Source organism: Prionailurus viverrinus, chromosome D4, assembly GCF_022837055.1.
Source record: "Prionailurus viverrinus isolate Anna chromosome D4, UM_Priviv_1.0, whole genome shotgun sequence".
Lineage (NCBI taxonomy): Eukaryota > Metazoa > Chordata > Mammalia > Carnivora > Felidae > Prionailurus > Prionailurus viverrinus.
In genome coordinates, this window is record NC_062573.1 from 85,189,102 (window position 1) to 85,438,235 (window position 249,134).

The window sequence follows — 249,134 nt, forward strand, 5'->3', positions numbered from 1 at the left end:
GTTTTCGGTGTGTGCTCTTCTGTCCCCAGTGGCCTCTCCTCCTCTGTCCCCGTTGCTGGTTTCTGTTCTTCTCCCAAACCCACCATCAATTTTGGCCCAGAATTTGGCAGAGGGACAACCTTCCTTGCCCAGCAGCTCATCACCTTGCTGACCTCATCGGTGTTGTGGCTTTAAGGACACTGAACTGTCCTGACTTCTACATTCATTCATCTTTTCCACACCTGTCCATTCAGTCCAGACTCACACCCACCCAGCTGCCTCCACGACTTCTCCGTGAGGCTCCTGTTGTGTTGGAACCCATAGACTTCCCCCAGAACCTCCTCTCCCCCGTCTCTCCCTTCCTGTGACCTCAGCTCTGTTCTGACAGGGCAGCACCGAGCTCCCTGGGGAGCCACCCCGCACTCACCGGAGCAGAAACTTCAGGTGGGCCAGCCCCCTGCATGGTGACAAGTCTGCCGGAGGATCCTTGAGTCCGAGACCCTTGGACACAGTGTGATCGCTGGTGGTTTTGCCTCTTAGCCTTGAGACAATGGAGGCCATTCCAGGATTCCAGCTGTCTTCATGGTGATGCCCCTGTGTTGAGTCTCCACATGAAGGATGAGTAATACACAGAATTCATATGCATCAATACTACACCAACATAGCTTGTATGTTAGTGTATCTACTCATACACAAGTCATAAGACATAATGCATCCATGTGAAAACACAGCAATGCATATAATTAACATATAAACATACAACTATGGGCTATACAAGTATATGGGTAAAAATGATTATGTATAAATCATAACACATGTCCATATGAAAGGAATAGTACTTATAATTAATATATATCAACATTATACCAGTACGGGTCATATAAGTATATTATTAGTATATATAATCATGTGTAAATCACAATGCATAATATATCAGATAGTATGTAAATAGTTACATAACATAAGGTGACTAATATTATGTGTAATTTTATATATGCTAAAATATTTTTTGAAAATGAATAAGATGGTAAACATTTGACTAGTATAGTGAAACCCACACAGAGTCTGGCAGAAAAAAAAATCTGAGTTGAAAACAGTCAACACAATACTGTGAGTCCTGAAGGATGAGTGTGAGGTTCCAAGTGGAATCTCTGAGGAGGGAGAGGTGTGGGCAAGGGTTTACACAGGCTCAGGTCCACAGGCAGACCATCCCCATCGAGCAAATCTCAATACTTTGGAGCCAACCAGTCAGAATGAAGGCAAAAGTCCAGCACACTCTCCACCAATCTGGACCCAGATCCTTGGGGACCATCTTGCAACTGTTAAGTATCGGGAACCATTTGCAACTATGAAAACTGCAAAAGTCACAAAATCCAGAGCTGGGAAGGTTGCAGTGAGACTGGTTTGCTTCTCTTGATCACTGCCGGCACTGAAAACCCATGGGGGACCTCCAGAAAGCCACTTAGCAAGACCAAGTAAGAGCTAGGAAGTCTGCATTCCCTTGTGATTTATACTAAGAAATAATTCAGTGAAACCAAAGGAGCTGGGTGTCCAAAGGCTCTCGTGACGGCATTGTTTACAACATTCACAAGTTAGAAACCACCAAAGTGTCCACTGACGGGGGGTGGAGGCTGAAGGACTTACATTTTCTCAACTCCATGGAATAGTACTCAGCCATGAAACACACTTGGGGAATGTTATGTTATAAAATGCCATGTCTCTAACAATAGATTCTTTTGAGGGAAAACGAACACGAAGCGGTTTCCACGTAAAACTTGACGTGCGTATGCTCAAGGAACTGGTGGGAATACAGAAGCCGCTAAACTTTTTCTGAATGAATGAATTCTTCAGGAAAAGCTATGTAATTTATTCTACACATGAAGTAAGACCCTCACATATTTTAATCGAGCGACTCTCTCCAGCATGTGGTGGCCTCCGGGCCATTCCTCGAGCGCAAGGCAGTTCTCTCCCCCTTTTTCTGAGGCATGTCCCGCGGACCCCTCTCTGAAATGAGAACTGGTTTGCTTTCTGCTGTGTCTGTTTTTGGGGTGCACTGAAGCTTTGCCCTTCCGTCTCCATCTACTCCACCTGGGCCAGCACTTTGATGGCTTTTTCTTACAGTAGATGGGTAACCTGCGGGTCTTAACTCAGCAGTAATAAAAACCCTTTGTGCTAGGCCTGCATGGCACTTTCGGTTTGCTGCCTGGTCACCATGGCAATGGCTCAAGGAGGCAGTAGTTGTGTGCTACTGTTCTCCTTGCCCAGAGGGGGACCGAGCAGGTCTGGAGTGAGGATACCCCCTGCCTCATCGTGTGGTTGTTTTTGTGGGATGCTGGAGTCAGACCGGCTGTAGAGTGAATTCCTGCTCGGCCACCTGCTAGCCAGGTCCACTTGTAGAGCCACTCAACCTGTCCCAGCCTCAGTGTCCCCCACCTGTAAAGTTGGGTAATAGTAGGACCTACAGAATAGTGTCACAAGGATTGAACAGGCCTACATACAGGGCTCAGCCCAAAGCCTGCTGGACAAGGAGCTGTGGAGCGGTGGGCCCTCCCCCCATCGCTCACATGGGTGTGGGCCGCTGACGGGCTGGATGGAGGGGCGACACGAAGAAAGAGCACTTGTGCAGGGGCACTGATACGCGGAGAACTTTCCATGAAGCTGGCCAGGGCGCAGGTCTGCCTCTGGGATCCGAGCCTGGTCTGGGTCCAGGCTCAGGGGAACTGTCCGTAGTGCTGAAGTGAGTATTCCCATAACACAGACATTCCTACACCCAGGATGTGGGGGGCGCACACTTGAGGGTCCCTGCAGAGAGCACGTCTGCCACCTCAGAGACCCTCCCCCAGGTCCGGAACCCAACCCTTCTGCTAGTTCTAGCTGTGGCTTGAGAAGTGAACTTTCTGTGCACTCATTCTGTCTTCTCCTAGTGCCCAGCTATCCACCCCTTCTCACACTGTCATCGACAATAAACTCCCTTCCATTCCCTCCTCACAGGATGACCCCAATCTCTGGCTTTTGTGAATCTGAGACCCCTCCCTCCTACCCCTGTTCTCTGGTGTGGCTGCTCCCTCTCCACACCTGTGCTTCAGGGGCACCACTGGGGACCTTTTGCTTCCATTCACTTCCTTGGGGTGTGTGTCCCTGAGAATCCAGGCTGTCACCTCCCCGCATGTTCAAGACCCAGCTCATATGTAGCCAGAGGTACGCTGTTAGAGAAAACCAGCCCTCTTCCTTGAGGGACACCATAGAGTCATGGTGGGCATGTGATGACTGCAGCGACCCCTCCCTCTTCCTCATTGTTGGCCGCATCCTCTGTGTTCCCCCTCAACTCAAGGTCCTTACTGAGATAGACCCTTCTCCCTTTTTAAGCACAAACTTCACTTTCATGCTGTAGAGAAAATCAGGTGTGATATCCAAATCAGGCTTAAAAATCTTCTGGCTTCTTGCCATGGCCACAGAGAGATTGACCTCTGGTCCAACTCCTCTTGCCCTGCCCAGCTCTGGCTTCCCATGGGTTTGGCAAGTGGAAGGCACCAACGGGAGAGGGGAGAGTGGGAGACAGAGACTGGGTATCTCCTCCTCACTCCCTCCCATCACTGGCTCTGCCTTTCTATCGTTCCCTCCGGCAGCCCCTCCCCCAAAATTCCAGCTGGAATTCCACTGGCTCCAGAGATCCTGTTGTCTTCCTTCATCTGCAAAGGTGGGAACGGCTTCTGGTAAGAACCATGAGTGAGACAGTAAGGTAGAGGTAAGGAATCCCTGGTGTGTCATCATCTTTGGACTCTCTTAACCCCACCTCTGAAATGTTCTGTTTACCCAGGTCTCTTCCTTGGAACACCTGTTTCCTACTCAACCCCAGCGATCAGCTCCCCAGTTCCTGCCTCTCCTCCCCTACCCGCTATAGGGCCATCCTCCTGGCCCTCCCCCTTCCCCATGTCTCCATTTCCTACTCTAGCCCCCCCCCCCCCAAACATATTGCTTCATTCTTCCATCACCGCTCTACACTCTGGGCTGTACCTCTGGCCATTGCCTCAGTTCTTCCCTTGGATTTCACTGTCTTCTGGAGAGCGTGACTTTTTCCATCCATTTTCTCATCTCTTGTTTGGATGGCACCATCCTGTGACCTAAGTAGTGGCCCCTCCATTCTCCTTGCTAAGGTGTCATGATTCTCAGTACACACCTGACTCGAACTCTCTGAATTGGGTGAGGTTGTGGCCATAAACATGGATTTAGAGTCAGGTACACTGGCCACTTCCTAACTCTGTGGCCCTGGCCCACTTCATAAATCCCTCTGATCCCTCACGTCTCTTTGTGTAGAATGGGGTGTAAATGCTATCTCACAGGCCACAGGAGCTGAAGCGTACGACAGGTGCATATCACTTGACAGGCGGGATGTTCTCAGTAGTTACGATTGTCACTAGTGCTCCTGCTAAGCATCACTGATTTTCTCTTGAAACCAATGTTGATCCCCTCACCCCCCAACTCATATGTTGAAGTCTAGCTCCCAAGGTGATGGTGTTTGGACCAGGGCTTTTGGGAGGTGAGTCGGTCATGAGGGTGGAGCCCCAGGAAAGAGGCTAGTGCCCTTATAAAAGAGGCCCCAGGCAGCTCCCTCACCCCTCCCAACCAGGAAAACAAGGGGAAAGACAGCCATGTAGGAACCAGAAGTGGGCTCTCACCAGACGCCGAATCTGCTGGTACCTTGATCTTGGACTTCCAGCCCCCACGAGGAATAGTCTGTTGTTAGAGCCGCCTGGTCTCTAGCATTTTGTTATAGCAACTGAGCTAAGATGCTGGGCGTCTCTCCGACCAGGCTTCCACATGCACCTCCAACTCCTGGTCATTTTTTCCTCAGCTCCCATCCTGGAAGTGTGGATTTTCTTGGGATCCTTCCTCGTCCCTCTTCCTTCCTGAGTATGCTTCGGCCCCCGAAGAGCTCAATGTCACCTGCACGCCAATGGCCTTCAAGTTCGGGCCTCCAGCCCTGACCACTCCTTGGCACTGGGCGGCTCTCCATGGATGTGTCACCACCCCCATGCATCCAGGACCAGACATCGCCTACCCTCTGCCACCTGAGCTCTGTGTCCTGATGGATGAGACCCACTCAGCCTCGTCATCCAAGACAGAAGCGTGGCCTTTCTTCTACATCCCCCTCCTTGGGAGATGCAGAAGATCTTGCCCAGACTCCTTCACAGCGAGGTTCCTCTTCTCTGCTGGAGTGAGTGGGGCAGGCCGTCTCCACCGCCCACTCCCTCAGGAACTCAGCTACAGAGGCGCCAGCTGGGCTGGAGGGTCAAGCTCCTGGCTTCTGGGGCTGGAAAGTGGGTGGAATCCAGGACTGGGGAGGGACGGAGGGGGGTGTTCTGCAGGACCACTTCCCTCTGCCCACTCTTGTGGCCTTCCTTGCTTTCCACGGAACATCTGGTACCCCAAACCCTGTCTCAGCTCTGCCTCCAGACAAGCCAACCTGATCCCTTGATATGGAGATCACTGTACCTTCTCACCGTATCCTGAGCCCATCTCCTCCCTTCCAGCTCCCCGCTCTTGCCCTCCCTCAAGACCACTTCACTGTTTACTTGTATTGTTATCAGCACCCCTCTCAACTCCCCAGAGCACCCATTACTGACTGCTCAAGGTGTCCACATCAAACACAAATCTGACTGCCCTACGCTGTCTTAGTGCGCGCACATCGTGAGAAGGACGCGGGTCATCCCACCCCCTCCGGGTCCAGCTGTCTTAGTGGCCTCGCCTCCCAACCTTGCTCTAGCCCCACCATCTACACAGGCCTTTGGAAACGCCGAGTCCCGCAGGCCTCGGGATGCCTCCCACAGAGCCTCTCTTCCTGACGCGTCTCTTCACCTCCATCGACCTGGAAGATCCCAGAAATCCCTCAAAGCTCTGCCTCAGAATCACTCCCACTGAGGTCACCCCTGACGTCCTCAGGCCGAACTCAGCCTGCTCCCCTCTGGATGGCCTTTGTACCTCACGCATATTTAAACATTTTTATAGCACACTGGGTTATAACGTTCACGTTAGATTTTTTTGCCTCTGGCCAGAATAAAACCATCTCGGGAGCAGAGCCGCCCTCCCCAGCTCACGTGCATCTTCAGGAACACGAGGGCTGCCTCAGAAGCGGGAAAAGGCAAGGAGAGGGGTTTCCCCCTAGAAACCCCAGGAAAGCCCACTGCCGCCCACCCTTGAGTTTATCCCCTTGTGACCCATCTTGGACTTCTGATCTAGAGCCCTGGCAGGTAACACAGTCGGATCATTTCAACCACGAATAGTGTGATTGTGGCATCCATAGAAAACCAATACACTTTTAAATTAACACATTTAAAACGAGAAACCACAACATTCTGGAAGCCACAAGATCTTGGAAAGGCTACCGTCAATGACCCCAGGCAGTCTTGAGTCTGAAGGCTCCCTTCCGTGTTGCCAGGCTATGAAAAATTTCATCGACCGTCCACCTCTACATTGTCACAGGCTGATGGTGCCTGAAATAGGCTGCACCAGCCCTGGGTGAGGGCCCCGGGCACCGCCAGGGGGGAGGGGTACGGGCTTCTCTCTTGGTGCACCCCCACCCCCACCCCCTTGGCCATCATCTTCCCGGCCAGTGAGGTTTTATTGTACCAGTGTGTCCTTGGAATAGTAATCACCCTCTTTGGTTATAAATGTTCGTATATGCAGTAAATGTATATTACTATTATATTTTGAAACGGCCAATTTCCATCCACATGGCTCATCATAATAAAAGAAATAAAAATCTCCTGTTGGCTAAAGGGTTAACCGTGTAGCTTTCGATTTTTTTTTTTTTTTTTTCCTCCTTGGAGACTCAGAACGTGCAGCGTGCTGGATGATCCTTTCACAAAAAGAATCAAGGGCGAGATGCCTGGGGTTTGAATGTGCGTTTGCTGTACATTCATAATAAATGCCGAACCGCATGGCACATTCATGGCTGCTTCTTGCTTGTAAATGAACTGCTGAATGAAAGTTTTGGGACTCAGCTCACCTCCAAGAGAGCGGTCCCTGTTCACACCGGTACCTGAACCAACAGTTCTTGAATTTTCTTGAAAAACCAGTTTTTCCTCTGTCCAGTGACAGCGGTGCCTTCCTCCATGCATTTTGTAATCAGGCTGGCTTTTCTTTCTTTCTTTCTTCTTCTTCTTCTTTTTTTTTTTTTTTTTTCCCACACTGCCGTTGGAATAAAGATCCCGCCTTTGATTGAAATGGAATCTTCCACTATTGAGCAAGCCTTTGTTGAATGAGTCATCGGTGCGGCTGCTCATTGGCTGAGGCCGCTGGAGCCAGGGGATTGCCTGGCACCGGCTGCAGGGCCCGGCTTCATTCACAGAATCACTGGCTCACTGCTAGCCTTTCCATTCACACAAACAGCATCTCATTCACATTTTGCTGTTTTTGTCTGCTTCTAATGAAGAGCGGGGTTTGGGAATGATAGGGCGCTTTTGCTTCAGATTTGGGGGGGCTCTGCTGACCACCACAATCGGCGATGGGGTGTGCACTTGCCGTTGCTAAGCGAACCAGGGGAAGGGCCAGAATGAGTGCCCGCGCCCAGGGAGGGAAGCGGCGGCCGCCCTGCGTGCCTGCATCCCAGCGGCCGGCCTCACCTGCCTGCCAGGAGCCGCCCCACCTGCACCTGCTCCATAAAGCTCTGCAAGGCTGGGTGCCTCGTGTGGCACATGCCTAGTCGTGGGTGTGAGAAGGCAGGGCGCTAGAGAAGGCAGGTGAATTCATTTGCTTGCACAGAGTTGCCTGGAAATTTGGACAGGGAGGTTCCGCTGTGTCAGGTGGGTTATCTCAATGCATGACAGAGACCGGCAGGGCCCACGGTGACAGGGCTCGGCGGGCGTGAGGCTCGCCGACCTTCTGTGGGGCCGCCAACGCCCTGTTCTCCTAGCTGACAGGAAGGAGGCCTGCGCCTGTCCGTTGCAGCTGAGTCTGACTCCTGAAACGGATTTGCTGTGTAACCAGAGCAGCTGTATATTTTTTTCTTCCTTACTGCAGGGTTGCAAAGCAGCAACAGAAGACACACTGAAATGTATCTGTAGCGTTTGGTAGACATTTTTCCAGACCTTGAGCGCATTCAGTTGGGATAAAGCGTCAAGCCCAGCCCCCTTTCTGGAATGGATTTCTGGAGCCGGCTGCCATTCCTGAGAAGTCCTCTTCTTTTCTGGAAGTAGGTTTCCAACCTAACCCCAGCTGAGAAGGGCTCTGGTCATTAGCAGGGAAGGCATCCTGCTCTGTGCAGAAGTCCCTGTGCAGATTTGTCTTTCTTTTTCTTTCCTTTTTTTTTTTTTTCCGGAGGCACTGCATTGCCACAAAGGCACTTGTCATGGCTGCTCTGTTGACTTGAAAAGAAAAAAGAAAAACCCAGGAAATCGGTATTTTGTGTTCACCTGGGAGTGAATATTCTTTTCTTTTCTGCCTTTTCAAAATTAAAAAAAATTTTTTTGGCTATTTACCAATTTCTGCTGCTTTCCAAATCAGAATTCATGAGGATCCGCTGAAGATCTTATTCTTAAAAAGGCTTCGTCACATTTTAACGCATGGCTCTCAGATCCTTAGGGGCTCACACCGAGGGCTGAACTGCGGGGGAGGGGGGCGGGGGGGGGGAGGTGGGGGAGGGTGGGGAGGAGAGGAAGCCCCGGGCTCAGAAGAAGGGATTTCAGAAAGTTCCCCTGACCGTCTGAAGGGGCTGCACTGACCTCTGGCACAGATGCTGAGTCCGGACGGGGGTTGGGGGGGGGGGAGGGGGGGAGGGGATGGGGAGGCCAACAAGCAAAGGTTGGAAGGAAATGTCTGGAAATGTAGAAAAGGCAATCTGAGAATTGATTGGCTCTAGTGTGCTCTCAGTGGGTGTATGTGTGTTTTTTTCCCTTCTTTTTTTCTTTCTTTCTCTCCTTTTTCTTTCTTTTCTTTTCCTTCTTTTTTTTTGTACTTATTATTATTATTATTATTTTGTGCTACAGGAAGTGATTTGCAGCGTTCCCTGGGCCTTTGTTGAGAAGGGTCTCCTCTGGAGTGAGTCACGCTCTCGCAGTGCGCAGCCCGAGCCGCGGGGCGCTCCCCTTCGGAAGCGATGACTGGAGCAGCGCGAGCGTGCCGCCCTCCGCAGCCGAGCGCGGGGCCGGGGCTGCGCGGACGCGGCGGCGCGGGCCGCTAGCGGGGAGGCGGCGCCGCTGTTCCCCCTCCCCCGCCCCCCCCCCCGCCGCCGCCGCCGCCGCCGCCGTCCCGGCCGCCGCGTCCCGCCGGGCCGCGCTCGCCCCTGCAGCGCCCGGGCGGATGCGGCCGGCCCACGGAGGGGCATGCTTCCACGCACCAAGTACAACCGCTTCAGGAATGACTCGGTGACATCGGTCGACGACCTTCTGCACAACCTGTCGGTGAGCGGCGGCGGCAAGGTCTCGGCGGCGCGCGCGGCCCCGGCGGCGGCCCCCTACCTCGTGTCCGGAGACGCGCTGCGCAGGGCGCCCGACGATGGGCCGGGCAGCCTGGGCCACCTGCTCCACAAGGTGTCCCACCTGAAACTCTCCAGCTCGGGCCTCCGCGGCCGCTCGGCGGCCAGGGCGCGGGCGGGCGCGCGGCTCTCGGGCAGCTGCAGCGCGCCCAGCCTGGCCGCCCCGGACGGCAGCGCGCCCCCCGGCCCCGGCGCCCCGGCCATGCGCGCCGCCAGGAAGGGCCGGCCCGGCGACCAGCCGCCGCCGCGCGCCCCGCACGCCAGCGACCAGGTGCTGGGGGCCGGAGTCACCTACGTCGTCAAGGTGGGTGCGGGCGCGCGGGCCGCGGGGTGGGTGGCCGCGGAGGCCGGCAGGCGCGCGCTCCTGGGCCAGCTCTCGGGGCCGCGGGGACGGGGCGCTGCGGGCGCGCCAGCTGCGTACCCGTTGGGAGAAGGTTCGCCATGGGGGACCTCGCTCTGGCCTGCTTTCTCCTGGGGTCCGCTCCTCTGCCCACTCGCTGCGCCGTATGTCCGGCCAGTGCCCCTGTGGGCACGGGCTCCTGTCCACGTCCACGGGGACGTGGGCATCAGGCCCCGGGCAGTGAGCACACTTGGGAGCCCCGACCGCCCTGCCCTGGGAGATACGGGGGCGGCGGGACTACTTCTGCTGTGTCTGCCCCAAGAGGCAGGCTGGGTGCTCTGGCTCCCCCCCAGCTCCCAGCAGTGCAGGCCAAATGCTGGCTTGCTTTATGTAAGCCGCTGGTGCTCCCTTCCCCAGCAAGGTCTGCCTCGCCTTCCATACCTGAGGGTTCTGATTTACAGCAGCAGAGAATTGGGGACTCTTTTTCCCTGGGGCTGTAGTCTTCCATTTAAATAGGCCAAAAGGGGCTGAGGGTGGGCCTTGGAGCTAGCAGCTCCAGATTTTTCCTTCGACACAAAGAATTACACAGTCGTGCCCAGTGTGGTCCATAAAATTCCTCCTTTATGCAAGTATTTTATGCTGTTAAAAGAACGAATACCCAGCACCTGTCGGTTGGCCTGCCACAGGCTCCCGGCCTCCAGCCTGTTGGACGGTGGTGGGGAGCCATCACTGTGCTCTACAGCTGGGCCACGTCCTCCAGCGGTGGGGGGGAGGGCTGAGCAGGCAGGCCCCTGGGATGCATGGCTGCTTGTTTGGAAGGGAACGAGACACACACGGTCTCCACGGTGTTGTCCAGCACACCGAGAGACCCGCAGGGCGTCTGGCCTGCACATACAGGCTACAGATTCAGTTTAACAATCCAGCAGACACATTCTCGGATAAAATGTTGTATCTCGGCAGTTTGGGAACCAAAATATTAAAGGAAGCAGTTAACTGTGGACTGCAGTTAACTGCCTAAAAAGTACTGACAAAGGGCTGTTGTCCCCGGTGTTAAAAATAGGGTCCCCTCATCCCCTCGAGGCTGCTTTTAAATCGAATCTTCATCTCACCATATGAAAATGGATTAATATATGTTGAGGGATGCCGATCAGCTTAAAATATGCACGTCTTCTTGAGTTTATGATAAAAGACAATGGTTTTTCTTCTTGTAGTCCCTCTTTAGATTACACAACCAGGAGCCAAAACAAAAAGAAAGAAACAAACAAAATAGAAACAAAAAACCCTGACCACTTTGAGGTGAACTAGCAAGCACTGGAGAATATTTCTTCTAGTGCGTTAATATAATTGCTATCTAAGAAGCAAACAAACAAACAAACAAACAAAAAAAAAAAGAAAGAAAGAAAGAAGAGAGCTTATGTTTAAAACAGACAGACCTTGGCAAAGCCAAGGTACCTATCGTGTGGAACAGAGAAGATCGTTCTCAAATGGAGGGAGAATTCTCAAACTTCTGTCTTTAAAGTTTTCCTTCAAAAACAGATCATTCCCTTTGCTTGGGGCTTTGCTCTTGCTTTTTGGAGAACGAAGGCAGACATCTAGTTCTAAAGGTCAGTCATGACTGGACTCAGATGAACATAGCCCACCAGGTCAGCTCTGCCGGGCCGTCTCACGGCTGCGACAACTCCAGCATCAGCCGAACTCAGGTGGACGGAAGGCTGGGTCTGCCCCAGCCTCTGGGTTTGGGGGTCACTTTATTGTGCCTCCAGTAAGTGGCAGCAGTGCCCTGGGGGCACCCAGTGCTTGGTGCCATCGCCTGGTTCACCGTGAACGGTGGTCGTGTGAACATATGCTCAGGCTTCCCCGGAGAAGTTTGGAACCACATAGCAAGGAGGTCAGATGCTAAGGACAATTTCTCGTGCACACGTTTGACTTACGTTATCACGTGGCCCTCTTGTTGGTACACGCTTCCTCATTGCCCGTGTTGTTGAGTTGAACGTCATGGACGTATTTTCTTGAAAAATCACAAAACTGAAAAAACAATCGTAACGTGATACCGTTTGCTGATTTGTGAATAGTTTTATCAGTCTCCTGGCTTTACAAGATCTCGGGGAGAGAGAGAGGTAGTCTCTAGTATATGACTGTACATTGCTTGTAAATCTAAAGGCTGTGAGTTTGGGGAAGGGTTTGATTTAAATTTACTTCTTAAATTTTTTTTAATGTTTGTATATTTTTGAGAGAGAGAGAGAGAGAGCAAGTAGCATAGGGCCAGAGAGAGAGGGAGACACAGAATCTGAACCAGGCTCCAGGCTCCGAACTGTCAACACAGAGCCGGACGTGTGGCTCGAACCCATGGATCGCGAGATCATGACCTGAGCTGAAGTCGGACGCCCAACTGACAGCCACCCAAGCGTCCCAATTTAAATTTATTTCTAAATTAAGGAACCCCTCCCCCCCCAAGTTTTCCTAAGTTCTGGAAAATTCATTTGCTGTACGATAGGTGTTGCCCCCTTGTAGAGACACCTGCTACGACGCTTGAGGATATTATATACGAGGTTTGTTGTTTGAAGATATTTCAACTCCATCTAGTTACCTGGGAGGACAGCCTGGAAGGGCAGGAGCCGGGTGGGTTTGACTCACCTAGGAAACATCAAACTGTGTGAACAGCAGTTGTAGGGTTAATTAATGAAGGGTATGGGATTGAAAGACGGAGAAGGTGCCTGGGAACAGGAGCATTCAGAGCGTAGCAAGTTGAGTTAGACCTGCACGTGTCACCACCAAGCCTGCCGCTGATATGGCTCCCGGCCAGACAGAGCAGGGAGGCTCCTGCACACGAAGCCCCCGGGTCTGGGTTTACGCTGGGAGGCCTCCTGGCGGTGCTCGGATACCCACCTCAGGGTGCCCAACCCTTGGCTTTCTCTTTTGGTCACACAGCAGCAAAAGACAATGGATATTTTCGTGACAGTTCCATTTTGAAACTACTTTAAACTTGGACGAGAAAGGCCCATAGAAATTGTGTCGCTTATGCTGCTGCCCACCTTAAAGTTCTACTGTCTGAGAGTCCAAGCCGGCTTCGTCTGAGTGCGCCTGGGGGCTGCCACGGGTCTCTGGCGGGTTCTGAGGCGATGTTTGCGTGCTCCACGCACGGGCCCACAGAGCGAGCAGCTTAGGAGGGAGAGATAGGCGTGAACGGGAGGGGGGTTGCTTCCTTGTTTTTTAAATTCAAATTAGTTAACATACAGTGCAGTCTTGGCTTCAGGAGTAGAACCCAGTAATTCATCAATTACATACGACACCCAGTCCTCCTCCCCACAGATGCCCTCCTCAATGCCTGTCACCCATTTCGCCCACCCCATCAACCCTCAGTTTGTTCTCTGTATTTAAGAGTCTCTTATGGTTTGCCTCCCTCTCTGTTTTTATCTTATTTTTCCTTCCCTTCCCTTATGTTCATCTGTTTTGTTCCTTGAATTCCACATATAACTGAAATCATATGATATCTTTCTTTGACTTATCTTGCTTAGCATAATACCCTCCAGTTCCATCTACACTGTTGTAAATGGCAAGATTTCATTCTTTTTCATTGCTGAGTAGTATTCCAGTGTGTGTGTGTGTGTGTGTGTGTGTGTGTGTGTGTGTGTATACCACATCTTCTTTATCCATTCATCCATCGATGGACATTTGGGCTCTTTCCATACTTTGGCTATTGTTGATAGCACTGCTATAAACATTGGGGTGCGTGTGCCCCTTCGAATCAACATTTTTGTACCCTTTGGGTAAATACCTAGTAGTGCAATTGGTGGGTCGTAGGGTAGTTCTATTTTTAGTTTTTTGAGGAAGCTCCACATTGTTTTCCACAGTGGCTGCACCAGTTTGCATGAGGGAGTCTGTTGCTAAGGAGAGCCGCTGGCCGCCGAGAGGAGCCTTCTAAAGGCCAGCACGGCCCACAGGTTAGCCCTGACCCTGCCTGATGGACAGCTGCACCCTGTGGGCTAGCGACACGCCCCAGGGTCCCCAAGAGACGGGCCCTCCTTGTAGCACATTACACCGCAGACTCAAAACAGGGAAAGAAGTGAGCACATTTAGGACCAACCCCAGTGCCCACGACAAGGATTGGGGAGCCCAGGTGAGGAGCTCACCTCGGGGGCTCACCTGGACACCGAGACAGGAATTGTGTGCCGGGTGCCTCGGGCGGCCACAGATTCCCGTCCGCTCTTCCTGACAGTCCGAGTTACCGGCTGTTTGCAGGAGAGTCCAACAGCCCAAGAGCTACTGACTTTTCTCCTCCTGTGCGGGGCTGTGCTTCTCTCGGAATGAAGCCTTGTTTTTACGAGAGCTCTTTAAAAAATTATTGTCCCATTTGTGAATCTGATGATATTTAGGGCGGTAGAAATGATTCGTTTTATTTATAAATGTTCTATTGCTCTTTATTGATGGTCTTTAGAAACTTCACTTTCTCTGAATCTTCTAAACTGTTATTTTTTCCACTTGCCTCAGTGTCTATAAAAATACCTTAAATCTGGGGCACCTGGGTGGCCCAGACGGTTGAGACTTCAGCTCAGGTCATGATCTTGCAGTTTGTGGGTTGGAGCCTCACATAGGGCTCGTTGCTGTCAGCCCGTCAACGCAGAGCCCGCTTCGGATCCTCTCTCCCCCTTTGTCCTCTGACCCTCCCCTGCTCGCGCTCTCCCCCCAAATCAATAAATATTAAAAAAATATTTAAAAGATACCTTAAATCTGCGTCGTCTCCGTGCTCTCCTCCTGTGACACCACGAGCAAGGGCATCACAGAGCTCCTTCAGCACGGCCGCGGTACATGATTGCCGTGCGACTGACTGGATTCCGTTTTAATTCTAGATTAACAAATTGTTGTCTGATGTGCAGTGGAAACTTGAGAGTTGATTTTTTTTTAATGTTTTTTTGTTTATATTTGAGACAGAGAGAGACAGAGCATGAACAGGGGAGGGGCAGAGAGAGAGGGAGACACAGAATCCGGAGCGGGCTCCAGGCTCCGAGCTGTCAGCCCAGAGCCCGACGCGGGGCTCGAACTCACGGACCGTGAGATCGTGACCTGGCTGAAGTCGGACGCTCAACCGACTGTGCCACCCAGGCGCCCTGAAAGTTGAATTTTTTTTTTAATTGTTGAAAATCTCATAATATGTGGCTTCCATGTAAATATCATCCAAGTGGTTTGAAAAACAGTTTAAGAAATTATTTTGAGATTAAGAGGCAAAATTATTAGTTTAATCTACAAAGCGTGCCATCTGTCTTTTTATGTGACACAAGTATAGCCAGTGTGTTATGTGCGTGTGCCCCGCACACCCACACACACTGTACACACAGCATACACCACACTCACACCACACCCCATACACGAACTTACCACACACCATTTACACACACACAACACACACAGACATACATCAGATGACTTGTGATGACTTTGAAAAGGGGCTGTTTTCTTTCTTGTTAGAAAACATTAAATGTCACGTTTCCAGAAATACCTGATCACTTCACTTGTTTTGTATTCGAGTCTAAGAGAACGGTTCTGGGGAAGATGAGCTGTTGCTCACGCTGGAATCCTGTAAGGAGTAGACGTGTGTCTTCCCCTCGTCTCCACTGCATTTCATCCCTGTGTGTCTGTCTTCTTTGTGAGGAGCACGAGCCATGTGTTGTGTGCACACAGTCCTGGTAATGGAGGACGCCGGAGGGTGGGGGGGACCGTGCAAGCCCACGGACAGTCTGGCTTTTGAGCCGGGAGCTCGTCCCCAGGGCGTGTGGCTCCCACAGCCTCACCTGGACACACCGCCTCCGCCCGACACAGCCTGGGTGGGGCCCGGACGCCCGGACCCCGAGCCCCCTCGGGCCCCTCCGCGGTGGGGCTCCAGACCTCCCCGTGCCCCCACGGGAGGCAGAGGGCGTGCGTGGAGGCCCGGCCCCCGTGGGAGCCGCTGCTATCGCGGCATTCCCCGTCCCCACGCCTCCAGTGAGCGGCCTGCACCGCGGTGTCCGGGCCTCGCTCGTCGGGGTGGACACGGCCGGGCCCAGAGGTCTGGTGGCTTCCGAGGAAGTACGGTGAGGACTCAGCCCTTTAAGTGAAAACCGTCAAGGACCAACGACGTTAGATGGAATGATTTCGTTCAGAAGTCCGATGGCTTCGGATGAGATGGAGGGAAAAGACCAGTTGTGCGTATTTCCTGAGTAAAGAACAAAAAGAAAAATTTGCATTTCAGCGTAAACGTTCTGCAGTATGCAGTGAATAAGGAATATCTTCTGGGGGGGGCTTAAGTACAGGGATGGCCTACTGAGCGGCTGGGGGTCCCCCGTGGGGTGCGAGCACCTGACCGCTGGTCCCGCACGTGCGGAAGTACTGACTTCCAGTTGAGGCAGAATCACCACAAACTGTTCGTGCCTCCCCCCACCAGGGCCGGGACAGTGGCCGGGATGTGCCCCGTCTATGCCTCCCCCACCAGGGCTGCTGGAGCCCACATTACGAAATATCTCCTATAACCCTAGTTTTCAAAAAAAAAAAAAATTCTGAAATGGGTCGTTGTATTTTCCCCGGGGCTTTTTCAGCATCTAGTGAGGCAAATATATATTTTCACCCTTTTTCTGTTAAATGGGGTGAATCATTTATCTCCGTAACATACGGGTCTCAGCTTCCCGACTGAGCGCTCTCTGCCACCGGCTTTTGTTTACAGAAGTCCACCCGGTGCCTCGTCAGGAGACACACACGTTCCTGATCGGCCCTCGAGCTCGTCTCTTGCCCCCCAGGCCCCAATACTGCAGCCGCAGGAAACCGCTGGTTTCCCCCCCAAACCAGCGGCCCCTCTGACCTTCGCTCAGTTCTTCCCGTCTGGGCCCTGCTCTCCACCCCGGCTTGGCCTTTATTCTAATGATGCTCTGGCAGCCTTCAGGACCCAGGGCTAAGGAGCTCTCCGTGAGGGCCCCAGGGCTCTGTGCATCTACAGAATGAACCCACCCCTGGGGCCCCTGAGAACCCAAGAGAAGTCAAAAGGCACCTGCTGTCAAGGAAGTCACTCCTGAGGGGGGTTCCGCATGTGACAAGGCCACCAGCCACAGCTGCGGGGACAGTGAGCCGCCAGCTCTTCCCAGGACCTCCCTGGGGACAGAGCCTGTGATCAGCAGGGAACAGTGGAGACGGCGGTCAGGTGGCTGTGGGGCGCCGCGGAACGTGAGGGAGCAAAAGGTCAGGAGGGTCAGGACGGTCAGAGCAGAAGGTCAGGAGGGTGACCCGGGGCCTCTTTATGCGTAATTGGCTATTAAGAATGTAAGTCCAAAGAGGCACATTTTGGACTCTGTTCTGGTAAAAAGAAAATTCCTGGGTAATTATTCTTTCTGTGAACTGGCACGAACAGAACGCCCACCCAGAGTCCGCTAGAGCTGCTCTGCGGATGGGCAGCGTTATTAGCAGCCCCGAGGATTCTCTTTAAAGCTAATTACAGGAAGGTTCGATAAGAGAAGCAGCTTTAATGAGAGCCGTGAGTGGTCGTTATGGAGGTTAAATATTGTATAGCTTGACGTCAGCAGGACGTGTCCACACAGAGGGCTAAACTGAGCGCGTCCGGGCGCCCCCACCTCCCGGGAGAGCCGGACTTAGGAAACAGAGCGGGGGAAGCAGACGCAGTGAGTGTTTCTGCGGCTCCCTTCGTCCCTTGCCTTGTGAGGGGATCGTCACTTCGAAGGAGGTTCGGGGCTATTTTCCAAAAGGAATGTATGATCCCCTCAAGCGGGAGAAGATGCTGCATTTTAACAAGACAAAATTTCGGGGGCGCCTGGGTGGCTCCAATGGGTAAGCGTCCGACTTCGGCTCAGTTCATGGTCTCACGGTCCATGGGTTTGAGCCCCGAGTCGGGCTCTGTGCTGACGGCTCAGAGTCTGGAGCCGGCTTTGGATTCTGTGTCTCCCTCTCTCTCTCCCCCTCCCCTGCTCACATTCTCTCAAAAATAAACAAACATGAAAAGAAATTTAAAAAAAAGAAACCTAAAAAAATTAACAAGGCAAAGTTTTGTGTTCATTAAGGTGCTGGTGGCCTGGGGAGGGGCGAGCGGGCCTGGAACTAGCAGGAAAGGCTTCACGGAGGGCAGGGGTGTGTCCAGGGCCCCAGAGACTGACCAGATGTGTGCAGGAGGGGGTGGGGGGATGCTCAAGGAGGGAGAGTCGGAGCAAGAAATGCCTCGGAGGTGACAGTGGGCCCGGCGTCGGCCCAGAGAGGGGGAAGACGTTCCACGCAGACTGGCCCGGGTCAGAGGGGCACGAGACATCAGCCACCTCCTGTTGGTGGCCGGGGCTGCGACCCCTTGGAATTGGGATGCTCCCCATCTACTGGAGGGGCCGGTCGGACGCTGTCCCTTCTGTCCCTCGGTGGCTCGCTGGTGCCTGCAGAGCTGATCTCCTTCCTTACCAGGTGACAGTCCCGAGGGTGTGTGGCCCCCTCCTCCTTTTCTCTAAGCTGATGTGTCTTCCTCGATACTTCCTGCGTTGTCTGAGCCTCTCACATTCTAGCTGTGGACGACGCGGGAGAGACTCGGCTCACGGACGGAACGTGGTGGAATTGCGTTCGGGCGTGGCTCGGTGCATATTCTATTTTTAGAGTTCTGTCCTGTCCTGCGGAGAATTGGGGCCTTGGTTCGCATGCACCTGCAATGGCGGGTCTGTCCGTCTCTGCCCAAGACACAGCTGCTCCTTGTCTCGAGAAGGTGGGTAGGGCTTGCCCACGGCTTGTCCACTGTGGCCCGAGCCACACTTCCTTTTATTAGAGGGCTCAACGGAGACTCACCTGTGCCACCCACCCTCCCCCCACTGCCTCCCGCAGGCCACCCCCGACTGTCACGAGCAGCATCGGCCTCTGTCAGAATCGCGGTTGAGAAGCCAGCGGAACTGTCCCTGGGAGTTATGCCACCCCTCACACAACGTCCCATAACGGACGGGGGGTGGGGCGTGGGGCATGGATTGTGGTGCGTTCACACCAGGCGAAAACGTGCAGACGTTTATTTTTTTATTTTTTTATCTGTATTAATTTTTTGGGATGAGCACTGGGTGTTGTATGGAAACCAGTTTGACAATAAATTATGTTTTAAAAAATTTTTTAAAATAAGTATGTTTTTTAAATATTTATTTATTTTTGAGAGAGAGAGAGAGAGAGTCAGAGCATGAGCAGGGAAGGGCCGAGAGAGAGGGGGACACAGAATCTGAAGCAGGCTCCAGGCTAAGAGCACAGAGCCTGACACGGGGCTTGAACCCACGGTCCATGAGATCATGACCTGAGCCAAAGGCGGATGCTCAACTGACTGAGCCACCCAGGTGTCCCAATTAACATTTTTAAAAAATGTTTACTATTTATTTTTGAGAAAGAGAGATAGAACATGGGCAGGGGAGGGTTAGAGTGAGAGGGAGACAGAATCTGAAGCAGGCTCCAGGCTCTGAGCTGTGAGCACAGAGCCTGATGCGGGGCTCAAACCCATGAACCGTGGGAGATCATGACCTGTGCTGAAGTCAGATGCTTGACTGACTTAGCCACCTAAGTGCCCCAACATGCAGCTATTTAAAACAGAGAATTCGAGTCCTGTTATGGTTGACTGGAAAAGATTTTCACGAGAAACAGGAAGAAGAGCATGACGTAGCAATGTGTGTGCGACATGAGCCCATTCTCGGGACAGGGACAAGTACAAAAATGCCTGTACGTGCCCACGGTCATAGTGGGAGCCTCCAGCAGCCCGCCCGAGCCGTTCGTGGGCTTCGCGCAGAAAATCAGCAAGGATACACAAAACTGAGCAACAGTCAACAACAGGATCTAGCGCTTGGTTGCACACGGACCACTCGTGCAGCCACAGCAGAATAAACGTTTTTGTCAAGGGCCCGCGGAACAGCCAACAAGGCAGACCCTACCTGGAGCTGTAGGACACATCTAAGCAAATTTAAAGGAATCGAAATCCAGAATGGATTCAAATTAGAAATTCATAAAGAAAGGCAACGGGAAAACCTCCCAACACTCGGAAATTAGGCAACAGGCCTATAAATAACAAAGGACAAAGGAGACATTTCAAAGGAGAGGGAACAATATACAGAATTGAATACAGATGAAGGCACAGCGTATGAAAGTTTGTGCGCTGCGCGTTCCGACGGAGCAGGGAGGGGCATTTATGGCACCGAATGCTTACGCTGGAAAAGAGAAAATGTCTCCAACCAATAATCTAAGGGTCACTGAGGAAGAAGAACAAGACAAACGGAAAGAAAGCCTCAGGAAAGAAAGAACGCAGGTAAAGGCAGAAATCAATGAAGTGAAAAACAGGAAGTCAATAGGAAAAAAAAAATCAATGAAACATAAATCTGATGCTGTGAAAAAGAAAATCAATGAGATGGATAAGCCCAGCGAGACTGACCAAGATAAAAAGAGAGAAGGCCCAGGTCACCACCGGCGGGAACGAAACGGGGCTGTCTGGACAGATCCCAAGACGCCTTCCGAGCCAGCCCGGCCCTGTTCGCAGCCTTTCCAGGGCAGACGCAGCTGACGGCTGCGTCCTAGGAGCAAGGAGAGGTGGGCAGCTCCGGGCAAAGGGCCTGTGGCGCTGCGTGGACGCAAAGCCAGGCCCCCACACACAGTGCTGTCCAGTGCACCAGAGGCCCAGGACTGAGACCTGTGGCCCGGTGGGTCTGCAGGAAAGAAGGCTCTTGGCCCCCAGCGCACACAGGGAGCTGAGCGGACCCTCCGGGGCCATCCTGTCCAATAATCTGTTTGTTTATTTTGTGGGGCATGGGTGAAGAGAACCGGGGCCCCAGGGGAGAGATTGCATGTTCCGGGACCAAGCGGCTAGCTCGGTGTCAGAGTGAGGACAGCGGCGGTAAATGAGGACACGCTTGAATAAAAAGGGCTGGTCAGCTTTGCCTCCTTCACACAGCAGCTGCGACGCGGCTTTAGCTGCAACACCAGCATGTATTTCTGGAGTATTTCTTCCCCCTTTCCCTTCGGCTTTGAAAAGCAGATATGGCCAATCGCACTGCTGTGATTTTCAGATGAGACTGAGCACAGTGGTTTCCTTTGAAGCGAGCCCCGGTCATACTTCCTCCCTGTGACTCAGCGTCCTCGGCGTGCGCGAGACGGGTGACACATGCCTGCAGCCAGCATTTACAAGGGCTTCCTGGCTCCTTTGATAGAAGCCTATATGGCACTTGTGTTAGTATAATTTGCCCTGTGAGATGAAAGGTGAAGAGAGGAGGAAGCCTAGACGTGAGGGTTTGCTGTACCCAGATGGCTGACGTCCTCCCTGTCGGGCAGTGAAAAGAAACCGGACAAAGGAAACAGGAAAGCGGAAAGCAGGTGGTCACCTGTGTCAGTGCCCGCTTGTCCCCACAGGCTGTCCCGGGCGCCCGCCCACGTGCCCGCCGTGCAGGCACATGGCTGCTCGGCCACTACAGCAGGTGCCCCGGGGCTCTGGGCACGAGGGCCGCCTTTCACCTGCTGCTCCCCCGGGGTGCACGTGAGCCTCAGGTCCCTCGTCTAAAGTGGAGGTGAGCACGGCGTTGTCCACGAGGGCCCCAGGGCAGTGAGACGAGTGAGCATTTGCAGGGTCACCGGCCCCGGGCCTGCCAGGTGGCAGATGAGTGTTTCCTGTTCGGGCGGCCGCGGCCCTCGTCCTGGAGTGCGGCTCAGTTGCCCGGAGCCCCAGGGGTCAGGACCGGCCTCTGCCTTCTGTGGGAGAGGTCAGAGGTTCCTTTATCCGAGAAAGAGTTCTGTCATGGGACAGGGCCCTGACGGCAGCCCTGGTCACCGTGCCTCCTGATGCAGGTGCCTCTGCCCCACAAGGCAGCGAGTCGGGAAAGGCGCAGGGGATGAGCCCCCTTCCTGGCCCCTGCTTTGGGGCCACAGCAGTGGCAGCACAGGCCCATCTTGGAGGGGAGTGAATGATTCTGTAGGAACCCGCAGCTGGCGTTGAAGGCGTCGGGAGGAAGCCGGCTGAATGGTGGGAGCAGACGTGGTCAGGGCGGGTGGGTCTGTGCGGCCGCAGCTGCGGGCGTTGGTAAAGAGCTTGCCAGCAGCCCCAGAAGCCAGAGAACAGAGCCGAGCTGTTAGAGGGCTTCCCGTGGCATTTATCATAATGCCAAGTTGTGCCAGAGGACTGATTATAAATGATCTTCATGTTTTGATGCCCTTGGTATTTTCCAAAGTTTTGTATGATGAACACACGTTATCTGACAGAAAAAGCTGAGCATTAAAAATAATTTCAAGGGCTGTCTTAAAAGCAATGATCTTTTTTATTTTTTAGTCAGTGCTCAGTAAACCATGCAAGCTTAAATGTTCAGATCAGTGAGCACATTTACATGCACGGGACGTCCACCCGGGCACCTGCCTAAAACCTAAAGCAGACTCCCAGGCCCCTCCAGGCTCCCTCAAGCCCGAACAGTCAGTAGGGTGTCCAGCATTCTGACCTTTGCCACCATCGATGAGTTTACATCCATGACCTTTTTTTTTTTTTCAACGTTTATTTATTTTTTTTGGGACAGAGAGAGACAGAACATGAACGGGGGAGGGGCAGAGAGAGAGGGAGACACAGAATCGGAAACAGGCTCCAGGCTCTGAGCCATCAGCCCAGAGCCTGACGTGGGGCTCGAACTCACGGACCGCGAGATCGTGACCTGGCTGAAGTCGGACGCTTAACTGACTCCGCCACCCAGGCGCCCCCATCCATTACCTTTTAAATGAAAAAATCCTTACCAATATTGGTCATGTTAGTGCCGTTAGGTATGGCCGTTCCTTCAGTGTGGATAGTAACTTTCCAATAAATTCCAAGCTATTTTAGTTGATGACATTTGAACCCTGACTGCGTGGGTAGTAGCACCTGTGTGGGTTCAGGAGCTCTGGTCCCCTCTGGTCCCCACTGGGGATTTGGAAGAGGTGAGGTTCACAAACCCGCCCCGGCCCTGGGTTCTCACAGGTGGTTAAGGGATGTTCTACCATGTCAGAAATGAGACTGGGGTAGGGGCATATTTATATTGATTTTATACCCCATATCGTATCTTCAACCCTGGCTGCCCAGAGAACAGTTCCTCCCATGTGGCCACCTCCCCAGTAGAATCTGAATCCGTCTAAGTCACTGGGGGTCGACTCCACAAGCAACAGAACCCTAGCAGGGCGATCATCGACTGTGACTGCAAATCCAGAAGTCTGTGCACAACTGGATGCCTTTGTGTACTTTTAGTTAATAGTGTTTGGCTTTCTTTTATGGAAGTGACACCTGCTGATTGCAGAAAGAGTAGAAAATAGAGAAAAGGAAAAGAAGAAATTAAACTCAAGCGTAATCACAGCCTTCCATGATGACTTTTATTAAAATTTCCCTGATTTTTTTCCACCCTTTATTTTCATTTATGCAAAATTGAGATCAGCCTCAGCGATTCTCCAAATCATTAAATATTATCAGAAGGCATGTTTTTTAACAGTTGCATGATATTCTATGCTATTAATGTATTATAACTTCCTTAAACATTGTCCTATTTTTGAACATTGAGGCTGTTTTTATTTACCATTATCAAAATTGAGAATTCGGTCACTCACTCATTCATTCATTCATTCATTCAACAAATCGCACTGAGTTTACACTGTGTGTCTGGTTCTCAATACAATAAGGAATAAAAAAAGAGAGGTGGTCTCTTCTCTCCTGGAATTGATGTGGTGGTGAAGAAGTCAGCAACTAACCAAATAAACTAGTCAAACAGGCTTAATTAAATAACTCATCAAGTAATTTAAAAATGCATCAGTGCCCCCAAATAGCCAAAACTGAATCGATGAAGAAGAACGAAATTTGGGGGACTCACATTTTACGGACCAAAGTGTAGACACGCAGATCCGTGGAACAGAATTGAGAGACCAGGAGTAAGCCCATACATTTGTGGTCCGTTGATTCTTGAGAAGAGTGCCAGTGGAGAATTGTCTTTTCAGCAGATGGTGCGGACAAGGGGATGTCCGCATGCAGAAGAATGAAGTTGGAGTCTTTCTTGCATCGTATAGGACAGTGAACTCAAAATGGATCAAAGTCCTGAATGTCAGAGCTACAAGCACAGAACTCATAGAAAACACACAAGGATTAATATTTGTGACTTTGGATTAGGCAGGGGTTTCTTAAATCTGGCCCCACAAGCACAGGGAGCAGAAGGAAAGTAGATAAATGGAACTTTATGAAAATGAGAAACTTAGCCACCAAAAAGCGCGGTCATGCTGAATGAAATGAGCCAGAGGTACATGACTTCATGGAGGGTCTAAAGTCCGAAGGTGAGCGGCAGTTGTCTGGATGGGGTGGGAGGAAGGTGCTCTGGATAACAGGGCACAGTGAGAAGGGTCTCGGAGGGATGGGGGTGGGGGCAGGACCTATTCCGATTGTACATCGTTTCCCTGGATTGGGTGGAAGAGACAGGGCATTGAATTGTCAGTAACACGTCATTTATGAGGAGTAAAGTTCATTGTAAAAATTATGATATTCGGACAAATTACAAAATGCAAATGAATCACCCGTAACGGCATCCTGAGAGCTGACAAAGAGGGAGGGGAAAGATGCTCTCCCACACCGTGAGCCGATGTGTCAGTTGGAACAAGTTTTATGAAAAGCCAATTGGAAATGCCTTTTGCAGGACCGTGCTGAGGATGTATAGTCCGTGTTCGGAGTACAGTATCTATCACTCGTGGAGGTGATGCGTTAGCGTAATGCTGCTTGCTTAAACCCCACGCGGTCTCCTGTGTTTCTCACGGTAATCTCACCCAACGCTCGAAGAAACAGGCACTCAGAGTGTCCAGTGATTTGCTGAGGCTCGCCCCGGTGGTCAGCCACGAAGTGAGTCTGTAACCTAGGGCTGTGTGGGTCCCAAGTCCACTCTTCCTGGCTAGCGAGCGAAATGCAGAAATCCGTGCACGTTTTTCAGGGCCTTGTTTTTGGCCCGACCAGCAAGTATGGTCTCATGCTTTTCCACGGACAGAAGACAGAGGAGTGAAATTGGAAGCCAGTGGTTTTTCTGGTTCACTTTCATACCAGTGCTTGACGCATCCAAGCGCCAAGGGTTGAACTGTGGAATTATGGTATCCTTGCCTTAAAAGGGCGCATGCCAGTTGGTAGCATTCAGGCTCAGAGATTAGGTAGTTAACTCACAGAATACATATTCATCTTGGAATTATAAATAATCATTGGGAAACTCTAAGCATGTGGTTAAATGGGGAAAATGTCAACCCATTGACCTTGTGGGAAATGCACCTGTAGTCCCAGCCGCAGGTGACCTGTACCTGTGTCCAGGACGCTGCCCTAGATGGGGAAGAATCGGCCTCCAGGTAAACTGAGAGCAGATGTTGAAATTTATAGCCGTAGGGTTATAGGATACGTGTTATTCCCTGAAAAGATTTTTTTTTTTTTGAGATAATGACAGACAAGCTCGTTGCAGATAGAATGTAGTTTTGCTCCTCTGTTCCTTTGCTGGGGCGAGCGTCCCCCTCTTTCCCACACTGCTCCTGAGCTGTCCGTGCGCACTCTCTCCCAGTCACTCGGACTAATTCAGCTATGGGGAAAGGCCTGTAGAACAGTCCTATCTGAATTCCAGAATAATTTCAGGGAAACACTGAGGATGTTGAAATATATTACGTATCAGAAACCAGCACAAATGGGTGCTACTAAGTGAAAGAAAAAGTTAATAGAAAATTATGGTTCGTGAGCCTCCTGCGTGATCAAATGAAGTGTTATACGCTGTCTGCTTCTGATCACTGGAGGGACCGGAAAGCATCTCTAACCTCGTTAGCCTTGGTGAATGCGCCCAACACACATTTATTTTGTACCCATCACGTGTGAGGCGCTCGGAAAGCGGAGAGGGAGAAAGGCCCGGCCCTGCAGTCTTCTCGGTGACGGCATACAGACGGGTGCGGATTTGGGGATGATGGCACAGAGCGCTAGCTCAGCACTTTGGAGGGGGCGCTGGGGTCTCAGGCGTTGACAGTCAGGGAGGGATGGCAGTGAGAGAGAGCCTTTAAAGGTTTAAATTTCCCCTGTTTTGAATCCCGGCAGTGTGACTTTCTTACCCGGTAAGTACCGAGCATCCAGTATAACAGTGAAGGGGCACCGTGCACACAGGCGTGGGTTCCGTGGACGCAGAACACAGAACGTGCTCTCACGGGATAAGGAACGCTATTGTCGTAGGCAGGGAGGGGCCCTTTCTCCGAGTCTGATCTTCGATGGGGATCACTGACGATTGGCATGGTTCGGGAAGGGGAGGAGGGAAGGAGTTGGGAGGGAAGGGGGGCTTGCAGGCAAGGGAGATCACGTATTTCCCACAGGCCGTGGACGCGTGGCATGGGTGGGGGTGGGGAGTTGGCAGTTGAAGCGACTTCGCTGCTATTTATCCATCACACTGCTGGTGGACACTTGGTTTTCTTTCCAGTTTAGGGGTTTCATGAACAGTGCTACCGTGAGTACGTTTGTGCGTTTATGTGGCGGGCAGGTGGGTCCATCTCTCTCTTCTCAGCGGAGATGCTGGGTCACGGGGAATGCACACGTCCAGCTTCGGGAGAAAACGCCACACGAGTTTGACCCAGTCGTCACTCCTGCCAGCACGTGCATTTACCCTGCCATCGATGACATCAGCAGGCTTTCCTGTGTATCCGCCACTTGAAATTACCTTAAAGCGTAATGTGCAATTTGAACTAGTATTTTTCTAACACTAGCTCTGATGTCTGCAGTTAACCAGTGTTCTGCCCCAAAGGGGGCGATGTGGAGGAAGTAAGGGTGTCTCCTGGAGACTCTGAGCTTAAATCATTCATAAAACGGCCCCATTCAGAATCTTAGTCTGGATGTGCCCTAAGTGTTTAGCCGTGGGTTTATTGATAAACATTCGAGAAGGGGGCTCACATTGTCATTCTGTGCTGGCAGCGAGGCAATGAATGTTTTGTACATACAATTTCACACACTGACGCGTGAATAAAGCTCTACAAATGAAGTTGCTGGGTCAAAGGGAAACACGTTTTCCATTTCCATAGATACTTCCAAAGAGTCTTCCAGAAAGGTTTCACCAAATTACACACGCTAGAGGAACACGAGGGAGGGCCCTCACCCAGTGTGACTGCTCAGCTGGGTGGAAAATTATCTTTTTGTTTGGCATTTATTTTAATGGCTCTGATCGCTAGTCTTTACGGACACGTGGGTCAGCTGTTTGTCTTCCTCCGTGAATTTCCGGTTCGTTTCCTTGCCCGTTTTTTTTTTTTCTCTTGAGTGGATACGCTTCCTTAATGACTCATAGAAACTCTTTGGGTAGTCTGGTCATTAATTTTTTCCCCCGGTTAAATTTATTGCATTTTTCCTAATCATGATGTTTATGTTGCTTGTCTTTTCTTATAAATAATTTATCAGTTTTCTTGGGTTTACCTTATGGCCTTTGAGTTTTAGGTCGTGTTACAGAAATAGTATTCTGGGTTTTCTTATAATGCTTTTGTAGGTTTGTTCCTCAGCTTGAGCTCGTTAATCCTTCCGAGATTTATTTTCGGGGATGGGGTAAGGAGAGCCTGCCGCGTGTGAACAGCACACGGCGTACCCGACCTTACTGAGCAGCATGGGCTCTTGTGAGCCCATCACGTACTCAACGTTTATTGGCCCCTTATCTTTTCATCAGTGATTCCCACAGATACATCTGCCCTTTTCTTCTCCACCCCTTTGAGACAGGGAAGCTCTCCCATGAGAGAAAAAGCTGGTTTTTTAACTTTGCTTCTTTTCCGGCTTCTATCTTGCTAGGACCTGTACCCCCACCCCACTCTCCATATGCCTTGTGATGCAGACAGTGATTGTCCTCCTTGTAAGGGACAAGGAGTTAGTGATTTCTCTAGAGCAGATCACATCTGAGCAAGGGCCATGTGAGACCGACTAGAAGCCATCGCACGCGTATTCCAGACCTCCAAGCTAGACACTTCGACTGACACCAAGGCCCCCTGCTCCAAGGAATAACACCTGGGCCCTTGTCTTTGTTCTCACTGGTTCCTGGATGCCTGAGGGGACATGTGCACCAGGCCACCATCTAGTAGAAACCCCCAGATCCAGAATAAAGATAAGACTCCCTCATCTCCCTTCTGAGTCTCCTGGATGCTCCGTCTGGATCTCTCTATACGTGTTCACTAAACTCAGCTCTCACTTCCCGCTGGCTTGCGTTTGATTTCCATCCTTTGTGCAGCCCAGGGCCCTCTTGGCTGGTCCCGTGGGAGCCCCTCGGGGTCCCCGGCCTCTCCCGCATCACCACACTCCGTGCAGGATTGTTCCCAAGTCAGCTTCATGGAGTTATCACTGGTTCTTTGTCATTTTCATCTTCCTCGGAAATTTATTTGCGTTCTTCAAAGTCTTCCTTTATGATCACACGTTGGAATTAACTTTTCATGCAGTGGGAAAAAAATCCTGTTGAGACTTCATGTGGCATCCCACCAAGATTGTAGATTAATTTGGGGGAGAATTGACCTGCTTTTAGTATGGAATCTTGCAGCCCAAAACCATGATACGTCTGCTCACATATGTGGGCCTTCTTTTATTTATTCATCCTTCATGAAAGGTTTTCTTCAATTTAGTCCTGCACGTTTCTTAAGCTTATTTCGTGTTTTGTTCCCTACGATTGTGAGTGAGTTACTCTCCTGGTTATATCCCTGGTTTATTTTGCTGGCCTTTGCCTGGGAGAGAATCTGCTCTGTCTTTTCAGTGTTGTCTTTGTGACCTCATGTGACTTACACAACTTATTCTTAACCAGTGTGAAAGCTTTGACTTTTAATTGGTGGGTCCAGTCAATCATGATTATTACGATTACTGAGATGTTTGGGCCCGTTACTGATGTTTCAATTTATATTTTTCTGTCTTGTATTTGTGCATTTTCTGATTTCCTCCTTCTCCTTTCTGCTGGCTGGAATGATTTTACTTGTTTCCTCCTTCTGTTCTCTAGCAGTTTTGGCAGGGAGGGGGTCAGTCATCCTGGTTTTTACAGTGTTTTACAATTTTTTTTCAGAGAGAGAGAGGGCACAAGTGAGCGAGGGGCAGAGAGAGAAAGAAAGAGAGAGAGAGAGAAGCAGGGCTCACCCGACTCTGGGCTCAAGCTCAGGAACCACAAATTCATGACCTGAACTGAAATCAGATGCTTAACTGACCAAGCCACCCAGGCGCCCCAGGGTTTTACAATTTTTTGTACGTGTAACGTACGTGTAATGTACATTGTTTTTGCAGCTACGGTTAATCAGTTCTGTGCTGCCTCCACAAGACACAGTGGTGCCCAAAGTGCCCAGTGTGCCCAGCGTGCATTTCCTGATTTCCCCCTTCTTCTCCCTGGCTCCAGCCTCTGTTTGTGTCTGCCCTGGCCAGCTGAGTCGGGGTCTTCTGAGATTTCGTTCCCTGTCGCTGTAAAATAGATGTTTAAAGTTACGCGTCAATAATTATTAAGCATCAGATGTACCCGTGACTCTTGTTGATTCTTTCCTTATTCTTTTTCTCCTAGCCCACATCCTCCTGTGTTTTGTATTCATTGTTCTTCTGGAATAATTCTTTCAGGGAGTGTCTGTGGGTGGTTAGCTTTCTGAGTCCTGGCTTTGTCTTCCCACTTGAATGCCGGTTTGGGTGGATATAAGATTCTCAGCTCAATACTTCTCTTCCGACTTCCCGAGCGGGCAGGAGAACTCTCTGTAAGTAGCTGGTGTCTCTTCCCCTCACGGAGCACTCACAGGATATCTCTGTCTGGGTCCTTTTGTCCTGAAACGCAGCTTCCGTGCATCCACAAGTGGGTCTTTTCATCTTTCTTCTATGAGCCTTGAAAATATAGACACTCCCGTCTCCCTCCAGCACTGAACATCTCATTCTCTTTGTTCTTGAATTATTTCTTCCCCTCTGTTTTTGTCTCTCCTTTTACTGGAACTCCTCTGATGCAGATGCAGGAACTTTCAGATCCAGACTCCAAGACTTTACACTTTTCTTTTGTGAGTCCATCTTTCAGTCCCACTGGGAGGTTTTCTCTGGTTTGGGGAGGTTTTCTGAGTCCCATTGTTCAGTTTTCGTAATTCTTTGTGCATCTCTGGAGCCCATTGATTGAGTTTTCTGTTTATACCTGCAATTCGATAGACTTTCTCTCTGCTGGTGAAAACCAGATTAGAAGTACAACGGAAAAATCAACATGTCGTCCTCACTGGTAACCAAAATTTAAAAAAAAATGTGTTGGAATACGTTGGAGAAGAAAAGTACGGGGTAAATGCCATAAAAACCACAAAGTCTTCCTACAGGCAATAAATAATATCTAAAATGGAGACACTCCAACGATTATGGATAAAAAGCTTAACGGCAAATATAAGTTCTTCTCAAGGTAATATGAAATCTCAAATAGAAGCCAGTTTTTGAGTGGTGGAGGGATTTCAGAACATGATTTTAAAGTTCTTCAGGAAAAATATACACAAAAGATGTGGGATTGACACACGAAGTATAACAGAATAGAGCTCAGGTAGAGGTCCACACAGAAAATAAGAATTTAATATATCACGAAGTTGGCACATCACTGCAGAAAGACTTGGATGAACTACTAGGTCAGTGGCAGTGGTGTAGATCACAGTCCCTCTGGAGGCCAACTTTATTAACTCACGCCGCGTCCTGTACAGACAAGTGAATTCCAAATAGGTTAAAAAGCCAAATGGAAAACATTACCGAAAACACTTAAAGAAGTGAATGTGTAGATAAATCATAAATCAATGTTGTGAAATACGATTTAGGAGAATATCGTGACCTTCTCGTGCAAGACAGGACCCTCCAGAGCCATACAGAAAATGACAGACGTGTGGTTACAGGAATTGGTACAGTGTTTACTGCAGTAACAGTTTGTGTTAGGTAAAATACCGACCCCATCAAACGAGAAATGACTGAATGGGAGATTATCATCCCCTTAGTCTATAATAGAAAGATAAGGAATATAATAGGAAACTGGGCCCAAGATCAAAGCAGTTAGTTAATGGAAAAAGGGGTGAAAATGGCCAACACACATGCGAGATGAATCACACTGCCTTATAGACATCAGGGAAATGCACATCGGAACGAGGATGAGATACTTTTGCGCGTGATAGAGATTCGGAGATCGATGCTGTATCGTGTTATGAGGGGTAGAAATACGTTTCCTTAAACACTGATGGTAAGAGGGCAGATTGCTGCAGACCTGGGGGGCATGATTCAGGTCTGTGACACTCATAGTGACCCTCACCAAGCACTCCAGTGTGGCAGTGGTGGTGGTAATCCTGTGACTTCCTGGAGTTGGTCATGGTCTTCGTGTAGCTTCGGGACAGCTGCCGTGGTTGTATTCACACAATGCTGACAGCGGTAGGGGCAGTGACGTGGCTGGTGGTGGTGGCGGTACTTACATTACACACGACTGCCGGGGTGGCGGTTGTGGTTCCGTAAATGCGATGGTCATGGTGCTCACAGAATTCCATATTGTTGGTTGTGGTCCATATGTAACTGTGACGGTGTTGGTGGTATTCACGTAATTCGACGACATTGCGGTTTCCACACAACTGTGTTAGTGGAGGGATGCACGTTCGTCACGGTGTTGACATAATTGTGCAGTGCAGCGCAGCGGTGGTATCCACAAAACCACAACATTGGTGGTAGTGGTGTTCATATAGTTCTCCTACCATGGTGGTGGTATTTGTCATGGTGGTCACAAATGCCTGCTGTGGTGGTCATGATATTCCATACCTGCAATGGGGTGGTGGTGATGGCATTCAGATGTCACCGTGGTGTCGGTCGTGGCGTCTCCATAACCCTGTGGTGTTGTCATGGTAGTACATAACTTTATGACTATATTTCTGGTAGTCTTCCCTTAGCCGCATCTTGGCTAGCTAGTCACATAGCTCTAGAAGCCGGTCATGGTGTCCACGTGGCTCTTTCATGGTGCTGGTGTTCGTGCGCGCATAGCCTGCAACTGTGGTAGTTGCATTTCTGTGACTCTGTGACATTGCTGGTGTTGTTGCTTTGACGCTGTGATGTGGGTCGTGGTATTCACATACCACCGTGATGGTGGTGGAGGTGATAGTCAGATAACTATGTGACACTGGCCTTGTATTCACATACCACTGTGATGGTGGTGGAGGTTATGTGCACATGGTCTGTGAAGCTCAGCACGGTGTTCCTACAACCCTGCAACACTCATTTGTCACGGCATTAGCGCGACTGCACAGAGTTGATGGTGACAGTCATTGCATCTTGTGACGGTGGTGATGGTATAACTCAGACAACCCTGTGACTTGGTCGTGGTGTCTACATAACTCTATGACGATGGTGGTGTTGGCATTAGCACATCACTTTGAGATCATGCTAGTGATATTCATGTAAATCTGCAGCTTTAGTTAGGAGGATCACATAACCCTCCTGGTTGGTGGCCATGGTATTCACAAGGCTCCGCAACAGTGGTGGTGGCAGTGTTTGCATGGCTCTGTGACAGTGGTCGTGGTGTTCATGTATCTCTGTGATGGCCATGGTGGTAGTATTCTCCTAGCTCTGCCTTGGTGGCTGTGGGATTCAGGTAATTCTATACGGCAGTAGTAGTGATCTTCACAAAGCGCTGAGATGGTGTTGGGTGTGCTAATCCTGTAACTCTGCAAAGTCCATCGTGGCCTTCTTGTAACTCAGAAATGGTGGTCATGGTGTTCACACAATCTTTCAGGGCTGGTGTGGCCTTCGCATAACCCTGTGATGGTGGTTCTGGTATCCATATAACTGTGAGGCTGTTGGTTGTAGTCATATAACTCTGTGATGTTGGTGACAGTATTCACAGATCTCTTCAATAAATTTGATCATCTTCCCATAAATCTGAGATGCTATTGGTGGGGTGTTCAGATAACTGCAGTGGTGCTTGGGGGGGGGCATTTGTGGTGTTGGTGGTATTTGCATAATTCTGTAGTGGTGGTGGTCTATATATTTACATAGCTGCAGTGGTGGTGTGGGGATACATGTATTGCTGCAAAGCCAGGCGTGCTATCCATGTAACTCTGTGATGATCATCGTAGTACTGATGTAACTCTGTGATGTTGGTGGATTTGGTATACACGTAGCTCTGCAAGGTTCGTCCCAGGAACACATAACTATGAGATTGGATGTGGCATTCAGACAATTCTGTGATGTTTGTGATCACGGCACTTATATATCACCATGATGTTGCTGGTGGTATTCACATAACTGTGATGGTGTTCGCGGTATTCCCATTTCTCGGTGGTGGTGGTGGTGGTGGTGGTGTAGTAGTCACATAACTACAATGGTGGTTGTGGTATTTAATAGCTCTTGACGGTGGGCATGATATTCAGCTATCTGCAGTGGTTCTTGTCACAGTCACACGTCTGCAATGATGGTCATGGGGTCTTCCCATGAGTCTGCAATTGCGGGTGTGAAATTGTGTAACTCTGTATCTTTGAGAGGTAGTGGTGTTGTTATCGACACCGTTCTGCCACTTTGGTCATATTAATGACTTCACTTTGTAACATTGCTGATGGTGGTATTCACATAACCCTGGGATATCTGGGACACTGCTGTGGTGTCCCCGTGCTGTGACAGTGATGGACGTGGCAGTCCTGCAACTCAGCAAAGTGGGTTGTGGTCTTCACACATTTGAGCGATGGTGTTAGCAATATTCACATAACCCTGCCGTGGTGGCGGTGGCGTTCACACAACCATAACAGCAGTGGCGGTGCTCCCACAACCCTGCAGTGTTGTTCCTGCTTCTCATGTAACTTGGGACATCACTGCGGTATTCACGCGGCCCTGTGATGGGATATGGTACTCATGTAACTCTGTGCTTTGGTGGTGGTAAGAGTCACGTAGTCCCATGGTGTTAGTCCTGGTCCACAGGTAGGTCTGTGATGTTGGTCAGTGTAATCACGTGCCTCTGCAGTGCTGGCGGTCGTCTGATTCGTGTGGCTCTACGACGTTGTTCATGGTATCCTCCTGACCACCGTGGTGGTGGTGTTCCAACAACCGTGTGATGCGGTGGTGGCGGTGACATCACAGAGCCACCCAATGGTTGGAACGGTAGTTACATTTTATGGGTACAGAGGCTCAGGCTCAGAGAATTTTAAAGTTTCGCTTCAAGTTACATAACAAGATATGACAGAGTCAGGCTCCAATTCAGGTTTTCTGAATAATTCAAATGCAGTCTTTTCTGTGATACACCATGAGGTCTCTTCCTGCGAAGTCTAATTTTAAAGGCATTGGTATAAAACATCTGTCCTTCAAACTCCCCAGGGCTTTGGAACACAAATATTGTATCTCTACCATGCTAGTTGTTTATCTACAGCTTTCGTTATGTCCGTATATTTACATACACACATGCACTTACATGTGTGAAACTGATTAAAAATTTAGCTACAAATTTAGATGTGTAAATTAGAACTTCTGAAAGTTTGTGTTATATAATGCAGGAGAGGGCTTTCTGGTAAGCCAAAAGAAAGCAACTATGAGGGTAATGTATAGTTTGTTCATGGAACCCAAAGTATATTTATTAAATAATGAAGTTTACCATTGGTTGAAATGTTGGTATTACAGCGTTTTCATTACTTCTTTAAAAATGATAAGCCTCTAGGCCCTTGTAAAGGGCTAGAAATACAATGGTGGGATGCTGGGCTCTGAGTGGTGGTTACACGCAGGTACGTGTTTCGGCAATAATTGAATCCTGCATTTAAGACTTGTGTGGTTGACGGTACATGTTACAACGCAACACAAATGGTTAAAAATGTACCTCTAACTAAAATGAAAATACTAATGGAACTCAGAAGAGTCAAGTCTAGTACCGACATAGGCACTGAGGTTAGTTTCGTAAGGGTGTGGGTTACTGCTTTTACAGAAGATAACAAAGCCTCATGATGTACATAAAATGAGATCTAGGAAATATATATGGCTTTCCAAAACGCCCTTTACACAGTTAAGAACCGTCTCTTCGTCTCAGTCCCCAGGGCTCATGATTTACGTTTTCTTCCCCTTCCAGTACTTGGGGTGCATTGAAGTTCTCCGCTCAATGAGGTCTCTTGACTTCAGCACAAGAACACAGATTACCAGGTAAGCCCTCTCGAATGTGGACTCCCGTGACTTTACTTTGGAAAGGAATGATTTCAGAGTTTGCAGCCTAGAAATTTCCGAGGGAAACTTTGCCCCTTGAGTGCTGGTGACGGTGACAGGGAGGGTATTCAGGATTTCCAAGTGTTCGTCCCCACCTGTGACGCATGTCTCTGACATGAGCACCCTCGGGGACACTCCCTGCTCCTTCCCAGCTCTCTTTATAATGAAGCTTCAGACATGCGTGGTGCTTGTGATTGTTCCTTTACACACGAAGCCCTGATACAAGCTTGGTATTTTAAAGTGTACTCAACTGTGTTATTTCTTTCCAAAGAGAAAAATGTGTCAGGGGAGAATTTTCAACTGTATACACAGGGAATAAAATGCATGGATTGGAGGCAGAAATGTTCATGGCGGTAGTAGTTTAGGAAGCAGTTGGTTCTTTGCGGGGGTCAGCGATTTTGAGCAGGGGTATGTATCCTCCACCGTCAACTAGATTCTAAGCTTCCTGAGAGCCAGTTCTGTATTTAAGCATTGTTTTTAATGAAATCGTAACCTTTTAGAGCTTATACCTTTAAAACATGTTGGTTTGGAGTCACCTGGAAGAGGAAAACTGGAAAGTCAGGAGGGTTCATGAAATGGCACATTTCCGTGGGTGACCTTAGCTTGCTTTGGTATTTGTAGAATTATTTGATCTAAATAGTGACCTCAGAAAATGCCTCATGTTTATGGCAGTCAAGTCACTGTATTGTCTATCTTTGGGTTAGCAAGCCAAAGCCTAACGTTCGAGCTTTAGAAAGTAATTATTTGTAGTAATGGCTGTAAATGATGCACACGCTTTAATTGTGGCAAATACCGCAATGATATGTCTTCCTCACGGAAGAAATCTGTGTTCAAAAGAAGGGACGTTTCTGTCCCTCCCGAAGCGGCTCAAGACACGCGTGGTGGGGACACAGCAGCATTGTAAACTGCACTCAGGGAAGAATCGTGTCCATCGATCTGCACAGGATGGCCTACGGGCCTTGCCGAGGCAGAGGGGCGGTACCGTGCAGTGGGAGCGTTCCGGAAACCAGCGGGAGCATTTGCGGAGCGAACCGTCTGTCCCGCGCACCAAGTGTCAGGTGCAGGCGGCACGCTGGGCAGGGCGCTCTGGCCGCGTCTGGGCCACGGGAACACACGCCTGTTCACCTTCTCGTGGTGGTGGCGGTTTCGTTAGAGAGAACTGTTGGCTATTTCTGCCGAATTCCTGTAACAGATCCTGCCCTTTCTGAGATGCTTTCGTATCGTTTAAATTCTCTGGATGTATTTATTGAGCTCTGCACGTGCAGCATGCCGGCCGCCGTGGGCTGTCCTTCCTGGCCTCCCGGTGTGGGGACGCAGACCTGGGGACCAGCGGTGGGTGGTGGAGGGGGGTGAACAGTCCCCGTGTGCCCTTGATCGGGGTCCCGGCACTCTCTGGGGCGGAGGTAGTGAGGACACTGCGGGAGGAAACTGGAGAACAGATATGGGTGGATTTGGACGAGTAGGTGTCTTTCTCGATCCCGTTCCATTTAGACGCTGGCAAAGGCTGGCGGTGTAATGGGCTGAGGGGGGTGCCGTGCTGGGACTCAGGAAATTTGGTGAATTCTGGTTGCACCAGAACAGCCTCGGCTTTATCAGGCTTTTTGAAAACTACGTGTGCTTGTCTGCACGATGCTTTCTGCCTCTTGCCTTGCTTTTATATCACATGACACGGTCCTTATTTTAGGTAATAGCTGGAGACCCCTCGAAGGAAACTGACAAATCGATGTCAGAAAGAAGCCTTTGCCTCCCGGAGAGGAATGTCCAGCAGTGTCCTGTAGGTGGGCACACGTTGGAGCTGCTGAGGCCCCTGGGGTCTTTGAGTGCTCACGGGGCCAGTGACTGCTCTCTCCCGCCATGGTTTTCTCTTAATACTAAAGGCAATCTCGGAAGGTTGCCAGAAAATGTGAGGTTGTGGTTAGGTTTTATTAAATAGGCTCTAGGAAGTTGTGTTTCCAAAGGCTCCCCAGACATCACGAAAAAATATTTGTCTATCTATATACATATATATGTCTGTGTATACACATTATATATATATATATGCACACACACACACATATATATACACACACACATATGTATGTGTGTGTGTATACATACAAAGCTTATTTATTTATTTTGAGACAGAGTGTGTGAGCATGAGCTGGGGAGGGGAAGAGAGAGAGAGAGAGGATCCCAAGCAGGCTCCAAGCTGTCAGCGCGGAGCCCGATGTGGGGCTCGATCTCACAATTGGCAAGATCACGACCTGAGACAAAATCAACAGTCAGATGCTTAACCGACTGAGCCACCCAGGCGCCCCAAAATTTTCTCAAGCAAGTAACCAGCCACTCACTACGTCTCTGTTCCACTGTTTCAAGTTTTGGATGTAAGCGTCTTTGGAGGCTCTGGCGGCCAAACCGCGCGTCCTTTTGTTGGGGTCAGTGTAGTTTTGTGCTGTTCCGTCTGAGTTGAGGTGGATCATCATGCCTTCGGTAGAGTCACCCGTGGGTTCCCGACCTCTTACTGGTAGATAACTTCTACAACTATCCCAGAAGTTGCCGTCGACTCTGAGTTGCAGTGGTGGCTGTTAATCACCTTGTACCCCTAACGCTTTGGGCAGAGCCTTGGGGACTGCCTACCGTGTGGAGGGACGTCCTGTCCTGTACATGGAGCCCCCCTCTGCCATTTTCCACTTGTGTGGAAAGGCATACAGGCATAATGCCCACATCAGTGGCTGCTGTGGGAAATCGGGTGCCCAGTGGGCGGGGCCTACAAAGTGTACCGCACAGTCCCTGAGGGGCGCCAGTGAGGGTCTCCAGTTGGTGTCACCGAGGCGGACAGTTGGGGGGGGGTCCCAAGCAGGGAGGACCCAGCTCCCCGGCTGGGCGTCAATCAGAGACCTCTGCTTTCATCTGCCACTGGTTTCCAAACGAGGTTATGGTGGCCAACGGTGGTGGGCACCCACTGTCCCAGCGAGTTGCCTGCCTGGCCTGAGCCCGGGGCCTCAGTTGACCTTCAGATGACCGCGCGAGGGGACCACATCGTGTGCCTCCCTGAAACGTCCTCACCCAAGATGCTCCCACCTGTCACGGCGTGGGGGGCGGGGGTGTTGAACGGTGTTACAGAGGGACGAACCATGTCAGACAGGGAGGTCACGGGGGAGAACGTGTTCTCTGCCCGTCGGGCCCGCCCTGCACATGGATAGGAAGCTCCCCATGTGCCTTTGGCCACTGGACCGGCCCTGTCCTTCCTCCTTTCCTCTGATTTCCTCATCTGTTCATTTTTATCTTATTTATCGTGTTAAATTTTACCTATTATTGGGGGTCATCTTAAGCCATTTTTAGGACATGGAAGGCTATAAATATATACACACTTAAGCCCAGAGCACTCAGCGACGTGACCTGTCTTCAGCCACAAATGCAAACATCTGACGTGTGTTGTTGGGTCTCATTGACCCCGGCTGACCTCCTGCACAGCTTGGACTCCCCAGATAAAGGTCACGTAGGCATGTGGACTCAGCCACGTGTGACTTTGCTGCACTTCTGGATGAACTCAGGTTCAGCACGTTGTCCTAACATAAACTCATTGTGGAGAGTCCATCAATAACAGAATCTAGTTTCGTGGGGTTTTGTTTGTTTGTTTTCCTCATTTTGTTTATGTAAAAAAATTTTTTTAATGTTATTTACTTTTGAGAGACAGAGAGAGACAGAGCGTGAGCAGGGAAGGGGCAGAGAGAGAAGGAGGCACAGAATCGGAAGCAGGCTCCAGGCTCTGAGCCGTCAGCACAGAGCCCGATGTGGGGCTCCAACTCAAGAACTGTGAGATCATGACCTGAGCCGAAGTCGGATGCTTAACCGACTGAGCCACTCAGGTGGACTGTTTGTTTTCATTTTAAAAGCTGTTGTAGTTTCAGTGGACCCCAAAGGGCCTGGTTAGGCCCAGAGCTCCACCAGCACCACCCTGCGGATGTGACCTGCCCCCCAGTATTCTGTCTGGTGCACACACCCAGAATCAGCATGCTTGGAAAAATCTCTATAAAAAGGCACCAAGTCTATTTAGTCTGAAAATCAAAATCAAAACCTGTGCCTTTCGGGAAGGTATTTCCCTTTTGTTCTGTTCCAGCATATCAGTGGGGTCTCGGGAGACGTTCACGGCTGATGCCGTCTGTCGGGGTCGGTTCACTGCCGCGTGGCCACAACCTGTTCACATTGTCAGCACGGGGCAGAGGCAGTGAAAGTGGAAGTAGCCGTTGGCCCGCCGGTGGGAACGCTGTGACATTGCCGTGTTTTCTGTCTGATGTTTCACGAGGGCACTGTGTTCAGAAGGCGTGACCTTGGTCTGAAAGTGCAGGGCAGTTAGTTGGTGGCTGCAGGGTCTTGAGCCTGAGCAAACAACTAGCAAGCACGCACTGGCGATATGACAACCCGGGGACAGAGGCCCGGGGATGTGGCGCTGTGATCGTGGGGGCTCGTGATAGCAGAGGATGTGGCCTGGCTTCCAGAATGGTCTCTCTCCCGTCCTGTGCTTGGAGGGGCCCATCTTCAGCCTCGGCGTGGCCTTGAGACTCTGTCCACCCCCCCTTCTCTGAGTCGCAATGCTCCCTCCTCTCCGGTCACTGCTGGCTCCCAGGGTTTTCTTCGAGCCCTTAAAGAAGACAAAGTCCGAGGTCAAAATTCCACCACACGTTCCGTCGTCCGTGTGCATTCCACCCCAGTCCACTGCGTTTCCTCTCGTGTGTGTGGCAGCCTTCCTGAGACTGCGTGTGCCCTGGTCACACGTCCTGCAAGTGAGAGGCCCCCCCCCCCACCTGCACCGGCGGCCCCCAGAACCCTTCCCGTCACGCCTCCCACACGGCGGTGTGGCATGGCCACCGTGCCAAGTGTGGACTGTGTGGTGTGGGGGCAGGCCGCATTTGCTGACAAGGTATCTGTGCTTACAGAGGCCGTGCCGGGCTCGGGGCAGTGCCCAGGCTCTGGGCAGCTGCTGTGGCCAGAGACGGGCACGGAGGAAGAAGGGCAGATAAGGCGTTGGGGCTCCCAGTGGCTGGCAGAGTGGTCCGCCTGCATCACCCTGCCCGGGACAGTGACGGAGACACAGGACGGTGGGCTCAGGCATGTTCTGCACAGATCTGAGAACAGCGGTGGGGGCTCCACACACCCCCCCCCCCCCCCCCCACGCGGGCAGGGCTTGGTTCTGTTATTTTCTCAGTTTGCAGACCCAGAGGAAGCAATCCGGAAAGTCCTGTCTTTGAACATCCACCCGATCTGTGGATTTAAGACGCGTGCTTTACACGTGGCACGGGGGGGGGGGGGGGGGGAGGGGGGGCCGGGTGCCGCCCGATCGCTGCAGCGAGGACACTCAGTTATGGTGTTGCGGGGCTCCTCTCCCGCCGCAGAGTAAACACCTCTAACGTCGGTGGAAGTTCAGCGGGCCGGAAGAGGAGCAAAGCTGTAAAGATCTTCCCCGGGGCGGGTTGACTGCCAGAAATAGAAAGGAGACGGCGGTGTGAACGGTCTGCCCACCCGTCCCTGCTACGCGGGGAGCCCGCAGCCGCTCTCTGTGACTTTAGCCTGACTGCTTCATTCTAAATTTACTCATTCCGAACGTGTTTCACGGGCCGAGCCCCCGGGGTGAGGCCTGGCGGGGGGGGGGGGGGGGGGGGGAGCTAGCATGTTCTCCGTTTAGGAGTCTTTTTTGAAAACGCCAGCTCCCTGTGTGCACGCACACCCGGCTCTGGAGTAAAGCTGAGTCCTCCTGCCTCGCGGTCCATCACTTCTCAGTCTTACCACTCCCAGGATAACCTCGTGCCTCGTGTCTCCTTCGTCTGCATCTGCGTGTGAGGATGTACCAGGCACAGGTCCACACCTCACTGGAGGCCCCGAGTCACAAGGCAGTCGGGCAGGCGTTCGGTGCAGGCATGCTGAAGTACCACAGAAACTCAGGAGAGCATCCCGAGGGCCTGAGCTAGTCTGGGAAGACTTCCTGGAGGAGGGAACATTGAAGCCAGTGGATTCCTCCCCCGAGTACAAGGCAGATCCAAAGGAAGCATAGGACCGAGGCCGTTGCTTTCACAGGGCTGGGCTCTGAAGCCAGACCACGAGGGTGTCTGGGGTGTGGGCGGTTACCCCTGAAATCCTTTCCGCCGGCCCCACACGGGGTTCTGTCTTTCGGACTCTGCCGTGATTCTGGTGTGCGCCACGGTACGGAGCCGGAGTGGAGAGGGAACAGGGGGGCCGTGTGCGCCCAGCTGAGGTCCCGCCTCCGGCTGGCTGGCTGCAGTTAGGACGCCAGGCCGGCCCCGGGGGCAAAGGGAGGCGGGGTCTACTTTCCCACAGGCCTCTTTTCTGTGTCCAGTCTCTGCTTCTGTAATGCACGCTGACGGATTCACTCACTTGGGGAGCATTAAAGAAGACGTTACTTCTGGAAACAGCCGGCACAGGCCATGCACGGTGAGGGTGTCCAGGATTGTTCCCTTGACCGGACCCGCATGCACTCGTGCCTGATTCTGGGCCCCGAGCGGACCTGAGGTATTTTGGAGGGTGTTTAGGGAGACTGGGTTGGGGAGCAGGAAGGGGTCGCGGACAGAGACCCCGTCACTGGTCGGCCTCGTTCTCCCATGGAGGGAATGGGGCACCGGTGCATTTGCCCACTGTCTGCTTCCTGCTAAGTTGAGTTAAACCGAAGATTGTCCCGGGCAGGGGACAGAGGCCCACAATGTGGGGACACCCTGGCCTGGCTGAGGATGCCGGACGAGCCTCCATCGGAGCGGCCTGTGCCGGGCTCGGGCCCCCAGGACGGCATGGCGGGGTCACGGGCACCACCCTGTGAGCCAGAGTGGGCTTGGGGCAGTGGGGTGACGGCTCCTGGCCCGTCCATCTGAATCAGATTTTTCAGTCTCTGCCCATCTGAGCAGCTGTCCTGGTCCCGACCCCTCGTGGCAGAACCCTGTGTGCACGGGGTGCGTCCAGGGACCCTTGGGCACCAGCCCAGCACCACTTCCCAGCCACTCATGACCTCTGTGGGCTCGGGATCCTCACACGCGGGTGCGAATGGAACCATCTGGGAGACGTGTCGAGGGTCTTGGCAACGGGACCCACGAAGTTCTGGGGCTGCCCTGGCCTGTGCTCAGCACACCTGACGGGGTCTGTCAATTAATATGTTAATTAATTAATATTATAATTATAATTAATATTATATTTATAATTTATAATTAACAATTATATTTAATAGCATTTGATATTAAATTAAATTTAATATTATATTTAATTTAATTGAGTTAAATTTAAACTTAATTATACATTAATAAATGATATTTGATTATATTTAATTGCATATTACATACATATTAATAAATATAACATTTAATGATATCGATTATACCTTATAAATATATATTTCATATATATTATACGGTATATGTTAAAATTTATCATGTTATGTATTACATATTTATTTTATTATAATTATATAATTATAATTAATAATATTATAATAATAACCAATATAATGCTTAATCTGTAATATTATTTGCTGATTGATACTATTACTAATGATCAATACCAGTTCGGTCCAGGGTATTTTTTCCAGCTGAAGAGAAAGACTGTAAGTTACTGAGAAGGGTAAAATATTTAGTAAGAAGGCATCGCCTTCACTCGAGCAGTATTTCTAGTATTTCATCCTGTGTCCCTGCTTTGCCAGCTGCTGATAGTAGTAACAATAATCGCGAATAGGACCCCGGCGTTGAGCACCTACTGTGTTCCAGGCTCAGCGCGCTGGTCCTTCGGCCACCGAATACGTGTCTATCGCATGGCACATCCGGCCACCGTTGAGATGTTGGTCAGGAAGCCCGGAGTAAGAGCTCGCCTTCTCTTGCGGGGAGGGAGAAGATCAACACAGACGTAGACACGAGTAGGGTGCGAGAAACCACACGGCCTTGACATTTTTGTGGATGCAGAAGGTGACCACGGTCAGATGTGGGCAACTTCGTGCCACCCGGCAGAGTGATCTGAAGGAGGGACGGCCACGTGCAGGGCTTTTCTGAGGAGCCCCGAGCCTGGCCGTGAGCTTCCCAGACAGACGTGAGCCAACAGGATGGGCAAGGTCACGCCACCAAGACCTTGCAGGCTGGGACGCAGCTGCAGAGGCCCGAGCCAGAGCGGTGGGTGTCAGACGGGCTCTGGAGGGGCGCTGTAGCCGCGTCGGGGACGAGGGAGGGGTGCGGCTTCGGGAAGCACGAGCCAGGCAGACCTCGGAGGCCCTGCTGGAGGAGGGGGCTCACTGCAGACGCCCTTCCTGACCACAGTGGAGCAGTGGTCTGAGCAGCCACGGGGGAGGGAACTCGAGAGCAGGGTCTGCGTGAGGCCCTCGCAGCCCGTGAGGACTCTGCCCCTGTCCTGCTTCTTTGGCTCATCCTGGGACTGGTCTGTGCTTCCACAGCTGCCCATTAAATTTCTCCAAAGAATAGGAGGAAACGTAATTAAAGCGTTCTTAACAAAAAATTTCACGCGGGGGGTTTATAGAAAGGATGAGACCCTCACCGAGTCAGCCAGCTTGACGTGAGTGGGGGACAGAACGGGGCACGGTGGGGTGGGGTGGGACGGGGTTCAGGGATGAGGGAGGTGAGGACGGACGAGCGAGGTGGGTGGGCCGGTGAAGGGGAAGGCGCCACGTTTTTCTCCAGGCCGTCGGGGAGAAACGCTTCCTCCTCTTCTGGCCCCGAACACCCGAGTAAACCAGTCTGGTTCCCATTTTCTCCCCCCCTGGAAAATCTGGACGCCCTTCTGTTTCCATTCTCCCCTTTCCTTTCAAGGCCTGGTTAACACCACGTCAGGATGGCCTTGTCGTTACAACTTTCTGAGCACAGGGGCAAGTGATGTAGCCGTCTGCCACTGAGGGCAGTCACCGCCCATGGGCATGAGAACATCCAGCTGGGGGCCTGTCCGTGGGAGCCAGGGTGGGGAGATGGTCCTAGGGACAGTCTCCTGGGTGGGGCGTGGGGGTTGGGCAGGTATGGATGGGCGTGGGTAGCCCCTGGACTGCACAGGTGAGCCAGGCTCTCACAGGGTGCAGGGTTGGCAAGGAAGGGCAGCTGGCCAGGGCAAGCCCGGCTGTCACCGAGATGCAGAGAGGGGGTTAGACACGGCGTCTACAGGTTCCAGCAAAGCAGGCTGAGGAGCGGGCAGAGCCTCCCACACAAAGCCTCAGGATCTGTCTGTCTGTCTCCTTCTTTGACAGCTTATTCAGCTGTCTCCTGGTGGAACTTCCTGCTCAGGAGGGACACATCTCACTTTGCAGGCTAAGGATGAAGAAACTTTGTTAAATGCCATGATGCCCTCCTGTGGGATTCTGCCGCGGTGGGTTGGGGGACCCCCCGAGGTGACCCTGCTAAGATCTCTGGATGAAGGCAGCGTGCACAGAAGATCTTCGTGTTTTCTCTGCCATTTTGCACCAGAAGGAGAGGACCCCCCCCCAACCTGACCTGGGCTCCCCCAAAGTCTGGATTCCTTTCAGAACCCAGAAGGCTGGGCACAGAGGGGCCACAGGGCTGATCTGTGCTCTGTCAGCGCTCTGACCTGGGGCGGGGACTCCAGAGATTTGATGCACATGAACAGATCATCTCATTTTCTAGAGCAGTGGTTCTTAAACTTTGACACTTCAGAGTCATGTGGACAGCTTGTGACAGCAGACGGCTGGGACCCGCCCCCAGAGTTTCTGATTCGGTGGGTCTGGAGTGGGAGCAGAGAATTTGCATTTGCAACAAGTCTTCAGGAGAAGCTTCTGACCCGGCCCAGGTACCACCCTTGGAGACGCGGTGCTCCAGATTTTATCTTTAATGTCTGAACTGTTTGCAACTCCCATCTATGAAACCACCGCTTTGAAAATGAGTCCATTTTTTTTTTTTCAAGTGATCCCACTCATCCAGAAATTTTAAAAATGGAGAGCATAGTTGACTCGGTGGCTCACAATGGTTTAAATAGAATCCATGAGATGAATACGTGGCATTCACTCCATACTCTCCTTAAGGACCATCTGGCATGGTGTGTATTTATAATCCCCATGCCAGAAGCACATTTGTGTCAGGACGCACCTCTTTGATTGCTCCTTTTCTGTCTCTTTCTCTGAGTTCACTTGCCCCCCAACTATATCATTCCGTAAGGACCTCCTTGCCTTTGCAGACATCGGTCAAATGTTACAGGTTCTAGAGTCAGGTGATCTGGGCTTCTGTGTGTGCTGAACCACGTTCCAGCTGTGTGGTTGTGCAAGTGACTTAAATTCTCGGTGTCTCTGTGTCTCCGTCTTTAGAATGGGAATCATTATGGTACCTCCTGACAGGGTCGAGCGATGATCGAGTTAATATCTCAAAAGCACTTAACATGCTGTCTAGTGCGTGGGAGAGCTCGAGACATGTTCGCGGATTTCGACATTTTCGTGTCCGTGATGTTTTGTCCGTGTTGGTCATCTCATTGGTTTACATGACACTTCGGGTGCATAAGCCACAGATCTGTGTCCGCACCTCTGAATCTTCTTCTGAGTCCGGCCCTGTACTGGTATGTCTTCCTGGACACAGCTGCTCAGTCAGTTGCCAGATCCCGAGCATCGTATCTCTGCCTCCTGTTCTCACCTCCCACCACCTCACCTCCAACACCACTGTCGGGCCAGCTCACATCTCCTGGATGCTTGTAACGACCACCCACACCTTCTCCCAGAGTAGAAACTGGGACTGTCCTGCCTCATCTTCTCCCTTGTTCAACCGCTGGGGCTTGTTGGCTCTCCCTGGGCAGCCCCTTGAGTACTTTCCTTCCTTCTGCTCTCTCCTTCAATTCCCTGGGCACCGGCTCATGGGTTAGTGTGCCTGAGACATATTACTCCCTACTTATCCATTACTTGCAGAATACAATGGAAAATTCTTAATTTAGCAGCCAGTGTTCTACTTGACCTGCCTCAGCATACCTTTCTAAATCTATTCCTCATGATACCCTATCACTCTTCCTTTGCACAGCCACGCCGACCTGCGTACCGCCTCACTCTCCTGGCCCGCTGTCCATGCCTCAAGGCCAAACATTCAGCCATAGAAGTGTCCATGTGTGCCCTGAGCTATAGGACCACATTGTGTGAATTGCTCTACAGGCTCATTCCTCACTGGAAGTCTTGAAGACACCACATTTCGTCTACTATAAAATACCATCTCCTATTAAAAAAAAACCCCAACTAATTATTTTATAACCATTAAAAGAAAAGCACTGCCTGTTAAAATATAACACAATGCTTTAATATCACTTAGAATCAATTCGGGTGTTTGCAGGCACAGATTTATATCATTATAACACCTGTACATCTGTTAAAAGGAAAATATAAGCAATATGAAAAAGATATCCCTGAAACTCTTTTCCAGTTTGGAGTCTGAATATAGTGAACCATTTCTTGGCTCAGAATCATTTCTGTGTTTTGTCTAAGTTTTATTGTTCTTTAGGCCATTTCAAGAGCATTGGAAGTCAGTGGAATTGGAATCAGAAAAAGATTAGAGAAAATATTTGAAACCAAAAGGTAGGTTTTTTTTTTTAAGGAAAAAACACTAACATTGGTAAACTATTAGATCAATCATGAAGAGAGAGAAAATTCAGACTACCAAGAGCAGGAATGAATGAGGGGACATTACCACAGATACCACAGACACTGCAAGGATAATAAGGAAATATTATGAACAACTTTATGCCAATAAATTGAATAATTTAGATGAAATGGACAAATTCCTTGAAAGATAAAACTACCAGAGTGGCTTAAAGAAAAAAAATAGATAATCTGAATTGGCTTATATCTGTTAAAGAAATAAAATCCATAGTAAAAACAAACAAACAAATCTTCCCATGGAGAAAACTCTAAAGCCACATGGTACCAACTGATAGATTCTACCAAACACTTAAGAAGAAATAAGATTTATTCTTCACGATCTTTTCCAGAAAACAGAAAGGAACATTTCCCAGTTTGTTTTATGGGGCCAGCATTATCTGGGTACCAAAACCAGACAAAGGCATTACAAGAAAAAAACCCAAAACCTTGTGAACTTAGACACAGAACCCTAACAATATGGTAGCAAGTTGGATCCAGCAATTTATCAAAAAATAATACAACATATACTGGAAGGGTTATCCAGGGATTGGAAAGTTGGCTCAACGTTAAAAATTTAAACAATGTAATTTCCCGTATCAGCGGACTAAAAAAGAAAAAAATATGAAAATCTCAATATGTAAAGAAAAGATTTTGCAAGAATTCAACATACATTTATGATAAAAACTCTCAACACACTGGGAATGGAAGGATTCTCCCTTAACCTGATGGCAGGACATCCACAAAACCCTGCAGGCAACCTCATAGTTAGCAGCTTTTATTTAATATTGTACTAGAGATCTTAGTGTGATAAGACAAGAAAAATGTAAGAGGCATACAAATCGGACAGGGAAAAATGAAACAATCTCTATTTGCATATGACACAGTCATCTACACGGAAAATCCTGAAGAAACTATATAAAACCTTCTAGAACTAATAAGGGAGTTTAGCAAGGTTGCAGAAATTAACTGAAAAATGGAAATTTGAAAGGACCATATACAATAGCACAAAAACATGAATTAGTGTTAATTTCAACAAAGCACATCCTAGATTTATATGCAACAAAATACTAAACATTGATGAGAGAAGGATCTAAATGAATGGAGTTATAGACTACGTTCATGGGTTAAAAAACTGCATTGTTAAAACATAAAAATCTTTAAAAATTATCTCACGATGTGATACAATTCTAATCAAAGTCCCATTGAGCTTTTTGTGGAAATCAATAAGCCAGTTCTTCAATGTATATAGAACAGTCAAGAGCTAGAATAGCCAAAATAATTCTGGAAAAGCAATGCTACGTTGAATAAAAGTGGAGAGAGTGGACATCCTTGTCTTGCTCCTGATCTCAGGGAAAGAGCTCACACTGTTTCCCCGTCGAGTGTAATATAGGGCTCGTCCTACATGATCTTTATGAGGCTGAAATACAGTCCCGCTCTACCCGGTTTGCTGAGAGTTTTTATCACGAGGGGATGTTGAATTCTGTCAAATGCTTCTTCTGAATCAACTGAGGTGATCGTGTGGTTTTCATCCTTCATTTTGTAAATTGTGGTGTATCGTGTCCCTTGATTTGCAGACCATCCTTGCATCCCTGGACTAAATCCCATTTGATGATGGTGAATGATCCTTTTAATGTACTGTTCAGTTTGATTTGCTGCTGTCTTGTTGACGATTTTTGCATCTGTTCACCAGGGGTGTTGGCCTGTAATTTTCTTGTGGTGTCCTTGTCTGGCTTTGGTATCAGGGTAATGCTCCAGCCAGGACCACGCACTGTATGTGGTTGTCGCAGCTCTGGGCTCCCTTCCACTGCATCGACTGCCCAGCCTTTCTTTGTCTCTGTGGACATTTATTGGAAGTACACACCAGGTATTTTGTAGAATTTGCCTTAATTTTAACTGTTTCTCTTAGCTTATGTGTTTCTGGCAGTAAACAATAGAAATTGTGTCCTCAGTGCGCGTCAGTAGGCGTATGAGGTCACTTTGTTTCCACGGCGATGTCGGTTTTGATGACTTAGTGAAGGTGTATTTTTTACATGCAGGCTTGATATAATAATGTTCAGACTGTACACAAAAGGTTATGTTCACGGATCCTCCCTTCGAATCATAAGCATTTCCCCCTCATCAAAATCTATTCATATTGTTGGTCATTATTGGGAAAGAACAAAGTCTAAAGTGTCTAAATGCGGCGGGGCGGGGAGATGGGGCCACATGGCCTTCTAAATGCACAGTCTGAGTTGCCTTGATGAGTTCCGGGTGAGGAGTTCTCAGAGCCCATCAAGGCCACGGGGCATCCCAGAAGGGCCCTCCAGAATCTCAGAGCCCAGCACAGTAGGTAGTCAAATAATACTCGTCAAAATCTTAAATTTTCAGGAGTCGAGGGAAATGGCTGAAGATGGAACATCAGGAAAAGCAAATGGTTAATAGTGGTGGCCCAGAGGATGTGATTAGTGAGATAAACTGTGTGGAAAAGGTGATATTAAAGCACTTCTCCTTCCTTTCTGCCCCCAGGGCCTTTTCTATGAAAATTAGCACGGTTGTGTGTGCTGAGCACGTTGAAAGTCATTTATTTTAGAAAACGCCGCTTTCTTTGAGGATAATGTGGTGGCATAGTGGCCTTTATCTTCAAGTTTTTATTTACTGCTTATGAAGACGTGGATAATTTCGAGATCGGCAATTTATAACTCCTTTTGAAGCACAGACTTTAAGTGCTGGAGAGCAAATTCTAGTGGCCAGTCTATAAGTTGTTATAATCTATTTAAGCACACCAAATAATCTATTTAAGCACACCAAAATATCAGGTAAGAGAGACGTGTAGGCGAGCGGTGGGTCTGACCCTGCCTCCTTCAGAGGATGTGGTTTATGGCTGGTGTTCTTTTAAGGCAGTGAACCCTGCTCCCCGGGCTGTCTGCTGGTACCCGGAGGGGTGGGCGGGTGTCCTGGTTCTGGGACACCTCCCCAGGACCCAGGGTCCCTGCGGTGCACGCTCTGGTGGAGCTTCTGGCTCTGCCTGTCCCACTGGCAGGGGCACTTGCCCCGGGGGGGCTGCCCTGCTCCCCGTGGCCCTGTGCGGCTCCCTCCTGGCACTCTCCTCTGCTTCAGCAAAGCCTCTTCCCCTTCTCAGGCCCCGGGTCTGGCGGTATCAGCCTCGCACAGGTGACCCACCCGCACTCTGTCCAGAGCCCTGGGACCTGCAGGACAGGCGGGTGACAGCAAAGGGGGGACTGTCCCTACAGCTTGTTCCCGTCAGCGATTTTAACACTGAGCCTACCTTCCAGGGACGCCCTTCTCTTGTGTGAACGGAGCATCCGTGGACGGTTCCTATTGGTGCCGATGGCGTGGGAGCCCAGCATGGCGGGCCAGGGGCCTGGACAGGAGATGAAAAATAGGCTCCAGACCAGGGCTTCCCTGGCCTCGGCGTCACTGACATCTGGGGCCAGGTCATGCCTTGTTGTGGGGGCTCTTCTGGGCATTTTAGGACATCCCGCAGCACCCCTGACCTCCCCCCCCACTAGATGTGCCCCAACACTCAGACGACTGAGAGCCTTCAGACTTTTCCCAGTGTCCCGGGTTAAAACCACCACACTCCGCTAACCTTCATGCCCCCAGCCTCAATTCTGTTTCATTATGAACATGGCACGTGCCCGTCCACTAGAGAAAGTTTCGAAAACAAAAGTACCAGAAAAACGGAAGGGTGAGTTTTCTTTCACAACTTTGCGAGCACACTGTGTGCGGTTTCGTGTCCCCCATACCCTCAGAAGTAGAGTAAGTGATCAGGCTCACGTAGTAATTTAATTTTATGCCGGGTGCACATGTGATCTCCAGACGGCATGCCCCGTCCAGTGATGGGGATGAACTTGGCCCTTCACATCCAGGGGAATCGAGTCCAGCACAGACCTTGCTTAGGGGTGGGTAGGCTGGGGCCAGAGTCCTGGTCTCCCCCCGGCTCGCCGAGTCTAGGACACAGGCAAGTAACACGGTGTCGGTTCTCGGGGAATCAAGAGTCATCTTACGCCCGCTCATCAGTGGGCACCATTTTGTCTGTTTGGCGACATTCTTGTTTCATCTGAGTGCGACTGTCCTCCCTCCGTATTCGACGTTAGCGCGTGGAGTGGGGTAGGACCTGACCCTCTGAGACATACGTGCCTAAATATATGTTATTTATTATCCCTTAGCTGTGGTTTGTTTACATGTGAGGCAGCGCTTTCCGACATGTGGCCAGACGCCCACAGAGCCTTTTAATAGCAGCGGAGCACAGGATGTGCTGAAGGACGTCCCATGGAAGCTGTTATCACGTCTGTAAGGGCCTCAGCTCAATTATTTATAGTCTGAGCCAGGGATTCTATCATTATGGGCCTAAAAGTGCGTCGGAAAATGATGATGCGTTTGACAGGAAATACTGAAGATTTAATTACGCTCAGAATGGAGGAAGACGTTAAAATTCGTATGAATCTCAGTGGGCTGCATGGGCCCGGTGGTCGGGCCGTGGTTGGGAGCCCCTGCGGAGGCCCCGACCCCATGAGCACAGCACATGGCCCACGGTGGTTGGTTTCTGGCTTCTCCTTAATTGCTGCTTTAAAAAATTTTTCCACTTAGGGGCGCCTGGGTGGCTCAGTCGGTTGAGCGTCCGACTTCGGCTCAGGTCATGCTCTCACAGTCCGTGGGTTCGAGCCCCACGTCAGGCTCTGTGCTGACAGCTCGGAGCCTGGAGCCTGCTTCGGGTTCTGTGTCTCCCTCTCTCTCTGCCCCTCCCCTGCTCGTGTTCTGTCTCTCTCTTTCTCTCGCTCTCAACAATAAACATTAATTGTTTTTAAATTTTACCACTTGAATCATCTTTAAGTGCGCAGTTTAGTGGCATTAGGTGTGGTCTCAGTGTTGTGTCGCCGTCCCCACCACCCGTCTCCTCCACACTGAAACCCTGTCCCCATAAAAACCAACCCCCCAGGCCTCCTCCCCAGCCCCCGGCGCCCTCCACCCACGTTCCGTGCCTGTGAATTTGATGACTCCAGGCGCCGCGTGGAAGTGGAGTGACTCTTGAACGACATCGGTTTGAGCCGCACGGGTTTGCTTAGACGTGGATTTTTTTCGATGAATCCAGTCCAGCGCTTAAATGTACTCTCTCTGCCTTATGATTTTAACATTTTCTTTCCTCTGGCTTACTTTGTAGAGAGAATGCAGGCGGGATATCACATACGTGTTAATCCACCGTTGACGTGATCAGTAAGCCTTCCGGTCAACACTGGGCTGTTACTAGTTACGATTTTGGGGAGTCAGAGGTTATACATGGATTTTCAGCTGTGGGGGGTCAGCACCCCTAACCCCTGGGTTGTTCAAGGGCCATTTGTCTTTTTGTGACTAGCTTATTTCCTTCAGCACAATGTCCTCAAGGTTCATCCATGTTGGAGCAGGTGTCAGACTTCCCTGCCTTGCCAAGGCTGAGTGGTGTTTCCCTGGATGGATGGGCCACATTTGCTTTACCCATCCGCCTGGTCAGGGGGCACTGGGCCCACTGTTTGGCTGTTGTGAGTCAGGCTGCTGTGAACACGGGTGTGCAAACACCTGTTCGAGACGCTGTTTTTAGTCCTCCGGCGTGTATACCCAGAGACGGAACTGCTGGGTCCCGTGGCCATCAGTGTTTTATCCCCAGCCGCCTGCCGGAGCTCACACCTGCTCTCACAGTGGCGGGGGGCGGGGGTGGGGGGTTGGCAGCTGACTTGGGCCAGGTGTCCGGCTCGTGCGGCAGGCTGGGTCCACCTCCCTCTCCCAGCTGTGCGGCCTCAGGCAGGCCTCCTAACCTCTCTGGTCTTAGGTTCTCACCCGCAAAATGGAGATCGTGCGGACTCCACGCTGGGAGATCGATGCCCTCACAGTGGTACAGCGGGACCACTTAGCGGACACGCGATAAGCCCTGGTTGTGGCTCCGTTGCCCCTTTAACATCGTTCATTTTAACCAGGTTTACGGTCAGACGCCGTTGCTGTTGCTGGACTTTGAGGGTTTCACGTGCCGGAAACGTGTCCTTCTTACCTACGTGCCGGCTTGGAGTCCTTTGTAGTGAATTCCCTGTTGACATCCCTCGTCCACTTTTCTGCTGGGCTCCCCTCCGTTTTCTTAGTAATTCGTGGCAGTGTTTTGCACGCTGGGCGTGTGCTAGAAGTATTTTGCATTATAGTGAAACTTTAAAATTAGAGTGTGTTCATCGAGGCTCGTGTTCCTGTCTTGAACATCTCCCTCGTGGGGAGATTACGCTGATGATCTTCTAGTATTTGTATTTACTTTTCACATTTGGATTTTCATGCCACCTGTGACAAGATAGCCACTGTGCCCAGCCCGGATTCCCCCGTGGACTCGAGATGCCTCTGTCTCGTCCCCTCAATTCCCTTGGACACTTGGATGTGCTCCTGGACACTGATACGTGTGCGGTTCTGATCCGTAGACACATCCGCCCTGGTGGGACCCGGCACCCTTTGCTGTGCTCTCTTGTCGACTAAAAAGAATTCTTCATCATTTTCGAACTTTCTTCTGTGTTCTGACATCGTAGCGTTCAGCACAGAACGATCTCATCAGGATTGCAGTTATGATCGAGGTGATCATGACTGTTTTGGGGAGAATTATACTTAATGATACCACGACCTTATGTCCAGGACGTGACACGAGTTTCTGCCTGTGCGGGTCCTGCTTCTGTCTTCCAGCGACGCTTTCTGCTGTCTTCACGCGAGCACGCCTCGTTTGTCGCTGCGGCCGCGGTTTTGGCGTCCACACGCATGGGATCCCCCTTCACCCCGCGTCTCTCTGTTGACGCGCTGCTCCTGAGAGACTCTTCCGTGTCTGTTTGTGTCACAAAGCCTCATATCTGCCCCAGACATCTTCCCCTTGCGTCTCTTCAACAACATAACCCCTGCCCGATTTAAGGCACCAGCCGTGCGGCTTCTGGCCTGTTTTCCTGGCTCCCCGTCCTGGGTCATGCTCTGGGTCACCCTCTGTCCGCTGTGCCCCCGGAATACCAGGGCGTCAGCTTGTGCTTAGGAACAAATGGCGTCCCCCTCTGGCCCTGCACCTGAGCGGAGATCCTGTCTTTCTCCGGGCCTTCGCCATGTCACAAGGGCTGGACGTGGACCTGCCTCCTCCTCCTCACTCCATGTGACTGGTGTCGCCCTCTCTCATCAGCTCTGGGCCCACACGGCGGGACTGGCTCTTCTCCTTGTCCGTCCCGCCGCCCGTGGGTCTGGGTTGCTGTGCACACACTCCGGCCCGAGGGAGGGAAGGGCCGGCCCCAGTGCTGGCTCCGTGGCCGTGGCCGTGGGTGGAGAGCGAGACGGACAGTGATGTATCTTCTCGCCTATGCCTTGTGCATGGGTGCATGGGATGCACGTCCGAGTCCCTCCTGGCCTGGCGCAACCAGCCTGGGTGCCGGCCCTTGGTGTATGCTCGTGACAGTGTCCTCGGGGAGCTTTCCAGGACAAGGCCGGCATGCTGCGTTCTCATGAGAGACGAAGACACAGGGCACAGGGGCCATGCCCAGTGCTGCGCTGACCCGGTGGGGGGCACACCTCGTTCCCGTGAGACCTGGGGTGCATGCCTGCTCACTCTCGTGGGGCTGACGGCAGTGTGGCCCCGGGTCACCGTGTGCATTACATGAGTCTTAGAGGAGACCGCGCGTGGCAAAGCTTGGCTTTGGAGCCCGGAGGATCTAACTCGGAGTTTGACTCCTCTAATACGGTGTGACTCTGGGAAGAGTTAGACGCCTTCTCTGAACTTAATTCCTTTTGTCCTTGTTATTGTTTTTCCAAATGGGAAGAACGGCTTTGACATCTGAGGGGGGGTGGCTCAGAGAGACGAGGGGCGTGAAGACAGAGGCCAGCTGTCCCCCTTGCTGGGGGTGCTGGCTCTCCATGACACGTGTGTACGTGTGCGTGCGTGCATGTGCGAGCCACCCTCCTACACGGCGGAGTCTGTCTTCGTGAGCCCGGATGCCGCCCTCCCGGCCGCATCGCCCCCCAGGTCCCCTCAGGTTCCGCCCCTTAAATCAGGACACCTTACGCCCAGCGGGTGCCAGACATGTTCCCTGAAGGTTGACCCAGGTTGACCTCGTTCTCTCGTGCCCGTTCTCCCCACCAGAGTCAATCAGAGGGACTTCGTCTCCACGTGTACACGGGAGCAGAAGGATGTGGACGGAAAGTCGGTGCCCCGTCCAAGCAGAGCAGATGCCCCCCGTCTGCAGTGAACATACTGTGCCATCAGGAAAGGGAAACGCGTCTCGTCCCAGTAAATTCTCCAGAGCGTGCGCCTCCCGCACGAGGGGAGCGAGTCACAAGGTGCTGGATGACGAAGAGTCAGACCAGCCTTCCTCTCCTGCCTTGCAGATGGGCTCTCCCCAGAGGCCCTTCCCTCGGCCTCGGGCGGGCGCCCCCAGGAGCCAGGGCCGCCCGACGAATCCTGCCGTTCTCCGTGCCCCCCACCCCCCACCGCTCTTGTCCCCACCTCGCACCTCGGGCTGGCTTTGCCCGACCGTCGTCCTTTTGGCCGATGGCGCTGTAACTCTTTGCCTGATATTAAACACATTTTTGGAAAAAGAACAATGGTGTCCGTGGAGTGCTTATTTCTAGGGGTTTCTTCTTTGGCTTCTTGTATTTCACGTCTCCCGTCTTCCAGAGTTAGCTTGCGTGATAATCTGGAGTTGTCCTTGTCGGTAATCTGGCGGCCAGGAGCATCCCCGAAAGAGGCAGGAGCGTGGGGTGCGGCCTGGCTCTCCCAGCCTCTGGCTCCTGGGCTCCTGGGTGTCTCCTGACTCCCAGGTGTCCTGAGCGGGGAGGTGGCTGGGACGGCCCCCCAGGGTCAGGAGGGAAGCTGGCTGGGACGGCCCCCTAAGTTGCTGGGAGGCACGAGTGAGTTTGCTGTGGGCAGCATATCAGTTCTGCTTTGCCTCAGGGGATCTGCACATATTTCCTCCTGATGCGAGGGGCCAGTGCTGGGAGATAGTGGTCTTTTCCCTCAGGACTCAGGGAGACACGATTTCCTTCCTTTGGGGACAGAGCCTCTGCACTGGCTGACAACTCCTTCACTTTGTGTGCCCAAGTCTCCTTGACTGGAAAACGGGAACATTCGTTTCATTTCTCCTTGCATTGTTGACTTCCTGAGGATTTGTGCCCCTCAGGCAAGAATGTCTGGGGCCACCGGATGCGTGCACATGTGTCCGTGTGCATGCAGGGGTGTGCACGTGCACAGCGGGCCCAAGGTGGCTGAGGACCCGCGACCCCCGGCCACCCTCCACGTGGTCTCGGCAGATAAGACTAAGGATAATACCGTTAATACACGTCCGAGAGTGGGCTTTCCAGTAGCTGCTGCTTACACACGGATCTATTTATTTTCCTATCATTTTCTAGGGACCATATGTTTCTAGGGACCATATGTCTGTAAATGAATCTGATTATGGTCAATGTGAGTGTGTGTCATGTCTGGAGCCAGAATTAGCCGCCGGGAGTCTACGGTTCTCTGCTCTTTCTGTCTCTGATGCCGTCTCTATGTATATACGTGTATATACGTGCACGTATGTAATTACGCATTTATGGTTCACCCTTGAACAGCGCGCAGATTAGGGCCACTGACCCGCGCGGACTCAAAAGTCCATGTGTAACTTTGACTTCTCAAAAACTTCCCTGCTCATGGTCTGCTGACCTGAAGCCTCACTGAAAACATAAACAGGTAACTAACGTGCATTTTATGTCGTGCGTATCATGTGCTATGTTCTTACGACAAAGTAAGCTCCAGGGTCGCCTGGGTGGCTCAGTCGGTTAAGCGTCCGACTTCGGCTCAGGTCACGATCTCATGGTCCGTGAGTTCGAGCCCCTCGTCGGGCTCTGTGCTGACAGCTCGGAGCCTGGAGCCTGTTTCGGATTCTGTGTCTCCCTCTCTCTCTGACCCTCCCCCATTCATGCCGTCTCTCCCTGTCTCAAAAATAAACGTTAAAAAAAATTAAAAAAAAAAAAAGGAAGCTAGAGATAAGAAAATGGCATTAAGACGATCAGAAGGAAGAGGAAATACGTTTACAGGACTGTACTGTATTTGTAAAAGAAAATCCACATCCAGGCGGATGCCTGCAACTCACACCTGTGTTGCTCGGGGGTGCGCTGAATAACCAATCTGAGGATCATTTCCTACGCCTCCATCGGTTCAAGCTCCTCTCTCGGTTGTGAAGGAAGATGCGTCTTCGTGGCTTTGATTAGAATATTGCGGATGGGAACACGGATCATTATCGTGCGTTTGCCCCGAGCCACACCCCGTGAATGTTAAGACGCTCTGTGGGTTCACGGATGGTGCCACGGGGTCCTCAGAGACCACGAGACAGTGCCTTACACAGAGCTCGGCGGCGGGGGCAACATTCACGTGTGTGCCCTGGCCACCCCCTGTGAACCTCCGTGCGTGCCGGGATCCACAAGGTCTTACCGGCAAAGCACCCTGTGGTGCCCTGAAGGCAGTGACGCCCTCTGGCCCCACCCCGACCGCATGAGGACTCGTCCGCCTTACGAAACTGTGTCTGTCTAGGTGAGCAGTTCCAGGGCAGGCGTCGGTCCTGCCTTCGGCTCATCAGCATCTCGAAGCCGTGGGCTGGAAGCAGGCTTTTTCTAACCGAACAGTGGGAATTTTAAAGGGAAGAGGAAATCAGGGAACGTGTTTGTGAGGAGAAAGCAAGCCCCCCCCCCCCACATCTGTCAAGGATGTCTGCGACACTCCTTGTGACCTCAAGCCAACTTTAAACTTCATTCTTTTTAAAAAAATTTTTAATGTTTATTTTATTTTTTAATTTTTGAAAGAGAGAGAGAGAAAGAGGCAGGTGCAAACAGGGGAGGGGCAGAGAGAGAAGGAGACACAGAATCTGAAGCGGGCTCCAGGCTCTGAGCTGTCAGTGCAGAGCCCGACGCGGGGCTCGAACCCACGGACCGTGAGATCATGACCTGAGCTGAAGTCAAGACGCTTAACCGACTGAGCCACCCAGGCACCCCTAAGCTTCGTTCTTCTAGCCAAAAGGAATATCAGCCTCAGTGTTGCTGCAGGTGGGCATTATTCTTGCATCCATACGTTCCCCTCAATCCCGAGGGCTCATCTTCGTGAGATGCTCGCCTACGGGGTTAAGGAGCCTCATTCCTGGTTTCCTCTTGGGTTTTATGAGGACTTACAGGGTCTGTTGCTTCTGCACGTTTGGTCATCATCAGCCGGCAGGTATTGGTGCCTACTGTGTACGTGTGTGGAAGGCAAAGCACACACTTGAGACCGTCGGGGTTATGAGGTCTCGGGTGACCCCGCAGGTTATGAGGCATCGGCGAGGTTGGGTTGGCTGCGCCCTGGTTTCTCGAGCGCGGCACAGATCTCCGGGTTCACGGCCCCGCTTACGCTTGCGACCTCCGTGCGACACGCTTAACTTTGGAAGGTTTAGGCAGTTTCAACCCATCGCGGGGAAATTACTTTCGAGAAGTTAAGGTTGAAGTGTTCCCGGTGTCTGACATTCATGTGTAACTCTGCGTGTGCCGGATGGAGGCTCTGGGTGGCCGGCGGTGCCCGTGGGCGACATGAGGGGACGCCGCTTCCTCCCGACTCTGTCCTCGCTGGGTGGCCGGCTGTGTGGCTCTGCGTCGCCCATCCGTGTCTCATGGCTGCGGGATGGAGATGGTCACCTGGAAGGGAGAGAGGCCGCCGTCCCCTGACAGGACCACCTGGGCGTCACTGGCCACAGCTAGGCAGGCCTCCGGGTGTCTTCCCCAAGGGTCTGCTCTGTCGCTTCTGCCGTTGACATCTCGCTGGCCTCCCCGCCCGCCATTTCTCAGCCACTGCCTCGTCCCACACACAGCGGCTAACGTCCATTCAACTCTGTGTCTGTCTCGTCAACCTGCTTGAAGGGCCTCTGTGGTTTGTCCGTCCTCAGCCACCTCCGGGTCAGAATCCCACCCCCGCACGGCTCTGCAGATCTGACGGCCTGTCGCCTCCCGGCACACCCCTCTGCGTGGCCGCACCTCACGCGTCCACCGTGCGTCGCGCTCCTCTCTGGGCCCGGATCCAGCGTGCGTTTTCTCATGGTTTCTTGCTCTCCCTCCACTTGGCCTCCAGCCCGCTTTGCATGGAGGCTTCTTTGCTGGCAGGTGCCCTTGCCTTCTCCTTTCTCTGAACGACGGGTCTGTGCTCGAGTAGTAAACAGTGCACAGTGCACAACAGCTGTTGTCTCCTTCTAGACTCTCCCACGTACCCCTGGTCTCCTCCACACGTTTCTTGAAAACACACACTGTCTTGCCTGGTCCTCGGTGGTCGGGAGGGGACGGGTTTGGCGTGGGGTGGTCCTCCAGGATCAGAGACGGCTCCTGAGTGTGGGATGGGGGGAGCCCTGTGGACCGTGGTCCCGAGGAGTTGCCCCAGGGAAGACGAGGGGGGGCAGGAAGTTCTCGGGGGGAGCAGTCGAGGCTTGGTTTGAAGCGTGACATCTGAGAAGACTTTAAACAACGCGGTGGAACCGTCACTTGGGTGTGGGAATGGTCTCCACAGTCCTGGCGCTGGAGGAGATATGGGGGCGGGAGGTAAAGATGAGCGAGGTGATTGGAGCAGAGACGGTAGGACCCCTTACGGCGAGCGCAGGTCGGGGAACCTCAGAGGCCCCAGGGCTCGGCTCCAGCAGTCCTGACGGGCTGAGGCGTGGGGTCACCCGACAGGGCCTGGGAAAACAAAATGGCGGTGGGAATGTGTTTTGCTGCTGTTTGCCCAGCACCCAGCGCGGAGGAACCACAGGACAAGGGGCCTGATATGGAGGCAGTTTCTGTCTGGCAGTCATAGAGCCCTGTGATCCCACCCCTGTCCCCCACCAGAGAGAGGCCAGGTGGTTCCTTCTCGCTTCAGACAGAGTGAGGGGCTTCATGGAGATGACACAGACTGGCACCTGTCACTAGAGTCCAGGATGCCCAGTGCACTGATGGTCTCCATACCAGGAGTGGGCGTTGCTGACGGCCTCCTGCTGGCGACCAGGCTAAAGGGCTAAGGTCAGGGGGCACCTCATGTGGGCCCTGAGCCCACGGGATCCATCCCGAGGGTCTCCTGCTAGTTTGAGGCCCCGTCAGCCGCAAGAGGGTTACACCTGCCCCATGGGTGTGGATGGCGGAGGGGATGGGTGTGTGGGTGGGTGAAGGACCAACACTGTCCATTTCACAGCACAGGCACCCACATATTCCCAGGGGAGGGCCTTCCAAAGGTTCAAGGAGTCAGATGCAGCCCTCAGTCCCGCCGGGGGCCCAGCCCTGGGGCTGGTGGGTGGGTTAGATACGGTTATGTGTCTGGGGCTTCATCCAGGGCCAGGGAGGAGCTGGGCCCCTGCATGCACCGAGACAGGAGTTGGGGGCAGTGGACTGGTTCTCGAACTGTACCCTGTTCGTCCACTTGTCCGAGTTGCACTGAGGACAGAGAAGAGGTGGGCAGGACGGAGTCCTGTGGCCACATCACAGGAAGGTGAGAAACTGGCAAAGAGCACCCAGGAGGGCAGAAGACGTCAGAGGAGCATCAGCTGAGGGTGGCACAGTGCCCACTGCATTTGGGGCCGTGGCGGGTGTTGGAATTTGCAGGGCAGATTGTGGGAACAAGACCTGGCTTGGAGGGAGAGGGTTAAGGGCACAGAGGGCACCAGCACCAGCACCGTGTTGGTGGTCTCTTTGGAGGAGTTGCCGTCATTTATGGAACTGGCTCTTGTGACAGCCACCAAGTGCTTTCCATCCTATTAACAACCTGGCTGCAGTCAGTGGTGGTATGCCCAGGGCCTCTGGGCCGCCTCCGTGGTGTTAGACTGTAGGTTCCCAGGAGTGGGTCTGCTGGATGGAGGGTCTGTGTGAGTCTCGTTCTCCTAGATGAGGCCAGGCTGCCCACCAGAGGCTGTGTTGAACTGCTCCTTAACCACATGCGGGGCTTTTTTATAATGTCTCAAGCTCGAACCTTTGGCTGTTTAAGTGGCATGTTAGCATAGGCTTTAGTTTATAATCTTATTTTGAGTAAAGCCAAGAATTTGTTCAGATTTCCAAGAGCTGTTTGTATGTCCTTTGCTGTGAACTCTGTTTGTATCTTTTAACATTTTGCATCGGGTTTTTGATATTTTCCTTATTAAGTTATATTAAGGTAATTAACTTGTTGACTATGAAATGTTTCAGTTTTTTTTTTTTGCATAAAATTTTATTTTTATGCTCTGGAGTGTGTCAATATTTCCTTTTATGTTCAAGATTTGTATCATCCTTCCACCAAAGATAATATAAAAAAATTCCTCCCAGGTTTTTTCCTTTTTTTTTGGTACTTTTATGGTTTCGTTACCATGAAGTTAAGTTTGCAATCCATTTAGGATTTATTTGCATATAAGGCGCAAGATAGAAACCCAGTGTGATTTTTTTCCTGAATGCTGCCCAGACACTGAAACACCACTCACTGGTCATTCTGTCCCCCTTGGGTATGTATGTATTACCATATTTGTCACTCCACGGGAGGAAGACACTTTTTCACTCTGCCCTCCTGTGTTCTCTGGCTAGGGTTCTGCAAATAAGGCAGGCAAAAGACAGACTAACAGGAGAGAAGCAGGTGATGAATGTATACAGTACAGATGCAGGCAGGGAAACTCAGTGATGAGTAACTCAAAGAAGTGGTTAGAACTTGGGCTTATCTCACATCTTACCAAAGAACAAGAAATCCATAGGGAAGTGACAAAACCCAGGAAAAGAATTTGGGGTTTCTAGGGGGGAACCTGTTGGAGAACCCCTTGTTGACATGTGGGGAGGCAAGTGCGTGGACAGGGGTGGGGTGGGGTGGGGGGAATTGATGGGAGGGGGGAGCTAGCTGCAGCCCAAGTTCCTTTGCTGTGTCTCAGGGCTGCTGTGGCTCACCTCCGTTCCTCCCTGTGGAGAGGGGCACAGGCTGTGTGTACAGATTTATGACCTGCTTTTAGGCAAATGGGGGGAGGGCAGAGAGCTCTTCTGGCTACTTCTCCGTGGCCTTCAGCTCAGAATACTCCGTCTGCCGGTGTGGCCTGTGTGGGGTGACGTCTTCGGCTACCCTTCACCGTGTATGTCTCTCCTTTTTGGTTCTTCATGAAGTGGATCGCACTTTGTCGTTCCACGTGTTTATTTATTGCCCCTCCGCCTGCTAGAACATAAACCCCTGATGGCAGAAATCACCACTTGGGGCACCTACTATTTATTGTTTTAGTCTGTGAAATGTGTGTGTGTTTGGGGAGGTGGGGTGGGCAGGCTGAGATGGCTGAGTGGGGACAAAAGTGGGGCTACATGATTCCAAAGGACCCAGTTCTCAAATCCCGCCCTCCAGCGTGACGGGTATGACGTGTGGGAGGAGCTGGCTCTCGTGATGAGAACTTCATACTGAATGGGAGAGATGGTGGGACCAGGATGGAGTGAGGCTCAGTTACTCCCAGGTGACTGGGGTCGTGCCAGAGAGTCCACATTCCCGTTAGCTGAGCTCTCAGGTCACAGTTTGGCTCGCCCCAGTGGGGTCATGCTGAACAGGTGGTTGAGCGATCTTCATTAAAAACAGAGGTGCATCGCCACCCGAGACTGACCCGAGGACTCGGTGGAATTACAGAAAGCCAAATCATTTTTGCTGAATGAAAAGTTGAGACAGTACCGTTCACCGAAACGTGCTGTGCTAGGTGGTAAAGAGGGACGATGAGAATGGTTACCTCTGCAGTCAGACGGTGGAGTTAAAGTTTCTTGTGTCAGCATCAGGCATCTAAGTGTGGCAGTTACTACGTTCCGCCACATTCTTATTTCAAAGGGAGACGGACACCATCAGCCTCCGTGTGGTGAGAATTCACACGCACGCAGGTTATCGTGGGAGCATTAGAAGCAAATTGATGGACGGAGGACGTTTTTTTCTGAAGAGTAGCTTGATTTGCAACCACGTTGGGGGATTGTAAATCTCACACAGGGGATCCTTAGGACTTTTTTGCGTGGTGGAGCTCAGAGAACTTTCTGGAATTTCTGACATTGGCACATCTTAAGGACAGAAGATGGAGTCTCTGAATGTGCCCTGGGATGCCGCCGGGGTCTCTTGGGGAGGATTTGCTCGACGGAATGGACTTCTTGGGCTGTGTCCGCCTCCCCCACAGAAGTGGCACACGGGCAGCCAGGGAGGCCTGTGGCCCGACCTGCGTGGCCCACTGGCTCAGACACGTGCTGTACAGGTGACCCCGCTGACAGCTATCCTCTTGGGAGGCTGTCGCCCAAGGCTGATTTCTTTCTCTCATTGCCCGCGTTGGTGGCTCGGGAAAGAAATCCGATGTTCGTTACGGATATTTTAGGAGAGACCTACAGAAAGCTTCCTGCCGTGGGGTATCTTCCCGGCCTGCTGGGACCATCGCGGATTTTGGCGCTTTGCTCAGCCGAATGTGTCATAACAGTGCAGAGATGCTCCGAGCTTCTTCTTCTTCTTCTTCTTGTTTTTAAATTAGACAGAGAAAATATAGATGCTGGGGTTTATATAGTTCCATAAAGAGACAGCTTGACCTTCCTCAATAGGAACTGCCTTTTAAAAGGTACTCGGGTGATCATTTTGATAGAACCACAGTTGGAACATTATTATAAAACAAATGGCTAAGGATAAACATTGAAAACATTCATGCCTTTTAAAGGAACTTCGTCTGAGTCATGGTGATTCAGTCTACAGCCTTCACGGTATTTGAGTTTCTAGAATAGTCTTTCCCCACTCTCTGCAGTGAATTCAATGGCAAATGTGAGCCTCACCTGAATGGTAATTTGACAAGGACAGATCTCTCTTAAGAGCATTATCTTGTGGTGGGGATTAGATTTCTAGATGATAGAAAATGATTTCAAGTATTTCACGTAGAAAGCTTGCAGAATGTTTCTGAGGACCCGTTATCCTGTTTGTCCGGTGGTGTGTCCAAATCCCCGTTTATTTCTTCCTGTGCTCTCTTACAATTGTGTCTGTCCCCACGAGGGGGCTGACACGTTCACCCATCCCCTTTCTGGGCTCCTGACTTTGGAGCCCCCTCTGGAGTATCCCTATCATTACCCACTGAGGCCCGCTCCCAGAGTTGAGCCATTTGCTTTCAAGCACCTGTTACCAGCACGTCCTCCCCACCTGGAGGCCCAGCATCTGGACCCCAGCGGCCTCCAGCCGGTCCATCTCCCACCCTCCCCACGTCCCGAGGTGTCCTGCCCGGGCAAACCCTCTGCAGCCAGGTGCCCCTAGGCCTAGGACCCTCCTTGCCTCCTTTCCTCAGGGCAGCACCGGCACGTGGTAGCTGCTCAATAAACGGGTGCTCCGGGAACTGCCCGGCACAGACCTTATTTCTTGCTCATTTGTCTATCACCCGAGCGCCTCCCCGCCTTCAGAACCCTCTTGGTTTTATGATATTTACTAACTGCAGACGCTGGAGATAATACTCAGAACGCCAAATTTCTTCTGATAACGTTCTGATTCACCTTGGAAGGGTGGTGACCCGTAGCGGTGCTTGGTCAGGGTCGGCCCCGTGCCGGGACCGTGGCCGTGAAGGGAACATCCGGGAGACCACGTGCCCTGGTAATGGTCCACTAAACGGAATCCCAGCCCAGCGTAAGACGGACTGTGGCGTCGACACCCGTCACACTGTTAGGATACAGCCACGCCAACAGGAGGCATTAGGGCACTGCCAGCGGGAGGTTCAGGACGACCTGGTCGCATTTGGCGCGGTTCTGTTTGCCAGAGAGGGAACCGGGTGACCCCCGCATGGGGAGCCGCGCTGTCTACGCTGAACTGCACGGGCAGGTGTCTCCCCTGGGGACGTGCGCGTGTGGTCTCTTGGTTGCAGGATCCTGACTGATGTGACAAATGGATCTCTCTTCCTGCCCCCTTAAGGGAAGCCATCAGCCGCGTCTGCGAAGCCGTCCCTGGCGCCAAGGGAGCCTTCAGGAAGAGAAAGGTACTGTCTTCTGTGTTGCCTCCCCACGCAGCACCCGCGGTCACGCACCGCCCGTCAGGGCCCCCTGTCACCGCCTGGCTGTCGGCACTTTACAAGCGACGAGAGCTCGGGGTCCCCCTGCCCTGGGGTTGGCAGGACGGCCGGCAAGTCAGCGCCCAGTTGTGCCCCATTGGCCCAGACCTGTAGACGGTGAGGAGACGGCACGGAAGACGGGGCTGGTGCCCCTTGAAGCCTCTCTGGGCGTTAGTTCTCTTTGCTAGAACAGTTGGTGGTGAACACCCGGGTGCTGTGCTGCTAAATTTAACCAGCGGCCCTCAGGGTTCAGAGTACGAAGCCGCTCATCTGTCCCGTGTGCCAGTTTCCGTGGCATACGTGCTTCCGCCAGGCCCCTTCCAGGCTCTAGCGACATCCCCGAGGACGCGCAGTGACACGTCATCTCACGGTGTTTCCACCTGGTTCACAGGTGCAGCGGGCACAAAGGCCTGAGCGGCACAGATGACCGGTAACGTAGCAAAAGCAGCTGGGAAGTGAGGAGTTTTGAGTACTTGTCTTTTTTTCTTTTTTTTAACGTAAGTTATTTGTTTGTAAGTTTACGTAAATTAACTTTTCGTAGCAGCTGTTTTTAACGGCCAGCTCCTAAAATCCCTAAAAATTTAATAATTGTCTCTCATTAGCCAGTACAACCAGCTCCAGAGCGCCACGGGATATCCCCATTTGACAGGTGATGAAAACTGAGGCACAGAGATGTGGGTAGGGGTAGGCTGGGCTCAGGCCCATGTCACCCGGCTCCAGGGACTATACATTCAACCTTGGGTTGACTTTTTCACCCTGGAGATGGTTAGACGGCCAGGGAGAAAGTGGATTAAGAGAAAGGTCAGAAAACCTCTCTGGTTAGAAGTCTGGCAGGTACAGAACTAAATGGCCACTGTCAGGACTGTCTGTGCCCGGACTCTATTGCTCTGTCGTGAGGCGTTACCTCTGATGTCCCCAATCCGAATCCGTCCTGGGGCTGAGGTTTGCAGGCAGGTGGCCGGCTTGTTGACACCCCCCGCCCTGGGTGGGTTTTGTCATTACAGCTCGGGGACATCCGCGAAGCCGTAAGGCAGCTGGGTTTCAGGCAGAGAACTTTGAATCTTGACTGTCACGTAGGGTCACTAGGAGGGGGTCTGAGGACAGAGCTAGGGAGTGTCCTCTTTCAGAGCCCGGGGAGGGTGGCAGAAACAAGGCTGATGGCCTCGGGTATGACTTAATCAGAATCTCGGGGGACGGGGCCCAGGCCTCTCTATTTGTAAACAGCTCTGTCAGATTAAAAATGGTTTAAGAACCAGCTGTAATTAGCATATCAAAAGAGGGCATGTTCGGGGCGCCTGGGTGGCGCAGTCGGTTAAGCGTCCGACTTCAGCCAGGTCACGATCTCGCGGTCCATGAGTTCGAGCCCCGCGTCGGGCTCTGGGCTGACGGCTCAGAGCCTGGAGCCTGTTTCCGATTCTGTGTCTCCCTCTCTCTCTGCCCCTCCCCCATTCATGCTCTGTCTCTCTCTGTCCCAAAAATAAATAAACGTTGGAAAAAAAAAAAAAAAAAAAAAGAGGGCATGTTCTAATCTGACAGGGAAGATGGCTTGGGGGCCCTGGACCCAGATACAAGAGTTGGCCTTTGGGGGTTGGGTGGGGGGCGGGCAGGGATGGCTGGTGCGGAAACGCAGTCCTTTGGGCCCTGTGCCAAGGACTTTAACTGAGCTGAGCCCGGTGGTCCGTCCCTGTGCCGGGCCGTCCCTGTGAGCACCGGCCTGGAGGACGTTCTGGCCCAAGGCCCCCAGCAGTGAGCAGTCTCGAGACTCCACGGGATGTTCATCGGCCCCACGAGCTGCACCCTGCTCTTCTGGCTCTGCCAGTTTAGCTCCCGGGGGGCTGGAACCAGTATCTGAGCCTGGAAGCTGTGAGCACTGGCCCGTGGCCCTTTCCTGGGCTTACGAGTGACAGGAGACTCATCCCCACGGGAGCTGCCTGCACGCGGACGGTGCTGACGCCCGAGGGTCCTCCCCCGTGTGTGCGCATGACGTGTTTATGACGTGTTTGTGGCTGCCTGTTGCGAGTCCCAGAATCCGTGTGCTCCTGTTGGATCCCGCCTGTCGGCTCCTTCGTGGCACAGCCTCCTTCACGTGGCCAGTGAGGGCGGGAAGGTGGGGGCTTGGGGGTGCAGCAGACGGGAACAACAGAGAGGCTGTGACAGCGCGGCCTCTCCGGAATCGGAAGCTAAAATCTGGCCGCTTGATTTCACAGCCTCCCAGCAAAATGCTGTCCAGCATCTTGGGCAAGAGCAACCTCCAGTTTGCGGGCATGAACATCTCCCTGACCGTGTCCACCGCCAGCCTGAACCTGCGGACGCCCGACTCCAAACAGGTCTGTAGGCGCCCGGGCCCCCTGGGTGTTTGGCAAGGTTGCCTGCTCTGCTGGGTCTGGCAGAGAACATTTGTCTAAAATCTTTACTAGCCTGCAGACTTTGGCCCCTTTGAACGGTTGCCCACAGAATGATAGGTAGAATTGGTTTTCTTGGAATCTGCTGCAAATTACCGTTGTTTTTTTTAAGGGTAACGTCTAAAGTCATTGAGGGACTTGCAGTGTAGAAGCAGGCGCATGTGTTTGCCACGGACTCCTCACCTCCTTGCCCGTCTTTCATTTCCTTTTACGCCGTATTTCTTGGACTCCGCAGCCCACGTCTCATTTCCACATTGTGTCATCCTTGAAGTGGATGGCACCTCGTGGTTTAATGGGCCAGATTTTTTCTGTCTTAGCGGTTCCTCATCTGGAGCCACTCGCGGTTGACGGTGTCCTAGGTCGCTGCACGAGGCATACGGGAGGGAGTCCGCCCGGCGCTGGACGTCTGCCGCTCGCCGGCTGAGGCCGCACGGCGGTGGCGATCGTTGGGGCGGGTTCCGTGTGTGACGCTGGCCTCTCGGCAGCGTATGTCTTAGGTCTCTCGGGCCTCAGTTCTGTCCGCTGGAACAGTGGGTGTCTCAGTGGCTGTCCTGGGTACCAGCAGGTGAAGACGCCCAGACGCGTAAAAGGGCGTGTTCCCCGTGCAGCCCGGGGCTCCGTTGCCAGTGGCCTGAGCTGGAAATGGGATGTGTCTCCACGGGGAGAGAGGTGGGCCACCCGCACACCTCTGACTCTGGCCGTGTTCCCGGGGGTGCCTGGGGTTACCTTTGCGTTGCCAAATATATTTATATTCATTGACTTCAGTGTTCCCCAGGTCAGCGAGTGGCACCAGCTCCTACTCCATTCCTCACTTGCCAGACAGATAATCCCTGTCTTTTCACGTTGGTCCTTCTGACGGGTGGGGTGGGGGTGGGTTAGGAAGGTTCAGCGGGCTCCACCTTTCTCTGGGGCCTTCTCAGGGCTGAGCACCTGTGACCCCGGGCTGCAAGGCGGGAGGGACCCCTCTGCCCTGCACCACACGCCCATATCCACTCTCACACAGTGTGGCCGTTGCTGTTATGTTTCTAGGGATCCTCAGGCTGTGGCCCTCAATTCTGTGGGATACACGTCCCGATCCCTGCCTATTACACCTCATTCCCCCCTTAAGAAAAACAAACAAACTCAGGAGGAGTGGAAGGGACGTGGCCGTGCTGGGGTTGGGGGCTGGTTGGCTGTGTCCTCACTGTTTGTGGAGCATGGGTGTGGGGCTGGGCTCAGGAGCGGGGAGCACCTTCTGGGACGATAGAACACTGCCCGCGACGGTGGGCGCCAGCCCCCGCTCACGCCCCTGGCTGTCCCGTGGCGGCCTGGCTGTTGCAAATTAGGAGGAGTCCTGGCCGGACACTGCCCTCCCCCGTGCAGAGCAACCGTGAAAGTCCCGGCCGCTCTCCTCTGCCGAGCGTCCCTCGAACCTCTCTTGGCCAAAAACACCTGCTCGAGATTCACCGGCTCAAAACTCCATTTACTCTCCCATCTTTTCCGAAGGTCTGAAATACAATGATACAGCAACAGCCACACGTTGTGACCAAATAGGATTTCTGCTTTTTCCCCTCAATACAATATTCCCCTCAATAATACCCACTTCAGTTTCCAAACTCCAGTATGAGGGCTGTCTTATAAGCAAAAACTAAGCAGAAATCAACACCTTTTCGAGGTTTATCCTCGTGTGGGGATTGCTGGTGCTTTGCTGCCCTCCTGGGAGCCCCCTGCCCTGGGGCTGGAGGGAGGAAGCTTCCAGAAGGCTGCCAGTGGCCGCTGGTAGCTGGATCCGGCCGGGTTGGTACAGGCTCCAGAGTGGCTTCCTTGTTTCCATCCATTTATATGCTCAGGTCTTTCTAGATCGTGAGTGGTTTTGCACATGCCATTTTGGCATTTTAGAACGAATGGTTTTCTCCCAGTTCAGACACAGGTTTGCTTCGAGCGTCTCGGGAGCACAGTCGGGAAGCTCCTCGCACGGTGGGATTTCACCTCCGTTAATTTCCGACTGCCCGCCACCAAAGGCCTGAGGGGCTGTGCAGGAATAAACCTGGTGATGGTGTGATGGAGACGGGGCCACTGTTTCCACCCCGGAATTCAATTCAAGGTCATTCCATTGTCTTTGACGTTATAAAAATAGCATGGGAAACTTACGTCGCAGCTTAAATTTAGGGCAGCTTCTAATTTACTGTCTCCTGAATTCCGCTGCCGTTTGTAAAGCTAATGGAAATTTCCGGGTTTAATACTGACTTGGAATGTCCTCCCTGGCCTTTGCATCGATGGAACCGGTCGCAAGAGTGCCTCGGACACAACGAGACACGCTCCTTGCTCGCTAGCTGGGGGTCGGCCCTGAAGACCGCACGTGTCTCTGGAAGCAGAAATTGCACCAGTGACCCGTTTCCGTGTGGGGGTGAGACCCTTTCCTTCTCCGAGAGGGAAGGTCGTTAGGACCCCCGTCAGCTGTGGTCCTTCAGCCTCGGGCTTCGCCTCTGTGAACCGGGCGGCCGTGGCGCCTCCCTCAAGGGTCGCCTCAAGGGAGCTCGCCGAGCGAGCAGCTGACGTGTGGGGAAAGCCCACCGGCGGTCAGCTCGTGTGACGACTCCCATCCCTTTGCGCCGGGTACCAGTTTTGCGGAATCTCAGGAAACCTTGTCGTATCGCCTGCCGACAAACGGTGGCTTTTCCAGGGCGCGGGGCGGGCACTAACGACGTGTCTCCTTTCTTGTCCTGGGCCTGCAGATCATCGCCAACCACCACATGCAGTCCATCTCGTTCGCCTCCGGGGGAGACCCGGTAAGTGCCCGGGGCTGCTTTCCCTTGCTCTCGTCGGGACTTTTCCAGAAGGGGCCTTCCTCCCAGGGGTGCGTTCTAGGGCACGATCGGGAAAGGTAACTGATGACAGCTCTCCCCCCACCTGGTTCCGTAAGCCCTTCTCGACCAGCATTAGTTCTCGTGCCATTAGCCCAAAGCGGTCGAAAATCCTCCAAGTGCTGGCTTTCTGAAGAGGTCCTGGGACCGCGCCCCAGTGTCAGCTGTCAGGCGCCCCCCGTCTGATGACTGGGGGTCCTGCTTCGTTCCTTTTTTCTCTTGGGCTCCGGCAGGGCCCTTCGGTTTCGCGGTTGAAGTCTACGCGAAGCCTGTGAGTTGACTTAGTCTGCTTTATTCACAGATGTTTGAAATTGGACTTTTTCTACCCACATTTAATGTTGTAGAGTCTTACTGGTTTGCTTTGCCAGCAGGGAGGGAGTGCAGGGAGAGAGAGAGAGACAGAGAGAGGGAGAGAGAGAGGGCAAGGCAGAATGGGAATGTTCTATTTTTGCATTGCTGCTTTTATTAAGAAGGTCACGAGGGGGGCGCCTGGGTGGCGCAGTCGGTTGAGCGTCCGACTTCAGCCAGGTCACGATCTCGCGGTCCGTGAGTTCGAGCCCCGCGTCGGGCTCTGGGCTGATGGCTCGGAGCCTGGAGCCTGTTTCCGATTCTGTGTCTCCCTCTCTCTCTGCCCCTCCCCCGTTCATGCTCTGTCTCTCTCTGTCCCAAAAATAAATAAAACGTTGAAAAAAAAAATTTTTTTTTAAATAAAAAAAAAAAACACTGAAATAAAGCTAGTTCTAAAACCCAAATTGAAAATAAATTGAGTAAATTCTTCTGATGCTAGATCGCCAGGAGAAAGTTGACCAGATAATATGCACCTTTCTTAATAGGAAGTGCAATGTATTTTAAATCATTTTGGAGGCCATTGGTGAAAAGCTAAATGTAGGATGGTCTAACACTAGTAACACATTAATGTGAGAAGGAAGGTGTATTTGGATGAAGAGGGAAATGCCTCTTCTTCCTTTAAAAGCAACTATCTGCAGCCTTCAGAACTGGAGAAGGGAGAAAAAGTGCCTAATTATATAGCCTCCAAGTTCATTTAAAATCCCACTTGAGGGGCGCCTGGGTGGCTCAGTAGATTCAGCGTCCAACTTCAGCTCAGGTCATGATCTTGCAGTTGGTGGGTTCGAGCCCCGCGTTGGGCTCTGTGCTGACAGCTCAGAGCCTGAAGCCTGCTTCGGATTCTGTGTCTCCCTCTCTCTCTGCCTGTCCCCTGCTCGTGTTCTGTCTCTCTGTCTCTCAAAAATGAATAAAAGTTAAAAAAAAATTAAAAAAAAATCCCACTTAGAATTCACAAAATTCCAAATTCGTGAAGGAATAAAACTATAGCACAAACAGAAATTAGAAATTGAAAAATTAAAAAAAAAAAAAAAAAGAAGGTCACGAGGTAATTCACTCCTCACGTTTGGTCAAGATGGTGTCAGTGCTCATTTTCAGCGTCATGAGAGGCAGGACCCACAAACCCCTTGCTCCCCCTCTCCCTCCTCCCCTCCCTCCTCCCCCTCCTCCTCCTCCCTCGCCATTCTCCTCCTCCCCCCTCCTTCTCCTCTCCTCCCCTCCTCCCCCTCTTCCCCTTCTGCTCTTCCTGCTCCTCTCCCTCCTCCTCACCCCACCCCCCACCCCCCACCCCTCCCTGCCCCCAGCAGAGCCAGACCCACACACACTAACTGCTGCTCACTGTTGCTGGCCAGCCCTTGGAAACAGCTTGCAGGCAGGAAACTATCTCCAGGGAAGAAGAGCCAGTCAGCCCTCGGAGCCGTGAGGGAGAAAACACCCGCCCCCAAGACCGCCTTCATACCATTTCCCATTGGTCCGGGCCACGTTTTCACCAGTCTGGGGAAGTATTTAAAAATTAGGACGACCGAGTGAGTGTTTTCTTGAAGCTACATTTACTCAAAAAGAAAAATTGTTCTATGTCCTGGCATGATGTCCTTTTGCTGTTGAATAAGTCTTTTATAATAAAACAATGAGGCTTAGAAGTGGTGTTTTTATTGTTATTGTTGTTTCGTTATGTGCAAGTTTCCGGGTCCAGGGCAGCCGGAGTAGCCGGTGTGGTGCAGAGGTCCCGTCCTGGTCTGGCCGGGAAGGGGGTATTTCCCAGGCTGTGAGGACTTGGTGTGTCTTTCCCGGCCTGCTCCCTCTACCTGGGGAACTGCTTGTGCTTGCTGCTGGCTCATGAACAGCAAGTCGAGCGGGCGGGCGCTTTCCACTGCTGGCTCTCATCTCGACATCTCTAAAGGCTGGTGGAGTCACGGCCCCCGGTGTCTCGGCTGCAGACAATCCACGCCCCCCGCCTCTGCCCCAGTTCCTGCAGCCGCCTCCCCCTCTCCCAAGGAGGCGTCAAGCCCAGCCAGACCCTTGGGCCAAGGGCATTGGCAGGAGAGGGATTCGGCCACCCTGCACGTGGTTCCTTGCCCTTACACCCCCGCCTGACCAAGAGAATATGGCAAAACACCCTTGGACCACCCTCAGCACCTCCACTGACTCTCGCTGTCTTCCTTTAGGGTCTAGTCCTCAAAATCTCTCCCCGTGGTTTCCTCTTTTCCTTCCCCTCCCCTCCTTTACTTTCTCTCCAATCCCTTAATCTCTTACATTTTATCATAAAGCGAAAGACCTCACTGAGACATACATTTAGCAAGTGGGAGTCTGCCACTAGAGATGGGATCTCGAGGGACAGGTGCACCTGCTGTGTACCGGCACGCGCACCTGTCCTCACGCCTCCACCTGTGTCTGCACGTGGCTCCAGTCAACTCACAGAGGCGTCTCACCGCTGGCCCCGTGTGATGCTCGCAGCCATAGTTTCCGAAATTTGGGAGGTAACCCAGCTTGCAAAATAAAAGGAAGAAACAGTACGTACCCGCAGCGACAGATTCTTCCAAGAACTTGTCTCAAACCTCAACTTAATGATGCTATGAGTGGACCTGCAGAGACGGAAGGCTCAGGAAGCCAAGGACACAGGCTTCTGTTCAAATTGTCCTGTTCTCCAGGGTGCACACAGGTCTGCGAGCCTCAAATTTCCTCACCTCCTTGCTTTTAAAAAAGAAAAAGGAAGCACTGGGTGCTTTTAACCTTTTTATATTTTCTTCTTATTTGTTTCTGATGCATAAAACGTCACGATACCAGGGGACAGGAAACCTGGTCAGTTCCTATTTTAACCAAGCCCAAATGCACGTTCGCATTGTGCGTGGGTTCCCGTTCCGCACTGGCTTGTAACCATTATAATTGGAAGATGTTTCAATAAAACTAGCAATCCCAGGTTCGATCCCTTGTTCTGGTGCTCAGTGTGTAACTACTCACTGCTTTGTGCTCTAGTTGACCCAGTCAGAAAATGTTTTGAAATATCAACTAAGACAGGCTGAAAAACACTGTTAATCCAAAATCCCCCCAAAATATGCCCTGTAATCATAATCTGCTGTGATTACCAGTGTTCACAGGCCACCAGAAGGGGGTCAGGGTGCCGGCCAGGCTCAGAAAGGTTTGGGGGGTGGCAACAGGGGTGCAGGATGGGCAGCCGGCAGCCCCATCTGTGGAACTTGGTGTTCAGTGTGACTGGATGATGTCTAGAACAATGTTCTGAACACCAATACACTCCCCCAGCGTGCCAGACAATGATCAACATTGGCTTTAGAAGAGTTCTGTCCTGGCTTGACCCTAAACCATCTGAGGGACGGGACACATGTCATGTCTCTTTCCTGGCCTTCCTTCCCCAGAGCAGCGTTTCTCAGACTGGAGTAAGAATTTAAGAAGGAGAATTTCTTTGCGTATGCCACTAGTGTTGACTCAAATTAATTTTGTCACCCAAACATGCACAAAAATAAATCAAGTATACATTCCTTGGGTTCATACGTCCTATTGAACTGTAAGCCCCGATCATGTTTGAAAGTTTAATCCTGATAAACACAGTAAAGCCAGAAACATTCAAAGTGACAGGAATTTACCGGGATGGGTGGTTTTGCTGACATCACCCAGATCTCTGCTCTCAGAGGGACTCTCGAACCGGCCGCCACGGTGCGGAATCCTTCAAGGTCAGCATCTCTCTACTACGTCAGGCGCCTGGGTGACTCAGTCCTTCCACTAATTTATTCTGTTGAAGTAAGCACTTCAGTGATGCATCGTTGTGTACAAATGTGACGTTAATTGCTTGAGTTGGGGCAAAAGCATCTAGTCTGAGTGTTCTTTTTTCTCGAATTCTTTAAAAACTTGGCATCTGTAATGTTGGAAACCCAAGTGACAACCTTGTCGCTGACATTGCCACGCAGAACCGATGACGCAGTGGTCATTCAGATGGTCCCGGATATTCTTGTATTAATTTGTAAGATTATTATGGAAACTAAAACACGAAGTTAGAAAGAAAGTCTGGTCACATCTCAAACACTGGAGAATGTTCCTGACCAGGCCTAGAATTCCACGGAGCTCGGACGGAGAGACGCCGGTGCTGTCCTAGGACCCTTCCAATGCTGTCATCTCCTGAGTCCACAGAAAGCGTCCGTGACTACAAGCTGGAGTCCTTACTTGGCTGTTAGTTTCATATTCTGACCAGATCTTCCTTGATGGAAATGACTGGAAGCTGGGTTGATGGTCTGTTTTTCAACCCCCTTCCCAGCTCAGGGAATATACCAGCAGACAGTGGCCTAAGGAGGAGCATGGAACAGCGTAGACAGGCAGCATACTGGAGGGACCCTTGGTGGCAACCAGTCATGTCAAAACCCGCTGGAGGGCCCTCCTCCCCTCCTCAGACCCAGCGGGTCGCTGTGAGTTCTGGGAAACCATGTACCACGTATGGAAAAGCACCCTGTGCCTGGTGCTGCCTGCTGGGGCGTTCAGTAATCATTGCATGTCCCCAGGCTCCCAGTCGTCCCCTCTCCCATCGGAGGGTTTTCCTGGAGCACGGCAGAGAGAGAAGGGGTCATCCCCTGCCCACGGAGAGTAGTAATGAAGGCAGTCACGACACAGAATCTTCCGGATGCTGAAAACCTGGAGCTCATCTGTAACGTTGGAGCCCTTCGAAGCAATGACATTTGGGAGAAATCTGCAATGACGGGGTGAGCCTTTACCGGTCGCCCCCCCCCCTGAGACTTTACAAATGTTGAGAATGTCAGCTTTGCAGGGAACGTCTGTTCTGCTTTCCAGAATGAAGAGAATGATTGGTTCCTCTGCCTGTTTAGAGGCGGCCCAGCCTACGTCTGAGGACAGAGCCTCCTCCGTGCACGGATCAGATGAGGCCGCCGCGCAGACTCGGATTTTACCCGGAACAGCCAGGCTACTACTCAGAGCTCATATGTGTGAAACATCTTAAAAGATTAAAGTTACTACTTATTTCCGAGAAGAAAAGAACCATCACATGCCATCCACCCAGGAAGGCGTTCCCAAACAACCTTTGAACGTCTGCTTCTGGTTTCCTCGTGGCTACTAGACCAGCAGCACCAGCACTGGCTGGAAACTTGTCAGAAATGCACATTTTGGGGCCTCCCCTCAGACCCACAGAATCCGAAGCCCCAAGGCGGCACCCAGCAGCCTGTGTCTCCACAAGCCCGTTGTGGGACTCTGACGCCAGCTTGGACTGACCACCGCTGATTCAGGCAGAGCTCAGGACAGTGGCTGTCAGCCTTGACTCACGGTAGAACCTTCTGGAGAGCTTCAAACCGTCCTGAGGCCTCATGGCCTCCCGTCCAGCAAGGGCGGATTATCCGGGAGCTGGGACTCGGGCAGCAGTGCGTTCAGAGCTCCTGGGGGGATCCGCCGTGCAGAGAACGGGGTGCCCGTCACACGGCCGTGGCCCAGAGTGTGGGCACAGACGGGCGGTGTCCGCACCAGAGCCTCAGGCCCCGCCCTGGACCCGCCGAGTCAGAACCCGCACTTCACAAGGTCTGGAGACTCCTGTCCGCGGTAGCGTGAGAAATACCGTCCTTCTGGGCTGTCCCTTGGGAGCGTTAGATTCCTGGGCTGGGTTGCGTAGTGTATGTCTGGCTGTGCTGTCTTGCTCGTGGTTAGTGACGTGGGTGCCTCGTTTTTCTCTGACAGGACACAACCGACTACGTTGCGTACGTAGCTAAGGACCCTGTTAACCGCAGAGGTAAGCAATGCTCGACTCTTACAGTCTCTCACTCGTGCGCGGTCAGGCTGAACACGATGCCAGGTGCTCCTCCTGGTCCCGCCCCCTCCGCCAGCACGACCCGTGTGTCCCGCCGTGCCGTTAACGGGAATTGAGGGCTGCCTGCCTTCTCGGTGGGGGCAGGAGACACCGGGCGGCCGGGGGCCTGAGACCCCCACCTGCACGCGGGGGGTGCGGCTTGGAGCACGTGACCTGCACCTGTGGCTCCCGTTCGTGCCCTGAAAGCGGCCTCGGCCACACCTGGAACGCTGTGTCCCCCCCCCCCCGCCCCCGCCCGGCCCCAGCCCCACCGCCAACCACATCACCCCGAGAAGCCTGCGCTGCCCTGAGCAGTCCACGCTCACGTGCCGTCCACTCGCACCCCACAAAGCTGCCAGGGCCTCAGACGCAGGCTGGAAATGGGGGATGTGGGGCATTCACGAGCTTTCCATCCTCATGGGCCCTTTATTCCTAGACCTCCACACTCACCACCCTGTTCCTTTTATCATGTACAAAACCGAAGCCCCACCATGGGCGCCGACAGCCCGGGCGGGTGGGCTGACCACAGGTGCGCGTTACCCTTGGATACTGACGCACCCCGTGACCCCAGCTTAGAACTCGCTGACGAAGATCGCCAGGGGGTGTCGACAGCAGTACAAAGCACTGGCTCCCCTCTCCTCCCACCCTCCACCCCAGGTACCGACTGTTAAGATTTTCTAGTTTGCTTTACGGGACTTTTTATCCACATACGTACACGTGTATTCTTTTCTTTTAAAATGTCAGTGCACGTGAGATCTTAGCATGCTGTCGTGCCCTCCCCCCGGCACTGTATCTTGGACACAGAGAATGGGTTGACTGTCCTCGAGGTGGCACCATGTGGTGAGACTTGTCCCCCAGGTGCACCGCCCCCCCCCCCCGGGGTCCGCGTACAGACGCTTTCACTGTTGTGCGGCCCGACCTGGAGGCGTTTGCAGAGAGGTTAGATGGTTGATAGGTCAGTGAACCTTGCAAATCAGAAACCAGTCTGGCTGTAAAGATTTGGTCCTCCCCACGGCCGCCTCCTGCCCCATGCTGGTACTCGGTGGCGTGGCGGGACCGCTTTCCTTCCTCAGAGTCACAGACGATGACATCATACGGTGTTAGCACTTATTCTCCCCCAGATGCGTGGGTGTCTGGGGGGCGAGGGGGACCCCGCAAATGAAGTGCCATGTCCTGGATTATGACTGCCACGTTGTCACTCCTGAATCAGAGTGGGGGTGTTCACAGAGTTCTGAGGGTAGACGGGAAGGGGGCATGGGTGGTCTTGAGCCAAGGACTGTCCCCAAAACCCCTGGCTAACACGTGGAGCCCACCCCGTCTTGACCTTGCAGCGACTTTCATGTGAGGACTGTGGATAACCAGTGCTCGGCTGGGTGAGGGCGGCAGGCTGGCAGTTCCACGCAAGCCCGTCCTTCCAGCGGGAGGCAGCTTGATCGGTCCACGAGGGCTCCCCTACAGAACTCTGCACGGCGGGGGCTGGAAACGACAAGAGCTGTTGTCTCACGGTTCTGGAGGCTGGAGACCTGAGAGCAAGGCACTGCCAGGGCCGGGCTCCATCTGAAGCCTGGAGCAGGGACCCCGCCTGCCTCTCCCAGCTCCTGGAGGTGCTCTGGCCGTCTGGGCGTCCTGGCTTGTGGCCACGTGGCTCCAGTGGCCCACCTTCATGCCGCCTTCTGCTCTGAGCATGGCTGTGTCTTCACGAGGGCACCTTCTTACAAGGTGTGCGGTTATCCGGGGTCAGGGCCTGCCGTCCGCCAGCCCGCCCTCACGTCAACCGTGGTTAAGTTCCTGCCACTCCGATGGATTCCCCAGATGACAGACCAGCGTTGGCTGGAAACCATGCTTGAGTTCAGGGGGTCTGTGCCTCCCTCCTAGGAGGCCATTGCTGTTCAGCCTTCCTCCCGAGGGGTGAGGATTGTCGGTTTGCCGTGAAGAAGGGACCGTGGTCGCTGTTCCTGGGGCATTTTCCAGTTGGGTAAGACCCCAGATGTCCAAGGGGCCCCTACCAGTCCCCGGTCGGCGGAGATGGCGGCCACGTGCCGTGGGGGCATCGCTCGCCTGTGCTGGCGGAGCGGGTGTCCCGCAGACGCCGTGGGGACAGCATCAGGTGGACGGAGACCCCAGCCCGCAGCCCGCAGCTGTCAGAGGGCTGGGCTGTGGTGCGGGCTCCGGACGTGTTTGGAGCCAATGGGGAAACCGCGAGCTGGTGTCCCGATGGTGACCTCTGACCAGCGGCGTTTGCTGTGTGTGGAAGACACGTGGGGCTGGCCCATCTGAGGGAACATGCCGTCCCCCCACCCCCCCCCTGCCTGTATGATTACGGGGGCCATAGTGCGTGTTGCTCCCGAGTGCCCTCCGTGACGTGGCCCGAGGACGTCTCCTCCCTCGTGTGAGGCCAGCAGCTCAGAGGCGTGAGCAGTTCTCCCTAGAGCGACCTTGTTTATTGGTCTGAGGGGCGGGGGAGACGACGTGGGCACACGAGCCCCACCCCGAGACCGCCCGCCCTGTGACAGGAGGGCCAGTTTCCCCCAGAAGGGACGGAACGAGGAACGGCCCCGTTTTGTGGCCCTCACGTCCGTTTTGGGCCACATTTTAGGTTTTACGACGTATTTGAGTCTTCACGGCACCACAGCTCTGTACGTGCCTCTCAGCGGTCTGCTCCTTCGTGGCCCCTGAGTGACGCCCCCAGCTCTGCCCCCTCCTCAGCGGCGGTCACCGATGGCGAGGGCCTCACCGTTCCTGTGTGTGCCCAGTCATGCCGGTGAGGGGGTGAGGGGAAAAGACTGTTGCGATGCTCTCAGAGAAAACAGCAGCCCCGGAGACCCTCACCCCGGGGTTCGTTTTGGATTTCGAGTGCAGTTTGGAACAGAGAGGCCCCAGGACCAGAGCCGGGAGGGAGACGTGATTTAATTCTGCGGCTACAGCCTCTGCCGCCCCCGGTTTCTGACCGCCAGGACTCGACCCTCGGCGGGACAGGGTGCCTGCTTCTGCCGCGGCCCTGCGTCTTCCAGTTCTCAGGAAGCAGGCTTCCAGCTCCCTGCTGTGTAGACGGGAGCGATCGATCGGGCAGCCCCCTGCCGAAACCCGTTCTTCCTTCACTGCGGCTGCTGTATCTCTTTTCAGAAGGACAGTGAGCTGCACACTGTTGGCCCTTCCCGTCTCTACTCTTCCCCGAAGCACCGACCAGGCAGCCCTCGGCTGGTCCCCCTCGGGGGTGGGCGTGTGTGGCTGCAAACAGGCGGGGGGGGGGGGGGTTCTTCCCCTCCCTCCTGCCTAGACTCCGGCCTCCTTACTAGCTGGAGGGACACTGCCACCCGTGCTGCTTAATGCACGACCCTGCAGCTCTAACAGCTGTGTCATGTGGGCTCGCCCTGTGCCTCCCGGGCTGGTGTTTAATAAACTAAAATAATATCGATAATCAGTAATAAAAGCACAGCCGGGCATCTGTCTCCTTGGGACCAACCTCTTGGCCATCCCCAGTGCTCCCAAGGGCTCGCGCTGCGATCCAGAGCCTCAGGATGTGCTTTTCCCTGGGTCCCCAGGGTGCTCCCCTGCAGCCCGGGGGACAGGAAGCCTGCGGACCCCGGGGCTGGTGGCCGCCGTCGGCGTGGGCTCCACGGTGCCCTGCTGGCTTCGTGCGGCAGGAGGGCGGTTTGGTGTGCCTCCCCCGAGAGTTTCTTTCCCCGTCGTTAGTAACAGGATGGGGCAGCGCGGGTCACACAGGGAGGCCTGGGGTTCCCGGGGGCACGCAGACGTGGATCTGGGAGGAGACCTCGTATTTCTCGGGGAGCAGAGCGGGCCCTCTGCCCCTGCAGCCTCTTCTCTGGCGGCTCCACACGGATTGTGCCGCAGCTTGGCCTCCGGGACGGCGTGCCCTCGTGGGACAGTTGAGTGCCTGTCGCAAAGCCGCTGGGAGCTGCTCCAGGCTCCCCGAGGCCTGCCCTCCCCCCCACGTCGGGCCACAGGAGCTCAGCTTTGATCTGCTCTTTAGCACAAGCTGCTTGTCTGAGAACCTGTGTGAACAGCCAGCCCCACACTCGAGAGGCGCCCTGGCATGTGGTGGGGAGTCCCCGTGAATTAACATCCCCTGAAGCTCCTCTTTTGAGGGGTTCTTACTGTCCCGAGTTGCTGCATTCGGTGAGGCCGCTTGACTCCCACGAGGAAGTGAGCGGACAGCCACGGAGTGGCTCAGGCGTCCCTCAGCAGGAGCCGGGTTGGGACCGTTGTCCAGGCTCGGGGGGCCGGAGGGGGGCCCGTTCCTTCTTACCGCCCCCTTCTTTGTCACGACGTTTCCTTCCAAACCCTGTTTCTCTGTTGAGCTCTGAGTTGGTATTTCGTAGACGGTTAAGAAATTGTTAACCATTTTGAAATTTAAAAATTTTAAATGTACTTGCAAAGAGGACCTTTGGTGTTAGAGAGCAGAGCCCTTAAGAAATGCATCCCCGCGGTGACGCTTCGTGGCCGTGGCCCAGGGATCGGGCTGTGGGTGGAGCTGCCGGGACAGCGAGTGGGGGACATGGGCACCTCCCCAGCAGGAGCCTGGCGGCCCAGCGTCTCTAACAGGCCTGCACGCTTGCTCTCCCAGCGTGTCACATTCTGGAGTGCTGCGATGGGCTGGCCCAGGATGTCATCGGCTCCATCGGACAGGCCTTTGAGCTCCGGTTTAAGCAGTATTTGCAGTGTCCTTCCAAGGTCCCCGCTTTCCATGACCGGTGAGTAGCGCTGTGACCCCCTGTGCGCGGGCCTTCCCGCGTTCTATGGGCTTTCGTCTGAGAATGTCTCAAAGGAGAAACCACGAGACGGCCTCCGTGAAATGTGGTCTGGACAGACGTGGTCGGTCACGGGGCTCCTGGCTTGGATGCACCTGATGGGTCTGGGCCGGGGCTTGGGAGACCCACCGTCGGAAGGAAGCCCACGGATGGCTGAGGCCCCGAACGTTGGGGAAAACATTTTCTAGAAACTGTAGAGACGGTAGCCAAGGTCACGAAAACGCACTGTAATACCTTCCTGCCGTGTCCTCTGCAACCAGGTGAGATTTCCACGCGTCCCCTCCGTGAGTCCTCTTCTCACAGGTGGGATATGTCCCCCGTCCGTGCCACCATGGTCAGCGCGGTCCTAACTCTGGGCCCTTCCGTGAAGCCCTGAGCTGGGTAGCCTGAGGACCCAAAGCCTCCTGTGGCCCTGGGCACGCCCGCCCCTTGGCCAGGATGAGTCAGCAGCATTCTCTATAAAAAGGGAACAGCATTCTCGCTTTTTTAAAAAAAAATTTTTTAAATTTTTATTTACTTATTTTGACAGAGAGAAAGAAGAGGGAGGGGCAGAGAGAGAGAGAGAGACACAGAATCCCAAGCAGCCACTGCACTGTCAGTGCAGAGCTCAACACAGGGCTCGAACTCACAAACCGTGAGATCATGACCTAAGCTGAAGTTGGACGCTTAACCGACTGAGCACCCCAGACGCCCCAGGGAGATTGCTTTAAAGGCGATTCATTTGGGAGGTGCCTCTGAGGACCCCACTTTTCCCCGTTGTCAAGCTTCCCTGCGCTCAGACGGGCCTGTGTGTGGGAGGAGCAGTTAGAAAGTGTCAGTTCCTACCCCATATACACACCCACTATCCATAAACTGTGTATACTGTGTATAAAATTTTGAAGTTCACTCGTTCTCCGCTACTTGTCCATTTCGTGTATAACGGCACCTACTTTACAAAAAGTAGACCGGTACATCTGTGCTCCCGGAATAAACCTCAAAAATCTGAAGTGCAGTGAAAAAGGATATGAAACACGGAAACTTTGAAACCAAACAAACAACATTGGCGTAGTTTACAGGTACACGCACGTGTACGACGCGTGTATAACACGTCAGGATATCCCACACCAACTCTGGACTCTCCGGGCACCAGGCGGCGGAGGGTGGGATTTAACTGTATTGGTGGGTGAGTCTGCTCCCTGACATTTCATAATGAAAGCGTTCCAACAGACGGTGAGCCCCTGCACACACACCTACGTGCCACCGCTCACATTTTACTGCTAATGTGATGAATCTGTACACCCGTGATGAGTTTTATTTCTTTAAAAAAAAAAGTGGGGCTCCTGGGTGGCTCAGTCAGTTGAGCGTCCGACTTTGGCTCGGGTCATGACCTCGTAGTTCAGGGGTTCGAGCACTGTGTCGGGCTCTGTGCTGACAGCTCAGAGCCTGGAGCCTGTTTCAGATTCTGTGCCTCCTGCTCTCTCTGCCCCTCCCCCACTCTTGCTCTGTCTCTCTCTCTCCCAAAAAATAAATGAACTTAAAAAAAATTTTTTTTAAGTAGGGGCGCCCGGGTGGCTCGGTCAATTAAGCGTCCGACTTCGGCTCAGGTCATGATCTCACAGCTCGTCAGTTTGAGCCCGCATCAGGCTCTGTGCTGACACCTCAGAGCCTGGAGCCTGCTTCTGATTCTGTGTCTCCCTCTCTCTCTGCTCCTCCCCTGCTCACACGCTGTCTCTCTCTCAAAAATAAGTAAAGATTAAAAAAAAATTATAAAAAAAAATTTTTTTTAAGTAGAAAAAGCCATAGAGCAAAATGTTCACACTTACTGTCCATGGTGGATGCGTATCTTTTATGCTAATTATTATGCTTTTCTGTACTTCTGAAATTTACATAAAAGCCAGATAAATCTATAAAAATTATATGCACAAATATGGGTGGGGGAGCTCACTGAGTTGCCGTGCTCCTCTGAGAATACACTTAAGGTCAGAATTTTCTGTGTAGTTTTTTATATGATCAAGTTTGCCAAAGTTTTGGGGAAAGAAAATGAAGCAGGCAGGATCTTATCTGTTGAGAAGAACTTCAGCTCCAAATGCAGGTATGGACATGAAATTTCTTTAAAAAATATTTTTTTAACGTGTATTTATTATTGAGAGAGAGAGACAGAGCATGAGCATGGGAGGGGCAGAGAGAGGGGGAGACACAGAATCTGAAGCAGGCTCCAGGCTCTGAGCTGTCAGCACAGAGCCCGAGGCGGGGCTCGAACCCACGGACCGCGAGATCATGACCTGAGCCGAAGTCGGACGCTCAACCGACTGAGCCACCCAGGCACCTCCAGTTATTAACATTTTAAACTTCTTCCCTGTTTCAAAGATGAGTGGAATTTTCCAGAAGGTGGGACAGCGATGAAGGCAGAAGCATCTGGCCAGCCCATTCATCTGCTTTTCATAGCTGAGATCTAGATAGTGAGGAGGCAGTGACTGAACTCTCTTTTCTGGGGTAGCAGGTCCTAACATTAGATATGTTGGTTTTGACAAAAAAACTCCACTTTCGGCTAATGCCCTGGAAAACCCCTCTTCTAACAGAATGCAGAGTCTGGACGAGCCTTGGACTGAAGAGGAGGGGGATGGCTCAGAGCACCCGTATTACAACAGCATCCCAAGCAAGGCGCCCCCTCCGGGGGGCTTTGTGGACGTGCGGCTGCAAGCCAGACCCCACGCCCCTGACACGGCCCAGGTAAGTCCCACACCCCTGCCTGGGTCTGGCCCCTCGAGCACTTCCTTCCATTTTCTTCCACTGTGCTCGCAGGCTGGCATTCTGTCCGGTCTCTGGCGCAGTAACTCACCTGCTCTCTCCCCTTGGATTACACACGCAGACACACAGGGGAGGCTTTTGCTTTAACGTCCTAAGGCCTTAATCGCGTGTCTGGGAACTAGGTTGTGATTCCGGAGGTGCAAGTCTGGGGGTCTCCTCTCCACCCCGGGGCGAATGCCATTACACTGGGAGCTTCGTGAGGAGACGAAAGAGTTCAGGACTTTTCAAAGGCTCAGGGTGCTTTCTTTCCCCGAGAAGACAGTGGGTGCGGGCCCTTAAAATGATGAGCGTTTTATGAGCCTTCCCTTTTCATTTCCCTGAGTTTTCCTCCAAATCAACACCGTTCCAGTAAGGCGATTGCTTTTTAGAGTTACCGCGTCTCTATTTCGTGACAGAGAATTTTGTGAGGTCACCCACCTTATGCAAATAATAATGACACTGACGAAAGTGGCAAAACAACACGGAAATCAAGCGTCCGCAGCTCTGACGCGGAGAGGACGGGGCGGACTTGCCCGGGTGTGAATGGCTGAGGGAGGTGCGTTCTGACGTACCTGAGCTTTACCCGAGGGCGCGTCCGGTGACGTGGCCGCGAGTATGGAGGAGAGCCCCATTTTCGGTCACACTTAGGGAGGGCTGGTGGCGTGAAATGAAGACAAGGAGGGGCGCGTGTGGTTTTGATGAGACGCAGCCTCTTCCCCCACACCCGTGCAAACGCGTTTCCCGAACCCTAATGCCAACCGCGAGGCAGGAAGGAAAAGGTGGGTGTGATTGGGGATGTGGCAGACCCGCCGTTGGGGTCCCTTCTACTGGGCTGTGGCTTTGGGGGATGGAGAAAGGGGGAGAGGCAGTTTTTCCTCTGGGCATTTACACACGTCTGTAGTTCGCAGGCAAAGAGCAGACGTACTACCAGGGGAGACACCTGGGAGAGCCGTTCGGCGAAGACTGGAAGCAAGCACCTGTCCGGCAAGGTGAGGGGCACGGCCAGGGGGGAGGGAAGAAGACACGGGAGCACGCGCTCCCGGCGGGGACTTCGTCCGGGGGCTGGCGGCGCACGTGTGTGTCCTGGCGAGACTGAGGCCCCCCCCACCGTCGCGGACACAGGGAGGAGGGCTGTGGGGGCGCCGCTCGCTCGTCCTCTGGTGCCTCCCCTTTGTCCCGGCGCTTCCCGTTCGCGTGCACCCTGGACGCGTCCTTGTCCTTCCGGCGGGACGGCCTGCCTACCAGGGGGCTGAGGCGCGGGCCTCCCGACGAGCCCGCACCCGTCCGGGTGGCTGGTGGCTGGGGCTCTCTGACGTGTGTTTTGCGCTGTCCCTCAGCGCTCCAGCGGGGCTGTGCCCACGACTCCTCACAGGAGCTGGTAGCTTTCCCTTCCTTGCCCGGCCCCCGCCCGCCCCGTCCAGGGTCAGCTTCGGGAGGGACGGAGCCCGCACGCACTAGAGGTGGCGTGGAGAAGCAAGTCCCGCGCGGGCCCTGGGCGCTTTCAGGGGCGCTTCCCCATCGTGTCACGTCGACTGACGTGTCCCCACTTGCCACAGTTCGGCCGTGACCAGGAGCTATCAGTAGGCTCCGTACACCCGAGTGTGTCCGTGTGTGTGTTCTACAGGGTTCTTTCAACGTTCAGCTTCTTCCTGAACTCCCTCAGTAGCTCGGGGGTCCTGACCCCTGGCTGCTGACCCCTCAGGGTCTGAAGGAGAAGCAGCAACGGGGAATTAAGCTCTGATTTCTGATTAACGCGTCCACGTACGTATGTGTGACCGTATTTTGGCTTCATGTCAAGGCCATCCCCGCCGGGGAATAGACGACAATACATTTCTGGAACTGCCCCCTCGTGAGGCCGTTTCCGGCCTCACCTGCCCGAGCTAAGGGAGGATCCGTGTGTGGGGCCCTCAGTACAGCGTAAGGCCTGGTGGAGGCGGCCACGCAGCTCCAGCTCCCAGTAGGACACACGTAGCAAACCAGAGTCCGAGCTGTGCCAGGAGCACCTTTTTTCTATGTTCTTACCTCTGTTCCACAGACATTTAAAAAGTATTTCTAGGGGCGTCCGGGGGGCTCAGTCGGTGGAGCGTCCAACTTCGGCTCAGGTCATGATCTCGCGGCTCGTGGGTTGGAGCCCCGTGTCGGGCTCTGTGCTGACAGCTCGGAGCCTGGAGCCCGCTTTGGATTCTGTGGCTCCCTGTCTCTCTGACCCTAACCCACTTGCATTCTGTCTCTGTCTCTCTCAGAAATAAATAAGCTTTAAAAGAAAATTTAAAAGTATTTCTATAACACGTGTGTGCTTAACCACATTAACAACTGCTAAAGACCAACGGAGACACATTGTTTACAGCAGATGCTGGCTGTTATTGAAAAGTATGTCAGGTTCACTTGAAAATGAGTCTCTCCTTGTGTGTTCCCATTCCACCCCCTCCCCCACCCCCCCCCCCCCGGCCAGATCAGGATCAGACAACGTAAGAGACTCCAAGGTAGAAATGCACCTGAGGGTCATATGTCTCAATGAATTTCAAGTTCTTAGTTGAAAGCAATAAATATCTTTTTTCCATTGGATAAGAATATCCTCTGTTAATTTGCTGGCAGCCGTTGTCCCTTACCAAAAATTAACAGTCGGTGACCCCATCGTGGTGTGAATGCCCCCCTGTCCCCAGCTCTGCACCTGCCATGGTCTCAGTGGCAAAGGGCCATCGTCAGGAAAGTTACTTGTTGGGCTTTTGATCTTCTCCTTTTAAAACTTAGTTTGTAAAATCCTTCGTACAGACTGATTTGCTCGCCACGCACATGTGCACACACACACACACACACACACACACACACGTGAGCGGCAAGAAGCCGCTGTGGAACCAGGACACATAACACGGGAGCGGCCCGTGAAACATGAAGTCATGCTCAGGAACAGGTGTAGACACACGAAAGACTTTTAACAGGACACCTGCGTCCTCTCGCAGTACTGTGCTGCCCAAGCCCAACAACAGGCTCTGGGGAAAGCTTAAGAAGCCCTCTTGCCAACTGGATTGAGCCGCCCATGGGGTGTGAAAGGTGACTTCTCTCCAGAGACAGCGCTGCCAGAGGGCGGTGCTCCTGAGAGTCTGTGTAAGTGCGTCAGAGACGGGGCTCCCACGGCGACCCGAGCAAGTGGGATCGGGCACCACCGTCACCCCTCGGGCCCCAGACCAGCCTTGGCACTCTCGTGGCACAGCTGAGAAGTCCCGTGGGGGCGCTGCCCCCGGGGGGGGTCCTCCATCACACACCCACCCTGGGCCTCCTGCGTGGAGCCTGGGGCATGACGGGATGCTTCGTTTTATAAGGAAGGGGCCGGGCATCGCGTGGCTAGAACGGAGTTGACTTACGAGGCGTCCGCTTACACCGAAAGGGAGAACAAGGCGATTTAATGAGGCTCATGGTTCTGCTGCTGCTACTTGCTCAGGGGGCTTTGTAAAGGGGACGAGGGACCCAGGCAGCTTCCGCCGTGGTGCATCTGCTCCACTCACCGACCCCGGTCGGGGCCGGAGTCTCGGGCAAGCCTGTGCCGTCAGGGTGTCCGTCCTCGGGGGCTGGCATCTTGACATGGAGGCGGGGAAATCGTCCCGGCCAAACACAACAGTGGTGACAGGGTCAGAAGAGGGGGATTTAGCCAGTGGGGACCCACAAGAAGAATTAGCCAGCAGATAGCCCGTAGGAACGCCTCCGTGAAGTGTTGGGTGGCTTACGGATAGATGCGCAAATGGCCTTCCCCTCGTAAGGGAAAAGAGCGCTGGTTTTCTCATTGCAGGGTCCTCGGACACCTACAGCCTGCCGGAAGGGAGAGCTCACGCGGGCCCTGGAGAAGCCCCCACCTACGTGAACGCCCAGCACATCCCGCCGCAGGCCACACCGGCCTCCGGCAGCAGCGCGGAGAGCAGCCCGCGGAAAGACCTCTTCGACATGAGTGGGTTTCTTTTCGTGTGTGGTTTTCTTGTCTTCCGGGGTTGCTTTCCGCTGTCTGAAATCTTTGCCGCGACCGTACTTTCTGCTGGCAGGGTTTTGATTAACAGTGATGTGAATTACCGCCCCAGCTGAAAGAGGACCACCAGCGTGTGGTGGCCGGTCAGCACCGCGTAAGGCCCGCAGAAGCCACCGCATGGCCATGGCTCCACCTCACTTTGCTGGGTTATGCTTGGGCTTTTCAAGGCTTTGCACTTGGCCGACCTCTGCTTTGGGATGACAGCTCTCTCTGAAGTCCAGAGACAAAGCAGTTTCCCCCTCTGTGTGGAACTGACTTTCCTCTTGAAGATCTGTCTGCACATATCTCGAGATAAATGATACACACAAAAACGTCCTCATTCGTTTATTTACTTAAATGTCAATCGGCCGTTACGTGCCAAATACTGGATCAGTTGCTATGGATGCCAGTGTGAAATGGCTTATCACAGGGCCTGTGGTCTGTTGAAAATGACCAACATAGAAGCAAGAAATGGCGAGACGCCCTCTCGCGTGCACGCACGCATGCACACACGCTCTCCTGTATTCTTGTCCAGTGAGCACCTAGTGTGTGTCTATCCTCATCTACTTACTGGGGGCTACAGGAAGACAAAACAGAATCCCTACTCTCCTGGAGCTTGAATAACCCTTGTGCTGTAACCGGTAGCAGTAAGTGCCCTGAAGAAAAACAAACCAGGATGAGGAGTGTGATAGGGAGCTACTTAGCAGCGTAGTAACGTGCGCCCTGGACCTTCTGTTTGTCATGTAGACTGGGACAGCTAAATCATCCGTGAACTGAGTAACGAGAGTGGAAGTCGTTGCTAAGGCATTTTGAGAGAGGCTTCCGAGTTCACAGAGAGCTTTACATCCCAATGTGGCTTTGGCGGTTCCCTGAGAACTTCACAGGGGAGGAAATGCCTTGATAATTTAACAAGTGCTGGGCATTCGTTGTTCTGTTTAATTTTCGCAACAGTCCTGCAGGTCCCTGCCATTATTATTTTTACCATTCCGTTATTATCACAATTTTACAGAGGAGAAAATGGAGAATCCTAGAGGTTCAGTAACTTTACCACTTGGTCAGGGCAGCCTTACTGGTTTGACGTGTGCTGTTTGTAGTGTTGCATGTGAATGAGGACATGGCGGAGTGCTCCCACGATCAGGTGGCGTCCTGACGACCAGAGTCTGTTTCTCCTCAGCCGCTTTGGTTTCCCAGACAGTGGGTTCCCGTTCTGACCCCATTCTGTGTACAGAAGTCACCACACACAGAACTGTGGAATCTCAGGGCTTAGAGGCACCTTCACCACCATCTAACCAAATCCCATCTCTTTAAAAATGTGGCAATAGCCTCAGAGGTACGAAGCGACTTTCCCAAGATGCAGACCAAAGTGGCGGTTTTGTGAGCCTCTGCTTGCGCTGTAATGGTGTCTCCCAGCTGCATTTGGTACTTGTATTTATGGTCAGACAGTTTTCACTGTTTAATCTAGTCAATTTACCAGTGGCTCCTGGCCCCAGAGCCCAAGGGGAGTTAGATAAGGTGTGGGTTTGAGATGGGAAAAATGAGAACCAGAGCCTCCCTTTGGTCATCCATCATTTTCTACACCTGCTTCCAAAACTAGAAAAGGGCATAATAGAAGAAGAAAGGGCCCCGGAGAGGCTAGTTTCTATTGAAAGGTATGGAAAAAAATGAAGCCAGCAGTCTGTGTTATCTTAAACCACTAGTGTGAAATAATGATGGTGCCATTGGTAAAGATGGTGATAGTTAATGGTGCTCATCGTGATGCTGATGCTGATGGTAGTGGTGATGGTGATGATGGTTGCTGACGTGATGATGATTTTGATGGTGATGATGGTGATGGTGCCTCTCCTGGTGCCTTTGGCAGTGGTGGCAATCGTGATGGTCATGATGGTGATGGTGGTGATGATGGTAATGATGATGATGGTGATGTTGATGGTCACGATGGTGGTGGTGATGGTGATGATGGTGGTGGTGATGGTGATGGTAGTGGTGGTGGTGATGATGGTGCTGGTGATGATGTTGGTGATGGTGATGATGGTGGTGGTGATGATGGTGGTGATGGTGATTATGGCGGTGGTGATAGTGGTGGTGATGATAATGGTGGTGGTGGTCATGATGGTAAGGATGATGATGGTGATGTTGATGGTCATGATGGTGGTGGTGATGGTAATGGTGGTGGTGATAGTGATGATGGTGATGGTGATGTTGATGGTGGTGATGGTGATGATTGGTGATGGTGGTGATGGTGGTGATGATGGTGATGATGGTGATGGTGATGATGGTGGTGGTGATGATAATGGTGGTGGTGGTTATGGTAATGATGATGGTGATGTTGATGGTCATGATGGTGGTGGTGATGGTGATGGTGGTGGTGATAGTGATGATGGTGATGGTGATGTTGATGGTGGTGATGGTGATGATTGGTGATGGTGGTGATGATAGTGATGATGGATGGTGGTGGCGATGATGGTGGTGGTGGTGATGATGATGGTGATGGTGATGGTGATGGTCATGTGGTGGTGGTGATGGTGATGATGGTGGTGATGTTGATGGTGGTGGTGGTGATGATGGTGGTGGTGGTGATGATGATGGTGATGGTGATGGTCATGTGGTGGTGGTGATGGTGATGATGGTTATGGTGATGGTGGTGATGGTGGTGATTATGGTGATGATGGTGATGGTGATGGTGGTAGTGGTGGTGATGATGGTGATGGTGGTGATGTTGATGGTGGTGATGATGGTTATAGTGCTGATGTGGCAATGGTGATAATGGTGGTGATGATGGTGATGATGAGGTTAATGATGGTGGTGACAATAGTGATGGTCTTGATAGTGATAATGGTGGTGGTGATGGTGCAGAAATGGTATAATACAACTTTCAACTACTCCAGGTAATCAGGAAGAAAAAGGATAAAAACAGAAAATCTAATTTTGGGCAATAGTTTTAACCTGTTTTTATTCTCAGGTCTGTAAATGATTTAACAAGTGTTAAAACACCCCAACTTGGGTTTCATTTATTCACCTCGCTTTTGCCCACCCTCTACTCATAATTGGTCTTATTCTGCAGCATTTGTTGAATATGTGTAGGGCACGAACTATGTCCCAGGGACGATGTTGGAGTGTGGGGAGGTCGTTGTGCCCAGGAGAGAACTGTTCCTGTTCTTGTGGCGCTTGCACTGTGCTGCTTTGGCCACGTGGTCCCATGTGCTCATCCTCACACCTGACACTTGTGTGGTGCCGTGGGCGTCTTCGGCACTTTCGTACACATTGCCTCATTTTGAGGTTTAATTAGATGTTCCTGGCGACTTCTTGTGCTGCTGTGTCTGTTCCTGTTAGAGCAGCGGACCTACCGTTCACTGACCCCGGGGTGGGAAGTGTGTCCTTGGGGGGCTTGTGGTCATGCCGGGTCTCAGATGCCCACACAGGAGCTTTTTTCCACAGAGAAACAAGTGAAGGCCAAGGAGAGGTGGGGCTCCTAACCCGGGCCGCGTCACACAAAAGGCACCCAATAAATGTCACTTTTCTTCTCTTTGAAAAATTTACCTTGATGCCAAGGTTTTGAAGCAAACGTGTGATGGGCTGGGTATAGGTTTTGCAGTAACTCTAACTTTGCAGATTATCCTTTTCTGTGCGTATTTCCAGGAGCAATGGCGGGTTTTCATTCAGAAGAAAACAGGTTTCTTAAGAGGCTAGCCGATGTCCCAGAAAAGGTAGATGGAGGGCGATATGCATGGCCTCTCGCAGCATGCAAAAGTGAAGTCATTCTGACCGGCTAGACAGAGGGTGTGCTTGAGTCCTTGGCACGAGGTGCAGCACCCAGATGTCTTGGGAACACAGGCTCGTCAGAAAGAGTCGTGCCGGGGTTCGGCCTGTGCCTCCAAACACGGTCAATAGTACCAGCCAGTCGCCTTTCTGTAGGTTTGTTTCTGGTGGAAGTTGCCTTGGCTTTTCCATCGAGATCACATTGTGCATGTTATCATTTGCTCTTCGTGGGGTTGACTTGTTGCTGGCAATTGCTGTTGACAGAACCCTTTGAAGACGCTCTCAGGAACCAGTCCTCGGGGCCTGTGCTGAGCAAGGCGGCCTCCGTGGAGTGCATCAGCCCTGTCACGCCCAGAGCCCCGGATGCCAAGATGCTGGAGGAGCTGGAAGGGGAGCCTTGGTACCAAGGGGAGATGAGCCGGAAGGAGGCCGAGGGGCTGCTGAAGAACGATGGGGACTTCCTGGTCAGGAAGAGCGCCACCAACCCGGGCTCCTTCGTCCTCACGGGCATGCACAATGGCCAGGCCAAGCACCTGCTGCTCGTGGACCCGGAGGGCACGGTGAGCACGGGCAGGACATGACCTGCCTCCTTAGAGCAGTTTCCCCTTGTCCTCTGTGCTGGGTGACCACACTTTCCCTCTGCTGCCTGTGCGCACCTGCTGACATCCTGGCGGCCACTTCTCGGGGACCCGGCTGCTCAGGCACACAGGCCTGCGCTTGGCTTGCGCTTGGAAACCTCACGAGGGCCCAAGGCGAAAGCTTTAACTCTGACGTCCTTTACAATAAGTACAAAAACAGGGAAAGTTTTCCTGTCCAATCCATTCATAGTGGATGAGGAAGTGCAGGGTTCCTGGGCTTCTAATATTGATCTCCAGTGTCTCCAAGAGTTCCTAGAGTAGAAGACGTGATGAAGCAGTAAACAGACCCCCTCTTAATTAGCTTCCCGCTTTCCCACTCGGGGACAGTGTGTGTGGCCGTTCTTGGTGGTACAGTCGTGTCTGATGAACCATGTGGGTCTGACTGAATTTCCCGTCTTCCAGTCAGTAAATAGATTGGACTTGATCTTGGCACAGTCTAAGAACTGCTAAGTTTAATAAACATAATTACATTAACTGAACCATTAAATAAGTTCCAAGATTGTTGTGTAAAACCTTTTATCCAGTGAAAACACAGAAGCAGGTAGTTATCCGAACAGTAGATTAGAACATGGCCTGTCCTGATCGATGGGTAGGGACGAAGCCTCCGTCTTTGGTTGGACTTGAACGCAGTTTAACCGTGTTTGGTGGGGGAGGGGAGAGTTGTTACGTCACATGATCTGCTGCTCCAGGGCGTCTCTACCTTGGCTCTCCGGACATCGGCTCCATGCCCCTGTCCCCTCTCCACCTGGGCAACCCCCTCCCTAGGAACGTAATGTGAATCCTTCCGATCCACCTTCTACGGTTGTGTGGTTTTTCCCACGGAGGTACATCAGGGAGAAGATACACTGTGTGTTTGTGCATCTCAGGAAGTTGCTAACATGGTCCTGCCCCTCAGATCCCATGTCAAACTCTGCATGTGTTTTTGACATCTGTCTGTGGTGCTTTCTGTACACGGGATCGTCGCTTGGGTGGGCGGCCCAGCGGCCCCCATCCACGGCCACACGTCACTTGTGGAACATTCTCATGCAGGGCTGAAGGTGCTACGAAGTCTCCGTGCATTTTCCCTGCGCCCACGATGGTCTTTCTGGGGCACATCCCGGGACCGGGGTTTTGGTCACAGGACATGCGCACACTTGGTTTCGCCAGGGCTGTGCATTTGCTTCCAGAACGGCTGGACTACCAGGGGGCACGGCGGCCATGCACCAGGGTTCCCTCAGCCTCCTTGACATCGTCCTCCCTGCGGGGCGAGTCCAAGACTCCGGGGAAGAGCATGTCCCAGTGTCGCCCTACGACCACGTGTCCACAGGTTCTTCCAGTAAATGTTATGCGCCCACCTCCCCCCTGCTTCTCTTCTGATCTTCTCACCCAGCTCACTTCTTGAGTTTCTCAGCCATAGAATTTCCACATGAACCCTCCCATGTTTTCCCCCGAATCTGATCATTTTGTCTGTGATGTTCTTCATCAAATGGAAGTTTCCCTTTTATGGTTTATGGCCTTGAGTTTTGTTTTGTTTTGTTTTGACTTGAGAGAGAGAGAGAGAGAGAGAGAGAGAGAAGGAGAGCAGGGGAGAGGGGCAGAGGGAGAGAGAGAATCCCAAGCAGGTTCCACAATCAGCACAGATCCTGATGCAAGGCTCAAACCCATGAACCATGAAATCATGACCTGAGCCGAAATCAAGAGTCAGATGCTTAACCGACTGAGCCACCCAGGTGCCCCTGTGGTCTTGAGTTTTAAAAGATTTCCTCATGGGGCACCTGGGTGGGTCAGTCAGTTGAGCATCTGACTCTTGATTTCGGCTCAGGTCATGATCTCATGGTTTGTGAGTTTGAGCCCCCACATCGGGCTCTCTGCACTGACAGTGCGGAGCCTGCTTGGGATTCTGTCTCTCCCTCTCTCTCTGCCCCTCCTTGTTCGTACTCTCTCTCTCTCAAAATAAATAAATAAACATTAGAAACATTTAAAAAGTAAACATAAAAGATTTCCTGACCTGCAGTCATAGATGCACATTGTTCCTCTGTGACTTCTGTGTTTGCTTATTTTTCACAACTAGGTTCTAATTCTGACTAGAGTTACTTTGACAGTGACATAAGACAGGGACCCAGCATCCCTTAAATCTCCAGGTGGTGAGCCAGGCTTCTGTCCTATGGATGCGCCTTGAGTTAACGTTCTCGGTGCTCTGTGTCCCTTGTTTTTCTCGAGAGTCTGCCCTGTCCTGTTGAGCGGACTGTTTAGTCCTGATACGAGCACCACATCGCGTGGTCACTCTGGCTTTGAAACGGTCTTAACACGTGGCAGTGTAAGTCCTTCCTCTTGCAACTCCTATTAGCATTCTCTTTTTAAGCTGTTCTCGGACCTCTATTCCTCTTTGCTGTGGTTTTGGAGTCTGTTTATCCCCCCACCAAAAACGCGTGCTGGGATTTTGGTAGGACCGGTGTTGAGTTCACGGATTAATTTCAGGGAGAGCTGACGGTTTTCAGCATTAAATCATCGCATCCGCGAACATGGCATGAGTCTCTGCTTACTTAGTTTTAAGCTGTGCCTTGTCAGAATTTAAAAACTCTCTCCGGAAAGTTCTTGTGTTTCCTTTGTTTGGTTACTCCCTGGAGTGTCTGGTTTGAATTCTTGGCCCAAGCGGTGTGTGATTTTGGCCACGTTTTCTCAACAGTGACTGCTGTAGGGAGAGGAATGTGGTATGATCTTGTGCCCAGAAATCTTGCCGATGGCAGCGGTGTTACCGGAACGGCGGTCAGGCCGTGGCACACGTGGACAGTCGCGTCTCCTGCCTTCCGGTTTCTGACCCCGTGGCACGCTTACCGGGGCGCCCTGGAGCGTTCACCAGGAGAGGGCGCCCTCGTCTCGTCCCCAGCCTGAAAGGGGATGTTGGCGGGTTTTGTTCTACTGAGGGTGACGTAAGCTCTGGGGGATTGTCTTCATCAGCTGAAGAGAGGACTTCGTTCTCTGATTCATTCAGTCGCTCAGCAGCTGTGCACCAAGTGACTGCTAAATCTGGGCGCTGCTTTTGACACCTGGGATACGTCCGTGAGCAGGTTTAAGAGGACAGTTTCTGCTTGTGTGGAATTCATAGCAGTTAGTTACCGGATTGCTTTTGTCATGTTTGGGTATTGGATTTTGTCAAATGCTGCTTCAGCATCAGCTGAAATAGTACAATAATCATGGGTTTTTTTTCTGGAGTCTGTTAACGGGGGGAGGGGGCAGTTACACAGGCAGATCCTTCTGACGCTGCGTCCTGGCACATGCCCTGCTTGGTCCTGACGCAGCCGTCACGGACCGCGTTGCGGGATTTGGGCACCCGACACGTCCTCTTGGGTGTTTCTGGCTGCCCTTCACCCGTGGGGTCGGTCTTCGTTGCCTTGGCTGCCTTTTGCTTGTGTATGCTGGTCTGGTTTGGGGGCCAGGGGTATAGTCACCTTATAACAAGCTAGGGCGGCTGCAAATCAGAGAGGCCGTCCCTCTTCGTATGTCACATAAAGTGTCCTGGAGAGCCCCTGTTTCTGCACCATGATTCGTTGTGACCTTCAAGGCCTTGTCACACACAAGCACTCATTTATTTGTTCATTGGTTCGCTGACTGGTTCCCCGCACTGCCCTATCATCCCTGTGAGGGTGGCAGCCTTAGTCACTGCATTACGTCCAGTACGTAGAATAGCGCCAGGCACATAGTAGGTGTTTTACGAGCACGTGATGGCACCGATCGACCTCGGGCTTTTACGGGAGCCGAGGGCCCCCGCAGGCCACGTGGGAGCTGAGGGTCCCCTGCTGCTACAGATGCCTCATCACAGATAGGCGTCTCTAAACAGAATCAGCCCAGAGAGGTTTCCCTTTGCAAGGGCTGCTACTAATCCATCTGTTGTTTTCTGAGACAAAACAGGAAAGAAAACACCTGAGCAAGGCTAAGAGAATGCGAAGATTTCAGTTGCAACATTCAGGTATTGTTGAGAAAAGAGAAGTTAACAGTTTAGCTACGTTTCGCCATCTCATAGAGCAAAGACGGTTAATGGGTCATATACTCAGTCCTTGTAGACAAAGGATCGATTGATGATTACGAAATGACACGTATTGGGGTGTCTGGGGGGCTCAGTCGGTTAAGCATCTGACTCTTGTTCCAGTCACGATCTCATAGTCAAGGGATCGAGCCCCACATCAGGCTCAGCACTGAGCATGAAGCCCGCTTGGGATTCTCTCTTTCTCTCTCTCTCTCTCTCTCTCTCTCTCTCAAAAAAGGACATGTAGTACTGCTACTAATATATTCTGCATTCCCAAACCAGTATCAACATAACGTGTAGGGGCACCTGGGTGGCTCAGTTGGTGGAGCACCTGTCGCTTCATCTCAGGGCTGTGAGTTCAAGCCCCACCTTGGGTGTGGAGCCTACTTACAAACATTTTTTTGTTTTTAAGATAATTTGGAAGGTGGGAGGGAAGGAAGCTGAAGGAATGTGGTTGAAGCAGGTGTTCTTGTAAGCCACGACCCCAGCTGTGCTGTCTACAAGACTTTAATTTCTAAGGGGAAACCTGGCACCTCAGAGAAAATCAGTCGCACCAACTAATAAGTGTTCTTTGGGGAGGCTTTTTGCTGGATCTGATGATCTAATTTAATTGATCCAGTGGAGGAGAGCTTCAGCTGAGAAAGACTTAATTACGAATGTAATGTCACTTCTTTGCCGTTAGGACACCAAAATAGACGATGAACACATTCTCTTCAATATTTATTCATCTGATTTTCATGGTAATTGGTTGGTCCCTGACTATAAAGGGGGAAACTTGGCAGAACAGATTACTCGGAGAAATAAGGATGCAAAACAGTTCTGAGGCTATATTTACTGCAGAGTGTACGAACCTGCGTGCCTTCCCACTGCACACTGATCGTGCAAGACGAGGGCTCCTGGGGTCGCTGGAAACGTGGGTGACCGAGGAGCGTGGAGGCGGGGCTCCTGAGCTCCCAGGCAGGTGTGGGGCAGCAGCTGCTCCGACCCCACCGACGGGCTCTGCAGAAACAGCGCCAGAGATGGCGTCTGGAGCATCCTCACGGTGAGTTAGCCCTCTTGAGGCTAAGATTATGCCCGGAGGCACCTGTCCTTGATTCATCCCCTCGGCCGGTAGGGCCAGCAGGGTGGGCCGGGCGCTGTGCTTGCTTTATAATGAGCCACTTGCTGCACCCACACCCACACCTGTACCTGCACCTGCACCCACACCTCTAGCACACCTGCACTTGTTCCGTGGCTGGGTGTTCCATGGGCTTCCTGACCGCGGTCTCGGGAACGTGGCACATTGAGAGCACGTGCCGGGGCTTTGCATTCAGGACATCGGAAAACAGCAACCGGCCAACACCCCACATTTATTAGGATTTTATTTTATTCTGAGAGCAACTAAGAAAATAATCCCCCTCCATCCCTCCACTCAAACAAGCCTTGTTGTTATTTTAAATTTTCCTTTGTCTCCGGCAGACCAGGCGGTGCTGATCTAAAAGATGACATGGGAAGCCTCACTGGTCTGAGCCAAGGGAGCTCAGTTCCCACTCACCCACTCTTGCCCCTCGGGTCCTTGGTTCGGCGACTCACATCCCGGGGCCCCCATCTTCCAGGCCTGTCCCTTCAACCCGGGGGCTCCATGGAGAAGAAGGGGATGGAGACGGTGGGGACGGTCAGTGGCCTCGTGGGAGAAGCCACACTCGGGCTGCCTTACCGGTCCGAGTGCAGGATAGACTAGGGATGTACGGGCAGGGCCACCGGCCGCTGGCCGGTAAGGCCGTCGTGTCTTTTCACTTCTCACCAGTGTAACACCTGGAAAGTGTGACCAAGCGGATGTTACCTGCGGTCTTTGATGAGAAGTGACAGCCCAACCCAATCCCGGGGGAGCGAGGTGGTGCTCACGGCCAGGCTCAGGCTCCCTCTCGGAGTCCTTTCCTGGAGCTCAAACTGCTCTCAGTGGTTTCATGTCTTCTTCTTTTTTAACGTTTATTTATTTTGAGAGAGAGAGAACAAGCAGAGGAGGGGCAGAGAGAGAGGGAGACGCAGAATCCGAAGTGGGTTCCAGGCTCTGAGCTGGCAGCACAGAGCCCGACGCGGGGCTCGAGCTCACAAACCGTGAGATCGTGACCTGAGCCGAAGTCGGAAGCTCAACCTACTGAGCCCCCCGGGCGCCCCAACAGGTGTCCTTTCTTGATTCTCCCTGGAAACTAAAGCGTAGCCCATTTTTCAATTTTTGACAAGTGTTTTCATTTCCCAGGTTGTCTCTGTGCCTGTAAATACATCAAGCCTCTCTCCCCCAGCAGCGCTGGTCGCGTCTGTGCGACCTCCCTGTCTTACCCTGTGTCTCTGTCAACAGCACTTTCAGTGTTTTCTGAAGCACAAAATAGAGACAGAAGCGTAATGAACTCCCGTGGTCCCGGTATTCGCTGCACAGTTTACCAATATTGTTCCGATCTCGATTCCCCCGTCCGTTATTTTAGAGGGGACGATAGTGTTTGAAAGTAGAGGGCAGCGTTCTCCCACGGAATGATTTGCGAGTACCCTGCCCAAAGTCTCCGTCGCCCCCGGCCCCTGAGTGAGCGTGGTGCACACAGAATGCGCCTTTGCCCTGATGGCGCCACTGCGGCCTGCTCCTGCCGACCCCCTTCCTGTCCCCTGGCCGCTCCTGGAACGGCCTTTACTGGAAAGGATCCGTTCAGAATCTCTCACCGCCTCGGGCTGTCCTGTGTCTTCAGTCCCCCTCACCGCAGGCTCCTGCTCAGTCCGTTTTTCTGAGCTGTCCTCCGAGTCGGGGTCAGATTATGCGTCCGGGTCACGCCGTCACGGAGACACCGCACTGGGAGTGGTGTCCGTGAGTGTTCTCCTGGATGCCGGACGAAGGGGGCGTCTGGCAGGCTTCGCCCCTGCACACTCTCGCCTTCCCTTGTAATTATTACATATTTGGGAGGAGGTACCCTGAAACTACATGAATCCACCTTTCCAGCTGTTAAGTAATTTGTTTTCATCCGTGTGGATTCACAGCTGCCTGACTGTTCGGTGGCTCCTCACCGCGTCCCTTCGACGCTCTTTGTCTTTGCTTCAAATACACACGGACGTCACGGGACCGTCTTCCTCCACTGCAGTTGGAGGCCTGGCCTGCTTGTTTCTCACGGGGAGACCAGGATCTTCAAGTGGGGGCGCTGCCCCTCCCGTGTCCTGGAGATGGACGGATTGGTGCCGACAGACGCACACGCACGCACACGCACACGCTCGTGTCTGTGTCCGTTTGTGTGTCCATCTCTGGATGTTACAAGTGGTACGCTCGTGGTGATTCTTCCGATTCCAGTCTGATATCACAGGGTTCATCTGTTTTTCTTTTCCTGCATTTCTAAGTCTCTCCTCCAGCGATGAGAAGCCTGACCCCTTACCTTCATATTTTCACCGACTTGGTTAACCCCCCACGTGTGAGGTGCACCCGCATCACAGCGGCCGCCCCATCACCCCGCGGGGGCGCCGGTTCCCTGCCCAGCCGTTCCCCGGGGGCTCCCTTCCCCCTGAGCTCGCTCTGACCACCCCTCCTGGCTCTGGTGCCCACGCGGGCCACCCACCTCCTGTCCTGTGTCCTCCCGTCACCTGTCCTGTGGTACACCCCTCACTGCCCCTGGACTCCAGTCTCCCACTGGGGACCACCGTGGCTGCCCCCCACCCCCACCCCCAGAGCACAGCATTTGTCTTCCTTGGCATTTGGACCGACCGTTCAGTCAGGAAGGATGGGACTGGAGAGAAGGGGAGGGAGGGGCTTTCTGAAACATTTGATCGCAAATCCAGGCATCCTGCAGTGCACTCCTCTTGTAAATATCTCAGCATCATTTCCACCACTAAGGGTATGAAGGCAACAATGACACGACATAGTTGTTATATCCAACAAAACTAAAGATCGTCGTTCAACATATTCAAATTTCCCTGATTATCTCAAAGATGTTCTGTGTATAGTACGTTTGTTGGAATCAGAATTCAAGCGTGGTCCACGTGGTCCATTTTGTGAGGTCTCTGAAGACTCTTACTCTGTTTTCCCTCCATCTCCCTGGACTCCAGTGGTTTCCTTGAGCGGCTAGATAACTTGTCTGTAGAATATCCCACACTGTGATTTGGGTTGTGGTGTCCCTATGTCACTTGTGCCCTGACCCCTGGCTCTTCTGTAAACTGGTAGACACAGAGACTTTAAAGGCAGCCTTATCAGGATATACCTTACATACAGGCCCGTTTCAGGAGTACGATCGAGTGGGTTTTAGTATATTCACAGACGTGTGCATCCATGGCCACAGTCCGTCTGGAACACGTGTACCACCTACAAGAGAAATGCCTTTGCGTTCAGCTGTCACCCACCAGCCTCCCGTCACCTAGTCTCCGTGGGTTTCTCCCTTCTGGAGCTTCCTCTGAATGGAATCCTATAAATACGTAGTCCTTTGTGACTAGCCTCTTTTACTGAGTGCAGTGTTGTCAAGGGTCATCCACGTTGTGGCGGGTGTCAGCACCTCATTCTTTTCTGTGGCCGAGGAACATTCCGCTCACGGACAGCCCATGCTTTATTCGTGATGGACATTTGGCTGTTACGAACATTGCCGCTAACATGACGTCCAAGTTCCTGTGTGGACGTGTGTTTTCATTTCTCTTGGACATACACCCGGGAGTGGATTTGTTAGGTCGTGTGGTGGCTCTGTAATCTGCCACCCGAGGGACTGTCACACAGTTTTTTTTTCAAAGCAGCTGCACCATTTTGCATTCCAACTAACAGTGTGCGAGGGCCCCGATTTCTCCGTGCCGTCTCCCACCCTTGTTATTATCGGGCGTTTGGATTCTGGCCATCCGTGTGGGCGGGCAGTGACAGACCACTGTGATTTTGATTTGCGTTTCCCTCGTGACTAACAAGGTCAAGCATCTCTTCAGATACTTATTGGCTGTTTACGCATCTTCTTTGGACTAACGTCTGTTCGGATCCTTTGTCCATGTTTTTCTTCTTTTTCTTCATTTTTTTTTTTGTTGTGGTAAAATACACAGGACACAAAATTTACCATCTAAGCCAGCTGTAAGGGTACAGTCCAGTGGTGTGGGTGGTGTGCGTGTAGTTGTACAACCAATATCCATCCCCAGAACTCTTTCTGTCTTGCAAATCTGAAACTCTGTCCCCATTAAATAATTCCCTGTCCCCTCCACCCCCAGCCCCTGGCATCCACCATTCTACTTTCTGTCTCTATGAATTTGACTCTTCTACGGACGTCATGTAAGCGGAGTCACAGCTCATTTGTCCTTCTGTGACTGGCCTGTTTCATGCTGTCCGTAGGGTTCATCCACGCTGGAGCACGTGTCAGGATCTCCTTCCTTCCTAAGGCTGCACAATATTCCATTTATTGTGGAATAGACCATATTCCAATATCCAATATTGTGGATAGACCATATTTTGCCCATCCATTCATGTGTGGATGGACGTGTTGCTTCCACATTTAACTATTGCAGGAAACGCTGCTCTTAATACAATGCACAGGTATCTCTTTGAGACCCTCCTTTGAGTTTCTCGGGTGTACGTCTAAAAGGGGAATTGCTGAGTCATATGAGAATTCATTAACAAAATGTTTTTGAGAAGCCATCACACAGCCCACAGCGGCTGCACTATTTCACATTCCTGCCAACAGTGCACAAGGGCCCTAATGGCTCCTCCTCCTGGTCAACACCTGCTATTTTCTGGTTTGGGGATGGTGGTCATTCTCGTGAGTGTGAGGTGGTATCTCGATTTGCATTTCTCTGATGATGAGGGTTGTGGAGCATCTTTTCACGTACTTATTGGCCATGTCATTCGGTCACATGGTCATTTATGTGTCTTCTTTGAAGAAATGGCAGTTCAAGTTCTTTGCCCATTTTTGAATCAGGTTGTCTATTTCTTATTATTGAGTTTTAGGAGTACTTTACATATTCTGGATATTCATCACTTATTAGATACACAAATTCCAAATGTATCCCCCCATCCTGTAGGTTGCTTTTTTACTCTGTTGATAGTGTCTTTCATGCACAAAACTTTACAATTTTCATGACGTCCAAATTGTCTGGTTTTTCTTTTGTTGCCTGGGCGTTTGGTACCATATCCAAGAAACCATTGCAGATTCAGTGCCTTGAAGCTTTTGCCCTGAGTTTTCTTCTAAGAATTTTAGGCCTTACGTTGAGGTCTTTGATCCATTTTGAGTTAATTTTTGTATATGGCATCAGCTACAGGCACTCTATTCTTTTGTATGTGGACACCCAGTTTCCCCAGCACCATTTGTTGAAAAAATTGTCTCTTTCCTGTTGAATGGCATAGCACCCTAGTCAAAAATCACTTGACCGCATACGCAGGGGCTCATTTCTAGGCCCTCTGTTCTTTTCCAGTGCCTTATATGCCTGTCTTTATATCAGTACCACACTGTTTTGATTACTGTAGCTTTGTAATTAGTTTTGAAATCCAGAAGTGTGAGTCCTCCAACTTCGTCAGATTTGTTGGTCTTTTCAGAGAAGCTGCTTTTGGTTTCATTGATTTTCTCTATTATTTTCCCATTCTCTGCTTTATCTCTGCTTTAATCTTTATGATGTCCTTTCTCCTGCTCAGTTCAGGGTTTTTAGTGTCTTAAGGTGGGACGTTGGGTTATTTGTGAGTCTCTAAATTTTCCTCCTGCTGTTGGGGAAAAGGAGTGCCCATGTGGGCAAGGTGTTGATTGCAAGGATGTAAGCAGCTGGCACTCACAGTCCCAAGTCTGACTCTCGGCGTCGCAGCCCCAGGGGGCTGATGTGAACCTGGCACTGTGTCCTTTGGGTCTAGGAAGGACCTGAGCCTCACCTTAATTTCAAACCTGGGAGAGGCCAAGCAATGTGGGTGGGTGGGTCTACATCCCGCTCGGGTTAGGTTGTATTTGGGCTTGAGCCCCTGGGAGTGGAGGGTCCACCGGTGGATCCAGCCCAATCTGAGACATTAGACAAAAAGCAGCAGGTCTGAGTGTGCAACCCGTTCCAATGGAACCAGATTTTAATCAGGAACTATCTTGTCTGATGGCTTTGCCGCAGCTAGTGTGACCTTTTGGAAGGGGACGGATGTAATCATTCTGTCATTGGTTCAGTATAGTTGTTAACGTACAATATCTCTAAATGGTATTTCTGACTACTGGGCACCTAATTTAAATGTTCCCTAGACAACTTGAACCCACGATACCTAAAGCAGAAGGTACGGCCCCCACCCCCTTGCCCAACTGCCCCATGGATTCCTTCCCACAGTTCACCCTGCCCCCAAACCTCAGCTACCAGCACCTCCTTCATCACATGTGTTTAGTTTTACAAGACCTGCATAGCTCAGTCGATTAAGCATCCAACTCTTGGTTTCGGCTTAGGTCGTGATCTCAAGGTTCAGGTTCGAGCCTCTCATCGGGCTCCATGCTGACAGTGTGGAGTGTGCTTGGGATTCTCTCTCTCTCCTCTCTCTTTGCTCCTCCCTTGCTCACTCCCTATCCCCCCTTCTCTCAAAATAAACAAACATTTAAAAAAAAGGAACCACCAAACTATCTTCTAAACTATCTGTCCCGTTTTGCAATCCACCAGCAGTGACGAGAGTTCCCATTGCACACATCCTCACCAGCATTGGCAGTTGTCGGTGTTGTGGATTTTGGCCATTCTGATAGGTGTGTGGTGGCATCTCAGTGTTGTAACTTGTGTTTCCCTGGTGACTCGTGCTGTAGGGCATCTTTTCACGTACTTGTTTGCCACCTGTGCGTCCTCTTTGCTGAGGTGTTTGTCAAGGTCTTTGCCCCATTTTTAAAATGTGGTTGTTTTCTTAATGTTGGTATTAAGAGCTGTTCGCGTATTTCAGAGACCAGTTCATTATCAGATGTGTCTTTTGCAAATACCTTCTCCCAGTCTGTGGCTGCTCTTCTCACTGTCTTGAAGGTGTCACTTGTGGATCAGACGTTTTTAATCTTGATGAAGTCCAGCTTATCGTTTCTTTCATTCACGAATCAGGCCTTTGGTGTCTTATCTAGAAAGTCATCACCAAACCCATGGTCACGAAGGTTCTCCCTGTGTTTTCTTTTAAGAGTTTAGTAATTCTGCATTTTACATTTAAGTCTGTGATCCATTCTGAGTTAATTTTTTGAAGGGTGTAAGTTCTGATCTAGGCTTTCTGTAAAATATATGTGGATATCCCAGTGCTGCAGCACCGTTCACTGAAAATGCTGTCTTTGCCTTTTATTTCCTTTTTTGTCTTACTGCATTAACGAGGACTTCCATGATGGTGTTGAGGAGTGTGAGGCGGGACATCCTGGCCTTGTTCAAGTTTCTGATCATTAAGTAGGATGTTAGTGGTAGGATTTTTGTGGATGTCTTTATCAAGTGGAGGAAGTTTCACCCGTATTCCTAATTTACTGAGAGCTTTTACCAAGCATTGGTTGAATTTTCTGTTTCCATTGATAGGATCATGGAGTTTTTGTCTTCTCCCTAATGGTGTGATGGATTGTGTTGATTTCTGAATGGGGAAGCAGCCTTGCAGACCCAGGATAAATCCCCCTTGGTCATGGTGTATAGTTCTTCTTATACATTGTTGGATTCAATCCGTTAGTGTTTTGTTGAGGATTTTTGCATGTGTGCTCATAAGAGGTGCTGGTCTGTAGTTTTCTTTTCCTGTAATGTCTTTGTTTGCTTTTGATGTTAGAGTCGTACTAGCCTCATAGAGTGAGTTAAGTGATATTATTTCTGCTTCTGTCTTCTGAATGAGATTGTGGGGACTTGGTAAATTTTGTCTTTAAGTGTTTGGTAGAGTTCACCAGTGAACCTATCTGGGCCTGGTGCTTTCTATGTTGGCAGATTATTCACTATTGATTCAATTTTTAAATAGCCACAGGTTTATTCAAACCATCTATTTCTTCTTGTAAGAGTTTTGTGAAGTTGTGTCTTTCAAGAAATGGGTCCGTTTTTAAGGAGTTAGCAAATTTGTGGGCATAGAGTTATTTATAGTATTCCTTCATTATCCTTTTAAATTCCATGAGATCTGTAGTGATGACCCTTCTTTCGTTTCCGATATTACTAAGTGTCTTCTCTCATTTTTTTTCTTAGCCTGGCCAGAGGCTTATCAATTGTTATGTATCTTTTCAAAGGACCAGCTTTGGGGATCATTGATTTCTGTACTGATTTCCTGTTTCCAGTGTCATTGGTTTCTGCTCTAATTTTTTCATTATTTCTTTCCTTATGCTTCCTGTGGATTTAATTTGTTCTTTTTTCTAGTTTCCTAAGGTAAAAGCTTAGAATACTGATTTCAGCTCGCTCTTCTTTTCTGACCCACATAGCAAGTGGGTCCATACAGATAGCTCTGTGGGCTGCAGGTTCTCTGGGTAGAAGCCAGACTGGAGTTTCAGCAAGCATTGATGTGAATGGAGTGAACTGGCCTATTTAGGCAGTAAATTTATATCATATAACTCTTCATGCTTTTGTTTGTATGTGTGTGTCCATTGTGGCCCAGCCTTCATACCCCAAAGATGCCCACCAGGGGGCAGCTTGGGCAATATGTTGGAATCATGGGGGTGGATCAAGAGACATGCCGGTTGGCCGAGCCCCACCCCAAGCTCCTGGTGGAGTTGGCCTGGGCACGGGGTTACTGAACACTGGTGATTTGGACGTGAGTCCATGCTAAGACTGCTATCCCAGACATTGCCCTGTCATAAACCGTCTTTCATTCACCCCTGCTGCCGCAGAACTTCGATGAGTGTTCATCACTAAGAAGTGGGAAGAAGAAGTCAGCGTCAAGGCAGCAGCCAACAGTAGTCTCAGGCTGAGTCCTGGGTGCCCCTCACCTCCCAGAAAGGGGCCTGCCCATGTCACCTCAGGGTCTTTCTGGGGTGGGGATTCTACAGAACTCAGGAGGATTAAACAGCCTTGATGAAAAGATGCCAAAATTTCTTGCAAAAAGATTCCTTTCCTAATGTGCCCATTGGGTCACATCCTTGGCGAGGCTCAGTGCCCAAGGGTCAGGAACCCCGTGGCCCAGTGGGTCCCTGTCCCTCCATGCTTACAGACACCTGTGGGGAAGGGGGCCTACCTCAGTGTGGGACCCCAGGAGAACAGAGAACCCTCATTTCTAAGTTTCTACTGTTGCCTGTGGCTGCTGTCTTGTAGATCCTAGAGCAGATGGCCGGGGGGCGGGGTGGGGGGGCTTTAATGGGCACACCTGGACTATAGATTTGGGGTGGGAATGAGATCAAGGCTGAAGGCTCAGAATAGGACATCCCATTGGTAGGTTGGTGGAAGGGAGAGACAAGAGTGGCCACATCAGGGGTGAGGATGGGATTAGAGGAAAGGAGAGAATACGGGGACAGGTAAGGAGGAAGAAACTAGATGTGCCCTCAGTCCCTGAGAGACAGGTGGGGGAGAGCTGTGGCCCAGGGAAGGGTGGGTCCCCAGAAATAAGGCTGGAGAGAGAGGTCAGACACCCAGGGCATCCAAAAGCCATCATGAGGACCATCTAAGGGCTGGAGGGCCATCAGATGTAGCCAGGCACCTGCTCCCTGACCTGTCTCCCATCCCCTCAAAGGAGGCCACGGGGGCTGTGTCCACAGCAGCTGGGAGACTGTTCCTGGCCAGGCGTCCTCTGCCTTCTTCAAGTGTGGTCTACACTGGGAGTGTAGCAGCCCAGGGACCAAGGCGCAGGCCCGGTGAGCAGCGGGAAGTGGTGACCCTCCCCCACACCCCCATCCCACCCCCAGGGTTCACTTGCTCGGAGGCTGGCAGGCGGGCATTGCACCAAGAAACCAGGAGCGTGCTGCGCCGCCCCTGCATCCCAGACAGGCTCGCCCCCAGTGCGGGAGACGGAAGGGCTACGTGGACCCCCTCTGGGTGCGAGTGCAGGACGGCCAGATGGGTCTTTCGAGGGCAGAAGAGCAGGAGGGAAAAGGTTGGCAGCAGAGGGCAGGGTGGTTGCTGAAGGCACATGGCAGGTGACAGGCTGAATGACCGGCCAGTGACGATCCCTGGGGACTTCGCAGACGTGTCTCTGAGAGAGTGCGGAGGCCCCGGGGAGGTCGCCGCTCCGGTTCCCGTGGTCTGGGGCTGGCTCCAAGCACGTGCGTTCTCTTTTCTCTGCCCGTGGGTCATGCATCCTGCCCTCTGTGTCCCTCCCAGGTCCGGACGAAGGACAGGGTCTTCGACAGCATCAGCCACCTCATCAACCACCACCTGGAGAACAGCCTGCCCATCGTCTCTGCTGGAAGCGAGCTCTGTCTCCAGCAGCCGGTGGAGAAGCCCCTGTGACCGGCCGGCCACCCCGTCCTGACCCTGCACCGGTGGTCAGGAGACCTGGTTCTTCCCGGGAAATGGGTGCGGGGGCTATGGAAACTCGGGCAGCCGCCCACGGGCTCAGAGCCTTGTCCAAATGCCCCAGGAGGAAGGTGTCCGAAACGTGCAAGTTTCATAAACTTGTCCTGATTTTCTCGTGTGCATATTAAAGGTGTACATACCTATACATCCTGTACAAATTAGCCCTCTATATTTATATTTTTTAAGACTAAGAAAGATGTAAGACTAACGTTCTGTGCTGTATGTTTTTAATGGAAAAAAAAGTGTGACTCTAGTTGTCCGGGCAAAAAATTTAATTCAACTGACCCATTCTCCTGAGAAATTCCCCTAGGAAGGTGTGACCTGCAATCTTACCCGATAAGCACAACACGGGGACTAGAAGCAGGCAGGAGGGTTCTAAAAATATGGAGTAAAAAATACGGAGTCGGCGCAGAAGAAGGCGGGCTGCCACCCGAAAGGGCCTAGCTCTGGTCCCGGGGGCCGCCCCGCGGGGTGTTGGCGCCCCCTCCCTCCGCGATGACACCCCCCGTCCCCCCGGCCGTCTGCACTGCACCGTGAGCTCCCGGCTCCCGCACCTGACACCTGGTGCCGCCGAACTGTCAACCCGGCCGTGTCGGTGGTGCCTGAGCATGGGAATCCCGTCCCCCTTGACCTCAGTTGTCCAGGGTTCTCAAAGATCTTACTGCCAGATGTGGCACCAGAGGAGCCTCAGTGACCAACATCTTCACTGGCAAACTCTTCCATTGCTCCCATCTGTGTTACTGTGGGGGGGGGGCGGGGGGCTGGCTGGGGCGAAGTCTTGGCTTCTGTGTCCTTCCAGCCAATCCGATGATGGCAGGCCGCCGCGGTAGCTGCTAGAAAACCGTCCCTGCCCTGAATCCGACAGCGAAAAATGCACCGGTACGAGCTGTGTCGAAGGCAGATCTGACACGCGTGCTCCGTCCCGGAGACGTGTGCGCGGCCGTGGCTCTTGCCCCACGTTTGCCTGAGGTTGGTGACTCGGGCCCGCGGGATCGGTCGGAGGTTTCCTGCTTCTCGAGTGGTCGGTGGGTTAGGTGGCTGGTTGTCTCTGCAGCAGATTTCCCAGTTGCTCCGTGGAAAGGGCCTGTGCCCCACGGAGCTCTGTCTCGACCCCTTCCTTTGAGCTGGAGTACTGGGATTTCTTATGGGGTCATTCGGTGTCGGGAGGTCAACAGTGCCTGTAACTTTTAAAAAAACGCCCGTGTTGACGTTACCATGTGATTTTAACAGATGCTGTCTTTTAAAAGATAGAAGGATCCATTCGTCGGCTGGCACCTTCTAATTGGTGCCACGGCACAGGCCCCCGTCCCGTGCGGCCCCACGGTGCGAGGCACCCCTGGGTCGGAGCAGCAGAAGGACTTTCCGCGCGCTTAGAGTGGGACGGTAATAAATTCGATGCTTCAAGAGTGAGGAGTTAAGGGTGGATTTAAAAAATTCTGTTGAGTGAATCTGTGAAGTTCTAATGCTAAATGAACCCCATTTCTGTTCTTGGGGTGTGTGTGTCCAGGATGGAAGATGGGGTGAAGCTTGTGGGTGACGGGGGAGTCGGGCAGCTCCACAGATGTGTGTGGGGCTTCTTAGGAGTTTTTGTCCCTTGAGGGTCCCGTGGATCCAAGATGACGGTGGCTTCAGTCTTCTAGAATGTTCTGCCGTGGATTGGAACTAACGTAGGACCATCCGTCTCTTCCTGGAAAGAACAGTTCTGGTTTCAGTCACGGTGCGGATACTCTGCCCCAGGTCACTCAGAAGCAGTGGGAGCTGAACGGGGTTGGGGTGGCATTGTTCAGGCTCCTGCCCTGTGACGACGCAGACGGGGCGGGGGTGGGAACCACCCTGTGCCCCATACCCCAGAGGCTGCAGCCCTGCAGACATACCAGAGGTCCCACCCCAGTGTGGGAGCGTCCACACATATAAAGATGGGTAAACTGACTTTTTAGTGCCCCGCTGTGTCGTGTTAATGGCACCTCCCAAATGCTAATGTTTCAGGGCAAAGTAGGAAGGGCTGGTTGGGGACCCCGAAGCCCTGAACACGTGACCTGCTTTCTTTTCCCTCTTGAGGATGTGACAGATGGTAATCTGCAGGTGCGGGAGCTCTCTGCTGTGAAGTCAATGTCTGTCTCAGTGGTGATAAGCAATATATATATATATATGTTTATATATATATATATATATATCATGTTTTCTTTGCATGAGAATCAATTTAGAAAATTAGAAGTATTGGCGGGAGATCAAATTCTTGTTTCAATATTAATTCAAAACATGTATTTTTAAGCTCAGATTTCAGGGTTTGCTTACCAAGGAACAGTGGCAGTGGGAAATCGTGCCCCTTTGTAGCCACCGGAGCAACCTGGAGACCCAGGGGTGCCTTCGAGTCTCTCTTCCTTGGCCCTCCCCTGTGAAGCATGTTGGGGCTCCGCGGGGTCATCTCAGCTCCCCTTCAAGGCCGTGTGAAGGGCCTCATTCATAGGCGGGGAAACTGAGGCGGGGTGGGTACCCCACCTTCAAAGCCACGCGGTGGGCGGGCAGCCGGCCGAGCTGTCCTGCTCCGTTGGTGTTACTGGGTTCTGCCGTGCCTGGGACTCAGGATTCCCCGGGCCAGCCTGGGTCCCCCGTCGCCCAGTTCCCAGCCTGCACCTCCGCCAGGGCAGGGCTGTGTGTCCCAGGGTCTCTGCACCCCAGGTATGTTCTCTGTGCGCTGTGCCTGGCCGCCCCCCGGGTGCATGGTGGCACCGGGCCTGCGCCCCCCTGCTGGGCCCCTGCCCCCGGCTGTGCTGGGTGTACAAGGCAGGCCCGGCGGGCCTTCGATGCCGCATCGGTGCGGCAGCCCTGGAGGCCCCCCCCCCCCCCCCCCCCCCCCCCCCGCCAACACCTCCGTGTGTGAATCAGCGGTACTTTCAAATGACATCCTCGTTTGTCCCTCTAAGCACCCACAGGGTCCCTGTGGGGCTACTGGCCGGTGGTTTCACTGAGCTCTGATGCTTGAGGCCCTGGGCGCTCAGCGGACTGATGGCTGACGCATGCGAGCATCTCCCGACCCACCCCTGTGCCCGGGCCACCACTCCCGGGCTCCTATACGCGGCGGCCCAAGGACCCGCTGGCCACTCTGCTGCACCCCGTTTCGTTTGAACAAGGATTGCTTATTGCTGTCTTGGCTGTTGGGGTGGAAGGATGGACAGAGGCCCAGCTGCAGGACATACAGTGTCCTGAGGATCTCGCAGGGAGGAAGGCACCGGGGTAATTTCCAGGGAAGACAGAAAGTGACAAGCCGCCTGCAGAGGAAGAGGGAGGCCTGACTTCCAAGGAGGGGCAGCAGCGGGAGGGGGGTGGAGGGGCAGGGCGGCAGTTAGCGAAGCCCCTGAAAGGGCCCTGTGCTCGGACGCTGTGGCCGCGTGTCTGCTGGGCTCCCGCCCGTCCTGGGCTCCTGAGATGGACAGTTCCTTTCAGGTGGCGTCAGATGCCTGATGGGGGTGGGGGGGAGGCGTCCTTCTCATAAGTGACACCTGAAACCTGAGGCCCTGGTCCTTATTTCCGGGAATCGGTCACGGGGTGGAGGCAGTTCCCACGAGGTCCCAGGCCTCCCCGGGCGGCGCCCCAGAGCCACGAGGCCTCACACTGGTTGCTGGGGCTTCTCTGAGCGCTGGCCCGCATGCCACCTGCACCGCAGGGCTGTGCGGTGTCCCCGCCGTGAGATGGGAGGTGGTGGTGAATATATATACGTGAAGAGGAAGGACAGCTGATCCCTGGGATGCTTCGTGCACACGTGTGACGGGCTGTCTGGCTGGAGGAGTAGCATATGCGTGTGTCCCGCCCTCCTGCGTGCACGCTCCCCCCTCCCCCCTCGCCTTTCTGTGGCGGTGGGGAAGGGGGGAGGGGGATTGTGGAAATACTGCGCTTGGGTCACCGCGTGTCGCAGACAAATCTGGGTCACGTGTCTCAGAACACCAGGCTGTGTAGTGAAACTTTAAAAATGGTCCTGGGAAGGATGAAGTGGAAAAACCACTCTTCCGGCACGTGCTACGAACCCGGATGTGCAGCGCCCCGCCCCTCCCCGAGGGTCACAAGCAAGGGAGGGCCATGGAATCAGGATCCTGCAGCTCCAGACCCGGCTCTTCAGTGGGGGGACTAGGGCCAGGGGACTTGCCGCAGGGCGGGGACAGTCAGTGGCTGAACGTAGGACAGAGCGCAGGACTCATGAGGGTCCTTGACAGTGTGTGTAACGCTCAGCCCCCGATGGAAAATGGCAAACAGCTCTTCCCGCTTGGGTTTGCATTCGTGCCCCTTCCGGGACGAGGAGGTGTTTCTGTTTGGGGCCCTTCAGCCGCAGACCCCGAGAGGGTCTGACTGGCTGTGGTTTCTCCCGGCGATGCCCCAGGGGTGGGGAAGGGAAGGAAGTCGAGGAGGAGGAGGAGGAGGAGGAGGGCACGATCGGCCCGGTCACCGTGGTGTGGCAGAGTGAGGGGCGGCAGGAGGCAGGGTGGACACAACTCAGCACGTACCCAGCTGCGCTTAGCTGCCAGCCGGGCACAGGTGGAAAGCGGGCCCTGTGCACACTCCCCGGGCCGGGAATCCCAGGCGGAGACACAGTCCTCGGGGCCAAGCAGATCTGGAGACGAGGGGCAGCGAGGAGGCCCCAGGCCCCACCCCAGGAGGGCTGCGCGGGCCCAGGAATGTGTATTTCTGGTAAACAGGGAGTGTGGACCACCATCGGGTGTGAGCTGCCAGCCCTCCCCTACTGAGGGCTCCCCTCCAATTTACCAGTAGGTTTTCCTACCTCTTCGTGTTCTAGATCCCAGAGCCCGTGCTCTGAGTTTTAAAAGTGGAGGATTGATAAGCATCGAGAACTCGAGCAATCGCTGCTGGCGGACAGAGTGCCGTCTGCCAGCCACAATTTATTTATAATGGGGCTTATAAATATTTATAAGTTTGCAAGCAACAAATGCACAGTTTTAAAACTGGCACATTTTATAGCAGCCAGGAAAACTGCGATTTTGTACGAGGACTCTGAATGTCAGTTGCGCGTGCGCACGTACCTGCGCTGATCACGGCGGATGCACACCTGTGTGTGTGCGTGGGCAGGCCGGCGGGGGAACGGGCACCTCGGCCCCCCTCCCCGGGCTCTGGTAGTTTAAGCCACAAGGACAGGCAGGAAGTTAAGCAGACGTGAAAAGTTCGGGGGCTGACAGGCCCTGGCCTCTGCAGACTCGTGGAGGAGCGTCCTGGATGCCGCCGGAGGTGGGACCCAAGTGCAAGGGGGAGCAGGAACAGACAGGAGGGCGGGGGTGGGCACTGTGGAAGTGACCGAGGGGTAGGAGGGAAGGGACGCCAGCAGGGAAGACAAGGAAGGAGGGAGACAGCGCAGGGGGCTGAAGGGAAGAAGAAGCGTTCGGGGACGAGCAAGTCCAGTCGTATGCGCTGCTTGCCTCCGGCAGTGTCTTTCCGAGGTCAGAGACGACGGGCAGGAAGGGACAGGTGCGGAAAAGCTGTCCACACCAGGTGTGCTTGGGGGCGAGCGGTCTGCCTGGGCACAGCTGTGCACCCCACAGCTGGCGGGCATTCGTCTTGGCCCCGTCTGTGCACAGGTTCCTGTGCGGCAAGGCTCTCTGTGCTGGGCTCCCGGGAGAGATGGGAATCTGTCATCCGGTAGGAAACAAACACACCCGGGGCACGAGGGTCAGACGGGCCTGATGGCCGGGGTGGCCAGGTTCAACAGGACAGTGGAGGCTGGGGCTCCCGGTTGGGCCGGGGGGTCTGAAGGCTGTGCGAGCTGGAGGCGGGTGGGGCGGGAGGGTCACAGGGGACATTCAGAGCCTGCGGGGCACCCTTCTCATGCGTGCCCCACGGCTGGTGTTGGCATGGGCGCTGGGGACTGGGGGGCTGCACTGGGCAGGCCCCCTGCCTCCCCAGATGTCCTGAATCAATGACTCTCCAGGGCTCCTCCCCGAGCTGGGAGAACCATTCTCACGGAAGAAAGTGCCAGGCACGAAACCTCGTACAAGGTTACATTTCTGTGTCGTCGCTTCACCTTGAGACGCTGTAGGTAGCAAAGCGTGCTCACGGAGAGTGCAGGCGTGGTCCTGAGTGTCCCACGCACCCGGGGCATCCTTACCACGACCGAATTGTCTACCCGACCAAATCCAGCAGTGGTCAACCAAGCAGGAATACGTGGGCATCTCTGTCTTTGAACGCTGAGTTACCTTTCTCTGTAATGACTGTGTGTCAGCTTCGAGTGCAATGTTCTGTGTTCATTTGCCTTTTGAATAAAACTTGTTCCAGAATAAATATTGTAAAAACTTTAAGTATGTGAATGTTTCTTTGCACTGAGAATTAAACAAGAATCAAACATGGGATGTTAAAAGCCCAAGGATTAGGAAAGAACTCCGTGTAAATTCAATGTGTAATAATAAGATGTTTATTACTTTTTAAAAAGCATTTGGATGGGAAATTATATATATTGATAAATATCACTTGAGAATCCTGTGTTTTGTTTTCCATTGACTTTTGCGGAACAAGAAAGAATTGCCGTGAAAGTCTCTGCCTGGGCGTGTCGCCGATGAGCCACTTTCTGCTTTGATGCTGGGACAGAATCCCCTTTGGGTTCTGAGGCGTGGCATTCTCAAACCAGCCTCGAGCTTTCCAACCTCCTCCAGGAAGCGACGTGGCTTCTGGCCGCATCTGTGGCGGCCAGGCGGAGGGGCCGCGTGGCGTCCCCGGGTGTCACGGCCGTGTTGGCAATGGTGCCCTTCTTCACTGGTCATGGGAAAATGTGCCTTCACCTTCGGGAGACAGGTGTGTGCGTTTCTGTGCAGCAAACCCTTTGATATTTCGACTTAGACGCTAAAACGTTTGGGTGGTGAGGCTTTGTCCTCACAGACACAAGTTAAGAGCCCGGACTTGCTAATTCAGTGAGGAGTTTTCTATGAAGTGAGCCTGGTTCCACCCCCAGGACAGCCTCTTGGGCAGCACAGGTCACGCGGCAGAGAGCACCGCCTGCCGCGTAGCTCACCATTGGAGTGACTGTCACCGAGGTGTGAGCAATGGAGGGCTGCGTGGCCAGCCTCTCCCGCGGGCGGGGGTCTTGCATTGCCTGGCGAGGCAGAGGGGCTGGAGCTTCTCCGAAGGGAGCGCGTGCCTCTTCCAACAGCAGCACCTGCACAGCCTCGCCCCCCTGACGGTGTGGCGTGCACACGGGGCCTGGCGTCGGCCTTCCTGACGGGGTCTCTGGCCGCGTCCGCTCTAGGGGAGCCGCGGTGGTCCTCGCTTGTGCAGTGAGGTTTCTCCACCAACATCAGCATGAACATCCCCAGTCAGGCCGTCTACGGGCCTAACACAGAGCAGACACACACGCACAAGCACACGTGCACACACGCACACACACACACGCTAGACGTGGCCCTTTGTCAGGAATGACGCGGGGCGAAGGACCGGTTCTGACCTACTCTCTCCTGCTGCAAACGGAGCGGAACCAGATGCCCTCTGTCGGCCACGCTCTGCCAGGACCTGTGATTTTCTCCCCGAGGAAGGGTTAAGGGTTGACCCGCCTCCAAGCCCTGACCCAGGGCATCTGCCCAGGTGGGACTGGGTGGGGGAGGGCACGGGCTCCTAGAGCCGTTTCCATCCTGGAGGGACAGTGGCCCCAGGTGGGAAACCAGGTGGCCACCCTGCACACGGGCCCCCACGCTGACCCCTAGCCACAGGTTTGTTTTTTCATTTTTTTTTTAAGTTTATTTATTTATTTTGAGAGAGAGAGACAGAGCCAGGGAGGGGAGAGGCAAAGAGAATGGGAGAGAGAGAATCTCTGTGCACTGTCAGCACAGAGCCTGATGCCGGTCTTGAACCCATGAACTGAGTGATCGTGACCCGAGCCGAAGTCGGACGCTGAACCGACTGAGCCACCCAGGTGCCCCAATGACCAGTTTATATGCAGGCTTTTGGTTTTTGTTTTTTTTTTTTAACAAACACATGGGACACCGTGAAGGTTACTAACCGAGTGAGATCTAGCGCAAGCTCTGTAGTCTCAACTCCTAAACGCGCCCCCGCAAGCTGCCGAGGGCCGTGCACACCGGTCTTGATGTTCGATCACGTTCTGCATACAGCAAGCAAACACTGTGCCTTTTTTGGCGTATTTTTCATTCAGACTGCTTGAAAGTTCTGCGTTCTCTCAACGGGACTGTAGAGCGAGTGTCACTAACATTAGCACCAGAAAGGAGACCCCCCCCCCCCCACAACGCCCCTCAGAGCCAGGGCACCGGGTCCTGAAGTCACGTCATCACCCGGCGAGCACCGATGCCCAACACTCCAGCTCTCTGGAATGCGGCTTTGCCTTCTCAACCCAGTACCTCAATGCTTCACTTTTCTAGAAATGCTATCTGAGTTCAGAAAGAAGCCCCTTTTCAGTGATGTAAAGAAGCCACCAAAAATGCCACCGAAGACATCTCCTTACAAGTACAATTTCTCTCCTCGGCAACAAAAACGAGGCTAGTCTTTGGTCAGTACACGGAAACCACCCAGGACCCACCGGAACATTCCTCGGTGTGGGGAATGTGCACCAGATGACACACGGGAGCCAGCTTCTCTTGCAAATCGTTAACGTGTTGAGACTGAGTCTTGACTCGGCCAGAAATTCCCAGCCAACCTGAGAAACCCCAGGGGCTGCGATGTGGGCTCGCCCGAGTAAGGGTCCTTTTAAAGGTTGCTTGTTTTGCTTTTACCAGGAAGCCATCAGCTCTATGGTTATGAGATCTCTACAGATGCACACACGTTTGTCCTGCGGGTGGGGTCCTTGGGGAGGGCGCGCACGGAAACCCCTCCTAAGTAATCCCTTTACCAGGTGATCAGGGACGCAGGGTCAGCCCAGGCTGCAAAGGCAGATTACAGTATCCTTACGTGTCCCTGGAGAGCACACGCGGACACACTCCTGGCTGTCACTGTCAGGGTCAGCTTTGGGGAGCGTGGAGACCGCCGACCTCCCCAGCTACGCCACTGAGACAACACGGGGCTGCCGCCTCCGAGCTTTTCTGATCAGAGAGAAAGAGACTCAACACAGCCCTGTAAACCTCTCCTAATTCAGTACAAACGTTCCATTGCATTAAACAGACCACTGCTTCCGGCTTCAGGCCGGGGGGCGGGGGTGTGTCTGTCCTCTGCTGCTCCCTCGTGGGTCCCTTTCTTGGGTGGTCTGGGGATGGGCTCCTGGAAGCCCCTGGCTCTTCTGTGATCTGTAGGAACCCCAAACAATCAGGGAATTTGGTTAACGTGGGTTTAGATGTGCGGGGACACAGGAGCCCCAGAGGAACAGGGACACGGCTCCCAGAGATCACCAGATCGCCCGATCTCCCAGGATCCTTCAGACCCACACACCTGAGACCCGCCGGGAACCAGCCCTCTCTGGGATGGTAGGCATTCAAAGCCTGCTGAACACAAGACTTCACGTCGGCCTGAGGAGCCTGGGACTGCCGTGTCCACCGAGTTTCCAGCCACATCCTTACACCTGGTGGTTCAATCAGGACACACTTGTACTTACGGATGTTTAACTGTGTCACACACTGCCGCTCACCGACATACCCAGGTGCCGCGTGCCAACGGCAGACATAAGAGACACAAGTGCTCCGTGACACAGAAATGACGAGCACACAGGCATCCACTCCGCTCACAGTGTAGAGTGAAGTTACCAAACATCGTCACGACGTTCTGAGAAACACCCTGCACGTTGTGGGGCCCGCGACCTTCCCTGTCCAGGCCCCGCGGGGAGCAGCCAGGGGGGCTCAGGGGAAGGCGGCAGATACTGTCGCAGCGTGGTGCATTCAGAAGACTGGAGCCAAGACGGACAGAGCTCACGGTCTGCCGTGACACACGCTGGCGGGTCCTTGGGTCCCCCTCCTCACGGGACGTCCACGCCGGGCAAGCCACTGGCGAGTGGACTTCCCGAGTCCCCTCTGTGGAACTCCCAGGGGCGAGGCGGCCACAGAGCGGGGCTCCCCTCCCCCGCTCCCGGAGGCAGGCGCTCTCACTTGCAGAGAATCCCGTTCTGCAGGGTTTTGTTTCCGTCGGTGATGCAGGGTGAGGCGACTCTCTGGGGAGGGTCTTCCTTGCTCTTTGGCGAGGGGCTGCTGTTGTTGCTGCCGCTGGACTTGCTTCTGCTGGGATCGAGGGCAGGCTGGGTGGGCGAGGAGCGGGCGCCACGGCCCCGGACCAGGCAGGTGCAGACCAGCCGGAAGAAGGCCCGCCGCATCTCCTTGCTGGCCAGCGTGTAGATGACGGGGTTCATGGCGGAGTTGAGCACGGCCAGCATGATGAACCACTGGGCCTTGAACAGGACGGCGCACTCCTTCACCCTGCAGGCCACGTCGACGAGGAAGAGGATGAAGAGTGGGGACCAGCAGGCGATGAACACGCTCACCACGATGACCACGGTCCGCAGCAGGGCCATGGAGCGCTCCGAGTTGTGGGGGCTGGCCACCCTGCGGCTGCTGGACTTCACCAGGAAGTAGATGCGGGCGTACAGGATGACGATGGTCACCAGGATGGCCGTGAAGATGCTGATACAGAAGGCGATGTACTTCTTGGAGTAGAGGGGCAGGATGGTGGAACAGTCGGGGAGGTCGTGCACACAGTTCCAGCCCAGGATGGGCAAGGCGCCCAGCGAGAGCGCGATGAGCCAGCACATCCCGATCAGAAGAAACACGCGGTGCTTCTTGTTGGCGTCGTACGGCCGCATCTTGATCATCGTCAGGTGCCGCTCGATGGCGATGGCCAGCAAGCTGCAGGTGGACGCCCCGAGGGCCACAAACATGCTTCCTTCCCGCAGGAACCAGACCGTCGGGGACAGGCTCAGCGTCCGCTTGCCCGACATCAGGATGTTGACCTTGTAGGCGATGCCGGCCAGCAGGTCACAGAGGGCCAGGTTGCCGATGAAGAAGTACATGCGGTTGTGGAACTTATTGTTTCTCCAGATGGCGATCAAAACCATGAGGTTCTCCAGCACGATGAAGCTGCAAATGACCAGGAACAGCACGGTGGTCAGCGTGCTGCCCTCGGGGGCCTCCTTCAGCCTGCCCTCCAGCTTGCCCACGTAGTTGTAGTGCTGGTGCAGGGTCTCGTTCCCGGGGGAGGGCCTGGGGCGCGGCGCGACGACAGAGGCCGCCATCGCCACCGGGACTCACCGAGGCTCAGCTCCGGGAGCCACCAGAGGGCGCCCTGGGCACGTCCATTTCCAGAGAAACAGCCCCGGCTCAGGCTTCGGAGGCGGCCCCGGGCGGGACCCCGGCCAGGGCATGGAGAGCAGGCGCCTGCGGAGACAAAAGAGGGGCGCCCAGAGATTAAGGGGGGAGCAGCGGCAGCGGCAGAGTCGGAGGAAGGCACCAAAAATGCGGGAGCGTGGGACTGGCCGGGGCTCCCCGGAGGCAGAGGCGGCCACGGGCAGTGATTTGCCGTCTGCAGCCACATGGAGGGAGACTCGGTGCCTGAGCGCATGTCGTTCACTCTTGTAACATGACACAGACCCAAATAAACGTCCATCGGGGACTCTCCGGGCATGTGGGATGCTGGCCACCCAGCCTCATCCACAGGCGGGAGCTGCTAAACCATGATTCCCAGTTACCGGGAGAGAAACGGGGTAATCTCAGGACAACAACAACACAGGATGGAGCCCAGGAGCATGCCCACCCAGCTCCTGAGGCCTCCCTGGTGAGCCCCGAGCCACGTGGGGCGACGGCGTCCCGGGTACCAGGGCCGGGGACAGAGTCTGGTCCAGATGGCCCACAGGAGAGGCCTGAGACAGGGCCACGAGGCCACCAGAGGCCTTCCCTGGGGGCGGCAGGGTGTGGTGGTGGGGGGGCAGATGGGACGTAAGCCTATACGTCCACCCAGGGTGAAGGAAGGGAGAGCAGGGACCAGCGCTTGGGCTTTGAACTTGGCTGAAAATCCAGAGCTCAGATAAGACTGTCTGAACGCCCCAAACTGAAGGCGTGTACATGAGCCGGAAGCCACGCCCCCCCGGGGGCACTAGACAACCGGTGAAGGTGAGAAGCCAAGCTCCAGGCTCTCCAGGGCCCCAGATTTTAATCATCCCCCAACCTGACACTTCCCACCCTCACCTGGGGCCACACTCAGCACCTCCGGGGACGTCACCATCACAGCTAGACGTGGCTTTCAGGGGGCCCACGGGTTTTAAAACGACAATTATTCGTGCAAGTATCTACTTAAGATCCAATGAGGTGAGCTTAAGACAGCCCACCGACTCCCCGGCCGTGACTTCTTTGACTTTTGGAACATTCAGGTCAGAGCCCTAAGTCAGAGTCTGGCCACTGAGCTCCACTGCCAGGTACCAACACGGCCTGAGAGAGGCTCGTCCTGGAAGGACCCAGGGCAGCAGTGCTGGCGGCCGCTCTCGGAGGAGAAAGAGAGGAAACCGCGGGTCCCCTCAGGGCACCCTCCAGGTCACTGCTCCCCCGCCCCCCGCGCTGCTCAGGGCGCGGGGTGCCGTCAGCCTGCCCTCTGTCAGCGGGGGGTCGGGCTCTCTGAGACAGAAAGAGGCAGTACCATTTCTTCTTTGCAGACTTCCCCAGCACGCAGAAGCGTCCATGCCCTGCTGCTTCCAGAAACCCCGGGGGCCCAGCCTCTGGGAGGCACGGGCGTGTCTGGAGGCACACGGGTCAGCCCAGTGGACGGCTTTGCCACCAGCCTCCCCTGGCACCGGACCTTCGTCTAAGTCCGTCCTGAGAACGGCGATGTCCCCGCCCATGGTGGGCACACACAGGCCCCACGCCAGACCGCCCGCTGCCCCTCTGTCCGCTGGCACCCAGTCCAGTCTGCCTCACACCTGCACCCTCCCCTGGGTTTCCGTCCCTGGAACTGACCATGGTACACCGTGGTCCACATGACTCACGACCACGGGTGAGTGAGCTAGCATCATAACAGTCTGAACCGCAGAAGCGTGTGAGTGTTACCTACACGGACGAGGTGTGCGAACTGCTCGTGAATCGACGAGACAGGGCTCCAAACATCCACATCGGGAAGGTTCTTAAGCCTCGACACAGCTGCAGCTTGTCTCCGGCCCGATTCCCCCGCGAGAAGTCCACGCCACGCACAGTCCTGCCTCTGCACGCTCCCCACCCCTGGGCTTGCGCGGACAGCGTGGACAGAAGGGATACCTTCCAAACCTGCTCGGTCTGGACCTCTTGGAGGTAAAGAGAGAGGACGCGCAGGTGCAGGGCTGCAGGGGTGCCCTTGCCCGCATATGTGGGGTTCAGAAGGAACTGAGCTGAGCGGTAAAGTCAGGACCCAGCAGTAAACCGACCACAATGAAAACACGGAAGACGTGCCAGAGAGCCACCGAAACCATGCATCTTGAGGGTGGATGTATCTCCCCACTAATGCTTGATTGATCATTTCCCTTGATGAAATATTCATCATTCAAAAAGCATACTTTTTCAGAACATCCTTTGTTAAATGCTATTCTCCGCCTTTTGTGTAACTGGAAGGCATCTGGCTCTCTCTGGAACTAAAAGCTTATTTTCTTTGGGTTTTCAACATTAGGACGTAGATTCCATCCCAAGAGTTACGTGCTGGGCTGAAGGCCAGACTGATTTGGGATGCATCTGAGGGCTGCTATTTGTGGGCAAGAGCATCACAGAGGAGTTCTGCCTCCATGTCTCAGGGGCGCGGCAGGACCTGAGTTTTCCGGAAGAATACCCTACCATCCTGCCCCCAACTTCTCAGGGCCAGGCAGGGCCTCAGCCCGCCGGAAACGCCCCTTCTGGGAAGTGTCGGGCTGGCAGGCACCAGTTCCTGGGAAGCCAGTCTGGCCTACCCTGCAGAGAAGGGGACCCCCAACACTCCTCCCGGTAAGGGGACCCCCAACACCCCTTCTGGTAAGGGGACCCCCAAGACCCCTCCCGGTAAGGGGACCCCCAACAGTCCTCCCAGTAAGGGGACCCCCAACACCCCTCCCGGTAAGGGGACCCCACTGGCCAGCTTCTCATACCCTCGAGGGCCATAGTCTATTTCCGACCTCTGCGTAAATGGGGCCCCACAGCATAGAACTGTGCCTGGCATCTTTGTGCCGATGTGATGCTCAGCAGAGTCCTACGTGGAGGTACATTCAGATCCAGTAATTCCTGCTCCTGTCAAGGACGGCTGCACCTGTCTGTGGACACAGGATGGCTGCCGCATGTCATCGTCCTTAGATGCGCGGCTGGGGCTGGAAGGGGGCATCCTCAGGAGTCTGTGTCTGTGCTTCTGTGCGGTGCCTTGGATTTCTGGGCATCGTGTTGGTGTCTAGGAGGGGCTCTGATACAGGGGTCCCTGTAGAGACTAATGGCACTTGGCTGGCTGGAGAAGTCCCCACGGGGGTGACATTTATACATTATGCTCACATTTTGTTTTATTTTAAAAAATAAGCATCTGGGGCTGGTAGTGACCACCGTCTGGCTTTTCATTGTAAGCATCTGATCACTGCTTAATTTCCCCTGAATAACTCAGAAACAATGGCCAAAAAAGGATGCTGAGGAAGGTGGCGGTGGGCCTTCTTGTCTTGTATGGCTCGGAGCACCGGCCCTGTTCCAGAAGCTGCTGCATGGTGCGGGCCCTCGGGGGAGGAACCTCTGCTCGCTGCAGACGACTTCCAGGCTCCGGAGGGCTGATGTCCACCGGCAGGACTCTCGCTCCCACGGGCTGTGCCCACGTCCCCGGGACCCCCGCACACCCCTCTGGCTCACCCGTGCCGAGCAGGGAGGTGTGTGCATCTCGCGGTGAACAAACGTACTGCCCACGCCCAGTGCCCAGGGGACGGACTCAACAGAGAGCACTACCTACAGTTTTCCCGGCATCCTCACGAAGGTGGGGTCAAGTCTGCCTCAAGGCATTTCAGCACCAATTCTTTTTCCCTTTGCTGAGAAGGACTAAGACGCCTTCTAGAAGGTGGAGCCACCGTGAGCCATCCAGGTTAGACCGTGTCACATCAGTGGGGCTCCCCGCCCCTCTGTTCCAAGGAGGTGCATCCGCGGACAGGGGCCGGCCCGGGTCGGCCGATGGATTCCAGATGTGCTGTCTACGCTAGTGATTCGCTTTCTCTACACATGGCAATTTGAAAGATAAACAAACTATAAAAAGAAGGAAAAGAAAAAAAGTAAAGGAAAATATTTCCACTAAGTCTGGGGTCCGTCCCTCTCCCTCTCCGTACAGGCAAACAAAAGCACAGGAAGACAGTGAGAAATTCCTCCTGGTCAGAGTCAGGGTGAGATTTCTCAAAGGCACGTTCTCCCGGAGAAATCGACTCGTTCATCCTCTAAACTGAGCGAAAACGCCAAGCCTTTGCCGATGCTTGGAAAATTTCTTGGAAAGCAGTACTTTGTTGTCGTTTATGAGAATTTAGGAAGGAAGTAGGGGGCCGGCCGTTTCAACGCTCCAGGAAATTCTTTTGCTAATGAGTACTTCCCCTTGCCCCAGATTTCTGAGGCGACCCCCCCCCCCCCCGGGCTTTTAGAGGTGGTCGCGGCAAGAGGCTTCACACACAGCCTGCGCGCCCCATGCCGGCACTCTGCTCCAGCCCAGGCTCGGAGCCCCCGGTGAGTAACCCTTGTGAGCAGGCTCCCTGCTACCCGGCGGCTTTCCCAGGGGCCATTCTCCCGGGCAGGTGAGCCTCAGACGTTAACACAGACCTGGCACACTCCAGGCACACGGGGTGGACCCAGGAGCCCGGGCACAGGCCCCAGGGTCCGCCTCTGCGCTCTCTCTCTCTCCTGGGTCCCCAGGCTCGTCCGTCAAGGTTTTGATACAAGAGGGCTTACCCTCCGCTTTCTGCTCAGACTCCCCCTTCTCTGCTTGTTCTTAGTGAGGGCACAGGACTGGACTCCTGCCACAGTTGCCCCCCTCATGCGTGACGGTGTGAGCTCCCCGGGGGGACCTAGGGCGTATGCAAATAAGAGACATCTGGGCCCAAGAAGCCCTAACTGTGGGGTCCCTCCCATCCCTTCCCAGAACGACGGGGCCACAGCACGTCTGGTCCCCATGGCGGCATCTGCCTTTTGGACGTTCGAAGAAGGAAACTCAGGCTGCGGTGTGGCGGTCGCCGTCCCTGGCGGCACAGCTCGGAAGACACGGCTGGGCTGGCCGGCCCGGGGATGTGATCCCCATGCACCATATTAGGGGGCAGCTCTTCCGGAGCGCCCGCCCCTCCTCGTGTTCTTCACCCGGACGGTGACAAAAGTGTCACCGGGGGCCGAATGCCGGAACGCATGCGGACGGACACCGGGGCGATGGGAGTCACGTCTTCAGGCCGAAGGGCCTTGCAGACTGACTCAGGACGGGCACCCGCTCCCGGTGCCGGGCAGACGCCAGAGCCACCCCTGGGTGCCACGCTGTGCAGTGAGCAGTCTCGTCACAGACACCCGGTGGCCTGCCGCCTGGCCTCCCACAGACACGGTGGCAACTCCACCAAATCAGAAGGAAAAGGACAGAGAACGAAAGGCGACTGCGTGCCCACTGCTGGCACGACAGTGACCGAGATACAGGAGTCTCCACAACGGGGCAGAGGTCACCGCGCCTCCCGTTAGCGCCGAAAGCTCCGGAGCATCTCCTGAGGCAATTAATTATTTCAGCAGAAAATGGGGGCCGAGGACCCAAGCAGTGAGAAGTGGCTCCAAACCCATAGGAGGAGGAGGACGGAGCCACAGGAGAGGGAACAGAAGGCTGGGTGACCCGCAGCAGGCCCTCGGCTCCGTCACAGATGGCCTGAGGGCGCCCCGTGGCCAAGCCGGCTGTGTCACAGCACAAAGTCCTGGCAGAAAAAAAGGGGCTTCACGGCAGGGTAACCCCCACATCTCGAGACGACGGCACGCTCTGATTCTCGTTTCTCGACCATAAAAACACTCGCGTACGCTGTAGGTATCGAAGCATCTTTAGGAGGACGGAAGAGATCCCAGACGACCAAGTCAGTGGCCTAGTTCCCAGGGACAGGAAAAGCGGTGCCTGCGTTCCGAGAACATCATTGGGCCAACGTGGGAGGAAACGGGAGTTTCTACTACCCACACGTGGTAGCAAATCACGAGAGCCACGCACTTTACCAAGTTCAGAAACGCAAGGGGAAAAGCGGCATTTTCAAAGATGGGACTGGTCGAGAAGCCAAGCCTTCTGTCTCTGAGCAGGAGGCTCCGAAGGGCTGACTTTCAGTCTCTGGTGTCAGAGGCCGGATGTGAAGGTTTGCTGGCTGAGAACACCCCACGTGTGGCCCTCCTACGGCCACAAAATGACTCATTCCGGCACTGCGCTCGGCCTCGGTTACGTGAGACATCGTACAGATCCAGACATCCCACGAGCCGTGGAGTGCCACACACACACACACACACACAGCCACACCATCAGCCATGACACGGCCGTCTTTCTCCGCCACGTACCCGCAGAACCTAACCCAGCCCTGGTACTTTCTAGCAATTGTGTTCCTTAACCATGCCTGCAAGACCGCCACGAAGGAAGACGAGAACGTTGACCAGCTGAATTACAAGTAGGTGATTATGTACCGCGTTGTCTCCAACCGCAACCTCCAGACTTCAGAAAGATGCCGAACTCTGGAGTGGGTAAGGGTGCACCCTCCCCTTTAGAAATAATCTTCCAGAAGAGTCCCCGTATCCTCCTAACCCAGTGTGTTCTCCCTTTCAAGAACCCACAGTAAGTTCCTCTCTTACATCTAAATATAACAACCCACAAAGAATATGTCCCCGGGACTGGCCAGCGCCAGAAGGGAGAGGGGAGAGGCAGGCCACTTGGAGCCCGGCGTTAGAAGGGTTAGAGCACGACTTTCCCGCGACGGCCCCTTCCCCAGGCCTCATGTCAGCTATGAAGGCGGCGCACCGCTGTCCCATGGGACCCTTAGGGCTTCACCTAGGGGGTAGGGGCCGTGACCTCCAGCCCCGAGTCCGGCGGTCTCCACCGCCTACTTTGAGAAACAGAAGGAAAAGGTGGAATTTTGCCGCGCATGTGATGTAAAGGAATGGTTTCCCAGGAGAAGGCCCACCCCGGGAGCCCCCAGGTGCTCGTCCTGGAAGGGCGCCTGGCCTGCTAACCGTCCCGGGAGGGACAGCGGCACTCGGGTCGTTAAGGGGAGGCTCAGCCTAGCCGGTCGGGCCGTGGGCAAAAAGGAACCATCCCCTGTCCGCCGCGGAATGGGTGGCCCGGGGGACAGCGTGATGCTGAGGTGGTGGCTCGCCCTGCCAGGTCCCCGTCGCGCCCGGGACAGGCTGGAATTTGGCGAGAAAAGGGCCCGGCTGCACTCGCCCGCCCAGATTCTGCGCCCCGGGCCCCGCCGCCGACTCACCTCCGTCTGGGGAGGGCACTGGGGCCGCCCGCGTCCCGGCGCCCCCTCCTCCGCTCCCAGCGGCCTGGACCGGGGCAGCGGGGCAGTCCTGGGGCGGGGATGTGGGGGGGGGTCGCACTCCGGCCGGGGGTCCCGCCCGCGCTCGTCCTGCCACCGCGCTGGCGCCGCGTCCCCGTCGCGTGTCCACGGACCGGCTGGCTCAGCCTCTGCGCGCGCGCGCCGGGGCGCAAACTTTTCCAGCGGCCTCGGGGCGGGCCCGCGCTCCACCCCTGTGCCCGCCCCTCCCCGCCTCCTCCGCCCCTGCAACCCGCCCTCTCCTCTCCTCCTCCTTCCCTGACGCCCACCCCCTCCACGCCTCCTCCGCCCCTGCAACCCGCCCCCTCCCCGCCTCCTCCGCGGCCTGCGCGCCCTCACCTCCCCGCCTCCCTGAACCCCCACTTCCCCTTCGCCTCAAGTCCCAGACCGTCTCCCCACCCCCCGCCCCCTCCGCCCCTCTCACTTCCCCGCCCCCGCTTCCCTGCCCCCCTCCCTGTGTTCTCCCCTCCCCACCTCTACTCCTCATCTCCCCTCCCCATCTCCCCGCCCCCCCTTCCCACCTCCTGGCGCCTCGGCCCGCTCCCCCACCCCCCCCCCCCCCCGCCTCCGTGCTTGCCCCCCTCACCCCGTCTGCTCCTCTTCCCGAGCCCTCCACTCTCTCTCCTCAGCCCTTGGGGCCGAGCTTGTCCCAAGCCCCTGCCCCAGGAGGCTCCAGACACTGCAACGGGCTGGCGAGCTCCAGGCGGCCGACCTCGGGGTCTCGGGCGGGACCCAGCTGGACCAGGTACCAACTGGGCCCGTGGATGGACTTGGGCCGGGCGTCTGCAGCGCTGACAGCGAGGGTTTGGGGCGACGAGGACGATGGTGACGACGACGGCTGTTACTGTTCCCGTCCTCGTGATCTTAATGATTTCCATCTGAAACTACCTGACCGCGCGGGCTGGCTGCCGGGTTAGCTGGTGGCTCAGACCCTGTTCGTTGGCTCCCAGCCTCGTGTGCACCCCCGCTCGGCTCCGGGGCCTGCGGGCCAATCGCACTGACCGCTGTCGCACGCAGGTCGGACCCTTTTGTGTGAATGAATAAAGCAGTCCATGGGAGGTGCTGCCGAAGAACACCCGGGGAGGTGACCAGACTACAGAATTTTCCACTGGAGAAGGAAGGTAAAAGCCAGGTGCATGAACACAGCAACCGCTCCTGGAAGCTTCTGGAGGTTGGGAGAAAGAGAGGGACGAGAAGAAAAGGAGAGCAAGAAGGAGGCAGGGTCTGATGCCCAAAGCCAGGGTGCACGTCCCTGGGCAGGCAGGATGGAGGCCGCAGGGTACCAGGAGGGTGGTGGAGGACAGGGAAGGGTCCCTGGGGTACTTGCCCCAGATCTGGAGGCCTCTTGCTTCCAGAGAACAAGCCCTGTCCAGCATTCTCTGGAGCTGGGAGCGAGTGCTTATTTGGGGCGGTTTGAGCCCTGACGGGCACCTGGCGGGGTTTGCGCTTTGCTGGCAGAGAAACCCCTGCCCTGGAGAACCTGGGGCTGGGGGCGCTGCGGAGCTCCGGGTCCCAGGAGGGCCGATGCTGGTCCTCCGTGCTGCTTAATCAGTCCCTGACTGCTGTGAGCCCGTCTGCGTGGAGGCCTTCCAGGCTGACCAGCGGGCCCCGCGCAAGCTTCCGAAAGCCACTTCTGTCCCAAGTTGCAAGTGGGATTGAACATGCCTCCTTCAGCATCCAGCCCAGCGGAGGGGAAGAGAGAGAGAGAGAGAGAGAGAGAGAGAGAGAGAGACACTCCCTCGGCCCCACGCCAGAGCGGAGGGCACACGCGGCGTGCTGGCTTCTGCTGGGCACTTGGCTTATCGGTAATTCTGTTCAACTAGGTGCCTCGTGCCGGGTAAGATGAGCTGCAGGTTGCTGTTCCTTGTGGCTGGTGCCCGCGTCTCCACTCACTGAGGGCCTCTGAAATCAGACGTAACGGGGCAAACTTGAGGCCTGGTGATGCCTCCAAAAACAGCCCCAGAAGCCCTGAAAAACAGTGGGGCTTTTTACCGCAGGCGCCCCAAGGGAGAGGCGGGGACGTGACACAGAGGCATTCCTGAAAATCCTCTCAGGAAAACCTTCCTTCCCCCAGAGATTCTCCCCACACACAGCCCTCTCACTGAAGCAGTGCTCCACCCCCACCCCCACCCCCAGCTCCTCCCTCCCTGGGCCTTAAGGCTCAGACACTGGACCCTGATGGGGGGGGCCCTCTGTGTGCCCCCCACAGCCCCTAGAGACATATTCTCTCCCTCCTTCTCTCCAGGAAACCAGCCCTCCCTGAGGGTCTCTGCCTCCCGGAGTGACGAGGGAAAGCTCTTCACGGAAAATGTCAGCTCATCAGTAAGGGAGGAATGGAAGAATTAGGAGCTCTGCATTCTGCACCCCTCAGATAACTGAGCGGGACAAGGGGACGTGAAAGCGTGTCAATCACACAGTGCCACCCGGGAAAGAAAAAACACCCTCCACTTTCATCGGAGACGTCTGGCTGTCAACGCCTTCACGGGGATTCAAACTCAGCATCACCCATGCTGGGTCAGTCTGACGTTAGGGGTCGAAAACTCCAGCTCACGAAATCGCCGACGCTGTGGTCTTGCTGAAAACACTTCAGCCCTCGCGTCCAGTTTACGGGAAGGAGGAGGGATAGAGCACGCGGTAAACAACACCAGGAGAAAGGACCAGACAGGTGCCGAGAGCCAGACCTAACGCATCCCTCAAACAGGGTAACGTCAGGAAAAGGGTAGGATTGGTTCTAGGATGAAAACAGCTAAAAAGAAGCAACATTTCTAACAACAAGCATGAACCTGATCACCTAAGCAGCACGAAAGTATTGTGATGACATTTCGGTACAAACGGAGTATCACAGACCCATCCGTACTGCTAATTGGGTGTGGTGATAGCACAATGCTTATCTGGAAGAATGGCCTTATTTCTAGGAGATGAGCTGTTGAGGGTGAAATGTCTTGATGTCCGAAACTTGTTTTCAAATGACTCAGCCAAGACGATACGTGCACAGAAGGTCGAGAGGACAAAATCAGTGACCGGAGCTGGGGAAGCGGACGTGGTGGGGAGTTGTACAACGTGTTCCCCTTCTCTGGATGTTTGAAATTTTTTCGTAACAAAAAGTTGGAGAAAAATAAAATGTCAGGTACCAAATAACTTAAAATTTTCTCCAGCTCGTTTCTCAGGCCGTCAAATCCAGTCTAGACTTAGGAGAATAAAATCAAAAGATAGTCTAATTTATATGTGAATGCTTTTGAAAAACCATCTGGCCCCAGACTTGACTACAGTAGGTACAAACTTATTACATATCACATATCACCGTATAAACGTAACATGTACTTGTTTATAAGTTTACAAAAGGAAACATTCACTTTCCCAGCGCGTTGGCACCTACAGCCTGGCCAGCAGGTGCAGGGAGCTTGGACGTGGAGCCACGGGGGACCTTGCTGGCAGGGCCAGGGTGCTGCAGGCGGTTTGCAGGAGCTGAGTGGCTGCGAAGGCAGGCCGGACGCTTTGGCCTGCAAATGCGCCTCCTCTCTGCCTCCCTTTCCTCTCCCAGCCTCTGCCTCCTGGATCCCGGGTGCTGTCTGGGTCCCCGGGTCAGAATTAGTGGGCACCACCCCTGTTCTGAGTTCTGCGTTGGCTCTTCTCTTGAGTAAATGTGCACCCCACCTTCCTTGGTTTCCAGACACCTCTCTGCAGGCATGCACCCGGGACGGTGTGGTGTGAGCTCACTGGGGACGAGCCCTGGGAGGATGGGGGGGGGGTGGGGGCGGGGAGGGGTGCTGGGTAGGAGGAAAGGAGCCCGGCACGGGGGAGAAATGGCTTTCAAACAGCAGCCTGGATACAGACTGGCAAAACAAAAGTTGGCCTCTGTGCAGTAACCCTGGCTGGACCCGAGTGAAGCCTGGGACTCGCTGACCTCTTGCAAGTAAGTATTCACTGGCCGACAGACACCGAGCGAAGCTGAACCTCATGCGTTCATCGTGGCTTCCGCAGTTAGCACCTTGGCGACCCGTCTCCCTGCCTCAGTCACACCTCCCTTTCTCCTCCCACGCTGCGCGGTCAGCCAGGAGCCAACAGAGATCCCGAGGTTATTCTGTTCACATTTATTTTGTACGGGCACCTAACTAGTGTGTCTGCGTTCGTGCAAGCGTGCGACTGTGTGTGTGCACGTCCGTGACTATGTGTGTGCACGTGTGTCTGCGTGTGCGCATGTACAGGTTTGTGTGCACAGAGGAACTGCACTGTGAGGGTCGGAATGTGTTCGACCCTCCACGGAACATGAACACATGGACCCTCTGGTAAAATACAAAATAAATATTTGGTCTTTGTTCTTTTCTGGGCACAGAGCTCCTAAAAGCCTCAGTTTACTTCTTTTGTATGTTAATGAGATGACTGGGGGAGGTGGCTGGGGGAGGCGACCGCCTCAGGATGGGGCTGGACGACAGAGACACTGGCCCTGTGATCAGAGGGCTGGCATTTGCGGGTCTCCCGCCCCCATCCCGGGGGAGGTGTGAACTCCCCGGGCTGGTGCTGGGAGGGACACGAGGAGCTCTGGGCCCCCTCCCCTCCCCTGCCTGTGTGTCTCTTCCGTTTGGCTGCCACTGAATTGCACCCCTTGAAATAAGCCCGGAGACATCCGTAAAGTGTTTCCCTGGGTTCTGTGGGTGGTTCTAGCAAGTGACCAGACCTGAAGTGGGTGTGGGAGCCTCGGAATTGGTGGTCAGCTGGGCAGAAGGTTCAGTGGGAGCAGACGTGGAAGTGTGAAATCAGCCTGGGGAGGCGATCTGATGAGCTTGTGCGCTGTGCACGCACATGCTTTCCTGCAAGCCTGTGTGTTCTGGGAGCCGGAGGAGAAAAGATGGGCTGCGGGGTGGGGGGAAGGGAGGCGCCCCGGATCCCGTCCCATTTTGAGAGTGGTCCGAGGGCTGGCAGCGGCGTCTGCAGCTGAAGCCCACAAACGGGGGGCCGGGTGGGCAGCAGCCCTTGGACGCTTGCAGTCCTATTAGTCCAAAAAGTGCCCTGTGTTCGCAGATGCCCCTCCTGCAAGACGGGGGCCGGCGTGGGGTGGGGAGCGGCTTGCGGGAGCCGCGGCCTCCGCTTAGGAAGCCTGTCTGCGCACACCGTCTGCAGCGCAATCCAACAAAAACGCCGGTTGTGTTTATCCAATCGCTCACAGAGCGTGCAGCCCTCGGCGTGGTTGTGTGCAGACCTGTCCGTGCTCTGCTCGGACCGGTTCTGTGCACTCCTCCCGTGCTCCTGGCTCTGTGAACGAGTGTCTGCTGCCGCGCTGAATTACTTTGCTGTTTCGTGGCTGAGAGAGGGTTTGCTTGGGGGTGGGGGTGGGGACACGGGGCGACCATGGAAGAAGGTAACCGTAATTGCAGATTTCCTCACTCCTCCAACATCAAAGGCCTGTGGGTTTAGAGCAGAAAGGACCGAAGGGGTTTGATGAGACCGTGAGAGTGGAGATCAGCGCTGACCTGGTGCTCACTCCTGCCCCAGACCTTCACACAGAATCACTCCTTAACCACAGCAGGAGACCCAGCCCCCAAGACTGGGACCATCCCATTCTCCAGATGAGGAAACCGAGGCACAGAGATGGCCGTTCACTTGCCCAAAGTCACACAGCTAGTAAGTGGCAGAATGTCCCATCAACCTGGACTTTCTTAACTTAATTTGGCCCTTTGGAGGTTGCAACCTTCTTGAAGCACATTGGCCTGAACTTACTGCACAAACGACCAACACCTGGGGTGCCTGTGGGGTGCCTGCGTAGGGGTCCAGGGGCCACTCCCTCCACTGCTCTGGGCTGGAGCAGGAGGGCGGGGATGATGGACACCATCCGCAGACCCTCACTCTGGCCAGCCCCCACATCTGCTCTCCATTCTGGACTGTGAGCGGCCGGTTTGGGGAGACTGGATGGAATCTACCCGGATCCTTTACGGACGGCCCCTACGTCAGCCCGTGAGGATGGCTAGAGCAGGCTGGAGCGCGGTGGTGGGCAGAGGAGTGGGGGGACTTGCTCCTACTGTCGTTCTTAATTCCTCTGACACTTGAATTTCTGCGTGTCAGAGTCCCCCTCTGGAAAATGGTACGTTGTAACCACAGTCAGTGGGGACCACGTTAACTATCTGGGTATTTCAATGGATCATAGAAGTTTGCAGCTTTCTACAAAATGCCACGTGGGAAAAGCTTTCCTTCTTTATTAATTTAATTGAAGCCGTGCACAAACCCTTCTCCTTGATTAAAAAATGTTTTCAAAAGCTGCATTTAGAAAAGAGGAAAAGTCTCAGATCAATCATCTAAGCTCTCATCTCATGAAACAAGAAGAGGGGCAGAAGAAACTCCAAAACAAGTGGAAGGAAGGATAAAAGAAAATCAGTCGAAATTAATTAAATTAAAACAGAAAAATAACCAATGAAGCAAAAGGCGGTTCTTTGAAAGATCAATAAATTGACATATTTGTGCAAGACGGTATCAGACAGAAGTGAATCTTGGGGATGAAGCGGAAGGTGTCACACCCTGAGGGCCTTACGAGGATAATAAGGAGAGACTATGAACAAGTCGACACACATACATTTGACAACTTAGATATAATGGACCAGTTCCTTGAAAAGCACAAATCTCCGCAATTCTTTCAATAGGAAGTACACAGGCTGAGAAGTAGAATTCATAATTTCTGAGATCTCAAAAAAGTAATCTTCCAGTTCAGATGGTTTCACTGAAGAATTCTACAGAGCCATATAAAAAAGGATTAATAATACTAATTCCAAAAATCCCTTTCAGAAAATAAAAAATGATTTTCCAAATCATTTAAAAAAATTTTTTTTAACATCTATTTATTTTTGAGACAGAGAGAGAGCATGAACGGGGTAGGGGCAGAGAGAGAGGGAGACACAGAATCGGAGCCATCAGCCCAGAGCCCGACGCGGGGCTCGAACTCACGGACCGAGAGATCGTGACCTGAGCTGAAGTCGGACGCTTAACCGACTGAGGCACCCAGGCGCCCCTCCAAATCATTTTCAAAGCAAGAATTATCCTATCCCAAAACCAGACAAAGATGGCATGGAAGAAGAAAACCACAGACCAATATTCCTCATAAGTATAGACACAGACATTCCTAATAAAATAGTAGCAAGTAGAATTCAGCATGACCTGGAGGTTACAATTACCATGACCAAACTGAGGTTATTACAGGAATGGAATGTTGGTTTAACATTCAAAAATCAAGCAATACAATCTGTAGTATGAACAGCCTAAAGAAGAAAAACCATATAATCATATCAATTGATGGAGAAAACATATTTGGCAAAATTAACATCTATTTATGATAAAATCCTCAAAAAACTAGGAGTAGAGTAAATCCTCAACTTGATAAAAGAGCATCTGCATCTATAGAAATTCTATGGCTGGCATCATACTTGATGCAAGACTGAATGTTTTCCTCTAAGATCAGGAACAAGACAAAATGCCCTCTTTCACCACTTGTATTCAACATTGTCCTGGAAGTCCTAGATAAGGAAAATAAAGGAAATAAAATGTATATAGACCAGAAAGGAAGAAACAAAAGTGCCTTCATTTGCAGATAGCATGATGGTGGCGGTCCTCCTAAAAATCCTAAGGAATCTATGAAAATACACAAATAAAAATTCCTAGAGCTAATAAACTAGGCTACAGGATACAAGATCAACTTACAAAAATCAATTGTTTTTCTCTATACTCTCGATGAACAGATGGAAACTGAAATTAAAAATACAGTGCAACTTAAAATCACTAAAAAAATGAAATTCTTGGGTGCAAATGTGACAAAACAGGCACAAGCTGAAGACTACAAAGCACTGAAGAGAGAAATCAAAGATCTCAATAAATGGAGAGGCATACCATGTTCATGGACTAGAAAACTCAACATAATAAAGGAGTCTATTCTCCAAAAGTGATATACAGCTTTAACACAATTCCTAACAAAACCCCAGTAATTTTTTTTTGCAGAAATAAACAAAATTATTCTAAGTTATTCTAAATATTCAAAATTATTCTGTTTATATGGAAAAGCAAAGGAAGTAGGATTGCTAACACAACTCTGGAAACAAAGAATAAAATGGGAGGAGTCACTGTACCAGATTTCAAGACTTATTATATAATTACATTAATTGAGACCATGGTGTTGGCAGAAGGAAAGACATGTGAATCAATAGAACAGAGAACCCAGAAATAGCCCCACAAGGAATGGTTAATTGATATTTGACAGATATTTGCAAAAGCAATTCAGTGAAGGAGGAATTGTCTTTTCAACACATGAGGCAGCAGCGACTGGATATCCAAAAACAAAAACGTATGCGTGGACCAAAAATGTTTGTAAGATGACCTTGGAGAACGAAAGCTGGTGAAGGCAAAGGTGCAGAGAAACTGAGTCACTCTGGTGGGAATGTAACTGGCGCAGCCACTCCAGAAAACAGTTTCCGGAATGGAGCCTGGAATTCTATACCCAGCCAAACTGACCACCACATCCGAGGGAGTCACAGAGATGTTCTTCTCAGACGCAGCAAGAATTCAAACCGTCTTGGGGAGCTACCTGCGAAAACACCTGCAGCAAAACAAGGGAGTAAGTGAAGGAAGAGATAAGCCTAGGCCCTGAACCTGAGAAATCCAACCCAGGGAGGCAAATCCCAGGAGGCCTGAGAGGGAAAGTCTCGGGATGGCGGCTGTGTGGGAGGCTCAGGGAGAGGCCCTGCCTTCTTCCATCGGTTTCCTGTTTGGCTATTCCCACTCGGTCATTCCCAATGCTGTCATTGTGTGTGTCTGTGTGTGCCTGCGTGTTTGCATGAGTGTGTGTGTGTGTGTGAGTGTGCTGGTGTCTGTGTCTCTATGTGTACATAAGTGTGTATGTGTCTGGATGAGTGGATGTGTGTCTGTGTGTGGCTGTGCTATGTCTGTGTGTGTGCATGCGTGTGCATGCGTGTGAACCCTGTGTGTGCACATGTGTGGAGCAGAGTCCCCAGGTCCAGACAACACGGTTCTCTGCAGGCAGAGCTTGGGGGCCACCTGGCACCCCCTGAGCTCCTTGCTTAGCCGTCATTTCTGATGCCCGGAGGGTCTGATGATGATGTTTAAAGCTTTCCGGCAGTTACCACTTTGTCTCTTGTATTTTCACCCCATTTCCTGTAGACTGTGTTGAAAGACAATTTAAGATGAAAACTCCCTTACTTTCTTCCCCTCTGAATCTTACTTGATTTGGATTACAATGAAGCAAAGAATTTTCTGTGTTAGCCTAGAATTTTCCAACACTCGTGTGGCATTTATACCACACTCGCCTGACTTTCCAGGACAGCAGCTGCCCTCCAGCATCCTTCCAGCTGAAGATTAGCTTCACTCACAGGCTCATGCTCTGCCTCCTTGGGCTTTGATAAAGACCCAGTGATGTCAGCAGTCCCACTTTTCCCTGCACTGTGTCAGGTAGAGAGTAAACTCCAGGGCCTTGGAAAGATCCAGAAAACAGGGCTTGGACACGAAATGCTCCCCCTCCCTCTCACCTGTCATTCGTTTGTTTTATTTGCTCCACCAGCTACCATTGTGGTGGCAGGCCAGAACAGGACCAAACATCTGTCCTCAAAGAGCCAATAACCGATAGAGTGAGGACGACACCCTCTCAGGCGGCTCTCACCCAGGGCACAGTGGGGGAGGGTGGCGGGGTGGGCTCCCAGCCCAGACAGCATGTGCCCTCTGGGCATCACACACAGGTAGAAATGGCTTGAGGTCTGTGGGTGTGAGGGCGGGGGCGAGAGGTCCAGCTGGCAAAGTGGCAGGAAGGGTCAGGCCTGCCAGTGGTCACGCCAAGGAGTTTCCAGCTGTCCTGGAAGGTCTGGGCCTTTGCAGCCTTTGAAGCAGGCGGGTGTCCCAACCCAGTGGGCCTGTGAGCTCACGTGGTGGCCATGCTTTCTGCTCTTGGGAGGGGCTCCCTGTTGCAGCCTCGATGGAGAAGGCAGGCAGAGGGCCGGGGGCAGCCCTGGGGGGGTTGTCCAGAACATTCACCTCTGAGCCACAGGGTCGGCAGGTGGCCTGGCAGGCGTGGACAATGCTGTGGTCGCTCACCGGGAGGGTCACAGACATGGTGACTTGTGCTTCCGGTCGGCTGCTCTCTATAAACAGGTATATTATCTGTCGACATCCAGAGAGCCACGAGGCGTGTTCCGCTGGCTGGTGTAAGTGGTCAGGCAGAGGTGAGCCTGGTGGCAGATCCTGCTCTTGAGACCTTCTCCCAGAACGGGGACAGAGCTCAGCACCACTGGGAGGTCGGGAGAAACGCAGACTTGGAGCCTCGGGACCCTGCAGGATCCAGTCCTGGGCAGCGGGGCTGGGGGCTGCCGAACCGGGTCTGGGTCACCTGAGCCTGCGTGCCAATCTGCTGGAGGAGGTACGGGTCGTCCCAGGCCCTTTGGATCTCGAGCCTTCCACCCTCCAGGGCTTCATGTCCCTGTGCTTGGATGGCTCCCGTCACTCTCCTGCTCACGCTGCCAGCTCCTGCCAGTCCTGCATCAGGATGTCCCTTGGGGCTGCTGCGTCTGTCTTCCGAGTGTCCTGGCCTCTCCCCAGGGAGGAAGGAGTCCGTTCCCACAGTCAGCCCCCTCCCCCCGCCCCCCCCCCACTCCAGCCCTCCCAAACTCCACCCTCTCTGTGCGGTCCTGGGAGCAGTTCAGCCAGACCCTGTGCTGACGGCACCACTGGCCGAGCGGCCAAAGGCAGGCGGGGAGAACTCCAGAGCTCCTGCTGATCGGCCGGCTTTACACCCCTGTGGCCCTGAGAGGCCTCAGCCGCCAGCCCCCTGTTCACCTTGCTCGGAGACAACCTTTCCCCAGCTCCCCTCCACACGTAGATGCCCGCGCCCTTTCCGTCACCCCCTGCTTTGTTCTTCCACTCAGGAAACAGAGAAGAAACCAGAAGGGACATGTACACGCTCCCGTGTCACAGCCACCGACCCACCAGCTCTGCCCCGGACCTCTACTTCCTTCCTGTTGGAAGGGAGGAACTCTACAGAAGTGGCCCACGCCAGCCTTACCGTTTGCTCCCCGGCCCGGCCATCGTCCTCTCCTTGGCAGGAATGTGACAGGCCAGGGCTCAGCTGTCCTAATTAGGTAAAAGTGTTGGCCCTGAGGTGCGTTATGGGTAAAAGCATCCTAAGGAGGAACAGGCCGAGTGAAGGGGACAGATGGGGACACGGCTGTGCGGTTCTGGTGACAGGACCCTGGGTGGCCCCCAGGAAGATGCAGGCACCCCCTGGCCCCGGTCCGCACTCCCCCTTGGGGCAGAGGGAAGGAGACTCCCCTCCCAGGCTGGACCGGTTGCCGGGGCCCAACAGCAATGCTCCCAGAATGCCCTGGGCCAGGCAGGATGTGGTCAGCTGGGGCGGGCTCCTCTGGCCCCCGGCCTCGGAGTTACTCCAAGTCACCGGTCGGTGGCCCACAGACTGTCCAGGAATTCCCGAGGCAGGCCGGCAGGAGGGAAGTGGGCAAAACCCTGGCTTGGTGGTCTAGGGAAATCCCCTCCTCCTAACCACCACCTGAACGCGGATGCTTTACTGGCCATGACTTCGGATACAGGAAGCATGGTCAGAGGCGGTGGCTGGGCACAGTGTCTCATTAATGTGGAAAAAACTATACCACAGCAAAGCTCGAGACAGCTTTCTGGCACTCTGAACATAGCTACTCTTCAAAAATTTTTCTAATGTTTTTATTTATTTTTGAGAAAGAGACAAAGCAGGGGAGGGGCAGAGAGAGAGGGGGACACAGAATCGGAAGCAGGCTCCAGGCTCCGAGCTGTCAGCACAGAGCCTGATGCGGGGCTCGAACTCATGAACTGTGAGATCCTGACCTGAGCCGAAGTTGGATGCGTAATCGACGGAGCCACCCAGGCGCCCCCCTGAACACAGCTGCTCTTTAAAGTTCTGAGGCACTTTGGGGAGATGGATAAGGACAGTGCAGTCAGGAGAGTGAATGACACCAGACAGTTCTCATCCTGGTACTTTTCACGGATGACCCTCAAAGCAAGGGCATTCGTGACACTTGGCACGGAGTCTGTGAAACAGAAGTCAGACATTCAACTTAACCTGTGGGCTCGTCGCTGGGGCTCTCCTTCCTCGACTCAGCCCGCTCCCCCTGTGTGTCTCTGAGACGTGCAGACGATTTCTGCGTCAGAATTTCTGAGCGGTGTCCTCTCCCGAATCCCCGTGCAGGCAGAGCCTAGACTGAGAGGACATCCATCAAGATGAGGGCCTGACCAGCGCTCGCTCGCGACACGGCACAGAGCCGGGCACGGCGAGCAGGAACGCAGGCCCAGACGCACAGTGACAGGAAAGGCTGCTGTGTCGGGAGGCCTTCGGGAGATGGTAGTGCCCCCGGAGCAGGAGGACCCCTCAGCGCGGCAAGCGGGAGCTGGGGCGGACGCCCTGGGCCATGGTCGGCACTCGCCGGTGGCCCATCAGATGGACTCAGGCTGGGAAATCGTGTCAGGGTCCCCACGCAGACTTGGCCTAAGTCCACAAGAGGCGCGGAGCCCGTGGGCCCCAGAGAGGCCGTGCACGTGGTGTGGCCGGGAGCGCTTTGCACGCTCGCCCCGCTGAACTCAGTCCGCCGTGGACCCCTTCCCAGGAGTCCTGAGACACGGTGGCCCGCTTCGTGCCTTCCTCGGGGGGAAGCCGGGAGACCCGGCCGGAGCTAGGGGTCATGTCTCCTTATTCGCGAAAGTCCTGGCCAATTTCTCGCTCGTGTTTCAGAAGCTCCACTTACATTTATAACCAAACTGGATTCTGTAAAGCACCCGTCACTGCTACCAATGTCTCCGGCTTTCACCGTGGATTTTATCTTATTTTTTCCTTAGATTGATTCTGCCTTTGACTCAAGACATTGGGGTCAAATACTTCGGAGGGTCTCACGGGGAAGGTCATCCTCTTGTTTCAGGAGTGGGAGCTGGGCACCCCCACCCAGGCCTGGGCCTACAGGGTGAGGGGAGAGCTGCTGTTTCCCCGGCCGCATGTGTGACGTCAAAGTATTTGTGGCTTTTTAAAAAAATGTAATTGCGAGGCGTGAATCTCAAATATGGCTGTTACCATGTTCCCAGGGAACCATCTGGAAAGTGAAAACAGTGTGTTTCTACACTGATGCGCTTTGGTTTAACGGCCCCGCTGGGGCCCCTGGGCAGGTGAGACTGGGGGTCGGGGTCTCCAGGAGGCGCCTGCTGGGCTTTCCATTCTCAGCCCGACGTGAAGCCAGCCTCGACACCCGCGAGCTACAATGAGCAAGGGTGTGTCCTCACCAGGGCCGGGTTTAGGGAGCCCATGAAATGTTGCTAGGTGTGGATGCCAAACCAACAGAAGAAACGCAAAGGGAAATAATGATGCAAAGAAGAAAAAGCAGTGACTGTGGGAATAAGATAGAAATAGAAACGACCAGCAGTGAGCACATTCGAGGCTGTGCACTCACATGTCATGGGACGTTGGGGTGAGTGTGTCGGGGCTTGATGGCTTTTGTGCAAATCACTGCAAGTCAGAACGGGAGTGCTGAGGTCGGCGGGCAAGACCTCTCTGGAGACGCACTTGCCTGTGGCTGTGGCTGCTTGTGGAAGGAGCAGCCAGTGCAAAGGCCCTGAGGTAGGAATGGGTGTGGCCTGCCGGGAAGAGTGAGACAGTCCTCTGCCCAGACACGCTGAGACAAGATGGGAGGGAAGCAAGCCAAGGTCGGAGGGACGGACCCCGTGAGCCGTGGCATTGGGTTCCTACAGCCGCTATGACAAGTGACCTCAGACTCGGTGGCTTCAAATCGCACAGATGTGTTACCCCACGGCTCTGCAGGTCCAAAGTCTGACACCGAGGTCCAGGTGCCTGCCTGCATTTCTTGGCTGGTGGCCCTTCTGATTCAAACTCTGGGGCCGCGGGGCCAGGTCTTGCCATGCTGCCGTCTGTCTGATGCTCCCCTCTCCTTCCAAGGACCCTCAGGATTGCGTTGGGCCCACCTGGAAAGCCCACGATGCTCTTCTTTCTCGTGAGCCAGCTGAGGGGCTTCCTTCCACAACCTTTGCCACGTCGGGTCAGGTACTCGCAGGCTCGGGGGGTTCGGACGCGGCCGTCCGAGGGGCTGGTCACCACCAGCCGGGTAAGCCGCTTGGGTTCTTACCCCGGGTATGGCAGGAAGGCGCTGGAGGAGAGCTCTGGCGGTGCTCTGTGCCTGGGGCGCCCCCGAATCTGAGGCTGCCCGCCGTGTGTGTTAGGCACGGAGGAGAAGGGGAGCTGGAGAGCGCTGCCCTGCACTGTCCAGCGTCCCGGGGCCCCGCTCGGCCCTCACTGCACTCCGAGCTCTCCACGCTACCTGTTCAAGAAGAGAGGGCAGGGTGGGCTTTTCTGTGGAGAAGCCCGGAGACCTCAGAGTGGGGCACGAGCCTGCGTCCCCGCAGGTTACAGGAGAGAAATCCATACCCTCGGGGCTCCCAGCCTTATTTTTGGCAACTGTCCCCTTTGCTTTTCCGCCCAGTTTAAGATTTTCTGAGTCACCCCTCAAGTATTTAATCACTCACGTGAAGTTACATGCTCCCCAGGATCAACGTTCTGGTACCACGGACAGTCTTTACAAAGGGAGTCCTATTCAGCTGCGTCCAGAGGCCGGCACACGAAGCTCCCTGCGACTGGCTAGAATCGTGGCAAATTGCTTTTGTGAATTAGCACAGGTCATGAGCCCCCCCTCCCCAGTGAAACTAGAAAACTGTCGTTTCAGGGGTCATCTCCGCCAAAGCCTGGAAGTTGGCGCCCACAGCTCGCGCTCAGGCAGCACACCGGGTCTTACTCTGCAGGACGCGTTACAACATTTTGAGAACCACCCAAAGGGAGGGAGGCTGCTTGCAAGGCAGCCAGGGGCAGGAGCGGGAGAGGAGCCCCAGGTCGTTCCTCCTCGCTGTCCAGGTCGTGGATGATAACGCACGGCGGGTCTGGGGCACCTGGGGTCGCTCGCCGACGTGTGGTCCCCGAGCCTCGGAATAGGTGGGTGTCCCGGGAGGCCAGTAGATAAGCTCCTGCGGCTTCGAGCAGCCAGAACATCCAGGCCGCGATTCCAGATTACCGCTTCTCCCCACTCAGCCCCCTCAGCCGTCACCCCGCCAGCCCACCGCGGCCGCGATAGCCAGGACCCTCTGATCGTGCCCGCCCGGCGCTCGTGGTACAAGGCGAATTTTCTCTGCTCTGCCCTCCAAACTTTCCATCGTTTCTTGCTCATTCGCACTTTGTTTCGTTTGCTTTTCACCTCTGTTTTGCTGGTTTTCAACTGTTCCGTCTCAATTTTTATCAGTTTTACGCATCACATCCGTCCGCGGTCTACTCGTCCTTCCCCATTTTCCTTCCTTGGTAATGTTTGCTCTTCTGGTCTCACACACTTCTTTTCTCTCAGACCTCAGATTAAGATAAACAGTTGCTAAAAATGCACAAGCTTCTTGGAGCAAACAAACGCTCAGAAATCATCACTGGGGCGTAACTGTAAATATCCCACTCCGCCCAATAACTCGTGCTTAACGATCCACAGAAGGGACAAGCTGATTGCCAGAATATTAAGCAAATAAATTCTCAGCAGCCAAAGTCCACAGGTGTACGATTTGGGGGCGATTTCCCGGACTCCCCGTCCCGAACTGCAAGCGGCAGGCTGTACCAAGGGCCCCGCCGCGCAGAGGGACGCCCTTGTCCCATCGACCACCGCCGGGCCAGCCTTTCTCCCAAGTCCTGAAACGCGTTCTTCTCTAGCTAGGCTGACCCCGATGTGCTCACCGCTGTGACCAGCCCCCCAGGAATCTGAGGGTGGGAATGAGAACAACTCGGCCACGGTCGACTCTGGAGAATGTGTGAAGCTCCTGATCCCGTGTCCTGCGGGGAAGTTTTCTCATACAAGGTTTGCTTCCTTCCATTCGTTGCCCCGTCTTCCTGGAACAAATCCAACAGGAAGCTGGAGCTGGCTTCGGCGGCCGTGGAGCCGTGCGGCGGCGGCGGGTGGGGGGGGGGGGGGGGGCGGCGCCCGAGAGATGGGCGGAAACGTGGTGGGGCAGGTGCAAGGCCAGGGGGCGACCGAATGCCCCCCGTCTCAGCGCTCACTGCAGAGTTCTTGGGGCTCCTCATGGACTGGAAACACCTTACAATATGCTGGGGGAGAAAGGGGAGAGGGAGGCGGGCTGACGGCTCAAGATCTCCTCATCTCCCCCTGCCCGTTGTGCGCACCTGAAGCCCATCCCCGGAGCCGCTGCTGCGCTGGTCCAATGTCGCGAGCTCCGAGCCCTCTCCAGGAAATACCAGTCTTCCCTGGCAGGGGTCACACTGCAAACCCCTTCTCTTCTCGGCCGTCCGGATCAGTGCTGAGCAGAGCGTTTCCAAAGACTATCTTAAAGTGGATTGGCCAATCGGCTCACCTCTCCCGGTGCGTTTCTGCTCTGCTGGCAAAGCAGGCGGGGTTGGCAGAAGCAAAGTGACCCGTCTCCGTCAGCCACTTGGATGCTGTGGGCGTTCAGTTCCTTCCTCGTGTGACCAGTACAACTGGGGGTTCCCGGGGGGCCAGACTGTGGGAACACAAAGCTGAGTGAGGCCATCGCTGCTGGAGTTTATAGGAAAACTGAGGGTTACAGTGCCCACGTTTGCTGGGGGAGGTCAGCTGGGGCAGCGCCCACGGGTGCCCCGCCCTGGCCCCTCGCCCACCCCAGAGGCCACCTGCCGTTTCTGCAGACAGCTCTGGAGAAAGGCTGGGCAGTCAGTTCCTGGGATTGCCCTGCACGGAGAAGGGGCCCGGCCACGGGACAATGCCGAGGAGGGGGTCCCGGCAGCACTGAGCACAAGGGGCCCACGCTTCCTCGGTACCCTCCTCTCCCCCTGACCCAGAGTTTCCTGTAATCACCTCCAAATGAATGACTGCCACCAAATGGTCTGGGCACCTGCCTTGGGAAGGACCCAGACCGAGACACAAACACTAACAGCCTGGGGCCAGGTGGGGTCCAGGTCTGTGGCTCTGTGCTGCGGGCAGGGTGGTGGCGGGTGGGGAGGGGCTCACAGCCGTGAGGAACGGACACAGCCCCTGGAGACACGAGACAGCCCTCCACATTCAGAAAGTGCTCAGGAGCCTACATGCCCGAGAACCACTGCAGGGGAGAGATAAGAAGCCTTGCTCCAGGCTCCGCTGAGGCAAGATTCAGCCCGTGCTCCTGAGCACCACAGCCAGTGGCCCCTTTCTGCCATCATTCTGACTCCACTTTTCCAGGGGAACCAGGGGATTTCCATTTCTCCAGCTATCTCTCTCCATGCTGGCTTTTCTCCGGCCAGAAACGTTGTTGTCTGCTTTGTCTGAGACGAAGCTGTGTCTGCCTCCTCCTAGCAGCCTGGCAGCTCTGTTCCCTACCTCCTTCTCTGGCTGGGGACCCTGGAGAGCCAGGACAGTGTCTCAGGGGCAGGGTCGCTGATGGTGACACTGCTTGGCTTCTGCCCAAGAGAAAGGTGCCATGAGCTCGTGATCTTGAGTATCAGGGTTCTCCAGAGAAACAGAGCCAAGGTAGATAGATGATAGATGATAGATAGATAATTAATAGATAGATAGATAATAGATGATAGATAGATAGATAGATAGATAAATAGATAATAGATGATAGATAGATAGATAGATAGATAGATAGATGAGGGATTTATTTTTAGAAATTGGCTAACATAGGGGCACCTGGGTGGCTCACTTAGTTAAACGTCCAACTTCGGCTCAGGTCATGATCTCATGGCTCGTGGGTTCGAGCCCCGCGTCGGGCTCTGAGCTGACAGCTCAGAGCCTGGAGCCTGCTTTGGATTCTGTGTCTACCTCTCTCTCTGCACTTCCCCCACTCACGATCTCTCTCTCTCTCTCTCTCAAAAAATAAATAAAAACATTAAAAAAAATAAATTGGCTAACACAACTGTGGAGGCTGGCAAGTCCAAAATTTGCAGGGTAGGCTGGCAGGCTGGAAACCCAGGGAAGAAAAGCTGATGTTGCATCTTGGGTCTGAAGGCTGTCTGGAGGCAGAATTCTCTCCTTCTCAGGGGAGGTCAGTCTTTTTTCCTCTTAAGGCCTTCAACTGATTAGACAAGCCCCACCCACATCATGGAGGACAGTCTGCTTTACTCAATGTCTACTGATTTAAATATTATGCAGATATGTAAAAATCCCTTCACGGCAGTTGTTTGCCCTGGCCAAGTTGATGCGTAGAATCGACCACCGTGCCAGGGCCACGGGCCGGGGAGCAATGTGCTTTGTGGAGCTGTATGGAGACGAGTCAGGCGGCAGCCATTGCCCAGCGGGGCTGGCCGCAGGTGCGTCTGCTCAGGGACACACGCGTGCACACATGCACACACGTGGACATGGGTCACGGGACGTAGCCACGAGCACCCAAGAGTGCCCCTGAGGTGAAAAGATCGTCACACTGAGGTTTTGATCTGCACCATCTCCCGACACGCATCGTCACTCCACCAAAGTGTCATGTGCCAGTCTGTGTTTATGCAGAGCCCAGACAAAACCGCCGGGAGCCCAGGGCAGGTCGAGTAATTCAAAACCCACAGAACTTTGCCAGTTTCTGCTCCGACCCTCCTCACCGGCTGGAGGCTGCGTAGGGAAGTAGGCTTAGTTTACGAGGCACAAATTCCCCGATAAGTACAGCTGACTGGACACACGCCGGCCATCCCTAACCGTGCCACCATTCCCCTCTCTCCTAGTCTCACCTCGCAAGAAGCTCTTCTGCGTGATGCACGACTATCTCAGAGATGGAACTCAGTGCCTCGCCTTGAGTGGGCCGTGAGCTCCTCTCTGCCGTGGTCCTTTCGACCACCATTGTTCACGCTCATCCTTAGAAACGTTGGGGATGAAAGTGACCCAAGAGCCACGCCACTGATTTCTCCCAGTCTCCAACCGGGCGTCTCGCACGCAAACGATCGAGGGGCGTAAGTCTCCCTGAGCTTTAACTGCGCGAAGACTTGGCCAATTTAAACTGATCATGGCCCTGAGCGCATGTAAGTGGCATTTTTAAAAGTCGTCGTCCTGTTTGCCTCTAAGTTGTGTTTGTACAAGAATGTCTCACAAACGGGTTACTGGGAGAGGCACAGATCACGGAAGAGCCTAAACAAGTTCCCGCGGGCCCCACTGCTGGCGGTTGTGCAGAAGGTGCAGAGGGCAGGAGGGAGCCGGCCCAGCCCCGGGGGTCAGGAGCGTGGGGCCCTGAGGACTCTGAGGGGAACAGGAGCCTCTCAGAGCAACGGCCGTGTCTTGAGCAAAGTCAGAGGTTGATGGGGGGCTCTGGCGGGTGGGGGAGAAGCACCAGCTGCTGGAACTGGCTGGGAAGATGTCGCTGCGATTTTAGGACAGGCGTTCAGAAAGCCCACTGAGCAAGTGCTGTGTTCTCCTCGGCTTTCACTGTCTCCAGGGACCCCTGACCCGGCGGGTGACCTTCACGTCTGGAGAGAGGAGTGGTGCTCAAAGTGAGCTCGAGGGCGGCTGGCGGAGCGCGGACACAGCCCTACCGGGTGACGCGGACGATGCTGTGAAGGGTCTCAGCTTCCAGCTGAGCGTGAGGCTGGTGGCCAGAAGCGCTTCTTCAGAAAGGGCAAGCCAGGCAGTGAGACCCCTTTCCAGCGTTTATTGCCCTATTGGGCCGGTGTTAATTTGGATGAGTCACTTCACTCTCAAGTCTGCACGTCTGGAAGATCAGTCTGAACTCCCACTTCGAAATATTGCAAAGACAGCTTAGGTGAACCTAACAGAAATGTGAGCTCTTCAGGCAGGCGGCTTCAGTTTTAAGAGTACTGATAAGGTGTGTAACTTTTGGGTGGAGGCCGTAGGATAACCCTTGTAACAGTAAGCATTCGAGCACGAGAACGTTCACACGCACAAGAGCTGGAATGTTGGCATGTTTGAAATATGAAAGTCTGACCTCAATTTCTCTTGGGGAATTCATATATACACTTTTTAGTTTTTAGTGTTTTATTTATTTTTGAGAGAGAGACAGAGCGTGAGTTGGGGAGGGGCAGAGAGAGAGGGAGACACAGAATCCGAAGCAGGCTCTAGGCTCTGAGCTGTCAGCACAGAGCCCGACGCGGGGCTCGAACTCAAGAACAGAGATCATGACCTGAGCCGAAGTTGGCTGCTTAACCGACTGAGCTGCCCAGGTGCCCTGTGTGTACATTTTTTAAAAATGCATTTTTGAATGACTTTGTGTTGCAAATAGCCTGACTGAGGCTCCTGTCTGTCTGCTGTCCCTGCAGGTTTCGGGGACTCTGGTCTCCGGGCAAAGGACAGAAATGTCTCACCTTCTAAGCATGTGGCCGTGTGCAGGTGGGGCCAGCCGGGACGGTCCCGGATTCAGTCACGTAGCGGGTGCTGCCTGGACTGCCGAATAAACGTTTCTATGCTGGGAAGCGTCTACTCCACCTACGAATTTTGCCTATCGGGCGGGAGTGTGTGTGTGTGGATGTTATTGTCTTTAAATAAACTGCGGCCAGTCTGCAGGCCAGATTCCAGATGCCGGCCAATGAAAACGGCTCTCGGGAACCGAAGGAAGCTTGTGTCCTGCAGGGGTATCTCTCAGCTGTGCAGAAACCCTGCTCTCCCACTGCTTCCACAGATCAGCACGCAGAACGTCAGTGTGGCCACCTTCTTTGTTTAACTTGGTTACCTTTCTAGAAACTCAGAGTTGCTTCTCAGACTAACTTCATTGATGAGGATGCTATTTTTTGTTTAATCCTTTCCCCCCTTTGTTTTTTTTTTTGTTTTTGTTTTTTTGTTTTTTTGTTTTCAACGTTTATTTATTTTGGGGACAGAGAGAGACAGAGCTTGAACAGGGGAGGGGCAGAGAGAGAGGGAGACACAGAATCGGAAACAGGCTCCAGGCTCTGAGCCATCAGCCCAGAGCCCGACGCGGGGCTCGAACTCCCGGACCGCGAGATCGTGACCTGGCTGAAGTCGGACGCTTAACCGACTGCGCCACCCAGGCGCCCCCCTTTCCTCCCTTTGAATGCTTTCGGGTGTCGGTGCTTCGAACTGTCGGCGCAGAGCCCGACTTGGGGCTTGAACTCATGAACCGTGAGATCCTGACCCAAGCCGAGATCGAGAGTCGGACGCTTTACCGACTGAGTCACCCAGGCGCCCCAGTTACAACCCTTCTTAAGGGAAAAAATGCCCCAGTGGCCACCGCTCTGGGTGGAGCTGGGACCCCAGGCTGCTTCCTCAGCAGGGGGAAGGGCCCAGGACGGGGACGGCGGGAGGGGAGGGGACCAGCATGCTGGGTACACCTTACACACGCGGTTATGCGGTGATTCCTCAATAGGCTCTCCTCCTCCAGCCTCTGCTGGCCGACCCCCTTGTTGAAGTTTCAGTTCTTCTGTTTACAGAAGAGTCATGAAAATAGTGCAGAGAACACTCGTCTTCACCCCGTGTCCCCGGTGGTGCAATCTCATGTAACCACAGGACATTTGTCACAACGAAGAAACCCGCCCTGGTGGCACATTATTCACTGAAGTCTGGAATATTCAGACGTCACCCGTCTTTCCACCGATGGCCTCCTTCTGCCCTGAGCCCCCTCCGGGATTCCCCGTGGCATCTGCTGTCTGACCTATTCCCCTGGCGTCTGGGGGATTCTCAGCCTTGCCTGGTTTCCGTGACTCTGATGGTCGGATACTCCGCAGAATGTCACTCGGTGTGTGTTTGTCTGACGCCCTCTCATGGTTCAGGATTTGGGGGAGAACGCCAGAGGCATGCATCCTTTTGGCCTTGTGTTGGGGGGCGCGGGCTACCAGACGGCCCCAGCACCTCCTGGTTGAGCGGTGGTCTCTGTGAGGGGTCTGTTTCCTCTTCCGTAAGTTCGAAGCCAGCTGGCACTCAAGGGGAGGACAAGCAGGAACCACCTCCCGGGGGCGGATCAAAGAATCTGTGGACACAGTTACAACCACCGCGGTAATTAATAACCATTTTGTGGTAGGTACTTTGAGGCTTTGCCTGCACCCACTAACTTAGCATCAGCCGTGGATGTTGCCAACAGCAACAGTGGCTCATGGGGATTTTCTCTTCCCCTCAGTCCTAATGGATTTGTTATTTGCAATTCTTGAAGGAAGATTTGTGCCGTTTCCCCATTTATTTATTTTTTTAGTCATTTATTCGTACCAGCAGGCACTCACGGATATTTGGTTACTTCTCCGGGTTACAGTCTGATCTCCTCATTTATGTTGTTGCTCAACTCGCTCGGGCTTTGGCCTCTGGGATTTTCCAGGTCGGCTCCTGTGCTCGGTCAGAGCGCCCCACCTCGTTGCCTTTTCCTTCTTTTCCGAGAACTTCCTCAGTTTCTGGCACCACAGAATGTTCCAGACTCATCTCGTGTTTTCTGCCACCATGCGGGGGGTCAGACGTGTCTCCGGAGGCTTGCTGCTGCACTGATTGGAAATCGGTATTTAGGAACCCAGACCTGGGACCCGGATTCATTTGCTGCTCCCCGTGTCCCTGCTCTGAGGCCCTCGTGGAGTTCGGAGCTGGCCGCCCTGTGTGTCCCCACACGTCTCTATTGTCCCCTGTCTGTATAACAGCAGTCATGGCTTCATGCCAACGGCTTCAACTGTATCCCACCATGTGCCTGCTGATTCTGCACTAGGATTTAGGACAGGGAAGTTAAAATGTAATTTTGGGGGTGCCTGGGTGGCTCAGTTGGTTAAGCCTCTGAGTCTTGGTTTCAGCTCAGGTCACGACCTCATGGTTTGTGATTTCGAGCCCCGCGTCGGGCTCTGTGCTGACAGCGTGGAGCCTGCTTGGGATTCTCTCTCTCTCCCTCTCTCTCTGTCCCTCCCCCACTCACGCTGTCTCTGTCTCTCTCAAAATAAATGAATAAACTTAAAAAAAATCTTTTAAAAATGTAATTTTGGGGGTTCAGACTAATGGTGTTTTTCACAAATCCTTTTGTTTCATACGTGATTTTCTGAAGTCAAGAAAAAACGAACCCACAACCAGAAGCTCACGGATGTGCTGATAAGCATCAGGTTTGAATTCCAGAAAACCAATTCGGGTTAGCAAGACAGACTCACTTCTCTTGTCTTTTCTGAGGACGGACCCAGCATCTCCGTGCTTCTGGGCTGTGGAGAACTGGCTTGGGATCTCCTGCCCACTCCCCACCCCCGCAGCAAATATTCGTTTGTCCCCTTCGTGGCCGATCTTCCAGATGTTCGGGTGACCTGCAGCTCGGTCTCAATAATAGAAAAAATACATCCACTTTTGTGATTGTTGTTTTCATATTCGTGTTCCCGGCCTCCTACACATCGAAACTTTGTGAAAGTGTCTTAAGGTTCATTTTGTTCTTCCGTGTTACCCTAGCATATCATTTTTAGGAATAAATCATTGGTAGTTCCTTAGTTCAAGAGGTCGCTGATTTACACGCAAAAGTTTGGGGGAGGAGAAATCTGCTGCTAATTTGTTAGCAAGCAGAATTCCTCCAGCTGAGTTAGTGCCGGGGAGGGAAGAGTTGGAAACACATAAACCACCCCTGTGCAAATAGCTCCCGTATCTGCTGGGGTGTTTGAAGCTGCAAATGACAGAGCCCCCCATCACAAGTTTGAAGCGATAGGAGTGGGGTTCAGATAAGGGTTGATCCAGAAGCTATGTGTGGGACCAAGAACCTTGAATACAGGATGTGCCGTAGGGTTCCTTTTAAATCTTATTCTTGGTAATACTTTTTGAAGGTATAGGTTCCTAGAAATAAAATGATTAGAAAAAGAGGCTGATGGTTTTCATCTTGCTTTTTTGTAGCTCTTGGGATGTGGAACCAATTCCACATTTACACAGTTCTCCCACCAGCCAGGGACGGCGCTGCCGGAATCGGGGACCACTCCGGGGTCTGTGAGCAGCCGGTGAGCTACCGACCTTCACCCATCCACGTGGTACCATGCCATGGGGCCGCTTGTCATTGCTCGAAGCTGCTCCGACTCCGACATGACCCAGCCCTCTGCTTCCTCCCGTGTGCGAGGGCCTCTCTGACCTTGTAGGGGGTTCCTGCTCCTTGGCCTTCCCTCCACACCCAGCTCTCCTGCAGCTCTGTGTTACCTCCTCTCTACACCTGCAGACCTTCGTCCCCCTGTCCGGCTGGCTCAGCTTCTCCACCTTGAATCCTTCCAGACACCTGCCTCCTCTCTAACTAAGGCTTCCCCCTCAGGTCCATGCAAACACCCCCCTCAGAGCCATGCAAACACGGCTTTCCCGCTCCCACCCACAGCCGGGCTGGCGGAGCGGATGGGCTGTGCTTGTCCCGCCCACGCTGTTCCCAGGATGGCCCCTGCCCCACAGGTGCCCCCCTCAGGAGACGCCCGCCCTGGGCACGGAGGAAATAGGGGTGATGCACTCCCACCCCGCTACCCGTACTCACCGGCCCTTGCCTCCTTCTCCGGAGCCCTCGTTCAAGGACTCTTGTCCCACCATTGAGTTCCTGTCCCCTTCCTTTCCTCCAAGTCTAAGACTGCTTCCTGACCATCCCTCTTCCCGTCCTCACCACCGCCTCCTTCTCGCTCCAGAACGTCTCATCTCATAACAAGATCCATGAAAGACCAGCCTTCCTCTGGCCCACGTGCCCTCTGACCTCCTGCACTCACTGCCCAGAGCCTGCAGTCCCCCTGCACACCCCTCCCTCCCAGCCTCTCCCGAGATGCCCCACTGCCCCGCCCCCATTCTCCTCTTTGCACTTTGGTTCTCCTTTAAATACAGACGAAAAAAACAGAGAAGGGCCTGCTTCTGCCCCGCCCATGCCTCCAAAGGGGTGCCCACCGGACGTGAGAATCAGAAGTTTCCACAACCCGACACCTGTGGGACCAGTTAGGAAGAGGCACTCTGACCCTCATACCAGCTAAGGAGACAGGAGACTTGGGACTAAGGTTTGCCCTTGGAGATACGACTGTGTGACTTGGGAACACATTCGTGCATTCAGGGCCGACACTCCCCCCAACCCTCCTGTGGTCTGAGGACCGCAAGGGCGCTGATGACAGAGAAGTTGCCCGCTTTCTCGTGAGGGCTCTGGGGGGTGAGTGGATCTCAGATAACCCGCATGCCAATGCGGACAGTGGGCAGCAGGCTCACTTTCACCCGAATGATGCCGGGATCATAGTCACAGCCACTGCAGGAAGAAAATCCTGCCCGCTGCACTCGGGGCTCAGTAACTTGTCAAGAAAGAGAAGGATTAACTGGGTAGCGTCCTACTTACTAGACAGTGAGAGCCGGGTTCGTGGAAGCCGAAGAGCCCCGTCAGACTCCGCACTCACGCTGGGCACAAATCTAGAAAGTACCTACCCCGCGCCTGGGGGTTTGACAAGCCAGTTTCCTGCTTCTCTGTCCACCCCTTGCCCCTCCTGTGTACAGGACCCCACGCCGAAAGGATAGGCACTTAGAGGAACAACAGAATTATGCAGCTGGCTTTGTCACCGAAAGAAAGAGGAAAAAAAAATCCCCTGTTAAATTGCCCTGTAGAAATCTTAATTGTTTTGTACAAGCAAAATGTTTTCGCTTCATTACTCCACGAAACATCACAACAGTTCTGCACTAGAAGAGAGGCTATTCTCTGAGGATTTACTAAGAGCACCCTCTCACATGCATCAGCAAGTAAATAAAAACCGAAATGACACATCTTCTCGTCTTCTCCGGGGCGAGATCTCTCGGGGCAAAGCATTGCCTAAGATTGTTTGCTAACTGCAGTGACGCCTCACTCCCCTGGGAAAAGGTTGAGGCGTGAACGAGGTATGTGACTGAAGAAGAAAACACCAGTTCTGCTGACTTCTCCAAGAACTGCGTTTACTGCCTTGAAATTTGTGTCCATCAATCCTTCCTCGCTGGTGAAGTGTTGTACCCACAACTGTGTATGGTTTCATTTTGTTTACTTTTGGACTTTGGGAAAGGATGCCATCTTCTATAGTCTCTCCCGGGACTGGCCCTTTGCACGCAACTTTGTGACCGATGCCCTGGCTGTGGGGCGTCACTCCTGCTGGTCGTTCGCATGGCAGTGCAAGTCTATTTTAAATAGACCATAGATGGACTTTTTCATGGTCTCAGAGCCTTAGCTGGCATGGACTTCTCTGTGCAGAGCTCTGGGGCACATGCGTAGGAGTTTCCCACAGACACACACTTAGGAACAGAGTTGCTGAGTCATCTGTATGTGGTTATCCAACTTGGAGAGATAACAATCAGTTCGCTTCCAAGGTGGTCCTGTGATTTGCACCCGCAGGGCTGTGTCGGGAACCCTGTGCATCCTCAACCTTCCCCACTGCTGGCGTTCCCAGGTTCCTTTATTTTTTTTTTGGGGGGGGGTGGCAATCAAATATGAGTATATTAATATACAATTTTGGTCTTAATTTGCACTTTATAAGGGGCAACCTCCAATTTTCTGATACCAACTAGGTGTCCAACAATTCAATTCATTCTATTCTGACACTGTCGACCCAGAGTGAGCCCAGACCTCGTACTTGTGGCACCAGCAGCAGGGGACCCACGGCTGTCTGACCAACTGCAAATGTGGGGGTTCCCGCTAAACCCTTAGTTCTGATCATTGTTTTAATGTAGTGAATGCAGATAAATATACCTTGTGTTAACTTGGTATATACCATGTGTTAACAAGTATCACAAGCCGGGCGGCTTATAACCGCAGAGGTCTATTCTGATCCATTCTGGAGGCCAGAATCCTCACATGGAGGTGTTGTGACGACCGTGCTCCCTCTGAAGATGCTGGTCAGGATCCTTCTTCGCTCCTTCTGGCTTCTGGTGGTTGCTGACAATCCTCGCTCTTCCTCAACTTACAGCCACACCGCTCCAACACCCGCCTCTGTCTTTGCACGGCCTTTCCGCCCCCAGGGGTCTGTGTCCAAACTGCCTTCTCTTATAAGGACACCAGTTTTGGGATTTAGGACCATCCTCATGTAGTATGACCTCCTCTTGACCCAATGACATCGGTCAAGACCCCGTTTCCAAATAAGGTCGTGTTCGTAGGTGCCAGGTGGACGTTAGTTTGGGAGGACACCATTCAACCCAGCACATACCCCTCTCGCAGGGTTGTTGCAAGCAGTAGGGTGAGAGGCTGTTTCTCGGTCACTTAGCAGTGTGCATGGTGGGGCACACAGCGAGCCCTTTACAAGTGTGTGTGTGTGTGTGTGTAGAGACAGAGGGCGAGAGCACCAAGTGGTGCGTGTGTATGTATTTGTGCGTATGTGTGTATCTCCGAATGCAACGTGGGAAGCCTGTTGTATGACACAACCAGGACTGTGCGTCCTGTCTCCGTCCTGCTTGTTAGAATAACTTGTATTTTTTCTTTCCGCCATTAAAATTGGCACAAAATATCACAAATATCCTTTCCGGTGGCTGTTTTCCACCATACTGTGGCCATTTACGTGGGACGCCCCCTCCTGCCTAATGTGTTCTGACTCTTCACGGGTATCAGTTCTCCCACAGTGAACCTCGTAGGCAGAGCCCCGGAGGCCCCGCGTGGACGCACCTTCCTGCCCTCGACCCTCCCAAGAAGGACAGCAGCAAACACATGCTTCTGTGTCTTGTCTGGGCCTCTGGTTCTGCTCGTTCCGTCCTCTGTGAAGCCGGCTTCACCTGGAGGTCCGGAGTCACCACCTGACCCGACTAAGTCAATGATTCCCTCACAGGGTTGATGCCTATAATTCATGAACTTGCCCGTTGGCATGTGAGAGCTCTTAGAAATAAGGCTGGATTACTGGAAGAGGTCAACTTGACTTCTACAAATGTAAGCCTTTTTCTAAAACAAGACACAGGAATTCCGTGAATCCAGTTGTACTCAGGTATCATTTACCGGTGGTCTCAAACAGGATGATTATTTGCTAAGAACTTTTTATTAAACTGAACTATTATCTAGTCTCTGTGAAAGTCACACCTGCATTTAATGTCTCAGGTTACCAGTTACTTCACCCTGAGCTTTCTTTCTAACACTCGGGGGTTAGGCGACGATGAGTTCCTCTGAGCAGACGCGGTCAGGTCAGAAATTGGGCCATGGTGTCCCCCAGCGCCCCTGTTCTGTGGGCAGGAGCAGAGAGAGCCCTTGTGCACCTGTGTTCGTCCCCATCCCTGTGGGCCAGGGCCTCAAGGTGCACGCCCTTGGCCACCTCACCCTGGGTGGTGGCTCAGGGGGGAAGAGCCTTTCAGAGAAGCATTTTTCCCATACTTCTCTACAGCTGCTTTTCCATTCTCAGTAGATTAGCAGTCAGAACACAAATCACACTTGTATTAGTTTTCTAAAGTGTCTAAATGACGACGTGTTTATAACAATGCAGAGCGTGTCCAGAATGACGAGTAAGGAGTCCCATGGACCGACTCTCCAACAAAACCACACCTTCAACTGGTGAAATTATAACAAACAAGCAAAGGATCATTTAAAGTCTCTGAAGATCATCCCACGGCCATCCAGGAAGTGGTGAAACATTCGCGTAAGAAAATCCACCAAATCTCAGGAAGGGCAGTGAGTCTGTGGCATTTGAGCCGTGACCTGTCCCACTCGTCCCTCTGCCGACAGCTCTGCGTGACAGAAGCTCTACTTTGGCTGCATATACCCAAGGATCCGGGGGCCCCCGCCCCCCACCATGTCCTAGTCTGAGGTTGCTACGAGACAAGCAGGCTGTGGTGTCTCTCACCCCCCAGGGCTGGGTGTCAGAAGTCCTATTTCGGGCGGACACAGCTCAGAAGACCAGGTCTCTCGTCCCCCACATGGGCCCCACTCGTAGTGTGGACGTTCTACTCCAGGCGTGACAGGCCGCGTACGTGGGGCAGCAGTCACCATCTGCCCCAGTTCACTTGGGTGGGAGTTGCACGCCGGGAGGAACAGGCAGAGAAGACGAGGGTCCGCCTGCAAAGGAGGGGTGTCAGCCCCAGAGGAGCAGGGGCTGGGTCCCAGCGCTGGGACAGTGATGCAGGGGTGGGAGGGCCATGAGGTAGCTCTGCATCTCTGCGGAGTGGAGCTGGCTGTTGGGAACAGAGGTTTGAGAATCCATGCCTGAATGGTTTGGGGAAAATGGCTCACATCTTGGTCAAGAGCAATTCAGAGGAGGTTAGTAACTCCAAGATACAGCAAAATGAAGAGAACCACAGAGGAATGTGGGACACTGTTAAACATACCAATATACAAGTCAAGGTGGTACCGAAAAGAGAGGAGGGAGAAAGGAGCAGAAAAGACTGAAGAAAGAAGGGCCCAAACTCCCCAAACTTGATGCAAAACATTTTCCTACCTATTCAAAAAGCTCAACAAACTCCAAGCTGGACAAATAGAAAGACAGAGAGAGAGAGAGAGACAGAGCCACACTCGAGCATGCACATCATAGTCACAGATGTCGAAAGACAAGCATAAAGAGAAAAAATTGAAATCAGCAAGAAAAACTGACTCATCATGTACAAGGAAGTAAACAATCAAATAAAATTAGCAGCTGACTTCTCGGCAGAAATAACGGTGGCCAGAAGGCGGTGGCTAACATGCTCAAAATGCTAAAAGAACAAAAAAATATCAAAAAGGAATCTCATATCCAGCCAAAACTATCCTTCAAAAGTGAAGGAGAAATGAAGACATCGCCAGATACGCAGAAACAGAAAATTCTTTGTTTGAAGCTTTACTTTATGAGAAATACTAAAGGAAGTTCTTTAGGCTGAAAGCAAGAGACACGAGACAGTAATTCAAATCCACCTGAAAAAACAAAGTACGCCAGTAGAGGAAACTATGCAGGTAATTATAAAAGACAGTAACATTTTCTATTGTTTCCTCCTTATGTAGTTTCCATATATGTACATTATATATATGTGTATGTATGTATGTATGTATGTGTGTGTGTATATGTATATATATATAACTTGTATAAATTGGTGTATATGTATAATCTAAGTACATATAATCTGTATTGTTGGACCTATAATATACAAAATGTAATATATTTGAAAATAACAACAAAAGGAGGTGGCTGAACCAACTCTAAAAAGATACATTTGCTCAGCCTTTTCCTAAACTTTAAAAAAAAGATACAGAATTATGTATATAATATAGCATGGTATTATTGAGTTTGTAACATATATAGACATAATATGTACAGTAATAGTAACACAAAAAAAGGTTATAACCTCGCTGGACATCAGTGTCCATCTGAAGTAGAATATGATACATTAAGATGTATTTTGCAAACCCTATAGCAACCAGTACGGAAATAACTTTATTTTTTTTTATTTTTTATTTTTTCTCAACGTTTTTATTTATTTTTGGGACAGAGAGAGACAGAGCATGAACGGGGGAGGGGCAGAGAGAGAGGGAGACACAGAATCGGAAACAGGCTCCAGGCTCTGAGCCATCAGCCCAGAGCCCGACGCGGGGCTCGAACTCACGGACCGCGAGATCGTGACCTGGCTGAAGTCGGACGCTTAACCGACTGCGCCACCCAGGCGCCCCCGGAAATAACTTTAAACAATAGTGGAAAAAATGTTAAAATAATTAAAATGTCACCCTAGAAAATATTCACTAGATTCAAGGAAAGTAAGGGAGGAACAGAAGAGCATGAGACGCACAGAAAACACAGAGCAAAATGGCAGGTGTATTAAACAATCAATCATAAGCAGAGATTGTCCAAATGGACAAAAAAATAAAAATAAAACTACATGCCATCTGCAGGATTCACACTTCAGATTCAAAAGTTCAAATAGACTGAAAGTAAAAGAATGGAAAAGATATACCTTAAAACAGTAACCACGGCACAACAGCTATGTCAACTAATATCCGATCCAAAATAAACTGGAGAAAAAACCTGTTAAGATAAAGTGGGATGTCATCTAATGATAAAAGGGTCGATCTGTCAGGAAGTTATAACAACACATACGTGCGCCCAACCACAGAGATCCAAACACATGGAGCAAAACCTGACCAAACTGAAGGGAGAGACACAGACACGCGGCTGGGCCATGAGTACTGGGGCCGCGACAGTGGCTTTCCACAATGGGTAGAGCCACAGCGGAAGACGAACCGGGAAAGGAACACCTGAGCCCCATTGTTCACCAACTGGACCTAACAGGCTTCCAAAGACCACACATCCTTCTCAGGCACACGTGGAATGTTCTCCAGTGGAGATCACCTGCGGGGTGACAAAGCGAACCTCAAAAAATGTAGAAGGAATGATATTTTTGTGTATTTTCTGGCCACGATGCCTGCAGTGAAATGAAATGGAAAACTGTTGGCTGGAGATTTGGGTAATTCATAAATCTGGGAGAATATACAACACATTCCTAGAGAACCAATAATTCAAAGAAGAAAATCACAAGGGAAATCAGGCAAGTCTTCGAGGTGAACGGACACAAAGGCGTCACAGGCTACAACCTAGGGGAGGCAGGGAAAGTGAGGCTTAGCAGGGAATTTATGGCTATAAACGTCTATATTAATGAGAGAATAACAATCTCTAATGAATAACCTAACCTCGCCCCTTCAGACACTGGGGGAGCAAATTAAACCTAAAGAGAACAAAAGGAAAATAAATAATAACAATTAGAGCAGAAGAAATGAATTAGAGAAAAGTAAAATAGAAACAAATCAATAGAACTGAAGTTGGTTTCTGAGAAGATAAAAAAAAAATTGACAAACTTTACCTACATTGATCCAGAAAAAAGACAGAAGAGATGAATTTACAGAAATAAAGAGCATTTTTAAGGGCTTATGAATTCAGTGCCAGCAAATTAGTTAACTTACATGAGATGGAAAAATTCCTAGATAAATACAAATCATTATAATGAGCTCGAGTAGAAATAGAATATCTACACAGACCTAACAGGTAAAGAGATCAGATTAGTAATTTAAAACACTACCCACAATGAAAACCCATGCTGAGATGGGTTCACTGGTGGATTCTACCAAATACTTAATGAAGAATTAATATTAATCCTCCACAAATTTATCCAACAAATGGAAGCTGAGGGAACGCTTCCAAACTCTCCAAGAGGTTAGTATTCTTCTGATACCCAAACCAGACAAAGACACCACAGGAAACTACAGACCACTACCCCACATAAATATAGATGTAAGAGGTGCTCAGCAAAATATAAACAGAACCTAGCAACATATGAACAGTATATATGCCACGACCAAATAGGATTTATCTCACTAAGGCACAGTTGATTTAATCATCCAAAATTAATTAGTGTGAGGCAATATATAACAGAATGAAGGCAAAAAAAGAAAAAGAAAAAAGAAAAAAGAGAAAGATCCTATCAATAGTTGCAGAGAAATCACTTGAGAAAAATCCAACACTCTTTCATAATAAAACCACTCAACAAACGAGAAGCGGAAGGGAACTTCCTAAATCTGATAAAGGGCATTTGGGGAAAACTTGCAACCAACATAATCTTAATGCTGAAAACTTAAAGGCTCTCCTTCTAAAATCAGGAACAAGAGGGGGATATCTGTTCTTGCTACTTGTTGTTGTTGTTTGTTGTTTGTTTTTGTTTTTGTTTTGTTATTGTTGCTGTTGTTCTTGTTACTGGTATTCAACCTTGCACTGGAAGTCCTAACCAAGACAATAAAAAATAAGAAAATAAAAGAAAAAGAAGAGAAAAGAATACATCCAGATTGGAGAAGAGGTAAAAGTAATTTTCACAGATGGCATGACATTGTATATACAAAATCTTAAAGAATCTACCATAAAATCTATTAGAATTGGTCAAGGAGTTCAGCAAGATCTCAGAAAATAAGATCAATATATAAAGGAAATTGTATTTCTATATACTGGCAATGGACATTTTGAAAAAGAAATGAAAGGAAACAATTCAATTCTCAATGGTATCAAAAAGAACGAGATACCTAGGAACAAGGTAAGTGTAAAACTTTTACACTAAAAACTATAAAACATTGAAAGTCATTAAAGTAGGTCTAAATAAATGGAAAGGCATTCCATATCATGGTTTACAGGAGCAAATATTGTTAAGAGTGCCAGACTCCCCCCAAATCATCTACAGATTCAATGTGATCCTTATCAAAATCCCAGCTGGCTTTTTTTTTAGCAGAGATTGAGAAGATGATTTTATAATTCATATAGAAATGCAAGAGATGCAGAATAGCCAAAACAATCTTAAAAACGAAGAATAAAGGTGAAGGAATCATACAGCCCAATTTCAAAACTTAAAGCTACAGTAATTAAGGTATAATGATAGACATATAGAGCAGTAGACTAGAATCGAGAAATAAGAACTATTTACATTTATAAGCAATTGCTTTTTGACAAGGTGCCAAAACAATTCAAGGTGGGGGGTGCGGAGAATAGTCTTCAACAAATGGCGTTGGGACAACTGAATATCTATATGCTGAAGAATAAAGTTGGTCCCATACCTCACACCATACAATGAACTCAAGATGAATCATCAACCTAAATGTAACAGCTAAGTCTATAAAAGTTAGAAGAAAATACAGGACTAAATTTTCATGATGTTAACCTAGGCAATGGTTTCTTAGATAGTCACATCAAAGGTACAGTGACAAAAGACAAATATAGATAAATTAGACATCATTAAAATTAAAAAATTTGTGCCGCCAAACATACATCAAAGAGGTGGTAAGACAACCCACAGATTGGGAGAGGTATCCGAAAATCACATCTCTGACAGGGGACTTGTATCTAGAACATACAAAGAACTCTTACAACTCAATTATTAAAAGCACAACACTATTTAAAAAATGGGCAAAGGATGTGAACAGGTATTTCTCCAAAGGAGATACACAAATGTCTACTCTGTACATGAAAAGGGAAACGCAAATGAAAACACAGCTCACTCCACCAGAAGGGCTATAATCAAAACGACAATGTAACAAGCGTGAGCATGTTACACAGCAAATAGAGACACTGGAACCCTCACACTCCGCTGTTGGAAATGTAACAAGTGCAGCCCCTCTGAAAACAGTCTGGCAGTTCTTCAAATGGTTAAACATGGAAGGACCACATCACCCAGAAAGTCCACCCCTATGTCTGTACCCAAAAGGATAGAAACATACCACCGTGCACACCCGTGCACACAAACGTTGACAGCAGTGTTATTCACAACAGCCAAAAAGGAAAAACAACCCAGATCCCCGCCAACTTATGAATGGATATATGGTATATCTACACAGTGTTATATTAGTCAGCCATAAAGATGACATTGAAATGATACAGGGTACGTGAACATATCCAGTCACTGAAGACCTCATATTGTATGATTCCATTTATGTACAATGTCTAGAATACACAAATATACAGAGATAGAAACTGTATTAATGGTTACTTAGGGCTGGGCAGGAATGGGGGAGAATATGGAGTGATGGCTAATGGTTATTGGGGTTCTTTTAGGACGGATCAGAATGTTCTAGAGTTAGCTAGTGTTGGTGACTACATAACCCTGGGAATATATACTAAGATGCGTTGACTTATAATGGGTGAGTTGTATATACGTGAAATATATTAAAGAAAGCTGTTTTAAAACAAACAAAAAACCCCCACCCTTTTATGATCTCACAGCATCTGTGAATCAGGAGTCCTGGCTCGGCTCGACTTGGCTCCAAGGTTAGGGTCTCCCAGGGCTGCAACCGAGGTCCCCATCAGGCCGTGCTTTCCTCTGAAGCTTGGGGTCCCCTGCCAGGCTCACATGGCTGTTGGCAGAATGTGGCTCCTCACGGCTGGTGCCTTCCGTGTGTCCCTGCCACGTGGACCCAGCCCTCGGCAGTCCTTCATCGAGGACAGCACGAGTGTCCAGGATGCAGCCCTGGATGCCCGCTGTCGCCTCTTCAGGTCAGGGCCGGCCCACCGCCTGCGCCGGGGGCTCCTGGTGAGAAGCAGGCCCCAGGTCCACCCACAGTCACGGGCAGGGGACAGCACACGACACACTGCAGGGCTGCAGGTCGCCGTGCTGTCTCAGAACTCCCCCACTCGCCCACGTCCTGGCTCTTCCCTACGGCTGCCCATTCCACACACACACTGTCTTCCCCAACGGGGCCACTTAGCTTTCAACCGAACTTTCTGCCAGAAAGTTCTGTGCTTCTTACAGGGGCCGCTGCTCTTTCTCTCTCCCTGTCCACTGCCGTCCCTTCCAACATTTTAACCCCTTCGGAGGAGGCCTACTCGCGACAACCCTTCCCTAGGGGCCAACCGGGAGCCGGGAGAGCTGGAAGCCTCGGGCTGACACCAGGGCATGGGCGGTTCGCGCAGCGGTGGGGGGAGAAGGTGTTCCCACTGTCGCTGCGGCACAACCCCCCCCCCCCACCTGCCAGAGGCTCCCCGTAATTAATTAGGGAAAGTTTTTATGGGAGGGTTTCCGTGTTTATGGAGACATGAAAGGACCGTGCTAGTTTCGGGGGAACCAGAGAGCGCCGTCACTCTGTGCCCCGTCTCACATCAGACGCCACACACGACGTGCTCCGGCTCGTCCCCGCCAGCCCACCCCGCAGCCCACCGCCGCCCTCCGCACACGCACGCCCCTCCGCACGCCCCTCTACACACACCTGTGCACACGCCTGTCCTCTGCGCCTCCCTCTGCACACACCTGTCTCTCACACACCCCAGGATCACCGTCTACGTGCTCTTTTCCTCCCCAAACATACACCCGATTCAGCCATGCTTAGAATCAGCAGTTTATATTTTTACTGCAGGCCCACCCGACATTGCTTTCTGAGAATGAGCTCCTGCGATTCACCATTCCGGGGGTCCACAGCTGGCACGGCTTCACCTCTGCACATCACGTCGGTGCTGGGGGGAAATGCCCCTCTGAAACCCTTGTCCCGTGCCCCCACCCGACAGGAGACAGACCCAGCAGAGGCTGTTCCCTCCGGGGCTGTGGGGCGGCCACTTTCTCTGGCTCACGTGTGCACTGCCCATAGCAGGGCTCTGATGTCCGGGGTGAGGGAAGGCTCTGGGGAAGCTTGGAACTGCCGTCAGGTGTCTCCAAGAATAATGCTCCAGCTTGGAGGCCGTGGCGTGGGGCACAGGGGCCCTGTAGGGCCTGAGGGACACCTGGGCACAGACAGGGTTGACTCTGGTGCTGAGTGTCTGCTGATAAGCAAGTCCTCCGCGTCACCGACGCTGTGCCCCTCCCCCAGCAGGTGGAGAGCCTAGCTGTCTGGTACGCAGGGACCGGGGAGTGCGTGTGGCGGAGTCCGTGTGCCGTGATGGGCGTTGTTCCCACAGCGGGTGGTGGGATTCGCTAAACCGCCATCTTGCCTTCACAGAGAACACACGAGCTAGGGTTTGAGCCAACTGGCTGGCCCACCTCCTCCCGATAGAAGAACGAGCTTGTGCAGTCGGGCGCAGACAGAGGAAGGACTAGGGGGTATTTCCAGTCTCAGAAAGAATCCCTGCCCCACGTGTCCGAAGCCACCGCCCTTTGCTGTCCTCCAGGATTGCCCCAGAGGGGGACTGCCCCCTCCCCCCCCGGAATGCGTGTCTCAACTGTCCGGTCAAGTCCCACAGAGAACGTCGCCAAACGTGCTTTGCCAAAGGGAACGTGGCTTTATTTATCTTAAGTGTTTGAAGGGATTTTTTTAACCAAGGTGCTCTTGACCTTGACACGAACTGGCTTAAACCTGGAATAAAAATAAAAACCTAGGCTGACGGAGCTCCGGACGTGGTTTTCTGCACTGTTTGAAGGCAGGGTGCTCCTGGAGGCGTTGACCAGCAGGGAAGCCTCCCTCTCTGTGGGGAGCACGGGGCTGCTGGGCCTGGGGTCCAGGGGCCTGACCTGGAGCCCATGTGGCGTTCTTGGCTCTGTGTCTTCGGGGAAAGAACCGTGGACCCTTGGGGTCTGAGCTCCCCCACGAATGAGATGACCTCGTAGAATGTTCTTCGTAAAATCAAATACTTGGGGCTCTCACACTCAGAAATATGTGGAGTGCCCCCCAAATAGCCCACCAGCCGCGGCAGGAGTCTGCAAGGGGACCTGGCGGTGGGTTGTCAGAAGGGCGGGAAACGCGTCGCCTGGGGAGGGTCAGAGCCGCAAGCCTGCTGCTCCACGGGGCGTGACGCAGCCATGATGCCCCCGGACACACCCCGCCGCCCGACCATCTCATCGGACCGTGGACGCGGGGCAGGGCTCCCGGGTCGCCTGATGCTCCGGGCCTGAGGTGGTGGCTGGTCAGCGGCAGAGCGGGCCGGAGCCTGGCGGGCTCTTGGAGTTCTTGCTTTCAGAGCCAAAGGGAGGCCGGTGCCCCCGCCAGGTACCCGCTGTCAGCCTGTTAGCTGTTGTCTCCAGGTACGGACACAGGAGACATACCCCTAGGATCTGGCCAGTCTGTTCCCGGTCTTCTGGAGAGTTGATTTTCTGTGGGGAGTATGTCACATGGCTTCTGGCTACGACTGGCTTTCCACACGGCACAACCGCACAGCAGATGTGCGTGGCCACACGGACAGTAATCGGCCAGGCCCGTGGGCGCGTCAGTCCCAGGACGCTTACAGAAGCGGAAGCTGGTCCATCGCAGACCCACCATGTCTGGGCCCTGGCGAGGGCGCACCGTGGTGTCGACGCCCTGGCCTGAGTCACTCCCACGTTGTTCCCCATCCGATGGCCACATGTGCAGTGACGCCAGCTCCTCTCCTGCTCCACGTGCAGAGAGGCCACAGCACTGAGCAGGCAGTGGGGGGCCAGCAGCACCCCCCGGGGCTGAGCCGGCGCGCACGTTAACTCCTGGGGCCCAGCAAACAGACCAGTGAGGAAAACACATGTGGGGAGCACAGCCTGGCCTTTTGTTGGCGATTAATGGGCAATGTCCAGCTGCAGAGGGCCTGGGTTATGCTGGTGCTCCCGAGGAGGGAGAAAGCCATCCTCAGCCGACATTCGGGGACAGGAAAACAGGCAGGAGTGAAATGTGTGGGGGAAAGTGGACAGGGGCGTGCCTCCTGGCGGGAGATGCTGTACAATGGGAGGCCATGGCGGGATTCCGCGGAGGGAGTGTCCCCTTCCATCGGCCGTGACGCCGATGAGTGACCTCGCCACCTGCAGCCAGGGCACCGCAGCCAGCACAGACCCACGGCCACCCCCACGGCCCGCAGCGCCCGCCACGGGGTGCCTCCAGCCCCGACTGCACACCCCTCACGTCTGAACCCTCGTCACTACACCACAGTGTCTGTGTGTGTGGACCTGGAAGGTGGACACACAGACAGCAGAAAGAAAAAAAACCCTCCTGCTCTGAATCCTAAAAACCAGTGAGTTGTCAGAATACGTAAAAATCAGGAGGGGAGGGAAAAGGGTCTGAAATTAGGGCACATTAACAGCATGAGACTAATCCACATGGAAGAAAGAATTAGAGAGGGAACAGTCAAGCCACAGGATGTTCCAGGAGACTGGGAGGTCCTCTCCTGCAGCAGAGCGAAAAATGAAAAGAGAAATGTCTCTTGTTATACATCTTCCTTCGGGAGATTATCTGGACTTGAGGAATCTGGGACACTTAACAAAAAATGTGTTCATTTCCTTGAAACAAAATGTTAGTTTTCAGTCCTTCCAGTGAACCAGATCTGGTCAGTCTCTCGGCTCCGTTGATGATCTTAGGTGCAAGACTGAAAACCGCTATTTTATTATGTTTAGTAGATTGGACTTGAAGGAGACAGTTGGTCAGAAGATTGAGGTTTTAGTTTGCTTCCAAATGTTCCCGGGTCAAAGGTGGTCAGGTCTCCTTCCTGAGACAGAAGAAAGGAAGAACAAAGGAGGCCCCATCAGGGAGCCCCCAAGTCTCTCAAGATGAAAACTGGGCCTTTACTCTCTCAAGTGCTATGAACCTATAGGGCTCTTGCCTGTGAACTTTCCAGCCTGTGACACCACAGGTAAAATTCAAAGATCAAGTCTTATGGCCTGAAGTTCACCATAAGAAAAGTCATTTACAGCCTCAGACCCAGGTGAGGCTTGTGGTTCATTTGTTCTGTCTGGAGAAAGTGGGGGTCTGGTCAGGGTCCCGAGGAGCTTCTGGGGGCATATGGGCAGATCTTCCCCAGAGGTGTTCAGTGCCTGTGCTGTGCAACGTCTGGGGGCTGTCCGACCCTCCTGTCTGGGTGGTATGGGTTGGATTGTGTCTGTCCCCCAGCCCTAACCTCCAGTGCTTAAGAACGACACTCTGGTCCGGGTGTCACGGGCTGGATTGTGTCTGTCCCCCAGCCCTAACCTCCAGTCCTTGAGAAGGAGCCATTATTTGGAGTGAGGGTCTTAACAAAAGCAATCGAGTTAAAAGGAGCTCATCAGGGTGGGTCCTAATCCAGTATGACTGGTGTCCTTACAGGAAAGGGAAATGTGGACACAGACACACACAGCAGTGTGAGCGTGAAGACAGCCAGCTGCAAGCCTGGGGGAGGCCCGGACCAGAGCCTCCCTCCCAGCCTCAGAAGGAGCCAACCCTGCCCACACCTTGACCTGGGACCTCCCGTCTCCAGGGCAGTGGGGGACGAGGGATGTATGTTGTGGAAGCCTCTCCACCCGGCCTGGGTGGCTTGTTACAGCACCGAGCAAACTCCTAGGCTGGGACGGGGGTGGACGGGACCTGGGGTCACGGGAGGGCCGTGCAGTTTTGGAGCCCAGGGATCTGCCTGTCTGCATCCCACATCCTCTTCCTGCTGCTGGTGTGCTCATCACTTCTGGAGAGCTTCCCAGGTCCTCCCCTGGGCCACTGAATCCCGATCGCATGTGTGGTCCCTCAAATCTCCTGGGGTTGCTGTTACAACATCAGTTCCGATTGGTACATCCGGGTGGGCCTGGGTGATGTGAGGCCACCAGCCCAGGGTCACTTTGGGGAATTCAGTGCCTCAACCTTTGTTATTCAAAGCAGGTGTGTGGACCTGGGGGCTTTGTCCATGTCTGGCTGAAGAGGGCTCTGCCCGGTGCCTCACATGCGCTGTCCTTAAAGCACATGAGGACTCAGTGTCTGAAACAACCATCAACCATGAAGCCAATAGGAGAACTCTTTCATGAAGCAACTGAATTTCATGGAATCTCTGGAGTCTTGAAACTATTTTGTCTTGTGTAAAACACCGGTATCAGAGTTTGTTTCTTATACATCATCATCATCCTCCTCACCATCATCACCATCACCATCATCACCACCAGCACCATCATCATCATCACCACCATCACCATGACCACCATCATCACCATCATCACCATCACCATCATCAACATCATCACCATCATCACCATCACCATCACTATCATCATCATCATCATCACCATCACCATCACCATCATCACCACCATCACCATCACCAACATCACCATCGCCATCATCATCACCATCACCATCATCAACATCATCACCATCACCATCACCATTATCACCATCACCATCATCAACGTCATCACCACCATCATCATCACCATCATCACCATCACCATCAACATCATCACCATCATCACCATCACCATCACCATCATCACCATCACCATCATCAACATCATCACCATCACCATCACCATCATCAACATCATCATCACCATCGTCACCATAACCATTATCATCATCATCATCATCACCATCATCATCACCATCACCATCACCATCATCACCATCATCACCATCATCATCATCATCACCATCATCATCACCATCACCATCACCATCATCACCATCATCATCACCATCATCATCACTAACATCACCATCACCATCATCACCACCATCATCATCATCTGTTTCATACAAAGAAACATGGCAGAGTACATTTTCATTTGGTGTGGGGGTGCCAGGGCATATTTGGTAAGAATTTGTTGGGAATTTGTACCTTTCCATTGGGACTTCCCTAGTGCTAGTCATGGAAATTCTAAATCTTCCATGTATGTGTGCATGTGTGTGTGGTGTGTATATGGGGAGTGTGTATGTTGTGTATGTATGTGGTGTGTGTGAAAAAGAGAGATTAAGGGAAAAGACACTGTTCAAAAACGTGCTTGATTCGAAACACTGAGAAGACACGTTTTTCTTCCCACTGAGGCGGTCGGATGCCCGGCTCTGGCGTCCCAGGGCCTGATCTCCCGAGACACCTTCAGAACCATCCCCTGGCTGCCTCCCCTACGGATGCCATCAGCCAGTTTTCCATCTTGGGCTTCAGTCTCCCTGAAGGCAGACGTTTGGGAATCTCTGGAGAGAAGAGGTTTAACTTAGAGTCAGCGTGGGCCTCCTTACAGGATGCCCCACCCAGGGGAGGTGACAGGGTGGCCGGAGCAGGGCTTGGGCTGCGGTGGCTGAGGGAGTGAGGGTCAGCCTTGCCCCCTCCTGCGTGGTGCCGGCTGGGCTGCTCCAAAATGTGATTTCCCTCTGCCTGGGCACCGTCTGCTCAGAGCCGCATGTCCAGCAGTTTGCAGGCTGACAGAGGTCAGCACCCCGACGGGGCCTCCCTCCCCCTCCCCCAGGCCTTGGGTGGACCCCAGTCCCTCATGCCCAGTGTCCCTGGCCAGTGGCACGGGCCACACAGCTGCCACAGGTTTGCCGTGGGTAGAATGTCACACGTCTCAAACCCGGGCTGGCCGGCGAATTTCCCGGAGATCCAGACGGGCTCCAGGAAACCTGCTGGCTTTGGGTGTGGGGACCACGCAGGCTCCTCAGGGGCCGGAGAACAGAGACTGGGGCCGGAGGGGAGAAGGTGTGGAATCAAAGCTAGTTCTAGCACCCGCTTCTGAAAGACCAACGGCCTCCAGAGACGGCCTGCCCACCCCCCCCACCACAGTTTTCCAATTGTGGATCTTTCTTGGCCATGGGGGGACTCTGTGACCCCCACCCCCACCCCTGAGCTTCAGCCTTCTTCAGGTGGCCGGGGATGTCGATGCCATTTGGTGCCACTGCCACCAGCAGCAGCGTTGGCAGTGACCGGGAGGGCTCGGGCAGAACCAGCCCAAAGCCAGCTCTCAGTCCCAGTCCTGCCCAGCAGCCCCCCCATCAAGGTCCATCCCTGCCGCCAGCGGCCCCAGGCCCTTTGCTTATACAGCAACGAGCATCCACACGAGGCTGAAGGCAGGAAATCCCAGTTGGCCTTTCCCGCATCTTTAAAAATGTTAAAACACTTTTACGGGTGTTTTATTTCATTTTGTTGTCTGGTTGCTGAGGCTAGAACTTCCAACCCTATGTTAAACAACAGCGAGGAGAGTGGACATCCCTGTCGTGTTCCTGGTCTCAGGGGGAAAGCTCTCCATTTTTCCCCATTGAGGATGATATTAGCTGTGGGCTTTTCATATATGGCTTTTATGATGTTTAAGTATGTGCCTTCTATCCTGACTTTCTTGAGGGTTTTTATTAAGAAAAGTTGCTGTATTTTGTCAGATGCTTTTTGTGCATCTATTGACAGGATCATATGGTTCTTATCCTTTCTTTTATTAATGTGATGTATCACATGGATTATTTGTGAATATTGAACCAGCCCTGCAGCCCAGGAATGAATCCCACTTGATCATGGTGAATAATTCTTTTTATATGCTGTTGAATTCGATTTGCTAGTATCTTGTTGAGAATTTTTATTCCATGTTCATGAGGATGTTCATCCAAATTAGCAGAGAAGAAGTCAAACTTTCACTTTTCGCAGGCGACATGATACTCTACATGGAAAACCCGAAAGACTCCACCAAAAAGCTGCTACAACTGATAAATGAATTCAGCAAAGTCGCAGGATATAGTCAACGTACAGAAATTGGCTGCATTTCTATACACCGATAATGAAGCAACAGAAAGAGAAATCAAGAAATTGATCCCATGTACAATTGCACCAAGAACCATAAAATACCTAACATTAAACCTAACCAAAGATGTTAAAGATCTGTATGCTGAATGAAATCCTGCCATTTGCAACAACGTGGATGGAACCGGAGAGTATTATGCTAAGTGAAGTAAGTCAGTCACAGAAAGACAGATATCCTATATTTTCACTCATATGTGGAACTTGAGAAACTTAACCGAAGACCATGGGGAGGGGGAAGGGGAGGGGGAAAGGGAAAACAGTTGCAAACAGAGAGGGAGGCAGACCATAAGAGACTCTTAAACACAGAGAACAAAGGGGGGGGAGGGGAAAGTGGGTGATGGGCATTGAGGAGGGCACTTGTTGGGATGGGCACTGCGTGTTGCATATAAGCGATGAATCACGGGAATCTACTCCCGAAGCCAAGAGCACACTGTATACACTATATGTTGGCCAGCTTGACAATAAATTATATTAAAAAAAAAAAAAACTTTTGTGGTAAAACACAGACACCATGAAGCCTGTACTCTGAGTGGGTTTTAAGTGCACGGCTCACTGGCAGGAAGCACATTTCACACTGTTGTGCAACCATCACCACCGTCCATCCAGAGGACTCTCTTATCTCCCCAAAGGGAAGCTCTGTCTGCACTACACCAGCCCTATTCCCCGCCCCCAGCCCCCACACCACCATCCTCCTTTCTGTCTCCATGGACGTGACCCCTCGGGGGACCTCACACAACATTTGTCCTTTTATGTCTGGCTCATCTCAGTTGACGTGATGTCCTTGACACAGCAGGTGTCGGGACCTCCTTCCTTTTACGGCCAACTGATACCCCACTGTGTGTGTGCACCGCCTTTCATTTACCTATTTATCCATCCGATGGCACCCGTGTAGCTTCCACCGCGTGGCCACAGCGAATAATATTGCTGTGCACGTGCCTGCACAGATATCTCTTCCAGACCCTGCTTTCAACTCGGGGAGTGGTATAAACTCACCATCTTCTATTATCAACACGTTTCGTGCTCAAGTTCTATCGGAATGAGGGCAGACGCGGGGACGTCTCCGGCAACCGGCACTCAGTGGCTGCTACCGGCCAAGGAGCTGATGACGCTCAGAGTGACTTGGGATCCCAGGCCCACCTTCTCAGCCCCGGCTTCTTCCTGGAGGAGCCGTTCTGTTTCATGAGGAGCTTCAGTTTTCTCCTGAGCAGTGACGTGCTGGTTTGGGGATCCACAGGCGTCATTGTGCGGAAATCCTGAGAAAGGAATTCATGCTCTTGGCCGCTGCAGCCCCCGAAGGGCAGGATCTGGGGTGGTGTGGAGGCCGAGGACGCCTGGAGGGGGCAGCTCGCACACGGTCCCCCTCGGTCCGTGGATCGCTAACACTCTAGCCTCAAAACTATTTACTCAGAGAGAAGATGGAAGTTGATTACTCGTGTGTGCCTCTCAAAAAGTTAGAAGAGAATAACAACTTTAAGTGGAAGAAAGTTGACGGAAAGGAATCATGATGAGGGCCAGTGAAACAGAAGCAAACGTGTGACACAGAAAACCCACAGAGCCACCAGCTGCTTCTCTGAAAAGGCTGATAGAGTTGATAGACCCCGGGGCGGGGGGCGGGGGGCGGAAAGACGGGGAAAGGCAGGGGTAACTGAAAACGGACAAGTGCAAGCTCTTTCCATCAAAAGACAACACGAAGGTTATGAACAGGCAATTTGCTATTTACACAAATTATGTGACACAGGGTTCATATCCACAACATGTAAAGAACTCCTCTGAATCAATAGGGAGGAACAATAATGAGCAATGAAGGACAATGTGCGTCCTGATAGACACACACACGCTCCTGGAAGAAGGAAGATACACAGACACAACTACTTGGGAAAAGTGTTGGTCAACACCCCCCCGTAAAGCCAGACGCAGGCCTGCCGGGCGCCCCGGGACCGTGCCCGCCAGAGGAACCTGCCAGCCCAGGGAAGAATGGCCACTCGAGCGAGCGGTGGCTGCTGGTGCAAAACATCCCTGCTATGGCACCAAACGACGGTGCGCGGACACAGAGGCGCACACAGGGCACGCGGAAACCAGGTGTGGGATAGAAGTCGGGCACGGCGGGTACGTGGGGGGAGGGCGCCCAGCAGGGAGTTGCTCGGGGACATTTGGAGCGCGGGTCAGTCTGTATTAACGTCGCGGGGTCGCCAGCCTGTGGGCATTTCCTGGGCTCTGGGCTTGTGTGCGCACGCCGTGCGGTGGACGACCTGCTACCTTCCGTGGGAGCTCACCTCCCCGGGTGCCTGTTCTCCCCAGAGGCTCCCACGGAGCGCGGACACGCTCCCTCTTCACAGCCTTCACAGTCCCGCTCTGTCTTCTTGCTTCCACGTCAGAGTGCGCTCAAGTTAGAGGAGGGAATACTAACAGGCTGTTCCTGGCCCCCCACGGGTGTCACCGCAGGGAGCGAGCAGTGGTCCCCAGAGTGCAGTGTGAGGAGGCCACTTCCCAGGCGAGTCAGGCGCCCTGGCGGGATCGAGCTCGAGGTTATCAGCCTGAGTAAGCTTCCCACCCAGCACAGAGGCTGGCCTGAGTTTCAACCACAGTCAATAAAAATGAGCTGTATTTAATGTGAAAGAGAATTTAAAATCCTACTTGATACTAATACAAATGCAAATTACTTTCTTTTGGCTGTTCAAGCCTCTCACTAATAACTCTTTTTCGTCATTAAGAAACCGTTTTAACAACATTAAGACTGAGTTATTTAAAGACCGATACTTGCAACCGTACAGAACAAAACATTTTTTTTTCAATGGAAACAAGTTATAAATACAGACTCAGTGATAGCAAGAAGGATTTTTTAAAAATAATTTTCCTTTTACAGATGGAAAAGGCCTGTCTGATGATTTGCTGCCGTTAGGGGCTCATTCTGAGTTGGGAAAAACAGAGGGAACAGCAAAGAATCACAGAACAGGCTGATGGACGGCATCTCGGCCAGCCGCCGAGGTCAAGGGCTCTCAAACACAGATGCTCCGATCTGCGATCTGTGTTTTTAAAAGCTCTTAAACACTCTAGAAATATCTCTCCGGGTGATTTTAACAATCAGCCAGGATTGGGGACCAATACGGTTTCCCTCAGCTTTTAAAAAGAAAACCTTTTCTTCTTGAAAAGAAACCGCACAGACAGCTACCTTCCTATTAAAGGTATTTTAAAAGAACCCTCTTGCACTGTCGGTGGGAATGCACACTGGGGCAGCCACTCTGGAGAATGGTGTGGAGGCTCCTCCAAAGGTTAAAAATAGAAGCAGCCTATGATCCAGTCATCCCATGACTGGGTATTTGCCTGAAGAAGATGAAAACACTAATGTGAAAAGATATACACACCTCTATGTTTATAGCAGCATTATTTACAACAGCGAAGATACGGAAGGAACCCAAGTGTCCACGAATAGGTAAGTGGATAAAGAAGATGTAGTATATATGTAATAATGTATATTCAGTCATAGAGAGGATGGGATCTTGTCATTTGCGACAGCATGGATGGAGCTGGAGAGTATTATGGTGAAGACAAATACCGTACGATTTCAGCCCGTGTGCTGGTCTGGAGGCTGGCCACCACGCACCGCCCGGCGCACCCGCGAAGGAGGGCTCTGTGCTTCCCCCCCGGGTGAGGTGCGTCCCCCCAACCCCCGCTCTCTGGCTGCGCGTGGGCCTGGGGTGCAGGCAGGCTCGGGCTGGAATCTGCCTTGGCCGCTCGTTCTCTGGAGGCCTTTGAACTTGTCTCCCTGCGTCTGCGCGGAGGAGGGAGAACAGGAGCAGGCGCAGAGCTCGGCCAGGCCTCTCTGGGGAGGGCATGCCAGAGCTCGGGGCCGGTGGGAACAGAGCCCGGGTCCCTACCGCACAGGCCGTAAGCAGGCTCAGCCCTCTGGCCAGCGGCCCTCCAGGTGCCTGAGGTTTTATGGAGCATCCAGGGCCACTGGTGGGGGGCACGGGGTTCCATCGTGCTAAGCTTGCTTTGTCCAAATACCCCGAGATTCCGTCAAAAACGTGTCTTCCCTAATTGCCCATTGGGGCCAAGGTTTGAGTTTCCCTCTTTCTCCTCAACCTCAGTTATTTTAAATGTTTCTTTAAGGTGTGAACATAACTGATCGCTGAGGTTTCACTTCAGGTTCTTACTTTAAAATCAGTTACACGTTTGCAAAACAGCAGAATATTCTAGAGATACATGCAGTGTGGCACACACACATACACAGAGCAGAGCCTACGGTGAAAGTAATGTATTTTTCCTTAGCTACATCTTGTACTCTTTCTACGGGCCTATGTACTGGTTTTTATCTCTTCATTTGAATAAACGAAGATCTCGAAGGCCTTGTGACTAAATTCTACTTGCAGAACAGGCTCTACCACATGGGCTCAGGGAAGGGACAGTCTCTCCCCACGACCCTGGAGGACCTTTCCACCTGCAGACTTGCCCCCTACACCGGGGATCACAACGTCTGCCTTGCCAACCTGAGCGTTGTAGGTCCTGGAAGGGATTTTAGGTGCTAACGTGTAAGCTGCTTTTAGGTAAGAAAATTGCAGGAAGTAGGCGATCCTGAAATTGCCAACTTCACCCATTTTGGGAGGACCCAAGATGCAAACTCACACTTGCGTTTCCTGCAGGCTGAGAGGCCTGTCTCTGCCCCCGGCCTCAAGGAACTTTGCCACTGAACAGGATAGGCATGGGTTTCTCGTTTTTTTGTGCTTGAGAGATGGGAATTCAAGTCCCACCCTGCTAATGGGCTCTATGGTATTTCTTGTCCTGTTTTTTCTGAGTAGGCCCATGGGCAACCTCACAAGAGACTTGATTGAACAGGCAGGACGGGCTTGAAAGGCTGGGTCCTCAGCTCTGGTGGGTCCTGAGTGTTAAGGGAAGAAGTGTGGCCCTTTGATGATGAGGCTTTGTGCCCATCAGTCCCTGTTCTGACTTTGTGCAGCCCAGTGTCCCTGCAGGTGGAGTGGACCCCCAGTGGAGATGCCAGCAGGGGGCCCGTAGCCTTGGGAACCTTCCGGATTCATCCAGTGCCACTCACCTTTTCTGCCATGTTGGGTCATGAGGCCGGCGTAGTAGGACGCTGGCCCCTGAGCAGCTCAGGAGGCCCCAGAGGAAAGAAAAGCAAATGTTTCTCTCGTTTAAACCACTCTTGTGTGTTTTTATTCCCCGGGGAGGGAGGCTGGGGGAGCAGGACCAAATGCTTCCACAGCTAACGGAGCTGAACATGAGTTATTCGTAAACTAAGTCACTGAAATGCGGGTTTTCCCACTGTGGCGAGTTGCCGGGACCACGCACCTGTTGTCTTTCCTCGCAAGGCAGGTGGCTGCATCACTGTCACCCAAATCTCTGGCAAACGGTGAGAAGAGATGGGCCTTCTGTGGGCGTGTTGGCTGAGTGTCCCCTGGACCTGATGCTTGATTCCTCATGGGAGCTTTGGGTAGAGGAAGGTCTTGGCAAGAATTTGATTTCTGGATCGTCAATGTTTTCCCAACTCTGAAAATGTGCAGAGAATATATTGTTTAAAAGATGTTCGGACACCTCTATGTCAAGCACGCAAACGTAGAGATGATAGTCTAAGGAATCTCAAGCCACCCCACGCCTAGTGTGTGATCACCCTTTGACCCCACGCCCAGTGCGTGATCAGCCGTGTTTTGCAATCTTGCTGTTTGCTTCACACAGTGGTTCTGAGAGTGTGAACCAGCAGCGTCCGCAGCATCCGGGACTTGTTAGAAACGAGAATTCCAGTTCTTACCCCAGCCCCACCCGGCCGGCAGCTCTGGGGGCCCAGCATCAAGTGTTAAACATCCCTCGGGGGGCCCGTGAAGCTTGAGAACCACCGCCTCTCTCCCCCCTCCAACTTCCCCCTTTGTTGCATGGTTTGTGTTTGTTGACCCTTATTGGTGCAAACAATGGGCTCCATATGTTTGTACTGCTAGACTCTTCCCTGTGCATCTCTAAACCACAGGACATTTGTCTGTGATATGGCAGACGTGACGTTACCACCTCCAACAAGCACCCGGTGGATATTCAATCTCCCTGGATTATCCCTAAATTGCTTTTTTTACATCAGGCTTTATAATCTGGGGGTAGACAAGGTCATGCATTTCTGAGAAGGCGTCATGGGCATTCCAGCCCTCTGTGAGGTTCAGCGAGCCACGCCGTGACCCCACCCTGCTCCCCACCTGGCAGGCGACCCTTCTAGTTTCCAGCTACACCGCGGCTGGCACCACATCTGCATCTAGGCTGGAGGTGGGGAGTGGGCTGGCGGGCCCCTGACACACGAGCAGGGGCGCCAGGCACACGTCAGGTGCTCTGTCTGGTTGATGCTTGAACAAGGAAGAGAAACAACAAGACCGATCGCCTGCGCCCACAGCCCCAGAGGCAACACTGGGCCACACCGCCAATTAGGACGTCAGACGCTTTCTCCTGGAGCCCTGCACACATGCCCAGTTCGGAGACAGCGGGTCCCCTTGCAGGTACTGACCATGTTGTGTGGTTTCTGCTGTGGTCTGGCCACTCCTGCCTGACACAGAACAACTGAAGCCACGGGAACTCCCCTTGGTGGCCGGGGGGAAACGCAACGTGGAAAACAGGTAGGTGGTTTCTTAGCAACTGAACTGCCCTTAGAACGCACAGACTTGCCAAATCACTGTGTCATACATCGGAAACCAATGTGGCACTGTGGTACAATACTCTGTTTCAATACAAAACCTTAAGAAAGGAACTAGGAATCGAGAGGCGGACACAGCAATAAGACCTAACCTGCTCTTTCTGTGGGACGCAGCCATCAGTGATCACAGCCCACAGCGTGTCTCCAGTGGACGTGAACACGGATGTCCACACCACCTGCACACGGTGTTCACAGCAGCTCTGTTCATGATCGCGCCAAGATGTCCTTCGTGGGTGAATGGATAAGTAAACTGTGGTCCATCCAGACAATGGAATATTATTCAGTGTTGAAAAGAAACGAGTTGGAGCGCCTGGGTGACTCAGTCAGTTGAGCGTCTGACTTTGGCTCAGGTCATGATCTCATGGTTCATGGGTTTGAGCCCCACGTCGGGCTCTGTGCTGACAGCTCGGAGCCTGGAGCCTGCTTTGGATTCTGTGTCTCCCTCCCTCTCTGACCCTCCCCCATTCCCCTCTCTCTCTCTCTCTCAAAAATAAATAGACATTAAAAAAAAAAAAAGAAATGAGCTATCAGGCCACGAAAAGACATGGAGGGACTGTAAGTATGTTCAGTTAGAAGGAAGCCAGCTGGAAAGGCTGTGTGATTCCAGCTATGTGACATTTGGGAAAAGGTAAGGCTGTAGGGACCGAGGACAATCAGGGGTTGCCCGGGGGTGAGGGACGAGGAGTGAAGAGGACACAGAGCACTCCAGGGCCACGGAAGGACTCTGTGTGACTCTGTAATGGTGACACACATCATCATACATCTGTCCAAACCCACGGAAGGCACATACCCAAGTGAGCCCCGTGTAAACTGTGGGGGATGACGATGTGTCCCTGTGGGTTTGTGGGTTCATCACTTGCCACGAATGCCCCCCTCTGGTGGGGGTGTTGACGGGGGGGGGCGTGCACAGGGGGTGGGCGGGAGGCACGTGGGAAATCTCTTCCCGGGTTCGGCGTGAGCCTAAAACCACTCTAGAATAAAGTCTACTTTTAGAAGAAAAGGTGGACAAAGAGAGCTGGGAATGGGAAGCTCGCTGCACCTGCCGGGGCCTCGTCTGGCAGAAACCAGGAAGGAGGCAGCATGTAGGTCCTGGGAGCACCAGCTGCTCCGCTCCCTGCCCCCCCCCAGCCCCGCGGCCCCCCTTCCTCTGGGGGCACCCCAGGGCCCGCAGGCTTCTCAAGCCTCCCTACCCCCCTTTCGGCAGCATTTCTGCATTTGATGTTTACTCCACAACAGTGTTTTGTTGCTCAAGTGGCTGTGAACACAGACAAAATAGCAGGGATGGGAATGGCTTTAGATCTTCAGAAGAAAGGCACCCTATAAATCCAAGCCATTATTGCTAATGAAATGACTCATGACCTCCGTCTCCCATTTGTCCGCTCCGTCAAATGAAAAGTACTCTCCGTTCTTCCCGCCTCCGCTTGTCCCACCGCCTCCTCCAGAGAATCTGGTTTCGCTTATTTGTGGGGCAGAGTTTATATCTGCTCCCGGAAACCTTTAGATATTGCACTCGTTTTGAACCAAACTGGAGCTTCCAGGGTTGAAATGAAGGCGGACGGAACCTGCCACCTTGAATCCTAAATCCTCAGGATTTAATCAGAGTCTGGGGTCTGGCCGGCCACCAGCTCAGGTGACATGTCCTGGGCTCAGCCCCGCTCTGCCCCCTCCCAGCAGAACCACCTCCCAGCCCGGACGCTCTCTCAATCTTGAGAAGCCGAAAGCCCCCCATTTTCCTTGAATACCCATGACACCTGATGTGAACGTCTGAAAAGATGTTCCTTTAAACCTATAGACTTATTTGCAGCATTTTATTATCACTGTTCTCCGTTTCCCCCTTGTTTATGTCAACCTAATAGCACTGCATGTTTCTAGCAAGGATTCAAGGTCCGGAGTTGGCGGGTGGCCAACGGATCCCTTTCACCCCACATCCCCACCACATTTTCACTCTGTGAAATAAAACAGTGCCATCTTAAAAAAAATTTTTTTTAATGTTTATTTATTTTTGAGAGAGAGACAGAGTGCGAGCAGGGGAGGGGCAGAGAGAGAGGGAGACACCGAATCCGAAGCAGGCTCCAGGCTCCGAGCCGTCAGCGCAGAGCCCAAAGGGGGGCTCGAACTCACGAACCATGAGATCATGACCTGAGCCGAAGTCGGACACTCAACCAGCTGAGCCACCCAGGCGCCCCAGTGACATCTTTTAAAGTATGAATACCTGATTGTTGCAGGACCATTTAGTGAAAAGGCTATTATTTGTCTATTAACTTGCTTTTGAAATTTGGTCAAAATCAGTTGTCCATACAGGGTGGCTGGATTCCTGGACTCCTTTCCACTCCACTGATCTTTTTTGCCTGTATTTTCAAGAAAGGTACACTGCCTCAATTACTGCAAACTCATTATAGTCTGGAAATCAGATAATGTTAGCGTTCCAAATTAGTTCTTATTTTTAGAAATTACTTTGGCTGTTGTAGGTATTATGCATTTCTGTAGGACTTTTAGATTCAATTGTCAGATTTTTAAAAGCCTGCTGGAATTTCTGTTGGGGTTGCATTGATCAATTTGGGCAGAATTGACATGTGATCGATACTGAGTCTATCCACGCCTGATTAATGGGCTTTTTTTTTTCCTTTGGGAGGAGGGTTCACGATGCACCTGAATTTTCAAAGGAGTAAAGGGCCTGAGAATCACCGCTGTGGAGGACTTGTGTGAGGAATATCTCAACGGGGACAGGACAAAATGTCCTGGACGTGGGGAGGACACACAGCCCTGAGCGCGGCCGGGAGTCTTGCATGGAGGTGCCTCTCCAGGACCCCCGGGGACACCAGGCGGAGGGAGGGAGGGAGGGAGGCTCCAGAACGCTGGGTTTTCCCATTTCCAGCTTGCAGGCAAGAGACCTGGAATCTCAGCCAGGTTGAATGGGCGGCCAGAGTTGGGAAGTGTGGAAGCGGCATCCCATCTCCTGGTGACTGCGTCACCAGGCTCCTCGGCCAGCCTCGTGGGTGTGGACGGCCTGCTGGCTTGAGCGCGTGACCATGGTGCGCTAGCCCTCATGGGTGTAGACTGCGCATTAGCCCACGCGGGTGTAGACGGTGCCCTAGCCCGCGCAGAGATGAGTCACTGAGGGTGTGCCGCTTTGGGCTGAAGCGTCTCAGGCCCCCCCCCCCCCCCGGGGGAGAAGCACCCTGCCGTGTGGGTCGCAGGCAGGAGGACACCAGGGGCGCATTGTCCCAAAGCCCACAAGCCAGTGTCAGTTTCAGCAGGCTCCACGTTGATGAGGGCTCTGCTCTGCAGCTCCGTCCGGCTCACCAAGTGGGCCACCATCGTCTGTGGTGGCGGTGGAGTCCCCAGGCAGCGCCCGGCCACCACGGCGAGCCCGTGTGGCTGTCAGCCTCGTGACCCGCAGTGTGGTTGTACCAGCAACGTGCAGCCGGCAGACCTCCTCCGCCAGTGCTCGAAGTTTCCTGGTGACTCTCTGGGGGAGACGGTCACAGTCCCCACACTGGGCACCATGCTGCGCGACCGTGACTCCTTTGCTGTGTGTGGCCCACCGTCGGCACACATGGACCTGCCCCGGAAAGGCTGAGCCGCGAAGAGCACCTTTTACCCCGTGACATATTTTAACCTCTGTGTTAGGACGCGAGGATGTTTGTCACCAGCCAGGTCCCCAGCGATGTACTTGTGATGACCGTCCTGCCAAACTTGTGCTCTGTGCCAACGCGGTGCTATAGCAACGACCCCGCCGCTCACTCCCCAGGATGCCCGGGCTGTCCGCGTGGCGACAGCATGGACGAGAAAGCATTTCACGGTGGCAGCTGCACGGACGTGAACACAAGACAGACTTCTGTTTCCCGAGGGCATCTGCAAACCACAGACTGTTCCCGGATGCGGGCTTGCGGGCTGAGCTCCCGGCCATGCTGCATGTGGCTCAGGCTCCACTCATCCCACGAATCCCAAGACGTGGGAGCGCATCTCTCACGATGAGAACAAGCACCATGGACGCAAGCCTTTAATGGATTTGGTCAAACTTCTTGGGAACTATTTGTACATATTTCTGAGCCGAACGCTCAAGTGCGGCTTCTCAGAGCTCCTCGACTGTCTTCGGCAAGACAGCTCGAAGAGGGTCTTTCCTCCATGGGGGAGGGGAAGGCAGGGAGGCCACATCAGGTCCCGGCAGGAGAGCCTCCCCGGGTAGAATCTGCTGACTCCCGGCGGGGGAGGAAGGCGCAGGAAAGGGGGCAGGAAGGCCACAGCCGCTGCGGCGTTAGGACGACCTCGGGGAGGAGGGTCTGGCAGACGGGACTCGTGACAGAAGCCTCCCGTCCACCTGCTCAGCACCTGTTAGCTGTGTGTCTCTGGGCACATTGGCCAACGTCTCCGATGACCAGGCCCTCACCTGGAGAACCAGAGCAATAACCGTGGTAACAGCAATTTCGTATTCACGAGGTCACTGGGGGCAGCCAATCAGATGATGCATTTAAGTCACTTGCAGAGAGCCCAGCGGACAGTGGGTGACCATGGACGGTGCTGTAACTACCAGTGACTTACCAGGTTGGTCACTTAAATGTCCTGAGCTCTGCTTCTGGGAGTAACTCTCGGAACTTCTGCATGCGGAGTGCCCGGACGTGGGGTCACCACTTTGTCTCCAGGCGCTGGGCCCCCACAGTGGCCTGCCACAAGGGACCAGGGAGCTGCCGGTCCAACAGGCCCCAGAGAGAGGGCTTCCCTGGCGGGACAGAGGAACTTCTGGTTCCGGCAACATCGCCGACCCCGGGAGCTTTCCCCGCCACTTTAACTCTGCAAAGCGGGGATCCCGTTTCTGAAGCCCAGACCTCAGCTTCGGGCTGCCCAGCACCGAGGTGGTTCCAGCAAGAGGGACTCGGACTCTGCCACGAAATTCCAAAGCTGTCTGAGCAGAGGGAGCGTTCCCGAGATGAAGTGAGGCAGCCACTTCCCAGGCCACAGGGAGGCCGTGTCAGGAGAGGGGGCTCCTGACTGGTGAAGCGGCCGGAGGAGGGGGTGGCCGTGGTCCTGCGGGCAGGTGGTGGACAGATGGACAGACACCCGCGGCAGGGGGGTGGGGGGACAAGGAAGCAGCCCGGGCGGGCTTCTCAGCGGTGGACGTGGGCAGGGTGGGCTCTAGGGGTCCCCGAACCGGGGGACCCCCAGATGCCTGTCAACAGGTGCATGGTAACCAGAACGAGGTGGAAAGGACACGGTGCCGCAGACGTGGAAGCAAGGCTGAATCTCCGTCCTGCTGAGTGGCTCAGCCAGTCCCAAAGGGCCACGTACTGGACCGATTCCTGACAAAACCCCTGGACTGACTTTTAGCGAGAAAAAGCAGAGCGGCCCACGCCCGGGGAAGGGCAGAGGGCGGGCGGGCAGCGAAGAGGCGGGAGGAGATGTGGGGGGTGGGGGAGGCGTCCCGTCTGGCTCACTGGGCTGCAGGTGTTAACACGCACAGGGCGACAGGTGCACGCCGTCCCCCCTCCACCAAGCTCTTCCAGCCTCCTCCTGAACCCGGAGAACCGAAGCCACTAGCAGGTGAGCCGTGTGTAGGCGACCTTGCAGAAGGAGCCGCTGGGAGTCACCGACGCGGGAGCACTGGGAGGCGGCCGCAGCATTCTCAGGGCACCCTCGGGCCGCAGAGCGAGAGTCCGCCCCGTGTTTACGGGCAAACCGAGGCAGGTCACTCGCAGGGTGCATCTCTGCGTCGGCACCGAGTTCACTCTGAAGAGTAAAGTTCTTTCCCCGAAAAAGACTAAATGGTGTCCTGAGACAACATTATGTCTCTGAGGAGCTTGGCCACTGCTGGCCACGAAACAGCCACGTGAAGGGCTAAGGGCCTCCCCGGGGGGCTCTGTCCCCAACTGCCTGGGGCCCGGGTGCCCTTTCCTGGGAGCTGGACACCGCCAGGACACCCAGGGTCAGGGGACCAGGGGACCTCAGCTCGGGCAGGAGAGTCAATCACCCACTGCTCCTGCCCCAGAGGACACAGGACCCCTCCCCAAGAGGGTGGCTCTTTTTTTTTTTTTAATGTTTATTTATTTTGAGAAAGAGAGAGTGGGGGAGGGGCAGAGAAGGAGAGAGAGAGAGAGAGAGAGAGAGAGAGAGAGAGAGAGAATTCCAAGCAGGCTCCGAAATGTCAGCACAGACCCCGATGCGGGGCTTGAACCCAAGAACCATGAGATCGTGATCTGAGCTGAAATCAAGAGTCCGACGCTTAACGCACTGAGCCACTCAGACGCCCCGGGGAGGGCAGCTCTTAAGGCAGGAGTGGCCAGAGCAGAAGCCCCGAGCCCAGGGCTGCCCCAGTGGCTGGAACCATCCTGCAAAACTGCTCAGTCTCAGCAGATTTCCCGTTAGAAGATGACAGGGTTTGGGGGGATGTGTATGATTGCCATCTTGATTATCGTGATGGCTTTGTATGCGATACGAATGTCAGCCGTGTTCTGAAGGTACCTTCTAAACACGCATTTGATGTCAATTATATACACCTCTTTACATTTTCCTTTTCTCACAAAAGATTTCAAAGGTTGCGGCTCCATTGCCAGGTAGGGGGTTACTCTCTCTCTTCCATCTGACTTGGAGTTCTCCTGCCAGCTGGCCACCTCTCCTTGAGATCTAAGATGTTCTCATCTGAACCACTGCAGGCTCCCTCACTAACGGGTTAGGCAGGTGCTGACTGGGTGCTTGATGGAGAATTGTTTGCGTCATTTTGCAAGCCATCCTCTGATAAAAATTTACACCTATAATAATCATATACCTATGACAGTATAAACAACTGTCTGTAAGATGTCGATACAAATCCTTCAAGAGACGATAGCTACAGACTTCGTATCTGAAATATTCTGTCCTTCATTGCTCACCCCGTGGAAGCAACTGTTTTGCGAGTAGATTTCTGACGACTTGAAGATTTCACAGGAGTATGCCATGAACCTAAGGACAACCAGCAAAATTTCACGACCTAGGGCATGATGTGAAGATGAGGACTAGACAGGATAATACCTGTTTTTCAAAGCGGGTGTCCAGATCTTTCTGGGAACGTGGGGGGATGGTGCGGAATCCGGGGAAACTGTGTAAAACAGAAAGCACGTGGTCCGTCAAAGGAGGCGCGTAGGGAAGTTGAGGTACCGGGATTTGTGCTTTGGTGTTTGGACTCACAGAGACCGGCCACAGGAGCACTCACGTCTATGTTACCCACTCAGAATATTAAGCCAATGCAGGAAAATGATGGGCAGAGATGCTGCGGGGAGAAAAGGGTCTAAGGAGAAAATTGGACAAGACAGAGGGTAACAGAGGGTTTGGACACATTTATCCGCGCTGACTTAGCCTCAAAGAGAGGACCAAACGTCCTGAGGCAGGTCACACTGGTCTGTGCACCTGTCCGAGACACGCTCACGCAGGCTCCCCTCTCGAGGGCTGCTCCGCCAGGTTCACACGAGGCGAGAACACAGCCCCGAGGGCAGGTGACTCAGCAGACGCGCACAGAGGCAGACCCCCGCTGAAGGTTTGATCCCACCACACTTCCTCACCACCGTCTGGCAAGTACACTCATGGAAAGAATTACAGAAGGAAATTTCCCTCTTTCCAATTTTTTTTGAGCAAAGAATGTTCAGTGTCAGATCTGTACATAAATATTATGCTCACATTGATCATGGCTACTACCCTCCTTGAGGAAAAGAGAGAGAGAGAGAGAGAGAGACAGGGACAGAGGGAGAGGGAGAAGGGGTGTAGGGAGTAAATAAGGAAGAATACATTCCAATTGTCAGTTATGCCTCAGCTGGAGGTATATTCAAGCTGGAAAAAACAAATCTAATATCATGAATAAAGGCTACTTTTTAATGTAGATATAAATACACTGCAAGATCAGAATTGTTCAAGCATAAGAAAAAAATTCAAACGATTCGATCTAAGATGTCAAAGAAATGAAAGGGAAGGGAGTTTCGGTTCAAGATGGTGACGTAGGAAGACCCTGAACTCACCCCTTCCTGGAACGTGGCAAATCACACCTGCCCATAGAGCAGCTCCTCCTGGAGAACCAAGGGCTGACTGACGACCACTGAACAACAGAGACAGAGAGAATGGCAAGAGAGAGAGACACAGTAACAAAGGGACCCCCACCCCGGAAGAGCCAAAGCAATCCTGAGGAAGAAGAATGAAGCCGGAGGCATCACCCTCCTGGACTTCAAGCTGTGGGTCCTCACCCGAGCAACAGCACCAACCCCCCTCCAGAGCCCCGGGGCCCGCATGCGTCCTCACCCTGGGCTCCCCGGGAGAGGGCAGAGAATGCACAGACGAGAGCACGGCGCCTGGGATCTTCTCTCGACCACTCCCCACCCAAGGCCCCGTTTCTTTGTCCCTCCCGCCACCCACAGGCGGCCTGGGCCTCTTCCAGACGCTCAGGAACCCGACTGAGCTTCCTGGACCCGCGTTCAGCCTCCACACCCTGTTCTGGGCCAATGGCCTGGCCGGTTCTCCTGGGAGCCCTGTTCTCACCGCAGCACATTCACTCCCTTCGGCTCTTGGCCAGAGACTGTCCCGCACGTGGTGGGGACAGCAGGAGGTGAAACGTACAGTTGTCATTCTCTCCCCATCCAAGAGGAGAACTTCTAGTTTGGCTTCAATTCTTCAAGCACTTACTACGTAGTGGGTGTCGGGGAGGCCACATGAACCGAAACACACTTTCTGTCCTTAAAGAGCTTTACTCTTTTAGGCTTTGACAGTTCGCACAAACTGCTCTATGGCAGAAAAAAAGAAGGGGAAGAAGTTGCTGGTCTAGGTAAAGCTGGTTTTTATCCCACCGAGCAGACCCTTACGAATCATCCTCCTGAAGAGCACACATCTTGGTGAGGCCCCAGGAGGGGGGTTCTGTCTTGCAAAGATTCCCAGCAACAGACTCTCTCTACACTGGCTAAGCCTTTGCCGTGAACTTAAGACATGGTTCTGTGTCCTTGAGGTTTTTGTAAGGAGCCATGCTGTGGTTTCCCAGGAGTTGAGATTAAAAATTACCTGTAAGTCAATCAAAACAGATGGTAAATTCTAGGAGATTGTTTTCTGCCCTCCTATGGCTTTCCAACACAAGAAGAAACATAAATTTATCTTCTCAGCTGCTAGGAAACTGCTGGCTTATAAAAAGGATCTTAGGATTTTGGGCAAACAACAGATTGAAGGTCTGGTGATCATAATTATTGAACACCTCTCTTTAAAAAAATTTTTTTAATGTTTATTTACTATTTTTAAGAGACAGAAAGAGATAGAGCATGAATAGGGGAGGGACAGAGAGAGGGAGACACAGAATCCGAAGCGGGCTCCAGGCTCTGAGCTGTCAGCATGAAGCCCACCGTGGGGCTGTGAGATCATAAGCCATGACATCATGACCTGAGCTGAAGTTGGACGCTTAACTGACTGAGCCACCCAGGTGCCCCCACTGTCTCTCTTTTTAAATATGATTCACGAGGAATATTTCTTTACTGGTTGCCATTGGCTCTCTGGTGTCCTAACATGTCCTGCAGATCAAGAGCCGTGAATGAGTGGGTGACTGGAGAGGGTCCTAGACCGGGAGGCAGCGCGAGGCTGGGACTGTGGTCTGTTCACCGCGGTCTCCCCAGCTCTGACCTGGCACGTGCGGTGCGTTCCGTAATGACTTTGTTTCATGGGTAAGTGACAGACAAGGAATCTGGAATCGTGTCCCGCTTTCCTCATCCCAACGTACTCTGTAACAAGAAAACTCTTTTCAGATGTGAAAGAGAAAAATGTGATTTTTGTCCTTGCTACACAGCGACCTAGAAACCACCACGGAAGATCCGGGCCAGCATCGAGAAACTCCTCCAGAGTGAACCGCCTGCCGGCTATCACGGGTTAGCATTCTCTGGCTGTGGATGCCAGGCTCGAAGGACAGTGATGAGCAAAACTATGTTTGGAAACTCTTCCTGCAAAACGTGTGGGCTAATTTTGCCACAGCCTCTGCCCTTGAACAGGGCGGTGGTGCCCTCGGTCCTGTGGCGTGCACCTCCTTAGCGCTTGTCGACGCTCGCTGGTGGAGACCGGGTAATACGTGGTTGTGGTTGCTTAAATTATAAATATTATAGACCCAAGAGCTGTTGTCTGCAGGCCATTCTTCCCAAGATTTCAGGGTCGATATGAACTTTGAGATGAATCCTCATGCTTCCTGCCTGTACGTTTGGGAATTCTGGGCACTGCCCCGGCTGGGGTACCCACTTGGCTGTACGCTTTCAAAAGCAGCCGCGAAAAGACCCCGGGAGCACCAAACACAGTAAGAAACTTGGTCTTTGTTCAAAAAGGAAAGAGGTAGTAACAGTAACTTAAATATTGAGGTTAGTCACATTTTAGTAAAGAAAGACTTAATTGAAAACATCAAAATGGGTTTTAAGCTCTGGTTCTGGCTTGGTAACATCAGTGACTGGGCTCGAGATTTGCAGTGATGTTTTTGTTTCCAACATTGACTGCCCCTGGCTTGTTGCTTCTGTGGAATTTGGGCCTCTCAGTAATTTCAGTCTCTTTCATCTGAAATGGACAATTGATAAGAAATGTATTGCTAGAGGTAGTGTCTTCATTTCTTTCAACTGTGAACTTTGTTAAGTTTTTCTTTAAGTTTATTTATTTTTGAGAGAGAGAGAGAGAGACAAAGTGTGCATGTGCGTGTGTGTGTTTGTGTGTGTGAGCACCAGTGGGGAGGGGCAGAGAGGGAGGCAGACACAGAATCCCAAGCAGGCTCCAGGCTCTGATCTGAGCTGTCAGCACACAGTCTGATGCGGGGCTTGAACTCACAAACCGTGAGATCATGATGGGAGCCGAAGTCAAGAGTCGGACACTTAACCAACTGAGCCACCCGGGCACCCCGACTTTGTAAGTTTTGAGTAGGAGGCAAACCACACTGGGAATTCAGAAGACTGAAGTCCCAGAGCAAATGCCCTCCCTCCCAAGGTGTGGGCTGAGGGGCGGCCGTGAGCTTCCCCCAGTGAAGAGGGAGCAGGAAGAGAGCCCGTGATATCGCTCTCTGTCCCTTTCTCACATCAGCAGCCCTGAAGCTACCAAAACACAAACTCTCCAACCATGTGAACACACGAACGAACCAGGGATGAATGAATGAACAGGAATTGTAGGGAATATTTAGGCTTTAGAAAGCTGCTTTTTAAAAATTTTTTTAACATTTATTTATTTTTGAGACAGAGAGAGACAGAGCATGAACAGGGGAGGGGCAGAGAGAGGGAGAGACACAGAATCCGAAGCAGCCTCCAGGCTCCAAGCTGTTAGCACAGAGCCCAACGCGGGGCTCTAACTCACGCTTAACCGACTGAGCCACCCAGGCGCCCCTAGAAAGCTTCTTGATGTTTGACCATGAATGCTTTCCTTCTGGTTCTGGTTTGCCTTATTTCCTTCCTACTTATGCCAGGAAAAGGACATGCCCTTGAGAAGCATTTAGGGCTCCTAAACTACAGGAAGAAGCATCAGGTCACTGTCCCTGGGCCATGTGGAAGCTCAGAGGACACAGAGAGCAACACAGGGACAGCTGGTTTTGGCTACGAGGTCACAAAAGGGAGGAGAAAAGCTAAGCTTGCAATTAATACGGAGGGATAGTGACAAAATGAGAACGGTCGGGGAGCAACTTAGAGATAGATGAAATCGTTGCATTTGGAAAATAAACCCAAGTTTTAATGTATGCAGTACAAACACACAGGTCTTTCTGCACACCCACGTGGCTCTGGGATGCTTTCTTGGCTATGCTGGGCACTGCATTCATTTCCAAAATAAAATAACAGACAGTAAAGAGCCAGGCTAAGTCACAAGCATTTTCAAGTGAATTTAAAAAGATTTTGTAGGGGCGCCTGGGTGGCTCAGTTGGTTAAGTGTCCAACTTTGGCTCAGGTTGTGATCTCCCAATTCATGAGTTCCAGCCCCGCGTCAGGCTCTGTGCTGACAGATTCTGTGTCTCCCTCTCTCTCTGTGCTCCCCCCTGCTCATGCTCTGTCTCTATTTCTCTCAAAAATAAACATGAAAAAAAAACTTATCCAAAAAGGTTTTTTAAAGTAAAAACCTTATATCGTTAGAATATTAAGTCACACAAAAGGCCTGCAAAAGAAAAAAATCCTGATGAAAAAAATCCACCAAGATTCTCCACAGATACCACCTTTTAACTGTTTAGCTGTTTTTTTGGGTTGTTATCTCTATAACCAAATGACATGCTTTTACTGGGTTTTGATTCATTCACTTTAGCTCCTGACAGTAGGCAGTCCTGTCTCCTGCCCCCACCCCGGGACTGTATGGAGGTGCACCTCAGCACAAGGTATTCTTGAAATCTCGATACCTGTTACAGCATGGATGGACCCTGAAAACATTACACTTAGTGAAAGAGGCCAGTCACAAACGGCCTCACTGTGTGATGCCACTTACATAAAATATCTGGAATGGGCACATCCATAGAGCCAGAAAGCCTGGGACTGGGGGGCTGGGGAAATGAGGAGTCACTGATATGTGTATGCAGTTTGGGGGACGGTAATGCGCATGTTCAAAATTGATGATGGTGGTGGTTACACAGCTCTATAAACACACAAGAGCTACTGAATTGTACACTTTGAGTGAGTGATTCCTATTACGTATGCATTAATCTCAATAATGTTATATCTATCCCTATGTTCATCTATCTATCTTCTATCATCTATCTATTATATATCATCTATTATCTATCATCTATCCATCTTCTATCTATCTATCTATCTATCTATCTATCTATCTGTCTCTATATCTCCTACAACTCAATAGAAAAAAAAACAACCTGATTTTAAAATAGGCAAAGACTCAAAGAGACATTTCTTCAAAGAAGACATACATGTGGTCAGCAAATACATAAAAATGTTTTCACCATCACTAATCATCAGGGAAATGCAGATTAAGACCACAATGAGATATTACCTCACACCTGTTAGGATAGTCATTATTTAAAAAGATAACAAGTATTGATGAGGATGTGGAGAAAAGGGAACCTTTGTACACTTTTGGTAGGAATAGAAAATGGTATAGTGCAGGCACTATAAAAAACAATATGGAGAATCCTCAAAAAATTAAAAATATAACTACCAAATAATCTAGCAATTCCACTTCTGGATATATACACAAAAGAATTGAAAGCAGAGGCTTGGGGGCGCCTGGGTGGCTCAGTCAGTTAAGCATCCAACTCGTGATTTCGGCTTGGGTCAGATCTCATGGCTGGTGAGATCGAGCCCCACGCCAGGTTCCATGCTGGTGCATGGAGACTGCTTAAGATTCTCTCTCTCCCTCTGCCCCTCCCCCACCCTCTCTTTCTCTCAAAGGAAAAAAAAAAGAAAAGAAGGCAGAGGCTTGAACAGATATTTGTCTGCTAGTGTTCATAGATACATTATTTACAACATACAAGAGGTGAAAACACAATCCAAATGTCCTTCAACAGATGAATGGATAAGCAAAATATGTGTGTATGTGTGTGTATACACATACACACAATAGAATACTATTCAGCCTGAAAAAGGAACGGAATCAGAATGCATGCTACAACATGGATGAACCTTGAAGACTAAATGAGATAAGCCAGACCGGACAAATATTGATTCCATCAGTGTGGGAGAGCTAGAACAGGTAAATTCATAGGCACAGAAAGTACAATGGTTACCAGTGACTAAGAAGGAGGGGTCATTTTTTAATGGGTAAAGTGTTTCAGCACGGAATGATGAGAAAGTATTGGAGATGAAAGTTCACGCAACAGTGTGAATGTGCTCAATGCCACTGAATTGCACACCCAAAAATGATTAAAATGTTGATTGGATCCTATTAGTTGATGGTGTTATCGAGGTCTTCTATTTACTTGCCAATTTTCTTTCTAGTTCCCCTATCAGTTGCTGAGAAAGAAGGGTTGAAGTTGCAAACTCTAAGTGTGGATTTCTATTTCTCCTTTCCTTTCTATCAGTTTTGCTTCACAGAGTTTGAAACTCTCTTGTTTAATGAATACATGTTTATTGTTAGATCTTCCTCATAAATTGACCCTTTAATCATTCTGTGATCTTTCTCTCTGTCTCCGGTAATTTTTGTGTGTACTGTGGTCCGTTTTATCTGTTATTATTATAACCACTTTTCCTATCCTTTGATTAATGTTTCCACAGCATATGGCATATATCTCCCATCCTTTTGCTTCCAACCTACCAATATTAATATATTTGAAGTGAATTTCTTAGAGACACAATATTTTGGATTATGAATTTTATCTACTCTGCCACTCTCCATTTTTAATTTGTGTGTTTAAAGCATTTACATGTAATGTAATTACACTTACTGTAATTATTGATATAGTGGGACTTAAACTATGTATATGTGTATGTACGTATGAATGTATTCTGTTCTCTCTTGTTTTCATTTTTCTCTTTTCCTTTTTCTGCCTTCCTATGGGTTACTTAAACATTTTAGACTTTCATTTTGATATATCTAGAGTGGGGATTTTTAGTGTATCTCTTTGAATAGCTTTTTGCGTGGCTAGCTTAAAAGCACTTTCTCTAGTCCTTCTTTTAAGGTGGGTAAGCTGGTGACAAATACTCTTACTTATTCTTCATCTAAGAATGTCTTTATTAGCCCTTCATTCTTAACAAATGTTTTCATTGGATACAGAATTCAGGATTGGCAGGGTTTTTTCCCCCCTAAGCACTTGAAGATGTTGAACTATTTCCCTCTGGCTTCCATGGTTTCTGGTGATAAATTACCTGCATTTAAATAGTTTTCCCCTATGAACGTGCCATTCTTTATCACTGATCTCAACATTATTTTTCTTTGTTTTGTTTTCATTAGTGAGACAATTATATATATCTTGATATGGATTTCTTTGGGTTTATTCTGTTGGGAGTTTTCTCAGCTCATTTTGTGTGTGCATGATAAGAATACTTGACATGACACCTACCCTCTTAACAAATTTTTAAATGTAACATACGGTAATGTTAACCAGAAACACAATACTGTACAGCAGATCTCTAGAACCTAATCATGTTGCACAACTGAAGTTTTATATCCATTGAGTAGCAAATCCTTATATTCCCCTATACCCTACCCTGGCCACCACCATTGTACTCTCTGCCTCAGTGTGTTTGACTATATAACTCCTATAAGGATAACATCCAGTATTTGTCATTCTGTGACTGTTTTATTTCACTTGGGATGTTATTCTCAAGTTTCATCTATGTCTATATACCACCTTTTCTGTATCTACTTGTCCACCAGTGGATTTTTAGCTTGTTGCCACATCTTGGCTATTGTGAATAATGCTGCAATAAACACAGGAGTTCAAGTATCTACTTGAGATGGTAATTTCAATTCTTTTGGACAAATACGCGGAAGTATCATTGTCACATAATAGAGTATACCTGTTTTTAAATTGCGAGGAACCTCCATACTGTTTTCTATCGTTGCCGACCACTTTGCATTCCCACCAACAGTGCACAAGAATCCCCATTTCTCCACATCCTCGCCAACGCTTGCTGTCTTTATATACAATAGCCATCCTGACATTCTAATCGTGTGAGGTGATAGCTCATCGTGGCTTTGACTGCATTTCTCTGGTGATGGGTGATGTTGAGCATCATTTTATACTCCTGTTGCCATCGTATGTCTCCTTGGAGAAACTGATACCTGGGTCCTTTGCTCTGTTTAAACTTAGGTATCTACGTATGCTTTTGAATTGAACAAGTTCCTCATACATTTTCGGTATTAACCCTGTATCAGATAGATGGTTTGCAAATATTTTCTCTCATTCTGTCAGTTGCCCACACTCGGCTGCCCTTCCTCTCTTTTCATTGTTTCCTTTGCTGTGCAGATGGAGTTTAGTGTTTGGCTATACTTCATTTTTAGTTTTGTTGCTTGTGTTTTTGGTGTCCTATTCGAAAAATCACTGCCCAGAACAATGTGATGGGGTTTTCCCTCAGGTCTTCGCTAGGAGTCTTAGAGTTCCAGTCTTATGTGTCAGCTTTTCATCGCTCTCCAGTTGAATTTTGTGTGTGGTGTAAGAGTCTAATTTTATTGCTTTGCATGTGGACAGTTTTCCCAGCACCGTTTGTGGAAAAGACTCCCCTTTCTCCATGTGTGTTTTTGGCACCCTTGGCCATATATGCATCGGGCAGCAGTTGTTTCTGGGCTCTCTACTCTTTGCCATTGGTTTATATGTCTGTTATTATGTCAGTATTATACTCTTTTAATTATTGTAAATTTGTAATGCATTTTGAAATCAGGAAATGTGACACCTTCAGCTTTGTTCTTCTTTCGTAAGATTTGAGGTTCTTTTTGGTTCAACATGAATTTTAGAATTCTTTGCTGTTTCTGTAAAAATGCCATTGTGATTTTGAGAAGGATTGCATTGAATCTGAAGGTCATTTGGGGTAGTATAGACATTTTAGTAATAATTCTTCCAATCCATGAACATGGATGTCTTTCCATTTATTTATGTCTTCTTTAATTTTATTCGTTAATGATGCACATTTCAGTATACAAGTCCTTCACCCCCTTAATTCATTCCTAGGTATCTTATTCCTTTTGATGTTGTCATAAGTGATAATTTCTTAACTTCCTTTTTGGATAGTTCGTTGTTAGTTTACAGAAATGCAACTGGTTTTTGTATGTTGATTTTGTATCCTGTGACTTTACTGAATTCAGTTATATTATTTTTTTTACTTTAAAATGTTTTTTTAATTTATTTTGAGAGAGAGAGAGAGAGAGAGAGAGAGAGAGAGAGAAGGAACAGGAGAGGGGCAGAGAGAGAGGGAGAGAAAGAGAACCCCAAGTAGGCTCCGTGCTGTCAGTGCAGAGCCTGACATGGAGCTCTTACTCATGAACCGTGAGATCATGACCTGAGCTGAAATCAAGAGTTGGATGCTTAACTGACTGAGCTACCTGGGCGCTCCTCAGTTATTAGTTCTAACAAATTTTTTATGGAGTCTTAAGGATTTTTTACACACTATTATATTATCTGCAAAAGGAAATTAATTTTACTTCTTGCCTTCTGATTTGGATCCTTTTATATATTTTTTTCATATCTAATTTCTCCAGCTAGGTTCCTCATTCAACGCTTGACTTCAGAATCTAAACCTCATTTGCAATCAAAGTCAATCCTGCAGACAAAATTTTGTGATTGTGGAGGTGTTTCTGAGAATGGACATTAACTAAACACACAACCAGTTACCAAGATGTTAAATTTGTTTACTAACATGCAAAGCGGTGAACGGGTATTGATAGGAACAAATGAGCTCACAAACCTAAGTGGCAAAAATACCAGCTACTTAGAAGCACTAAGGTGAAAATATTGATTTGAGTTTCAAAGTGATGATAGGACTTTTTAACTAACTGCATGTTAACATGGTTTTTTGAATGTTGTCTAGTGCATGATGAAATATTTTACACTTTGTGCCTTTGATTCCATAAACTCTTGAGAATTTGTCCTATTTTGAGTTTTAAAATTGTCTACTTCTCGAAAATCAAGGACGATATTGTTTTCTTTCCCTCTCTAATATTAGACTCATGGTCATGTTTGTGGTTATGTTCTGGCTGGGGCTTTTATATTCAAGGTATCATTTGGAAACTAGTATCTTAGTTTTTACTTATTACACTAATGAGGAAACTTGGGAAAGTCTTAAGGGGAATTCCTGACATTCTGCAGTTCCCTGCCCCAGATCTGTCACAATAGATGCCAAACAGTGGGTGTTGGTCTGTCGGACTCTGTTAGTTACTATTCTCTTTCTGGCCGGGCCCCACGATTCAAGCTGAAAATATCAGGTATTCATTTTACCAGCTTTCCTTACAGCTAAACATAGCCATGTGACCCAGTTCTGGCTAATGGAATCCAAGGAGAGATCTCTTGGAAGATTTCTGGAAGAGTCTGTCCTCCCTGATAAAAGAAGAAAGGAACGTGAGAAGAGATTCTTTTCCTTTTTTTCAGCCTTCGTACATATTTGTATGAGGTTGTGAGAGTCAACTGTGGCAGTCCTCTTGTGGTGACCAGGTGACAAGACCGAAGGAAAAGCCAATAGGTTGAGGACAGAGGATGTAAAAGAATGTATGTAAAATGCCAAGATAAGACAGTGAGAGAAAAAGAGAGGAACAAAAGAGGTACGAAACAAATAGAAAACAGTAACGAAATGGCAATAGTAAGTCCTTACATATCAATGATAACTGTAAATATACATGCGTTAAATTCTCTAATCGAAAGACATGGAGTGGCTGAATGAATAAAAATAAAAAGATCCAATTATATGTTATCTTTAAGAGTCTCACTTCAGTTTAAGGACACAAAAGGCTAGAACTAAATACATGAAAAGAGATATTTTATGCAAATGGCAACCAAAAGGAAGCAGGATGGCTATGCTCACATATGCTAATATCAGGCAAAATAGTCTCTAAGTTAAAAACTCTCACAGAAGACAAAGTCATCATATAATGACAAAAGGTTCACTTCATCAGGAAAATATATATGCATCCAACACCAAAGCACCTAAATATGTAAAGAATACTAACAGAACTGACGTGAGAAATAGACAGCAATACAATAATAGAGAGGAGCTTCAATGCCCCACTTATAATAACGGATATTGCAATATCTCCTCTTCCATTTCTGATTTTATTTATTTGAGTATTTTCTCTTTTTTGCTTGGTCCAGCTACATGTGTGTTGATTTTGTTTACCTTTTTAGAAACCATCTTACTTTTCTTGATATTTGATATTCAACAAGGGTGCTAAAAACACAAAATAGGAAAAGAATATCTCTTCAATAAATGATGTTACTGGGTGTCCACATGCTGGAGAAGGAAGTTGGAGCCCTTACCTCACACCACACACAAAAACAAACTCAGAATTGACTGGATAATTAAGCAGAAGACCTGAAACCACAAAACTAGAGAAAATAAAACATACAGAAAAACTTCTTGGACAATAATTTTTTGGATGTGACACCAAAAGCACAGGGAACAACAACAACAAAAAAGATAAGTGAGATGACATCAAACCAAAAACTTTTGCGGAACAAAGGAAACAATCGGAAGATGAAAAAAGTAATCTATGGAATGGCAGGAAATATTTGCAAACCCCGTATCTGATAAGGGGCTAAGAACCAAAATATATAAGGAACTCCTTCAACTAAAGAGCAAAAAAGCCAAATAACCCAATTTTTAAAAAAGCAATAGACTATCAGTTTCTTCAAGGAGACTACAAATGGCCAACCGGTATCTAAATGACTCTCAACATCACTAATGTCAGGAAAATGCAAATCAGAACCACATGAAACAGCACCTCACACCTGGCAGAAATGCTATTATCAGAAAGACGAAAAATAACAAGTGTTGGTGAAGATGTAGGGGAAAAAAGGGAACTTTTGCTCACTATCGGTGGGAATGTAAATTGGTACAGTCACTGGAAAACAGTATGGAGGTTCCTCAAAAAATTAATAAAAGGACCACATGTGATCTGCCATCCAACTTCTGGGTAAACATTCAAAGGAATGGAAATCAGGATTACCTGAGACAAGACGTCTTCTCACTGCCATGTCCCCTGCGGCATTATTCACACTAGTCAAGGTATGGAAACGACCTAAATGTCCACCAGGGGGTGAACAGGTAAAGAATATGTGTGTGCGAGGCTGTGTATGCACACGACGGAATTATTAACCTTAAAGGAGGAGGAAGTCCTGCAAAACCTGCATGGAGCTGGAGGACATTATGCTGGGTGAACTAGCAAGACACAGAAAGACGAATATTTACCTCTGAAACCAAAATAGTCAGACCTGAATCAGAGAGGAGACTGGTGGTTGCCAGGGGCTGGGGGAGGTCAAAGGTTACAAAGTTTCAGTTATGCAAGATGAAGGTAGAAAACGACAACTGTGAGGTGATGGATATGTTAATTAGCTTTATTGTGGTGATCATGGTAACAGTGTACATGTATATCAAAACATCACATTGTGCGCCATGAGTATATACAATTTTCATTCATCACACTGATAAAGGAAGGGCAGGGGAAACGTTCTGAACACTGAAATCATAACAGGTATCTTTTTTGATTACAATGCAATGAAAGTAGAAGTCAGCAAGAGAAGGAAAATGGGAAAATTCACAAATATGTGAAAAGTGAACAACATACTCAAACAGAGTCAAAGAAGAAATCACGTTGTGGTCAGAAAAGGTGTTTGATGTGATTTCAAGCTCCTCAAATTTGGGGATGCTTGCTTTGTGTCCTAACAAGGGATCTATCCTGGAGAACACTCTGTGTGTGCTTGAGAACAATGTGTGTTCTTCGGGTGTTAGGTGGGATATTCTGTGTATGTCGGTCAGGTCCATTTGGTCCACAGTGCTCCAGATTTCTGAATCCTTGTTGATTTTCTGCCTAAATGATATATCCATTATGTTAAGTGGGCTATTAAGTCCTCTGCTATTATTGTATTGCTGTCTCTTTCTGTCTTCAGATACATCAATATTTGCTTTGTAACATTAAGTGGTTTGAGGTTGAGTGTGTATATTTATAAATGTTGTATCTTTCTGTTGACTGACGCTTTTATTATTATATAGTGACCTTGTTTATATCTTATGACACTTTTAGACTTAAAGTTTATTAGTAGCATGGCTACTCTGGCTTTTGTTGTTGTTGTTGTTGTTGTTGTTACCATTTCTTGGAATAGCATATCCCTTCACTTTTAGCCTGTGAGTGTCCTTAAAGGTAAAGTGAGTCTCTTGTCACATACGGTTGGATTCTGGGTTTTTGGTTTTGTTTTGTTTTATTTTAAATTCCTTTGGCTACTCAATGCCTTTTGATTAGTGAGTTTAATCCATTTACACTTGCAATAATTATTAATAGGTAAGGACTCACTATTGCATTTTGTTTGTTCTTTTCTATTTTGCAATTGTTTGGTCCCTCTCTCACTGTCTTCCTTGGATATTTGATGATTTGCTTTGATTCATTTCTCTTTGTCTTTTGTGTGCCTATTATAGGTTTTTTTTCTTTTTTGTGGCTATCTTTGGGCTTGCATGAAATATCTTATTGTTATAAACCCTCTATTTTATTTTTTTAATGTTTATTTATTTTTGAGAGAGAGATTGAGAGAGAGCATGAGCGAGGGGCAGAGAAAGAGGAAGAGGAAGAGAATTCCAAGCAGGCTCCATGCTGTCAGCGCAGAGCCCAACATGGGGCTCAAACCCGCAAACCACGAGACTGTGACCTGAGCCGAAATCAGGAGTAAGACGCTTAACTGACAGTCACCCAGGTGCCCATGAACGATCTATTTTACATTAATAACACCTTAGCTTACATTGCCTATAAAACTCTACACTTTACTCCCTACCACACACTCTTTGTGTTTTTGTTTTCAGAGTCTGCTTCTTTTTCTTTTGTGTAGCCATTAATAAATGTTTATATTTTAACTTTTATGTCAGGGTTAAAAGTAATATCAGCATTATAGTGTACAGCATTCTGAATCTTTCTGCAATTTTGCCTTTACCAGTACGATTTACACTTTCACATGCTTGCGTGTGACTGTTCAGTGTGTTTTCACTTTGCCAGGCTGGCCCTGCTCTCTGTGCCCAGGCCTCGGTGGTGGTGGTGGTGGGGCGGGGGGGTGGTTGGGAAAGGGCTTGGGGTGGAAGTGAGCTACTGGTAAAGACCCTCTTTGGCCAAACTTCAGTCGGGCTCCTCTGAACGCTCTTCCCAGATATGCCTGGGCTTTGGACTTCTGCATCTGCCTTTGCACTGTCCAATTTTAGCACAATTCCTGCTAAGTCAGCTTAGCCAGAAGCCCTCACCCTCAATATCTGATCACCCCCAGTGTCTCTGAGATCCCCTCATCCTTCTCCATCCTTTGGATGATGCCTGATCACCTGCCCTGCCCTCAGAATTCCTGTCAGGTTGGTTCAGCCAGAAACCACCCCCTTCCCACCAACCTGTGACACTTCCTCTTAGTGATTTTCCATCCCCTGACCCCCACCGGCTCCTTGGCCATAAATCCCCCTTGTCCCTGCCATACTTGGAATGGAACCAAGCTCCAGATTGAGGTTTCTTTTCCCCTGTTGCAGTAATTCCTGAATAAAATCTGCTTTCGCTGCTTCAGCTTCCGCTGGCTCTGCTTTTCTTTACCACTGTGACCTGGCATTGCCCGAGGGAAATCCAGGCTCTTCCCTGGACGTGCGGGCCCTGCGGCAGCGGCCCACTCGTTCTGTGGTCAGTGCATCGTGGGTTTGCCCGGGGCCTTGCCAGCGGTTATCATGTCAGCAGGAAAATGAGCTGCGGGCTCCGTACGACAGACTCCAAGTGAGATTTGACTTCAGCAGCCACACTCCCCCTCCACCCCTGGCCATACGTCCTCCCCCTCTCTCTTCCCGGCCTTCCAGGGACTAGACCCCACCCTGCGCTGGCTCATCTCAGCCACGGCACCACCCCCACAGGGCGGGCCCCTTTCCCCCTCACCCCTGCCCAACAGTCCAGCGCGGAGTCCTGCTGACAGACTCCTGAAACCTGATCCAGCTCGGTCAGTCTCAGCCCCTCATTCCAACCACTGCCAGATCCCTCAACTGAGGGTCACCTTGCGATGACCTCCCGGGGACCGCGCTTTGCTCTCTCCGGAGCAGCCGGATTACCATGACTTGCTGGCCGTGGCCCCCCACTCAGTGGTCACATGTGGAACGGGTACAGTCCCTCGCTTCCTCCCCAGCAGAAGCTGGCCCCGCCCCCTCCTGACACTCATTGCTTCTCTGCCGCCCCTGTTCCCGTCAAGCTTTGACCCCATCGGTGGGTGTGTTTGGAGACAGCTGAGCTCCTGCCACCGGCTCCCTCTTCTGCCCCTCTCTACTCCTGTGCTCACGGCTGCCTCCTGCCTGGTGTCTGGGGCTCCCCACAACGTGACCTCTGCTCCCTGGTCTCCCGGGACAAAGCAGCCACACAGAGCTGCTGTACCCGACTGGACAGTGTGTACTGGTAGGACACGGGCTCGGGCACACAGAGCTGCCCCTAAGTGTAAGCTCAGAACCAGTGTTTGCACCGATGGGAGGCTCCTCTGTGTCACCAATGTCCAGCCAGGGCCTGACACCCAGCAAGTGTCTGATGGCTGTTTGCTGGGGTGGGGGTGGGGGGTGTGGTGCTGAGCTCGGCCTCTGGCCTGAAGAGTGCTGGGGAGAAGGCAACCTGAGCACACCTTGCTCTAACCTCCTTTTCCCTGGCACCCGTGACCCTGGGCAGAAGCCGATCTCTCTCATTTCTCCAGGATGGAGGGGAAGCCAAGGCCATGTGTTGCCTAAATGCCAACTCCGTGTTGGGCACCGTGTTTGGACAGGATCCGCATGCATCTGGTCCGGAAGGCAGACCATGAAATAACTGTGAGACAGTGTGGGAAGAGCTGAGGTCGGGCGTTCAGCAGGTGACAACGGTGAGGGGACCCTGGGCAGGTGGGCCACGGCAGACCTGTTCAACGGGACACGAAGCAGACGTTACTCCCAGGGGCGGCACGTGGCTTGGAAAGGCTGGTGTCACTCGGCAGAAGATGGGACCAGGCAGATGTTGGCCTGGCCCTCAGCCCAGCAGGAAGGGCTCGTGGTCAGGGCTCACGCTGCACCTGCCTGCTGGGTCCCTTCCAGCAGACGCATTCACGGGGTCAGGAGGCCACACCACCCGGGGCCTGCACTGCTCCTTCTAGATCACACTCGAGGGACCCTAAGCCCTTGGGTGCAAACACCCAAGCCCACCTCCACTAGTCCTCTCCCCGAAGGCTGACCACCCCTCCAGTGTGCTCTCCTGCCCCTGGGGGTGACCCAGAGATTAGAGGGACCGGCTGGCAGGCCCACAAGGCTGTGCACAAGCACCTGGGTCGTGGGCTCCTTTGGGCTGGGACCAGGGCTTTAACACACTTAGACGTACGATGCGTGGACCATCCTCACTACCCACCCCACCCTGGCCCCAGCAGTCGTGAGCCACAAGATTGCATCTGCGCCTGCGAGCACCGGGGGTCTGGGTGAGCCGCAGGAGGGCAGGTGTGCCTCCCCACACCCCGAGATGCCGTGCAGGCGGGTGATGGGTCAGCGGGCACGGGCCGGGGAGCCGTGCTAGAGGGACCCCCACGGCCGCAGACAACACGTGGCTCTGAGGGGGCCCTGGGCTCTGGTTACTTAGGTGGGCTGGGGCAGGTTCCTTCTCCCTCCAGTCTCGTTTCCCATGTCACAGGGTCGGTCACCCAGAGTGATCTGCGAATGTGAGCCCGTCCCCCTGCCATCGCTAGGGAACACGCATCCTGCTGCACTGGGAATCCCAGAAGCAGCCCTGGGCACACATCATGGCCTCAGGCTCCTCGCCTCACTGAAAGCAGGCGGCCTATTCGGGAAACGAAACGTCCCCTCGAGCTTCGCCTTGGCCTGCTGGGTGGAAACGTGCAGTGTCCCCCATGTGGGACCCTCGGGGGCCAAGCGGGGACGTCTCTGCCCCACAGTGTGGTCACTAGCAGGTCCGGGCTCCTCTGGGGCCCAGTGAGGGCTCCCATGGCTTGGTTAGTGTTCTGCCTGGAGGGGCGACAGTATTTCATTTCGAAAGCCCATCCAGATGACACATTGTAATGGCTTTTGCAGAAGGTCAGTTGTCTTCTGAGAATCCGACGTCCGCCAATGAAGTGTTCAAGACTTCCTCGAAATATGGTGGGAATAACTGTCTTTGGATTTCCCCTAGGAATTCAGGGGTATTTTTTTCTCTTGTTAAATTAAAAAAAAAAGAAAAGAAATTGCAGCCTGTGCTGTTCTTGGAAAGGAAAGGGCCCCCAGATATTCTCGGTTGTCTGTTTCGATGCAGCAAGGACAGCCTCCTTCAGGCTCTTCTCAGGCCTGAGTGTGGGGGAGAGACCCCCGCGGGAAGGCCTGCAGGGGTCCGGCCTCCTGTCTACCCTGGAGCGTCTGAGGGCACCCAGTGACTTAGCCATGGACTAAGTGGTTAAGGCAAACGGTCCTTCCGAGGAAACAAGACCAAAACATTTATTTAGTGCTTGCTGTGTGTTAAGCAACGGAAACTGACTTTCTGTGATTCATTTAATTGTCGTGCCCATGGGCCACTTGCCTGCTGGAGGCCCCACTTTCGTCTGCACGATGGGAAGTGCGAGAGAACCAAGCCCTTTAGTTTTTGTGAGAAACTAATGAGTCGCAGAAAAGTAAGTCTCCATATCCTGACATACAGCAAGCACTAAATAAATGTTCTGATTTTCCCGTGCGGAGGTCGGCTCAGGATCGCTGCGCTCAGGGGGCAGCTCTGTGGCCGGCACCCCCTTCTGGGGACCGACATGGGCTGTCAGGCTGCGTCCTGGGCTCTGGGGCCGCGGACAGAGGGCAGTGATGAGGGGAGGGTTGAGCACGTGGGAAACCACTCCACCTATGACGGCAGGGCGTCCTCTGCCAGGTCCTGTGCTGGGGGTCTGCATTCGAAAGTACTGTTAGCACCTGTCCCGGCATCAGGTCTGGTTCTGGGTGCGAGGGACGCTGCAGTGCCCACGCGTGCACCCCTCCCACACTTGCTCCCGTGACGACGTTGAGAAGCAGGGGCAGCCACCTCCTTCATACAGGAAGGGACAGGACAGAAGTCACCCACGGTGTCGGGTGGAGACGCGGCACCGGCTCTGGCCCCAAGGCCCGGGTCTGAGCACAGCCGTGATGACCGCAGGGCCCGTAACCCTGTGGAGGCTCTTCCTGAGCCAGGACGCCACGAGGACAATGAGACTGGTCAACACTGTAGGCGTGCGTGCCCCTATCGTGTGCATGCGGGTGACCTGATGGAGGACAAGGGCTCTGGGCGTGAAAAGCATGATGTCATTTGAATGGGCATCAGCCCCTGGGGGGACTTATTCTCTCCACCCCTCTCTTCCTGAGAAAGAAAAGTGACATCAATTACTAGTGGCCACACAAGTCCTAGGAAGACTGGCCCTGAGCCAGTGCCCACGGGTCCATTATGTCGTAATTCCCACGGGGCCGTGGGTTTCAGTGAAGCCAAAAGTACCCGGGGGGGCTACTTCCTTGGCCTGAATGAGCCCGGAATTCACAAAACAGACGTCGTGAGCTCCCGAGCAGAGGCAAGGTGGCCCCACGTCCACCACGGCTGGGACAGACTCATCCTGACGTCCCTCCAGGTCCTGCACGAGCTGGTGGCCATGGGCTGCCGGTGAACACTTCTGCACTTGGCTTTAGTAAAAGTTGCCAGGATCTGCATTTCATCAGGACTTAAACAAAAAAAAACCCAAAAACCAGACAGGAGGTCTAAAAGGAAATGGTTTTGCTGAGAAGTTTGAAATACCAAGGGAACTAAATACTTCATCTCGTTTTCCAAAAAAATTAGGCCGGCACGTCAGGTTTTCTGACGGCAGAGGTCTGTTCCTGAGGTTTCTTGTTTGTGACTGTGTCCCTGAGGCAAGGTGTTGGTAACAGCTTAGGATGACAAGTCACAGGCAGGCCCTGCTATCACTTGGGCGGGAGAAAGGGACAGGCCTTTCCTTTCTCCGTCTCTTTCCTGGATTTCCAGAGTTTTACATCTTCCTTCAAACCCCCACCTGGCCCTTCCCTTCCTGCTCAGCAGACACCCTGCGCTCCTACCCGACTAGGGGCCCATGGCAGATTAGGGTGGGGTCTCCCCATCATAAAATGATGTAAACCCACGTCACCTGCTGCAAGAATGATGTCTTTCACCATCACAGGCATCTTGTGCACTTTACAACCTGTACAACTGGACATGACCACCCGGCTTGCCTGCGTCTCAGCCAGAAATTCAGTGTGATGCTCATCAAGTGTGGTCTACCTCTGGAGAAGGTGCCCTTGCCCTTGATGGGCTGAGTCCTCTCCTCTCCCGCTTCCCTTCCTGTTTCTCTGAAACCATACATGTGTTGCCTCCCTTGCTCTACCCAGAGTACAGGCATCTGGGGACCTCAATCCCACTGTGGGGTGGCCCCGGCTCTCCTTCCTGCCACAGCGCACATCACCGTCTACACCCACACCCCCAACACCCCTGCACCAGGACCCTCTTCCCACGGACCTGGCCACACCCCTGCCCCCCAGCTCTTCTGCCTCTGCCCTCCCTGCTGGGCATCACGTTCCCTTGGGAGCCCAGTCACCTGCGATGGCCCCAGGGTGGGCTGCCGGGAGGGCGTGTGTCCTCACAGCACCCCGAGGCCAGTGCTGCTATCTACCAGAGCCAGAATCATACTGCAGCTCATACTGCCTGTTCCCATCCAGGATCACCGACCACGACATCGGAGTCCCGGCACTGCCCCTCCCTCAGGCCCTCAGGCAGCTTCCTCCAAAAGGAAACCTAGGGCACCGGCCTGCTGAACTGGGGACCTCGGGGTGACCTCCAGGCCCGCCTGATGACCCCATACCTGTAGTGCCCCAGCCCATCCATCCTCCACGGAGGCTGGGCTCCCTGGCCCTGGACACCCCCGCCCCCCCGCCCGGGGCCTCCCCAGGCCTCCTCCCTGTTCTGAGGACCTCAGGTTCTGGGTGTCAGGGTCGTAGCCCCAGTGACTGCTCTGAGCTCCCCTGTCCGGCCCTGCCTCCTCTGTGCACTCCAGTCACAGCTAGGGCCGGCCTTGTCCCCTGTCCCCAGTGCCCCGCGGAGCCTGCAGCCAAGAGGGGCTCAGGTGTGTGTGGGGCAGGTGAATGAGTACGTGTGTTTTCACAGTTTTGCCCCCACACCCGTGCTTCTCCTTTGCAACCCCAGGCCTGCTCCCGGCAGAAGCCCCTCACTCACAGACTTGCCAGCTCAGGGCACCTCGTCCTAGAAGGGGTTCCGAGACAGGGGTTCCCCAGGACGGCCGGGGCCCCTCTGCCCCCCACACAGGGCCACGCCCCCAGCACACCTCACAGTGCGGGGATCTGTCGTTTCCTTCTTAGGCTGCGGCACTCCCACCCCCCTTTTACAAACACACATTTTTTCTGAAAAACCAACAGAAGCACCCGCAGCCCACGTCAGCTGACCGACCAATGCGTGTCCGGGCCTCTCTGCTCCTGCTGACTGCCTCACCGGACAGAGCCCTAGGAGGGGCCGGCTCTGCCCTGGCATTTACCTGCCTCTTAGGAGGCGGGCGGGGTGAGCTGGGGGCCCGGTTCGGCTCACAGCCCCGCCTGCCCGCCTTCCTGCTCCTGACAAAGCAGCTGTCTGTTCTGTTGTTAGGCTGTTTTGTAATTGCGTGGTTTTCAGCACATACATGTTTGCAAGGTTTGCATCCCACCGCCCCTATTTTCAGAGAGCATGTCTTCCTGGGGACTCTGACCTTGTGCACAGGGGGAAGAGCCCCTAGAGCTGGCCCCACGGCGCTGTGATGATCCCTGCGGCCCCCCCCTCACCTATGCTGCTCCCATCCCCCACTCCTGGGGTCTGGACAGGTGCGGGGGCGCCACACCTGGTGACAGGCATCTTGCTGGGATCTGGGGGTCTGGGCCCCCGTGGCCCTCACTGCCCCCAGAGGCCACCCTGCCATCCCCACACTCAGGACAGGGCAGGGAAGAACAGACAGTGTCGTAGGCCTGGAACAGCCCCTGGTCTGCGAGGCTGCTCAGGGCACAGTGACAGCTTAGGAGAGGTGGCCGGTGGGAGTCCCCACGTGCAGACAGCTAATGACTGCAGCTGGTGGCAGTCTCCTCAGAATGCCGTCCGCAGGGGTGGGTTGTCCAAGGGCCTGGCAGACGGACCCTTCCAGGATCCCTTCCAGGTCTGAGTGCAGGAATCGAGCTCTGGGGGGCCACGGGCCAGGTCAAACGAGACAGACTCAGGACGAAGCGCGGGGCAGACGAGGCGGGTCCGGGAGGCCCCTCTCCACTAGCTCCCGTGGCCTCCGGCCCTCGGAGGGCATCTGGGCACCTCCTAGTCATGCAGCCATGGTGCTGACCATTTCCCGGGAGCTAAGACAAGGCTAGCAAAACCGCGAGTTCTTCTGAGACAAAAAAAAGCACAAAGAGATAAGCGACAGATAACAGAGCAGGCAGGGGCACGGGGTCGTGCCCTCAGAGGGGTCTGCTTTAATGTTCTGCTGCTAGCATCGTGACATTCTTACTAATTTTGAAGAAGAGGCCCCATTCCCTCCCTCTGTACTGGGTCCTAACGAGCAGCGTAGGGGAAGTGGGTCTCGGAGTCCAGCCAACGGGCTTGGAGCCTTCCCGAGTGCAGGCACACGGGCCGAGGGCATCATTGCAGGTCCCTGGCATCTGAATGCTCTCACTTCTTAATTCTCCCTCATTTGTTCCTGACCTGCCCGGCTCTCCTTTTAACCCGGGGAGAGCACCCTGCACATGACTCCGGAACGTAAGGAGAGCCTCCGGGTGTTTGAGACGCAGCCTTGGCCGGGAAGTGCTTTCTCAGCCATCACTGCGAAGGGAGGAAGAATCCCTCACTGATAAGGTCTTTCCCTAAAGCCCTTCACCAAGCAGTCTCTGTTTTAACTGGGGGCCCAAAGCTTTGAAAGTGGATGTGGATGTCAAGAGATAAAAAATGCAGGGCATTATCTGGTGACCTAATGACTATATTCTTATAAAAGAGGGCCAGCTTTTGGATTTGGATGAAAAACAGAGTAAACGGACTGCATGGCAGAGAATGGAGCGTGTTAGTATGGAAATGTCATACCGGGAACTCCAGGCAGTGGCTTGTCCAGGGGGACCCGCGGGCCAGCTCCCGTCCAGACATGCTGAGGGACTCCAGACCCTGAGAATAGGTGGGGAGGGGTCAGCACGAGTCTGAGGTTGCAGAAGGGACGGAGGTGGAAGGTAGAAGGGGGTGGGGTCAGGAGGAAGTAGGTGGTGACAGTCTGGGACTCTGAAGGGCCCCCAGGCCCAACTGGAAATGGTTGGAAGGTGTGTGCTGGGCCTGGAGTATGTCCTGAAAGCTGGCGATCGAGCGTGGCCGGAGCTGCGGGGGGGGGGGGGGGGGGGGGGGGGGGGTGCTGGGGGGTGGGAGAAGGGAGGCAAAGTTAACAAAAGAAAGCGTTGCAAGTCTGAGCCGGCATCAGCATATGGACGGAGCCGTGCGGGGCTGGTGCTCACCAGGGCCTCTTGGACACGTCTGTCCTGCCCAGAAGGAGGGGAAAGTGCATTTCCCAAGCTCAAGCCTTGGCCAGAGCCTCTAATTTTCCTTCCATGAGTGTGTGCTGATGCATCCTGAGAGGCAGGAGGTGGGTCGTAAATAAAACACAGCCCTCGCGGTAATCAGCGGCAGCTGCTGCTGGGACCAGGCCTGACAGGCAAACTGCATCACGATGCCACATTCCTGGGACCGGCACTTTCTGCTGCCGGCATGCGGGGGCGCGGGGAGGGGGCAGTCTATTATCAGGACCGGCCCAAGACGTGAGTTTGCAGAATTCATCACTCTGAATTAAAACCACATTTGCACAAACGAACGATGGGGGTGCATTCAGACTTCCTCCAAGCTTGCAGGAGGAGGGCTCTGGGCCGCCATGTTCAAATTCCTTCAGCATGTAGTCCGTTTTCTCTATTTTTCATCTAAATCTGAAAGCTGACCTTCTTTTGTAAGAATACAGTCATTACGTCACCAGATAACGCCCCAGAGCAGAGACCGTTTAAACAGAACAACTTCCTGTTGAATTCGTCTATCGGCGGACACTTGGGTGACTTCCGTTCCTTGGCTACTATAGAGAAAGCTCCAGTGAGTAGAGAGGGGAGCATATCTCTTTTCAAATGTATGTTTTCATTTTCTTTGGGTAATTACCCAATAGTAGAATGACTGGATCATATGGTATTCCTAGTTTTAGTTTTTTGAGGAAACTCCAAAGGCAGTACGGATGATAGCTACCCTTGTGGTGAGCACAGCATACTGTGTAAACCCGTGGAGTCACGATGCTGTGCACCTGACACGAATGTAGCATTGTGTGTTGGCTACACTTCAATTAAACATATATAAAGAGAGGGGTGCTTGGGTGGCTTCAGTCGGTTAAGTGTCTGACTCATGATTTCGGCTCACGTCGTGATCTCACAGTTCGTAAGATCAAACCCCATTTTGGGATCCTGCCTCTCCCTCTCTCTCTGCCCTCCTCCACTCACACACTCTCTCTCTGTCTCTCTCTCTCTCAAAAATAAACATTAAATAGATAGACAGATAGATAGATAGATACATAGACAGATAGATAGATAGATAGATAGATAGATAGATAGACAGACAGACAGAAAGAAAGAAAGAACAGTTGAGGCACCTAGAAAACATGGGTGCTCTGACCATGATCAGTGTCCTGGGGATGCACTTGGCTCAGCGTTGGGCTCTCTGATCATTTCCTAGAGGTTTACACACTCCCTTTGTTTTTCTTGATAAAGAAAATTATAAATCTCACTGATGCATCTAATGCTTTCCACTGAAATAATTCCTTTCTGGACAAGGAGACAGAGGAAAATGAGCATAACAGCGCATTAAAAGAAGCTGTCGTTCAAAACTAAAGGTATATTAATAGCTAATTTCTTTTTCCTTTAAAACCACTTTATTGAGGTATGACTGACATGTTAAAAGCTGAGCATATGTAATGGACACACCTCCGTGAGTTGGGGAGACGTGTACACCTAGGAACCCAGACCATCATTGGGGCTATAATTAACCCACCACCTCCCGGAGGCTCCTCCTGCCCCTTTTATTATTATTGTGCGCATGTGGTGGGGGGGGGTGGTAACATTTAACACAAGATCTAATCACCCAGGAAATTTTAAGTATACAAGGCAGCACTGTTAGCTACAGCACTATGCTGTATGGTAGATCTCCAGAACTTCTTCATTGTGTATAACTGAAACTTTGCACTGTTTGACCATCACCTTTACATTTCTGCTCCCTTCAGACCTTGGCGACCACTCTTCCAATCTCTGCTTCTATGAGTTTGACTATTCTAGATCCACATTTGCCATTACATGCCTGCCTTATTTCACTTAGTATATGAACTCCAGGTCCATCCATGTGGTGCCAATTGAAAGAATTTGCTTCTTTTTTATAGCTGAGTAGTAGTCCAGTGTGTGTGTGTGAGTGTGTGAGTGTGTGTGTGTGCGCACGCATATGTGTGAGCACATACCAATCTTTACCCATTCATCCATGGACAGACATTCCAGTCATTTTCATTTTCATATCCTGGCTATTGTGAATAATACTGCAATGAACATGGGATTTCAGATACCTCTTCAAGATCCTCACTTACATTTTTTTGTATAAAAACCCAGATATGTGATTGCTGAATCGTATGGTAGTTATATTAAAAAAAATTTTTTTTTAATGTTTATTTATTTTTGAGACACAGAGTGAGACAGAGCATGAGTGGGGGAGGGCCAGAGAGAGGGAGACACAGAATCGGAAACAAGCTTCAGGCTCTGAGCTGTCAGCACGGAGCCCGACACGGGGCTCAAACCACGAACTGTGAGAACATGACCTGAGCTGAAGTCAGATGCCCAACCGACTGAGCTACCCAAGTGCTCCTACGGTGGTTCTATTTTTAATGCTTTGAGGAAACTCCATATTCTTTTCCATGGTGGCTGCACCAGTTTGCATTCCCACCCACAGTGCATGAGGGTTCCCACTCCTCCAAGTCCCGCCAAACTTATCTCTTGTTTTTTAAATTACAGTCATCTTTACTGTCAAGTTAACTAACACACAGCGTATACACGGTGCTCTTGGCTTCGGGAGTAGATTCCCATGAGTCATCGCTTACATACAACACCCAGTGCTCATCCCAACAAGCGCCCTCCTCAATGCCCATCACCCACTTTTCCCTCCCCACCCTAGTCCCCCACCCCCATATTAAAAAAATTATCTAGGTCAAAATGAAGAACTGGGAGACACTGTTGCCTATTTTTGGCATTTTCTATAATTCAAACCCAACACTGGGTTGAGAGGGGGATAGTGGTTTTTACTGAGGTGGAACATTAACATCAAGTTTTTAGGATGATTATTAAAATAAAAGGTTTGTATTAAAACAATAATAATAATAGTCATCCTAAGAGGTGTGATGCAACATCTCATTGTGACTTTGATTTGCATTTCCCTGACGATGAGTGATGTTGAGCACGTTTTAATGTACTTATCAGCCATCCGTATGTCTTCTTGGGAGAGATGTCCATTCAGATCCTCTGCCAATTTTTTAATGGGATTATATGCTTTTTTGCTATTGGGTTGTAGAAATCCTTATATATTTTTATATATTAACCCCCTAGTAGATACATGGTTTTGACTGCCTTTCCCTGCTGTGTGTTCCCTTCTCGTGTTTTGATGGCTTTCTGTGCTGTGCAGAGGCCTCTGATTTCATTGGAGTCTCCCCCGCTTCACTTCTTTCTGTTGCCTGTGCTTTGTGGTGTCAAATCTAAAAAAAATCATTGCTAAGACCAATGTCAAGGAGATTTCCCCCCACGTCTTCTTCTGGGAGATTTTTGGTTTCAGGTCTTCCATTTAAGTCTTTAATCCATTTTGAGTTAATTTTCACATATGTGTAAGCTAAGAGTCCAACTTTATTCTTCCCCCATGTGGCCATCCAGTTTTCCCAGCACCACTCTTGAAGAGACTGCCCTTCACCTTGTGCCTTTTTTGGGTTCTTGTAATAGATCAGTTGACTGTGTGTCGGTTTATTTCTGGGATTTCTATTCTATTTTACCGACCTATGTGTCTGTTTATATGCTAACACCATGCTTTTTTGATTAGTGTAGCTTTACAATATGGTTGGAACACAAGAAACATGATGCCTACAGCCTTGTTCCTCTTTCCCAAGATTTCTTTGGCTATTTAGGGGATTCTTATGGTTCCATAAAAATTTTAGGATTGTTTGTTCTGTCTGTGAAGAATGCCACTGGTATTTTCATATGGATTGCATCAAATCTACAGATCACTTGTGGTGGTTTTGACATTTTAACAATATTAATCCTTCCAACCCATGGTCATGGGATATCTTTCCACTGCTTTGTGTTTTCCTTAATTTTTTCATTAATGCCTTATTGATTTCAGTGTACACATCTTTGGTCTTCATCCCATGAAGCCCCTGGTATATAGATGGCCAACAGATGCACTCACTCTACAGGGGGCCAGGAGAGCTTAGGGAAGACTTGGACCCCCAAGTGTACGCAGGGGACCCGGGCTCTGCTTATCCGGCACTGAGAACACTCATCCGGGGACCTCAGAGTGACGTGCTGTGAGTGGTGCTCCCTACAACCCTCCATGCCAGCTGTGTCTTCGCGGTGAGTCTCCATCACACATTTGCATGTTCTCCAGCGACATGTGAAACCACGTGGGTCTGGACACTAGGTTTTTTCTGGACATTTGTGGCAAGACACCAAATGAGAGCAGTATCCTGCTGGAGCCATGGGCTTCCACTTCCTCAAGATGAGGTCCCCAAAGGCCCTTATAAAGACTCCAGTTCAGTGATTTTCACATGTTCAAAGCAGCTGAATACTTTTCTCAAATACAGTTTTATACTGAAGCCAATATATGAAACTCATACAGGAATAACTTCTTCAGTAGGTGAGGAGAGTCTCACAGCCCAGGTTCCAGGATGCTCTTGGCCTTGCCACTACGGCACCTGGCTGGAAAGCCTACTTGTCCTCAAGTAGGAAAACTCACTGTGCCACCTCAGGCTGCTTGTGGACAGAGGACACGGAGGCCCAGAGAAGCTGGTCACTCTACGCACCTCCAGAGGAAGGGCTGAGCTCGCACCTGGCATCACTCTGTGGGTACGGTCCCCAGGCCAGCGCTCCCCTCCCACCTGGGTCTCTGTCTCCGTGTCCTCTTGCAGGGGGAGGGAAGAGTTCCGGTCACCTCATGAATGGAGGAAAAGAGAATCGGGGACAAAGAATCTTGGGTCAAGTATCGGCTTGTGTAACAAGTCATTCCACCATTGAGTGTTATTTCTCATAACTCTGTGGCTTGACCACAGATTTTCTGCTGGTCTCACTCTGGGTGACTCATGCATTCAGCTGGAGACGATACTGTCATTTCTCTGGCCTTCTCCAAGAGAAGGGGAATGGGGCCCGGGCAGGTTTTGGGCTTCCTCAGGGCATCTAACCAAATGGCCAATAACGTCCCAACCTATCTATCCAGCTACATGTAAAGTGCATTCTACAGCCACTCACTTATTAATTCAACAAACATTTGTTAGAGAGCCAGGAACTGGATGGAGACTGGCTGGCTGGACACGTTCCAGATCAGTCCCAGCTCCCATGAGGGAAACAGAGAGAAGCCAATTATCCCCAGTATCCTGGACGTACTTGGGAAGCACAGAAGAGGAGCCCTGGATGCTGCCTGGGCAGGTCAGGGAGCTTTTCATTAGACGGTATGTCCGTGTTGAGTCTTGAAAGTTGTGCATGCTGTTGTCAGAGAGACACCACAGGGGAACAGGCACGGGGACGTGGCATCGAGGGGAAGGCACTGACAGGTACAGAGCTCCTCTCATTTGGGAGCCACCAAGGACCTTTCTACCCAAAACACATTCTTTAGGATAGGTTGCCACCCAAGGAAAAGAGTCACGTTTCCTGACAAAGGGGAGAGAAAACTGATTGAACCCAAGTCTGAAGCAGAGGGTTCCACCCCAAAGCCAGAATCCAATGTCTTTGTGTATGTGTGTGCATGTGTGTGTTTGTGTGTGGTGGGGGGGGGGGGGGTGATGATGGGGAGGTGCCACGGAGGGACTGCATTATTACCAAACTGTGGCTTGAGGTTATTCATTAGGGACTTATTTCACCCAAAAAATGTGAAATACTTAAGACAGCAGTCCCAGTGTGCCACAGTGATTCCAGGATATCTCAGTGTCCCAGTCTATTGCTGACTTCATCATCTGCCTGCCATCTTTGGAACCTACTCTCAGAGTCCCCTCATCATTGGCCATGGCCCCCACCCTCACGGCCCCCCCATTCTTGGCCATGACTCCCACCCTGAGGGTCCCCCCATCCTTGGCCATGACCCCCACCCTGAGGGTCCCCCCATCCTTGGCCATGACCCCCACCCTGAGGGTCCCCCCATCCTTGGCCATGGCCCCCACCCTGAAGGTCCCCCCATCCTTGGCCATGGCCCCCACCCTGAGGGTCCCCCCATCCTTGGCCATGGCCCCCACCCTGAAGGTCCCCCCATCCTTGGCCATGACCCCCACCCTGAGGGTCCCCCCATCCTTGGCCACGGCCCCCACCCTGAAGGTCCCCCCATCCTTGGCCATGGCCCCCACCCTGAGGGTCCCCCCATCCTTGGTCATGGCCCCCACCCTCAGGGTCCCCCCATTCTTGGCCATGGCCCCCACCCTCAGGGTCCCCTCATCCTTGGCCATGACCTCCACCCTCATGTTTTTCTCATCATCCCAAATGACTGCTGCACCTCTGATCATCGTATCTGCGTTCCACAGTCAAAAACGGGGGTAGTAGGGGCGCCTGGGTGGCGCAGTCGGTTAAGCGTCCGACTTCAGCCAGGTCACGATCTCGCGGTCCGTGAGTTCGAGCCCCGCGTCAGGCTCTGGGCTGATGGCTCATGGCTCAGAGCCTGGAGCCTGTTTCCGATTCTGTGTCTCCCTCTCTCTCTGCCCCTCCCCTGTTCATGCTCTGTCTCTCTCTGTCCCAAAAATAAATAAACGTTGAAAAAAAAATTAAAAAAAAAAAAAAAAAAACGGGGGTAGTAAAGGAAAGAGATGGGATGAAACAACAAGTCCATTTCTTTACAAGACCTTCCCGGAAGGCCTGCCCACTGTGTCCGTATACCTCTCCTTGTCCACACCTGGGTTGCCCCACCACTCCTGGCTGAAATGCGGGAGGGAAAGTGTCATTTTGTGGCCCGTAGGCCGACACCCAGAATAAAATCAGAGTCCTGTTAAGGGAGAAAGGAACCGAGGGGGCTGCGCAGGCAATCAGCCGTTTCTCCAGTGGACGCACCGGGAGACGTAGAGGGGAGGCTGAGGAGTCCACCCAAAGGGGATGCAGGAGCACTGTGAGAGCATGCCTTCTTCTGCTCGTCTTTGCCGGGAGGCCACGCGCACGGAAGAGGCGTGCACAGGCAGCCAGCAGCTGCCCTCAGGTGCCTTTTGCAAGCGAATTCCTTTTTCTTTTCTTTTTAAAAAAATTTTAAAATGCTTTTGTTTTCTTTTTGAGAGACAGAGCATGAGAGGGGGAGGGGCAGAGAGAGAGGGAGACACAGCATCCAAAGCAGCTCCAGGCTCTGAGCTGTCAGCACAGAGCCCGACGCGGGGCTCAAACTCATGAACTGCAAGATCATGACCTGAGCCGAAGTCGGACGTCGGACGCTTCACCGACTCAGCCCCCCAGGCGCCCCTTGATTCCTTTTTCTAATGGGTGGAAAGGGTGGGCCACAGAAAGTTGCTGTGGTTTTCACTTGGGTTTCACAGAGGGGTGGTGTAGACGGGCACGGAGGACCCACAGTTCCTGTCCAGCTGGCCAGTGGCTGCCCTCACAGAGTACATGGGGGAGCCAGGAGTGGAAAAACCCCTGTGTCGTGCTTGTGTTTCACCGATATGCTCTGGTTAATTAAAGTGACAGAGATGATTTATCAAGATCCGTAAAATCCACCCTCTCTCTCCAAGTCCATGACATGGCCGCAAGTGACGACACCAAGGCCAGCTTTTTGGCATTTGATCTGCTGCCTTTTGGTGTCACTCCCAAGTCAACATCCTCTCGGATGTCTTTTGGAAGTTTGCTTGCTTGAATGTTGGCGGTGTTTGGAAACTGGGTAATAAAAATGCAAAATGCAGCGGCTGTGCTAACAAAGGAAAAAATGTGATTGAGGGGGGCTGGGGGACTTCATCTGGGCTCCGTCCCTGGCAGTTCATACAAGTTTATGATTGCTGTGGGCTTAGATGATGTGTGGAAAGAAGCTGACAGGCCTGGCTGGTGCACATTTGAACTTTATCCTCTTAAATCCTGCCTTTCTGAAATGGGGTGAGTGAAGCAGAAACCCCCTCCAGGAGGACTGAGTGCAGTTGGTTTGGGGCTGTGTGGGGGCCAGCGGGTCATGTCCCCGAGGGCAGGAGCACCCGCACCAGCCGGTTCCGATCCCGGCACAGCTCCCTGCCTTGCTCCCCTTCCTGAAGGGGCACGTCCAGGGTGCACCGGGGTCAGCTGTCCCCTCCACAAGCTGGCCTGCTCGTGGGGCTACCGCCAACCTAACGGCTCTCCGGGGACAGGCTCGCTGATGCAAGATTTGCCTCCTCTGTCCTTGTTCTTCCAAGAATAATAAACAAGTCTGTACCCAGACTCCGAGCTGATGTGTATCTCCTGGGCCGAAGAAACATGGAAAGAACAAACAACATCTTCCCACTCACTTGAGACATTCTGCTGTTTGGAGCCTTAAGACACAAGATGTAGGACTGTGAGCCTCCCAGGAAGTAGGGTTGGAACTTGGAATCTGCATGAGGACCTGGGGTCTGCATCCGTGTTTCAGTAAGTATTAACAGAAAACTGGAGATGAGGTGAGGCCAGCAGCTCAGGAGTTGACCTCCACTGGAGAGGAGGGCACATGCCAACCACGCAGGGCCATGTGGAGGAGCACCAGGGCCAGTCAGGCCACAGAGGGAGTGAGCAGATGCATGACCAGAACCGTACTGTGGTTTCCACAGGAAGGAACCCAGCAGGTAGCAGAAGCAGGCTTGGATCGCAAGTCTGAGCAACATCAGTGGGCTCTGGGCTACCCTAGACGTCTGGTGCCTGGCCCTGGGGTGACAAGGTCGGGGGGGTACTGGCCCAGACCGTGAGGGCTGAAAGAGGAAGTGGTGGTTGTGGGCTCTGGGTGTTGGTTTGTATTTGAAAAGTGCGCTCCTGGGACAGCCGACGCTCGGTACGCCTGGCCGGCTCCGGATGGGGCAGCGCCTCCAGGGCCAGGACGGCCCCAGCTGCCCCAGCGTTAGACACGGGAAAGAGATGTGGTTGATGCTGTACCACCCGGGGCTGGTTAGGTGGGAAGGTGCCTGTAGAGTCACATCCTAGAGCAGGCGGGAAGACTGGCAGGGCACCTGCATGCCCGGCAGACGGATGACTGCCCAGAGGAGGGATGACTGCCCCGCGGAGGGATGACAGCCCAGAGGAGGGATGACTGCCTCGCAGAGAGAGGGATGGCCGCCTGGCGCAGGAATGACTGCCCAGAGGAGGGATGACTGCCTTGCGGAGGGATGACCGCCCAGAGGAGGGATGACCGCCTGGTACAGGGATGACTGCCTGGTGCAGGGATGACCGTCTGGTGCAGGGATGACCTTCTGGTGCAGGGATGACCACCCAGTGCAGGGATGACCGCCTGGTGCAGGGATGACCGCCCAGCACAGGGATGACCACCCAGCACAGGGATGACCGCCCAGCACAGGGATGACTGCCCAGAGCAGGTATGACTGCTGGCAGATGGCTGATGCTCTCGAGGTTGCTTCTCCTGCAGCACAAGCCTTGCAGGCTGGGAGGAGGCATGGGCTTCCGCACGGCAATGCCAGTGGCAGCAGCACGTGGGACTGCAGGGGGGAGAGGGGCACATAGTTTCCTGATAGAAGGTGTGCTGATGCCACCTTCTTACTTTCTCAATCACAGAGAAGAATTCGCTTCCTGGAGACAGTATGTGGTTACGGAGCAAACGAGAGGCACTCGGGGTGGAAGAAGTCGACCCCAAGCATCCGTATCTGGAGCCTTCTGTGCAGTCACACCCTTGAGTCCTCGCTTATGGTCTCCCCGCTACACTCAGAAGACCAAGGTCAGAGAGCATCTGCCCCAGACTCCCCCTGACCCCTTGTGACCTGAAGCAGAAATACAGACGCTGGGGGCGGACAGGTGGGGGGCGCAGGGCCCCCGGCCCACAGACAGGCATTTTCTCCCTCCACGGCCTGTGCCCTGTGGCCTTATGCCTGCCTGGCTCCCCGGAGACTGGCCTTGGGCAGTGCTCAGCAGTCCCAGGAGGTGACCGCTGCCCTGGAACCTCCTTGTGCCCACAGCAGGTCTGAGTGCACGAGACCAGGAGGGGTCAGCCCGCTATGTGAACGTGGAGGCTCAGAGGGCCAGCGACTTTGATCACGTGAGATCATAGCTCCAGCTTCTTAACACCAAGTCACGAACAACTGTTGTGATGACCTCCTCGCAGCCACGGGAGCAGAGGACTCTGGTCAAAAGAGCTGCACCCAAGGTCAGGACCAGCGAGCCCATCGTGTCCTACAGCTACAGCACAAAGGGAACCTATTGGCTTCAGAACTCAAGGACCCAAAGGGAGGGCTGGGTTCGGGCAACAGCTGAGCAGGTGCTCAAATGCAGGGAGCTATGTGGGGAGGCTGGAGGGCACGTGTACTGTCTTCCTGCTGAGCCCCAATGCTCTAATCCCACCTTCCTACTTCCTGGGTCAGGACTGTTCCTCAAGTTCAACATTTGATCCCCGGGATCTGTGACATAAGGAGTTCATCCAAGAGAGCTCAGTGGCACTGGGTGGACGCTGAGTGCATGGGGTCACTGACCTCTGGAGCCTGGACCACAAAGCGGGTGTATGCTCCTACACCCTGCATGGCACACCCTTCCTCCCTGTGCACACATGAAGTCAGCTTCTCCCCTGCCCTCTGGTGATGACTCTGGCTCCCCAAGAAAACAACCTGTGGTGTGCTGGGGCCACACTCTGCACAACAGAGCTGCCCGCAAGAAAAGGTGAGCTTGCTAGAGAAGGTTCCAGAAATGATCTGATGAGGGGCCGTCTTTTCAAAGCATATTCTCTTGCCACAAAATAAATAAATAAATAAATAAATAAATAAATAAATAAATAACAGAGATGAAGTAAAACATGGTCCACCCCTCTCCCCCGAGCTTGGTGTCCCCAGGGCAGGATTTTTGAGAAAGAACCTGTGCTCTGCGGCTGCCCCTCTGGACAGCTCTGCTCATTCTGTGCCGGGTACAAGGCTTCTCTCATGGACACATGAGCCCCACATGGTCAGCCGGGCTTTGCCCTGCGCAAGAGGAAGTGAGAAGAAATCTAGCATCCCTCCCCTCTCAACTCAGCCTTCCTTCAAACAGAAAAATCGGAAACGGACTCTAAGTAAAGGCTTCTACAGGCTGATCGCTATTTTAAAAATACCAAGTAGGTACGTCGTAAAGGAGTCACGGGTCCAAGAACAAGGAGGAAGAGTGAGCGTGCCTCTGTTTCTGGGAGGTCGTCCAGCACAGCCCCACTGTCCCCACGAGGAAACCAGACACAGTTAAGTGTTCACGTTCTCAAAGGGCTTACTCACTGTCGGAACAGAGCCTGTCACCCGCCACCCCGTTACTGGTGGTTCTTCCCCAAAACGCTCTCTAACCGTGGAAGGGAAGACGGCATGTAAGCCGATCTGACACCAGATTCACGTTCTCAAGATAAGGTCATTGACTCTCCTGACAGTTTACAGGACCTGGCCAATCGCCTCCAAGACCACTCTGTGACCGCTGCCAGCCCCACCTCCCAGTCACTGAAGAGCATCGGCCCTGCCCTGTCACCCGTCACCCGGCTCCCATGGAACGTGGTCCCCTTATGTCAGCTAAATAGGGGACTTCACTCGTCCTGCTGCCCCTTAGCTGATGGGAATTGGTATAAATTTCTAGTATTATATGAGTATCCCTGGAAACAGCAAACCTGTATGAAAACAAAATTATAACCACATTTCACCCTTTTATCCCAGGACAAACTATCTCAATTACTGTCACTTTTCTTTTTTTTTTTAATTTTAAAAAAATATTTGTTTATTTTTGAGAGAAAGATAGATACAGAGTGCGAGTGGGGTAGGGGCAGAGAGAGGGAGACACAGAATCCAAAGCAGGCTCCTGGCTCCCAGCTGTCAGCGCAGAGCCCAATAGGGGGCTTGAACCCACAAAGCGTGAGATCATGACCTGAGTCAAAGTTGGATGCTTACCCGACTGAGCCACCCAGGCGCCCCTCACCTATTGTCAGTTTTCCTTAGGTATATGTGATTCTGCTGAATATACTTTCTAATTTCCATTTTTAAAAAATTCAGAGCAGTTTATTATCACAGCGTAACCTAAACCATAACACGGGTATTTTTTTGTTTAAAAGACACATTTTTTTCCAAATAAAAGTACATGGAATCAATGGGCAACACCCACCATAGCCACTAGTCACACACAGCTACTTAAGTTAAACAAGAAGTAAAATTAAAGATTCATTTCCTCGGTTGTTCACAGCCACATGTCACTCGTGGCCATGCAGCATGGGCACAGAACCATTCCCTTCACAGAAAGTTCTAGAGGGTGGCGCTGAGGAGGGACCAGCCCAGAACTCAAGTTCCAGTCCAGACCTTTCTCCACCCTGAAAGGTCATCACTCCTTACGACTGGTATCTATCCTTCTCTTTCACGTGGCTTTGTGGCTTTTCCTATGGTTTTACGTGTAAATAGAGGCACATCTATGTATACACATTGCTTGGTGACTTGTCTTTTTTCTTTCTTTCTTTTTTTTTGAGTCTAGCTGACACACGATGTTACGTCAGTTTCAGGTGCACAGCCTAGTGATGCCACCACTCTGCTCACCACAAGTGTAGCTGCCGTCCGTCACTGACAAAATGTCCCGGACGTCGTGCAATGCAAATAAACACAGATGTGCTTAATTCTTATTTCATGGTGAATAATATCGCTCTTAGGGAATCTTATTAATGTTTTAACCATGTTTCTCCTGCTGGACGTTTGGGTGGTTTTAGAAGTAACCACTCAGCCTGTTGACATAGATCCTTCTGGTTCTTTACCTGGGTTTTATCTTTTTTCTATCTACTTTGACATAATCTGTGACATGTGATTTCTCTTTTACTGTGGAAGTAACAATAAAGCTTGGAGATTATTTTACGTTATTTATGTTCTCCTAAATCTTAATACTTGCCTAATTTTGATTTTACATTTAGCTCTCAAATCCAACTAAAATTTCTTTATTTTTTTAAAATGTTTATTTATTTTTGAGAAAGAGAGAGAGAGCACGTGCGACCGTGAGTGGGGGAGGGGGAGAGACAAGAAGACATAGAATCTGAAGCAGGCTCCAGGCTCTGAGCTGTTAGCACAGAGCCTGACGCGGGGTTCTAACTCACGGACCGCGAGATCACGACCTGAGTGGAAGTCGGACGCTTAACCGACTGAGCCACCCAGGTGCCCCTCAATATTCCTTTTTAAAACTGCTGTTCCTTGTTCATACATCCCCCCTTTTAGATTTTTAGATGAATTCTAGGCTTGGACTGTCGACTTCCTTTCAAAATTTTTTGTGGGGATTTTGCTCTAATTTTCTTTTTTTATTATTTGAATTCCAGCGTAGTTAGCATACAGTGCAGTATCAGTTCCAGGTGTATAATACAGCGGTTCAACACTTCATACAACACACGATGCTCATCACAACAGGTGCACTCCTCGATCCTCATCACGGATTCACTCTCAAACTTTCACTGTAATTAGAAACATTTTTAACTCACCCAATACAGGTAACGATACACTAGACACCTGCACGCCTGCTGCCAAGACGTAAATGCTTTTACCGTCACTATGGATGTGTATCTAAAAATGACATAGGCTACTGCTTCAGCCACTCTTAAAAACGCACAGTATTGACACTACACTTCACGTATCTTTCTGTCCTAAGCCTTTTCCTTGAATTACGAGGTTTCTGCTATTTACTTTTGTTAGTATACGTAGATCTGGTCCATAACTGCTCTGTAATATTCCATTGTATGAACTGTTAAACTTAAAAATAAAACTGCCGAGGGGCACCTGGGTGGCTCAGTCAGTTAAGCGTCCGACTTCGGCTCAGGTCATGATCTCATGGTTTGTGAGTTCGAGCCCCGCATTGGGTTCTGTACTGTCAGCGCAGAGCCTGCTTCAGATCACCTGTCTCTCTCTCTCCCTCTCTCTGTCTCTCTCTGCCCCTTCCACCCTCAAAAATAAATAAACATTACAAAATAAAATAAAACAAAACCACCAATTATTTTCCCAGCAATAGTGGGTTTATGCTGATTCTGATTGGGGACCAGCAAGACGAGTCCAATAAACAAAGGAGAGGAAGGTTGTTTTATGGAGAAGAAGGAGGGCATTAGGAGAGGCTGTTTGGAGTGACGTCCACTGGAGAAAAGCAAAATTTCAGGGCGATGAGGTTTCCCACTGGCTGAGTTGCTGGGATGGTCAGTTTCTTGTAGGAGATGCTGCATACTTCTCTCCATGTTGGCGTCTGTAATCGACACGGATCACAGTGTCCGTCCTGTGACTGACACTGAGCAGGGCTGCTCCCGCCCCCCAGCCTCCCCTCCTGGCATCCGGAGTCCACATTAGTGCGGTTTTCCATATTCATTGTGTTGCCCTGGGCACAGCGGGATGCAGGGCTTCTGGCTCAGGGCCTGTGTGTCTCCTGCATGTGGTCCTGCTGGTGAGGTGCTCTCCATGGTGGTGGTGGCGGTACCCTTAGAGGAAGAGCCTCACCTGCTGTCCCCGCTGCTTTCCCGCCAAGCGGGGTCTGTCTGCATGGCAGTCGTGGCCGCCCGCCCCTGCTCTCTGCCTCGGGGACACAGGAGGGACTCTGCTCTTGCATCAAGGGGCCCCAACAGCAGCCTCCTGGTCCCCCACACCCCCCTCCACAGGTGGCAGGTGGGGGCTCTCTTCCTGGGCTTGTGGCTACAGCCCCTGCCCCCTCCCCACCCCGTCCTCCCCATCCTTCCCTGAGTCGGCTGGCGCACTGTTACCTGCAGGAAGTCTTTCTGCTGGAAATGCTTCTACACACTTCTGTTTCCTGCCCTGAACTCTGACTCCATATCTGCCTCCATCCATGTTGAAAAGTTTCTATTTATTTCCCTTGCCGCCAGAGGACTGCTCTGTGCCCATCTGATAGGCGGGAAAATGGCGTTTCTGTGCTGTTCTGCTTTTCATCGCGATGAGCATCTTTTCATTTTTAGAGGCCATTTGGGTATTTTCCACTTCAGTACATCTAATCCTAGTTTTTGCTTATCATCTCAGGCAGGCTAATTAACCCTATTTACTGTAATAAATAACCCAAATCTTCGTGGCTTCACATCAAAAAAATAAGGTTAATTTCGCTCGCTGCATGTCAGACGTGAATCTGGGCTGTTTCTACTGAGTGACTCAAGTGTCGTGGGACCCTGTGCTTCCAGCCATGGGGACAGAGTGTGAACGTGGATCATGGCGTGGGACACTGTAGGAGTGGGGCCCACGAAGGGCTGCCTGCACTCCGCTGGCCAGAGCTGGTCACGTGACCAACCCAAGGGCAAGAGTCCCAGAATTTGAAGGTGGAGCTGGGTGAGTGCTAGGAGTCTCTGTGGACTCTGCCCTGCTGGTCACACACTCCCCATCTCTCCCCCCCACTCATGCATCACGTGTTCTCATATCCCTCCCAAGGGAGACCGTGTGAAAAGCCATCGTGTCCCCACATCACCTGACTCCTGGTGATGCACATCCCGCCCCATTAGGACCAGATGGAAAGTCTCTCTGTGGACTAAAAGAGTCGAGTCTGCCTTCCTCCCGACAGGTCCTCTGGCAGCAGGGGGTGGGGCAGGTGCCTAAGATCAACCCATGTTCAGAAAGGGAGAGAAAGGAAGGCCCATGGGAGTTACTGGTTAGAAACGGTGATGGATTCCCGCTGGACAGTCCCTGGGAAGCTGCCGGCCCGTGGGGTACAGATTTCTTGATGAAACTCTCCAGGAGGGGCTCCCTGGTCCACTGTTTCTGATGATAGAGCACCTGGGAGGCTCCTCCTCATCCACTTTAGGGGCCACGTATGACACATGTGTGGGAAGAATAGGAGCTGTCATCCATGGGAAGGTGATGGCGTTCAAGGCCAGCATCTTGCTTGTGGGGCCGCTCTGCTGATCTACTCCTGCGTGACAAACACCCCAAAGTCAGCAGCTTAAAACAAAATCATTTGTTCGGCCAACGAATCTGCAGTTGGGGCAGGGCTCCGAGGTGTGGCCTGGCATGCCTCAGGCACAGCGGGAGGACCCACGTGCCCTGTGGCTGGCAGGTTGGTGCCAGGCATCAGCTCATCCAGGGCAAGGGGCCAGCAGGCCCGGCCCCTCCCGGGTGGGCGTCTCCGGGACGTGGGGCCTCCTCTCCACATGGTGACTGGGCTTCGAGTGCAAATGTCCCACGGGAGTCCTCAGAACGTGCATCACCGTAGCCGTGGCCATCCCACGACAGTGGCTCTGCCATTGCACCGAGTGTGCCCAGAGTCCTGGGGAGAGAACAGCCCCGTCCCTTGGTGGAAGGTGTGCTGGCCCCACAGGAGGAGTGAGGGAGGGGAGGTGGTGGTAGGGCCGCTGTGACGATGCCACCTGCCACTGACGCCCACGTGTCGTCTGTGGGTCTCAACAGTCAACGTGGTTGCTGTCGCACTGCTGTCTCTGTTCGTGTCTCTCTGGCAACGCGATTCCGCCAGAAACCTGGTCTGTTGGCTTCCATTCGGGACAAGACTCAGGTGACTGTACACGGAGCTGCACCCTGAATGTGGATTCAGGTCTTCACTCCCACCGCCTGGCCGGCGTACTCCTCCCACGCTGCCGGACGCCCTGCCGTGTGTGGCCTCTTTCTCCCCTGTCCTTGCTGAAGATCTGTGGCCCTCCTGTCGGTACTCTTCAGTCCCCTCTCTCATTGCCTGTGACCAAGGAGCCCTTGGCTTTCTGTTTCCAGCCCCGGGGGGACTGGGACTGTGAAGCTGTCCTTGCTACCCCTCCCTGCAAACCGCCCAGCGTCCCGAGCTCATCACAGCCTCGGAACCCCTGCCAGAGTGGCCCCCATACACCTCCTCCAGCACCTCTGCTCCCCACTCCTCCGATGAGCCTCCGATGAGCCTCCCAACCATCACAGGCAACGGTTTTACCAAAGAGTTACCAGACCACAACACCGGTTTCCATGTTTCTAGGCTCAGGTGTTAGTTTCCCTTCCACCCGCCGCCCAGAACCAAGACAGTGCCGCGGGTTTATTTCAGGTTCTCACGTGGTGCCCACGCCATCGCTGATTTCTGAGCAGATACTCAGCTGCTCCCGGTAACTCTAACAGCACAAATAGCTCGGTGGCTTAACATGACGAACACATATTTGCTCATATCCTAGTCCGATGGGGGTCTAGTCTGGATGCTCCGAGTGGATCCAGATGCCAAAGGACCAGTCCATTTAATGCGATATCATTTCTAGACATGGAGACACCATGTTGGTCACATGTTATGTTTCTAGACATAACGGCTCTCTTTCCGAACACATGCTTTGTACCGTTTTCCTGCTTAGTTATGCACTGGAGACAATATTTGTTATTTCATGTTTCTATGTGGTGGTTTTAAACTCATGGAGTTTGTTTTAATGCCTGCACAGGAAATTCACATATTTTCTATAATAAATATAATATTTTTTTTAATTTTTAAATTTATTTTTTATTTTTTTAAAATTTACATCCAAATTAGTTAGCATAAAGTGAAATAATAATTTCAGGAGTAGATTCCTTAGTGCCCCTGATCCATTTAGCCCTTCCCCCTCCCACAACCTCTCCAGTAACCCTCTGTTTGTTCTCCATATTTATGAGTCTCTTCTGTTTTCTCCCCCTCCCTGTTTTTATATTATTTTTGTTTCCCTTCCCTTAGGTTCATCTGTTTTGTCTCTTACAGTCCTCATATGAGTGAAGTCATATGATGTTTTTCTTTCTCTGACTAATTTCACTAGCATAATACCCTCCAGTTCCATCCACATAGTTGCAAATGGCAAGACTTCATTCTTTTTGATTGCCGAGTAATACTCCATTGTATAGATATACCACATCTTCTTTATCCATTCATCCATCCAAGAGCATTTGGGCTCTTTCCATACTTTGGCTATTATCGGTAGTGCTGCCATAAACATGGGGGTGCATGTGTCCCTTCAAAACAGCACAACTATATCCCGTGGATAAATGCCGAGTAGTGCAATTGCTGGGTTGTAGGGTAGTTCTATTTTTAGTGTTTTGAGGAACCTCCATACTGTTTTCCAGAGTGGCTGCACCAGCTTGCATTCCCACCAACAATGCAAAAGAGATCCTCTTTCTCCGCATCCTCGCCAACATTTGTTGTTGCCTGAGTTGTTAATGTTAGCCATTCTGACAGGTGTAAGGTGGCATCTTATTGTGGTTTTGATTTGTATTTCCCTGATGATGAGTGACGTGGAGCAGTTTTTCATGTGTCAGTTGGCCATCTGGATGTCTTCCTTGGACAAGTGTCTATTCCTGTCTTTTGCCCATTTCTTCACTGGATTATTTGTTTTTTGGGTGTTGAGTTTGATAAGTTCTTTATTGATTTTGGATACTAGCCCTTTATGTGTTATGTCATTTGCAAATATCTTCTCCCATTCTTTTGGTTGCCTTTTAGTTTTGCTAATTGTTTCCTTTGCTGTTCAGAAGTTTATTTTGATGAGGTCCCAGTAGTTCATTTTTGCTTTTGTTTCCCTTGCCTCCAGAGATGTGTTGAGTAAGAAGTTGCTGCAGCCAAGATCAAAGAGGTTTTTGCCTGCTTTCTCCTTGAGGATTTTGATGGCTTCCTGTCTTACATTGACGTCTTTCATCCATTTTGAGCTTATTTTTGTGTATGGTGTAATTAAGTGGTCCAGGTTCATTCTTCTGCATGTCGCTGTCCAGTTTTCCCAGCACCACTTGCTGAAAAGACTGTCTTTATTCCATTGGATATTCTTTCCTGCTTTGTCAAAAATTAGTTGTCCATACATTTGTGGGTCCATTTCTAGGTTCTCTATTCTGTTCCATTGATCTGAGTGTCTTTCTTGTGCCGAGTACCATACTATCTTGATGATTACAGCTTTGTAGTATAGCTTGATGTCTGGGATTGTGATGCCTTCTGCTTTGGTTTTCTTTTTCAAGATCGCTTTGGCTATTCGGGGTCTTTTCTGGTTCCATACAAATTTTAGGATTATTTGTTCTGGCTCTGTGAAGAATGTTGGTGTTACTTTGATAGGGATTGCATTGAATATGTAGATTGCTTTGGGTCATATCAAACTTTCACTCTTTGCAGATGACATGATACTCTATATGGAAATCCCAAAACAGTCCACCAAAAAACTTCTAGAATTGATTCATGAATTTAGCAAAGTTGCAGAATATAAAATCAATGCACAGAAATCGGTTGCATTCCTATACACCAACAATGAAGTGACAGAAAGAGAAATCAGGGAATTGATCCCATTTATGGTTGCACAAAAAACCATGAAATACTTAGGAATAAATCTAACCAAAGAGGTGAAAAATCTACATACTGAAAACTATAGGAAGCTTATGAAAGAAATTGAAGAAGACACCAAAAAATGGAAAAAGATTCCATGCTCCTGGATTGGAAGAACAAATATTGTTAAACATTATAATATTTTAACTTTACTTTTATTTATTTGCTGAGAGAGAGAGCAAGAGAGCAGGACAGGGTCAGAGAGAGAGGGAGAGAGAGAGAATCCCAAGCAGACTCCACACTGTCAGAGCAGACATGGGGTTCAAACTCATGAACCATGAGTTCAAACTCATGAACCTTGAGCCAAAATCAAGTCAGCTGAGCGCCCGAGCCACCCAGGTGCCCCTAAAGATTGTAATTTTTATTCATGTATATTATTTCCTATTACTAAAATATTTTCTAATGGTGATTTTTAATAACTGCATATGGTTCATCCGATAGATCCAACATAATTTAAGTGCTTCCCTTGATAAACGTTTATCTTGTCCTTTTTTATAGGTTACTGTTTAATCTTTGCCTGATTTCCCCTGGCCTCCCCTGGGTTTTAAGAGCTTTATGGGCTGACATAGCTCTTACTATCCTTTTCGTCTTTCTATTCAGAGCAGTTTGTCGAGGGGTGTCCCTGGCACATTCCCTGGGGTCCCTAGGGCTCCTCAGCTCTGCTTCCCTCCCCTGTTACACACACACACACACACACACACACACACACACACACCTCCCTAGTCCCTTGATGTGCAGTATTACGATTTTACAAAGAAGGTATGTGACAAACATATGGTCACATATGTTTTCCTACTTATGGTCACTTTTCACTTTTGCTAAAGACAGTCCACATGACAAAGCTGTGTTCCTCAATGGCCCGGCAGACAAATCCCTACTGGCCACGACCTCAGCAGAAGCAGCACTTTGGGAAAGGCTGGGGGTTGGGTGGTGGAAGGGGGCACCCACGGTCATTGACTGGCTCTGGTTCCGTCCGTCACAGTGCCTGGTCTGCTTCTCTTCTGCTCTGTCACCTGCATAACTCTATTCCCAACCCTTAATACAAAGGGATAACAACAAATCAATGGCATTGTAAAAAAAATTTCATCTTCTTTTAAAAGCTTAAAACTGGAGGCAAGATCAGATATTGAAGCAAAGGCGAAAAACAGCACTTTCCATCTTGCCATGTGTTGACCTGCTTTTTTAACAAGTGTGAGCTGCTTCTGTGCAAAGAGACCGGAACGACTGCTAAATCCTGCGCTGGCACTTGGAATGAACTCACTAGGACTAAGACAAGGGGGTGGAGAGCCGCAGGGGATGGGCGTGGACGCCACGGTCACTCACAGCCAGGGCGATGTCGTGGTGTCACAGGGGTGGGGGGCGAAGCCTTGAGGAGGAGGCAACCAAGGAATAGATGTGAGTCCAAGAGCTGGAATCCCAGAACCCCGGGAACGGTATGGAGAGTCAAGAAGGGCAAGCACCTGCCCCAACCCCGTTAGCCTCAGACTAACACCTACTGAGGCCACCAGCAGTGTTCTCCCCAAACCTTCAGTCCTCACCGGAGGACTCCAGTGTCGCTCGGCATTGTCCACTTTGGAAGAGAACGTCTTCCCACTAACTGTGTGTCATCACCTCCTGGCCATCTGCGGCTCTAGGAGCTTCTGCTCCGGGAAAGTGCCTCTCCAGATCTCAGGGTGCTGCTTTGATGCATAACCCCAGTTCAGAAATTTGTCAACAAGTGTCAGTGATGAGGAATGGGGGCTTGGAGAAGACAGAGAAGGGGCGCCTGGGGGGTTCCGTTGGTTGAGTGTCCGACTTCGGCTCAGGTCATAATTTCGTGGTCCGTGATTTCGAGCCCCGAGTTGGGCTCTGTGCTGACAGCTCAGAGCCTGGAGCCTGCTTCGGATTCTGTGTCTCCCTCTCTCTGCCCCTCCCCTGCTCACGCTCTGTCTCTCTCTCTCTCTCTCTCTCAAAATAAATAAATGAACATTTAAAAAATTTAAAAAGAAAAAGAGAAGCTCACAGCCAGGAAATGGTCTTGCTCATGGCACAGTGGGCACAAACATCTCCTCATTCACCCAAGCACAGGGCCTTCCGCTCACGAGGGATGATGGGGCTGGGGCTCATCTGGCCTCTGAGGGGGCTCTGCTAGGTTAACAGGGGAAGAGAAATCATCCCGCTGCTGCTGTTCCATCTGGCTGGAAGCACGGCCCATGGCAACAGGCCCGAGTGTCTCCTACAAGCTGGGCAGCAGGCAGGAAGGTAGTCTGGGCGTCTGTGAACACCTGTTTACCTGCCTGGAAAGCAGGGGCCTTGGTAAACCGACAGCTGTATCAAGGTGTTGAGGAACGGAGACAGAGGTTAAAAACAGGATTCAGAAATATGGCTGGTGGTCCTGCGGCTGGCTTTCCAGGGTCAACTCGCTGGCCCTCTGCCCTGGAGCATGGTAACCATGCCCACTGTCACACGCCTGCCTCACCTCCCCAGGTGGGCTGCAAGGGCACAGGGGAGGGGGGAGAGCAGGTGCCCTCGGAGTCCCTTCTTGGAGGCCGGCCAGGCATGAGACACTTGCACATGGCCATGCCTGCCCGGGGGACCTCAGGAGGGCCCCTTGGGTGCCCCTCAACAACAGGCTTGCTGTCGTGATTTCAGCTGCTGGAGACTTTTCCCGTTTTGTTTCTTAGCAAAGATCCGGAGGTAGAGAGAAAGCACAGACGACCAGCTGTACGTCTGCCTTGTTTCCTCGCTTGATTTCCAAGCATCTTTGTTTCTGCCTTTTCTGGGTGTAAATCCAGCTCGTCTGGGTGGGAGCCTAAGCTCCCCGAGGGCAGAGAGGACCCAGCTTCCCTCCTGGTCGCAGCAGGACCCTGGATACGACAACACTAACGAGGAGGCGGGTTGACTTGTGAATCTGTGATGTCCCCAATGGTGCACCTTTCGAGAACCCTCCCTGTGGTCATTTCCATGAACTACGTGCAGGTTCCCCCAACTTCCCAGGGTGAGCAGCAGCGTGCACAGAGCACACAGGCAGTCTCATCACGAAGGTGTGCTCAGTGCTACGTCGGCATTCAGAACCCAGGCTGCGTTGAGGCCGCCACTGGCCATGCGCGGCCTGCAAGACCACCCCCGCTGTGCTTCAGGGCGCCAGCCTGCACGGGCCCCGGTCGCTGGGAAGTCGAGGGGCTGTGCGGTGGGCACGGCTCTGCTGTCTTGTTCTGCTGTCACTCCCAGCTTCTGAGATGGCCTTTTGCTTGGCTTCTGTCTGGGAGAGAAATCGATCCCTGTGCACAGCTACTCTGAGGACCCCTGGTCCCTGGGAGCTGTCACAGTCTTTCCGCAGCACTTCTTCCCTGTGGGGACCTCGTGTCTCTTGCGCCCCGACCACCCGAGCACAGAACCCCAGTTTGAGGGGTTGTCATCATGCCCAACCGGAAACAGCATGGTCCAGGCCTCTTTGCAGGTGAGAGTGGCCACATCCAAGTGCAGCCAAGGAGGCGGAGGCAGAGCTTCCCGGGCTGTCTCCCTGTGCAGCCTTTGCTCTCCGCCCTTCCCCTTCCCTCTTCCCTCCACAGAACAAGGACCCCTGCTGGTTTAGGCATCGTGCGCTCTCTGTCCGCATCCTGGAGCCACATCACTACCTGGACATCTGCCCCTGGACCTCACATCACTAGACAAAAACAAAATCCATGGTTTAACAGCTGCGTTTGAGGAGTGCCTGGGGGGCTCAGTCGGTCCAGCGTCCGACTTCAGCTCAGGTCACGATCTTGCGGTTCATGGGTTTAAGCTCTGAGCTGTCAGCTCCGAGCCTGGAGCCTGCTTCAGATTCTGTGTCTCCCTCTCTCTCTGACCCTCCCCTGCTCACACTCTGTCTCTCTTTCTGTCTCAAAAAGAAATACATATTTTTTTTTTTAAAGCCGGCTGCATTTGAGTTTGTTACTGGGATGGGAGCAGAGCCCTCAGGAGGCACAGGCTGTGGGCCGCACCAGCCCGCCCCTCTGGCACCAAGACCAGCCTCCCTCGGGGCACCCGTATCCCCTTCAGGCCTGTTCTGGAGCGAATGGACCTTCACTTGCTTTGGCCGCCCGGGTGGTCCTGTCGGGCTCGGGCCTCCTGTGTCCTGTCTGTTCCCTGTCAGCTCAGGCCGGACCTACAGGCCCTATGGCTGCGTGTCTGCAGGCAGGTGTGAGGCATCCAGCTGCCTCCCTGTCCCTGCTGTGACTTCTTGGAGTGTCCCCTTTCAAGGGACAAAGCTGAAAACGGAGGTTCAAAAGTGTGAGCTGCGTGCACATCTAGCAAAATCGGCCGAGCCTCCAGCAGTCTGACTGTACTGGACGTGAGTGGCGACGTTAACGCTGCCCCCACTGCCCTTCCTCCCCCATTTTTTCTTCGGTAAACATGTCAAGCTGATCGAATCTCCTGTTTAGGAGACACAGAAAAGAGGAATGAGGGAAATCTCTCTTGAGAGGTGGGCTGCCATCCCCTGTCCCTTAGCCGTGGACCAGATGGGGACAGCATGACGGCTCCCAGACTTCACAGCCTTGTGGTCACCAAAGGCAGCTGCAGACCTGGCTGGGACTTTCCACCGTCCACACCGATGTCTGTCCTCAGCCCAGCCGGCACCTGTGTCCCTGCTCATGGTTGGCCCCCCGGGGTCTCATCGGAAGAAGCCCTGGGACCCCGAATCCACCTCCCCTCCCCAGGCAGCCTCCTGCTCTGGTCCTGCCTCCGCTTCCTAGAATTCCCCTACCATCCAGAGCGGGCAGCAGGCCTTCGTCCCTCGGCCATGAGGACAAGCAGGTGCTTACCCCAACATCTGAGGTCCGTGGACGCTGGACCCTGCGTGCCACCTGTCGATGGTAGGTCATGAGCAGCACCCCTGTGACAACAGGCACAGCATTGGGAGATGCGGAGGGTGGTGCCGCCGTGAGCAATGTCAGACCATCTGCACGTGACATCCACGTGTGCCCCTTGGCGTCGGCCACGGCGTGGACCCAGAAAAACAGTGAGTGTCACAGCTGCCTCCACCCTCCACCGTCCCCTATCCTGTCTAGCACACAGTGTCCATTGCCCTCACTTCTTTTTCCAGAGAAAACATTTTGCTGTCGTCGCTCAGCAGCCAGCAGAGCTCACAGATCTTACCAGGTGTCTGAGAGGCGCTCTGTAGCGTCAGAACAAAAGAGAGTGCTGAAGTAAAGGGGATCCCCATCTGTTTGATGAGGAACCGCCCGAGACGCCAGCCTAATGCTAGCCGTCAGGACACTCCTCGGGGCTCAGGGGCCCATGCCACCATCGCCAGTCCCGAGCGGCACACGGGAGCCACCTCCTGGGGCCGTGAGCCTGTCCAGGTGGGCAGTGGATGGGGGAACCTCCTCCTGGCACCCAAGTTCCCATTAAAGCAACAGCCCCGGCCCCACTCTGTGAGCCCTGGGCCCGGGCAGGGCAAGCTGCTCTCCTTAGACGTGGGGCCCGCGCTCTGGGTATTGACCTCAGCAGCCGAGGACCCAGCACCCGCCTCAAGCTTATTTGCACCTGAAGGAGAGAAGCCTGAAGTCCAGCCACCGACTTATAGGAAACACACGGGCAGAGAGGCCCGGTAAGCAACGTCCCCAGGGCGCAAAGAAAGCAGGTTCAAACAGAGAGATTCTGGGCGCAGCTAATAATGTGCGGGAGGGCGAGGGACATCCCCACCAGTGAAGGGACAGTCCTTCAGACGCCGACTCAACAAGCTGCCCAAGGACCGTCGTGAGCCGCCAGAAGAGACGGACTCTGACTGGATGCCAACTGGATGCCGACTGACGGGATGCTGAGGGTGTTCAGGTTGTTGGCAGTTGTAGGTGAACGGTGCTCTGGTTGTGGTTCCTAGAAGGTCTCTGCATTTTAGGTTTACATTGTTCTTACACACCCACACGCACCCACACACATATGCAGGGATACCATCACGTTCCTCCACACGCTGATGCACATGCAGGCTCGCACACTCTCCCACACACAATCTCACACATCCACGCACACACGTATGTGCACACACAAACACACACACACACACACACACACACACACACACACCCCTCCGCTGACCCCCAGGCCCAGCTGTGTCTCCCTGTGGTGGGACCAGAACTGCCGGGGTCAGGCCCCCCCAGTGCTGCCTCGGGGTCCTGACTGCACCACCAGGGCCTGTGCTCCTCCCCCGCAGGGCAGCTGGGCTGCGGGTCCTAAAGGAAATTTTGAGAACAGGAAATGATGGTCCATCCGGTGAACTCGCCGGCTGGCCTTTTTGGCCGCCCCTAATCCCACTTGCGGGCTCCAGACGTGCCTCCTGGGATTTGTCTCTCTGAGCTCAGTGTTTTCTGCTCTGGGACCTGTGCCCTCCCACATGTCAGATTCATGGGCTGTAGTCCCAAACACCAGAGAGAAGCAGAGTGAAAACCCACCAGGGCCTGGGGTTTTCTGTGAAGCAGTTGCTGGGAAAGAGAGTGGCCACAGTTGTGCTATGGATGGCAAGGTGGGTGGGGGGCTCAAAGGTGGAGATGGGAAAGTAGGGGACCCGCAGGGCTGAACAAACACGGCCCTGCTGGTCTTGCCCCAGAGTCTCCAGGATGAAGAAAGGGAGAAGAAATCGTACCTAAGAATACCCCAAACAACAGGGGTTCCCATTCTGCACCATAATAATAAAAATAATGTCTTGAACCAAAAGCCCAAGTATTTAGTAGAATTCTCCAGTGAAAGTGCCTGTGCTTGGAGACTTCTTTTTCAGGAGACTTTCAATTATGAATTGAACTTATTTAATCACTCTAGGACTATCCAGATTATTTCACCCTGGCTGAGTTTGAGTGGCGTTAGGTTTTCAGAGAAGGAGTATTTCTTCTAAATGTTCAAATTTATGAGCACAGTTATTTGTAGCATTTCCTTATGCCCCTTGTAATCCTTTCTGTGGCTGTGGGATGTCTGCAGGGACAGGGTCACCTCAGTCTTGGTGCTGCCGAAACCTCCTGCTGCAGGCTTGTCAATTTTACTGATTTTCTTCTTTGAAGAACCAACTTGTAGTTTTAGTCATTTTCTCTGTTGTTTGTCTATTTTCTATTTCACCCATTTATGCTCTGAACTAGATCTCCTTTCTTCTGCTTCCTTTCTGTTTGCTTTTCTTTTCTTTTTCAATCTCTGGAGGTATGACTTTAGATTTATGAGACAAGACTTCTCTTTGCTAACATAAACATTCAGTGCTATGAATTTTCCTGTCCATACTGCCTTAGCCACATCTCACATTTTTTAGTACACTGTGTTTTCATTTTCATTCATCGTTCAGGTCTACACTTTTTTCATTTCCTGTGATACTTCCACTTTAATCCATGGGTTTCTCAGAAATATGCAGTTCACCCTCCATGTGCTTAGGGATTTTTCTTTTGTCTCTGTGTTATTGATTTCAAGCTTGATTCCATTATGCTCACATAATATTCTCTGTACAGGGACGCCCGGGTGGCCCAGTCGGCTGAGCATCCAACTTTGGCTCAGGTTATGATCTCACCATTTGTGGGTTCAAGCCCCGCATCAGGCTCTGCGCTGACAATGCAGAGCCTGCTTAGGATTCTCTCTTTCCCTCTCTCTCTGCCCCTCCTTCTCTCCTGCTCTGTCTCTCCAAAAATAATTAAATAAACTTAAGAATAATATTCTCAGTATGACTTCAAATCTTTTACATTCGTTGATAATTGCTTTTGGTTCAGGATATGGTTTGTCTTCATGAATGTTCATGAGCACTTGAAAATAAAATATGTGTTCTGGGGCTCTGGGGTCGAGTGTTATATGTGTGCCAATTAGATGCCAGTGGTAGATTGTATTGTTCTGATTATAGCCATGCTGATTTTCTCTCCAGGTGATGAGAGGTCGGTGCTGAAGTTCCCAACCATATTGTGGATTTATCGATTTCTTCTTCAGCTCTACCAGTTGGTGCTTCATGTATTTTAGGGCTTTGCTGTTGTTATTGTTGTTGTTGTTGTGTGTGTGTGTGTGTGTGTGTGTTCACGTCTAGAATTGTGATGTCTTCCTGGGTGGGTCTGTCTTCTTACCTTTATGTGCTGTCCTTCTCTGTTGGTTATTTTCTTTGGTCTGCAGTCTACATTATTAGATATTAATATAGCCTCTCATGCCTTTTGTTCATTGATAGTTTCATGGGATATCTTTTCCCATCCTTTTATTTTCAACCTGCCTATGCTGTTGAACTTAGGGAGAGTGAGTTTCTCATAAACAGCACACAGTTGGGGAATTTTTTTAATTCACTCTGCTAATCTTGCTTTTTAATTATAGTTGCTCTGAACAGCATGGTCTGTGGCAGCTCTCTGCAGTGGAATGTTGAGTGGCCCCCAGTGAGGCTACCATGGTTTTCAGGAAATGCCAAGGCTACCTCGAGCTGATTTACAATCCGGCTCAGAAATGCAACCTAACACTCTCCATCTGCTCTGGATTTAGAGCTGCGAGCTTGAAATGTCATGGTAACGACTTCCTTGCCCAGCTCCCAGCCCCTCCCCACGTGAGCATCTCTCTCCGAGAGGACTTTCTCTAACACCACCAGATGAGATTCACCTTTTTCTCTTTATTTCCCCAGGGAACAGAGCCTGGAATGTATCAACTCAGATTTCCGCCTAAATCTGGATCTCATCGTATGCAATCTGGCTCTCTGCTGTTTAACTCCGGAGTGCTGGCTCACACATCTGATCAGTCCAGTGCTCTGTGAGGGGGCTTCTGGGGAATCACGAGTGAGCCACAGGAAAGGGGGATTCACCACATAATACACACACTCCCTTCAAGGCTCCAGTTAGGTGCCCATGACCTGTGGAGGCTCTCCCGCCCAGATCACACCAAGACCATGTCTCTCATCTCAATAGTCTTGCCGTATTCATTTATACCACTTGTTTTGGTATTTAAAAGTCCAGAGTCACCTGCTGAGGGTCCTCTGGCTTCTTCGGGCCCTACTGGTGCTAAGCTGGTGGAGGGGATAAGACGGAAAAGGCTGTTGGCAAGGCATTTGTATTCCACGCGGTCCAGACAAATAACAAACACCATCTAGGTTTTTCAATGACTGTGGCGGGCACTGCGGTGGTAGGTAGAATGGAGTGAGGTTTGACACTATGCATCCAACATCACCCCAGTGTCCCTGTGATGGATGGAGTCAGGCACACTGTAGGCGTGCTTTGACTATTTTCTGCCCAATCCGCTGAAAAGCAGCCAGCATCAGTGTCCTCCTGACCCTAGCAGGACAAGATGCCCTCTGGGCATCTTGTACCCCTGCCTGGGCCCCGGGGCAGGCCCAGCGCTGCACATCTTCCCTGCCTGCATGTCTCACTGTGGCCTCAAGTGGAGGCCTGATGTGGGGAGGATACGGGGTGGACCACAGCCACAGGGAGTGTCCTCCTGCTGCTACCAGAGCTCTGCCTCAGTTCTCATCCCCCAGTTCCCAAAGGAAGACTCACCCCCTGAATGGCAGAAATATGAAAACAAAGTAGCTAGATGGAATAATGAGATCAGCACGTACCCCTGGCATGGCCGATGAGAAAACAGAATGTCACCCCCACAGGGAAGGGCCCAGAGAGCCTGATAGGGCAACGGGACAGAAGTCCTTGCTCTCATTGCTTTTTATCAAGACAAACACTAAACGCCAAATGCACACTCAGACATCAGTCCACAGAACAGGGGCAGACAGTCAGTCTTGTTTTGGTGGTGAAAGAAAAAACTGAAATTAAGTTAAATCTCCTTCCAAAGAACACAGTGGAAAGTTGCTGCCTTATAAACTTAAGCCATGTGCTGGGAAAAGATTCGTGCTGACAGAGTTTAACGGATTTAACTACCAGCCTTTATTCATCCATTCTATGTGTTTACTAAAACAGATTTTTTACTCTATGGGGACAAGGCCCAGTGTTCCCAATGGCAGCCACATGACCCTGGGTGTCAGACGACCCCATTGTGACCCCACTCCACATGCCAGGGAAGCAGGTTCTAGGCCCTGTGTTAGTTGGAGAAGGACTGAGCGCCGGGAGAGCTTTCATTTTGCCATCAACCGGTGAGTGACAGGTAGCCATCCTGCTAATGTGTTTCCCACCACCGAAAATCAATCCACCCACCAAACCGAGGCCCCAGCGTAAGACCCCTGCCCTTGCAGAGGCACGGACACGAGACCCTTGTGTGCATTTTGGATCCAAAGCCTTTCTGACAGGACTTTGGCTGTCAAAACCTACCTCAAAGAAATGTAATTTCACCTACATACTATTCACAGATAAAATGACAAATTAAAACAACGTTTTAGTCTTATATCCCAGTCTTTCAACTAACAGCGTAGGAGCATTTGGACACGCGTAAGGCAAACGAAGCTCAAGGTAAACCTCACACCTTATACAGAAGTAGCTAAAAATAGGTAATGACGTCAAATGTAAAACATCAGCCATGAAATTTCTAGGAAAACGCAGATCCATCAAGGAACAAGATCGGTCCAGCTAGACCTCAGCCACGCTAAAGACTCTAGGTCCCAGAAGGCCGAGGCACAGAGGATGAAAAGACAAACCACGGGCAGGGGTGAACGACACAGGGCTCGCACACAGAACACTTACACAGGTCTTAAACTCAAGAATAAAAACAGAACCAACCCAATTGGAAAACGGACAAAAGACACGAACAGTCGATTCACAGAGGAGGTCACAGATGGCCAACAGGCACATGAGTTTACATGTATAATATATTGAGTACATACTGTATTAGGTAACAGATTATATATCTATGATCTATCTCTCTATCACATATTACAACAGCTAAAATAGTTACAATGCCAAGTGCTGGTGAGGCTGGGGAGAAACTAGGTCTCACATCCATTGCTGGTGTTGACAGTAAGGTGATACAGCCACCTGGGAAATCTGTCTGGCAGTTTCTTAAAAACATACACATATACTTACCATACGACCCAGCAATCCCACTCCTGGGCGTTGATCCCAGGGAAGCAAAAGTCTACACACATGAACCTCCATATGAATGTTCATAGCGGCCTAACGTGTGCCAGCCCTGAACCTGAAACCACCTTAAGAGGTGATGTTTGAACAGTGGTGCTTCTTGGCTACCATGGAATATAAGGCAGCAGCAAAAGGAAGTGAAGTGTCAATACCCTGTGCGGAGAGGTCTCAGGGCATCACGCTGAGCCAAAGATTGCCCCATTTAGAAGACATTTCAAAGTGACAAAACCAGTGGTGTCAGGCAGTAGGATGGTGGGCAGCTGGGACAGGGGCGGGAGTGACAGGGAGACCCCCGTGGTGACGGACAGCCAGTACCTCGAGTGCCACGTGTTGCCAGGGTCTGTCTACACAGGCGATAAAACAGCACGGCGCACCACACGCGCGCTGTGCCAAAATCAGCTTTGTGGCTTTGATACCAAACTGTAGTGTCATGAGGTGTCTCCTCTGAGGGGAACAGGGGGAAGGGCACGCAGGGCATCTCTCTACTGTTTTTGCAACGTCTCGTGAAGACAGAATTGTTTCAGAATGAAGTCTTCCAAAATATCTTACATCCCATGAGTTTCACTGAAATGGAATTGTATCTGTTCTAAAAATGACTATAAATTGTTGAAGTAGGCTTCTTTTTGTGTTTGGTAACTAGTCAAAGACATGAGGTTTGGGGTAGATGGCAATAGCACCTAGTTTTTGTTTTTTCCATTAAATATGACTTTGTTGTTTTGGCAGACACACATTTTCCCCTTAAATGCTGAAAATTTAGTGTGGGGACCGACACGTGCTCTAAGTAAGTTATTCATAAGTTGGCTTTCTACAACTTACGGTAATAGGGTAATAGGGTAAAATATCTGATTAATAATTTTATATTATTACACACTGAAATGATATTTTGGACATGTTGGGTTAGGTGAAATGTATTATTAAGACTTCTTATTGAAGTACAGTTGACGCACGATGTTACACAAACATCAGGGGTACAACATAGTGATTCCGCGAGTCTAGATGTGATGCTGTGCTCACGAGTGTGGCTACCATCTGTCACCATATGATGCTCTCACAGTCCCACTGAGTCTAGTCTCTATGCCGTGCCTTTCGTCCCTGTGACTTTTTCATTCCTCAACTGGGAGCCTGTGTCTTAGTAGCACCTACTTTTCCCATCTGTTCATTCATTGGAGTTATCTTGGCAGAATTAATGTTTGAATCAGTGCCACATCTGTGTAAGCAAACAGTCTCCTATAGGAGTCTGGTTTATCATTTCTACAAACTTCAGGGCTGCCCCTCAGAGGGTCCCACTTCCCCTTCTCCATTGGCCAATCGGGCCAGTACGGGGTTGGGGCCCGCCTGGTTGAGAAGTCCAGGTCCTCCGTTGGCCTCACACACAGGTGGGTAGGGGTGATGGCGAGTCAAGACCGTAGACCACGCTTGTGGGTGAGGAAGTCTGGGGCAATACTCTCTGGCACCTTCTACCAAAACAACCCCTGTATTTCTTTAGGAGAGAACCGAGCACCTTCCTGGTTTCCAGGCCCACTCACTAGGGCTAGGGGTGGGTGGCTGGGCTGCCTTCAGGGCCTTCTACGCAGACCCCGGGCTGGGAGGGTGCGGTGGGGGTGCAGGGGAGAGCAGGTGTGAGCAGTTGGGAAGGGCCTCGATGCTGCCTCTTTCAAGAGGCCAACTACGTCTTCCAACCTTGCTTTCTGCGTAAGTGAAAATGGCGTTGGAATCGGCATGGAAGGCTTTTCCAGCCTGGGAGGTCCCTAGGCTTCCGAATGCCCTGCTTCACGGCCTGTGGGAGGTGGTGCCTGTGCTCGGGCTCTAGGCTGCAGGAGGTCCCCCGGCCCTGAGTCTGTTCCTCCGGGTTGGCAGAGGTGCTGGGTTCTCTAGACTTGAGGATGGTGTGTTGACCTTTCATAACAGATTCAGGATAAAGAAAATGCCCTCAGGCTACTGGTATACCAGGAAGGGGCCATGGAGAGCGGGGAGTGGTGCTCTGGTCCCTGCATGCCTATGCTGTTACGCCTGACCCCGAGTCACACACAGGAGACAGAAACTGAGGACGGGTCCTCAATGGCTGGGTGTCTACTCTGTGTGGCACTTGCCCGTGGGGTGCCCTGCATGCTCGCCTGTAACCCTCCAGACAGCTCCCCTAGGGGAACATCACCCCCAGCAAGTGACCGACGCCAACAGGCACCCTCTGGTCCTTGGCCCGGCCCCCGCCGCTACCCGGCCCAGACTTGAGGTGAGATGCTTCGGGACAGTACTCAGGTCAGACCTGCAGAGCTCGGCCCCCACCCAGTGGTCATACTGTCCCGTGTGGACCCGCGGTGCCCACCGGTGTGGCTGTCACCGAACCAGTGCACGCACGTTCCCCAGCACGCGCTGCCTGTGGTGGCCTCTGCGCACGCGCTTCTGTTCCACCCGCATGGCGCTTGTTCCCAGGCACTCCCGGGACCCCTCCTCACGCCTGGCTTTCAGCCGCTGTGTGGGAACTTTCCAACAGGGTTTGCAGGGAAGCTCTGGCCTGTAATTATGGAAACCGAGTGAGTGCAAATGTTTCCATTCACACCGGTCCCGGTAAGCCACTTACTCTTCCAGACAGAGGGGATCTGGTGGGGGGTGGGGGTGGGTCTCCCCACATGGCCCCAAGCAGTCTGCTGGTAGATCCCCAGCCCCTGGGGTCACAGCGGCTCCCGGCCTGGTTTTCTAGTTGGCTGAAATCTGCACCCCAAGCATCAAAGGGTTTGGGACAGTCCAGCACTGCCTCCGAAGCCTCCAGCTCATCAAATGTTTACTGAGGGGGAGGGGATCAGGAAACAGCTGTGTGACAGGCCTGGGGCTGGGTCCCCTGAGGGTCACACTTGGCCATCTGCATCTCCTCTTAAGGCTAATCTCCCTGATTCTCAGAGAAGCAGCCCATTAACTCAGACAGCTGGGAAAATGATGGAAACCATCTTTTTTTTTTTTTTTTTAACATTCTTATTATGCAGTGTTTATGTTTCTGGATCCGGAAGGAAGGCCTTCCGAACGTCGACCTTTTACCAGCGGTCCAAGACTGGACGCATGGGTGCTGGGAACTGGAGGGGCCTCACCCCTACTCACAGGCCCCAGGCAAGTCCACAGAGAGCCTGCTTCCACCAGGCTGGCCGGGATCGACATCGGAGAGCTGGTCTGTAGCTCGGAGGCCGTGACTGCCGCAGGCCTGACCTGTCTGCTTTCCTCGCTGCGCAGTCTCCCTGCAGAGTCCCAGGATCTGGAGTACGGGCCCAGCCCCACGAGGCGGGCGCTTCGTTACCTAGCACCGTCCGTGGCGGTGGGACGGGGGCTCTGGCCCCACGATGAGGCATCCTGAGCCCCGACCCTCACCTGGGCACCTCCCTGCTCTGGCATCACTGTGCAGCAGAGATCACACGGCGGGGATCAATCCTTTCTCCCCCGGCTCGGTTCAGCGGCTCTACGTGAATTCCCAGATGTGCGGAGGCCTCTCTTTAGAAAAATAAATGCAAAACAGGATGCTGGGTCATGGGGACTCTGAGTACGAAGAATGATAAACTCTTAAGGAAAGTCAAGCACAGTCTACTTCACAGAAGTTCTGGCCCATAGTTTGTAGCGTGATAAAAATCTACAAGGTTCCCACCTACGGAGCACATGGGAGTGACAATTCGACATGAAAGCAGGGACGTGCAGGGATGTGCATTTCCCATTGCGGGCCTCCGAAGGGGGGATGACCCATCCCGGGGTCCGTGAGTGATGCGGGCACCGTGGCCTCGCACCGTGGGACCTTCCCTTGTCTGCCTCTCTCTCCCAGAGGCTCTGCTCTAGGAGGACAGGGTGAAGGCGAGCGGCCACGGCAGACCCTTGGGTGGTGAGGCCATTGGTGGCACACACGTGGCCTGGGTAATGCAGACGGAGGGGCCAAGGCTGCATGGCTGTTCAGTGAAAACTTCTGAAAATGGTTCTAAGGACAGAAGGGCCTCCTGCCCAAGGATAAGGAAGTAAGAGCAAAACACACTTCAGGCACTTGTGGCCCATTGGGACAGCATGGAAAAGGAGAACATCAGAATTTTGCAACTGGAAGGGAACATCTGAATTATCGTCTCTGTAAGGACGCAAATGCTGAGCATGGGGCTCCGGTGTGGGAGCGTCAGGTACAGGGAGAGAAGCCATGGACACTATTATTCCTCGTGTGCTTCCTGCCGCAGCGTGAAGTCCAGATCAGTGGAGGCAGATCACGTGTCTCCAAAGTGGCCACAGCAGCATCTCCAGGGTGGTCCCCCCAGGCCTGCTCCCCACTGCTCCGGCCCCAGGTGAGGTGCAGGCCCGGAGGAGCAGACAGCCAGCATCCGAGGGGCCAGGGTTTCGGTTGGGGGAGGTGGAGGGAGTTCTGGAGACAGATGGTGGGGACCTTTGCACAGCAGTGTGGACGCGCTTATGCTGCTGGGTGCACTTAAAAGCGGTTGAGATGGGGCATTTTGCATTGTGTGTGCCGTATCGCGATTTAACAAAAGAGGTGTCTCTACCCCCTTTGATGGCCCCTGTCTTCCTGGCCACTGCCTCCGGGTGGGGCACCCAGGAAGTGAGGCTGTGCGCTTTCCAAAGTCCCTCCTCCCCTGTCCGGCCCCTCCCCCTTCCCCCTCCCCCCTTCCCCTCCCCGCCTCTCCCATCCTGCTCACTTGGAGCCCAGCGGCACCGCGTGAGGCGTGAGGAGGCCCAGGGCACGTGGGCTGTTCTGACCACGGCTGGCTGACCTCTCTCTCCGAAGGAGGCCGGGCTGCTGATTCAGTCCTCAGTGGGCGTCCGCTGGGAGCCGGCGGGCCACGCTGCACAGGCACTGGGGACACAGTGACAAAGTGCCGCAGGACGGAGGTGGCCCTGCCTCTTTCGGAAGGACCGCGTGCTTGGAAGTGCCAAGCCTTGTGGACGGCTGCTCCTACGCGTCAGTGAAGGCGCACAGGCCAGGAGTGCTTTAAGACCATCGTGTGGGTGGGGACACGCCCCAGGTGCAGGGAGCCGTTTGTGCACACCCTGGGGGTCCTATGACCTCGGGCCTGGACACAAGGGGGCCAGGTGCGGGAGGAGGGGTGTGTGGGGTGCTGCAGTTACAGATGCTGGCAGCAGCAGAAGGGACGAGGGACAAGGCACAGGGAGGGTCCTGTCCAGTCCTGCCCCCGCGGCTGCCCTCGGGATCGGCTCCCAGGTGGACAGCGCCTCACAATGTTCTTGGATGGTGCTGGGGTGGGTGAGGGGCCCAGAGCCTGGGCCGGGGCAGAGAGGGGGTCACAGGGGCTCTGAAAGCTCGGTTGGGGGGGTGGGTCTCGTCATCTACCCAGAACCAAATGCTTTGTGGGTTTGGGGTCTTCGTTTTGCAGCCAGTCAGCCTCCCTTTGCTTCAGAAGCTCCTGGATGAAAGGGGGCTCTTGAGGGAGAATCTAGGACCCCCGCCCCAGACCCAGCGAGCTCCTCCTCCCATCCCGGCAGCCTTACCCTGCAGCTGCTGTCCGCCCACGACGAGAAGGAGCCTCCTGACCCTTCTTCTCCCCGTGTGGCCCCTGCTCGCAGGGCTGCAGGCTGCGGGAGCCCAGCGAGAGCCCTCACTCTTCCCATGCCCCCCGTCCAGCTCGCTCAACCATAGGAAAGGAAGGAGCACGGAGGACACGCAGTCCATAATGCTGGCCGGCCACGGCCCGTTCTCCCTGCACCGCGCTAAAATGTGGGGTTTGTCTGTGTTCCTCTGAGTCCTCAGAGGCTGGACCCCCATCTCCATCATCTTTATACACTCAGCACCTAGCTCGGGTGGTGGCTTGTCCATGCACAGGGACACATGCAGGGACTGTCACATCCCACTGTGGGTGAGGGTCCCTGGGGAGAGGGAGTTTCTAACAGGGAGGGGCCATCAGGCACGTAAGAAGCGACCACGTCCTCCGGTGTTGGCTGGAGGACTCCTGTCCCCTGGATTCTCAGTCTCAGGATTTCATCCCAGGCTGGACTCTCGTGGTGCAAACCCTGTAGGAAGCTGGTGCCATAGCCACGGACCAGCTTCCACACGGAAGGTGTTGGTGAGTGGCCGGACCCCAGAGGTGGGAGTTCTGGCTTCCCTACGGCACACGCCCCAGCTGCCACGGTCACCCCGCACCGGCTCTGGGGGGCTTGGCAGAAGCTGAGGCCACTGCAGACATCAGTCGATTCCAAAGAGATCTGTAGTGGCCACACGACCTCACCCTCCGTTCCTCCACGTAGTCAGGCACCCTGAGGTCTTGCATTTGCAGAGGAAAACAGGCAGAGTCCTGGAAGGATAGAACTTAGAGTGTGTTTGACACCAGATGCTCTGGGATGCAAGTGGCCAACATTTTCTGCCACTTTCCCGCCCGCGATTGCCTACAGCTCAACAGACCACCCCAGAAATCGGGGGCCTTTTTGTTCACTCACAAATGTGCAATACGGGCTCGCCGCGAGCTCCACCCTCACAAGCCGGGTTCCCAGCTGACGGTTCAAAAGTCACATTCTGTCGGTCAGAAGGAAGTCTCGAAGGCCGCCCACATTCACAAGGACTCCACTTTTCGCCCGGAAGAAGGCAGAGGATTTGTGAACATATTTCAACATCACTATAAGCCCCAAACACTGCTAATTAATAATGACTGAGCTGAGACCCTGCTTCAGAATCCTTCTTAACACAGTGTTCTGCTCAGCAACTGGCCTTAGCCCTGAACTTGAGACCCATCGACACGCCTGCTCTACGCCAGTGACTCCAGACAGGCGCTGGGGTGCTCGGTGACGGGTCCGCACGTGTCCATAATAAAACCAAGAAAATGGGCAGTGTATGCGTGTTTCATAAACACAGATTTATCTGTTTAAAGACTGTCCACCATCCTGAGGTTAAGTACATCCGAATTCTGGGGCACTGACCTGTCCTTTCTCTCGGGAACTGAGGGTGCTAGTCAATAGCAGTTTTGCTGCCCGACTCTCCTTTTTAAACGCTGCTGATTCACGGTAAGTACGCTCACCTGTAACCATTTCACAGTACGTGTAAGTCAGGGCATGTGCAGCACACAGACTCACACAGTGCTGTGCACCTGTTACAGCTCAGTAAAACCTGAAGGGAAAAACACTGCGGGTCCATGAAATCGCAAAGTCATGATGCCCTGCCCTGGGCTATCTACTGGAGGTTAAAACGTTCCTGCCATGAACTTATTCAGAGGACCCCATGGGACAAACAGCCTCCCAGAGGTCACCTTTTGCGACCTGGGGGCGGCATCCTTGGGACCTCACCACATCTCTCTGCCGGAGCCCCTGATTCAAGCCCAGTTTTGCTTCTCTGTCCCCTCCCTGCCTCCCCCTGGGCTGCCCTGCCGACCACGTGTGGGAGGGTCTGCTGGGTGATGTGTCTGTGCCTTCGACGTGGTCAGGTCTATTGAACACCCACGTCTGAGCACCCCTCTCTGAGCCCCCGTGGGCATGTCCACTGGACCAGTGGGGAAACAGAGGCCCAGCAAAATCATGAGGTGCCCTGAGAGTTGATATCTGAGGATATTATGTGCAGAAAGCTTGTTAAAATGATCCCTTAAATGAAAACCAACTGCAAAACTGATGGTTGTAGGAAATGGCGTTGGCTGGGTCTCAGCACCCTTCGTCCACTGTCCATTGGAGACACAATTGGCCATTTGGGCACAGAGCAGGTGCAGGTGTCTGTATTAATGATGGAAATACTGAGGCTACTTTGAAGGCAAATCCTTGGGCAATTGAGAAATGCTGGTGGGTATGGACGATTTGGGGTTCCAGAGACAGAGAGGAGCCGAGGCAGGAGAGGAGGGACATGAGAACACGCAGGATCCCTTGGGTTGGAAGCAGGAGGCTCGCTCAGGGCAGGGAGAGATGAGCCGGGAGGGGGCTCTGGGCGCCCCTCCCCAAGCACGCCCGCCCACCTCGCTGTATTTCCCATCACGTGGCTGCCGGAGGGTGTGACAGAAGCAGTGATTCCCACGGTTTCAGGGGAACCGGGCTCCCACACTGGTCACCCGCACACAGAAGGGCAAACACAACCAGCCCCAGCCTGTGTGTTGATGACCGCTGCCTCTGTGTGTTCCCCATCCCGCCGTGAAGGAAAGAACAAAGGCCCTTCCAGCTCTCACTTAGACTTGGAAAGTGCCTTGTTCCCGGGCCCCTGAGATGCTGGGGCTGAGCTGTGCAATCAGCCTGTCTTGGGCAAAATAGGTGCTGGGTGTGAGGAGGTTGGGGGCCACTCCCTCGACAATCCCACTGACCTCGTGGCCATCAGCTCCCTGAAATTAATTAAGGGCCGGGTGTCAAGGTGCCTTCTGGCTCCGAGTCTCAAGGACACTCGCTTTCCCCTCACTTGTGTGGGGTCTTGCCACATGGCACGGGCGAGCAGCATGGCTCTTTGTGAAGGGCTTCGAACGCATGTGTCTTCTCATCATGATGCTTGCGTGGACACCATTTCCAATTAAGCTTAAAAAGGCAGTTGGGGGCACAGCCGGTCCCAGCCCTGCCTTTAGGGAGTGTGACCTGTGCACACCCACCTGTGCACAAACTCCCCTCTCTCGCCACCTTCCCCTTCCCTGCGCAATCCCTGTGTGGACCACTGACCGTATGTCTCGTTAGACACAGTGCCCTCCTTCCTGTTCCCATGCAGATAGTCGAGGGAGGAGTCTGCTGTGTTTATTTTAGGAATTGCTTCCAGAAGGCAGAGGACCTCTCTTCTATCTCACAAAAAGCATGTCCTGGAGAAGAACGAACGCGTCGGTCGATGCCCTCTGGCTGTGTAATTGCTACTCTGTGCACAAAGAAATGAGTGGCTACAGCTAACAGGTAGCTAGTTTGGGAGTAGCCAAAAAGCCCCGTCCCTATGAAGAAATTGCACCGTAGCACAAGCCACAGGGTTTTGTTCCCTTTCTTGAAGATGCAGGCAAAACCACAGACAGCGGAAACAAGGCCACTTAACTACCAGCCATCGTCTGAGAGGGCTGAGCCCGGTGGTAATGAGGCCGCCTCCCGGACCTCAGGCATTTGGAGGGGACAGGACTCTGCCTCCCCCTACAGCAAGGAGCAGGGAGAGTTCTCCTCTGTGGCTTGTCTGGGTCAGGTTCGTAAAACAGAGAGGACACCCTGGGAGGAAACACCGCCCTGCCACGGGCCAGGGCCGCTCGTGGCACACACAGTGCTGTGGTCAGAGCTCTGTGGTCCAACAGCCCGGGTGGCGTCAGGACAAGGGACTTCTGTCTGGGACAGTGATGTGCAGGAACACTGTTTTCCTCCTTCCTTCAGCTTACTCTTACAGGATTCAATCCTTAAGTTAGGTTGCTTGAGGGAACTGATTCTAGGAACATTTTACTGGTTTTGCCCAGAGAAGGGACAGCCCTGTTTTGGAGGCGTCTGTCAGGAAAGGAGTCTGCAGTCAAACCAGCAGGACTCAACCTCATGGAAACCAAATGGCCAGAGTCAGGCCAGGGTCTGCAGTCTGGGCTCTGAGGCTGTTTTGTTGGACATCCCTGGGCTCAGGGAAACCTCTTGTGGCCTCCTAGTTACAAGCCATCTCCCATTTTGTGTGCTTAGCACACTCTGGAATTCTCCTTCTAAGCATTTATCACCCTGGCCAATGAATAATTGTGCAATTATTTAATGTCAGTCTCTCACACTGGAACATGGCACAAGGGTCAGTTCTGTACCTGACTTGTTTGCTGCTGGACTCCCTGTGCCTGGAATAGTACTTGGCATCTGCAGAGTTCTTATTCATTACATAAGTGGATGTAACAGGGATGGGTGGGCGGGTGGGTAGATGGATGGGTAGATGGATGGATAGGTAGGTGCGTGGATGGATGGGTAGGTGGGTGGGTGGGTGGATGGATGGATGGGTGGATGGATGGATGGATGGATGGGTAGGTGGGTAGGTGGGTGGGTGGATGGATGGATAGATCAGCAGGTGGGTGGGTGGATGGGTAGATGGTGGGTGGGTGAATGGATGGATGGATGGGTAGGTGGATGGATGGATGGAGATGAATGGATGCATGGGGTGGGTGGCTGAATGGATGGGTGAATGGATGGACAGGTAAGTGGATGGCTGGATGGATGGGTAGGGGGGGTGGATGGATGGATGCATCGATGGATGGATGGATGGATAGGTGGCTGGCTGGCTGGGTGGGTGAATGGATGGATGGGTGGGTGGCTAAATGGATGGGTGAATGGATGGGTAGGTAAGTAGATGGGTGGATGGGTAGGTGGGTGGATGGATGGATGGATGAGCAGGTGGGTGGGTGGTTGTGTAGATGGTGGGTGGGTGGATGGATGGATGGATGGGTGGATGGATGGATAGGTGGGTAGGTGGGTGGGTAGATGGATGGGTGGACAGATTAGCAGGTGGGTGGGTGGATGGGTAGATAGTGGGTGGGTGGATGGATGGATGGGTGGGTGGATGGATGTGGGTGGGTAGGTGGATGGATGGGTGTGTGGGTGGGTGGATGAGAGGGTGTGTGGGTAGATGAGAGGGTGGGTGGATGAATGGGTGGAGCCCACAGGGTCATGAAGCATTTTCTTCTTCTCTAACCAGCTGAACTCCACTAGCTGTCTGTGAGAAGCTTCTATTTGAAGACTGAACTTGCAGGTGTGCTGGACAGTGAGGGCAGCTGGAATGGATGGGTCCACCAGTGTGGCATCCCTACCTTGGCTGCACTGATGGGAGCAGAGAGCTCCATCCCTTGGGACAGCGTTGCCTGGGCTGTGAGGCAGCCCCTGGACCCATTTGCAGAGCTCAACAGAACACAGCCTGGGCTGTGTCAGGACGGCCTCCTCACCCTATAAACCATGCATGTATTTATGTAACACCCCAGGCCTGATGGAGACCAGATGTGGCCAAATGGTGGTTTGGGTTGCCCTGGAATGCTGGAATGCCGGAATGCCAAACCAGACATCTCTAAGGCTGTTCCTGTTCAGTAATCTCTCTGGAAGTCTTAGGTTTGAGTCGTGATACATGTCCATGAACTTCATTCTTTGGTGAAGTGGAAACATCTGGCGACCTCTATTTGATCTGCACATCCGCGTGCAATCGCTATGATCACTCAGCCCAGTGCAGTGTTGAGGGATATGGGGAGAGACGAGCGGCCCTGGGGACGCAGCAGGGGCTCACCCTGGGACCCAGTCCTCCGGTGACAGTTCCAAGAGCTCCTGTGTATTCAACAGCTGCCTTGCTGTAGGCACCCTGCCGCATGCTGAATGAAGGGTGCCACGGAGCTTCCTCACTCAGATGCGCCACTGGACCCAGGGCACGACTTTCCAACAGCAGAGCAGTCGGCAAGGGGCGGGAGTGAGTCTAGACACCGTGAGTCGAAAACGTCACCTTTCCATTTCTAGAAAGTTCTCTGTGTTGTCCTCCAAAGAGAGCGTGGTGAGGGACACTGAGGGGGGTGCACAGGTATCCTCCATCTGGGGCTTTGGGACAGACGCTCCGAGGACTCCGGGGAAAGAACCCTGCTAACTGTGCACTCTGGTGTTCCCCAAGCTAACCGTCCTCCCCAAACCCTTGTCCTCTGAGACTCCTATCAGAATCCCGCGGAACACTGATGATGGTCACACACAAGCATCTGCCGAGGACCTAGCTCATGCCAGCACCCTGGGCCTGGTGGCCGTGTGGGGGGAACTTGCGCCCGGTGACGGTGCGGCCCCGCGCTGCGCTGCTATTCCGGGCCTGCCTGTTGTTTACCACACACGTACACTCTCACTGCAGAGGACCTGCCCTGGGCACTGCCTCCAGTGACCAGGAAGAAAACGCACCGCGCATCCCAAGTAGGGTTTTGCAGCAAGCCTTTAAGAAACACTGGGTCACAGACTTTCCACTCGCTCAGCAGAATCTGCCCTGAAGTCGGCCCCAGCTGCCAGCCCAGCTTTCATCCACGGCTCTGGGGTGGGAGCCCGAGTCCGGTCCAGTCACACTGCGTGCCATGGGCGGGCCATTTCGACTGTCTCTCCGGCTCTACAGGACACCCGCCCCAAGAAAGCCCAGCTGTGGTGTGTGTCGCGCCAGATGGTCCGTTTTGTCAGGACCGCTTCATCAGCGAGGAAGGAGCCCCAGAAGGGAGGCCGCATTCACTGGGGCACACTGACCCAGACCAGCAGTCCTTAGCGCCCACGCAGGACGTGTGAGACCCAGCTTCTGACCCGGCTCATCTGCCAAAGGCCCACGGGGCTGAGGGCGATCCCACACGCGGCGTTCCTCCCGAGCCCTGAGACGCTCCCCGGCTCTGAAACAGCGGGACCCCCTTGTGACATTCTCTGCAAGGTAGCGCACTGTCCACACCCACAGGGGACAAGGCACAGCCACAGAATCTGCCGTCTCTCCCCCAGCGCCTGGGGTCTGCGACCTTAAATACCAGCAGTGACACGCAGAACGCGTGCCTCGACCTCCCTCATAAGATGCATGTTAATTTGGAAAACCAGGAAGAGAGAGACCTCCTTGCCTTCCTGTGACACTTCTGAAAAACAAAACATTTCAAGGGAGGGGACGGGACTCCTCTGAACACATGGAACCTGGAGCTTTGCCCAGACCAGCAAAGCCCTAATTGATGGGCGAGGAGCATACAGCTCACAACTACACCCGGCTTGTGAAGGAGCCTTCTGGCATGGTCCACGTGTCCGCTTCCCCATCCTTTTTAACGGTCCAAACGCAAGCAAACACAAGGTCGCTGTGCCCAGAGAGAATTTATGTAAAATGTTTCATTGTGGTTAAGAGTCTATTTTTCCCTGCTTTCTCTCAGTGACATCATGTAAAAGTTACTTTCTTGAATTAAACATAAATCCAAACTCTGTCAGGTAGAATTTAAGTAATGCCTGACCCCCTTTTTTTACCAAGATCTGATGAACTTTTTGTTTAAACTTAGTGTTATTCTAATTGTAAAAATCAGTCGTGTTTATTAAGTAAGACGTGGAGAATACAGAAAGTGCCAAATAAAAGAATAGAAATCGGGGCTGACTGTCCGACTTCGGCTCAGGTCACGATCTCGATGGCTCGTGAGTTTAAGTCCCGCGTCGGGCTCTGCTGACAGCTCGGAGCCCGGAGCCCGCTTCGGATTCTGTGTCTCCCTCTCTCTCTGCCCCTCCCCTGCTCACGCTCTGTCTCTGTCTCTCAAACATAAGTATTAAAAGTTCTTTTAAAAAGAAAAGAATAAAACTCACTTGCGACAACCCATCTGTCATTTTCTTTCTACAAGAAGTCCTGACGGTCTGAAGGAGATCTCAGAAGCGCTGCGAGTCTTTAACCCGTGTCCTCAGCAGCATCTGTGAGGTTGGCACTGAGAATGTTTCTGTGGCACTAAAAGTGCTGCTTATCATGAAAGAGGAGAAATGAACAGTTTCATGTGAATTTGATCCCTTACCAAGATTGCTGCCCTCAGCCTACCATACCTCAGAAAACTACCAGTTTCAGAGAGCGGGACCTGTTTTACCAAAAGCTTCACTTAGCCCACCGCCTGGCGGGAGAGGCTCGTCCCCGCCTCCTTCCCCGGTAGACGAAACGTCAAAGCCTCAGAGCAGCGGGACGGTGTCGCCCGACGGGTGAGCCACTGGGTTTCTGCCCAGCCCTCGGGTCGGAGCGCCACGGCCAAACATGTTACCCTGCGACCAGAGCCGGCCGGGGGCACTGAGGGCCAACACAAGAGGGACAGCGGACCTGTGATCAGCCAGAACACGGACCCCGCAGGAATCAGGAGCCGTCGAAGAGGGACGGCAGCACGTGGCCCCAGAGAGAACGTCGCCGGTCACCCCGTTCGAAGCTTCAGGCTCCCTGCCGCAGCACGGCGCTGGCTGGCGGTGCCCTCTCTCTCTCCACAACAGCAGCCTCCGTGTCCACAACGCACTCTCCCTCTCTCTGTGCTTCGCGGCTTCCTTCGCTACCGCAGATGGATGGAAGGGCAGGGACTTGGGTCTGATTCGCGTGCACCTTTAGTGTCAGAACGCTGCCTGGCAAAACGAGTGCCAGATAAATATTTGAGGAAGTAAAACACGAATACACGAAACACATCGTTCTTTCGTAGAGGAAAGCAAAAGGCAACAGAAGCTCGAGGGAAGAAGTAAGAGACAGTCACGGTCTGAATGGAGAGCAGTCACGGGAGCAAAATCAGACG

The 249,134-nt window shown here is 52.4% G+C and overlaps 2 protein-coding genes and 1 long non-coding RNA gene across 6 annotated transcripts; 2 read left to right on the forward strand and 1 right to left on the reverse strand.

The window, feature by feature from the left end:
- The first annotated feature begins 9,299 nt into the window (after positions 1-9,299).
- SHC3 (SHC adaptor protein 3) lies at positions 9,300-107,209 on the forward strand. Its single transcript, XM_047830737.1, has 12 exons — positions 9,300-9,755; positions 34,787-34,857; positions 64,368-64,431; positions 66,711-66,830; positions 69,620-69,673; positions 75,773-75,824; positions 80,467-80,593; positions 83,209-83,359; positions 84,318-84,405; positions 87,201-87,356; positions 91,431-91,726; positions 106,947-107,209. The coding sequence occupies exons 1-12, from the start codon at positions 9,300-9,302 to the stop codon at positions 107,073-107,075; spliced, it is 1,764 nt and encodes a 587-aa protein (XP_047686693.1). The 3' UTR covers positions 107,076-107,209.
- An 8,202-nt stretch (positions 107,210-115,411) lies between these two features.
- On the reverse strand, positions 115,412-125,707 carry S1PR3 (sphingosine-1-phosphate receptor 3). 3 transcript variants are annotated; one of them, XM_047831120.1, is made up of 4 exons: positions 125,449-125,707; positions 121,953-122,239; positions 118,301-118,426; positions 115,412-118,129 (listed from the first exon to the last, which is right to left on the reverse strand). In XM_047831120.1, the coding sequence occupies exons 2-4, from the start codon at positions 121,964-121,966 to the stop codon at positions 117,145-117,147; spliced, it is 1,125 nt and encodes a 374-aa protein (XP_047687076.1). In that variant the 5' UTR covers positions 121,967-122,239; positions 125,449-125,707; the 3' UTR covers positions 115,412-117,144. The 3 variants fall into 3 exon arrangements, with proteins under 3 accessions (XP_047687076.1, XP_047687077.1, XP_047687075.1); XM_047831121.1 differs by having other exon boundaries at positions 121,949-122,239; XM_047831119.1 differs by lacking the exon at positions 121,953-122,239 and having other exon boundaries at positions 115,412-118,426; positions 125,449-125,706.
- A 183-nt stretch (positions 125,708-125,890) lies between these two features.
- LOC125150781 (uncharacterized) lies at positions 125,891-128,661 on the forward strand. 2 transcript variants are annotated; one of them, XR_007146479.1, is made up of 3 exons: positions 125,891-126,268; positions 126,541-126,644; positions 127,769-128,661. It is a non-coding gene; the product is annotated as an uncharacterized LOC125150781 (long non-coding RNA). The 2 variants fall into 2 exon arrangements; XR_007146478.1 differs by having other exon boundaries at positions 125,891-126,644.
- The last annotated feature ends 120,473 nt before the right edge of the window (positions 128,662-249,134 follow it).

What these genes read in the sequence shown, in the direction of transcription:
- SHC3 (XM_047830737.1), top strand. Translation starts at nt 9,300, where the DNA reads ATGCTTCCACGCACCAAGTACAACCGCTTCAGGAATGACTCGGTGACA. An exon ending in GGACCCTGTTAACCGCAGAG is followed by an intron (nt 75,825 to 80,466) that starts GTAAGCAATGCT and finishes TTGCTCTCCCAG; the next exon opens with CGTGTCACATTCTGGAGTGC. An exon ending in ACGCCCCTGACACGGCCCAG is followed by an intron (nt 83,360 to 84,317) that starts GTAAGTCCCACA and finishes ACACGTCTGTAG; the next exon opens with TTCGCAGGCAAAGAGCAGAC.
- S1PR3 (XM_047831119.1), bottom strand. Translation starts at nt 118,284, where the DNA reads ATGGCGGCCTCTGTCGTCGCGCCGCGCCCCAGGCCCTCCCCCGGGAAC.